Source organism: Microcaecilia unicolor, chromosome 8 (assembly GCF_901765095.1).
Source record: "Microcaecilia unicolor chromosome 8, aMicUni1.1, whole genome shotgun sequence".
Lineage (NCBI taxonomy): Eukaryota > Metazoa > Chordata > Amphibia > Gymnophiona > Siphonopidae > Microcaecilia > Microcaecilia unicolor.
In genome coordinates this window covers 92,698,503-92,986,860 of record NC_044038.1, presented here as the reverse complement: position 1 = coordinate 92,986,860, position 288,358 = coordinate 92,698,503, and the positions used below count along the sequence as shown (strand labels likewise).

General features: G+C 47.1%; 2 protein-coding genes across 5 annotated transcripts; one reads left to right on the top strand and one right to left on the bottom strand.

The window, feature by feature from the left end:
- Positions 1-67,232: 67,232 nt before the first annotated feature.
- On the bottom strand, positions 67,233-142,284 carry PSENEN (presenilin enhancer, gamma-secretase subunit). Of its 3 annotated transcripts, none has more exons than XM_030211980.1 (4): positions 142,211-142,284; positions 99,162-99,268; positions 98,592-98,696; positions 67,233-69,800 (listed from the first exon to the last, which is right to left on the bottom strand). In XM_030211980.1, the coding sequence occupies exons 2-4, from the start codon at positions 99,220-99,222 to the stop codon at positions 69,661-69,663; spliced, it is 306 nt and encodes a 101-aa protein (XP_030067840.1). In that variant the 5' UTR covers positions 99,223-99,268; positions 142,211-142,284; the 3' UTR covers positions 67,233-69,660. The 3 variants fall into 3 exon arrangements, with proteins under 3 accessions (XP_030067840.1, XP_030067841.1, XP_030067839.1); XM_030211981.1 differs by lacking the exon at positions 142,211-142,284 and adding an exon at positions 142,037-142,126; XM_030211979.1 differs by lacking the exon at positions 142,211-142,284 and adding an exon at positions 141,803-141,991.
- A 54-nt stretch (positions 142,285-142,338) lies between these two features.
- Positions 142,339-274,148, top strand: U2AF1L4 (U2 small nuclear RNA auxiliary factor 1 like 4). 2 transcript variants are annotated; one of them, XM_030213645.1, is made up of 8 exons: positions 142,339-142,437; positions 143,173-143,260; positions 166,486-166,552; positions 166,742-166,791; positions 259,378-259,476; positions 271,826-271,959; positions 272,156-272,251; positions 272,811-274,148. In XM_030213645.1, the coding sequence occupies exons 1-8, from the start codon at positions 142,394-142,396 to the stop codon at positions 272,920-272,922; spliced, it is 690 nt and encodes a 229-aa protein (XP_030069505.1). In that variant the 5' UTR covers positions 142,339-142,393; the 3' UTR covers positions 272,923-274,148. The 2 variants fall into 2 exon arrangements, with proteins under 2 accessions (XP_030069505.1, XP_030069504.1); XM_030213644.1 differs by having other exon boundaries at positions 166,736-166,791.
- The last annotated feature ends 14,210 nt before the right edge of the window (positions 274,149-288,358 follow it).

The following is a 288,358-nucleotide window of genomic DNA, read 5'->3' as shown; positions in this document are numbered from 1 at the left end:
CAGTGGCCTGAGAACCAGGGGGGTTGGGTTCAGTTCCCACTGCAGCTCCTTATGACTCTAGGCAAGTCACTTAGGGGTCCTTTAACTAAGGCACACTAATGGATTTAGTGTGCGCTAAATAATAAGATGGCCATAGGAATATAATTGGCGTCTTAGCATTTAGCATGCGCTAAATCTGTTAGCGTGTCTTAGTAAAAGGACCCCTTAATCCTCCTTTGCTTCAGGTACATGATAAGTACCTGTATATAAGCTACTTTGATTCTAACCACAGAAAGGCAGTCCCATCCCCTTTTCCTTTTCCATACAAAAAATATTCAAACTGTGATTATCACCTCAGGAACAGCACATGTTCTTTCCACTGTTAGACACTTTCCAGCTGATATTCAAAGTGACTTAAGTGGGTAGTATGGCTGAAAATCACCTCTGACTGTTCTCAGAAAAAGTGAGGAGGTCAGGGCAGTACAGGGGGTGGTGTTAGTAAAGGAGCTGGGGGTTATTTATTTATTTTAAAAATTTATACACCACCTAGGCAGTTTCCAAATAACCATACATAATTAAATACAAAATTAAAAACAAAAAAGAGACACAACAACCATACAGATCATCAAACAGGTAATTCTGCTTCTCCACTACAAAAGTCAAAGCAGTACAATCTTAAAGAAAGGCTGCAACAAACAGCTGTGTCTTCAATAGTTTTTTAAACTGCAGCACATTATGTGAGTACTGACAATATTCAGTGGTCATGGCAGCCATGTGCAAGGGCCAGGAGCAAGTGGGCTTCGCTCCTAACCCCACAGACCATCAGGGATATCAGCTAGGCCCAGGGGGGCTTACCTAGACCTCATGGGAGGCGTGTTCTAGGGGGAGGGGAAGACCTTTGATTCCTATGGGATGGGGAGCAGTGGCCAGGGCCGCCGAGATGGGGGGGGGGGGGGGGACAAAATTCCCCCGGGCCCAGGCCTTGAAGGGGGGCCCGGCACCGGGATCTCCTTCTCTGTCTCCTCCTGACGGAACCCAGGTGTTCGTGTCCTGACAGGAGCAGGAGAGAGAAAACTCCAGCACCGGGTCCCCCTTGGAGGCTGGGGAGGAGTAGACACAGCAGGACTTTGGGCCAGGGCCTCTGGCTTGGTTGGCAGGGGTTCCCCCCCACCAGGCCCTGCAAGCAGGAGAGGTTTTCCTCTAGTGCTGTTCTTCACTCTGCTTCATTGCCTGCCAAGTGGCTGCTTTTCCCCTCAGGCCATGCATGCTCTGTTTTGAAACCGAGCATGCGCGACATGAGAGAAAAAGCAGCCGCAGGGGCAGGCCATGCGGCAGAGTGAAGAGCAGCTCTGGAGGAAAGTCTCTTCTGCTGGCAGGGCCTCGGGATCCCCAGCAGCCAAGGTATTTGCAGTTGCGGTGGGGGGAGGAGGCAATCCTGGGAAAGCAGCAGTGGCGATCCTAGGGAGGGCGGTGGCCCTGCCCAGGGTTCAGCAGCGGTGGCCCTGCTCTGGCCCGGCTCAGTCTCTCAGTGGCCATGGCAGTGGCGTAGCCAGACAGCCACTGTTGGAAATAGGATACTGGGCTAGATAGACCATTGGTCTGACCCAGTATGGCTACTCTTATGAGAATTTGAAAATAATCTTTTCACAGAGGCAACATTTCTATATAAAATGTTTTTTTTTAGGTACAGTTGAAGCAGAAAGCCTGGGAGCAAGTCAGTTGGACCATTAAATCATCAAAGAGTAAAAGGAGATCTCAGAGTGGATAAGGCCATAGTAGAAAGACTAATGTGCTAATTTTCAAAAGAGAAAATAGTCTCAAAAGCGACACAAAAGGAGGAAGTGACGTCACCGGAGAGCATGGCTGCCTAACTTCTGTGCTCCCGAGTACCCGAGGTGCAAAGAGCGCTACCCGGCACTTACAATAAGCAAGGAGGGCAAAGAAAACGGCGCCACTTAAGAACGAGGAGCGGAGGAGGCCAGAGACGTCCATGCAAAGGCGGTCTACGCCGCTAAACCTGTCAAAATTCGCGTATAAGAAAGGCGCGACGAAATCCAACATGGCGGCCAGAGCGAACGAAGAAATGGCGGAGCGAATGGATGCGGAATTGCAACCATCGGGAGACATGTTCGCATCGCAGACCCAGGGAGAGCCTGAGGGGGCCGGACTGCCGGAGCTATGCGCTTGGATCCAGGAAATCCGATCGGATCTAAAAGCCATGAGGTCAGAGCTGGCGACGCTGGGGGCTGACCTGAGAGGGGAGATAGCTGAGCTCGGACACCGGGTGGAGGAGGCGGAAGGCCGAATAGATGACCATTCGGAGTCCCTGGGCTCCCTTGAGAGGCAGATCGCAGATGAGCGAATAGGGCAGCAGCTTCTCTCTGAAAAACTGGAGGATCTGGAAAATAGGAGCAGGCGCCATAACATCCGCATTCGGGGCTTGCCGGAGGTTTCAAAGTATCAAAATAGTGAGCAAGTGGTCCAGCAAATTGCCAGCGATGTTCTAGCGAACACGGAGGATCCGATTCCACCAGAAAAAATAAACTTGGACAGAGCACATCGGGCCCTGGGGGCTAATAGAAAGAACTTACTAAAAGATATTATAGCATGCTTCCAGGACTTCAAAGTGAAAGAGCGAGTCATGGCAGCGGCAAGACAAATAAAGGATTATAAATGGGACACCAATAGAGTGGAAATATACCAGGACTTGGCGGCTGCCACCCTGAAGAGAAGGGCTGAGTTGAAGCCGGTAACGGCAAAGTTGCGAGAACTGGATATTCGTTATCGCTGGAGATATCCGTTTGGACTAGCATTCTACAAGGATGGGAAACAGCACATGGTCAAAACCTTGGCAGAGGCGCAGAGAATACTGCAGGGAGACTATCAGATGGATACACCCTCGGCAGCGGAGCGCCCATCGATGGCAGCAGATCCCAGGACCCACCCCAGATGGCAAAGAGTGGGTCAGAGTCGACTACAGCGCCAGAAGTCAGCGGGACGCCTCACCTGACTTTGCATGGCAACAATGGGAGATAAGATCCCACTTGTTTAACAGGATGCGCCCTTGTGGCGAGTTTACCAGGTGCCGTGGACTTGGAGAGCGGCAAGCTGGCCTGGTCGAAAGTTATTGTTGGTTATAAGGTGCAGTAGGGTAATATAGAACATTGGTTTAAACAGGGAGCAAGATAAGAGTTAAGTTAAAGATATTAATAGCTAAAAATGTGAAGGGGTACTAGTGAGTTACAACACCTCCGTGTTGCACCATCCAGAATATGGTAAAGGTGCTAAGGTTTTGGGGGAGGGAAGGGGAGACTAGGGGGGGAGGGAGAAGGAAAGGAGCGGAGGAGGGGAGGGGGGGGGAGGGAAGAAGGGTGGGAGAGATGGGTGGCTAATATTGAGATATGCTATAATGATGCTCATAACTGAAGAAGTTGTCTATATATACAATGCTTAAATGTGTGACTATAAATGTGCGGGGCTTGAATACTCCGCAAAAATGGAAGCAGGTATTTAGGGAAATGCAACGCCAGCAAGCCGATGTAATGTTTCTCCAGGAGACCCACCTTAGAAAAGTCCATGAATACTTAATGAATAATAAGCAGTACCCATATATAAGATGTGCATCAGCCACAGAGGTTCAGAAAAAGAGGGGAGTTTTGATAGCTCTATCCCGGTCCCTACCCTGGCAGGTGCATACAACGGTCAGGGATACAGCGGGCAGATATATATTGATGGTGGTCTCCCTTGATAAGGAATATTACACACTGGTATGTGCATATGCACCCAATGAGAATCAGAGGATATTTATGCAGGAACTGGAGAGGATTTTACAAAAGCATGCTAAAGGTCATTTGGTGATAGGGGGCGACATGAACTTGACACTGGACCCGAAGCTAGATAACTCAGGGGGGGTGGCAAAATACGCGCAGGGAGATAGAGTAGCCTTCCAGTCCTGGCTGGCAAGGTGGGGGCTGACTGACTTATGGAGAGATACGCATGGGACTGAAAAAGATTTTACCCATTATGCCCCCCTCCACAAAACCTACTCGAGAATTGACTATTGGCTGGGCGATGCGATGGTGAGGAGGCAGGTTGAAAGGGTGACTATCGAGCCCTGTAGTTGGTCGGATCACTCTCTGGTGGTGCTAACGCTGAGGATGGGAAGAAGGCCTATAGGCCGTCCCCATTGGAGGCTAAACGAAGCCTTACTCCTAGAGCCACAGAATATAGCTGAATTGGAAAAGTACATAAAGGAATATATAGAGCTTAATGATAATGAAGAAGCCCATCCGACCAGTATTTGGGAGGGAATGAAAGCGGTATTAAGGGGTCAGATAATAGCATGGCAGGCACACATCGTCAGGGATCATAGGGGGAAGGAGGACGCAGTTAGAAATAACATGGAGGCCAGTGAAAGAAAGCATAAAGAGGATCCGTCCGACACTCAAAAATTGCAGGAAGTGCAGCAACTCCGAGCACAGCTTAATGATCTCCAGATGACGGAGATAGCAGGGCAGCTTCAGCGGGTTCGGCAGGAGCATTTTGAATTTGGAAATAGGGCTGGCCGGCTATTAGCAAATAAATTGAAAAAGCAAACCCAAAGAAATTATATTGCAGGGGTATATAATGCATCAGGTCAGTTAGTAAACAGCACAGAAGAGATACAGGAAGTGTTTCGGGATTATTATGGCCAACTATATAAGTCGGACCTGAGGGGCACAAGGGAAGAGATTGCACAATATCTACAGGGGATACAAATGCCAGGCCTATCGGAGAAGGAGGTAGAGGAGTTGTCCTCCCCCATAACGCTTGAGGAGATAGAAAGGGCAATCGCGAGTTTGCCAAATAATAAGGCGCCTGGGCCTGATGGATTCCCAGCGAGCTTCTATAAGCTGTTCTCCAAGTGGTTAGCACCATTACTGTTAAAAGCAGTCACAGCATTTGACAACATGGGGGAAATGCCTTACTCGTGGAGGGTGGCAGAGGTAGTCTTGATACAAAAGCCGGACAAGGATCCCCTATGTTGTGGATCATATAGACCCATTTCCCTATTAAATGTGGACTATAAAATTTTCACTAAAATTCTGGCTGCAAGGCTGCAGAGGGTACTCCCGAGAGTGGTTCATGAGGATCAGGCGGGCTTCATAGAGGGCCGGCAGACGTTCGACAATATTAGATGCCTGCTCCATGTGATTCAGCAAGCTAATGAAGAGCCAGACTCGGTTCTACTCCTCTCGGTGGATGCTGAAAAAGCGTTCGACCGGGTGGAGTGGCCTTTTCTGTTTGGGGTCCTAAAGCAGATGGGACTGGAGGGAAGAATCTTAAAATGGTTCAGCTTGCTCTATACTAATCCCCTGGCAATCATAAAGATAAATGGGGCTTATTCGGAGCCGATAGGGCTGGGTAGGGGGACGAGGCAGGGGTGTGCGGTATCGCCCCTGTTGTTCGCAATATCCATTGAACCATTAGCACAGAGGATTAGAGAACACAAGAGTATACGGGGGGTGGTTAGAGGTAAGAGGGAGCACAAGATTATGCTGTTTGCGGATGATGTATTGCTGACCTTGGCACAGCCTAAACAATCGCTACAGCAGGTTACAGAAGTGATCTTGCAGTATGGGGAGCTCTCGGGCTTTAAAATTAATACCACTAAGTCCGAAATACTTAATCTTACGGTTCCGCAGAGGGAGGCCCAGGAATTGCAGAAATTATACCCATTTAAATGGGCAGCGAGGGCAATAAGGTATCTTGGGGCTATGATTACCCCAAGAATAGAGCTTTTATATCAAGAAAACTTCCCTAAGAAGGTCAGGGAGCTTTTTGAAGAACTGGATAGGTGGGAGGGCCTCACGATTTCGTGGTTGGGTAGAATACATGCGGTAAAAATGATGCTCCTGCCGAAGCTGCTTTATTTATTTATGGCGCTTCCAGTTCCTATACCGCGTATCTTTTTCCAGCAGTTGACTAAAAAGGTTTTTGCATATATTTGGAGGAAGCGGCCACCCAGGGTGCGAAGAAGTGTAATGTACCAAAGGCCGAACAAAGGCGGCATGGGGGTCCCAAATTTTTTTCTCTACTACCAGGCAGCGCAACTGCGGGTATGCGCAGAATGGTACCCGACCAATACCAAAAAGTGGCTTCACTGGGAGCGAGCATGGATGGGGACTAGATACACAGGGGACGCACTCTGGAAACCGAGAAAGGAACTCTTAAAGATAATTGAGAGGGTTCCGTTGGGCTTGAGCCACATCTTACATACCTGGCTTCAATTAAGAAAGCGGGCTTTCCCAGAAAGAGAATATTTCCAACAGATGGCAATACAAGATGCTCCAGGGTTCCCCTTGGGGAGGGAGGAGAGGGTATTTCAGATCTGGGCCAAGAGGGGTCTTTACCAACTGGGGCAAATTTGGGTCAACGGAGAGATGAGGTCATTTGAGGAGTTGCAAGATGAGTACGGATTGGAGGAGAGGGACTTAGTTTATTATAACTGCATCAGAAATTATATACTTAAAAGAGCTAGGGATGAATTGGAGTTGGCAGAGACGGAGGTGGAAAAGGCAATGAGACAAGAAGGGGGTAGGGGTGGCATAACGAGGATATATAGAGCTCTGCTTCTGCTCTCGTCCCCACTGGGATTCTATACTAGAAAATGGGAGGAGGAACTACAGGGTAACTATACGGAAGAGTGGTGGACACATAGCTATAGACACCTATTGAAGCCCTCCATTGCCCAGCCTCTGGCAGAGAATGGGTATAAGATCTTATACTGGTGGTACTATACCCCAGTTAGACTACAGAAATTCTGCCCACAAATGTCGACAAATTGCTGGAGGGACTGTGGAGGGAAAGGCACATTTTGGCATATATGGTGGGAATGCCCAAAGGTTCAAAAATTCTGGATGGAGATCATGGACAGGGTGAAGGAAATGACTGAGATTAGCTATCCGAAAACGGCAGAGAGTTGTCTTCTGCATGTAAGACCTAGCAAGAGCCCCATACATAGTCACAAGCTGGTCATCCATGTCTTAGGAGCAGCAAAATTAGCGCTCGCTCGGGCCTGGAAGCAGCAGGAGACTCCAGCCATGCAGGTGGTGATGGGCAGGTTACATCACCTGTATCAAATGTCAAAGTTGACGGCATTGCGAAAAGGTCAGCTTCAAAAGTTTCAAAAAGTATGGGATGCATATGAACAATGGAAAGGAGTGGAATGAGGCAGGATGATGCACACCCGAGGGGGGGGGGAGGGGAGGGAGGGGGGAAGAATTGAAGGGGAAAAGAAATGAGCATATGAGCTGTACGATCTGCATTGTTTGTATGTAGTTGATGTAATAAGTTTATCAGAAGCTTGTATCAGTAGAGGTTGTTTATTTTTGAAAAACCAATAAACAAATATAAAAAAAAAAAAAAGCGACACAAAACAGTAGATGGACATTTTTCTTGCCAAAACGTCTAAATGGCGATTTGCAAAAAGGCAGAATTGGGATGTTTTTCACTGAGTGCATCCAAATAGCAAGGGGGAATGTTGGAGGCATGTTTTGGCGGGACTTGGGTGGGCTTTAAATCTGGATGTTTTTCTGTGATAATGGAATAGAAAAAAAAGTCCAGGGCAGAAAAGAAATACATTTTTGTCTAGACCTGTACTAGTCACAACTAAATCTGAAAAAGGTGCCCTGACTGACCAGATGACCACTGGAGGGATGAAGGCATGACCCCCTTAATCCCTGGTGTTTTTTGGAGGGGTCCTCTCCTACCCCCAAGATGTGACAGTGGATACCAGGCTGTCTATGACAGCTCCAGATATTATGGTCATTCCTGAGACAGCAGCAAGCAAGTGGATAGAGTAACTTAGTAGGTTAGTGAATTGGACAATGAACGCCGGGACCCAGGTTCAATTCCCACTTTAACCCTTTAAATTCAGCACAAAATAATATGTGAGCATTCCTGGAACATAGAAATTCTTCCTGTACCTAAATATATAAGTGACCTGCAAGCTTGAGGGCTACTGTAGTGATTGGCCTTTAGGTACAGTAGGTTTTCTCTGTTCCTGGAGGGTTCACAATTCAATATGAAAGGGTTTAGGTGGGATTTGTACCTGTGTCCATATTTGTGAAGTCCATTGCACTGACCATTAGGTGGCCTTTTTCTCTTTTCAGACACATAATTGTGTACATGTACCTGGATTATAGACTAGTTAGATTCAGGATACTATAAGGGGGGAGGGGGTCACGTGATGGCAGCATCCTGAACGAACACCTAGTGTTCTCTCTCCTTTTCCAGCCCTGCATTTTGCAATTTTACAGGAACCTGTTTGCTTACATTCCAGTTTTACCTCCTGTCCTACTTGGCTATGACTTGTGGAGCATTTTATTTATTAGGATTTATTTACCGCCTTTTTGAAGGAATTCACTCAAGGTGGTGTACAGTAAGAATAAATCAAACATAAGCAATAGGCAATTAGAGCAGTAAAATATTTGAACAACAATACAAAGTATGGCATGGTATACTACTTGCAATGACAACACAATATGTACTAGAACATTATAACTAGTAGTGAAGGGTAAGGCAAAGTTGTAACATATAGATGAGTAAGAAAGTAGGAAGAATTAGAAAGTAAGGTGATTGATTTGAAGAAAGTTGCACGTGAGGTCAGAGAGATGGTTAAATATTATCTCAGCTAGGGTAGGAGTGGATAAACATGTCCTGCTGCAGTATGTGCAACCCGAGTCAATCCTTGTGTGTGTGAGTGAGACTAACAAGTTAGTTACTTCTTCCATTAAAGGCTTGGTTGAAGAGCCAAGCTTTCACCTGCTTCCTGAAGTAGAAATAGTCTTGTGTTAAGTGGAGCCTTTCAGGCAATGCATTCCAGAGTGTGGAGGCTACTCTGGAGAAGGCTCGCTTGCGGGTATCACATCGTGTAATGTCTTTTGGAGAGGGTGTAGTTAGTGAAAGTCCTTGGGAGGACCTTAGTGTCCTTGGTGGTGTGTGGAGGATCATCCTATTCTTCAGATACTCAGGGCCATTTCCTTTCAGGGCCTTGAAGATCAGACATAGAGATTTAAATTTAGCCCTGTATTGTACTAGTAGCCAATGAAGTTTTTGCAAAAATGGTGTGATGTGGTCACGTCGCTTGCAACCTTCTATGAGTCTTGCTGCTGCATTCTGAATCAACTGGAGCTAGTGCAGGCCCTTTGTAGTCAGACCATTGTATAGTGCATTGCAGTAATCCAGTCTTGATGTTACCATGGCAAGCACAACTGGGATAAGATTTACCTTCTCTATATAAGGAGAGAGGCAGCGTAGCTGTCGCAAATAGTAGAAGCAGCTCTTGAAGGTTGCTTGGATTTGGGAAATCAGAGTAAGTGTTGAATCTAACTGTATTCCAAGGTTCCTGACTTGTGATTTGAGGGGGAGTTCATACTTCCCAAAAGGGATTTTGATGTCAGGTATGTATCCGCTTGTGTTAGGGACCCAGAGAAGCTCGGTTTTACTTGGGTTCAGGCAGGGTTGCGGGAGGTTGTTGATCTGAGTCTTTGTATCCAGTGGCAGCAGGGCCGGTCTTAAGGCGAGGCGACCGAGGCGGCCACATAGGGCCCCGCGCACGCCTCAGGTCGCCCCGCCCGCCCGAGCTCCAGTCCGTCCGTCCGTCCTTCCGTCCTCCCTCCCTCCCAACGAATCCGATGCACGACGACGATGACGGCGGCGTGGAGGGGGCGGTCCGCCCCCCCCCCCCGATGCCAGCGGGTGGGGGGGGGGTGCTCCGAGTTGCTGCTCTCCTGTCTCCTGCCTTTAAAAATGCAATTTGGAAGCGCCGAAAGTGACAGGCAGCGCCTCGCGTCTGCCCGCCCTGCTACTAAAATCTGTTCGATGTCATTGGGCCTTCCCACATTGAGTCCCGCCCTCCTCTGAGGTAACTTCCAATTACCGCGAGGGCGGGCGGGACTCAATGTGGGGAAGGCCCGAACGATATCGAAGAGATTTTAGTAGCAGGGCAGACGCGAGGCGCTGCCTGTCACTGTTTCTCCGACGCTTCCAAATTGTTTTTTTAAAGGCAGTGAGGGTAGTGGGCGGCAGAATGGAGCTCAGCTGGTAGGTGGGTCGGGGAGGGGGGGAGGGACTCAGATGGGAGAAGGGTGGGGGGTGGGGGTTCTCAGATGGGAAAAGGGTGGGGGGGTGGGGGTTCTCGGGTGGGGGTTCTCAAATGGGAAGGTGGAGAGGGGGTTCACGGATGGGAGAAGGGGTGGGGAGGGGGATGGTTGAAGGGGACTGGGGTTGGGGAGGGGATTCTCGGATGGGAGAAGAGGACAGGTGGGGAGGGGACTGGGGTTCTTGAATGGGATAAGGGGACTGACGTGGGAGGGGTATTCACGGATGGGAGAAGGGGGTGGGGAGGGGGTTATTGGATGGTTGAAGGGGACTGGGGTTGGGGAGGAGGTCACGGATGGGAGAAGGGGATGGGTGGGGAGGGGACTGGGGTTCTTGGATGGGATAAGGGGACTGAGGTGGGAGGGGTATTCACGGATGGGAGAAGGGGGTGGGGAGGGGGTTCTTGTATGGTTGAAGGGGACTGGGGTTGGGGAGGGGATCAAGGATGGGAGAAGGGGCGGGAAGGGGGTTCTTGGATGGTTGAAGGGGACGGGTGGGGAGGGGACTGGGGTTCTTGGATGGGAGAAGGGGACTGTCACTGGGGTCTGAGAAGGAGCCATATGGGGCCTGGGGCTGGTGGGAAAATGGGGCATGCATGGGTCAGGTGGGAGAATGGTTCTGAAAAGGGGGCCCTAATACAAGGCATGTGGATGAAGGGGGCTGGAACTGGGGGCTGAAAAGGAGGGTAGGTGGGATAAGGGGGCTAGTACTGGGACTGGAGGCTGAAACTGGGGACTGGGGGCTGAAAAGGGGACAGGGAGAAGTGGCTGGGGGGCTGAAGCTCGGGACTGGTGGGATAGTGGGGCTGGAACTGGGGGCTGAAAAAAGGGGCGGAGAGAGGGGCAGATCCTGGATGGGGGAGCGAGAGGGAGGGCAAACCCTGGATGGATGACAGAGGGAGGGCAAATGGTGGATTGAAGGGGCAGAGAGAGAGAGGTCTGACAGTGGATGGAAGGGATAGAAAGGGCAGACAGTGAATGGATGGGGGGGAGAGAGAGGGCAGACAGGGGCAGATGGTGGATGGATCATGGAAGGGGCAGAGATAGAGGGCAGGTGTGGATGGAAGGAGCAGGGAGAGAGGGCAGACATTGGATGGAGGGGACAGCAGCGAGGGCAGACACTGGATGGCAGAGAGAGACCGAAGACAGATGCTGGATGGAAGGAAGACAGTGAAAAGATGAGGAAAGGAGAAACCTGAGACAACAAACTGTAAATAAAATATATATTTTTATTTTTTTTTTGCTTTAGGATAAAGTAGTATTGTAGATGTGTTAATAAATGTTTATAATATAGAACATGTAAACAAGGTAATCTTTTGATTGGACTAATTTTAATACATTTTTAATACATTTTGTCTAACTTTCGGAGAACAAAACCCCCTTCCTCAGGTCAGGATAGAATACTGTAACAGTACTATACTATATTGACCTGAGGAAGGATGTTTTGGCCTCTGAAAGCTAAATCTATTAGTCCAATAAAATGGTATTATTTTATTTTCTATATTTGTTTTATTTCTATTTGTTAATTTGAAAAAGTGGTGATTGGTATTTGTTAGTTTTTTTTTTTTCAAATTTACATCTGCTGTCTTTATATTTTGCACAGTACTAGGGGACATTTTCTGTTTCTATGGTGTTGCATTGTATGCAGAGTCTGGCATCTTGGGGGTTCAGTTTAATTTTTGTCTAAATAGAAAGTTTTAATATTACTACTTATTATATAGTGGATTAGGGTGTATCTGTGTTTATGAAAAAGACATGGCTTTCACTTGGCATTGACTGTGCAGGATCGACGACGATCTGTACTATTCTGTCTGGTTTCATTTTACAATAGGTGAATTGATGCTCTAGTGCTCACTGTAGTGTTTTAAGATGTTTTCCTTTTCTTTGTGTGATTTAGTAGAAATGGCTGCTTATGGTATGGTAGAATTGCTCTATAGGTCCTGAGTGTTTTGTATTCTCGGCATACCTAGTACTGGATTTTGGAGGGGGATGTTAAAAAATGACTGGGAGGGAGGGAGGGGGGCCTTGGAGCTGGGAGGGAGGGAGGCCCTGGAGCTGGGAGGGAGGGAGGCCCTGGAGCTGGGGGCCTTGGAGCTCGGAGGGAGCGGTCTGGGAGCTTGGAGGGAGGGGTGGCCGGCCCTGGAGCTAGGGAGGGGGCAGAGCTAGGGGCGGGGCTAGGGTGGGGCCCCATCAAATTGGTCTGCATAGGGCCCCGCACTTGCTAAGACCGGCCCTGAGTGGCAGTTTGACGATTGAGACACTGTGGCCTGGCAAACAGCAGAGTATGGCACCTGCAAGCAAGATGGTGGCTGAGCATGTGTCATCCTCTGCAAAAGATGTTTCCACTCCGGCAGTGGTGCTCTGTGAGGAGGCCATAAAGGATATCACCAGAAACATAGCAGACATACTACAAACTGTCTAAGCTTTACACAGCTATAGATTACCTAAAAGGAGGTGCACACAAGATTGCAAGTCGCTAAGCAATGCATCTCCAGGCAGGAGGATCTGGCAGAAAGTCTCAGCATCAGAGTGCTAGTGCTGGAAAAGCAGTACAAGCAACTCTTAGAAAAAGTGGATGACCAGGAAAATAGAGGTTGAAGGAAGAATATCTGTATCATCGGGTGCCATTGATGATGGCAGATAAGGAACTACGGGAGCTCGTGGAGCACTGGCTCTCTAAGGAGCTTGGACTAGAGCTGGAGGGGGAGCTGGAGGGGTCCCGATTGTGGGCAGAGAGAGTGTACCATCTTGGGGCCATGAGAGGTGGAGCAGGCCGTCCTTGCTCAGTCATTGCACGGATATTCAGCTACACAGAGAAAAATCAGCTTATGATAAGGTATACAAGGCAAAGAAAACTAGAGTATAAAGGCACCAAGGTGCTTCTTTTCTGGGATTTCTCTGTTTGGGTATCTGAACAATGCAAGCTCCTTACACCTTACTGCACTCAGCTGGCATGGAAGGGGATTAAGTTTGCACTCCAATATCCAGCTCAAGTGCACATAATGCATGAGACTATCACAGTGGTGCTTGATTCCCCCAATGCTTTAAAAGACCTTTTTGGAGCAGTGTGCACCTAACTGAATTCTGGAGAGCCTTCAAATCTGACTGGATTATAGTTTTATTTATTCAGGTTGTTTCTTTGACATGCCACAGTTTGGGCCTAGACAGCACTTGCTCTGTTCTTATTAGTACTGTGTTGGGAAATACTATAGTTCTATCATTTGAGCCACATGCATGTTGAATGAGATCTGAGAACCTGAGAGGTGCACTTCCATAGGATGCATTTTGGAGCTGATGTGGGATGGGTAAGCACAATGGATGTTTACTCCTGTTCCCATGCTTTGGAATTCTTTTGAGAGGGGATGTCACTTGCTGAAACTTGTGCTCCTGTCTCCCAACATGCTTTACTGCACTTGGCAATTTGTTTGCTGCAATGAGTGGCACTAGCGTACCTAACAACAATTGTGTAATGTATTGTGGTTATCTGTATTAACTATGTGCTGATGAGTGCTGGCAACCTGAAATCGTAGAGTTCTTGTGGGCGAGCTCTGTGATGCTGTATCCTGTATTGCTTTGCCAGGTCTCCCTGGCATGGGACTTGCCATGGACATGTGCAGTGCCTACAGAATCTGTCCACTTTAGGCACTGGGATCTTTGTCTCTTATGGTTATATGATATCTCTGGTTGCCATGTTAAAGGTTCCTGCACTGTTTTCATTGCCTGATTACTATCTTATTAGTTATGGGAGTTGGGGAGCAGGAGGGGACTGATGGGATAGGGACTGTAACTTTGTATTTTGGGTTACCGGGGTGGTACCTGAGTTGATAAAGGAGTGTGTATGGGAGTACTGTTGTGGTTTTGGTGTGCTGTGTGAATGAGTATGGGAGCGGGGTGGGAGGAGGGAAGGGAATGGGATTCTTTATGGGTGGGCTCAGGGGATAGGGGTGGTTTGGGGATGACTGAGGGAGGTTGGGGGGGCTCAGGGTAGGTGGGATGGGGCGCTGTGTCTGGGAGAGCTATGAGCTCTCAATCTGATTGGAGACCTCTCTTTGTCCATAGCTCATGCCTGGGGTGGCTTAGTTGGGGGCCAAGATAGGACTGCTCACAATAATGGATTTATTATTGGGTCAATTTGTCTTTCCTTTTTCAGGGAATGAGTAATCTGCGAGTGGCTACTTTGAACGTTGATGGACTCCACTCCCCTAGCAAACGTGCTAAGATTCTTACTTACTGTAAGCAGTAGAAGGTGGATGTTCTGGTAGTGCAAGAAACACATTTTACATACCTAGAACATATGAAATTGAAAAAAGACTGGGTGGGGATTTGACGTTCACTTCCTTTAATGGTAGACAACAGGGTGTGGCGGTCCTTGTTCACAAGCAAATCACCTGCTCAGAGCACAGGGTCATTAAGGATGTAGAGGAAAGGTATGTAGTATGGCTGAGTGAGATTCTGGGAAGGAAAATTGCCTTGCATTCAATCTATGTGCCCAATATGTACTCCAACAAATTCTTTTCCAATCTCTTGGCTATCCTGGCCCCACCGCAAGAGTACCAGTTAGTAGCAGGGGGAGATTTTAACATTACAGCTGACTCCTTGGTGGATTGTAGTCCTCTGAAGCCAAGACAGAGGAGGGCAGAGGGAAGGGGTGTTAATTTTGTGGTACAGGACCTGGGCCTCTTGGATATATGGCGCATTCTTCACCCTGAGAAGCGCAATTATACCTTCTATTCTCCTGAGCATAAGGTTTATGATGGCTGGATTATCTCCTTTTATCCCCCACTTTTTTATCTGTAGCAAGAGGAGCAAGTATAGATGATGGGGTGGTGTCTGATCACAGTCTGGTATGGGTGGATCTGAGTTTGATACAGGGGACCGCCTACGAATCCAACCCTATATTTGAACCCGGAATTCTGGCAGTTGTTGTTTCAGGAATGGGAGTTCTATCATACTGATAATGACGCTCAGGATATTGACCTGGTAAACTACTGGGAAGCAGGGAAAGCAGTTCTTCAGGGGGACATTCTAGAATATACTATCCACATGCACAGGGAGCAAGATAAACAGCTTTTGGCCCTGACCAAACAACTTCAGGAGTCCTTGATTTATTGGGTGGGAGATAGTTCTTGCATTAGGCAGACTTATATTACTGTTCAGAAGCAAATCAATGAGCTGCTTAATCATAGGACGGCTAGGAACATCCAATTATATAAATATAATTTATGTTGGTGGGGAAACAAAGTGGGGAAATTTTTAGCCGCCCTCATGAAGCGCAAGGAGGCCAAAGGACCCCACAGGGCAGCACAGGACTAAGTCTGCAGACATCCAGGCTGATAAGGCCAGTGTGATATATCTTGTAGGAAGCAATTTGTTTTGAGATTTTCAACTGTCCTCCTTAACCCCTGCCCAAATGGAGAGCCTTAATGCCCAGATTGAAGGAACAGAGATACAGCAGGCTAAAGTGTCTTAAGTTGGCCAAGGCCCCTGGGCCTGATCGGTTGGACTTGGAATATTATAAAATCTTACATGACAGACTAGTGGGTTCTTTTCAAGAGTTGTGTTGGACTCTTTTTGTCCCAGGAGTTACACCTGGCAGACTGAAGCATGCAACTATTGTGGTGTTGCCCAAACTGGGACAGACAGGGAATTGGTGGGCTCATATCTTCCCATTTCTCTTTTGAACCAAGAGATCATATTTGCCTCTATATTAGCTGCTCACTTGGGGGAAAGTCTTGCCTTCTCCGATGCACCCTGATCATATTTTGTGGATATTACCTCAATTTGGTATCATCTCTCAGCTTTTAAGATTACCCCCAATGTGGGGCTTCATGAGCTCCAATTTAAGCTTTTACATTGAGCTTATGTTACTAAACTTAAGGGGAAATCCATGGGTCTGTAGGATGATCCTTGTGATGTGTTGAACTCAGCAAGGTAGTCATTCTTTTGCTGAATGCCATAACCTTCAAGGATTTTGGGAGGGGGGAGTGTTTGGGGGTTTGGAGAAAGTTTTGGGATCTTCCTTTGATTGGTCATACAAGACTCCTCTTAGGACTTGATCGTGACTTGGAGGCCCAGGGTGCCCTAGATTTTCAAAGACAATTTGCTCTTTTGGCCCTTTACCTGAAAAAGAAGGCCATTCTACAGCACCGGGCAGGACTGGAGCCACCTCCATTGAATCACTGGTACTCATGTCAGCGCTTAGCTCACCAGTGCAAGGAGAGGTTTAAACAGTACTGTGTTCCTTGGTTCATGGAATTGTTTGCATCTTATATTCCAGGTACGGGGGGAGGGAGGGGGAACTATTTGAAAAAGTATTTATTTATTTATTTGTAGCATTTGTATCCCACATTTTCCCACCTACTTGTAGGCTCAATGTGGCTTACATTATGCCGTGATGGTGATCGCCATTTCCGTTTACAGAATTTAAAATGGTAAAGAGGAATACATTGTGGTATTGCATACCAATGATTTTACATCAAGGTGCATACATACTTGGTACAGAGGATTGCATTATGGCATTGTATAGAGGTTTCTAAGTGATAAAATGAGTTGTAGCATAAGTTAAACAGTCAAGTGACAAGAGTTCGGCCTTGTGTGGTTCGTGTAAAGTCTATTTATTTTGTATTTAAGATGGAACATTATGGTAATAGTGTGCATTTAATATACAACTGCCCTTATATGACTTTTCTGGCTGTTTTATGGAATTTTTGCTTGTTTTTCTATGCTTGTTGTCTTGCACTTTACAAAGGCGTGGCAGGGCTATTGCATAGGTAGCGTACGGCAAAACAGCACTACTGTCAGGCATGCTCATGCGACCTGAGGTAGGTTCTGCTTTTGCAGCTGCTGTTTCCCATGGCAGAAAATAATATTCTTTTTTGTACTGCAGGGGTGGGGTTCCTGGCGGTAATCGGCAGCACAGCCACACTGCAGTGCAGTGCCCGATTACCGCCGGGTTAATTAAGAGCCCTTACCACATTCTAAATAGGTGGCAGTAAGGGCTCAGGTGGTAAATGGAAACACACTAATTTTAATATTTGCACATGGCCAAAAAAAAAAAAGAAAAGGATACCATAAAATAAAATAGGGTATAATTCCTATGTACCAGACCCTATAGTGATGTCCCTAATCTAAATAGCTTTATTTAAATCCTCCACTTTTCAGAAAAAGAACAAGTTATTAGAAGGTGTCAGTGAGATTTTATTAAGAAATAGTACTAGTGACAGAAGTTTCCAGCGCTGACGGTCTGATTGCAATGGTAAAATCTTTCAATTTCATACAAATGTCTTCTCCTGTATAGTCATAGGGAATGTGTTAGCACATTTTCCTGAAATGTAAGCAACAGAACCGCATCTGTTGGCCATTCATACTCATTCACCTGGAGGCACCTGCTCCTCTTTCCTCTGCCTCACTCACGTGGAGGTGTATTGAGGCCAGCAGGACCAAAATACAACTCCAGTTTTGTAAAATACAGTGATATAAGCCAAATCAATGTTTTTCATAGCAAGTTAAAACACTATCAATATGGATGCTGAAGCTCAGGCTATATTTTTCTTGCTCTGGAGATCATGAAGCAATGGCCAGAAATTACCTGCAAGAAAAATCACAAGCAGGAAAAATGCAACATGAACTTTTTCATCCATTTTCAGTAGGCAGCATTTGGGAGCATAAAAATTAACTTATTGGCTTTCTTAGCACCTGCATGATGAAAACAGATGCAGAAGCTCAGGCTGCCTTTTCCCTGCTCAGGAGATCATGAAGCAATGGGCCAGAAATTGCCTGATGATGTCACAAGCAGGGAAAACACAACCTGAACTATATCATCTGTCTTCAATAGGCAAGCACTAGACCAAAAATGAATATAATTGTTCCATTGGTTCCTATATAATAAACATGGATGGAGAAGCTCAGGCTGCATTTTCCCTGCTTAGGAGATCATGAAGCAATGGGCCAGAAATTGCCTAATGATGTCACAGGCAGGAAAAATGCAACCTAACAAAGTAACATATATAGTAACATAGTAGATGACGGCAGAAAAAGACCTGCACGGTCCATCCAGTCTGCCCAAGAAGATAAATTCATATGTGCTACTTTTTTATTTGTACTGTCCTCTTCAGGGCACAGACCGTATAAATCTGTCCAGCCCTATCCCCGCCTCCCAACCACCAACCTCGCCTCCCACCACCAGCTCTGGCACAGACCGTATAAATCTGCCCAGCATTATCCCTGCCGCCCAACCACCAGCCCCGGCACAGACCATATAAGTCTGACCAGCACTAGTCCCGCCTCCCAACCACCAGCCCCGGCACAGACCGTATAAGTCTGCCCAGCAATAGCCCCGCCTCCCAACCACCAGCTCTGCCACCCATTCTAGGCTAAGCTCCTGAGGATCCCTTCCTTCTGCACAGGATTCCTTTATGTTTATCCCATGCATGTTTGAATTCTGTTACCGTTTTCATCTCCACCACCTCCCGCGGGAGGGCATTCCAAGCATCCACCACCCTCTCCGTGAAAAAATACTTCCTGACATTCTTCTTGAGTCTGCCCCCCTTCAATCTCATTTCATGCCCTCTCGTTCTACCGCCTTCCCATCTCCGGAAAAGGTTCGTTTGCGGATTAATACCCTCCAAATATTTGAATGTCTGTATCATATCACCCCTGTTCCTCCTTTCCTCCAGGGTATACATGTTCAGGTCCGCAAGTCTCTCCTCATACGTTTTGTAACGCAAATCCCATACCATCCTCGTAGCTTTTCTTTGCACCGCTTCAATTCTTTTTACATCCTTAGCAAGATACGGCCTCCAAAACTGAACACATTCCTTGTCATCAAGCAGATGAAGCCATTACGTATGGGTTATGTCCATCAACCAGCAGGGGAGATAGAGAGCACTCAAACTTTCACAGTGCCCTCTTGGCCAGCTAGCTCCACTGCCTCTTCAGTATTCTCTATCTCCCTTAGCAGGGTGGCTGCAGCTTGTTCGAGCTCCAGAAAAAATCTGCCGGGAGGTGGTTCCTGGCTTGCCAGTTGTTAACCGGGGTGTTGGAGGCTATAGCAGCTTCACTTTAAAGGCACATAGGTTAGCCCTTTCCCTGCCTTACCCATACCTCTGTGGATGTGGACATATTACCTTGTTTTCCCTGTCCTTACCCACCAACAGTGGATGCAGGCATATAGGTTCGCCCTTTCCCTGCCTTTCCCACTCATCTGAGCCTCCGGAGTCTTCAATATCTCTGCTTTCCTCACAGCTTAAAAAAAAAAAAAAAGTTGCGTCGCGTTTTTAAACGCAGAGACGCTGGAACAGAGGTTTTTGACCTGATTTTCAGCAGGATTGTAGTTGTACACTAGATCCTTTGAGGTAAGAGTGTTTTCCAACTCCTCCAGGGTGGGCCCGCGATCGGGGCGATTTTGGCGCGAAACCGCCATTTTGGATTTTACCGCCGTTTTTCGGCGATGGCTGCGGACAATGTAAAGCGCTGTTCCACTTGTGGCAAGCGCAAATCAGCAGCAGGGCTCTGTAAATCGTGCTGTATTGGCGTAGGAGCCAGCCTGAGCATGGCGAGCGATGTTTCTTCCCGCTCTGAGCAGGCAGCGGGTGCCATTTTGCTTACACTGCATGGCGTGGCCTCCGTGGACATGGAGAGACCTGAGCCGGGTGGGGCACCTCGAGATGAGGTTATTTCAGGAGTGGCTAGCACCGGACAGGATTTGGGTGCCCAGGGTGAGATTTTCTCCCCGGATTTTGTGCTTTTGCTGCATAAAGCATACATGATGAAAAGAGCCCTTCCTCAAGGGTCGCCTGAGGCTCCTCTGATTGCCCCCCCGATGGATTCTGGCCTGGGACTGCCCAGTGAGGCTTTTTTCCCGGATGCTTGGCCTAAAGATAAGCGCAGAAGGGTTAATTCCCCTTCAGATTGTGGTGCACCTTTTCCCCCCCCGTGGTCGGGGTGTGAGGATTCGGAGAACTCTGACAGACGTTCTTGGTCTGAGGAACCAGAGTCAGGTGCGGATTTACCACAGGATCTGGATGATCCCTCCACGGTGAGGATTTTCCACCGTGATGAGCTGCCAGCGCTTATTTCAGATACCCTGCAGGCCCTCTCGATAGAAGATCCTGACAGTGGCATGGCCTCCTCGGGTAATCCCAGGATGGCTAGTACCAAGAAAGCTGCTCGGGCCTTCCCTTTGCATGACTCCATCCTAGAGCTTGTTTCGGCTCAGTGGGCTGACCCCGAGGGACCTTTGAGAGTTTCCAGGGCTATGGGGCAGTTATACCCTCTGCGTGAGGGGCATATGGCTCGTTTTCAAATGCCTACAGTGGATGCCCTAGTCACTGCGGTGACAAAGAGAACTACCCTCCCTGTTGAAGGAGGTGTTGCCCTGAAGGATGTTCAAGACCGTAGGCTGGAAACAGCGTTGAAACGGTCCTTTGAAATTGCAGGTCTCACTGTTCGGGCGTCTGCATGCAGCTGTTATGCTGTGAGAGCCTGCCTAGCTTGGCTGCAACAGGCAGTGGCTCAGCCCGGAGATGGAGCGGAGCCCTTCTTGGATGTAGCTCCGCGGATGGAGGTGGCCTTGTCCTTTCTGGCTGATGCCCTTTATGACCTTGTCAGAGCTTCGGCTAAACAAATGGCAGTAGCAGTGGCGGCTTGCCGTCGTCTGTGGCTACGATATTGGGCAGCGGACATGGCCTCTAAGCAAAGGTTGGTGAAGTTGCCTTTTCAAGGACTTCTCCTATTTGGTGAGGAGTTAGAGAAAATTGTGAAAGGCCTGGGTGATCCAAAACCCCAGCGCTTGCCCGAAGATAGGCAGAGGCCTTCCTCTAAGGGCCAGGCGGTCCACTCCTCGTACAGACCTCGCTTCCGTGAAGCTAGAAGGTACCGCCCGGGGCGTTCTGCTGGGTTCACTTCTCGTGCCCGTGGTCAGCAGAGGAACTCCTTTCGCTCGGACAAGCGTTCCGCAGCCGGTGGCTCAAGACTAGGAGTTCAGGGGCGACCCTCTCAATGATGGTGCGCCGGCCCTCTCCTCGATGCCTGTCATCGGAGGACAGCTTTCCCTCTTTGTCGAGGAGTGGGCCAAGATTTCCTCAGATCAGTGGGTTCTGGACCTGATCAGAGATGGATACAGAATAGAATTCAACGCTCCAGTAAGAGACGTGTTTGTGGAGTCCCGATGCGGTTCTGCAGTCAAACGGGCGGCGGTGGAGGAGACTTTACAAGGTCTGATTCAGTTAGGGGCAGTGACCCCGGTGCCTCCCGCCGAGCAAGGCTGCGGCCGATACTCCATCTACTTTGTGGTGCCGCGAAAAGGTGGGTCCTTTCGCCCTATTCTGGACTTAAAAGAAGTGAACAAGTCCTTGAGAGTGCGGCATTTCCACATGGAATCCCTGCGCTCCGTCATTGCGGCGGTTCAGCCAGGAGAGTTTCTCACGTCTCTAGACCTGAAAGAAGCTTACTTGCACATTCCAATTTGGCCCCCGCACCAGAAGTTTCTGAGGTTTGCGGTGTTGGGAAAACATTTCCAGTTCAGGGCCTTGCCTTTTGGCCTCGCCACAGCTCCCCGAACCTTTTCGAAGGTAATGGTGGTAGTAGCTGCTTTTCTCAGGCGAGAAGGTATCAGGGTTCACCTGTACCTAGATGACTGGCTCATCAGAGCAGACTCTGCAACAGAGAGCTTACAAGCTACAGCCAGAGTGGTCTCAGTACTGCAATCTCTAGGCTGGGTCGTCAATATGGCCAAAAGTCACCTGTCCCCTTCACAATCTCTAGAGTTTTTGGGGGCCAGGTTCGACACAGTCTCGGGCTATGTGTTCCTACCCGAGCTAAGGCGGTGCAAGCTTCAGAATCAGGTCCGTCTGCTCCTGAGGATGCCCCGCCCGCGAGCTTGGGACATTGTCCAGCTGCTGGGATCGATGACAGCCACAATGGAAGTGGTACCCTGGGTGAGAGCGCACCTGAGACCTCTACAGTATTCCTTACTCCGGAGATGGTCTCCTATTTCTCAGGATTACCAATGCAGACTTAATTGGCTCCCTGCGGCCCGTCTCAGCATGGAGTGGTGGCTCTCGGACAGCATGCTGCGGCGAAGAATGCCGCTGACGCTCCCCGTTTGGTGCCTAGTGGTAACAGATGCCAGCCTGAAGGGCTGGGGCGCACACTGCAAGGGGAAGCATGCCCAGGGTCTATGGACACCCGAGGAGTCGGAGTGGTCCATCAACCGCCTAGAGTTGAAAGCGGTGTTTCAGGCGCTTCTGGCCTTTCAAGTGACCCTGGAAGGATTGGCTGTCAGAGTGATGTCGGACAACGGTGGTCTATATAAATCGACAAGGCGGAACAAGGTGCAGAGCACTAGCCGCGCAGGCCGAACTGATTTGCCACTGGGCCGAGCTGCATCTTCAGTGTCTGTCGGCAGCTCATATTGCAGGTCAGAGCAATGTGCAGGCCGATTATCTGAGCAGGCATCAGATCGATCCAGCAGAATGGAATCTGGAAGACGAAGTATTCCTGCAGATCTGTGCCAAATGGGGCAAGCCCGTGATGGATCTAATGGCGACAAGTGCCAATACCAAAGTCCCGTGCTTCTTCAGCAGACGGAGAGATCCTCGCTCGGCGGGGTTGGATGCCTTGGCTCAACCCTGGCCTCCGGGTCTACTTTATGTGTTTCCCCCATGGCCCTTGATAGGGCGCCTGCTCTTGCGGATTCGGCTGCACCCAGGAGAAGTGGTCCTCATCGCCCCGGATTGGCCAAGGAGACCTTGGTATGCAGACCTCCGACAGATGCTCCTGGAGGCTCCTCTGCCGTTACCTCTGGTACCGAACCTCTTGACTCAGGGACCGGTAGCCATGGAGGACGCCGGCCGCTTTGGTCTTACGGCATGGCTATTGAGAGGGCACAATTGAGGGATAAAGGTTATTCCAATAAAGTTATTTCCACTCTCCTGCAAGCCCGCAAGCGGTCCACTTCCGTGGCTTATGCCAGGATTTGGTGCCTGTTTGAGTCTTGGTGTGCTTCCAGAGCCATTGTTCCAATGCGGGCTCCTGTCTCGCCGATTCTGGACTTTTTGCAGGAAGGTGTACAAAAAGGCTTGGCCTATAATTCCCTGCGGGTGCAGGTGGCAGCGTTGGCCTCCCTTCGTGGTAAGGTGGAAGGCGTGTCTTTGGCTGCTCACCCAGATGTGGCACGGTTTCTTAGAGGGGTGCTTCGGCTCCGACCTCCAGTGTGAGCACCCTGTCCAGCTTGGAACCTGGGGCTAGTTTTGAAAACCCTGCAGGCATCTCCTTTTGAGCCGCTTCGGCGAGCATCGGAGAAAGACTTGACACTGAAGGCCGTTTTTCTGGTGGCCATTACCTCGGCGAGACGGGTGTCAGAGCTCCAGGCGCTGTCCTGTAGAGACCCATTTCTGCAATTTTCAGAGTCCGGAGTCACGGTTCGGACCGTGCCTTCCTTTATGCCTAAGGTGGTTTCAGCCTTTCACTTAAACCAGCCTATTTTCTTGCCCTCTTTTTCAGAGGAAGAGTTTCCAGAATCTTTTGGGCAGCTGCACCTTTTGGATGTGCGCAGGACTGTGCTGCAGTATCTGCGAGTTACTAACTCTTTCAGGACTTCTGATCATCTGTTTGTTTTGCTATCCGGTTCTCGCAGAGGGTCTCCAGCGTCTAAAGCCACTATTGCCCGCTGGCTCAAAGAAACTATCTTTTCAGCTTATCTGCTGGCCGGCAGGGTTCTGCCTGTAGCCTTTAAGGCACATTCTACTAGAGCGATTTCTTCCTCTTGGGCTGAAACTGGAGCACTCTCTCTTCAAGAGATATGCAGTGCAGCAACATGGGCTTCTAAGCTCTCCTTTGCCCGACATTACAGGCTGGATGTGGCTGCCAGGAGGGATGCGCGTTTTGGTGCACAAGTGCTAGCGCGTGGTGTGGCTTGTTCCCACCCTATCTAGGGATTGCTTTGTTACATCCCATACGTAATGGCTTCATCTGCTTGATGACAAGGAAGGGAAAATTAGGTTCTTACCTTGGTAATTTTCTTTCCTTTAGTCATAGCAGATGAAGCCATGAGCCCTCCCTGTATGATTGTCTGTATGCTGTGAATCTGTTTTTCAGGTTCTGTTCTAATTTCCTGAAGTTCCTTCCTTGGGAGAAAGTTGGAAAACAATGTTCAGGACTCATGTTCAGTTTAAAGTTAGGAGGATGAGTTCATTCTCTCCAGCATGTTTTTTTTTGGAGGATGTGTTGATTCTCTTCAGGAGGCGCGTGTGTTCCCCTCCAGTTCTATAAATAGGAGGATGAGTTCATTCCCTCCAGTGTATTGGGAGGATGTGTGATTCCCTCCAGGAGGCGCGTGTGTTCCCCTCCACTTATACAATAAGGAGGATGAGTTTATTCCCTCCAGGAGGATGTGCATTCCCTCCTTTATGAGTTCATGCCCTTGTGATGGGCCATCGTTCGCTGTGAGGAAAGCTCTTGTGATTCCCATTGCGGTTTGCCATACTGCTTTGGAAGCTTCAAATACTGAAGAGGCAGTGGAGCTAGCTGGCCAAGAGGGCACTGTGAAAGTTTGAGTGCTCTCTATCTCCCCTGCTGGTTGATGGACATAACCCATACGTAATGGCTTTATCTGCTATGACTAAAGGAAAGAAAATTACCAAGGTAAGAACCTAATTTTCCCATACTCCAGGTGGGGCCTCACCAACGACTTGTACAGGGGCATCAACACCTCTTTTCTTCTGCTGGTCACACCTCTCTCTATACAGCCTAGTAACCTTCTAGCTACGGCCACCACCTTGTCACACTGTTTCATCGCCTTCAGATCCTCAGATACTATCACCCCAAGATCCCTCTCCCCATCCGTACCTAGCAGACTCTCACCGCCTAACACATACGCCTCTCTTGGATTTCTACTCTCTAAGTGCATCACTTTGCATTTCTTCGCATTGAATTTTAATTGCCAAACCTTAGACCATTCTTCTAGCTTTTTCTGATCCTTTTTCAGGTTTTCCACTCCCTCCGGGGTGTCCACTGTGTTACAAATCTTAGTATCATCCGCAAATAGGCAAACTTTACCTTCTAACCCTTCGGCAATGTCACTCACAAATATATTGAACAGAATCGGCCCCAGCACCGATCCCTGAGGCACTCCACTACTCACCTTTCTCTCATCCGAGCGAACTCCATTCACCACCACCCTCTAGCGCCTGTCCGTCAACCAGTTCCTAATCCAGTTCACCACTTTGGGTCCTATCTTCAGCCCATCCAGTTTATTTAAGAGCCTCCTGTGGGGAAGCGTGTCAAAAGCCTTGCTGAAATCGAAGTAGATTACGTCTTAGATTTCAGCAAGATTTGTCATCCATCTTCTAGGCAGCTAGAGGGTAACAATTAAAATAATTGCTTTCTTAGCACCTGCATGATGAAAATAGATGCAGAAGTTCAGAATGCATTTTCTCTGCTGAGATCATGAAGCAATGGGCCAGAAATTGCTTGATGATGTCACAAGCAGGTAAACCGCAACCTGAACTTTTTCATCCATTTTCAATAGGCAACATTTGGGAGGGTAAAAATTAAATTTTTGGCTTTCTTAGCACCTGCATGATGAAAACAGATGCAGAAGCTCAGGATAAGACATAAGCATCACCACACTGGGACAGACCAAAGGTCAATCTAGCCCAGCACCCTGTCTCCGACAGTGGCCAATCCAGGTCACAATCACCCGACAAGATCCACGGAGCAAAGCATTTTGCACTGCTTGTCCCAGGAATAGTGGATTTTTCCCTACGTCCATTTAATAACATTCTATGGCCTTTTCCTTCAGGAAGACGTCCAAACCTTTCTTAAACTCTGCTAAGCTAACTGCCTTAACCACATTCTCCGGCAACGAATTCCAGAGTCGAATTAAGAACTGAGTAAAGAAAAATTTTCTCTTATTTGTTTTAAACTACTGCACTCCAGCTTCATCGCATGCCCCCTTGTCCTAGCATTTTTTGGAAAGCGTAAACAGACACTCCACTCCACTCATTATTTTATATACCTCTATCATATCACCCCTCAGCCGCCTTTTCTCCAAGCTGAAGAGCCCCAGCCGCTTTAGCCTTTCCTCATAGGAAAGTCGTCCCATCCCCTTAATCATCTTTGTCGCCCTTCTCTAATTCCACTATATCTTTTTTGAGGTGTGGCGACCAGAATTGAACACAATACTCTAGGTGCGGTCGCACCATGAATCGATACAGTGGCATTATAATATCCTCATTTTTGTTTTCCATCCCTTTCCTAATAATACCTAACATTCTATCTGCTTTCTTAGCCGCAGCAGCACACTGAGCAGAAGATTTCAACGTATCATCAATGATGACTCTCAGGTCCCTTTCTCGTTCTGTGACTCCTAACGCTGAACCTTGCATGACGTAGCTATAGTTTGGGTTCCTCTTTCCCACATGCATCACTTTGCACTTGCTCACATTGAACATCATCTGCCATTTAGACACCCAGTCTCCTAGTCTCGCAATATCTTCTTGCAACTTTTCACAATATTCCTGCGATTTGACGACCTTAAACAACTTTGTGTCATCAGCAAACTTCATAACCTTGCTAGTTACCCCCACCTCCAGGTCATTTATGAAAATGTTAAAAAGCAACGGTCCCAGCACAGATCCCTGAGGAACCCCACTAACTACCCTTCTCCATTGCGAATAGTGACTATTTAACCCTACTCTCTGTTTCCTATCTTTCAACCAGTTTTTTTTTTTTTTTTTTAATATCATTTTTATTAATGACCAAAAGATACAGGTGACAATAAAGTGGAAAAAAAAACATTGCATTACAAGTGTGTTCCAATAATCTAATTACATCCATGGTCAACCTGGTCATTTATAATTTTTGCTTTCATAATGTGCCTATCTAACCTCCCACCCTCCCACCTCCCACCCACCCTCCACCCTGCAAGCTTACCCATTCAGAATTCTACTGCGAGCCATGGGAGTCAAGGTATCCCAGAACAGTAACCAACATTGTAATAGTCGATCTCCTTTTGGGGATGCTAAGTCATTTATTTCCCTACGTTCTAGGGCTCCTAGGGAGATCATAAGGGATCGCCACCGTGGCATGGAAGGGGGTTCCGATGAGATCCAATTCAATAAAATCGTTTTCTTTCCCATAGCAGTCGCCCTGCGTAGGAACGGTAACATACCCCTCCTTCGGTTCCCTCTCACCTTATATTTGTCAAATAAAAGGGTAGGTAAGGGGCACCACTGCAACCCCCAGATACTCGAGACGAATGCACAAAGCTGTGTCCAGAAGACACGGACCTGGGGGCACAACCAGAACATATGTCCCAAATGCGCCCCAGTTCCCGCACACTTAGGGCAGTCATCCAAAGGTCTTAAGGCAGCTCTAAACGCTCTATGTGGCGAAATGTACATTCTCATGTTAAATTTATATTGGGATTCCTGCAGTGTCACCTCTCTAAAGGTCTTATACCCCATTGCCAAATTAGCCTGTACCATCACTCCAGTAATAGAACAGCCCAAGTCTCTAGTCCAGGCCCCAGCAATCTGATCATATGATATCTCCGGGCAAAGCTCTTTGAGTTTAAAATGATAGAATTTTAGAGGAACCGAAAGCTGCGCCTCCAAATCTAGCAAATCTGTAATTTGTCTTCTTCTCTGCGAGGTCAACGACGCTCGGGGGAGGGAGGCAATGTAATGGCTCAATTGCAAGTAGGAAAGGGTAGCCTGTGCTGGAAGTCCAACATTCTCACACAAATCCTTGAAGGACTTACATTTGCCTTCTTTTGTTAATACTTGAAACAGGAATATTATCCCCCCCTCCCTCCATGTCTGAAAAGTCTCAGTATCCGTGCCCACTGAAAAATCTACATTGCCACCAATCGGTAGGAAGGGGGAAGAGTGGCACTCGAATCCTCCAGCTTTGCCCAGCCATCGCCATGCACGTCTCAGCGGCGTGAAAAGAGGAGCATATCCTTTGGCGGTGGGTGCTTTGCCAACTGGTGCATGCAACCAATAGCTAAAGTGATATTTGCTCACTAGTTTAGTTTCAGGAGTGGGAAAGGAAAAAAAGGATGTGCCCCTAAACCAATCCGTAAGATGTCTCATGCAACCCGCCACTGACATACGTTGAATGCTGTGTACACCCAATCCTCCCTTTTGTATTGGAAGGTATGTTTGTTGTAGTGTAGCCCTGGGTCTCTTCCCATTCCATAGATATCTAGCTAGTAATCTGTGTAGTTTCCGCTCGTCTTTATATAAGAAGAATAGAGATAGCACCTGGACCACATATAGCCATTTCGGAACCAGGACCATATTGTACAGAGCTGCACGCCCCCACAAGGACAGGGGAAGGCGCTGCCACATTTCTAAAGTGTGTTGAGTCTCTTTCCACAAGGGGGCTAAGTTGATTTTATAAAGTTGCTTGAGCGATGTTGGCAATCTGATCCCCAAGTAGACCAAGTAATCAGCGGTCCACTTCAACGGGAACCTTCCCTCCCAGCGCTCCCGCACGGAGAGAGGTATTGGTAGCACCTCGGACTTCTGTGAATTAAGTTGGAACCCCGAGTAATATCCGAATTCTGCTATGTGATCTAAAGCTATTGTCAACGATGTCTGAGGTTGTGTCAGCACTAGGAGAATGTCATCTGCATAAGCCAATACTTTAACATGAAGCTGTGGTAGCTGAACTCCCTCCACCTCTGGGTCTTTTATAATATTGCGCAGCAGGGGCTCCAAGTATATCAAAAACAGAAGTGGAGACAGGGGGCAACCCTGTCTCGTGCCCCGTCTTACCAAAAAACGTGGAGAACACATTCCATTCACTAAGACTCTGGCTCCAGGGTCCGTATATAGTGTATCAATTGCATGCAAATACCACCCGGACAACCCTATGTATTTAAGTGTTTGAAAGAGATAGTCCCAATTCACTTGGTCAAATGCTTTAGTAGCGTCCAGGCCTGCCAACATTAAGGGATGACCCGTGGCTTCCGCATACGCCACTGCCATCAGGGCCCTACGGACATTGAGACCTGGGTGTCTCCCCCGCACGAATCCCACCTGATGGTCCCCTACTAAAGCCGGGAGATGTATAGCCAGCCTGTCAGCAAGGACTTTAGCTAAAATTTTTACATCTACATTGAGAAGAGATATTGGCCTGTAAGACTCTGGCAAGTCGGGCGGCTTACCCGGTTTCGGGATGAGAACAATTAAGGCCTCATTCGAATCCCTGGGCAGCCTCCCCACTCCCACAGCTGCTTCAAGGTGAAGTGTCAGGGGAACACTCAGTTGGGTCGACAATAATTTATAGTATTCTGTAGAGAAACCATCCAGGCCCGGAGATTTTCCCAAGGACAAACCCTTGATCGTTTGTTGAATCTCTCGGGCCTGGAGGGGAGCATTCAACTGATCCCGGACCACCTGTGGCAGTACCGGGAGGCCTGCGTCTCTCAAATAATCATCCAATTTTGGTCCCCCCTGCTGCGCCTCCGGTTGGTATACTCGGGAAAAATAATCTCTGAATATGGCCAATATATCCTTAGGACAAGATTTACGGGAACCATCAGGTGCCAACACCGTAGAAATAAATGTCTTCTCTGACCAGGCCTTTGCAACTTTAGCTAGTAATTTCCCAGGTCTATTACCATATTTGAAATAGTGATATTTACGGCCAAAAGCTTGCCTCTTGGCCCGTTCGTGGAGTAGTGAGTCTAGGGCCACCTGTGCCGCAATCACATTGTCATAATTGGTCTGGGTTCTACATCGTATGTGCGCACGTTTAGCTTGTTGGTATTTACGCTCCAGTAAAATTATGCCTTGGGAGATCTTTTTATTTCTTGCGCTTAAGTATCCGATGATTTCCCCTCTCATAACTGCTTTAGAAGTTTCCCAGAACAATGTCGGGTTGTCTTTGTGGGCTACGTTATCAGATTCAAACAGTTTCCATTTTTGTACTAGGAAATTGCCAAAGTCTCCATCCCCCGCTAAGTAGGATGGGAACCTCCATGACTTAAATCTGTCTACATTTTGTCCCAGTGCTATATCAGCCCAGACTGGGGTATGATCTGATATCGCCATTGTTGCCATATCTGTCTTAACTACCCGAGAAAAAAGCGATGTGGAAACTAAAATGTAGTCTATACGGGACCAGGTTTTGTGGGCCTTCGACAGATGGGTATAGTCCCGCCTTTGCGGGAATAGTAACCTCCAGGGATCTACTAAGTCCATTAACTTACAGAGATAAGGTAATCCTTTACTGCGGGGTAGTGCGCTCCATGCCCCGACCGTCGAGCGGTCGAGGTCCGGGTCAAGCACTTGGTTAAAATCTCCCGCCACAATCCAAGGGGCCGTATCGTATTTGAGACCCAGATTTATCAATGTCTGGAAAAATTCTGCATCATAACCGTTTGGCCCATAAACAACACATAGGTAGTATTCCTGTCCCATAATATTGAGATGAAGTAGGACGTATCTTCCCTTAGGGTCTTTCCCTATTAATTTAGAAGTGCATGGGAGCCCTTTCCTAATCAATATCGCCACTCCTCCCCGTCTAGCCCCGGAGGAGGAGTAATAACACTCCCCCACCCATTGCTGGCGCAGCTTTCGGTGTTCCTCGTCTGAGAGTTTGGTCTCTTGTAGGCATACTATGGAAGCCTTTAGGCGGTTCAAGTGTGTTAAAATTTTTGATCTCTTAATTGGAGAGGTAATCCCCGCCACATTCCAGGTCACTAATCTTAAATGTTCAGTCAAAGCAATCTTCTAACTTCGTCAATTTAACATATAGCAAACCTAACTTAACGCCCCGGTTGCCCAGCCTCAACCAAAGGCTCCTTATATCAACCAACACACAATCATACCATGGTTTACCCAAGCCCACAGCTCTTCTTTGTGTCCCTTCATCAATCTGCTCGCTTCTGCTTCCATTCCCTCCCTCTCCCTCCCCCTTCCCCTGTATCTCCCCCCCTTGTCCTCCCCCCATCTTCCCCCCACTAACTATCTGGCCTGTCTTACCAATCTCACTGGGTTCAGTGAGTGTAGCAGGCAGAGGTCTAGATGCTATAGGAGCCCTACCCTTCTTTCATATCAAAATAAATGTATCATAGTTAGTGTCTCACATAGCCCAGAAAGCCACCAAGATCACACCGTCAGGTATTCGAACAGCTTTCCGCTCCAGTCCATTCCTGAGCCATTCCGCCATATGTCTCTGGTCTACCATCTTGTTCACCCAGCCATTCGGTCTCACTCTTTTTCACAGTCAATTTTCGCCGTTAGCAGCCCAACAAGAACTTTCTAGAACTCAAGCAAAGTAGTAATCCAACCGGCAACTGCCAACCAAGAACTCCATCAACATATTGTGTGGTTAAACCATCTGTGGAATATATTGGCAATCCCCCCAATGTCAGGTCTGGTGGTGATTCAACCACTCCGCTACAGCATCTGGTTCAGTATAAGTTGTCCAGGTTCCATTCGCCAAGATTTTCAAGGTTGCTGGATATTGCAGGGTGAATTTGAACTTTTTTTCCACTAGACAGGTGCAAACCGTGGAAAAAGCACGGCGTTGTGCTGCCAAAGCCGCAGAGTAATCCTGAAAGATACGTATTAAGGTTCCATCATACTTTGTAGTTTCCCTGCAGCTTTTATACTGTCGCAATATTGCCGCTTTTTGGGCATAACAGTGAAATTTTGCTATCACCACTCTGGGCCTCGATTCTCTTGTCGGCCTAGGTCCTACACGATGTGCACGTTCAATTCGGATCGTACGGCCTTCTCCAGCCTCCGGGAAATGTGCCTGAAGCCATGTTTCCAATGTGCGTTTTAAGTCTTTATCTGCCAAGGATTCTGCAAATCCCACAAAGCGGAGATTATCGCGGCGCGAGCGATTTTCCAAATCTTCTACTCGCTGCACATTCTCCTGGACCAGGCGTTGTAGTCTTTCTATCTCTCCCGAGTTATTTTGTTGACCATCTTCCACCTCCGCAACCCGGGCCTCCAGCTCCCCAGTCCGACGGGAAAGTTCTGTCGTGAGCGCCGACAGCCCCGTTATCTGGGCAGAGAGCTGATCAAACTGGGGGGCCAATGCGCCCACCACTGCTTCTGTAAGTTCTGGCAGCGTGAAATCAGAGGCCGGGCGGGAGGGTGAATTCGCCGGCGAGGCGGCCGCCATCTTGGATTCGCCAAGTCTCGGTTTCTCCTCTTTTTTCTTCGTGTTTTTTGCGGTTTGCGCCATCGCCGATCGCGTTAAATATTTGTCCATATACTGGGAGAGCGTGTGCGCCTTAGATTCTCTACTTTCTGGGGTCGGAGACGTCTTTAAAGGTTCGAATTTCGGGCAGGGCTCCCAGCAGCCGAAAATTCACTTCCTTCCCAGCTCACAGCATCACGTGACCTTCAACCAGTTTTTAATTCATAACAATACACTACCTCCGATCCCATGACTCTCTAATTTCCTCTGGAGCCTTTTATGAGGGACTTTGTCAAACGTTCTGAAAATCCAGATACACAATATCCACCGGCTCACCTTTGTCGACATGTTTGTTTACCCCTTCAAAGAAATGCAGTAGATTGGTGAGGCAAGACTTCCCTTCACTAAATCCATGCTGACTTTGTCTCATCAGTCCATGCTTTAGAATGTGCTCTGTTATTTTGTTCTTAATGATAGTCTCTACCATTTTGCCCAGTACCGACGTCAGACTCACCAGCCTATAATTCCCCGGATCTCCCCTGGAACCTTTCTTAAAAATCAGCGTTACATTAGCGACCCTCCAATCTTCTGGTACCATGCTCGATTTTAAGTATAAATTACATAACAACAACAGTAGCTCCGCAAGCTAATTTTTTAGTTCCATCAGTACCCTGGCCCGGGAGATTTGCTACTCTTTAGTCTGCAGAACTGTCTCATTACATCCTCCAGGTTTACAGAGATTTCATTAAGTTTCTCCAACTTGTCAGCCTCGAATACCCTGTCTGGCACCAGTATCCCAACCAAATCTTTCTCGGTGAAGACCGAGGCAAAGAACTCATTTAATCTTTCCACTATTTCTTTATCTCTCCTGAGTGCCCCTTTTACTCCCTGGTCATCCAGTAGCCCAACTGATTCTTTTGCTGGTTTTCTGCTTTTTATATACCTGAAAAACTTTTCCTATGTGTTTTTGCCTCTACCGCTATCTTCCTTTCAAAGTCCTTCTTAGCCTTTATCATCAGCGCTTTGCATCTGATATGACATTCCCTATGCCACCCTTTTATTATCTTCAGTTGGTTCTTTCTTCCATTTTCTGAAGGATTCTCTTTGTTCCAATAGCCTCTGTAGTTGGGTCACCCTTCCAGGACCCAGCCAGGCTCGACCCTGCTTAGCTGCCTTCTTCTTCACATGGCTGCTGCCTCACTCCACAGCAAGCTGGCTGCTTTGAGCCTCAGCTCCAGGCCCTGAGAACTTCCAGCACTCCTTCCTTCCTCCCTCCGTTCCTTTCACAGAGGCACATTCAAAGCACAACGTTTATAAGTAAGGGCTTTTATTTTCTGGCTTCAGGTCAACATAAATGCCCAGGCACACCTTAACTCCAGGTTGTTTAGGGCTTGCTACCCAAAGCACAAGTCAGGTTCAAAACAGTCCATATAACTTTACTTCACTTGACCTAAGATTACTTCTCTTAGGGAACAGTACATTATCAGAAAGATAACACAGTAGCTTGGTAGGTTGCAGCCCAGACCTTTTCAGTAGGAAACAGTTTACACAGTCTTTCTTGCACCTCCTTACAGCACAGTTACACAGCTTGGTTCCCACCTGGTTCAGGCTGGGGTTTCAATTGTGCCCAGCCCTCTTTCTCTCCCAGGGTTGCACCTGTTCCCTCTTTAGTAGAGATCTTCCCCAGCGCCTCAGCCTCTCTCCTCCCGTCTTCCACCAGTCTCTCCAAGGCACAGCTAGCCACCCTCTTACCGCAGCTTTTCGGGTTTGAGCCAGAGCTCCAATCTCCATCTGTTCCTCCTCTAGCCCTTCAGTAATCTCCATTTTATCCTCCTCTTCAACTTCCCCCACCCCCAATTTCTCCAGAGACCATTTCCCAATCTTCTATCTCCTCTCCTAACTCTTGCACAGCCGGGTGGGGAAGAGAAGGATTCTGGGACTGGTAGTTCCTCCCCTTCTTCCTTAACCCAGCCAACCTCTCTGCCTCCGGTAGCCCAGCTTTCTGAATGTGGGTGTTGTGCACATGAAATCTGCCACATTGGGATTCCTCGGCTCCCTGCACACCCTTTCTTCGTGCCTTCCCGGATCCCCTTTCACCTGCACTCTCACACCTCCTTCACCTCTCTTAACCACGCCGGTTGTCGTTTGGTCTTCTGCCCTCCTTTACTGATACATGGAATATATTTGGCCTGGGCCTCCAGGACGGTGTTTTTGAACAGCATCCACGCCTGTTGTAGGTTTTTTACCCTATCCTTCACTCCTCTAAGTTCTTTTTTTACCATTTTCCTCATTTTATTATAGCTCCCTTTTTTGAAGTTAAACACCAACAAATTTGACTTCTATTGTCTACTTTTTTTGAAAGCAGATTTCAAAGCTGATCATTTTATGATCACTGTTATCAAACGGCCCCCACACCGTTACCTCCCGTACCAGATCGTGTGCTGCACAAATGACTAGATTTAGAATTTTTCCTTCTCTCGTCAACTCCTGTACCAGCTGCTCCATGAAGCAGTCCTTGATTTCATCAAGGAATTTTACCTCCTTGGCGTGCCCCGATGCTACATTAACCCAGTCTATATTGGGGTAATTGAAATCACTACTATTTAAAAAATTCTACACTGCAACAGTGTTCAAGGGTGAATATAGACTCTCAAACATGAAAGTTGATGGAGAAAAAAGACCTCAGTGAAACAGGACACTCCTCTTGTTTAAAGGACACACCTTTTAGATAGAGAGGGGACCTCCTTAATCATCAGTCTCAAAAAAAACTCCACATGAACTTCTTTCGTTTTGTTTGTTTTGTTACATTTGTACCCTGCGCTTTCCCACTCATGGCAGGCTCAATGCGGCTTACATGGGGCAATGGAGTATTAAGTGACTTGCCCAGAGTCACAAGGAGCTGCCTGGAAGTGGGAATTGAACTCAGTTCCTCAGTTCCCCAGGACCAAAGTCCAGCACCCTAACCACTAGGCCACTCCTCCACTCTATGTATGTATGCCATAACACCCTTTCAAACACTTGTTTATGAAGACAATATAATATGGCTGAAAGCCGTTACTTAGCTTGGATAGTGAAACCAACGTGGTTTTCCTCGTGTAGGTGCAGTATCTCATTCAGTCCGTTCCTGCACTCTCATAAATTCCTGATTCCCGACAGGGAAGCCCTGTTTTGCCACTATATGGCTGCGTCAGGGGAAAAACATCTTTCACTAACACCTCCAAGTCACAAAACGCCTTCAATGCAATCTCTGGCCTCCTAAATGAACTGGCGGTCGGAAGTGAAGGTGTTAGTGAAAGATGTTTTTCCCCTGACGCAGCCATATGTTGGCTTCCCTCCCTAGGAACAAAAAAGTCCCGCCTCTGCATAGATTTCCCTTCTATTTATACAATAGACTTGGCAAGTGTTATACAATAATCAAGAAACTAATCACCATATTAGTACATCCCATCAACCAATCATCCACTTTCCTAACCCCACATATCTGACTTCTAGCCTATCCATTATCAGTTCATAACCCTAATTCCTAAAATGATAGTTTACACCCCGTGAGTCACACAATCATGCCAACTTCACCTCCTTCTGACCTCTTATAACTTAGCACACTGTCTAAAAAAAAAGATCTTTCCAGCTTCTATAATCAATCAGTAAATTGCTTGTATAACGTCATGTCAACTGCTTGTATAATGGTTTAACACTCAAAAGATAAGAGAGTCTATAATAACCAATATATAACAATTCTCCTTTCTTGTATAACTGCAAAGTACTTGATATATTATTCCTGTGGAGTGCAAAATATGAGAAAGGGAAAAAGCCTTTAGTAACTCAACCTTTACCCTTCATATATTAATAGGGTAAGGAGAAAAATAATGGGTCCAACTTTCTTCATCGGCATAAAAAAACCCTTAAACTCTTAACTCTTGCTAAAAACTCCACAGAAAGTTCTTAATGGATCAATCCCCAAAACATGAAAAACACACTTAGCATCTGGGTTGGTGATAGACGTAAAATGTGCAAACAAGGTCAGTAACACCAAATAATATATCAAGTACTTTGCAGTTATACAAGAGAGGGAAATTGTTATAAACTGTTTGTATAATGTCATGTCTTAGGTCATGACCTTTTACACACGCCTTATCAGCAGAAATACATAGATGCACATTTTTCCTTTTACAATCTGTTTTCTCTCTCCTGTCTTAAGCAAACCACCTGCATCCTGTGCCAATGATCCCACTTCCCCTTCCCATGACTGCACAATTTGTCACACTTTGCGTAAACATGACTGGACCCAGTCTGATAAGAGAAGTGTGGGATCCTATAGATATTTTAGGTTATCTTACAATTGCATCCTGCAGCCTTGTAAGCCAGGGCTTGAAAACAGCAAATAGAATGATTAGAGAGGAGAATAATTATGGGGGGTTGATAAATCTTACTGGTCCCTTTTAGGGTCTGAGTTCCCCAACAACTTCCCACAGAACAAATGCTCTAGAAAAAAGCCAACATTATTTCTAAGGATTATCAGAGCATAGCAGAAAACACATTTAAACTCAGACAAGGTTAGTACAGCTGATGTTCCTTTAATTGTACAAAACCACAGCATTGATATAAACATAGATGCCAAATAGCAGCATTAATCAGATGGTATTGAAAATTATTGTGAACCTAGATGTTCTTTTTATGTAAACACAGAAGGGGCATGGTGACAGAGGTGACAAATCAAGCTGTCTGTTATAAAGTGAATATACCCACAAGAAAACATTTAAACCTGGCAATTTATGCACGATAGGTTAAAGTTAATGCCTTCAGACAAGTGATATGACCTCTAGGGAAGTCTCAGGCTACTCCCATAAGCAATATGCAATGTTGAAATGCCAGGTACTTAATAAGCAAGACATTCTGGTGCTCATTTTCACAGCACATAGACTTACAAAGTTACATAGAGCTGTATTTTCAAAGCATTTAGATTTACAGCGTTACAAAGGGGGTCATTTTCAAAGCACGTAAGCTTACATAGTTCCATAGGTTACTATGGAACTCTAAGTACTTTGAAAATACGCCTCATAATAACCTATGTAAGTCTTTGAAAATGAGCCTCTTTGTCTATACTGAATTCCCCTCCCCCATATCACTTTAATGATAATGAGGACACGGTGCCTCTCTGTAACTGATGATCATTTATTATTATTAGCATTTGTATAGCGCTACCAGATGCACGCAGCGCTGAACACCTGACACATTATTATTATTATTATTAGTAGTAGTAGTAGTGCTCATAGTCTTAGAGCTTTGGCTGTGAAACTTCACAGGCTTTGAAATTCCCATCGCATAACAGGGAGATTTACTCCAGTTACCATTTCAGGTTAAAGAAAGGTCCTGTAAGACCAAGAAGGCTAGGATGGGTATACTAGACATGAGTTTCATCCCTTCACAAATATTCACTTAACTTACAGGAGTGGGGTAGGATCATAATGCAGATTAACTATCAGATTAACTGTTCACTTGTCCTCTAGATTGTACACTTGTCTTTAGGTTGTTCTCTTGTCTTTTAGATTGTAAGCTCTTTGAGCAGGGACTGTCCTTCTATGTTTAAATTGTACAGTGCTGCGTAACCCTAGTAGCGCTTTAGAAATGTTAGCAGTAGTAGTAGAATGTGCTTACCTTGGAAGCACAATGATGATGTTATGGTTCACTCTGCTAACATTAAGCAATGTTTCATAATGCTGTATTAAGCCTATTAAGGCTTTTCAGTAGAGTGTGATACGTGCCCAGGCTGTGACCTCTTTCGGTGTATCAGCTGCTGGGCATGGTTTGATTTCTTCTTTTTGGCATGTGCCATAGAATACCTAGGAAACACTGACCTTTGAGATGTTAAGTGCTTTGGTCTCATTCTGGAATTAATTAATGGAGGTGACACTGTAATACTTTTAACCCTGTCACAATCCTGACAGACTATATTGGTGGGGAATTTTCTCAAAATTCAAAAGAATATGTATGCTTTGAAAATTCCTTATCCAAGGATTTACCATCTGCCTCACATATCCATTTACATTCTTCATCATTAACCTGCTCTGCCCACGCGAGTGTTTGCAGAAAATCTGTGAGGGTTTCAATACCCTGGCCATGCCCAGAAAAAGTGTGAGTACTTACCCCACCCATGGTTTAGGCAGGGATTGTGCTATTAAATGAATCTGTTCCTGGTTTAGGAAAAGCATTAGAAGGCAGTTCATTTAGCTGTTTATGCAAAGCCCGACATACATGATGATGGTAAAAAAACAGATTTATCTAGCTATGTATATAAGAATTAAGATGTTCTGAGGTTAAGATAGCTTTACATAGGGATAGTACCTGCTTTAATTGATTATGCTCTTTTTGCCAAGGTTCTATTACCCTATTATTTGCCCGTTGTCTCTTCCTATTGTCCCATTGTTCTTTTCCTTGTCCTATTCCCTAACGATACCTTGACTCTGTCTTCGCTTAACTTCTCACAATGTAATCCATAACTGAATTGTAACAAATTGTATTTCCATTATTTACAATGTATTGTAAGCCATACTGAGCCCGCAAATAGGTGGGACAATGTGTGATACAAATGCAATTAATTAATTAAATAAATGGTACCATTTAGGAATTTGAAAGCTTAAAGCTTGGAGAATATAATTCTTGCATGTTTTAGTAGCTAGGTGGCACTGTAGTATTACACAATTCACCTAGATGGTCTATTCGTGCTTCTTTATGTTTCTATTTGCCATGGTTATGTGGCAATACAAAGAACCCAATTAGTGGTGAATTAACCCTTTGGCAGGTATAAGAATGATTACTGTTCTGCACAATTTAAAAAGGCTCTCTCACCATGCATCTGTATCAGGGCAACTCTTATCAATCTCAAGCCAATTAAGCTGAGTGATTTTACGGAACACACATGCTTCTATTTCTTATCACTTGGCAAAGTCTGTTATTTGTCTTTTAGTGCAGTAAACTCTGCAGAAACCTCACAGAGATTAGCCTGTAGTTCTTAATATTGTACAAATAGATCTTTTAATGTTTCATGGGCTATTTAAACTTTCACCCAACAGCTGACCTATGAGGGGATTTCTAAAGTGGAATTAGTTTGATAGGTACTGAAGATTCTTTATCTAGCTGACCATTGCTAAATTACTAATGACTAGGGTATAAAACTCTGCCTTTAAAATCCCTTCTGACAATCAGTAACAATTAGGTCACAGGATACCCTCTTGCTGAAGCAAGGGAAACCACATGGGAAGTTAATTAGGTCTTATCTTGATGGTCTTACAGAAACACTGTTGCAACTCAATGTAACTGAAACAGACAGATGTACTTAAAACAAATCACACAAAAGCACAGGGATAGGTTTAAGGTATTTTATTTATTTATTTATTTCTACGTGTATACCCCACATTTTCCAATTAGGTAGTTGGTTCAATGTGGCTTACAGTTGCTTCAGTTATATATGTTACAAAGTCGGTCTAAGTTGGCACTTTTCTTGTTCAGTTTCTGTTAGTGATCATGTATCGTCAGGTGTCGGTTGTCAGTTTATGTGGGTTCATCAAAGTATTGTCTGAGGGCTTTCATGTGTTTTCCGAAGGTTAGGTAGTTGTTTACGCATTTGAGGGCTTTTAGTAATTATAACACTAACTAAACATTTGCATACTGGCTAAACAGTACCTGGGAAGATCAGGACATATAATTCACTGAGCCTCAGCAAAGAGATCTCTCTCTTCTTCCTGGGCTAAGACTGGAGCAACATCCAGCAACAATTGCTGGGTAATTTCAAACTCCAGGCCAATCAAGCCCAGAACAGTCAAGTTTCAAATGAAAACTGGTTACATCACTACAGGCACTTCCTATTATCTGTGTGCCAAATAAAAGAAAGAGAAGTTAGTCCTCTGTAACAGATTTAAGCATAAACATGCACCATCTACTAGCCAAACAAAAGAAATACACTTTAGACATAATTCACAGGAAAATATCCAATACATTTTACAGGCTTAAAACACACTGTTTCCTCACAGGTGGTCTATGAATTCATTTGAGGCAGTGTCACGTCTGTGGTCGTGACCCCTCTCAGGCTTACCTTATTTCTGGCGGTCAGCTTCTAAGCTGGCTTCTGTCTGGTCTTTCTGAGTTAGCTCTGTCTCTGTGTGCTGGCTGCTTCCAGCATGGCTCTAATTTCTCCACTACACTGCACCTGTGTGTGTTAAGCCTCTCTGTGCTTCAGTATGCTTTCTGCCTGTGTCTTGGTTTGTGCTCTCCTCGCCCTCTGGTGGCCAGAGCCAGTGGCTGCCATTGACTGTCTTGCTGTCCCTACCCGTTCCAGGCTTCAGCTCAGTCTGGTCCGGATCTTCCAGGCTGCCAGACTTGTCTTTCTTGCTTGTGCCTGCACAGCACCCGTAGCTGCCTTGTGATTGCTGCATCTGAGTCTCAGCTGCTGTTGGGCTTATTAGCCATTTGAAAACTTCTGTGTTTGCCTTTGCATTGCCTAAGGTTCCTGGTATGCTGGTGTGCGCTTCTGCCTAGCCCAGTTTATTGTCTGAGATTCTTGCCTGTTTCTAGTATAGTCTTTGTGTAGTTTATCTTGTACTGTATTGCTTGTTCCCAGTCTTGTTTGTATTTCTCTGTCTAGTTCTTGATTGTCTGTGTTTCTTGTTTAGTGGCTGCCTGGCGGCTTTCAGTCTTATCTCTTGTCTGTCAGTATTTGTTCCCTGTTTTAGTGGCTGCTCTGCAGCTTTCAGTCTTGTCTCTTGTCTGTCAGTATTTATACCCTGTTTTAGTGGCTGCTCTGCAGCTTTCAGTTCCTGACCCTTTAGCCCTGTCCACTTCCTGCCTAGTGGGTATCCAGTTCCTGCCCTGTCTGGTAAGTCCTGCTGGCCACCTGCACACCCAGGGGCTCAACTCCTGAGGAACGGTGGTCAAGTGCAGGTGAAGTCTAGCTGTCCCTGCCCGAGTTCTGTCTTATCCCTGTGTGGGGTGGTTTTGCCTGCCGCTCCTCGGCAGTGGCCCAAGGGCTCACAAACCTAGTTCCTGCCTTGAAAACATGACAGGCAGCTTTTATTATGTGATTGGGACATGTATCTAGCATGCAGTAGGCAGAGAATTTTCGCTTGTGCTCCTATCTCATTTGTGGGTTGTGCGAAAGTGGTCCATGTCCTGTCTGCTGGGGCTATTCTAGAGGGTGGTCGAGTTCATCTATGAGGGTTTTGAGGTTTGTGTCTTTTTGTGTTAGGTTGTTCCTTAGGTTGAGGATTTTCTCTTCAAAGAATTCAGCGAGTTCATTTGCCGACGGTGGGGGGGGGGCATCGTTCATCATCAGAGGCTTGGTGTTTATTAGATTTATGAGTTTGTATAGTTTGTGTCTCTGTAGCTTGGTGTTTATTAGATTATTTATGAGTTTGTATAGTTTTATCGTGTCCCTGTAGTCTGAACCTATCTGTTCTTTATAGTATTTTGTTTTAGACTGTCTCATTTGATCTTGTATCTGTTTAGTGCATCCCTCCACACAGTTTTGTTCATTTCATTTTTGTTTTTCGACAAAAACAAAAAGAGGTGGAAATGTCTGTAAATTAATAAACGCTGGTTGTTTTAATTTCGGTTTGGTTCCAATTTTTGGATAGCCTGGCTTTTATATTCCCACCTCTTTTTGTTTTTGTCTTTATGCCATGTGGGATCTACTGAGTTCTCCACGTTTTGTGGATTCTCTCTAGATTTTTATTTTTCGTCCATGCTCATTCTAGTCTTCTGCAAAGGGTTTTTGCCATTTTCAGTTCTTCGTCAAACCATGGAGAAGTTTGCACCTCTGTCCATTTGTTGTTTTCATTGGGGCTATTTCTTCCAGGCTGTTTGTGATTCTTTCATCCCATTCCCCTAGGAATTCTTTTGTGTTAGTCGTTGGTGACCATTGATCTTTATATATGGTAGACCAAAATTTGGTTCCATCGATCTTTCCTCAAGTTTTGTATAGTGTCTGTGTTTGTGGCGGTGGGGTCTTGCGTTCTTTCCAGTAGAGGGTCAGCTTTAGTTTGAAATGGTCCGACCCTGGAGTTTGTGTCCATTTCAGGTTCTGTATTTTGAAGTCATTTTCCTGTGAGAATTTATAGGCAAGCAGGGCTGTAGCATGGCCTTTGACGTGGGTGGTCATTGGAATGTAGTTTAAATCAATTGCTTTCAGTTCTATTCATATTCAGTTCAATACTAATCATCAATCCTGGTGAGGCAGCCACAAATCAATTAGCTTCAATCCGATGATTAGTATTGAACTGAATATGAATAGAACTGAAACTACAAACTACATTCTGTGTTCTATAAAGATGATGGTGCGCCAGGCCCACGCCTTATAGTCTGAAACCTCGGGCTGGCTGGGTGGCGTTACTGAGGTTTTTTCTCCATTGCTTAGTGCGTGGCTATGTTTGGCTTTTTGGGTGACAGCGGGAGTATTTATTGATTCTTTTACGCAGCATGTGTGAAGCTGTGTTTGAAGTTTCGATTTAATTTCAAAGCTTGAGTGGACTATTAGATTTAATACATGTCAAATTTTCTGCTAATTAATTAGAAGCACCATATGTTCTTTGAGTTACCCACCCATTTGGAGAATAATGCCCTCACTTTAAGAACATTTACAAAATAAACAGTTAAAGAACGTTTACAAAATACACAGTTGCTGAATTGCTATGAAGAATATATATACTGTGTGATGTGCTGCACACTGCTGCCATTCATTAGGGATGGGCTATCATTTGCAACAACATGTCATTGCATGTTGCTAAATGAGAATGGTTCTCTGTTCATGGGTGCCGACTGAATGTTTTTCATTTTTCTGAGTGCCCTGTCCAGCTGATTGGATTCTACCTCGGAAGAGGTCAGCTCTTCCCACTGTGCGACTCAGGTTGCATAGTACTGGTGTCTAGCTCCAGTATGCCTTTTCCCTGCTACTGTTCTTCCTGTTAGCCAAGCCTCGCTTTGGTTCCCTGCTTCTGCTTCATTTCCTTCTTGTGACATCATCAGCCTACTCCTTTATAAGGACCTGGGGAGCTTTCTTGTGTTGCCTTTGCAACAGGTCTATTTTCCATTTTCTTGTTGCTTGATTTTAAGGGAACTGGTCTTCTTGTTAGCTGTGCTTCTGGGCACAGCCCTGTGTGTGTGGTTCTGGTTTGAACCTGTATGGATTACTTTCCTGTTATCTTTGCTCTACAGCATAGCCTGTTTTGTTTCCCTCTGTGGTTTCCCTTGTTACTGTTCAGAGAGCTGGTTGTTGCCAGCTTCTTTCCTTGATTACTTTGCTTCCATGCAGCTGTGTCTGCTCTCTCTCTCTCTGCCTGCCTTTCCTTTCCCTACCCAGCTGTGCGTGCTGGCTGAGTTCTGGTAAGAACATTATTTATGTTTCCTTTTGTTTGATGTTACCCTTTGTCTGAAGAATTTTGTTATTTGGCTCTGGTGAGCACTGTTTCTTTCTGACTTGTGTATTAGAAGCAGCTTTTCCCTTTAGCCTGTTTTAACTTTACATAAGTACATAAGTAATGCCACACTGGGAAAAGACCAAAGGTCCATCGAGCCCAGCATCCTGTCCACGACAGTGGCCAATCCAGGCCAAGGGCACCTGGCAAGCTTCCCAAACGTACAAACATTCTATACATGTTATTCCTGGAATTGTGGATTTTTCCCAAGTCCATTTAGTAGCGGTTTATGGACTTGTCCTTTAGGAAACCATCTAACCCCTTTTTAAACTCTGCTAAGCTAACCGCCTTCATCACATTCTCCGGCAACAAATTCCAGAGTTTAATTATACGTTGGGTGAAGAAAAATTTTCTCTGATTTGTTTTAAATTTACTACACTGTAGTTGCATCGCATGCCCCCTAGTCCTAGTATTTTTGGAAAGCGTGAACAGACGCTTCACATCCACCTGTTCCACTCCACTCAATATTTTATATACCTCTATCATGTCTCCCCTCAGCCGTCTCTTCTCCAAGCTGAAAAGCCCTAGCCTCCTTAGTCTTTCCTCACAGGGAAGTCGTCCCATCCCCGCTATCATTTTAGTCGCCCTTCGCTGCACCTTTTCCAATTCTACTATATCTTTCTTGAGATGTGGCGACCAGAACTGAACACAGTACTCAAGGTGCGGTCGAACCATGGAGCAATACAACGGCATTATAACATCCTCACACCTGTTTTCCGTACGTTTCCTAATAATACCCAACATTCTATTCGCTTTCATAGCCGCAGCAGCACACTGAGCAGAAGGCTTCAGCGTATTATCGACGACGACACCCAGATCCCTTTCTTGGTCCGTAACTCCTAACATGGAACCTTGCATGACGTAGCTATAATTCGGGTTCTTTTTTCCCACATGCATCACCTTGCACTTGCTCACATTAAACGTCATCTGCCATTTAGCCGCCCAGTCTCGTAAGGTCCTTCTGTAATTTTTCATAATCCTGTCGCGAGTTAACGACTTTGAATAACTTTATGTCATCAGCAAATTTAATTACCTCGCTAGTTACTCCCATCTCTAAATCATTTATAAATATGTTAAAAGGACTTCCGGTGGAGCCGGGAAACAAGATGGACGCGAACTATCAATTAAAACATTATGTGGGTACACTAGATTGGTCAGATTTAACAGAAGATGTTAGGGAGGTAATTTCTGAAGATTATACATTGGGGGCTCAATTGCAGGTGCCATTGAGATTTCATCACCAGCAGTTAAAAGATATGATCATGGAATGGGATGTGGTTCAATTGGCCTCAGAGTGGACCAGAGATTTGAGAAGTGAGTTCTCCGTGGACACCTGTGAACTGTTTCTAAAGTAATTGTATAAATGGAGGTTTTCCATACCACAAAGAGAGAGACTATACAGGTGGATCAGTATTCCCATCACACTCTCCTACCCTGCTTAGTTCCCCATTGTTAGCTACTGCTCCCCCTGTCTATCCTTAGTCACCTTTAACTGTATTATCTCAATTTGTAATTTTTTCTTAACTTAACTGTAAGCCACATTGTGCCTGCATGTGTGGGAAAATGTGGCATACAAATGAACTATAAATAAATAAAAAATAAATAAATGTGGACACACATATCCCCATACAGAGCATATCGCGCAGGGTTTGCAGACAATGGTGATTGCCCAAAATGCCAAGAAGCTTCAGCTGCTTTGGGGCATATGTTTTGGCACTGCAAATTTGTGAAGCGCTTTTGGCGCAGGATGCTAGAGGGGATAGAGAGGATGTGGAGTTGCACTGTGGTATGGGATCCTTTAATGCTGTTCAATATATTCCAATATTCGCGGGACCCTCCAGAGGGCTTCAAAGCCTTCATAAGACTAGCAATTTACTTTGGACTCACAACTATTTTACAATATTGGAGAAAGAGTGACAAACCGCCTCAGCAGATATGGAGATCCCAGATTATAAAGCAAATGCGAGTGGACAGGTGTAGGATTCATGACCTTGACAGTGTGACGGGCAGGAAGTTTCAGGCACAATGGGAACCCTTACGGGATACTCTGACCCCCAGAGGGAGAAGCTTCCTGTTGAATTTATAAAAAAAAAAATTGAGTACTGTTGCCTTATAAGTCACAGGTTACAAAGGGGGAAAATAGGGAAGTGACCGACTTAAGATGTAGGATTAAGGCTTACGGGACGCATAGATAAATTACATTGTGTTGTTAAAACTAACTGAGATGAGACTCCTTTTGACTCAGGGTACCATCGGAATAATCTAAGAGAGGGGGGAGGGGAAGGGAAGGGGATGGACTGGGGGGTAGGCTTGGGATTAATAAGAGAGCACACATATGTTATGGTGATGCGACGGAATGTATATTGATTGTGGGAGTGGCTCACCTGGGGTTGGGGGTCACTAGACTATGTTATAATGTATCTTCATTTTATTGATCAGAGTACAGAGTTGCGACTCTTTAATGATGCAAATTCATAGGCTTGGTAAACTGTCTCTCTAGCTAATTGGGTAGAGAGGTTACTATTTACAGTGATAAGATAAGGAACCATTATCTGTTGGACGTTGAGGGAGGGGGGTGGGAGAGAGAAAACATAAAAATATTGGTGTTACAGTAGACGAGAATTATTGAATTGTATAAAGTGAAAGTAGATGAAAATGGAAGTATCAATGTTGTCAGTTGAGTTCACTATGCTGTTCATCAATAAAAATTATTGAACCATAAATATGTTAAAAAGCAGCGGTCCTAGCACAGACCCCTGAGGAACCCCACTAACTACCCTTCTCCATTGTGAATACTGCCCATTTAACCCCACTCTCTGTTTCCTATCCTTCAACCAGTTTTTAATCCACAATAGGACTTTTCCTCCTATCCCATGACCCTCCAATTTCCTCTGTAGCCTTTCATGAGGTACCTTGTCAAACGCCTTTTGAAAATCCAGATACACAATATCAACCGGCTCCCCTTTGTCCACATGTTTGTTTACTCCTTCAAAGAATTGAAGTAAATTGGTCAGGCAAGATTTCCCCACACAAAATAAATAAAAGCCGTGCTGACTTGGTCTCAGTAATCCATGTCCTTGGATGTGCTCTGTAATTTTGTTTTTGATAATAGCCTCTACCATTTCCCCCGGCACCGACATCAGACTCACCGGTCTATAATTTCCCATATCTCCCCTGGAACCTTTTTAAAAAATCGGCGTTACATTGGCCATCCTCCAATCTTCTGGTACCACGCTTGATTTTAAGGATAAATTGCATATCAGTAACAGAAGCTCCGTAAGCTCATTTTTCAGTTCTATCAGTACTCTAGGATGAATACCATCCGGTCCAGGAGATTTGCTACTCTTCAGTTTGCCGAACTGCCCCGTTACATCCTCCAGGTTTACAGTGAAGTCAGTAAGTTTCTCCGACTCGTCCACTTGAAATACCATTTCAGACACCGGTATCCCACCCAAATCTTCCTCGGTGAAGACCGAAGCAAAGAATTCATTCAATCTCTCCGCTACGTCTTTGTCTTCCTTGATCGCCCCTTTTACCCCTCGGTCATCCAGCAGCCCAACCGATTCTTTTGCCGGCTTCCTGCTTTTAATATACCAAAAAAATGTTTGCTATGTTTTTTTTTTGCCTCTAATACTATCTTTTTTTCGTAATCCCTCTTGGCCTTCTTTATCTGCGCCTTGCATTTGCTTTGACACTCCTTATGCTGCTTCTTGTTTTTTTCAGATGGTTCCTTCTTCCATTTTCAAATTTTTTTTTTGAAATTTCTTTATTAAATTTTGAATATATTGTGAACAATAATGACCACACGGTCCAACTATTTCTTACATAACACTATACATTCTATTAAGTATATATCATCCAGTTCACATCTCCCCTCATCTTATCCCTCTACCCTCTCCACCCCATCCCCCCTCTTGCTCCTCCCTTCCTCAGTGACAGCCATAAAAGATCTTTTTTTACATTCATATGGCTCCCAGATTTTTTTGGAACCCTTGTATCACGCCTTTTCTCAACGCAGTCAGTTTAGACATCTGATGTATATAGTCCACTTTATATCCTACTTTTAGCATAGAGGGCATCTCCACTGTTTTCCATGCTCGGGCCAGATGCAGTGTAGCCGCAGCAAAGACTTGTACTGCCAATTTGTGTTCCTCCACCCTGCTCCCCTTGGGTCACGCATGTAGTAGGCAGTATTCTATCTGTCGTGTATATCCCCCCTTTCCCAACTCATTAACCATCTCCACTATCTTTTCCCAGAACACTTGCACTTTGGGACATTCCCACCATATATGTATGAACGTCCCTCTTTCTCCACATTCTCTCCAACAATCATCTGACACACTCGTGTACATCCTATGGAGCCTATCTGGCGTATAGTACCACCAATATAGGATCATATATCCGTTTTCAACTAATGGCTGGGTGATTGAGGATTTCAATAAGAACCTTAAGCTACTCGCCCACCATCCTGTCGGCAGAGTTTCATGCAATACTGCCTCCCATCTATCCGTATAAAAACTTTGTAGTGAAGTCAAGAATAACAATGCCTTATATAGTCGTGGTATACATCCCTTCCCCCCTCCTTTCAGTGCCCTCTCTAGTCCCGTCTCTATCAGCTCTAGCTCCTCTCTTGCCCTTCTCTGGATGAAGTTCCTCACACAATGATAGTAGACCTGGTCTTTATCCTCCAGGTCATACTCCTCTTTTATTGTCTCAAAACCCTTTACTTCCCCATCTTCCCACAATTGGCCCAGCATATATAGTCCCTTCTTAGCCCAAATCTGATACGTTTTCTCTTCCTCTCCTAGTGTGAAGCCCGGGCACCACATATGGCCATTTGCAAATAATAGCGCCGCTCAGGGAAAACTTTTGCTCTGATTGGAAGCCATGTAGTAAGCAAGTGATTCATCCCGATTGGAAGCTTCCGTGCCTCCGCCATAGCTTCTGCTTCCACAATATATTTCCCAAGAAGCGAGAGCCCATCCATGCCCTTTCCCAGTGAAGCCTTTTCTTGGTGCTAGTCGGCGTCCAATCGGCCAGGATTTTTAGTTGAGCCGCCTGATAGTATAGAAGGAAGTCTGGGACCCCCATACCCCCTACCGCCGGGGACTGGTGCATAGTCCCCCTGCGGACCCTTGGCGGCTTCTTTCTCCAGATGTATGCAAATACTCTCCGATGTAGGCGCCGAAAAAACTTGCGCGGGATCGGCACCGGAATAGCTGCAAACAGGTACAGCAATTTGGGTAATATTATTTTTATCGCATTGATCCTACCTGTCCATGATGTTGTTAGCCCCTCCCATCTATCCAGCTCTGCAAATAGCTCCTTCACCTTATTAGGGTAATTAGCCTGATATAGCCCTTCCACCCTAGGGGTGATCTGTACTCCCAGATATTTAATAGTTTTTAGGGCCCACACAAATTGATATCTCTCTTTTATCTCCTGCACCTCTTTTTGGGATACTGTTAAATTGAGGATTTCCGATTTTGCGAGGTTGATTTTAAACCCTGACATCCGCCCATATTGTGTTATCACCTCCATCACCCTTTGAAGGGATCTACTCGGGTGTGTTCTCTAATTTTCCGTGCTAGGGGCTCTATGGACAAGGCAAACAGCAGAGGGGACAGAGCACATTCCTGTCTCGTACCTCTATATAGTCGTACCGGCCTAGTCTGTCTACCATTAATTTTTAATATTGCCATGGGCTCAGCATATATGAGTTGGAGCCATTTATAAAATCTATCTCCCATTTCCAGCCTGTTCACTAACATTAACAAAAAGGCACAGTCCACCCGGTCGAAGGCTTTCTCTGCATCTACTGATAGCAACAGTACCGGGTCCCTCTCGTCCTCTACCTGTTGGATCACATGCATCAGGCATCTAATATTGTCGCCCCTTTGGCGGCCTTCTATGTCACTATGAATCAAGCGTGGCATCACTCCTCTCAGCCTCCGCGTCAGTATTTTGGTAAAGATCTTGTAGTCGGTATTTAGGAGCGATATAGGTCTATAGGACCCACATTGCTGCGGGTCCTTCCCTGGTTTCAGTATTAGTACTATTTCCGCCAGTCTCCAGGAGTAGGGTATCTCCTGTGGTTCATCAAAGGAGGTAAACACCTTCAACAACAGGGGGGCCAACCATTTCTTGTACATCTTATAAAATCGTACTGGAAAGCCATCTGGCCCCGGGGCCTTATGAGTAGGTATATCGCTTATTGCTTCCTCTATCTCCTCTAAGGTGATTGGTGCTGATATTCTGTCTCTCTCGCCCTCTGTTACTCTCTGCAGTTCTGCTTCCTCCACATAGCTCTCCATTTCCTCTCTGGTGGCTGTCTGCCCCCCTTTATATAATTGACTATAGAAGTCCCAAAAGACCTCTTGTATATCCTCAGTTTTAGTAAGTATATCCCCTTCCGTGCTTTTTATGGCAGCTATATAGTTGCGCTGTTCTTTTTTTTTTTAAGTTTGTGGGCCAATAGCCTGCTAGCTTTATTACCAAATTCAAACTGCTCCTGCTGCACTGATTGCAGCTGAACAGCTATCTCCTCTAGCTGCAATGCATTAAGTTGTCCTCTTACCTGCTGTATTTCCCTCTCCCTTTTACTATTAGTGGGATCAGCCTTATGTTCCTTTTCTAGTCTTTCCATCTTCCCTCTTAACTTAGCTTCGTTATCCTTTTCTTCTTTGTTCAAATGTGTCTGTAAGGCAATTAATTGGCCTCTTATTACTGCTTTCATCCCTTCCCAGACGCTCACAGGTTGGACCTCGCCTGTATCATTAATCTTGATGTATTCTTCTATGCCTTTTTCAACTTGTCGTGCTGTTTGGGGATTTAATAATATAGCTTCATTCATACGCCAATTTCTATGCCCCTTCTGTTCTGCCCTGATTGCCACCACTAACCTCACCATGCAATGGTCAGTCCAGGAACAGGGCTCAATTTCGGTCTATAGTATTTTGCCCCTTATGGTTCCATCACCCAGCCAATAGTCTATTCTCGAATATGTTTTATATTTGGGTGAATAGTATGTATAATCTCTCTCAGCACCATGTATTTCCCTCCAGACATCCACTAAATCCTTCCGTGCCATCCAACTTCTTATAGCCTATCTTTCTGAGCATATCCTGCCATACCTCCCGAATTATCTACACGCGGGTCTAATGTGATATTAAAATTGCCTCCTAACATGAGATGCCCTCTAGCTTTCTTCTGAATTAACTTCTCCATCTCTTCTATGAACCCCTTTTGTCCCTCATTAGGAGCATAGACACATATCAGAGTATATTGTACACTAGTAAAAAAGGCCCGTTTCTGACACAAATGAAACGGGCGCTAGCAAGGTTTTCCTCGGAGTGTGTGTGTTTGGGAGAGTGTATGTGAGAGTGAGTGTTTGAGAGTCAGAGTGAAAGTGTGAGTCCAATCCATGCTCCTCTGTCACCTGGCCCCTCCATTCATCCCTATCCAGCAATTCCGCTGTCTCCCTGAGGCCTGCCCTGCAATCCATATGCATCCATGGCCATTTGTCCCTTCCATTCATCCGTATCCAGCAATTCCCCTCTCCATGAGTCCTGCCCTTCCAATCCATGCTCCTTTGTCACCTGGCCCCTCCATTTTTCCCTATCCAGCATTTCCCCTCTCTGCCTGAGGCCTGCCCTGCAATCCATATCCATCCATGGCCATCTGTCCCCTCCATTCATCCCTATCCAGCAATTCCCCTCTCCCTGAGTCCTGCCCTTCCAATCCATGCTCCTCTTTCACCTGGCCCCTCCATTCATCCCTATCCAGCAATTCCCCTCTCTGCCTGAGGCCTGCCCTGCAATCCATATGCATCCATGCCCATCTGTGCCCTCCATTCATCCCTATCCAGCAATTCCCCTCTCCCTGAGTCCTGCCCTTCCAATCCATGCCCATCCATGCTCGTCTGTCACCTGGCCCCTCCATTTTTCCCTATCCAGCATTTCCCCTCTCTGCCTGAGGCCTGCCCTGCAATCCATATCCATCCATGGCCATCTGTCCCCTCCATTCATCCCTATTCAGCAATTCCCGTCTCCCTGAATCCTGCCCTTCCAATCCATGCCCATCCATGCTCATCTGTCACCTGGCCCCTCCATTTTTCCCTATCCAGCAATTGCCCTGTCTCCCTGAGGCCTGCCCTGCAATCCATATCCATCCATGCCCATCTGTCCCCTCTATTCATCCCTATCCAGCAATTTCCCTCTCTCCCTGAGTCCTGCCCTCCCAATCCATGCCCATCCATGCTCCTCTGTCCCCTGCCGCCTCCATTCATCCTTTTCCAGCAAGTCCCCTGTCTCCCTTCCATGACCCCCCCTTGCATCCATGCTCCTCTCTCTCCCATGTCCCAGCCTGGGCCGCCCTCTTCTTCCCCCCCCCCCTCGCATCCATGGTGTCGTTTCTCCCCTGCCCTCCCGCTCCCATTGTTTTTCTTTTGTGGCCACCCTCTTCGCTCCCCCCAACATGGTTTTTATTTTTTTTTCTTGTTTTTAAATGTACCTCTGTGGTTCCGGCAGCGAAGCGTCAGGGAAGGAGGCGGTGCTCCCGACGTCTAGGTTTCCCTTCGCTGTGTTCCGCCTTCTTTTGACGTCATCCTTGACGTCAGAAGAAGGCGGAACACAGCGAAGGGAAGGCTAGACGTTGAGAGCGCCGCCTCCTTCCCTGACGCTTCGCTGCCGAGCGTTGCGATTGGATGAGTGTCATTGCTCCGCCCTCGACGTCATCACGTTTGACGCGTGGGCGGGGCAGACACAATGCGATCTCACCCCCTTCACTTTTGGCTAACAGAGGCTTCATTCGAACGTTGGAGGTGCGTTTTATATAGAGAGATTATATAGTGAAGCAATTACCATGAGGTACCTCCCCTCAGGATCCCTTATCGTTTCCTGTATGATCCATGGGCACGCACTGGAAAACGCTATTAAAACCCCTTTATTTTTTTTTTCCCTTCTCTATTGGAAGCATACTGTATTAAGGGGTATTTCTTATGCCTCACAAACCGCTCATGCCCTCGTTTCAAGTGCATCTCCTGGATGAACATTACATCTACTTTCATACGTATCATTTCTCTAAACATCTGAGATCGCTTTTGAGGGGTATTAAGGCCTCTGACGTTCAAGGTCACACAGTTAAGAGCCATCTTGACTACTGTTATACTGCTTATCTATTGTGTCACCCCACTGTCCTTCTCCCCATCTCTTATCCCTCCCCATCCAATCTCTACGACCCCAACCCCCCTCCCTCCCCACCCCTTCCTTCCCCCCTTCAACATAAGCACCATTAGTTTATGGACTTGAGTATTAATGATTTCTTTACAGATTGTTAATCTTTATTGTTATATGATATTTTTTGTTTTATGTTCTTTTCCGATCAAGATGTTTTCTTGAATGTTTGATGAAATGAATAAATAATAAAAAAAAAAAAAAAAAAACATAAGCACCATGACTTACTACTACTACTATTTAGCATTTCTATAGCGCTACAAGGCATACGCAGCGCTGCACAAACATAGAAGACAGTCCCTGCTCAAAGAGCTTACAATCTAATCAGTAGGTGCTGCTCAGGTAGGAAGTGACCTCCTTTCACCCTTCTGTCACCTTTACTAGATGCATCCCAGTTGCTTAGTGTAAGAACATCTCCCTGTGACAGTTTTATATGTCTCCCCAAACATTTAGCTCTATGTATATTCTTGTATAGCGAATGCTACATACCTGTAGAAGGTATTCTCCGAGGACAGCAGGCTGATTGTTCTCACTGATGGGTGACGTCCACGGCAGCCCCTCCAATCGGAATCTTCACTAGCAAAAGCCTTTGCTAGCCCTCGCGCGCCGATGCGCACCGCGCATGCGCGGCCGTCTTCCCGCCCGAAACCGGCTCGTGCCGGCCAGTCTCATATGTAGCAAGACAAAGAGAAGGGAAGACAACTCCAAAAGGGGAGGCGGGCGGGTTTGTGAGAACAATCAGCCTGCTGTCCTCGGAGAATACCTTCTACAGGTATGTAGCATTCGCTTTCTCCAAGGACAAGCAGGCTGCTTGTTCTCACTGATGGGGTATCCCTAGCCCCCAGGCTCACTCAAAACAACAAACATGGTCAATTGGACCTCGCAACGGCGAGGACATAACTGAGATTGACCTAACAATTTTTCCAACTAACTGAGAGTGTAGCCTGGAACAGAAAAAACATGGGCCTAGGGGGGGTGGAGTTGGATTCTAAACCCCAAACAGATTCTTAAGCACTGACTGCCCGAACCGACTGTTGCGTCGGGTATCCTGCTGCAGGCAGTAATGAGATGTGAATGTGTGGACAGAAGACCATGTCGCAGCTTTGCAAATCTCTTCAATAGTGGCTGACTTCAAGTGGGCTACCGACGCTGCCATGGCTCTAACATTATGAGCCGTGAGATGACCCTCAAGAGCCAGCCCAGCCTGGGCGTAAGTGAAGGAAATGCAATCTGCTAGCCAATTGGATATGGTGCGTTTCCCCACAGCCACTCCCCTCCTGTTGGCATCAAAAGAAACAAACAATTGGGCGGACTGTCTGTTGGGCTGTGTCCGCTCCAGATAGAAGGCCAATGCTCTCTTGTAGTCCAATGTGTGCAGCTGACGTTCAGCAGGGCAGGAATGAGGATGGGGAAAGAATGTTGGCAAGACAATTGACTGGTTCAGATGGAACTCCGACACAACCTTTGGCAAGAACTTAGGGTGAGTGTGGAGGACTACTCTGTTATGATGAAATTTGGTGTAAGGAGCCTGGGCTACCAGGGCCTGAAGCTCACTGACTCTACGAGCTGAAGTAACTGCCACCAAGAAAATAACCTTCCAGGTCAAGTACTTCAGATGGCAGGAGTTCAGTGGATCAAAAGGAGGTTTCATCAGCTGGGTGAGAACGACATTGAGATCCCATGACACTGTAGGAGGCTTGACGGGGGGCTTTGACAAAAGCAAACCTCTCATGAAGCGAACAACTAAAGGCTGTCCCGAGATCGGCTTACCTTCCACACGGTAATGGAATGCACTAATCGCGCTAAGGTGAACCCTTACAGAGTTGGTCTTGAGACCAGACTCAGACAAGTGCAGAAGGTATTCAAGCAGGGTCTGTGTAGGACAAGAGCGAGGATCTAGGGCCTTGCTGTCACACCAGACGGCAAACCTCCTCCATAGAAAGAAGTAACTCCTCTTAGTGGAATCTTTCCTGGAAGCAAGCAAGATGCGGGAGACACCCTCTGACAGACCCAAAGAGGCAAAGTCTACGCTCTAAACATCCAGGCCGTGAGAGCCAGAGACTGGAGGTTGGGATGCAGAAGCGCCCCTTCGTCCTGTGTGATGAGGGTCGGAAAACACTCCAATCTCCACGGTTCTTCGGAGGATAACTCCAGAAGAAGAGGGAACCAGATCTGACGCAGCCAAAAAGGAGCGATCAGAATCATGCCTCGGTCTTGCTTGAGTTTCAACAAAGTCTTCCCCACCAGAGGTATGGAAGGATAAGCATACAGCAGGCCTTCCCCCAAGTCCAGGAGGAAGGCATCCGATGCCAGTCTGCCTTGGGCCTGAAGCCTGGAACAGAACTGAGGGACTTTGTGGTTGGCTCGAGATGCGAAGAGATCCACCAAGGGGGTGCCTCACACCTGGAAGATCTGTCGCACAACCCTGGAATTGAGCGACCACTCGTGAGGTTGCATAATCCTGCTCAACCTGTCGGCCAGACTGTTTACTCCTGCCAGATATGTGGCTTGGAGCACCATGCCGTGACGGCGAGCCCAGAGCCACATGCTGACGGCTTCCTGACACAGGGGGCGAGATCCGGTGCCCCCCTGCTTGTTGATGTAATACATGGCAACCTGGTTGTCTGTCTGAATTTGGATAATTTAGTGGGACAGCCGATCTCTGAAAGCCTTCAGAGCGTTCCAGACCGCTCGCAACTCCAGGAGATTGATCTGCAGATCGCGTTCCTGGAGGGACCAGCTTCCTTGGGTGTGAAACCCATCGACATGAGCTCCCCACCCCAGGAGGGACGCATCCGTAGTCAGCACTTTTTGCGGCTGAGGAATTTGGAAAGGACGTCCCAGAGTCAAATTGGACCAAATCGTCCACCAATACAGGGATTTGAGAAAACTCGTGGACAGGTGGATCACGTCTTCTAGATCCCCAGCAGCCTGAAACCACTGGGAAGCTGGGGTCCATTGAGCAGATCTCATGTGAAGGCGGGCCATGGGAGTCACATGAACTGTGGAGGCCATGTGGCCCAACAATGTCAACATCTGCCGAGCTGTGATCTGCTGGGACGCTCGCACCCGCGAGACGAGGGACAACAAGTTGTTGGCTCTCACCTCTGGGAGATAGGCACGAGCCGTCCGAGAATCCAGCAGAGCTCCTATGAATTCGAGTTTCTGCACTGGGAGAAGGTGGGACTTTGGATAATTTATCACAAACCCCAGTAGCTCCAGGAGGCGAATAGTCATCTGCATGGACTGTAGAGCTCCTGCCTCGGATGTGTTCTTCACCAGCCAATCGTCGAGATAGGGGAACACGTGCACTCCCAGCCTGCGAAGTGCCGCTGCTACTACAGCCAAGCACTTCGTGAACACTCTGGGCGCAGAGGCGAGCCCAAAGGGTAGCACACAGTACTGGAAGTGACGTGTGCCCAGCTGAAATCGCAGATACTGTCTGTGAGCTGGCAGTATCGGGATGTGAGTGTAGGCGTCCTTCAAGTCCAGAGAGCATAGCCAATCGTTTTCCTGAATCATGGGAAGAAGGGTGCCCAGGAAAGCATCCTGAACATTTCCTTGACCAGATATTTGTTCAGGGCCCTTAGGTCTAGGATGGGACGCATCCCCCCTGTTTTCTTTTCCACAAGGAAGTACCTGGAATAGAATCCCAGCCCTTCCTGCCCGGGCTTGACCGCATTGGCGCTGAGAAGGGCGGAGAGTTCCTCTGCAAGTACCTGCTTGTGTTGGAAGCTGTAAGACTGAGCTCCCGGTGGACAATTTGGAGGTTTTGAGGCCAAATTGAGGGTGTATCCTTGCCGGACTATTTGGAGAACCCATTGATCGGAGGTTATGAGAGGCCACCTTTGGTGAAAAACTTTTAACCTCCCTCCGACCGGCAGGTCACCCGGCACTGACACTTGGATGTCGGCTATGCTCTGCTGGAGCCAGTCAAAAGCTCGTCCCTTGCTTTTGCTGGGGAGCCGAGGGGCCTTGCTGAGGTGCACACTGCTGACGAGAGCGAGCGCGCTGGGGCTTAGCCTGGGCCGCAGGCTGTCGAGAAGGAGGATTGTACCTACGCTTACCAGAAGAGTAGGGAACAGTCTTCCTTCCCCAAAAAAATCGTCTACCTGAAGAGGTAGAAGCTGAAGGCTGCCGGCGGGAGAACTTGTCGAAAGCGGTATCCCGCTGGTGGAGCTGCTCTACCACCTGTTCGACTTTCTCTCCAAAAATGTTATCCGCACGGCAAGGCGAGTCCGTAATCCGCTGTTGGATCCTATTCTCCAGGTCGGAGGCACGCAGCCATGAGAGTCTGCGCATCACCACACCCTGAGCAGCGGCCCTGGACGCAACATCAAAGGTGTCATACACCCCTCTGGCCAGGAATTTTCTGCACGCCTTCAGCTGCCTGACCACCTCCTGAAATGGCTTGGCTTGCTCAGGAGGGAGCTTGTCCACCAAGCCCACCAACTGCCGCACATTGTTCCGCATGTGTATGCTCGTGTAGAGCTGGTAAGACTGGATTTTGGCCACGAGCATAGAAGAATGGTAGGCCTTCCTCCCAAAGGAGTCTAAGGTTCTAGAGTCCTTGCCCGGGGGCGCCGAAGCATGCTCCCTAGAACTCTTAGCCTTCTTTAGGGCCAAATCCACAACTCCAGAGTCGTGAGGCAACTGAGTGCGCATCAGCTCTGGGTCCCCATGGATCCGGTACTGGGACTCAATCTTCTTGGGAATGTGGGGATTACTTAATGGCTTGGTCCAGTTCGCCAGCAATGTCTTTTTGAGGACATGATGCATGGGTACTGTGGACGCTTCCTTAGGTGGAGAAGGATAGTCCAGGAGCTCAAACATTTCAGCCCTGGGCTCGTCCTCCACAACCACCGGGAAGGGGATGGCCGTAGACATCTCCCGGACAAAGGCCGCAAAAGACAGACTCTCGGGAGGAGAAAGCTGCCTTTCAGGGGAGGAAGTGGGATCAGAAGGAAGGCCCTCAGTCTCCTCGTCAGAGAAATATCTGATGTCCTCCTCCTCTTCCACGAGGCCTCACCATTGGTATCAGACACAAGTTCACGGACCTGTGTCTGAAGCCGAGCCCGGCTCGACTCCGTGGAACCACGGCCACGGTGTGAGCGTCGAGAGGTAGACTCCCGCGTCCGCACCGGCGAAGCTCCCTCCGCCGACGTGGAGCCTTCCTGGGAGGCGACCGCAGTCGGTACCGCATGCGGCATCGATGTCGGAGACCTCACCCCGGGCAAGGGGAAGGGCGCAACAGCTCTCCCAGGATCTCTGGGAGAACGGCCCAGAGACTCTCGTGCAGAGCGGCCGTGGAGAAAGACGTGGAAGCCGATGCAGGTGTCGATGTCAGAGTCTGTTCCGGGCGTGGAGGCTGTTCCGGGCTGTCCATAATGGAGCGCATCGACAACTCTTGAACAGAGGGTGAGCGGTCCTCTCGGTGCCGATGCCTACTGGGTGCCGACTCCCTCGGCGACCCAGAGCTCTCGGTGCCGATACGGGAAGGGGACCGGTGTCGATGCTTCTTTGACTTTTTGGAATGAAGCATGTCATCGGAGCTTCCCGGCACCGACGAGGAGGACGTAGAATCCAGCCGTCGCTTCTTCGGGGCCGAGGCCGAAGAAGGTTGGTCTCGGGGGCAGGGTAGAGGGAGACCCACCCGAAGGCTCACCGCCACCAGCAGGGGAATGAACAGCCCTCACCTGCACTCCAGTCGAAGCACCACCGTCCGACGACATCAGCAGAAGTGGAGGTCCCGGTACCACCGACGTCGACGCAGCCTTCCGATGTCTCAGCCCCGATGCAGAGGGTCGATGCCTCGATGCACTCGATGCAGTCGCGGCCGAGGACGGAGGTCTGGACGCTGTCGACGTCGATGCACTCGATACTCCCGGTGCCGATGCCGACGAAGAGCCCGAGAACAAAACGTTCCACTGGGCCAATCTCGCTACCTGAGTCCGCTTTTGTAAAAGGGCGCACAGACTACAGGCCTGCGGGCGGTGCCCAGCTCCCAGACACTGAAGACACGACGCGTGCCTGTCAGTGAGCGAGATTACCCGGGCGCACTGGGTGCACTTCTTGAAGCCGCTGGGAGACTTCAATGACATGGGCGGAAAAATCACGCCGGCGAGATCAAAACTCGTGATTGCGTAAGGCACCAAAAAGAGGGGGAGAAAAAATTCGACCTGAGGCCTCAAAAGGGCCTACCCCGAAGACGAAAAGAAACTTACCGGGGCAAAAACTGAAAATAGAGGAAAGGGAAAAAGACCGAAAAGGTCTTCTTCCGAAATCCTTTTTTTTTTTTTTTCTGTAGCGAAAAGTCAAAAGAGACGCGCGAGGTCAACTTAAGGGGCGCGAACGGCGTAACACGACCGTACCGAGCGCGGACAAAAGAAGACTGGCCGGCACGAGCCGGTTTCGGGCGGGAAGACGGCCGCGCATGCGCGGTGTGCATCGGCGCGAGGGCTAGCAAAGGCTTTTGCTAGTGAAGATTCCGATTGGAGGGGCTACCGTGGACACCACCCATCAGTGAGAACAAGCAGCCTGCTTGTCCTCGGAGAAATATATATATATATATATATATCCCCCCTCCCTTTCAAACTCAACAAACAACATCAACTGCTTTCAGTCCTATTTCCTCACTGCCTCGATCCATTGGACTGCTGCTCGTTTCACCTAACCTTCAGCTTGGGTACATCTCCTCCAGGAACTTCAAGTCAGCCGCCCCGCTGATTGCTGGCGCTGCAGTCTCTTGCGCCCCACTCTCTGCCATTTGGGGTGGGCAGCCAATGCTCCCATCGGCCCTCTCTTATCGCTCGCTGTTGGAGTCTCCAAGGGGTCTCCCTCCGGGAACACCTCCTGCGCTTCTGCTATCGAGCGGATCTGGTGCATGTTTCCTTCCTTATAGAACACCAGCGCAAACGGGTGTCACCATCTATATCGCAGGCCCAGCTCACGCAGCTTGATTGTTAGTGGCTTTAACCCACTCTTCTCTTTAAAGTTGCCGCAGCCAGGTCCTGATACACCTCTATGTGGTGTGTATCCCACTTAAAATCAGCTAGTTGCCGGGCCACTTGCAAAATTTTCTCCTTCATCTTATATTCCTGGAAGCAAGCTATAATATCCTTGGGCAAGTTCTGTCTTGTCGGGCCCAGTGCCCGATGCGCTCGTTCTATCTTTATTTCCTCTGGGTTCATTGTAGTTCCATCTACAGAGAGCAGCGCACCTGCTATTTTTTGCACCACCGTCTCCGCATCTTGGTAGGCCGGAGTTTCCGGTATACCCCAGAATCGCAGGTTACAGCATCTGCTTCTATTTTCTAGGTCCTCTAATTTGTCGTTAATTTGTTGTTGTCCCAGTCTGACATCGGAGACCTGCATATCTAGTGAGTGCAGGGCTTCCGATTGGTCTTCCATCCGATTTTCCATTTCGTCAACTCTGTGGCCTACCTCTGCAATTTCTCCTCTCAGGTTGGCACCTAACGTTGCTAGTTCAGCTCGGACCGCCTTCAAATCGGAGCAGATTTCTTGTAGCCACTTGCTTAGCTCTGGCAGCAGCTCTCCCAATCGATCCGTCTGCTCCTGGGATGGGAACAATTCCCTATCCGACTCCTGCGTGTTCAGCACATTCTCTGCTTGCTCCGCCATTTTTTTCTTCGGCGTGCCACTTTCAAATGCAAATTGGGAGAGATTTAGTGCACCTCCGCTCGCCTGCATACTTTCTCCACTTTCCGCGTCCAGTAGCAGTTTTCTAGAGCGTTTTGTGCCCGATTTCGGCGCTGTAGGGAGAGGGGAATCGCTCGTTTTATAGCGGGTGTATCGGAGCTCAGCGCTTAAGCAGCCATTTGGTCCGCTGACCTCACTTCCCCCCTTCTTCCATTTTCTGAAGGCGTTTCTTTTAGCCCTAATAGCTTCCTTCACCTCGCTTTTCAACCATGCCGGCTGTCTTTTGGACTTCCGTCTTTCTTTTCTAATTCGCGGAATATGTTTAGCCTGGGACTCTAGGATGGTATTTTTGAACAGTGATCATGCCTGTTGTACAGTTTTTACCCTCTCAGTTGCCCCCCTAAGTTTTTTTTAACCGTTCTTCTCATTTTATCATATTCTCCTTTTTTAAAGTTAAATGCTAACATATTTGACTTCCTGTGTATAGATACTTCAAGGTTGATATCAAAACTGATCATATTATGATCACTGTTATCAAGCGGCCCCAGTACCATAACATCCCTCACCAGATCATACACTCCACTAAGGACCAAGTCTAGAATTTTTCCTTCTCTCGTCGGCTCCTGCATCAGCTGCTCCATAAAGCTGTCCTTGATTTCATCAAGGAATTGTACCTCTCTAGCGTGTCCCAATGTTACATTTACCCAGTCTATATTTGGATAATTGAAGTCACCCATTATTATCACATTGCCCATTTTGTTTGCGTCTCTGATTTTTTAAATCATTTCTGCGTCTACCTGCTCATCCTGGCGAGGCGGACGGTAGTACACTCCTATCACCGTCCTTTTCCCTTTTATACATGGAATTTCAACCCACAATGATTCAAAGGTGTGATTTGTGTCCTGCTGAATTTGTAATCTATCTGAGTCAAGGCTCTTGTTAATATACAATGCTACCCCTCCACCAGTCAGGTCCACCCTATCACTATGATATACTTTGTACCCCGGTATGACAGTGTCCCACTGGTTATCCTCCTTCCACCAGGTCTCAGTAATGCCTATTATATCTAATTTTTTATTTAGTGCAATATATTCCAACTCTCCCATCTTATTTCTTAGACTCCTAGCATTTGCATATAGACATTTCATTGTTGTTCCTATTTGCCTGATGCTTAGTACTTGCCACTATTGATTTGCCATCTTTTGTCTGATCTTTAGTTGTATTTAAGGGCACCTGGCCTACCATGGTCTGTTGTGCAACCTCACTATCCAGAAACCCTATCTTCCCTGTTTGTGAGGTATCCTTGCAAGATACCTTATCCTGTCGGCCTTCCCCCCATTTCTAGTTTAAAAGCTGCTCTATCTCCTTTTTAAATGCCAACGCCAACAGCCTGGTCCCACCCTGGTTAAGGTGCAGCCCATCCTTTCGGAACAGGCTCCCCCTTCCCCAGAATATTGCCCAGTTCCTAACAAATCTAAAACCCTCCTCCCTGCACCATCGTCTTATCCACGCATTGAGACTCCGGAGCTCTGCCTGTCTCTTTGGCCCTGCGCGTGGAACAGGTAGCATTTCAGAAAATGCTACCCTAGAGAATCCGGATTTGAGCTTTCTACCTAAGAGCCTAAATTTGGCTTCCAGAACCTCTCTCCCACATTTTCCTACTTCATTGGTACCCACATGTATCAAGACAGCCGACTTCTCCCCAGCACTATCTAAAATCCTATCTAGGTGACGCGTGAGGTCCGCCACCTTTGCACCAGGCAAGTCACTAGGCGATCCTCACGTCCACCAGCCACCCAGCTATCTATATGCCTAATGATCGAATCACAAATTACAACAGCTGTCCTAACTTTTCCCTCCCGGGCAGCACTTGGGAGACATATCCTCGGTGCGAGAGGATAGTACATCCCCTGGTGGGCAGGTCCTGGCTACAGGAGTACTTCCTACTTCACCAGGGTGATGCTCTCCTTCTAGGAGACCTCCCTCCTCCAAGGTAGCACCAGGGCTATCAGACTGGAGGTGGGACTTCTCTACAACATCCCTGTAGGTCTCCTCTATATACCTCTGTCTCCCTCAGCTCCACCAAGTCTGCTACTCTAGCCTCAAGAGAACGGACACGTTCTCTAAGAGCTAGGAGCTCTTTGCATCGGGCACACACATATGACATCTCACCAACTGGGGGATAATCATACATGTGACAGTCAATGCAAAAGACTGGATAGCACCCCTCTTGCTGCTGGACTGCTGACTCCATCTTAGTGTTTTTGAGTTTTTCAATAATTTAAAATTTGCTACAGTATTAAGGATATTAGCCTGATATAAAAGTGTCTTTTAGTTTATGTGGAGGGGCATAATCGAACGGAAACGCCTATCTCCATGGGCGTTTATCTCCGAGAACGGGTCCGTGAAGGGGCGGGCCGAACTGAATTTTCGAAAAAATAGACGTTTTTGAGCTGGGCGTTTTTTTTTTAGCGATAATGGAATCTAAAAACGCCCAGCTCAAAAACGTCCTAATCCGAGCCATTTGGTCATGGGAGGGGCCAGGATTGGTAGTACACTGGCCCCCTGATATGCCAGGACACCAACTGGGCACTTTAGGTCAGTGCGGTGGACTTCAGAAAAAGCTCCCACATGCATAGCTCCCTTACCACGGGTGCTGAGCTCCCAACCCCCCTCCCCCAAAACCCACAAATGTACAACACTACCATAGCTCTTAGGGGTGAAGGGGGCACCTACATGTGGGTACAGTGGGTTTTGGAGGCCTCCCATTTACCAGCACAAGTGTTACAGGTGGGGGGGGGGGGGGGGGGATGGGCCTGGGGCCACCTGGCTGAAGTGCACTGCGGTACCCACTAAAAGTGCTCCAGGGACCTGCAGGCCTCTAGGACTGGTTGCTGCTTTATAACATTGGCACACCAGTTGACACCTGAAGACTAATCTCTCCGAAAACGTCCTTTATTGGAATAACCGCCTTTACTCACAGTTAACTGCAGATCAGAGGTTGTGCCCCACTGGCAACGAGTCTCCCTGGTACTGAGATGAGCAGTAGATCAGAGCTGGCAGAATGCTATACAATGCCCTCTTTCAGCCACATTCAAGGGAAGAACTAAGTTGTCTAACGTGGCTAACACAGGAAAGGGAACTAAAACTGGCTTACAAAAATGGCCACTACCGCATGGACTACAACAGGAAACACAACAGGGCACACTCTTACCCAGTAGGCAGGGGGAAAAGCACCATGGGAGAACAGCCTACCAACATCGTGAGACTGTAACACAAGCTAATGAAATCACGGAGCCCAATACCCTACACCCACCACAATGCAATGCTGATGTGACCCTGTACTGCACCCGAGAGCCACATCTGACCCAGGGAAAGGCTGTGAGAGGATCAAACACATTCTGCTGTCATGGATGTGGGTACGGCATTTGAGGCTGGCATACAGGCTGGGAAAAAAGTTTTTAAAGTGGGGATTATTTTGGTGGGAGGGGGTTAGTGACCACTTAGGGAGTCCGGGGAGGTCATCCCCGATTCCCTCCAGTGGTCATCTGGGCAGTTGGAGCACTTTTTTGGGACTTGTTCGTGAAAAAAAAGGGTCCAAAAAAAGTGACCCAAAATTGTGGTAAAAACGCCTTTTTTTAAAATTATCAGCTAAAGACGCCCATCTCTACTTGGCTGATAACCACGCCCCAGTTCCGCCTCCACCACGCCTCCGAATCCCCCCGTCAACTTTATTTGTTTCCGCGACGGAGTGCAGTTGGAAACGCCCAAAATCGGCTTTCGATTATACCGATTTGGGCGCCTTTGCGAGACAAACGTCTATCTCCCGATTTAGGTCGCACTATAGGCGTTTTTCTCTTTCGAAAATAAGCTGGATAGTGTATTGTATGATTTATTGTTTCCTTCTTAGATGGTAATGAAATGTATTTAAAACTCTGTAAGAGCACTCCTTGCTTGTTACCCTAATTACTGTAACTGACTATAAATGAAGAGTTGTCCTAGGGGTGGGTGGGTGGGTGTTGGGAAGGGTGTGTTTTTTTCCTGGTTCTTGTGAGCATTTCTCCTTATCTGACTTGTGTATGTAAGGCAGCCTACCCTTTTTGCTTGTTTTTCCTTTTGTCTCTAGTGTCTGTTATTTGACTGTGCACTGCCTTGTGGATTCCCTTTATCCTTAAGTGCAGTATGGCACAGCCTTGTGCATTCCTATGAGTGGCTTTCCTTTACCCTTGAGTGCCGTGTGGCACAGCCTTGTGTATTCCTATGAGTTGCTTCCCTTTACCCTTGAGTGCCATGTGGCAAAGCCTTGTGTATTCTGATGAGTGGTTTCCCTTTATCCTTGAGTGCCGTGTGGCACAGCCTTATGTATTCTAATGAGTGGTTTCTCTTTATCCTTGAATGCCGTGTGGCACAGTCTTGTGTATTCCTAAGAGTAGTTTCCCCTAATCCTTGAGTGCTGTATGGTACTGCCTAGAGTGTTCCTATGAGTGGCTTCCCTTTCTCAAGTGCCTGGTGGCACACCTTTGAGTAGCTTCCCTCTTTCCTGAGTGCTGTATGGTACAGCTTAGAGTGTTCCTATGAGTGGCTTTCCCTTTTTCCCTGAGTGCTGTGTGGCACAGCAGTATTCCTTTGTGTGGCCTTGTTTTGAGTTTTCCCTGTGAGGTTTCTGTTTGAATTTGAGTGGGTTGCTCTCTTGTTTATCTATGACTACTAGCGCAGCCCCGAGTGGTCTCTCTGTGTGGCACGAGTGGGCTTTCGTTTAGCTGTGTCTACTAGCACAGCCCTGAGCGTCCTCACTGTTTGGTTTCTGTTTGTGTGGGTTGCTGTTCTGTTTAGCTGTGACTACTAGCGCCCTGAGCAGCCTCTCTGTGTGGCATGAGTGGACAGCTCATTCATTTAGCTGGGACTACTAGATCAGCCCTGAGCTACCTCTCTGTGTGATGTCTGTTTGACTTGGTTAGGACTATTTGTTTATAGCTGTGGTTCTAAGCACAGTCCTGTGCTGCCTCCCTGTGTGGTTTTCTTATCTTTTACTTGTGGTTTCTACCATGTGAGTCCAAGTGGGGTAGTCCTTTCCCCTTTACTTACAAATGCACCCGGTCTACTGCTCCTCACTACCTCTCTACCCTCATCTCCCCCTATGTTCCCGCCCGTAACCTCCGCTCCCAGGACAAATCTTTCCTTTCAGTTCCCTTTTCCACCACTGCCAACTCCAGGCTCCGTTCATTCTGCCTTGCCTCACCCTATGCCTGGAACAATCTTCCTCAACCCCTACGCCAAGCCCCCTCCCTACCCATCTTCAAATCTCTGCTTAAAGCTCACCTCTTCAATGCTGCTTTCGGCACCTAACCTTCCGTGAAATATTGCATTCCCTATTAGTCGGACTCTACACTTGTCTTTGACTGGACACTTGTCTCTAGATTGTACACCTGTCTTTTAGATTGTAAGCTCCTTGAGCAGGGACTGTCCTTCTATGTTTGAATTGTACAGCGCTGCGTAACCCTGGTAGCGCTTTAGAAATGTTAAATAGTAGTAGTAGTAGTTTGTGCCTGTGTGTAGGATCTTTTGACCCCTTGGTTGTGGTTCTGTTTAGTGTAGTGTGTTTGCACTGCTTGAGTAGTACTTCCTGAAGAGATTCCGTTCTGTTTCTTTTCCCATCCCTCTGGTATGAGTGGGTTTGGCCTTGCGGCCCGTATGCTTGGATTTATGGGTGGGTGCCAGTTCGGCCCGTATGAGTATCCTCCCTTTGTTCCTGGTTTCTGCTTTTATCAAGTTCCGTTCCTGGTTTGCACTGTAGCGTGGCTTTGGTTTCACCTTGTCTTGAGTGTGCTCTATTTGCCATGTCTGGTATCTTGTCTGGTTCACCTCCGCTCCTCCCCAGAGGACTTGTCTGCTGCAGTCCTGGCTGCAGCCCAAGGGCTCACCATCCTGAGTTCTGTGACAAAGAAAAGGTTTTAGAAATTTTTTTGTAAAAACTTGGGGTAGGAATAGCCTTCCAAAGATGGTTAATTGTAGCTGTTATTACAAAAAAAAAAAATCCACAGCTCCCCTGCACAAACCTGAGCGGATTCTGACAGGGGGGAAAGGCCGAACTGCTGAGATAGACCTTGTCATCAGGGACAGAGTAAAAGAGAGAAAGGAAAGAAAACCTAAAACTTGTCAGACCTGAAAACACTACTGCAACAGTAAGTGATGGGATGGAGACAGTGAAGTGTGGGTTAAAACTGAAAGTATAAATAAGTAAAAGTTTCCCTGATGGAATGGAGAAGCGCAGTGACTTGCTGGAAACTGGAGATGAAAAAGACAATTTTGATAGTTTCCACTTGTGCGGTGTCAGCCTCTCAAAACCATGCTGCAACTCACTTTATTTTGAAAATTTATTATTGTGCAGGAGGGCTGCAGCCATGGTGGCTCCAATGGGTGACATCACCAACAAGTTTGCCTGAACTGCCCTGCTTATGCATGGAGAAATATGAAAACTCCACAATGCTTTAATCAAACACCTGTAGAGGACTACAAATGGATATACCAATTCTAAACGCAAGAAGAATCACACAAAAGATGTTCATAAACTAGATCCATAAGACAAAATGCTGTTAAAGCTGAAAGTATCTTATCTTTTTATTTACTGCCGTACCACTGGTTACACAAAGTTTAAGTTATAGGGGAATTAAACAGGATTAGCTGTTTGGTAGGATGGAGAGCTTAGGAGTTGACACAGTAGAGTAATGACAGTAATTGGAAAAGGATAGAAAGAATGGAATTTATACCGGTCCCTTACAGCTCTTGCCCCACATTACAGGTATGGAATATATAAAGCATACTGAATTAGGCCCTACCAACATTGATTTACTTCCACATGTCCCCATTCTGACACTTGATAAAAAGCTTGGCTCCAAGTTCTTATTTAAACCAGCAGAAATGAAAACTCCTTTGTCCCTCTGAAGCAGAAACTGCCCACCTACTCCAATTGGCTTTTGTACCTAAACCTTCTTCAACCGACTCCAAGATCACCTGAGAGTTTAAACCACAGCCAGAAAACCATTTCCAGCCCATGGTGCTCAATCAGCCTGCTTACCTTTTTTTTTAAATTTGCAGTCTTACTGGCCCACTGCCATATTATAGCTCTAAGGCTTCTATGGATGTCCTTGGCAGGAAGCAAAAACAATCTTGGTGTTTATAGCAGGTGCAAGATTCTAACAGGCACATGGACTACTTCTGCCCCTCTCTCTCTTACCACTCCCAATGCACCCATGTGCAGCTCCAGCTGCTACTGCACAGAACTCTCTTGCCACAGTGTTAATGCCCTGGTCCTCCTCTTCCTGTGGTTGCACAGTTCATTAATCAGCAGTTGTTCAAATGTAGAGCCAGGCAGTTCAAACTGATGATCAGTAAATCATATGCCTGCAGGAAGAGGAGCAATGAGGCGCTTGCACTGTGGCAGGATTCAATGGGGCAGAATCTGGAGCTGGGCACAAGGGAGGTATGAGAGGGAAACCTAGGTGTATGCCACAGCAAGAGTTAGAGAGGACATGCAAGTGCACACACCAGCAGCAGAAAATTTCTGGATATGTCTAGGAGCCAATACCTGCTTCAGGTATAGAGAAATTTTGCGATTTCAAAATAGGGCTCCTCTCTGCCACACAGAAAAGAGGCTGGAGAAGAAACGGGACAAGAGAAAACAAAAAAGGCATAAAAGGATAAAAAAAAGAGAGGGGGGAAATTCTCACCACCCTTAAAGAAATGAGGGGCAGAATCAGGGACCCCATCTGTTCCTCTTTTCCCCTGGGTGACCTCCTCCAGCCCCTGGGGCAGGCAACAGCAATAAATACAGTCCCAACAGAGAGGAAAGAAACCTCAACCCATACCCTAAATACTCTTAGACAGCTTGTTGAATCTAATGCAGCAGCACTAAAAATGGAATGTTCAAACATCAGCTCGCCTGCTACCACTTATGCTTTTTATTTCTGTCTACTCTGTCGTTTTATTGTTACAATAAACAGGTCCCAAAGTATAATAAGACATTAGCTGTTTAATAAGGAAATAAGCATGTGCACTATTAGCAACTATTAAGTCCCAGGTTAAACAGCTAATGCAGAAAATGCCATTTTGGCTTGTGGAAATGGGAAGCAACTGTGCCTTACAGTTAATAGATTGTTACTATGTATAAACTTAATTTGGCAGATAAAGCACAGCACATGCTGTACAGTCAACACACTGTAGCAACTTCCTCTATGCTGCCTGACAGCCCTCTCAATAATGTTGGAGACATCCCCAATAGTCATAATAAGGGTTCTGCATTTACTACAAGTTAAATTTAGCATGGATCCTGAATAACTAGAAGCCCCTCTGCACTTTAAAAATAGGGGCCTTTTTTCCTGTATTTCTACATTTTAAATACAAAGTGCACACGCTTGTTATTATGGCAAGATGTACCAGTTACTTCCCCTTCCACACCCTGATTCTGGTTTTCTATGTTCTGTCCTGTATTCATACTTATTTTTCTCTCTAACGGCTACATGATGGGCCAAAGAGAACCAGCATAGCTGCTCCCAATTTGCTCAAGATTCATAAGGGTAAGAGGAGAAACAGGGATAGCTTTTAAAACCTTCACACGCTAATATCACCTCAAATACTAAATTAAGAATTACTATCAGTACTGCTGCTTTAAGTGTACTAAAGACAGGTTTGGGGCTGTATAGCCTGAGGTGCTCCTGAGCACCTCTCATTTACCTTGAAGAAAGAACGCCTAGTGGTGAATTACTTTAAGCACAGGCAGGAATCACCCAGCCACAACATAGGTGTGGGACAGAGAAGGAGACCTGCCTGGATAGCAGAAATCCAAAAGATAAAGGGAGGACTCCTAGTTTAGTGGCACAGGTGGGGGGACATGCTCATTGTGTCTGTCACTGCTAACAATTGTGCCAATACCAAGTCCATGGTTCCGGCAGGGCCAGTCCAACACACAATGTAGTCCTGAAAATTTTTGCTTGTGCAAACAGGATTTCTCCTGGTTTAGTCAAGGAATCCCCAAAGGGATAGTGAAGGAGAGGTAGTCCCCAGTGGCCCCCCAATGTGCCCGCTGCATCTGGTAGATAGTAATCCATGTGGTCAGAGCTACAATCCAGAGGAAGAGACCCGCAGCTGAACGGATGACATCTGAAAAAGGAGAGATACATAGATTCAGCAGTAGCCACATGCCAGTCTTATAGTACCAATCCTTCCTCCTTCTCTACAGCAGGCTCATTCAGCAGTAGCCACATGCCAGTCTTATAGTACCAATCCTTCCTCCTTCTCTACAGCAGGCTCAGACTCATTTTTTGTTTACTCCTTCTGCAAGCATAACTCTACCTTATGTCTCACTTTTTCCCTCTAATTTCACCCCAATACTTGCCTTCTCCACAAAGAAAAAGGGCAATTTTTGTGCCTGTGAGTCAGCACATTCTGTGCTCAATCACAGGTTATTACTGTTCATTTCCTGAATCACTATAAGCCTCCTTCTCTTCCAGCAGTCATTCAGGGGATAGACATAGCAGCCTCCCTGAATCTGCCCCCTACTGCTGCATCTTCCAAAAATCAGTAGTAGTAGGAATTGGGCTGGACACCCGAGCGTGCCCATCCCATGTCTGAATCTGCTGGTTCATGCTCCTCACCCCTTTATCTGTTTATCCTTTCAAACAGTACTAGGAGTAGAGGCATGCTAAGAAACCGATAGGTAACACATTTGAAACAAATCAAAATGTAGATTTTTTTTTAAATGCAAAACACAGTTAAGCTGATAGAGGAGGCTGAACGAAACTGGGTTTTATTTTTCAGTTTTGGCCGAAACCGAACTATTTGAAAGCTTTCGGCCAAAATAAACTGCAGCCAAAAATCATCATCTGGTTTTAGCTGAAGCCAAAACAAAAAACTCAAGTCTGGTTGTGTGAATGTGAACCAGAGAGGGCTGCTGGGAATTGTCAGAGCTTACAGTCTGCATGCCTCTGCTAAATCCACAGTATCCAAGCCAGAATATAATTTAAATAATGAAAGACCATATTTTTACCTCCAAGCAAAACAGCCTCTGCGCACATGGAAAAAAGAAGCAAGCTTTATTAATTAGTTTCCATAGTGTACAATCCTTTTTTGCATAGTTTTAAACAAACTTTCTTCTAGAGACAAAAACTTAACTGTAACTAGTAGCAGGGCATAAACTTCGTCTTAAAAGAAAGTTACTTTCTGTTCTTGCCTGGAAGCGAGGTAGCAGTGCTAAGGATCCGAATTAGGTGTTAAAAGTGTGAAGAAGGTAGAATAGTTGTAAAGGTTACTAGGGCAATCTGGTTACTGCGTTAGCTTTAAAGGGTCTGTTTGAAGAAGTCCCCTAGTTGAATCATCAAAACTACATAAAAAGAGGAAAGGTGCCAGGAAACGTTTTTTCTGAGAAGCTCCGATGCCCAGATAATCGAAAGCCATGTGCCGTTACAAACCGCTCTAAAAATAGCGCTGGAACAGTGCAGGGCTTACCGCCCCTATGATCAGAGATAATAGCATGCAAATTTATGTGCACTATTATCTCTGATCATAGGGTAAAGTGCAGGAGGGTTGTGGCTGAGCCTCCTGCATGACAGGACTGGGCTGTCAAAAGCCTAGACCTATCAAACACATGGGCTGGTGGTCTGTGGGACCACCAGACCCCAAACAGCATGGCCCTGGTGGCCTAGTGCCCCCACCGACCACCCTGGGCCAGCGACACAGGGGCTGGCAGTCCGGAGCATCTCCAGCTCCCTTACCCCCCAGCATCCCCCAAAGAAAAGCCCTGGTGGCCCGCCCCCCTGCCCTAGTGGCCCTCTTCTCCGCCCCAGCTACCTTTGTTGGAGGAGGGAGGTAGACTCCCTCCTCTTCCAGCAGCGCCGCCTCGAAAATGGCAGCCTCCAGTCCTGCCCAGTGCATCCTGGGATGCGCTGGGCGGGGCTTCACACCATATAAGGGAGTTTCTTCCTTACATGGTATGATGCTGCAGAGCTGTTGGAAGTCTACCTCCCTCCTCCAACAAAGAAACGGGGGGGGGGGGGGGGGGGGGAGGGAGGGGGGCTTGATTTGCAGCCCACTGGGCCATCAGGGCTTTTCTTGAGGGGATGCTGGGGTTGGAGACCCACCAGATCTCCAGTCCCCCCTGAACTTGTGTTGGGGGGCATGGGGGGCCTGCTAGCATGCAAATGATGCTGGACAGGGCTCACCATACCTCCCCCATGGTCTGCAAACCCTAACGCCAGCTCTGAACTGGTATAGGGTTTGCCACGCTGCTTGCTGATCATCGGGGAGGAATATGTTTAGCATGCATTTGCATGCTACTTGTGCTAAGAGCCCTGTTTTGCATGCATTTGTATGATAGTTTTGTTCGGATCCCACGAGCGTGTCATTCCACACACTTGGGGGCTCTGATCATGGGGCAGTAGCAAACGCAGGCGCTAGTATGGTGCTAATAGCCTCTAGCGCCTGTATTTGCTTCTGATCATCGGCCCATCAGAGAAGATAATCAAAGCACAGAGTACAAAAAAAATGTTCACTTACCCAGAGAAATGTTATTTAAAAAGTTGAGGTTTAAAAGAGGTAAGGTAGGTTCACTGATAAAAGATAGCTAGAATTTAAAAAAACAAACAAACTTTATTAACTAACTAGTCTCCCTACCCTGTTCCCCATGGTTTCTAAAACTTGAACCATAGCATACAGTATTGACACTCTAGAAGGCACAGCAAGGCCTAGTTCAGTTTTGTGGATAAAGGTGAGCCGGTTGATGTAGTGTATCTGGATTTTCAGAAAGCTTTTGATAAAGTTCCTCATGAGAGAATCCTGAGAAAATTAAAAAGCCACGGAATAGGAAGGGAAGTGGGACTTGATATACCGCCTTTCTGTGGTTTTTGCAACTACATTAAAAGTGGTTTACATAGTATATACAGGTACTTATGTGTACCTGGGGCAATGGAGGGTTAAGTGACTTGCCCAGAGTCACAAGGAGCAGCAGTGGGAATTGAACCCAGTTCCCCAGGATCAAAGTCTGCTGCACTAATCACTAGGCTACTCCTCTTTCTGCGGTTTAGGAATTGGTTAGAGGGTAGAGTTAAATGGCCATTTTTCTCAATGGAGGAGAGTGAATAGTGTCATGCCGCAGGGATCTGTACTAGGACTGGTGCTATTTAACATATTTATAAATGACCTTTTTATCGTTCCTTGGTGTGACCACACCTAAAATATTGTGTTCAATTCTGATCACCACATCTCAAAAAAGATATAGTGGAATTAGAAAAGGTACAAAGAAGGGCAAAGAAAATAAAGGGGAAGGGACGACTTCCCTATGAAGAAAGGCTAATGCGGCTAGGGCTCTTCACCTTGGAGAAATGAAGGCTGAGGGGAGATATGACAGAGGTCCATAAAATAATGAGTGAAGTGGAACGGGTAGACGTGAAGCATTTGTTTACTCTTTCAAAAAATACTAGAATTAGGGAGCGTGCAATGAAGCTACAAAGTAGTAAATTTAGAACAAATTTGAGAAAATATTTCTTCACTCAACGTGTAATTAAACTCTGGAATTCGTTGCCAGAGAATGTAGTAAAAGCAATTAGTTTAGCAGGGTTTAAAAAAAGGTTTGGATGGCTTCCTAAATGAAAGTTCATAAACCACTATTAAAATGGACTTAGGAAAAATTCACTGCTTATTTCTAGAATAAGCAGCATAAAATGTATTGTACTGTTTTGGGATCTTGCCAGGTACTTGTGACCTGGATTGGCCACTGTTGGAAACAGGATGCTGAGCTTGATGGACCTTTGGTCTATCTCAGTATGGCAATACTTACTATTTAAAGTTGTCAAAATGCATGCAGATTATGAAAAATTGCAGGAAGACCTTAGGAAATTGGAAGACTAGCATCCTAATGGCAGATTAAAATTAATGTAGACAAATGCAAAGTGATGCACATTGGGAAGAATAATCCAAATCATAGTCACCTGATGCTAGGGTCCACCTTAGAAGTCAGCACTCAAGAAAAAGATCTAAGTGTAATAGTAGACAATACGCTGAAATCTTCTGCCCAGTATGCAGTGGCGGAGGCCAAAAAAGCAAACAGGATGCTAGGAAGTATTAGGAAAGGGATGCAAAATAAGACCAAGAATATTGTAAAGCCTCTGTATCACTCCATGGTGCGACCTCACCTCGAATATTGCATTCAATTCTGGTTTCCATATCTCAAAAAAGATATAGCGGAATTAAAAGGTTCAAAGAACGACCAAAATGATAAACATGATGGAACTCCTCTCGTATGAGAGGGGAGGCTAAAGAGGTTAGGCCCTTTCAGCTTGAAAAAGAGACAGCTATGGGGAGATATGATTTATATCTATAGAATCCCGAGTGGTATAAAACAGGTTTAGACATGAATCGATTTTTCACTCTTTCAAAAAGTACAAAGACTGGGGGACACAATGAAATTACATAGAAATACTTTTAAAACAAACAGGAGATGCACGAATTAGAAAAAGCACGCCTGGACCTCGAAAATAGAATTGATGATCTCGAAAACAGGGGAAGGCGAAATAACCTCCGGTTTCGTGGAGTCCCGAAAGGGGGTGAAACGGAGGATGTAATGCAAATCATGCAAACCATGTACGCTACTTTACTGGGCCCTGAGGCTGGGGAACAAAATATAAACTTGACAGAGCGCACAGAACACTTGGCGCTCAAAAGGAACAAGTGCGAGATATCATCGTACGCTTCCACAAGTATGATATCAAGGAGCAGATCCTGGGAAAAGCTCGAAAGGCGCAGTCTTTTGAATATGGGGGTGCCAAGATTTTGGTGTACCAGGACTTGTCACAGTACACCCTGCAGCAGTGTCGCTCTTGACATCCTAACCAAAAACCAACTACAGTACAGATGGGGCTTTCCTTTCTTCCTGAATTTTACTTTAAAAGGAAGTAAATACCTTGTGAAATCCTTGCAGGAAGCCTAGGAAGCACTGCATACGGCGGAGTTAGTGAGCTCTTCGGTTCCGCTGGGGGAGCTGTCCTCATCCACGAAGGCTAAACTACAGGGATGGCAGCGGGTGCTGGGCTCGGCGCGGCGTGGCAAATCAAAGAGATGAGCGGATGGACTGAGTATACGAATTTTGATATGTTTGATATTTTCTCTGTTTTCCTTGAGATGCTATAGCGAATGGGTCTGGACTGGAGGGGCCTTAGGGCTATAAGGGATGTGTGATGGCAGGAGCGTATGGATGGGGTGATATGTTGCAACTGGAGTGTAATGACTTTGTATTGATAGGCTTGGTAAGGGGGTATGGAATGTAGTAGGAAAGGGGGTCTTGATGCACAGGATGGCTATAATATGAGGAACTATATTGAGGTGGGGAGGGGGGGATAGGGAGCTGGGATGCTAAGGGTGTTGTGATTAACTTCCTTGAAACCCACCTAGGGCGCTATATACCTCCGGTTGGTGTAATAATGGGGGATGGGAGGGAGGAATTGTGGAAGGGAGAGGGCGGGAACCGGGAGGAGGAAGAGGGAAAGGTCTCATTGCTTAAGTTCTATGTTGCTCACCATATGGCTGTTGGGGATTGCTTGTGGGTTGCCGCCATTAGCCGGCTCTGTATAATGATATGTGCCCGGATTTGAAGGTAGTCTCTTATAATGTTAAGGGACTGAAAATGCCCCAGAAAAGACAGAAGCTCTATAGGGAACTCCACCAACTAAAGCCGCACATAGTCCTCCTGCAGGAGACGCACCTACATCGCAAACATGAAAAATTTCTCTCCTGCCCTGGCTATTCGGGGGTGTATGGGGCCTCGGGTGAAGTCTTTAGAAAGGGAGGAGTAGCGATACTATTGCATTCATCTATGGGGGCACAGGTAACACGAATTAAACGGGACCCAGGGGGGGGCGATACATATTCCTTCAGCTAATGCAAGATCAGACACCTTTTAAAGTAGCATCAATATATGCCCCTAATAGTGGTCAGGTAGAATTTTTTACTAAGGTTAGAAACTCCCTGGCGACTTTTGTCTCAGGTGCACTCATAATGGGGGGGGGGGGGGGGGGGGGGCCATTTCAACGCAGTCATAACCCCAGGACTGGATCGTTCAGGGGCAGCTAGAACAGAGGGACAAAAAGAGGCGCAAGCCCTGGCCTCCCTAGCTTATTCTATGGGAACCTTGGACTTATGGAGACTAACACAGAGCAGAGAGGGACTATACTTTTTACTCCCCAGTACATGACTCGTACTCCCGAATTGACTATATATTCCTAGACACTACCTTAGTAGAACTGGGACCTGATGCTGGCATTGGTAGTATGAAAATATCGGACCATGCACCAGTGTGGGTCACCCTGCCCCATATTCAGGCAGAAATAAAAGATAGGAGATGGTCCTTGAATACGAGTTTGCTACAAGAGGGACAAGTAGTGGAGGGATATAGACAACTGCTTAAGGAATACTTGGAGACCAATGTTGACTCGGGTCCGGAAATGCATGTAGTATGGGACGCATTGAAGGCAGTCTCCAGAGGCTACTTCCTGCAGTTAGCCAGTAAACGCTCCAAGGCCCGCAGGTCTCAAATAACAGCTTGCTTAGGGTGGATACACATCCTAGAGCAGCAGCATAAAGCATCTGGGTCGCCACACACCTGGGACGCATTGTGTAAAGAAAAAATGGCATTGGACTCTGTGTACTCGGAGCACATTGATCTGATGAGGTAGAGGCAGGGATTTAAATCTTATGAGTTCACAAATAAGGCGGGGCGATTACTAGCATTGAGGCTACGCCGGCAGACAGTAGATAGAAAGGTTCACCAGGTGAAGGATGGTGTAGGCGGCATGTTGATCTACAGCCCCTCCCTACCTCTCTACCCTCATCTCCCCTTACATTCCTACCCCTAACCTCCGTTCTCAAGACAAATCCCTCCTGTCAGTACCCTTCTCCACCACCGCCACCAACTCCAGGCTCCACCCTTTCTGTCTCGCCTCACCCCATGCCTGGAATTCCCTGAGCCCATATGCCAGGCCCCCCTCCCTGCCCATCTTCAAAGCCTTGCTCAAAGCCCACCTCTTCAATGTCGCCTTCGGCACCTAACCATCATTCAGGAAACCTGGACTGCCCCTACTTGACATTTCGCCCTTTAGATTGTAAGCTCCTTGGAGCAGGGACTGTCCTTTATGTCAAAAATTTTTTTTTTAATTTATTCATTTTTCAGTACAATACAAAGCCATTTACAACATTGTTCAGTTCCATATTGAATTTGTTGTAACCTATCAACCATAAACTTAAACATTCAAAATCTTTGTTTGCGATCAAATATAGAAACCTCATTCTCTTTTCCTCTCCCCCACCCCCTCCCCATCCCTACGTCTGTGTGTCTGAGTTATTCGTGACCTTGTTATTGGACAACCATGTGTTATACAAGTCCCACATTTTATGGTATTGAACAATTTGGCCATTAAGTAATGCAGTAAGTTTGGACATTAGCTGAATGGATCTCAATTTTTCTATAACCAAGGGTAGTTCAGGTAGTCGTGGTTTTTTCCATGATGCAGCTAGGACCATCTTACCCGCTACAAACACCTGGGTGGCAAACCGATGGATATGATTTTTAGTTCCTGGCGGCTTAAAGTGTAGCAGGCAGGTGTCTAGTTTCATGGGGTATTCTATTTCTGTCACTTTATGCACCAGGTCCACTATGCTTTCCCAATACCTTTGTGCATGTTTACATGTCCACCATATGTGGTGCATATCGCCCACCTCCCCACATTGTCGCCAGCAAAGATCTGAGCCTGATTTAAACATACTGACCAGGCGGCTAGGGGTGTAGTACCAATTATACAAAATCTTGTGTCCGTTCTCCATCATTGCACTGGATATTGATACTTTTAATAGGGATCTAAAAGCTTGTGCCCACTGTTTGGGTTCATAGGTGACCCCCATTGCCTTTTCCCATTTTTCTGTATAATGTTCCACCGGTTGGGAGTGGGCCAATAAAGCTCTATATATCCTTGATATACTACCCCTGCCTCCTCCTCCCATTAACCCCTTTTCCAGCGTTGTTTCAGCTAAACTAAGCTCTTCCCTTGCTTTACGGTGAATAAAATCTCGCACTTGGTAGTATTGGAAGGCCTGAAGAGGTGAAAGCCCATGTTCTTGGCTTAACTCTCGGAAGGTAGGAACGTGCCCCTCATCACACATTTGACCCAGTTCCCGCAGACCCATAGTTTCCCATTCCTCATAGGTCGTGTCTAGTGCTCCTGGTATGAATTGAGGGGTATATCTAAGGAATGCATGTTTAAAGTATATCCTCCCAGGGAAAAACTTCTCCCTAACCTTGTACCAGGTGTTCAATGGCCATTGAATCAAAGATGGACTGTTTCTTATTATCTCTTTCAATTGTTGTTTCGGTAGCCATGGTATTGCCCCAAGTGGGAACGGTTCCAGCCAACTCTGTTCTATACGGGCCCATATCTTCCCATTACCCTGCAACCAGATTGCTAAGATTCGCAAGTGTGCTGCATTGTAATATTCCCGAAATGCAGGGACCCCCATGCCCCCCTTGTCTCTCAATTGACACAGCGTCTCCCGCTGCACCCGGGGCGGCCTTTTTCTCCAGATAAATGAAAACACTTTTCTCTGCAAGCCTCGGAAGAAATCATCTGGTATGTCAATTGGTAAGGCCATGAATAAATATAGGAGCTTCGGGAGGACAATCATTTTGATAGCATTGATCCTTCCCATCCATGATAGTGTTAAGCCCTCCCATCTCTCCAAAGCCCGAAATAGGTCTAATGCCTTCGTTGGGAAGTTGCTTTTAAAGACTTCCTCCAGACTTCGAGGTATATTAACCCCTAAATATCTTATGTATTTACCGGCCCATTTATATGGGAACTGGAGCTTCAACTGATCTATTTGATTACTGGGCATATTTATTTCCAGTGCCTCGGACTTGTCAAAATTTATTTTAAAACCCGAGACGGCCCCATACGCCTGTATTTCTTCTCCGATTTTTGGAAAAGCAGAAAGGGGGTCTTTTAAGATAAGCAGAATATCATCTGCAAAAAGGAGTATTTTAGTTTCAATCCCTCCCCCTCTCATACCCCGGATTCCAGGGTTTGATCTAATTTTAGCTGCCAAGGGCTCCATCACTAGAGCAAAGAGCAGCGGTGATAGTGCACAGCCCTGCCTAGTACATTACATAGTACCTCTATGTAATGAGAAGGGGGAGGATAAGACCCTATTGACTCGCACCGCTGCCCTCGGGGTTTTGTATACTGAGTGTAACCACTCTGCAATTCTCCCCCCAATACCCGCCTTCTTTAGTACTGCAAACAAAAATGGCCAGCGGACCCGGTCGAAGGCCTTTTCAGCGTCCAAAGATAATATACACATGGGGTGTTTGTAATCTGTGCCCCTTGGATAACCTGCAAAGTTCTTCTTATGTTATCAAAAGTTTGGCGATTCTGCACGAATCCTGCCTGATCTTCATGAGTTAGCAAGGGGAGATATTTCTGTAATCTAGTGGCCAAACTTTTTGTAAATATTTTGTAATCTACCCCCAGTAGTGAGATAGGTCTATAAGAGCTACATAGGAGAGGATCCTTGCCTGGTTTGGGTAACACTGTTATTGTTGCCATATTCCAGGTCGGCAGTAGGCCTGTGCTCTCATCTATGAAGTTGAATACTTTCACCAGGAGGGGAGACAGTATTTTCCTAAAGGTCTTATAAAACTTATTAGTGAACCCGTCTGGTCCCGGAGCTTTATTAAGAGACAGTCCCTTGATTGTTTGCGCCACTTCTTCGGCTGTGATGGGGCTACCTAACGTTTGATCAGCACCTTCCGGGAGTACTGGGAGATCTATCCCTGCTAAAAATTTGGCTGCCTCCTCGGGATTCTGTTCTATTTCTGATGTATAAAGTTTTTTATAGAATTCCCGAAAGGCAGACTCCAAAAACTCATAATCAGAATGCACCATCCTACCCTCATCCCGTAACCCCCTAATCATATTTCTGCTGGCATGCTGTTTTAATTTGTGGGCTAATAGTCTACTTTGTTTATTGCCAAATTCAAAATATGACTGGCGCACCCTTAGTAGTTTTTCAGAGATATCCGCTAATTCAAGATCGTGCAGTTGCGATCGTAAATCGTGAGCCTGAGTTGTGAGATTCGCAAGGTCTGAACCCTCCCCCCGTTGCAGGAGTGCCTCTGTCTTAGCCAGTTGCTGACGAATGTCATTCTCCTTTGCACATCGAGCTTTCCATACCCGTGATCTGAGAGCTATTAAGTGGCCCCTTATTACTGCTTTAAGGCCTTCCCACAAAACTGTTGGAGAAACTTCTCCATTATCATTGAAGCTAATATAGTCTTTAATGGACTGTTCCACTTGGGATAAGTTGCTTGGATCAGCCAGTAACGTGTCATCAAGACGCCAGGGGGGTCTCGGTCTTTTGGGTCCCAGTCCACGGAGTTGTAATGTCACCGGGGAATGATCAGACCAGGTGCGGGGAAGTATTTGCAAGGAGTCAGCTCGACCCAAGAGAGAGGCATCTCCTAACCACATATCTATCCTGGATGAAGTGTGGTGCACTGTGGAGAAGTGTGTATACGTTCGTGCCATAGGATTATCCTTACGCCAGTAATCTATCAACTGCCAGCGTGTAAGGAATTCTTGAAGCTTCCATCTATCTTGCCTAGCATAAGCTGTCCTGGTCGTGGAATTATCTAAACATGGGTTCACTGTGAGGTTAAAGTCTCCTCCCAATAGCAAGGATCCCTCAATGTTCCTAATGAGCAGTTGGTCTAGTTCTTTAAAGAATTCTTCATGATGTATATTGGGTCCATAGACATTTACCACTGTGTATATTTGGCCTGTTAATTCAAAGACTATGAGTAGGTATCTCCCGTTTTTATCTTTTATCACTTTCTTTATCCCCCAGGGCTTATTACCACGGAACACAATTAACACTCCCTTGCTTTTTGCATTGTCATTACTAGAAGCAAAGTGTATAATTGGGTATTGCTTATGGCTACATAGGTCTTCATAACGCGGTTTGAGGTGGGTCTCCTGTATAAAGCCAATATCTATCTGTAGCCTCAACAGCTCCCGGAATAGCAACTGCCTTTTCCTGGGGATGTTCAGCCCTCTTACATTCAGCGACATACATTTAATATCACCCATGATCTAATAGTGTTGGTGTATCTTCTCTCATGTCCCTTTTTTCCCATTGGTCATTGTTCCATGATAGGTCTATTTCCCTTGTCACACAGAATTGCTCCCCACCCACCCCCTCCCTCCCCTTGGTAGTCCCTTCCCCCCCCTCCCCAAATTCCCCTAACACATTTATAACACCCCATGGAGTACCAATGGGTGTCTATGTAGAGAGGAAGGAGCAGCCGCCCCGCTGTCTACTCACCCCACAGAGTTGTCTCATCTAGCGCTATTTTTATCCAGCGCTGGAGATTACCTTAACTTAAGCAACTTATTCAACATCAGTAACTATAAGTCCAACTTTTCTCCAACTTTTAAGTCTAATTGTTCTCAGGTGACTCTCGCAGCCGACTGCTGGCGTTGTAGTCTTCTAGGGCCTTTCCCCACTCTCTGCCATTTTGGTGGCAGGGACCGGGAGTTGGTTTTCTTCTCGGGGCCTGTATCTCTCCTCTCTTCCGGCTCTACTGTCTCTGGACAAATTGCTCTTGCTTCCTCAATAGATTTTATCAGGTGCATAGTCCCGTCTTTATAAAAGGTTAATGCAAAAGGATGTCTCCACCTGTATTGAATTTTGAGTTCTCTCAGGTGCCTAGTGAATGGTTTCAGATCTGCCCTCCGCTTCAATGTCATGGCTGCCAGGTCTTGATATACTTCAATAGCATAGGAATCCCATTTAAAGTCTGGGGTCTGACGAGCCATTTTTAGCACCTGTTCCTTAAGTTTGAAGCTGGAGAAGCAGGCAATAATATCTTTTGGTTTGTTATTGCGTGCTGCACCCAAAGCTCTATGCGCTCTTTCCAACTGTATTGTTTCGGCCTCCACACTATCTCCATTCACTGAAAGCAATGCACTAACCAGTTTTTGGACCACGTGCTCGCAATCTTGGTAAGTGGACGTTTCTGGCAGGCCCCGGAATCTGAGGTTGTTGCGGCGACCCCGGTTTTCCAAATCCTCGATTTTGTCTAGCAGCTGGTGCTGGTCTCCTTGCAGCTCACTCATCTGCTGGTCCAAGGCTCCAATTGCTTCACTGTGCGCGTCAACCTGCGTCTCCGTTTCCTCTAGGCGAGAGCCTAATTCCCGGATCTCTCCTCTCAGGTCTTCTTTAAGCGTTGCCACTTCGGCCCGTAGGACTTTCAAGTCGGAGCTTATGTCGTGGAGCCAGGCTTCTAAATTCGGGGGAACACCTCTCTCTGGGTCTGTTGCGGTTTGCAGTTCTGGCGCGTTTTCCGCAGGCCTTGCTTTTCCTCCGTTCGCCGTCTCTTTTGTCTTCCGCGCATCCGCCACTTTGACCCTTAGTGCCGCAGCTCCTTCTGAGAAGGCAAAACGTGAGAGGTACGCCACCTTCGGGTTTATTTTATGAGCGATTCCACTGCTCTAACGTTGCTGCAAAACGCGAGCGCTATTTTTCTTTTCTCCAGCCACGATTAGATCGCTTTTATTGCTAAGTTCCTCCGTGGGGCTGTAGGAGCTCAGCTCTTAAGCGGCCGTGCTGCTTGGTGACGTCACTTCCTCCCTGTCCTTTATGTCAATTTATGTTAATCTGTACAGCGCTGCATAACCCTAGTAGCGCTCTAGAAATGTTAAGTAGTAGTAGTAGTTGAACCAGTCAATGCTTATACGCCAACGTTTTAGAGACTATTACCAAGCGCTTTACGAACAGGAGATAGACCCTCCTTGGGTAACCATAGAGCAGTTTTTGCAAGAGACTGATCTCACCCCGCTGACTAGGCAACATTGCGAGCTGTTGGAACAGCCCATCACCCCTAAAGAGATTCAGGACGCGATCAGTAGTCTGCCCTTCTGTGTAAGTCTCGGATTGGATGGCTTCCCTAACGAGTTTTACAAAACTTTTGCATCTGAAATGGCTCCGTTATTAGCGGATCTGCTTAACCTGGTTGGGGTTGGGGGAATCCTCCCTCCTACAATGATGGAGGCTTGGTTAGCAGTAATACCTAAACCGGGCAAAGATCACAGTGAATGTGGCTCATACAAGCCTATTTCTGTACTAAATGCAGATGTTAAAATATTAGTGAAGGTGTTAGCAAATCGGCTGGCACCAATACTCCCGACCCTTGTGCATCCGGATCAAGTGGGCTTTGTCTCTCATCGAAAAGCGATGGATAATGTCAGACATACACTAGACCTTATGTATCTGGCTAAGAGAAATCAGAGACCTTTGTGTCTCCTCAGTTTAGACGCTGAAAAAGCCTTTGATAGGGTCCACTGATCCTTTATGTACGGGGTTTTGGAGGTCTTGGGTTTTGGTGCAAAGTTTAGGGGCTGGTTACAGGCGCTTTACAACTCGCTTAGAGTGTGTGTTAAAATCAATGGTAGCCACTCAGGAATGTTTTTCCTTTGCCGGGGTATGCGCCAGGGATGTCCTCTGTCACCCCTCTTGTTTGCTCTGGTTATGGAGCCCTTTGCCTCCCGGATTCGACAGGACCCGAGGATTGTGGGGCCTACTGTAGCAGGGCAAATGCATAAAATGGCACTCTTTGCGGACGATGTCCTGCTATATGTGACTTGACCCCGAACCGCGTTCCCTCGACTTATCCAAATAATAGAGGAATATTCTGCAGTGTCAGGGTTCAAAGTTAATATGGCTAAACCTGAGGCTTTGAATGTTAATCTACCAGAGAAGGTGGTTGCAGATTTACAATCCGCCCACGCTTTTAGATGGGCGGACAAATCTATCCGGTATTTAGGGGTCAACCTTACCTCCAATTTATCTGACTTATTCTCAGCTAACTACAGAGGTTTGATCCGAACTATTGCGGAAGATTTGGAGAGATGGGGTGAGCTGGAGGTTTCTTGGTTTGGCCGAATAGCTACTCTTATGAATGTGTTACCCCGGCTTCTATACTTGTTTCAACTGCTGCCTGTAATGATGCCCAGGCGATTCTTGGCAACTCTGCAGGAGCGTTTAGTGCGCTTCGTCTGGGCAGGAAAGCACCCCAGGTTGTCTCGTACTCTATTATATCAAAATAGGAGGCGTGGGGGTTTAGCTGTCCCGAACGTTTTCTGGTACTACCGGGCGGCGAAGGTAGCCCTGGAGTGGTATCAGGATTACCTGGATAGGCAGTGGATTCATCTGGAACAGTGTTCTTCGGGCGCTACACCTTTGGGGGCACTTATGTGGTTACCGCGGCCTTTTCGTAAACTTAATGAAGGGGTTTGTACCTCGGTGGAGGTTACACTTCACTATTGGGATAAGCTGTTTCCGGGGGGTTGCTGTGTCCTCTTGCGTATGACCTCGATAGCTTATAATCCCCTATTTTTGCCAGGGACCATGGAAGGGGTTTTCACAAGGTGGTATGGAGAGGGGCTGCGAATTTGGGACCAACTGTTTGAAGGGGATAACATGCTTGACTTCCAAGCCCTGCAATCCAGATTTCCTGGAGTGGGGAATGACGATTTTGCATACTACCAATTAGCACATTTTATCCGTACTAAAGCAGTCAGCTCAGTCATTAGGAAGGAAAAAGGCCCCTTAGAGGAGATGTGTGAGAAGTTAACTACTTCCCGTGGTTTGATTGGTAAAATATATAGATATATTGCAGCACAAGTCCCTAGCTATAAATGTCATAGGACGAGATGGGAGAAAGAATTGGGGATGACGTTGAGTGAGCTGGGGTGGGAGAGAATCGAACGGGCAGCGATGGGGGTGTCAATACATGTCCCTCTGAAGGAGAACGCCATGAAGGTGTTGTACAGGTGGGATCTCACCCCCCCATCGTCTACAGCGAATATACCCAACAATGTCGGGTCAGTGCTGGAGAGGATGTGGTGTGAGGGGGACCATGGGACACCTTTGGTGGAGTTGCCCTAAGGTAAGAGCATTCTGGAGGGCGGTTCAATGGAAGGTGCAGAATTGGTTACACACCTCTACACCTTGGGCGCCTGAGGTTTTTCTTTTTGCTGCCAAAATAGAGGGCATGCCCGTACCTCAGCAAAAGCTATTGCGGCAGGTGTTATGTGTTGCACGAGTGACAATTGCTCAGCACTGGAAACAGCAAGGGGTACCTTCAGTTTTTTTTTTTCTTTTACAATTGTACCCTGCGCTTTCCCACTCATGGCAGGCTCAATGTGGCTTACATGGGGCAATGGAGGGTTAAGTGACTTGCCCAGAGTCACAAAGGAACTGCCTGTGCCAGGAATCGAACTCAGTTCCTCAGTTCCCCAGGACCAAAGTCCACCACTAGGCCACTCCTCCAACAAATTGAAACATGTATGTGAGATGGAAAGATTATTGGCAGTTAGAAATCGCCAACTAGCCAAATGACAGACAGTATGGAAGTTCTTTTGTTCAGGATGTCAGCAATGTTAGAGAATGAGTACTGATTTTTAGTAAGCAGATTATAAACAGACCTATGTATGGGAAGTGGAGGGGGGGGTGTAGGGTTTGGATACGGGTTAAAAGTTGACATAAAATATTGAAGTTCTAGAGGCTACCTTTGGCTGTAATGTTGTAATAGCAATAAGGGATGGCTGGTCTTATGCTTGCTTGAATTTTGAAGTTGATATGTAAAGACAGCTTGATACCTATTGTATGTTTATTCTAAATTTCAAATAAAGATTTCTTGCAAATCAAAAAAAAAAAAAAAAAAAAACCAGGAGAAAATATTTTTTCACTAGTTAAGCTCTGGAACGCGATGCCGGAGGATGTGGTTAACAGGTTCCTGGGTTAAAAAAAAAAAAAAAAAGGTTTGGACAAGTTCCTGGAGGAAAGGTCCATAGTCTGTTATTGAGATGGACATGGTGGAAGCCGCTGCGTGCCCCGGGACTGGTAGCATGGAATTTTGCTACTAACTGGGATTCTGCCAGGTTTCTGACCTGGATTGGCCACTGTTGGAAGTAGGATACTGGGCTAGATTAACCATTGGTCTGATCCAGTATGGCTATTTTTATGTTCTTATGACCACAGCTAATAAGAACTGAAGCTAAAAACCATGGTGCTTTTACAGTGGCAGACTTCGTGTCACACTTGGAATGACAGCTGATGTCATATCTCCTTAGTAATCCTCTCTGTGGAATTATCCTAAATATACAACATGAATTCCTGCTAAAATTTTGTATCAAAAGCTGTTATTTGGCACACCATTTACTTTATAAACTATTGTGCAAGATCATAACTGCATTACTTGCAAGAATACAAAGAGTGATCCCCCCTAACATTCTCTAATGGTCTAGTGCTGTAGACAGGGCTGGAGTGATACCCCAATTGTGGCAGCCATTTTAAGAGGAGAGCCAGAATGGGCAAGAGTAACTGGAGACTCCTCCTGCCCAAACTATACCCCTAGACCACCAGAGGGGCCTGAGACAAATGGGACAAAGCATATATTTTCAGACAAACCACACCACTTTACTCAGGCAAAACCAAATACATGGCCTAAAAGGTAAAATTATGTATCATACCTGATAATTTTCTTTCCCTTAATCATAGCCGGCCGATCAATCCATAGACTGGTGGGTTGTGTCCATCTACCAGCAGGTGGAGATAGAGAGCAATCTTTTGCCTCCCTATATGTGGTCATGTGCTGCCGGAAATTCCACAGTATGTCGATATCAAAGCTCCATCCGCAGGACTCGGCACTTTGAGAATTACACCCACAAAGGGACACTGCCCAGCTCACCACCGCCGAAGCGGGGGAGGGGAAATATTCCAGCGCACCACTGCCGGGGCGGTGGGCGGGAAACCACACCCATCGACGCGGGGGGAACTGGCTTATCCTGGTACCGCAACCGCGGGAGAAGCTGGCTTACCCTAACACTGCCGAAGCGGGAGGGATACAAAGCTACCCTACAGCCGCACGAAGCGGGAGGGAGCGCCGGCATAATTTAGTTATCAATCCAGCCACCGCCGAAACGGGGGGAGAGGAAGCAGCAGCTCACTGTAACAGAAAATCGTCTCAACTCGAAGAGACTTCAATTGGAAGAACTTGAACACGAAGTCCTCATGAACAGGAAATGAAGACTGAACTTGAACCTGAAATATAACCAGAACACAAACAATACAGATATCTGGGAGGGGCTATGGATTGATAGGCTATGATTAAGGGAAAGAAAATTATCAGGTATGATACATAATTTTACCTTCCCTATCATCAAGCCGATCAATCCATAGACTGGTGGGATGTACCGAAGCAGTACTCACCCAGGGCGGGACATGGAAATCCCTGAACGCAACACTGAAGCCCCAAACTGGGCCTCGGCCCGAGCAGCCACATCCAAGCAGTAATGTCGTGAGAAGGTATGAGCCGAAGACCAAGTAGCCGCTCTGCAAATCTCTTCCAAGGAGACAGTTCTGGACTCCGCCATCGAGGCTGCTTGTGCTCTAGTAGAGTGTGCCTTCAGCTGAATAGGCGGAATCTTCCCACCGCCACATAAGTTGACGCGATCGTCTCCTTGACCCAACGTGCCACTGTAGGCTTAGATGCCTGCAGACCCTTACAAGGGCCTGCGAACAGCACGAACAGATGATCCGACTTCCGGAAATCATTGGTCACTTCCAAGTATCTGATGATGACCCGTCTAACATCCAGGTATTTGAGCGCAGGGTACTCCTCTGGGTAATCCTCCCTACGAAAGGAGGGTAGGTAAAGCTGCTGATTCACATGGAATCGAGAAACAATCTTGGGCAGGAAGGAAGGCACTGGGCGAATTGATACTCCTGCCTCAGTGAATCGCAGGAACGGTTCTCTACACGAGAGCGCCTGGAGCTCGGAAACTCTTCTGGCTGATGTGATAGCCACCAGAAGACTGCTTTCAACGTCAGGTCCTTCAGCGATGCCCTTGGCAAGGGCTCGAAGGGCGGTTTCTGCAAGGTCTGTAGTACCAGATTGAGATTCCACGTAGGCACTATCAAGTGCAGAGAGGGGCACAGGTGATTAACTCCTTTGAGAAAGCGTACCACATCCGGCTGTGAAGCCCCCTTCAGACGACCCCTGAAGCAAGCTAGAGCCGCCACCTGGACTTTCAGCGAACTGAGCGACAGGCCTTTCTCCAGCCGCTCTTGCAGGAACGCCAACACTGAAGATATTGGAGCAGTGAAGGGCGATATAGAGCCTGCCTCGCACCATGATGCAAAGGTATGCCAAACCCTGGCGTAAGTGGTGGAAGTAGAGCGCTTCCTCGCTCTCAGCATAGTGGCAATGACCTTGTCTGAGAAGCCCTTCTTTCTCAGCCGCTTCCGCTCAATAGCCAGGCCGTAAGATCAAAGGGGGAGGGATCCTCCATCACCACGGGACCCTGATGTAAGAGGCCCCGCTCCGCTGGCAGCTGCAGAGGGCCGTCCACCGAGAGTCTGACCAAGTCCGCATACCAGGGACGTCTGGGCCAATCTGGACCCAACAGGATCACCCGGCCCGGATGCTTTGCCACCCGGCCTAGCAACCTGCCCATCATGGGCCAGGGCGGGAACACGTAGAGAAGCTCCTGTGCCGACCACTGCTGGAGAAGAGCATCGACTCCCAAAGATCGAGGGTCCCGTCCTCTGCTGAAAAAACGCGGCACTTGGCAATTGGCCGAGGACGCCATCAGATCCAGGCATGGCCGGCCCCAGCGTTTCGTGATGTCCAAGAACGCCCGGACAGTTGCCACTCTCCGGGATCCAAGGTATGGCGACTGAGAAAGTCCGCCTTGACATTCATGACTCCCGCAATGTGGGCCGCCGACAGCTGTTCCAGATTCGCTTCCGCCCAAAGGCATAGCTTCATGGCTTCCTCGGCTAGAGGGGCGCTCCTGGTACCTCCCTGGCGATTGACATAGGCCACAGCCGTGGCATTGTCCGACAGGACCCGTACAGGCCTCAGCACCAGTACCGGGAGAAACTCTAGAAGCGCCAACCGAATGGCTCGGAGCTCCAGGAGGTTGATGGACCATTTCGTCTCTGCAGGAGACCAGAGCCCCTGCGCTGTCCGTCCCAGGCAGTGGGCTCCCCACCCCGTCAAGCAGGCGTCCGTCGTGACGACAACCCACTCCGGGGTCGTAAAAGGTATTCCTGCGGACAGCTTGCCTGGCCTCAGCCACCAGCTCAGCGCCTTTCGCACCGCTGGATCCAAAGGAAGGCGTACGGCGTAATCCTCCGAGACTGGAGTCCACCGTCGCAGAAGAGAGTGCTGTAGTGGTCTCATATTACTACTACTACTACTACTCAACATTTCTAGAGCGCTACTAGGGTTACGCAGCGCTGTACAATTTAACAAAGAGAGACAGTCCCTGCTCAAAGAGCTTACAATCTAATAGACAAGTGAACGGTCGGTCCGATCGGGGCAGTCAAATTGGGGCAGTCTGGATTCACTGAACGGTAAGGGTTAGGTGCCGAACGCAGCATTGAAGAGGTGGGCTTTAAGCAAAGACTTGAAGATGGGCAGGGAGGGGGCTTGGCGTAAGGGTTCAGGAAGGTTGTTCCAAGCATAGGGTGAGGCGAGGCAGAATGAGCGGAGCCTGGAGTTGGCGGTGGTGGAGAAGGGTACTGAGAGGAGGGATTTATCCTGTGAACGGATATGAGCCCTGGCCCAGGGCACTACCTCCATCGTGGCCGTCATGGAGCCCAACAGCTGCACATAGTCCCAAGCCCGAAGAGTAGAGGAGGCTAGGAACTGGCCCACCTGGGTCTGAAGCTTGACGCTCCGGTTGTCCAGCAGGAACACTCTGCCCACTTGGGTGTCGAATCGAACTCCCAGATACTCCAGGGACTGAGTCGGGCACAGCTGCCTTTTCTCCCAGTTGATGATCCATCCCAGGGAGCTCAGAAGAGCAATGATCCCTGTCTGTAGCTCTCCCGCACTCCGCATAGGAAGGGGCTCGGATCAGCCAGTCGTCCAGATAGGGATGGACTTGCACTCCCTCCTTGCGGAGGAAGGCCGCGATGACCACCATTACTTTGGAGAAGGTCCGTGGAGCCGTAGCCAACCCGAACGGGAGGGCTCTGAACTGGAAGTGTCGGCCCAGCACTGCAAAGCGCAGAAAGCGCTGATGAGGCGGCCAGATGGGAATATGTAGGTAAGCTTCCTTGATGTCCAGGGAGGCCAGGAATTCTCCCTTTTTCACCGCAGCTATTACGGAGCGGAGGGTCTCCATCCAGAAGTGCCGAACTTTCAAGGCCTGATTAACTCCCTTGAGGTCAAGAATAGGCCGAGCAGATCCTTCTTTCTTTGGCACCACAAAGTAAATAGAGTAGCGCCCCTTGCCAAGCTGATCTACTGGCACCGGGACCACCGCGCCCAGGCGGATCAGGTTGCTCAAATTCTGCTGCACGGCAGCTGCTTTGACCTGAGACTTGCAAGGAGAGAATACAAACCCATCTCTTAGGGGTCGGCAGAACTCTAGCTTGTAGCAGTCTCTGATGACTTCCAGAACCCAAGCGTCTGAAGTTACCCTGGTCCACTCGCCCAGAAACGAGGACAACCTTCCTCCTATCTGCACTGGGCCATGGACCAGGTCCCCGTCATTGGGTACGCAACCCTGGGGGCGGGCCGGAGGACGAACCTCCGGGACAGCAGTCCCTACGAAAGGAATGCTGCTTAAGGAGAAGTTCCGTTTGAAGGAAGCGGATGCAGAGGAGGCTGACTTGCCCGGGCGATACCGACGGGCTTCCTGGAATCGGCCCTTAGAGGAACCAGGACGGGCACTGCCGGCCCGAGTCCTGACCTCCGGCAACCTCTTGCCCTTGGACGTGCCGAGCTCCGTTACGATCTTGTCCAGCTCGTCCCCAAAGAGCAGCTTGCCTTTAAAAGGCAACTTGGCTAGGCGAGATTTAGAGGCATGGTCAGCAGACCAGTGCTTAAGCCATAGCCACCGCCGCGCAGAGACTGTCTGAGCCATGCCCTTGGCCGAGGCTCTCAAAACATCATACAGCAAGTCTGCCAAGTAGGCCAAACCCGACTCCAGGGTCAGCCATTCCACCCTCCAGGAAGGGTCCGAGGGGGAAGCCCGCTGCAAAACAGTCAGGCACGCCCTAGCCACGTAGGAGCCGCAAACCGAGGCTTGCAAACTCAGAGCGGCCGCCTCAAAGGCCGCCTCTATTCTCCTGTCTTGGGCGCCCTTCAGGGCAGTGCCACCTTCCACCTTAGTCACGGCAGTGATTAAGGAATCTACTGTGGGCCAGACAAAGGCTTCCCGTTCCCTCAGGAAAGGGGTACAGACGGGACATAGCCCTGGCTACTTTCAGGCTTGCCTCAGGGGCATCCCATTTGTAGATAATGTTAAAAGCTGTAAATAGCTGACATAATGGAGAGCTGCAGATTGTGGGAGCAGACAATCAGAGACCAGCATGACCAATGAGTCATAAGAGACATGTGAGAACAGAGAAAGGATGTTGAGCAGGTGAGCGGGTGTAGCAGAAGGTGTGAGAAGCCCGGAAAGAATGTAACTGACAGCTGCAGAAAAGAGCAAAAGGGCTAAGTAATGTGGGAATAATGCTGACGTACGTGATAATGTGCTAACCATTGTGTGAAGATGTATATAAATGATACTGTGAAAGCTGAAAGCTAAGCAAAAAGGTTACAAGCTTTTGATTTGACTCTTGTAAGTATGTTGATTTTGCTTCCTGTATAATGTTCTTATACAGCCTCTGTCCAAGGGAGGACAGTTGAAAAAAATAAAAGTTTTTTTTTATTCTTTCTTGCTGAATATTGTGAATCTGATTTGTATAACCTAAGAGAATAAGGAGGTTTTAAACAATTGGCAACCGCGGCAGGACCGCGCATCCTGTCCGTGTGTCATTTTGGTTAATGATATAAAGGTATGTGTCTTTCTTTCTTTCTTATAAACTTCAGAAATGGCCAGCCTGAGGCGAGCAAGTACGAAAGTCTGAATATTGAAAACGACTCTGTAAGTATATAATTTGAAGCAAAACTTCTCTGTTATTTTTCATAATAGTGGCGCTTGTACTTTATTTGCTTCTTGCTATATTTTTGTTTATTGTTTATTTTGCTCTCCTCTTTTGGTTAGGCTACATTATCATGAAACATTTTCAATCTAAAAGTCCCAAAACCCCACAACCCCCAACACCCTCATCACAAGCAACGTATGTCTTGTATATTGATAGCCGCAAGAGTTGTTCCCCCCTTGTCCATGTTAGGGAAACTTTCCCTTTTGATTCAAAGCTTATTGCAAAAACCTGTGCTAAATTGGCCAAATATGCGGTTAAAGATCCTTTCCTTGCCTGGCCTGTTACTGGCTCTTTTAAGAAATCAGATCTCATGTCTTTATTAAACTTTTTACAGCAGAATAAAAAGGGAAAATCAGGCCAGGAACATCTTCATGTATTGAATCTTTTTACAAGTCTCCTTCTTTTTTTTTTTCAGATTGGACAACTGGTACTCCGGAAGAACTTCACTCACAAAACATGGAAGAATCCGGTTTACATTGGACCGTTCACTATTAAGGAATTAACCGCCACTGCAGCCCGACTCACGGACCACACAACATGGGTACATATTTGGCAGACCTCCGCCCCTGTCTGTCACCATCCTCCTCCTCAGCACAGTCCTAGTTTTCTTATTGCCCGGACACACCTCTGCTAACACCTACATTGAGCGCATTCAAATGGCAGCTAAGACATTGAACTTGACTGACTGTATTATATGTACTCCAGTGATGTCATCTTTTTCTTCTGTTCCCGCTACAATCTTTGGACATACTGATACATTTGAGTGGTCATCACATCTGTTTTTCCAATAATACATGTCGCAGAGATGATGGACAAGTTCTCTGGCGAAATGAAACTTTTGATCTATGTCATTTTAATGCTACCTCATCAACAGCCAGAGGTCTGTGAATACTCCCTCAGCAGTGCCCTCTGCAAGCACTGATGATGAAGGCACTGCAAGCACTGATGATGAAGCATTACAGGTAGCTTTAGATTATATTAATTCCACATATCCTCTCACAAAGAAACGTTTAGATGCATTATCAGCTACTGCATGGATACCTTTTGCAGCACCCGCTGTCTGCAGAATTAGGTATGTCAATAAGACGCTTACAATCATTATTACATGTTGTGACTCACGAATTGAATATTGCTGTATCCACAATGCAGGACCAAATAGATGAAATTGCACGATATGCTATGCACACAAGAATGGCGGTCGATTTTATGTTAGCTCAATCAGGAGGAGTGTGTAGTATTGTTAATGATAGTTCATGTTGTGCTGTGATTAGAAATCAATCTGTTATAGTCAGAAATGCAATGTCACGAGTTCTTTCCTTGGCAAAGCTCAATGCTTCAGACTATAAAGGGATTTTAGATGGTTCATGGTGGGATACTATTAGTTCTTGATTTTCAACATTGGCCCCCTGGATACGAGGAATTCTCACATTTTTCTTTTCAGTAATGGTCCTGCTGCTTCTACTACTGTGTTGCACCACTTGCCTGCTAGCCTTATGCCGAAAATGGTGTCAGCAGACTGTTAATCTTACCGTCCCTGTTCATGTGTCTGAACATTCAGAACACTACGGACAAACATGGGTGAAACATATGAAAGCTTAACTCCCTTGTGCCGAGTACAGATTACAGCCGTACAAGAAGTTTCTGAGGTTTGATAGAAAATGTTGATCACCGCCAAGATGGCCTGACAGGCTTGCTTAAAGTACAGCTTGCAGTCTAACAGTAGTGACAACTATATCCTATAGAACTTCACGTATGTGAACCTTGTGCCAAGGTTCAAGGGAGAATTTTGCGTGGGATAAGCATAAAGGAATCCTGTGCCGAAGGAATGGATCCTCAGGAGCTTAGTCAGGATCGGGAGGCGGGGCTGGTGGTTGGGAGGCAGGGATAGTGCTGGACAGACTTGTACGGTCTGTGCCAGAGCCGGTGGTGGGCAGCGGAACCGTAGTTACTCGCTTTAACGTCGTCCTTTAATCTCCAACTATGCTCCACCTCCCCCACTCATCAAAATGGTCACTGTCTTGATCTCATCTTCTCCTCCAACTGTTCACCTTCTAGTTTCCTTGCCTCTGATCATCCCTCCTCTGATCACCATCTTATAACTTTCACACTTAAATCTCCTCCCTCCCAGTCCCGTCCTATCCTATCTAATTTATCTAGGAATCTTCACGGTATTGACCCTTCATCTCTATCCTCCCATGTTTCAAACCTCCTCTCTACTGTGGCACCATCCACGTCTGTCAACGAGGCTGTTTCTTCTTACAACAACACTCTATCCTCTGCCTTAGACACTCTTGCACCTTTGATGACCCGCCCTGTAAGGCGTACTAAACCCCAACCTTGGCTGAATTCTAATATCCGCTACCTACGTTCCTGTACCCGCTCCGCCGAACGCCTCTGGCGGAAATCTCGGGCCCTTGCTGATTTCTTACACTTTAAGTTCATGCTGACCTCCTTCCAATCTGCTCTTTTACGTGCCAAACAGGATTATTATATCCAACTGACCAACTCTCCTGGCTCTAATCCTCGACTTCTCTTCACCACATTGAACTCTCTCCTCAAGGTGCCCCCTCCCCCAACTCCCCCTTCATTATCTCCTCAGACCCTTGCTGAATTCTTTCACAACAAGGTTCAAAAGATAAACCTTGCTTTCTCTACCTCACCACCTCTCCCTCCACTAGTCCGTTCCCCTCTCTCTCCTTCCCCTCATTCCCTTTCCTCCTTTCCTGAAGTTACTATTGAGGAAACTACACTTCTCCTTTCTTCCTGAAAATGTACCACCTGTTCCTCTGATCCCATTCCCACCCACCTTCTTAATGCCATCTCTCCTACTCTTATTCCTTTTATCTGTCACAGTCTCAACCTCTCACTTTCCACTGCGACTGTCCCTGCTGCCTTTAAACATGCTGTGGTCACACCTCTCCTTAAGCAGCCTTCACTTGACCCTACTTGTCCCTCTAATTACCGACCCATCTCCCTCCTTCCTTTTCTCTCCAAATTACTTGAGCGTGCTGTTCACCGCCGCTGCCTTGATTTTCTCTCCTCACATGCTATTCTTGACCCATTACAATCTGGTTTTCGCCCTCTCCACTCAACCGAAACTGCGCTTACTAAAGTCTCCAATGACCTATTACTGGCTAAATCCAGAGGTCAATATTCCATCCTCATTCTTCTTGATCTTTCCGCTGCTTTTGACACTGTCGATCACAACATACTTCTCGATACCCTGTCCTCACTTGGATTCCAGGGCTCTGTCCTTTCCTGGTTCTCTTCCTACCTCTCCCTCCGCACCTTTAGTGTTCACTCTGGTGGATCCTCTTCTACTTCTATCCCTCTGCCTGTCGGCGTACCTCAGGGTTCTGTTCTTGGTCCCCTCCTCTTTTCTATCTACACTTCTTCCTTTGGTTCATTAATCTCATCCCATGGCTTTTCCTACCATCTCTATGCTGATGACTCCCAAATCTACCTTTCTACCCCTGATATCTCACCTTGCATCCAAACCAAAGTTTCAACGTGCTTGTCTGACATCGCTGCCTGGATGTCTCAACGCCACCTGAAATTAAATATGACCAAAACCGAGCTTCTCATTTTCCCCCCCAAACCCACCTCCCCGCTCCCCCCGTTTTCTATTTCTGTTCATGGCTCTCTCATTCTCCCTGTCTCCTCAGCTCGAAACCTTGGGGTCATCTTTGACTCTTCTCTCTCCTTCTCTGCTCATATCCAGCAGACCGCCAAGACCTGTCGTTTCTTTCTTTACAACATCCGTAAAATCCGCCCCTTTCTTTCCGAGCACTCTACCAAAACCCTCATCCACACTCTTGTCACCTCTCGTTTAGACTACTGCAATCTGCTTCTTGCTGGCCTCCCACTTAGTCACCTCTCCCCTCTCCAGTCGGTTCAAAACTCTGCAGCCCGTCTCATCTTCCGCCAGGGTCGCTTTACTCATACTACCCCTCTCCTCAAGACCCTTCACTGGCTCCCTATCCGTTTTCGCATCCTGTTCAAACTTCTTCTACTAACCTATAAATGTATTCACTCTGCTGCTCCCCAGTATCTCTCCACACTCGTCCTTCCCTACACCCCTTCCCGTGCACTCCGCTCCATGGATAAATCCTTCTTATCTGTTCCCTTCTCCACTACTGCCAACTCCAGACTTCGCGCCTTCTGTCTCGCTGCACCCTACGCCTGGAATAAACTTCCTGAGCCCCTACGTCTTGCCCCATCCTTGGCCACCTTTAAATCTAGACTGAAAACCCACCTCTTTAACATTGCTTTTGACTCGTAACCACTTGTAACCACTCGCCTCCACCTACCCTCCTCTCTTCCTTCCCGTTCACATTAATTGATTTGATTTGCTTACTTTATTTATTTTTTGTCTATTAGATTGTAAGCTCTTTGAGCAGGGACTGTCTTTCTTCTATGTTTGTGCAGCGCTGCGTATGCCTTGTAGCGCTATAGAAATGCTAAATAGTAGTAGTAGTAATAGTAGAACTGGTGGTTGGGAGGCGGGGATAGTGCTGGACAGACTTGTACGGTCTGTACCAGAGCCGGTGGTTGGGAGGCAGGGCTGATGGTTGGGAGGTGAGGATAGTGCTGGGCAGACTTATACGGTCTGTGCCAGAGCCGGTGGTTGGGAGGCGGGGATAGTGCTGGGCAGACTTATACGGTCTGTGCCCTGAAGAGCACAGGTACAAATCAAAGTAGGGTATACACCAAAAGCAGCAAATATGAGTTACCTTGTTGGGCAGACTGGATGGACCGTGCAGGTCTTTTTCTGCCGTCATCTACTATGTTACTATGTATAATGTTAAAAGCTGTAAATAGCTGACATAATGGAGAGCTGCAGATTGTGGGAGCAGACAATCAGAGACCAGCATGACCAATGAGTCATAAGAGACATGTGAGAACAGAGAAAGGATGTTGAGCAGGTGAGCGGGTGTAGCAGAAGGTGTGAGAAGCCCGGAAAGAATGTAACTGACAGTTGCAGAAAAGAGCAAAAGGGCTAAGTAATGTGGGAATAATGCTGACGTACGTGATAATGTGCTAACCATTGTGTGAAGATGTATATAAATGATACTGTGAAAGCTGAAAGCTAAGCAAAAAGGTTACAAGCTTTTGATTTGACTCTTGTAAGTATGTTGATTTTGCTTCCTGTATAATGTTCTTATACAGCCTCTGTCCAAGGGAGGACAGTTGAAAAAAATAAAAGTTTTTTTTTATTCTTTCTTGCTGAATATTGTGAATCTGATTTGTATAACCTAAGAGAATAAGGAGGTTTTAAACACATTGCGCTGAAATTAAGGTCTGCATGGCTTCATGAACGTGGAAGGTACTAGGCGGGCGCTTCGTTCCCAGCATAATGGCGGAGCCAGTAGAGGCTGAGAGAGAGCCTTCCTCCGGAGAGGCAATCTTCAAAATGCTCATGGCCTGCACAAGCAGGTTGGGCAAATCCTCTGAGCGAAAATGCCGCGCTGCAGAGGGGTCGTCCGCTCCATCTGAGCGAGGATCAGTCTCTTCCATCGATTCCGCTAAGGATCTCTGGGAGAACTCAGACACGCTGCTGTCATCCACATCAGAGGAGACCGAGTCCCCCGAGGGTGGAAGATCCACCCAAGGGCGCTTAAGCATAGAGGTCTCATCACCCCGATCAGAGAGGTGGGCACGGGCAGTGTTCTGCATAAGAAAGGCTTGATGCAACAGCAAAATGAACTCAGGGGAGAAACCCCCCAGTCTGTGCATTTCTGCAGCCTGTGCCGCGGCCCTAGAGGCGCCCTCCATCTGCGCTCCCAGTAGCGGGGGAGAAGCGTGTTGCGCGTCCAAAATGGCGTCCAGCGCGAAACTCCGAGAAGGAGCCATGCGGGAAGAAGGGCGTTTTAAATTCGCTGACTTCTTACTGTCGCCCGATTCAAGGGCGACCAAGCTGTTAACGTCTCCCATCTCGAGGGCGGCCCAAGAAGAAGCCGACCGAGCCATGTGGCCGGTCACGACCAGGAGGGCGGCCAGCGGGGGATGGGCGCCTAAGGCGGGAAAGGCCGCCGCGCCGGAGGAAAAACCGGTGAACTCTCCCGGTTCCGAAAGGGCGCCCAAAAAGGGCGACTCTACCTTCGATCCCCCCGCTTCCCCGCTAGGTGCGTGAACGTGTTCCGTGGAGCGTCTTTTCACGCCCTTGCCATCCGAGGCCATAGCCACGTGGAGACCGTTAGGGAAACCCCCTGCCCGCTAGTAAAAGGTAAAAATTACCTGCTTCTTGCTCCGAGCAGCGACGACTTGTTCCAGTGAGCAGCTGCAAATGGACGTCCTTTTTGAACGTTTAAAAAAATTTTTTTTTTTTTTCGTTTAACGGAGCCAGCGGGAGGGGGGAGAAAAGGATAGACCTGGCACTACCAGGTTTGCACTTGCTCACGAAGAGCCCTCAACCCCAAGTACTCAACAAAACCTAAACAATTAGGCTTGGAGACTTAGCCAGAGCTGCTGCTGTGTGACCACACACCTGCTGAGACAGAGAACATACTGGGGAATTTCCGCCAGCACATGACCACATATAGGGAGGCAAAAGATTGCTCTCTATCGCCACCTGCTGGTAGATGGACACAACCCACCAGTCTATGGATTGATCGGCTTGATGATAGGGAATTATCTTTTGACTGAAACCGAAACTGGGTAGAAAGGATTTTGGACTGTTTTCGGTGCTGTAAGCGAAACTGGGTCAGCCACTAGTTAGGGACAGGATGCTCAACAATAGATCTTTGGTCTAGCTCAGTATGGCACATTTTATGTTGTTATGTGCCTGCTCTGTGTTTGGAGTCAAGTCTCCTATCGTGACCAATCTTATTTTGGTTTTGTACTCACAGCTCTGTATCTGTGGCTGTTCTGTGTATGCTGGCTTCATAAAGGCTTCTCTAAAGAACCAAAACACATTCACCAACCATAGGAAGGGCAATAATGCAAAGCCACCTAGAAAATGAGATACAACAACATCAAGAAGAGAGATTTTCCATTTCTGAAAATTAGGACAAATTCTGACTCTTAGTATTTTAGGAAGATGCTAGGAGAGGGTAGAAGCTGTCTTACTGGTGGCATCGTCTTCCCTATTCTAGACATACTCCATCTCCCAGCATCCTAGCACGTAGAGCTGTGGAGTTGGTACACCAAACCTTCAACCCACTCAGACTCCAATGTTTACTATGTATAGTAAATCTAAGAGAAATTAGAATATTTCTTTTATATACAAAATTAGGACTAAGATCACAAAATACATTTAAAGAACCTAAACAAAATAAAGTGTACCATATACTATAATGTTGTAAGTTTTATTTTGAAGCTAGAGTCAAAGTTGGTACATTTTTACCAACTCTGACTGCACAACTCCAACTCCACAGCCCTGCTAGCCCTTTGCCCCATTCCCACCCCCAGACTCACCCAAGTAATATTTCCTGCACAGGTTTAGCTTCTCCTCATTGGACACTCGGTCCAGGTTCATCTTTTATGATGTCAGGTGTCTTTCACTCATGAAGAGAAACAGACATCTGGAATTGCAGGATAATGAAAGAAAACAGGTTTAGGAAGAGTTGAATGGGGCACAGGACAGAAAGGAATGAGACAATATACCACAGTTGCACAATACAAGTGTCCACTCAAGGTGCAGTTTTTGGTGGGAATAAGATAAATTCCCTAAATAACATAGCAGAGGTGTACGTAACCATAGGAGCCAACTTTTCAAAATGATTGGGGGTGCTGAATTTTTTTTTTAACAGGCGGTGCTTTCCCCCGCCCCCTCCCTCCAAGTTCCAGGCCCCCCTCTCCTCCGTGTGCCAGTCCCAACCCCAGCCTGACCTCTTCTCCCACAACAGTCCTCGGTCGGTCCGTCCTCGCCTTCCTGCATGCCGCCCAGAATTTTAAAACTCATCTTACCTTGGGGTCCCGGCGGCAGCAGTGAAAGGCGAGCAGGCTCGATGCTTCAGCCTTCCCTTCTCTCTGAGCTCTGGTCACACCCTTGTGGAAACAGAAAATGAGAGCAGGACCAGAGCTCAGAGAGAAGGGAAGGCTGAAGAGCCGAGCCTGCTCGCCTTTCAATGCTGCCGCCGGGACCCGAGGTAAGATGAGTTTTAAAATTCTGGGCGACACACAGGAAGTTGAGGACGGACCGGCGGAGAACTGAGGGAGAATAGGGCGGGCACTGGGCAGGTAGGCTGGCTGCGAAGGAAACTTCCGACTTCCGGCGGGTGCAGAGCCGGTCCTAGGGTTTCTGGCATCCTCCTGCAGCCTATTAGTCAGCGCCCCTACACATCCAGGGGTGGGATCACTATGGCTCCACCCCTACAGTAGTCACACTCCTTTTACCAGCCATGGCATCATTGAAAATATTACACCAGTATAGAAGAAAAATAACTTTTTTTTGTTTTCATTATAAATAATTTCTGTAAGCTGTTACAGCTCCATTATACTCTAAATGACACAAACCATGAATTATGAGAACAGTCTTGCCAACTCTGAAAAACAATGTGTTAGCAAAATCTCAGAATCTAACAAACAGATTCCTATTCAGACACTTAGCCTTGCAGTCACACATGCAGAACAGAGATAGCCCCTCTTCAAATTCTTCAAAAATTAACCTGAAATCCTAAGAAGTTAGACCCTGCATGCAGCACAATATCAGACAAACAGAAAGAAACACATTGCTATACATTGCAAAATAAGACAACAGATGTAGCAGATGTAAATTCTCAAAGTGGACATATTCCAAACACTAAAATGAAAATAAAATGATTTTTTTCTACCTTGTCTAGTGACTTTGTTTTTCTGATCATGCTGGCCCAGTATCTGATTCTGCTGCTATCTGTCCTCTTAACTCCGTTTCCTGGGCTTCCTTTCCATTTATTTCTTTACTTTCCTCCTTTCTTCTTCATTTCTTGCTCTATATCCATAAGTAAAAGCTGGGTCCTCCGCAGACTTGACTGTCCAGTGGATCCAGCTTCTGCCTATTTTCTCCATCCATGTGCAGTTTTTCTCCTCTCTTCCTTTTCCCTCATTTCCTTCCTCTCTCTTCCCTCCCCTCCATCCATGTCCAGCATTTCTCCTCTTTCCCCTCTATCCATGTGAATCTCGTTCCTGTCTTCCCTTCCCTTCCCTCCATCCATGTCCAACAATTCTCTCCCTGCCCTCCCTTCCACCCGCCCATGTCCAGCAACCCTCCTCTCTCCACTGCCCTCCCCTCCATCCATGTCCAGCAATTCTCTGCTCCTTTCCATCCACCTATGTTCAGCAACTCTCCTCTCCCATGCCCTCCATCCATCTATGTCCAGCAACTCTGCTGTCCTCCATCCAGTAATTCTCCTCTCTTCCCTGCTGCCCCCCCTCCATCCATCCATATCAAGCAATTCTTCTTCCGCCCCTGCCCTCCCATCCATGTCCATCAATGCTCCTCTCTCCCCTGCCCCCTCCATCAATCCATATCCAGCAATTCTCCTCTCTCCCCTGCCCTCCTCTCCATGTCCAGCAATTTCTCCACTCTCCCTGGGCCCTGCCCTCCCATGATCCATGCTCCTCTCTCCTCACCTCCTTCCATCCATATCAAGCAATTCTCCTTCCTCCCTGCCCCTCCATGTCCAGCAATTTCTCCTCTCTCCCTGGGCCCTGCCCTCCCATGATCCATGTCCATCGATGCTCCTCTCTCCCCACCTCCATCCATCCATATCAAGCCATTTCCCTCCTCTCTCCCAGGGCCCTGCCCTCCCATGATCCATCGATGCTCCTCTCTCCCCACCTCCATGCTCCATCCATCCATATCAAGCCATTTCCCTCCTCTCTCCAGGGCCCTGCCCTCCCATGACCCATCGATGCTCCTCTCTCCCCACCTCCATGCTCCATCCATCCATATCAAGCCATTTCCCTCCTCTCTCCCTGGGCCCTGCCCTCCCATGATCCATCGATGCTCCTCTCTCCCCACCTCCATGCTCCATCCATCCATATCAAGCCATTTCCCTCCTCTCTCCCTGGGCCCTGCCCTCCCATGATCCATCGAAGCTCCTCTCTCCCCACCTCCATGCTCCATCCATCCATCCATATCAAGCCATTTCCCTCCTCTCTCCAGGGCCCTGCCCTCCCATGATCCATCGATGCTCCATCCATCCATATCAAGCCATTTCCCTCCTCTCTCCCTGGGCCCTGCCTTCCCCTCCATCGATCAATGCTAGTTTTCTCTCACCTACCCTACCCTCCCGCTCCCATGTTCACCTGCCCGCCCTCTTCTATTTAAATTTACCTCCGTGAAAGCACTGGCCGCTCGCTAGTAGCCTTCCCTTCACTCAAAAGTGTCCCGCCTTCTTCAGCGTCAGTGAAAGCGCTGGCCGCTAGCAGCCTTCCCTTCCCTTTGCTCGGCAGTGTCCCGCCTTCTTCTGACATCATTTCCGCGAGGGCGGGACATTGTCGAGGGAAGGGAAGGCTGCTAGCGGCCAGCGCTTTCACTGACGCTGAAGAAGGCGGGACGCTGCGACAGAGATAAATTTAAATAGACGCTCAGCCTCAGCTGCAGTCTGCAACGTCGGAGGGGTAAGCGGCGGCGGTGCCCTTCAGAAGTCAGCGCCCCCCGCCCCTGCCTGAGTGGCTGAAAATATTGGGGGTGCTTGAGCACCCACAGCACCCACGGAGTCGGCACCTATGTACGTAACTATCATATAATTAAAAGGTTTGATCTGCATGTCAGTTAAGCACAAGCATTAAATATTAATATTGTAGGGGCCACCATGATCCATGTCACCAGTGCCAATGCCACTCCATTAAGTCTAGCATGTGGAATGTTAGCCAAGTGAAACTGTCTCTCATTGCTTAATATGTTAATGACACTGAACAACAAGTCTATGCAAACAGACACAACCAGCAAACCCCACCTGGCATTTCCCTGAAAATTTAGAGGAAACATGGTATCCTGAGTTGGGGTCTGCACTAGAGTTGCACGGGGACAGAAATCTTATCCATCCCCGCCCGTCCCTGCTGGAATCTTACCCGTGCCCACCCATCCACGCTGGAATCTTACCCATCCCCACCCCGTCCCCGCAAAAATGTAACCCATCCCAACCCGTCCCCGCAAGAATTTAACCCATCCCCACCCATCACTGTAAGAAGTTAATGGTACATAAAAGAAAATTCCAGTCAGCTCCCTCAGTCTCTCTCTGGATTTGAGCCACAGCACTGTAGGCAAGGAAGGAATGGAAGCTGAAACTTGGAACACTCTGATGTGTACATGTAAGATTTGTCTCTGATTTACTGGCACTGTGTGCTGAGAGGTCACCACATGCAAGCGTGAGTAGGTCAAGTGACATCCAACGCTCATGCCTGTGTCAGAGCTGAGGTCTGCTCATCAGCCCGGTAGCAAATAAGATTAATTGTAACATAGTAAGTGACAGCAAATAAAGACCTGAATGGTCCATCCAGTCTGCCCAATAGTCACACTCATTATCAATTCATGATTAAATCAACAAATGTGATATTAAATACCTGATTATTGTCTTTTTGTGTTTCTGGAACAAACCATAGAAGCCTATCTGGCCCTATCCTTATGTTCCAACTGCTGGAGTTGTCGTTGAAGCCCACTCCAGTCTATGCGTCTTATTTGTGGGACACAGATCATAAAAATCTGTCCAGAACTGTCCTTATGTTCCAGCCACTGAAGTTGCTCTCTAAGCCCTTTCTAGCCCATCCTAAATCAGAATTCCATATATTAGACACAGACCATACAAGTCTGCCCGGTATTGGCCCTAGTTAATCACAGCCAGAGTCGCCATCTAAGCATTACTTCACACATCCACATACATGCATCCATTTAAGGTTAGGTTTTTTTTAACTTCCATTTTCTAATTAGAGATCCTCTGTGTTCATCCCATGCCTTTTTGAATTCCATCATCATTTGTATCTCTACCACCTCCTTAATGGAAGACTTTCCACATTTGTGCTGTTAAAGCAAGGAGGAAGAGGAGGAGGAGACAGCACTCAAAGAACTTGGTACTCGGTAGATGAGAGGCTGGTGCAGGTATAGCTTACACTTCCACGGGAACCCCGCAGGAACTGCTTCCATCCCCGCGGGAACCTCACAGGAACTGCTTCCGTCCCCGCGGGAACCCCACAGGAACTGCTTCCATCCCCGCGGGATTCCCGCAAACCCTGTTCCCGTGCAGCTCTCTAGTCTGCACCCTAACAAGCTACCTAAATGCGTAGATATCCCAAATAGTGTAGACAAAGGGGAGCCGGTTGATATCGTGTATCTGGATTTTCAAAAGGCGTTTGACAAGGTACCTCATGAAAGGCTACAGAGGAAATTGGAGGGTCATGGGATAGGAGGAAATGTCCTATTGTGGATTAAAAACTGGTTGAAGGATAGGAAAGAGTGGGGTTAAATGGGCAGTATTCACAATGGAGAAGGGTAGTTAGTGGGGTTCCTCAGGGGTCTGTGCTAGGACCGCTGCTTTTTAATATATTTATAAATGATTTAGAGATGGGAGTAACTAGCGAGGTAATTAAATTTGACGATGACACAAAGTTATTCAAAGTCATTAACTCGCGACAGGATTGTGAAAAATTACAGAAGGACCTTACGAGACTGGGCGGCTAAATGGCAGATGACGTTTAATGTGAGCAAGTGCAAGGTGATGCATGTGGGGAAAAAAGAACCCGAATTATAGCTACGTCATACAAGGTTCCAAGTTAGGAGGTATAGACCAAGAAAGGGATCTGGATGTCGTCGTCGATAATACACTGAAACCTTGTGCTCAGTGTGCTGCTGCGGCTAGGAAAGCGAATAGAATGTTGGGTACTATTTGGAAAGATATGGAAAACAGGTGTGAGGATGTTATAATGCCGTTGTATCGCTCCATGGTGCGACCGAACCTTGAGTATTGTGTTCAATTCTGGTCGCCGCATCTCAAGAAAGATATAGTAGGAAAAATGTCAGGAAGTATTTTTTCACGGAGAGAGTGGTGGATGCTTGGAATGCCCTCCCGCGGGAGGTGGTGGAAATGAAAACGGTAACGGAATTCAAACATGAGTGGGACAAACATAAAGGAATCCTGAGAAGGAATGGATCCTCAGGAGCTTAGTCGAGATCGGGTGGCAGGAGGCGGGGCTAGTGCTGGGCAGACTTATAAGGTCTGTGCCCTGAAGAGGACAGGTACAAATCAAAGCAGGGTACATAAGTACATAAGTAGTGCCATACTGGGAAAGACCAAAGGTCCATCTAGCCCAGCATCCTGTCACCGACAGTGGCCAATCCAGGTCAAGGGCACCTGGCACGCTCCCCAAACGTAAAAACATTCCAGACAAGTTATACCTAAAAATGCGGAATTTTTCCAAGTCCATTTAATAGCGGTCTATGGACTTGTCCTTTAGGAATCTATCTAACCCCTTTTTAAACTCCGTCAAGCTAACCGCCCGTACCACGTTCTCCGGCAACGAATTCCAGAGTCTAATTACACGTTGGGTGAAGAAAAATTTTCTCCGATTCGTTTTAAATTTACCACACTGTAGCTTCAACTCATGCCCTCTAGTCCTAGTATTTTTGGATAGCGTGAACAGTAGCTTCACATCCACCCGATCCATTCCACTCATTATTTTATACACTTCTATCATATCTCCCCTCAGCCGTCTCTTCTCCAAGCTGAAAAGCCCTAGCCTTCTCAGCCTCTCTTCATAGGAAAGTCGTCCCATCCCCACTATCATTTTCGTTGCCCTTCGCTGTACCTTTTCCAATTCTACTATATCTTTTTTGAGATACGGAGACCAGTACTGAACACAATACTCCAGGTGCGGTCGCACCATGGAGCGATACAACGGCATTATAACATCCGCACACCTGGACTCCATACCCTTCCTAATAACACCCAACATTCTATTCGCTTTCCTAGCCGCAGCAGCACACTGAGCAGAAGGTTTCAGCGTATCATCGACGACGACACCCAGATCCCTTTCTTAATCCGTAACTCCTAACGCGGAACCTTGCAAGACGTAGCTATAATTCGGGTTCCTCTTACCCACATGCATCACTTTGCACTTGTCAACAATGAACTTCATCTGCCACTTGCACGCCCATTCTCCCAAGGTCCTCCTGTAATCGTTCACATTCCTCCTGCGACTTGACGACCCTGAATAATTTTGTGTCATCGGCGAATTTAATTACCTCACTAGTTATTCCCATCTCTAGGTCATTTATAAATACATTAAAAAGCAACGGACCCAGCACAGACCCCTGCGGGACCCCACTAACTACCCTCCTCCACTGAGAATACTGGCCCACGCAATCCTACTCTCTGCTTCCTATCTTTCAACCAGTTCTTAATCCATAATAATACCCTACCTCCGATTCCATGACTCTGCAATTTCTTCAGGAGTCTTTCGTGCGGCACTTTGTCAAACGCCTTCTGAAAATCCAGATATACAATATCAACCGGCTCCCCATTGTCCACATGTTTGCTTACCCCCTCAAAAAAATGCATTAGATTGGTGAGGCAAGACTTCCCTTCACTAAATCCGTGCTGACTTTGTCTCATCAGTCCATGTTTTTGTATATGCTCTGCAATTTTATTCTTAATAATAGCCTCCACCATCTTACCCGGCACCGACGTCAGACTCATCGGTCTATAATTTCCCGGATCTCCTCTGGAACCCTTCTTAAAAATCGGAGTAACATTGGCTACCCTCCAGTCTTCCGGTACTACACTCGATTTTAGGGACAGATTGCATATTTCTAACAGTAGCTCCGCAAGTTCATTTTTTAGTTCTATTAATACTCTGGGATGAATACCATCAGGTCCCGGTGATTTACTACTCTTCAGCTTGCTGAACTGACCCATTACATCCTCCAAGGTTACAGAGAATTTGTTTAGTTTCTCCGACTCCCCCGCTTCAAATATTCTTTCCGGCACCGGTGTCCCCCCCAAATCCTCCTCGGTGAAGACCGAAGCAAAGAATTCATTTAATTCTCTGCTACGGCTTTGTCCTCCTTGATCGCCCCTTTAACACCATTTTCGTCCAGCGGCCCAACCGACTCTTTGGCCGGTTTCCTGCTTTTAATGTATCTAAAAAAATTTTTACTATGTATTTTTGCTTCCAACGCTAATTTCTTCTCAAAGTCCTTTTTTGCCCTCCTTATCTCCGCTTTGCATTTGGCTTGGCATTCCTTATGATCTATCCTGTTACTTTCAGTTGGTTCTCTTCTCCACTTTCTGAAGGATTGTTTTTTGGCTCTAATGATTTCCTTTATCTTACTGTTTAGCCACGCCGGCTGACGTTTAGTCTTTTTTCCCTTTTTTCTAATACGTGGAATATATTTGTCCTGAACCTCCAGGATGGTGTTTTTAAACAGCATCCACGCCTGATGCAAGTTTTTACTCTGCGAGCTGCTCCTTTCAGTCTTTTTTTCACCATTTTTCTCATTTTTGTCGTAATCACCCTTTTCTATAGTTAAACGCTAGCGTACTTGATTTCCTAGTTTCACTTCCTTCAATGCCAATATCAAAACCGATCATATTATGATCACTGTTATCAAGCGGCCCTCGTATCGTTACCCCCTGCACTAGATCATGAGCACCACTAAGGACTAAGTCTAGTATTTTTCCTTCTCTTGTCGGCTCCTGAACTAGCTGTTCCATGAAGCTGTCCTTGATTTCATCAAGAAATCTTATGTCCCTTGCGTGTACAGATGTTACATTAACCCAGTCTATATGCGGGTAATTGAAATCCCCCATTATTATTGTGTTGCCCAGTTTGTTTGCGTCCCTGATTTCCTTTAACATTTCCGCATCCGTCTGTTCGTCCTGGCCAGGCGGACGGTAGTACACTCCTATCACTATCCTTTTCTCCTTTGCACATGGAATTTCAATCCACAGTGATTCCAAGGAGTGTTTTGTTTCCTGCAGAATTTTCAATCTATTTGATTCAAGGCTCTCGTTAATATACAATGCTACCCCTCCACCAATCCGATTCACCCTATCACTATGATATAATTTGTACCCCGGTATGACAGTGTCCCACTGGTTATCCTCCTTCCACCAGGTCTCAGAGATGCCTATTATATCTAATTTTTCATTTAGTGCAATATATTCCAACTCCCCCATCTTATTTCTTAGGCTCCTGGCATTCGCATATAGACATTTCAAACTATGTTTGTTGTTCCTAAGTACATCATGCTTAGTACTTGACAGTATTAATTGGCAATCTTTTGTCTGATTTTTATTGTTATTTAAAGATACCCGATCTACTACAATCTCTTTTGCAACCTCACTATCAGGATACTCTATCTTCCCTGTTATGGTGATATCTTTGAAAGATACCTTATCCCGAAGCATGCTCTTTTGAGCGACTGTCGGCCTTCCCCCCATTTCTAGTTTAAAAGCTGCTCTATCTCCTTCTTAAACGCCGATGCCAGCAGCCTGGTCCCACTCTGGTTAAGATGGAGCCCATCCTTTCGGAATAGGCTCCCCCTTCCCCAGAATGTTGCCCAGTTCCTAACAAATCTAAAGCCCTCCTCCCTGCACAAAAAGTAGCACATATGAGTTTATCTTGTTGGGCAGACTGGATGGACCGTGTAGGTCTTTTTCTGCCGTCATCTACTATGTTACTAAGTAGAATTGGAAAAGGTGCAGCGAAGGGCGACTAAAATGATAGCGGAGATGGGACGACTTCCCTATGACTAAGGAGGCTAGGGCTTTTCAGCTTGGAGAAGAGACGGCTGAGGGGAGACATGATAGAGGTATATAAAATAATGAGTGGAGTGGAACAGGTGGATGTGAAGTGTCTGTTCACGCTTTCCAAAAATACTAGGACTAGGGGGCATGTGATGAAACTACAGTGTAGTAAATTTAAAACAAATCGGAGAAAATGTTTCTTCACCCAAGGCGTAATTAAACTCTGGAATTTGTTGCCGGACAACGTGGTGAAGGCGGTTACCTTGGCAGAGTTTAAAAAGGGGTTAGACGGTTTCCTAAAGGACAAGTCCATAAACTGCTACTAAATGGACTTGGGAAAAATCCACAATTCCAGGAATAACATGTATAGAATGTTTGTACGTTTGGGAAGCTTGCCAGGTGCCCTTGGCCTGGATTGGCCGCTGTCGTGGACAGGATGATGGGCTCGATGGACCCTTGGTCTTTTCCCAGTGTGACATTACTTATGTACTTATGACCGAGGAACTTTGGAGCCTAAAGAAGTCCCCCCCCCCTTTATGCTAGCCATTGGCCGATACTGGGAGATAAGAAGTGCCGAAAGGTTTGCTATTCTGCTGTATGCCTAAACTAAGGTGAATACCGCTGACTCTGTTCTGGTGCTTGGTTGCATGGCTGTATTAGAGGACTCCCGGAATCTGGATCACCAGACAATTCCGCTGGAGGGTGTTGTTGCGAGGCTGCTGACAAGCAACCTAGATGCTGTTGGTTCTGATCTGAGGCAATGGTTTGGTATTTGAGTGACGGACAGCTAATCTTCAAGAACGTGTGTTTATTCTTCCTCGTCCAAGAGATGGAACCTGGTGGCGGGAATTTCATCGGGAAGGCTGGCCCAGCTGCCGTGACTACTCGCGCTGGGACCCTTAACAGCTGCTGAGCGCCTGCATGTGGTGGTGGGTCGGTTCCACAACTGGACATGGCTCAATGGATCTTTCTGCTTGGGGGTGAGGTAGTTTGAGCTTTTCACTTGATAGCCTGTGTGCTGGGGCAATGGTATACATAGTAATATAGTAGATGACGGCAGAAAAAGACCTGCACGGTCCATCCAGTCTGCCCAACAAGATAACTCATATTTGCTGCTTTTTGTGTATACCCTACTTTGATTTGTACCTGTGCTCTTCAGGGCACAGACCGTATAAGTCTGCCCCGCACTATCCCCGCCTCCCAACCACCAGCCCCACCTCCCAACCACCGGCTCTGGCATAGGCACAGACCGTATAAGTCTGCCTAGCACTATCCTCACCTCCCCACCACCAGCCCTGCCTCCCAACCACCGGCTCTGGCACAGACCGTACAAGTCTGTCCAGCACTATCCCTGCCTCCCAACCACCAGTCCCGCTTCCCACCACCGGCTCTGGCACAGACCGTATAAGTCTGCCCAGCCCTATCCCCGCCTCCCAACCACCAGCCCCGCCTCCCGATCTTGACTAAGCTCCTGAGGATCCATTCCTTCGGCACAGGATTCCTTTATGCTTATCCCACGCATGTTTGAATTCCGTTACTGTATGCACTGGGGTAGTCTACACCCTCTCCTGGGGTCTTATTTAGTAAATCGGGGTTTGGGGGAGCAGCCTGGGTGTGCCGCCCTTCCCTCATGGGCTCTGAGTTTGAGGGAGAGCTCCTGACCGGAGGACGCAACACAGACTCAAAGGGAGAGGAAAGGGTAGGAGAATGAAAGGGGAGAGTGGGATGGCAGAAAGGGGAAGGGGGGGGGATCATAAGGGACTTTATATCTTTTTTTTTTCTTCCTCATTTAGTGGCACAAGAAAGTAGGCAAGAGGTCAATACTGGAGTTATGACTGAGAACTATTTACTTGATTATATAGTCTGCCAATCTGTAATAAAGATCTGAAGCAGGTTTCCTGTGTAAACACAGTGTTATGAAGGGGGCAGATAGGGGGATAATACCTCCTGCACAAATATAGGCTTACTCTGGACATTCTTACTGGGAGTGCTTCAGAAATGGAAGTGGGAAATGTAGGGTTAAGGGGTCAGGAGGGTTGAAGATTAGGAGGGGCTTTAGAGAGGAGGGAACCCATCTCTCTGCCTTGGAGCATGCCAAGCTGAAACGCTGATGGGTTGGTGAGATTTTTGGCTCCCCGGCAGCTGGCAGGAGGGGCCTGTCTTATTAGGCAGAGACCTCAATGAAGTGGCTGATCCCTCTTTGGACTGATCTCGGCCAGTACTGAGTCACCCCCACTCCTTTTGGTACCGGCAGAATAGGCTTCATGAGCTCATGATTTGGGGGTCTCAGGTACACATTTATCTCCTAAGATGCAGCAGAGGTTTTTCGTGATTTTCGAGGCTTACTTAAATACGACTTTACCGCTGGCTCGTAGTTAGATTTTGAATAGATTTTCAATGTGGCAATAGGGGTGGCTTTAGCAGACAGGGCTCAGGAATTGCATTCTAGGGTAGGGAGAGATAGGAAGGCTGGGGGCGGGGTTCTGTGCTCACTGCAAGATAGGTAGGGACCCAAAGGACGGTGGTCTCACCTATAACCTAGAGTTCCACATCGTGTCCCCCCCCCTTCAGTTAGGAAAGAGGGGTGGGAAGGGAGAATAAAAAAATTGTAATGACACTACACCTAGTATTTTCCTTTGCATGATGTTGTAGTGCTTATTGTTTTCTAGTTTCCCGATTGTAGTATTTGAAGACTTCTTTCACAAGTGGTACTCTCCTTGATTTAGGTTAGCTAAAACTGTGGAAGGGAGGGAGTTACTTGGGGGGGGGGGGGGGGAAACCCCAAAACTTGACAACAGGTCACATCTTGTTTATCTTATTTAGAATGTCTTGGACACTGGGCATTTCATATATACTCATGTTTGTTATATTATTTTTGTTACGTCATCAATAAAAAATGTTGCAACACAAAACCCCCCCAACCAAATAGGAGAAATATTTTTTCACTCAACGAATAGTTAAGCTCTGGAACTCTTTGTCAGAGGATGTGGTAATAGCGGTTAGCGTATCTGGGTTTAAAAAAAGGTTTGGACAAATTCCTGGAGGAAAAGTCCTTAGCCTGCTATCAAAACAGACATGGGAAGCAACTGCTTGCCCTGGGACTTGTAGTAGGGAGTGTTGCCACAATTTGGGTTTCTGCTAGGTACTTGTGACCTGGCTCGGCCACTGTTTGGGAAAACAGGATACTGGGCTAGATAGACCTCTGGTCTGACCTAGTATGGCTACTCTTATGTTCTTTATGTTATGTATAACAAAAAACACAGTTTGAAATGTCTATATGTGAATGCCAGAAGCCTAAGAAATAAGATGGGCAAGTAAGAATATATTGCACTAAATGAAAAACTAGATATAATAGGCATCTCTGAGACCTGGTGGAAGGAGGATAACCAGTGGGACACTTTCATACCAGAGTACGAATCATATTGTAGTGAAAGGGTGGATCGAATTGGTGGAGAGGTAGCTTTGTACGTTAAGGAGAGAGTTGAAACAAATAGATTGAAAATTCTGCAAGAAACATCTTGGAATCCCTATGGATTGAAATTCCATGTGTAAAGGGGAAAAGGATAGTGATAGGAGTGTACTACTGTCCACTTGGCCAGGATGAACAGACGGATGTAGAAATGTTATCGGAAATTAGGGAGGCTAACAAACTGGGCAACATAATAATGGGCGATTTCAATTACTCAGATATTGACTGGGTAAATGTAATATCAGGGCATGCTAGGGAGGTAAAATTCCTTGATGAAATCAAGGACAGCTTTATGGAGTAGCTGGTACAGGAGCCGACAAAATAAGGAAAAGTTCTAGACCTAGTCCTTAGTGGAGCGCATGATCTGGTGCAGGAGGTAATGGTGCTGGGGCTGCTTGATAACAGTGATCATAAAATGATCAGATTTGACATCGGCTTTGGAGAGTACACAAAGGAAATCCAATACGTTAGGATTTAACTTTCAAAAAGGAAACTATGAGAAAATGAGAACTGTGGAAAAACAAAAAACAAACAGAGGAGCAGCTGTGAAGGTCAAAAATTTATATCAGGCATGGTTACTGTTCAAAAATACCATCTTGGAAGCCCAGGCCAGACATATTCCATGTATTAAAAAAAGGAGGAAGGGCAAAAAGACAGCCGCTGGTTAAAAAGTGAGGTGAAGGAAGCTATTGGAGCAAAAAGAAAATCCTTCAGAAAATGGAAGGAACCGACTGAAAATAATAAGAAACAGCATAAGGAATGGCAAGTCAAACGCAAAGCATTGATAAGGAAGACAAAGTGGGACTTTGAAAAAAAGATTGCGTTGAAGGCAAAAACACATAGTAAACATTTTTTTTAGGTATATTAAAAGCAAGAAGCCAGCAAAAGAATTGGTTGGATCGCTAGATGACCGAGGGGGTAAAAGGGGTACTCAAGGAAAACAAAGCCATAGTGGAGAGATTAAATTAATTCTTTGCTTCGGTCCTCACCGAGGAAGATTTGGGAGATACAGGTGCCAGAAATGGTATTCAAAGCTGACGAGGTCAGAGAAACTGAATGAAATCTCTATAAACCTGGAGGATATAATGGTGCAATTTGACAAAATTGATGAGTAGCAAACCTCCTGGACTGGATGGTACTCATCCCCGAATACTGATAGAATTGAAAAATGAACTTGCAGAACTATTGTTAATAATGTATAAAATTTATCTTTAAAATCAAGCATGGTTCTGGAAGATTGGAGGGTGGCCAATGTAAAGACGATTAAAAAAAAAAAAAAAAAAAAAAAAAAGATTCCAGAGAAGATCCGGGAAATTATAGACCGGTGAGCCCAACGTCAGTGCTGGGCAAAATGGTAGAGGCTATTATAAAGAACAAAATTACAGCACATATTCAAAAGCATGGATTAATGAGGACAAAAGCCAACATGGATTTAGTGAAATCTTGCCTCACCAATCTATTACATTTCTTTGAAGGGGTGAATAAACATAAAGGCGAGCCAGTTGATATTGTGTATCTGGATTTTCAAAAGACGTTTGACAAAGTACCTCATGAAAGACTCCAGAGGAAATTGGAGAGTCATGGGATAGGAGGTAGTGTCCTATTGTGGATTAAAGATAGAAAACAGAGATAGGGTTAAATGGTCAGTATTCTCAATAGAGAAGGGTAGTTAGTGGGGTCATGGCCGCCGAGAGTGGGGGCAAGGGGGACAAAATTCCTCAGGCCTGGGACTCCAAGGGGGGCCCGGCGCTGCAGTCCCACCCGCCCTCCGTCATTGACTGTCTGCCACCGGGCCAGGCCCCCTGCATTGAAATCATAGCGCCTCTCACCTCCGTGTGAAAGCGCTGTAGGCAGCAGATCGCCTCCCTTTAGACCTCCTTCCCTCCCTGTGTCCCGCTCTCATCTGACATAACTTCCGCGAGGGCAGGACTGTAGGGGTATTTCCCTGTGTGTCTCACCTTGCTGGTCTTGGCCTGCATAATCCTATGCCATCAAGATGGAGTCTGCAACCTATGACCTGCACATCAGTGATTTAGCTAATTCAGCTTTCTGGAAAATCACTAGCATTCATGTAACACCAAGGACATGCTGTGGGCAATCCAGCCCCCCTTTATCTCCCTGAGAAGCTGTAAGGGAGTGAGACATGGCCAGCAGGCCGGGTGAGAAACAGAAAATGCATACCACAATGTAACAACTTGAAGGTCAAGAACAACGGACCCTTCTTGCCATGCAGTGAGCTGAAGAAGAGACAGATTGGGTTCCTGCAGTCACCTGACCGAGAGGTACTGGGAAAAGCGGGAAGATGGAGAAGTTAGTTAGTCGCAATCCTGGGAAGAAGAGGGAAGCTGGAAAGAAGACCAGAGAGACCTGATAATTTCCACTATCTTGAACTGTGTATCTTTAGAAAAGTACCGTGTGGTTCAGTCACCTGCAAGGAGTGACCTGTGCCCTCCCTGTCTGCTGCAGAGTACCGTTCCTAGCTCTGACTAAGACTCACTGGAACTCAGCTTGAGTCTGTGAAGTATCCTGTGCCAACTCCCGAGAGACTGCCTGGAGGTCAGCCTGGTGAGAGACATGGTGATTTATTTCCTTTTAGTCTGGGTTTAGCGAGTGGTAATTACCTGAGCAAAAGACTGGGTATAGTGTGAAGGGGAGGATCAGGGTTTTGCACAGATGGAAGTGGAGGAGGGAGAAGGAAGGAGGCTCAAGAGCCGAGGGAGACAGAGCAGAGCCTTACCTTTAATCATTCCTCAGAGAGAGAGAAGGAAAAAGGTAGTGCCCCCTAGAAAATGGAGGTGGGAGGACTACATTTCCCAGCATCCCCGGGGAAAACCCTGGTATAGGGATTATTGGCCCCAGCATTCCCCGGGAGAAGGCCCTGACAAGGCAAGGGAGGGGCACCTGGAACATAATCAAGTAAGAGAGGAACAGCAGAGCAGGGTGGAGGAGAATGAGTCCATGGACTGGCAAGCTGCTGGAGAGCAGGAGCAGGAGGCAGGCTCTGGGGAACCTATGGACCTTTCTGCCTGGGCTCATGCCTTGAAAACTAAACTGAAAAACCAGGTGAACTCTTGGTGTCAGAGCTGGGTTGAAAGTGGAAAGGGGAATGGTCATGCGGGAGGAGGGTCAGTGAAGTAATAGAGTGACCCTGAATGGGGGAGATCCTTTCCTCTTTCCCAAAAGAGTTCAGGCTGTGTTCTTTGAAGAGACTGTGTGTCTGAACTGAGTGCTAAGGCATTAAGCACTGGGGAGTTTGAACTGTTAGGAAAACAAATCTTCTTTTGTGTGGGGGAGGGGAAAGTAAGCTACATTTTTTTTTTTTTTGTGGGCTGAGGCCCACAGAATGGTGTGTTTTGGATTGTTTGCAGAAACCCCGTGGGGGTGGACAAGATACAGGGAGTCTTTTTGGGGTGTGAAGTTGGACTACAGAGGAACCTATCTGTGGGGACTGTAACTGGGCTTCAACTGATTTGTGCAGCTGTTGGAAGGGAACTTGTTTTGCGTTTCTGCTGTACCTGGGGCCCGAGAGGAAAGGTAAAATTATGTATAATCATACCTGATAATTTTCTTTCCATTAATCATAGCTGATCAATCCATAGACTGGTGGGTTGTGTCCATCTACCAGCAGGTGGAGATAGAGAGCAAACTTTTGCCTCCCTATATGTGGTCATGTGCTGCCGGAAACTCCTCAGTATGTCGATATCAAAGCTCCATCCGCAGGACTCAGCACTTAGAGAATTACACCCACGAAGGGACACTCTGCCCAGCTCACCACCGCCGAAACGGGGGAGGGGAATTAACCCAGCTCATCCCCACACAAGTGGGGGAGGGGAATCCGTCCAGCTCATCCCCGCGGAGCGGGGGAGGGACACCACACCCGCCGATGCGGGGGGATCTGGCTTATCCTGCAACCGCAACCGCGGGAGGAGCTGACTGACCCTAACACCGCCGAAGCGGGAGGGGTACAAAGCTGCCCTACAGCCGCACGAAGCGGGAGGGAGTGCCGGCAGAATTTATGTCTCAATCCAGCCCCGTAAAACGGAGGGGAGAGGAATGCAGCAGCTCACTGTAACACAAAGTCGTCTCAACTCTTGAAGAATCCAAGTGAAAGAAGAACTTGAACACGAAGTCCTCCTGAAGTAACTGAAGGCTAAACTTGAACCTAAAATTCAACCAGAATATAAACAGTACAGATATCTGGGAGGGGCTATGGATTGATCAGCTATGATTAATGGAAAGAAAATTATCAGGTATGATTATACATAATTTTACCTTCCATATCATCAAGCTGATCAATCCATAGACTGGTGGGATGTACCGAAGCAGTACTCACCCAGGGCGGGACATAGAAATCCCTGACCTCAACACTGGAGCTCCAAACCGGGCCTCCGCCCGTGCAGCCACAGTCAAACGGTAATGCTTGGAGAATGTATGAGCCGAAGCCCACGTTGCCGCCTTGCATATCTCTTCCAAGGAGACGGATCCGGCCTCTGCCATCGAGGCCGCCTGAGCTCTCGTGGAGTAAGCCTTCAGCTGGATAGGCGGCACCTTCCCCGCGGCCACATAAGCCGCTGCAATGGCTTCCTGGACCCATCTTGCCACTGTAGGCTTAGCAGCCTGCAGACCCTTACGAGGACCTGCAAACAGGACAAACAGATGATCCGATTTCCGGAAATCATTGGTCACTTCCAAGTATCTGATGATGACTCGTCTCACATCCAGATATTCAAGAGCGGAGTACTCCTCTGGGTAGTCCTCCCTACGAAAGGAAGGGAGACAGAGCTGCTGATTCACATGGAAGCGAGAACCAATCTTGGGCGGGAAGGAAGGCACTGTGCGAATAGTCACTCCTGCCTCAGTGCACTGCAGAAAAGGCTCTCGACATGAGAGCGCCTGGAGCTCGGAAACTCTTCTGTCTGAAGTGATAGCCACCAAAAAGACTGCTTTCAACGTCAGGTCTTTCAGAGATGCCCTCGACAAGGGTTCCAAAGGCGGCTTCTGCAATGCTCTTAGCACCAGGTTGAGATTCCACGCAGGCACCACTGAGTGCAGAGGAGGGCGCAGGTGATTAACTCCCTTGAGAAAGCGCACCACATCTGGCTGCAAAGCCAGGGAAGCACCCTTCAGGCGGCCCCTGAAGCAAGCCAGAGCCGCTACCTGGACTTTAAGGGAACTGAGCGACAGGCCTTTCTCCAGACCTTCTTGCAGGAACGCCAACACTGAAGAAATTGGAGCAGTGAAGGGAGAAAGTGAGCCTGCTTCACACCATGCTGCAAAGATACGCCAAACCCTGGCGTAAGCAGTAGAAGTAGAGCGCTTCCTCGCTCTCAGCATAGTGGCGATGACCTTGTCTGAGAAGCCCTTCTTCCTCAGACGCTGCCGCTCAATAGCCAGGCCGTAAGACCAAAGGGAGAGGGATCCTCCATCACCACGGGACCCTGATGTAACAGGCCCTGCTCCACTGACAGCCGCAGAGGATCGTCGACTGAGAGCCTGAACAAGTCCGCATACCAGGGACGTCTGGGCCAATCCGGACCCACCAGGATTACCCTGCCGGGATGCTTTGCCACCCGGTCTAGCACCCTGCCCAACATGGGCCAGGGCGGGAACACATAGAGGAGCTCTTGTGTCGGCCACTGTTGGAGAAGAGCATCTACTCCCAGGGATCGAGGGTCCCGTCCTCTGCTGAAAAAGCGCGGCACTTGGCCGTTGGCCGATGACGCCATCAGATCTAGGCTCGGCTGGCCCCAGCGCTTCGTGATGTCCAAGAATGCCTGAGCAGATAGTTGCCACTCTCCGGGCTCCAAGGTATGGCGACTGAGAAAGTCCGCCTTGACATTCATGACTCCGGCAATGTGGGCCGCTGAAAGCTGCTCCAGGTTCGCTTCCGCCCACTGGCAAAGACTCATAGCCTCCTTGGCTAGAGGGGCGCTCTGGTACCTCCCTGGCGGTTGATATAGGCCACAGCCGTGGCATTGTCCGACAGGACCCGTACAGGCTTCAACACGAGTACCGGGATGAACTCCAATAACACCAAGCGAATGGCTCTGAGTTCCAGGAGGTTGATAGACCACTTGCCTCTGCAGGAGACTAGAGCCCCTGCGCTGTCCTTCCCAAGCAGTGGGCTCCCCAGCCCATCAAAGAGGCGTCTGTCGTGACGACAATCCACTCCGGGGTCACCAGAGGCAATCCTGCAGACAACTTGTCTGTCTGCGTCCACCAGCTCAGCGCCTTGCGCACTGCTGGGTCCACGGGAAGGCGCACAGCATAATCCTCCGACATCGGAGTCCAGCGCAGCAGCAGAGATAGCTGTAGTGGTCTCATATGAGCCCTGGCCCAGGGCACTACTTCCATCGTGGCCGTCATAGAGCCCAACAGCTGCACGTAGTCCCAAGCCCGAATAGGAGAGGCTACTAGGAACTAGTCCACCTGAGCCTGAAGCTTGACAATCCGATTGTCTGGCAGGAACACTCTGCCCACTTGGGTGTCGAATCGAACTCCCAGATACACCAGGGACTGAGTCGGGCGCAGCTGGCTCTTCTTCCAGTTGATGATCCATCCCAGGGAGCTCAAAAGAGCAACCACCCGGTCCATAGCTTTGCCGCACTCTGCATAAGAGGGGGCTCGGATCAACCAGTCGTCCAGATAAGGATGGACTTGTACTCCTTCCTTTAGCAGGAAGGCCGCTATGACCCCCATTACTTTGGAAAAGGTCCGCGGAGCAGTAGCCAACCCGAAAGGGAGGGCTCTGAACTGGAAGTGTCGTCTCAGGACTGTAAAACGCAGAAAGCGTTGGAGAGGAGGCCAGATGGGAATATGCAGGTACGCTTCCTTGATGTCCAAGGAAGCCAAGAACTCTCCTGCCTTCACTGCCGCTATAACAGAGCGGCGAGTCTCCATGCGAAAGTGCCTCACTTTCCAGGCCCGATTGACCCCTTTGAGGTCGAGGATAGGCCGGACAGAACCTCCTTTCTTTGGAACCACAAAGTAAATGGAGTAACGTCCCTTGCCAATCTGATTTTTTGGCACCGGAACGACCGCACCCAGGCGGATCAGGTTGTCCAAGGTCTGCTGCACTACCACAGCTTGACCGGAGACTTGCAGGGAAAGAGTACAAACCCGTCTCTTAAGGGTTGGCAGAACTCTAGCTTGTAGCCGTCTCTGATGACTTCCAGCACCCACGCGTCTGAAGTTATAGTGGTCCACTCGCCCAGAAACGAGGACAGCCGTCCTCCAGTCTGCACTGGGGCGTGGACCAAGGCCCCGTCATTGGGTACGAGACCCTGGGGGAGGACCGGAGGGAGCACCTCCGGGACGGCGGTCTCTGCGAAAGGAATGCTGCTTGGGGGAGAAATTCCTCTTGAAGGAAGAGGGGGCAGAGGAACCCGACTCGCCCGGGCGGTATGGAGGTATCGGGACGAGTACTAACCCGAGCCCTGACCTCTGGTAATTTCTTGCCCTTAGACGTGCCGAGATCGGTCACGATTTTGTCCAGCTCGACCCCAAAGAGCAGCTTGCCTTTAAAAGGCAATCTAGCCAGGCGGGATTTAGAGGCGTGGTCAGCAGACCAATGTTTCAGCCAAAGCCACCGCCGCGCAGAGACTGTCTGAGCCATGCCTTTAGCTGAGGCTCTCCAGACATCATACAGCAAGTCTGCCAAATAGGCTAAGCCCGATTCCAGGGCCGGCCAATCAGCCCTCAAGGAATGATCCGAGGGGGAAGCCCGCTGCACCATAGTCCGGCACGCCCTGGCCACATAGGAGCCGCAAACTGAGGCCTGCAAACTTAAAGCAGCTGCCTCCAAGGACGACCTTAAGGCCGCCTCCAATCTTCTGTCTTGGGCGTCCTTTAGGGCCGTGCCACCTTCCACCGGCAACGCCGTTTTCTTAGTCACCGCAGTGATTAAAGAATCCACGGTAGGCCACAGATAGGCCTCACGTTCACTCACAGCCAAAGGATAGAGGCGGGACATAGCCCTAGCCACTTTAAGGCTCGTTTCCGGGACATCCCATTGAGCCGCAATTAAGGTGTGCATGGCATCATGCACGTGGAAGGTTCTAGGCGGGCGCTTCATCCCCAGCATAATGGCAGAGCCAACAGGGGCTGAGGGAGAGACGTCCTCCGGAGAGGAAATCTTCAAAGTGTCCATGGCCTGTAACAACAGGTTGGGCAAATCCTCTGGGCTAAAAAGCCGCGCTGCAGAGGGGTCATCCGCTCCATCCGAGCGGGGATCTATCTCCTCCAAGGAATCCGCAAAGGATCGTTGGGAGACCTCAGACACGCTGCCCTCATCTACATCGGAGGAGACAAAAGTCCTCCAAGGCCTGGAAATCAACCCGAGGGCGTTTACCTCTGGGAACCTCAACCTCTTTATAAGAAGAGGGAGCAGGGGCAGCGTTTTGCATGAGGAAAGCCTGATGCAGCAGCAAAACAAACTCGGGGGAGAAACCCCCCAGACTGTGCACTTCCGCAGCCTGGGCAACAGCCCTAGACGCACTCTCAACCGGCGCTCGCAATAGCGGGGGAGAGACATGCTGCGCATCCAAAATGGCGTCCGGCGCGAAACTCCGTGAAGGAGCCGCGCGGGAAGAACGGCGCTTAACTTTAGCCGCTTTTGTGCCGTCGCCCAAATTAAGGGCGTTCATGGCATTAATTTCTCCAACCTCAAGGGCGGCCCCGAAGAAGCCGTCCGAGCCGCGTGGCCGGCCAAGATGGCGGAGGCGAGGAGCGGGGGATGGGCGTTTATGGCGGGAAAAAACCGCCACGCCGGAGGAACGACCGGGACATTCATCGGTCACTAAACTATCACCCATCAAGGGCGAATCAGGTTGTAAAACCCCCGCATCCCCTCTAGAAGCGCTCCAGCGATCCGGGGAGCGACCCTTTGCGCCCTCGCCCTCCGACGCCATTGCCACGAGGAGAAGAATCGGGGAACCCCCTGCCCGCTATAAAAAGGTAAAATTACCTGCTTGCCGCTCCGAGCTGTAACGAACTGGTGTCCCAGTGAGTAGCTGCAATGAACGTTTAAAGAAACGTCGAATTAAACGCGGGAGGGGGGAGAAAAGGAGGGACCTGGCACCACCAGGTTTGCACTTGCTCAAAAGAGCCCTCAACCCCAGGCCTCAACAAAACCTAAGGATTAGGCTTGGAGGCCTAGCCAGAGCTGCTGCTGTGTGTGACCACCACCTGCTGAGATAGAGAACATACTGAGGAGTTTCCGGCAGCACATGACCACATATAGGGAGGCAAAAGTTTGCTCTCTATCTCCACCTGCTGGTAGATGGACACAACCCACCAGTCTATGGATTGATCAGCTTGATGATATGGAAACAAGAGAGTTGTTTTGAAGGGCTGCAGGATTCCTTTTGAAAGTTACTGAACTGTGAATCCCTGACAATAAAGGAGCGTGGTGACTTTTACCTTTTTGAAGTTTATTTTCTTTGAGCCCTGCCCTGTGGACTGCCGTGGGCCGGGAGGCTGAGTGGCCCGGGTGGAGGCAAGATCCCGAAGACCCTCCGGCGGAGGGTAGGATCTTCACAATAGTCATACCATGATCAGGAGATAAGCTGCTAATAACCGTACTACCTTGTAACATAGTTGGAGCATTACCAATCAGTTCTGTAATTTTACCTGGTAACCAGTAAGGAACAGAGTGTGTAGTGTGACAATATAGTTTGTAAGTTATCAGCCAGTATTTTTGTATTCAGCTAAAGCTTTGCCAGAGTTTCTATATTTGTATCTTATCTATGTTTTCTTATCAAACATATAAATGGCAAGAGGCGTACTCACTCGCAAATGCGCAGTAGAGACCCTCTCTGTCCCGCCCCCGCGTCAATACGTGATGACGGGGACGTGACAGAGAGGGAACCTGCGCACCTGCGAGTGAGGGAACCGCTGTCGCCACCGCTCCCCCCCCCAGGGTTGCCGCTACCGCTCCCCCCACCCACCCGGAGTCGCCGCCGCCACCCACCCTCCACCCGGCCCAGGTACCTGGCTTCAATATTCAAACCGCCAGAATGCAGCACACAGCTCATCTGAGCTGCCGTTGGCCTTCCTTACCTGCCTGTGTCCCGCCCTCGCCGACGTTACGTCACACGAGGGCGGAACACACGCAGAGAAGAAGGTCGACGGCAGCTCAGATGAGCTGTGTGCTGCGTTCCGGTGGTTTGAATAGTGAAGCCAGGTACCCGGCCCGGGGGGGAGGGGCGGCGGTGACCTATTCGGGGGGGGGGGGGGGGCTTTGAACACCCCCCCCCCCATCCTTTACTAGCCCGTTTTTACGGGCTCAACGGCTAGTATATAATAAAAGCTAATATATTCCAGCCTGCTTTCTCAGTTGCGTTTCTCTCTCTTGGAAGTAATTGGCTAGGTTCCAATCCAAGGTTCCCTCCCCTAGACCGAGTACAGAGTATTTTGCTTGCAGATAGTTCTGTTTGGGGAACCTGGGACACAGGTAATTTATTACCGGTGATAAATAACCTATAGGACACAGGGAGGGAAGGAGGCCCGAAGGGAGGCGATCTGCTGCTGCCTGCAGCGCTTTCACACAGAGTAGTCGGATAGGCAGTAGTCATTCGGGTGGGAGATTCTCTTAGGAGCCGTCTGTGCGCTGTTCCTCAACAGTTGTTCCTGGGCATGGAGCCTCAGTGGATATCATCGCTACCCATACCACCATTTTGCATTGTAGCCCAGGCCTGAGACGGGAAGCAACTGACACCCAGCCCGACTGAGAAGCAAAAGAGGGAGCACCGTGATAGAAGTCTGTGACCTGGTCTGGGCATTAAATGGACAGCTTCGGCCTCGGGCTGTTCCGGCCTTGGTGCTCCAGTGCTGCTTGCCCTGTTCCAGTCCTGCAGCCTCAGCTCCAGCCTGCAGCTTCGGCCCCTGTCCTGCAACCTCAACTCCAGCCTGCAGCTTCGGCACCTGTCCTGCATCCTCTGCTTCAGCCTGCAGCTTCAGCTCCTGTCCTGCATCCTCTGCTCCAGCCCTGCATCCAGCCTGCAACCCCAACCCCAGCCTGCAGCTCCAGCCCCTGTCCTGCATCCTCTGCTCCAGCTTGCAGTCTCAACTCCAGTCCTGCAGCTTCAGCCCTGTCCTGCATCCTCTGCTCCAGCCTGCTCCAGCCTGTAGCTTCTGTCCTGTATCCTCTGCTCCAGCCTGCAGCCTCTGCTCCAGCTTCAACTCAAGTCCTGCAGCCTCAGCTCCTGTGCTGCATCCTCCGCTCCAGCTTCAACTCCAGTCCGGCATCCAGCCTACAGCTTCTGTCCTGTATCCTCTGCTCCAGCCTGCAGCCTCTGCTCCCATGCTCCAGCCTTCAGCCTCAGTTCCAGCCTACTGCCTCACCTTTGTTCGTGACTGTTACCTAGCGCTTGGGACTGCCTGAGTCACTACACATGGCTCCATTTCACATTCTCCTCCTAGTACTGTCCCTTCTCAATCTACTCCTCCACCCGAAGCCGCTGTGCACTACAGTTATACATTGCCCTTTCGCTATTACCTTACCATCTCTCTTGTCCTCTTCATCCCTCCTTGCTTTCTGCCTTCAACACTTCTTCCTTCTATTTTATCTTCCCCATTCTATCTCAGTTCATCTCGCCTTCGTTGCCACTCCTCTCCTACTTTCCTCCGCACTCTTTTACTCCTTCTTCTCTCTGCTGGATACATCAATCCCAATCCTGGTCCCCCTCACCAACCCTCATCCTATTTGTGCAGGTTGCACTGTGACCTCTCCAATCTCATCTTTATTCCTCTCCTGCCCCCCTCTTCTCTGCCCTTCTCATGTGCCCTATGGAATGCCCACTCCATCTGCAATAAACTTTCCTATATCCATGACCTTTTTATCTCTCGTAACCTCACCCTGCTCTCCATAACAGAAACTTGGCTCTGCCCTGAAGACTCTGCCTCAGTCGCAGCCCTCTGCCATGGTGGTTCTCTCAAATACTCCTCGCCCTGCTGGCCGTGGTGGTGGTGTTGGACTATTACTCTCACCCTCTTCCAAATTTCAATCTCTTCTGCCACCTCAGTCGCTCTGCTTTTCTTCCTTTGAAGTCCACTCTGTCTGCCTATTCACTCCGTTGCCTCTTCGAATAGCAGTTATTGCCCCACTGATAAGTCCCTTTCATCCTTTCTAAGCGACTTTGACGCTTGGCTTTCCTTCTTTCATGATCCTTCATCCCCATCCCTCATCCCTGACGACTTTAACATTCAGGCTAATGATCCTTCCAGCTCTTACGTTTCCCAGTCTTAACGTCCTCCTTCAATCTCCGACTATGCTCCACTTCCCCCACTCACCAAAATGGTCACTGTCTTGATCTTATCTTCTCCTATAACTGCTCTCCCTCTAATTTCTTTGCCTCAGATCTTCTCCTCTCTGACCATCATCTAATAACCTTCACAATTAAACTTCCTCCTGCCCAATCCCATCCAATCTTAACCAATTTATCTAGAAATCTTCAGGCTATTGACCCTACTACCCTATCCTCCAGTGTCTCGAACCTCTTCTCTACCACTGCACCATCTAAATCTGTCAATGAAGCAGTCTCTTCCTACAATACTATTCTATCCTCTGCTTTAGACACTCTTGCACCTCTCATGCCCCTTCCTATAAGGCGTACCAAACCCCAGCCTTGGCTGACCTCTAAAATCCGCTACCTACGTTCCTGTGCCCGCTCCGCCGAATGCCTCTGGCTGAAATCTCGTGCCCTTGCTGACTTCATACACTTCAAGTTCATGCTGACCTCATTCCAATCTGCTCTTTTGCTTGCCAAACACGACTATTACATCCAGCTGACTAATTCTCTTGGCTCAAACCCTCAACTTCTCTTCGCCACACTGAACTCTCTCTTCAAGGTGCCTCCATCTCCAACTCCCTCCTCACTATCTCTTCAGACCCTAGCTGAGTTCTTCCACGACAAGGTTCAGAAGATAAATCTCGAATTCTCTACCAAGCCACCCCCACCTCTCCCTCCCCTTGTCTGTTCCCAAATCTCCCCAACCCCTCCTTTTCCTCCTTTCCCATCACTGAGGAAACAACACATCTTCTCTCCTCCTCAAAACGAACTACATGTTCCTCTGATCCCATTCCTACCCACCTTCTTCGCACCATCTCTCCTACTCTCACCCCTTTTATCTGTCATATCCTCAATCTTTCACTTTCCACTGCGACCGTTCCTGATGCCGTCAAACATGCCGTGGTCACACCACTCCTTAAGAAGCCTTCACTTGACCCTTCCTGTCCTTCCAACTATCGACCCATCTCCCTCCTCCCCTTCCTCTCCAAGATACTTGAATGTGCCTTTCTTCGCCACGGTCTTGACTTTTTTCATCTCAAGCTGTTCTCGACCCACTCCAATCTAGATTTCGCCCTCTTCATTCAACTGAAACTGCACTTACAAAAGTTTCCAATGACCTGTTACTGGCCAAATCCAAAGGTCTCTATTCTGTCCTCATCCTTCTTGATCTATCTGCCGCTTTTGACACTGTTGATCAAAGCTTACTCCTTGATATGTTGTCTTCACTTGGATTCCAGGGCTCTGTTGTTTCCTGGTTCTCCTCCTACCTCTCACCTTTAGTATATACTCGTGGATCCTCTTCCACTTCTATCCCACTACCAATTGGTGTACCTCAGGGTTCTGTTCTCAGTCTTCTCCTGTTCTCCATCGACACTTCTTCCCTTGGCTCTCTAGATATCATCCCATGGCTTTCAATACCATCTCTACGCTGACGACTTCGAACTACCTCTCTACCCCCGAAATCTCAACCAGCATCCAGACTAATGTATCAGCTTGCCTATCTGATATCGCTGCCTGGATGTCTCAACGTCATCTGAAACTTAACATGGCCAAAACCGAGCTTCTCATATTTCCCCCTAAACCCACCTCTCCTCTCCATCCTTTCTCTATTTCTGTGGATGGCACTCTCATTCTCCCTGTCTCTTCAGCTCGTAACCTTGGGGTCATCTTTGACTCTTCTCTCTCCTTCTCTGCTCACATTCAGCAGATTGCCAAAACCTGTCGTTTCTTTCTCTATAACATCAGCAAAATCCGTCCCTTCCTCTCGCCTAGATTATTGCAACTTGCTTCTCATCGGCCTCCCACTTAGCCATCTCTCTCCTCTTCAATCAGCCCAAAACTCTGCTGCACGACTCATTTTCCCGCCAGTCGCTATGCTCACATTAGCCCTCTCCTCAAGTCACTTCACTGGCTCCCTATCTGTTTCCGCATTCAATTCAAACTTCTCTTACTGACCTATAAGTGCATTCAACTCTACCGCTCCCCAGTACCTCTCCACCCTTTTCTCTCCCTACGCCTCCCCTCGGGTACTCCATTCTGTGAAAAAATCTCTCGACCGTCCCCTTCTCCTCTTCTGCTAATTTATCTCACTGCACCTCACGCCTGGAATAGACTTCCCGAGCCTGTACGTCTAGCCCCGTCCTTAGCCGTCTTCAAATCCAGGCTAAAAGCCCACCTCTTTAACGCTGCTTCTGACTCCTGACCACTTCTCACTTGCTTTTGACTCCCAACCACTACTCACTTGCCCTGTACCTTTTATTCCCACCTCTTTAATTCCCTTACCTCTTAGTTCTGTCTGTGTGTCTGTATTTAGATTGTGAGCTTTTTGAGCAGGGACTGCCTTTTTTGTGTATGGTGTACAGCGCTGCATATGCCTTGTAGCGCTTTAAAAGTGATAAGTAGTAGTAGTAGGTGAGAGGCGCTCTGATTTCAATGCAGGGGGCCCGGCCCAGTGGCGGTTGGAGGGGGGCGGTGGGGCCCGGCCCAGTCTCTCAGCGACCGTGAGTGGGGTTCCCCAGGGGTCTGTGCTGGAACCGTTGCTTTTGAACATATTTATAAATGACCTAGAGATGGGAGTAACTAGTGAGGTAATTAAATTTGATGATGACGACACAAAGTTATTCAAAGCTGTTAAATTGCGGGAAGATTGTGAAAAATTACAAGAGGGCTTTACAAGACTGGGCATCTAAATGGTAGATGACGTTTAATGTGAGCAAGTGAAAAGTGATGCATGTGGGAAAGAGGAACCCGAATTATAGCTACGTTATGCAAGTTTCCATGTTAGAAGTCACCGACAACTAAAAGGGATCCAGGTGTTGTAGTTGATGATATGTTGAATCCTTCTGCTTAGTGTGCTGTGGCGGCTAAGAAAGCAAATAGAATATTATGTATTATTAGAAAATGAATGGAAAATAAAAATGAGAACGTTATAATGCCTTTGTATCGCTCCATGGTGAGACCGCACCTCGAAGGTAAAATTATGTATCATACCTGATAATTTTCTTTCCATTAATCATAGCTGATCAATCCATAGACTGGTGGGTTGTGTCCATCTACCAGCAGGTGGAGGTAGAGAGCAATCCTTTTGCCTCCCTATATGTGGTCATGTGCTGCCGGAAACTCCTCAGTATGTCGATATCAAAGCTCCATCCACAGGACTCAGCACGTAGAGAATTACACCCACAAAGGGACACTCTGCCCAGCTCACCACCGCCGAAACGGGGAAGGGGAATTAACCCAGCTCATCCTCACACAAGTGGGGGAGGGGAATCCGTCCAGCTCATCCCCGCGGAGCGGGGGAGGGACGCCACCCCGCCGATGCGGGGGGACCTGGCTTATCCTGCAACCGTGGGAGGAGCTGACTGACCCTAACACCGCCGAAGCGGGAGGGGTACAAAGCTGCCCTACAGCCGCACGAAGAGGGAGGGAGCACCGGCAGAATTTAGGTCTCAATCCAGCCCCGTAAAACGGAGGGGAGAGGAATGCAGCAGCTCACTGTAACACAAAATCGTCTCAACTCCTGAAGAATCCAATTGAAAAAACTTGAACACGAAGTCCTCCTGAACAGGAACTGAAGACTAAACTTGAACCTGAAATGCAACCAGGATAAAAACAGCACAGATATCCGGGAGGGGCTATGGATTGATCAGCTATGATTAATGGAAAGAAAATTATCAGGTACGATACATAATTTTACCTTCCGTATCATCATGCTGATCAATCCATAGACTGGTGGGATGTACCGAAGCAGTACTCACCCAGGGCGGGACATAGAAATCCCTGACCGAAACACTGAAGCTCCAAACCAAGCCTCCGCCCGCGCAGCCACAGTCAAGCGGTAATGCCTGGAGAAGGTATGAGCCGATGCCCAAGTTGCCGCCTTGCAAATCTCTTCCAAGGAGACGGACCCGGCCTCCGCCATCGAGGCCGCCTGAGCTCTAGTGGAGTGATCCTTCAGCCGGATAGGGGGCACCTTCCCTGCGGCCACATAAGCCGCTGCAATGGCTTCCTTGACCCATCTTGCCACTGTAGGCTTAGCAGCCTGCAGACCCTTACGAGGACCTGCAAACAGGACAAACAGATGATCCGACTTCCGGAAATCATTGGTCACTTCCAAGTATCTGATGATGACTCGTCTCACATCTACATATTTGAGAGCAGAGTACTCCTCTGGGTAGTCCTCCCTACGAAAGGATGGGAGACAGAGCTGCTGATTCACATGGAAGCGAGAAACAATCTTGGGCAGGAAGGAAGGCACTGTGCGAATAGACACTCCTGCCTCAGTGAACTGCAAAAAGGGCTCTAGACATGATAGCGCCTGGAGCTCGGAAACTCATCTGGCTGAAGTGATAGCCACCAAAAAGACTGCTTTCAACGTCAGGTCTTTCAGAGATGCCCTCGACAAGGGTTCAAAAGGCGGCTTCTGCAAGGCTCTTAGCACCAGATTGAGATTCCACGCAGGTACCACTGAGTGCAGAGGAGGGCGCAGGTGATTAACTCCCTTGAGAAAGCGCACCACATCTGGCTGCGAAGCCAGGGAAGCACCCTTCAGGCGGCCCCTGAAGCAAGCCAGAGCCGCTACCTGGACTTTAAGGGAACTGAGCGACAGGTCTTTGTCCAGACCTTCTTGCAGGAACGCCAACACTGAGGAAATTGGAGCAGTGAAGGGAGAAAGGGAGCCTGCCTCACACCACGATGCAAAGGTACGCCAAACCCTGGTGTAAGCAGTAGAAGTAGAGCGCTTCCTCGCTCTCAGCATAGTGGCGATGACCTTGTCTGAGAAGCCCTTCTTCCTCAGACGCTGCCGCTCAATAGCCAGGCCGTAAGACCAAAGGGGGAGGGATCCTCCATCACCACGGGACCCTGATGCAACAGGCCCTGCTCCGCTGGCAGCCGCAGAGGGCCATCCACTGAGAGCCTGATCAAGTCCGCATACCAAGGACGTCTGGGCCAGTCCGGACCCACCAGGATTACCCGGCCCGGATGCTTTGCCACCCGGTCTAGCACCCTGCCCAATATGGGCCAGGACGGGAACACATAGAGAAGCTCCTGTCTCGGCCACTGTTGGAGAAGAGCATCTACTCCCAGAGATCGAGGGTCCCGTCCTCTGCTGAAAAAGCGCGGCACTTGACAATTGGCCGATGACGCCATCAGATCTAGGCTCGGCTGGCCCCAGCGTTTCGTGATGTCCAAGAACACCTGAGCCAATAACTGCCACTCTCCGGGATCCAAGGTATGGCGACTGAGAAAGTCCGCCTTGACATTCATGACTCCCGCAATGTGGGCCGCCGACAGCTGTTCCAGGTTCACTTCCGCCCACTGGCATAGATTCATGGCCTCCTTGGCTAGAGGGGCGCTCTTGGTACCTCCCTGGCGATTGACATAGGCCACAGCCGTGGTATTGTCCAACAGGACCCGTACTGGCTTCAACGCCAGTACCAGGAGAAACTCCAAAAGCGCCAACCGAATGGCTCTGAGTTCCAGGAGGTTGATAGACCACTTTGCCTCTGCAGGAGACCAGAGCCCCTGCACTGTCCTTCCCAAGCAGTGGGCTCCCCAGCCCGTCAAAGAGACGTCCGTCGTGACGACAACCCACTCCGGGGTCAAGAGAGGCATCCCTGTGGACAACTTGTCTGTCCTCAGCCACCAGCTCAGCGCCTTGCGCACCGCTGGGTCCAAGGGAAGGCGCACAGCGTAATCCTCCGACACTGGAGTCCAGCGCTGCAGCAGAGAGTGTTGTAGTGGTCTCATATGAGCCCTGGCTCAGGGCACTACTTCCATCGTGGCCGTCATAGAGCCCAACAGCTGCACAAAGTCCCAAGCCCGAAGAGGAGAGGCTACTAGGAACTGGTCCACCTGAGCCTGAAGCTTCACAATCCGATTGTCCGGCAACAACACTCTGCCCACTTGGGTGTCGAAACGAACTCCCAGATACTCCAGGGACTGAGTCGGGCGCAGCTGGCTTTTCTCCCAGTTGATGATCCATCCCAGGGAGCTCAAAAGAGCAATCACCCGGTCTACAGCTTTGCCGCACTCTGCATAAGAGGGGGCTCGGATCAACCAGTCATCCAGATAAGAATGGACTTGTACTCCTTCCTTTCGTAGGAAGGCCGCGATGACCACCATTACTTTGGAGAAGGTCCGCGGAGCAGTAGCCAACCCGAACGGGAGGGCTCTGAACTGGAAGTGTCGGCCCAGGACTGCAAAACGCAGAAAGCGTTGATGAGGAGGCCAGATGGGAATGTGAAGTAAGCTTCGTTGATGTCCAAGGAAGCCAGGAACTCCCCTGCCTTCACTGCCGCTATAACAGAGCGGAGAGTCTCCATTCGGAAGTGCCGAACTTTCAAGGCCCGATTGACCCCTTTGAGGTCGAGGATAGGCCGTACAGAACCTCCTTTCTTTGGTAACACAAAGTAAATGGAGTAATGTCCCTTGCCAAGCTGATCTTCTGGCACCGGAACGACAGCACCCAGGCGGATCAGATTGTCCAAAGTCTGCTGCACTGCCACAGCTTTGTCCGGAGACTTGCAGGGAGAGTGCACAAACCCGTCTCTTAAGGGTCGGCAGAACTCTAGCTTCCAGCACTCAAGCGTCTGAAGTTACCCTGGTCCACTCGCCCAGAAACGAGGACAGGCGTCCTCCAATCTGCACTGGGCCATGGACCAGGGCCCCGTCATTGGGTACGAGACCTTGGGGGAGGACAGGAGAACGCACCTCCGGGACGGCGGTCTCTGCGAAAGGAATGCTGCTTGGGGGAGAAGATCCTCTTGAAGGAAGAGGGGGCAGAGGAGCCCGACTTGCCCGGGCGATACCGACGGGCTTCCTGAAACCGTCCTTTGGAGGAACCGGGGCGAGCACCACTGGCCCGAGCCCTGACCTCTGGTAACCTCTTGCCCTTAGACGTGCCGAGATCGGTCACAATTTTGTCCAGCTCGACTCCAAAGAGTAGCTTGCCTTTAAAAGGCAACTTAGCCAGGCGAGACTTAGAGACGTGCTCAGCAGACCAATGCTTCAGCCAAAGCCAACGCCGTGCAGAGACTGTCTGAGCCATAACTTTAGCCGAGGCTCTCAAGACACCATACAGCAAGTCTGCCAAATAAGCCAAGCCCGATTCCAGGGCCGGCCAATCAGCCCTCAAGGAAGGATCCGAGGGGGGAAGCCCGCTGTAGAATCGTCAGGCACGCCCTGGCCACATAGGAGCCGCAAACTGAGGCCTGCAAACTTAAAGCAGCCGCCTCGAATGACGACCTTAAGGCCGCCTCCAATCTTCTATCTTGGGCGTCCTTTAGGGTTGTGCCACCTTCTACCGGCATCGCCGTTTTCTTAGTCACCACAGTGATTAAAGAATCCACGGTAGGCCAAAGAAATGCCTCCCGTTCACTTTCAGGCAGAGGATAGAGGCGGGACATAGCCCTAGCCACTTTGAGGCTCGCTTCCGGGACATCCCATTGAGCCGAAATCAAGGTGTGCATGGCTTCATGCACGTGGAAGGTTCTAGGCGGGCGCTTCGTCCCCAGCATAATGGCGGAGCCAACAGAGGCTGAGGGAGAGACGTCCTCCGGAGAGGAAATCTTCAAAATGCTCATGGCCTGCACTAACAGGTTGGGCAAATCCTCTGAGCGAAAGATCCGCGCTGCAGAGGGGTCATCCGCTCCATCCGAGCGGGAATCCGTCTCCTCCAAGGAATCCCCAAAGGACCGTTGGGAGAATTCCGATACGCTGCCCTCATCTACATCAGAGGAGACAGAGTCCTCTAGGGCCTGGAAATCCACCCGAGGGCGTTTGCTTCCGGAGGCCTCAACTCCTTTATCAGACAGGGGGGCAGGGGCAGCGTTTTGCATAAGAAAAGCCTGATGCAGCAGCAAAATGAACTCAGGGGAGAAGCCCCTTGAACTGTGCACTTCTGCAGCTCTAGACGCACCCTCAACCGGCGCTCACAAGAGCGGGGGAGAAACATGCTGCGCATCTAAAATGGCGTCCGGCGCGAAACTCCGAGAAGGAGCTGCGCGGGAAGAACGGCGCTTAACTTTGGACGCTTTCTTACCGTCGCCCGAATCAAGGGCGACCATAGTATTAACGTCGCCCAGCTCGAGGGCCGCCCAAGAAGAAGCCGTCCAAGCAGAGTGGCCGGCCAACATGGAGTGGGCAAGCAGCGGGGGATGGGCGCTTATGGCGGGAAAACCCGCCGCACCGGAGGAAGAACCGGGACACTGACCGGACTCCAAACCGATGCTTAACAAAGGCGATTCAGGTTTTGAAATCCCCGCATCCCCGCTAGACGCACCCACGCAGTCCGGGGAGCGAATCCTCGCGCCCTCGCCCTCCGACGCCATAAGCCACGTGGAGACCGAACGGGGAACCCCCTGCCCACTATAAAAAGGTAAAATTACCTGCTTCTTGCTCCGAGCTGTAACGAACTGGTGTCCCAGTGAGCAGCTGCAATAAACGTTGAAATAAACGCCCTTAAGGACGTCCAAAAAAAATTTTTTTTTCAACGGAGCCAGCGGGAGGGGGGAGAAAAGGAGGGACCTGGCACCACCAGGTTTGCACTTGCTCAAGAAGAGCCCTCAACCCCAGGTACTCAACAAAACCTAAAAATTAGGCTTGGAGACCTAGCCACAGCTGCTGCTGTGTGTGACCACCACCTGCTGAGATAGAGAACATACTGAGGAGTTTCCGGCAGTACATGACCACATATAGGGAGGCAAAAGGATTGCTCTCTATCTCCACCTGCTGGTAGATGGACACAACCCACCAGTCTATGGATTGATCAGCATGATGATATGGAATATTGTGTTCAATTCTGGTCGCCGCATCTCAAAAAAGATAAAGTGGAATTAGAAAAGGTGCAGAGAAGGGCGACGAAAACGATAAGGGGATGGGACAACTTCCCTATGAGGAAAGGCTAAAGCGGCTGGGGCTCTTCAGCTTTGAGAAAAGACAGCTGAGGGGAGATATGATAGAGGTCTATAAAATAATGAGTGGAGTGGAATCGGTTGATGTTAAGTGCCTGTTTACACTTTCCAAAACTACTAGGACTAGGGGGCATGCGATGAAGCTACAAAGTAGTAAATTTAAAACAAATCAGAGAAATGTTTTCTTCACTCAACGTGTAATTCAGCTCTGGAATTCGTTGCCAGAGAATGTGGTAAAGGCGATTAGCTTAGAAGAGTTCAAAAAAAAGGTTTGAACGGCTTCCTAAAGGAAAAGTCCATAGACCATTATTAAAATGGACGGGGAAAATCCACTGCTTATTTCTAGAATAAGCAGCATAAAATGTATTATACTGTTTTGGGATCTTGCCACGCACTTGTGACGTGGATCGGCCACTGTTGAAAACAAGATGCTGGGCTTGATGGACCTTCTGTCTGTCCCAGTATGGCAATAATTATGTAATGTACTTATGGGCCAAGTCAGGCAGTGCACACAGCAGGAACACCCTGTTTCTTTGGTGACAGCATTGGCAGGCAGCTAGCTGGAATCTGGAAGGTGTATCAAGCCCACTGGCTGAATAACTGGAGACAGGGAGAGAGAATAAATGTAGTTAGTATATTTGGTTTACTGCCCATGGTAGCTGGACATCATGATGGTTTACAAAAAGAATTTCTACAATTATATCATTATTTAGCCCATCCTCCCAAAACCACTCAGGGTGGGTTACTTAAAAACAAACTGCTAGGGGATAAGAAGGTATCAGTTTTAGCCAGCATATTAAGAACCTGATTTACTAAGCACCTCCATACAGACAGAAAATGGCAAACACAATCTTAATAAATCAGGTCCTAATATGCTGTGGCAAACCTTGTAAAAGATACACCCTCCCCTCCAAAATCCAGTAGTGATATTAGGAGAAAGGTTGGAGCCCGAGAGATCTGAGCCCCTGGTTCTAAAGTTTTGAGTTGCTCCAAGATTTCAAGAAAATTTGTCAAGGTATTGATTGGTTAAGGGCAACAGTATGCTAAGCATTTTTAATATATCTAGCCCTAAATTATTTTCCTTATATCACACAAGTGATAGAAAAAAGGGGAAATAGGTCTTAAAGTTAGAGCTCTGTGCCCAAACCACTACTTTTATGCTTCTAGTTTACTCTCTCTTTCTCTTAAGGATAAAAACCAGGTTGAAGACACTGCATTTCTGGTTTATTAAAAATATTAAAGCCCCCCATAACCACCAGGATATTAATCACCGGTAGACAAATGACACACTGCTGCTTACTAAACTTATGGACAGCTTCATGACAACGAAATGATAAAAACCAAGGGGGAAGAAATGAGAATGTGAATAACATTAAGACCTTGACTGTGAAGAAATTGCAAATGTAACATACAAGAGGGAGTAAAAAGATAAAGGTTGGAGAGGAAATGAAAAATAGGTAGGAAATAAGAGGTGTGTGTTAGTGGAAATTGAGGGGCAATTTGTAAATATGAAAATAAATCCTCATCAAAAGTTTCAAGTTTATTTAAAACTTTCTACCCCACCCCTCAGAAAAACCATCCAGCTTTACAGCCTAAGAAGCGAGGGACAATTCCTAAATATGTCAATACATCCTCATCAAAAATTTCTAATTTAAAACTTTATACCACACCATCAATCAGACAAGCCATCCAGACAGCTTACAGACTAAGAAGTGAGGTAGTATAATCACAGAAATGGTAAGAGAAATATTCTGCAAGTAATTCCTTCATATGGGCTACTATTTTAAAGAGACTACCATCAAAAGTAGCCTAGCTCCTGAATAAACACGCCACATCTGGTTAGTGCAGTGGCCTAAGAACTAGGTTCAACCTCTAGCTAAGCTCCACCACCCCTACTCACCAAACTGGCCATTGTCTTGACCTCGTCCTCTCCTCTTCCTGCGCCTCAGCTCTTCCTCTCTCAGATCATCACCTAATCAGCTTCACACTTCATCACCCTCCCCCTCAGTCTCGCCCAACACTAACCACTACTTTCAGGAATCTCCAGGCTCTCGACCCTCCCACCTTATCCTCTAGTATCTCTAATCTCCTCCCTTCCATCATGTCCTTCGAGTCTGTCGACAAGGCTGTCTCTGCTTATAATGCCACTCTCTCCTCTGCTCTGGATACCCTTGCACCATCCATCTCTTGTCTCACAAGGCGTACTAATTCTCAGCCCTGGCTGACCCCTTGCATCCGATACCTTTGCTCCTGCACCCGATCTGCTGAACGCCTCTGGAGAAAATCTCGCACCCATTACCTCTCTACCCTCATCTCCCCTTACGCTCCTACCCGTAACCTCCTCACAGGACAAATCCCTCCTATCAGTACCCTTCTCCACCACTGCCAACTCCAGGCTCTGCCCTTTCTGCCTCGCCTCACCCTATGCTTGGAATAAACTTCCTGAGCCCATACGCCAAGCCCCCTCCCTGCCCATCTTCAAATCCTTGCTCAAAGCCCACCTCTTCAAGGTAAAATTATGTATCATACCTGATAATTTTCTTTCCATTAATCATAGCTGATCAATCCATAGACTGGTGGGTTGTGTCCATCTACCAGCAGGTGGAGATAGAGAGCAAACTTTTGCCTCCCTATATGTGGTCATGTGCTGCCGGAAACTCCTCAGTATGTCGATATCAAAGCTCCATCCGCAGGACTCAGCACTTAGAGAATTACACCCACGAAGGGACACTCTGCCCAGCTCACCACCGCCGAAACGGGGGGAGGGGAATTAACCCAGCTCATCCCCACACAAGTGGGGGAGGGAAATCCGTCCAGCTCATCCCCGCGGAGCGGGGGAGGGACACCACACCCGCCGATGCGGGGGGATCTGGCTTATCCTGCAACCGCAACCGCGGGAGGAGCTGACTGACCCTAACACCGCCGAAGCGGGAGGGGTACAAAGCTGCCCTACAGCCGCACGAAGCGAGAGGGAGTGCCGGCAGAATTTAAATCTCAATCCAGCCCCGTAAAACGGAGGGGAGAGGAATGCAGGAGCTCACTGTAACACAAACTCGTCTCAACTCTTGAAGAATCCAAGTGAAAGAAGAACTTGAACACGAAGTCCTCCTGAAGTAACTGAAGGCTAAACTTGAACCTAAAATTCAACCAGAATATAAACAGTACAGATATCTGGGAGGGGCTATGGATTGATCAGCTATGATTAATGGAAAGAAAATTATCAGGTATGATACATAATTTTACCTTCCATATCATCAAGCTGATCAATCCATAGACTGGTGGGATGTACCGAAGCAGTACTCACCCAGGGCGGGACATAGAAATCCCTGACCGCAACACTGAAGCTCCAAACCGGGCCTCCGCCCGAGCAGCCACAGTCAAGCGGTAATGCCTGGCAAAGGTATGGGCCTTCCCCGCGGCCACCTAAGCCGCTGCAATGGCTTCCTTGCCCATCTTGCCACTGTAGGCTTAGAAGCCTGCAGACCCTTACGAGTACCTGTAAACAGGACAAACAGATGATCCGATTTCCGGAAATCATTGGTCACTTCCAAGTATCTGATGATGACTCGTCTCACATCCAGAAAATTGAGAGCAGAGAATTCCTCTGGGTAGACCTCCCTACGAAAGGAAGGGAGACAGAGCTGCTGAATCACATGGAAGCGAAAAACAATCTTGGGCAGGAAGGAAGGCACTGTGCGAATAGTCACTCCTGCCTCAGTGAACTGCAGAAAAAACTCTCGACATGAGAGTGCCTGGAGCTCGGAAACTCTTCTGGCTGAAGTGATAGCCACCAAAAAGACTGCTTTCAACGTCAGGTCTTTCAGAGATGCCCTCGACAAGGGTTCAAAAGGCGGCTTCTGCAATGCTCTTAGCACCAGGTTGAGATTCCACGCAGGCACCACTGAGTGCAGAGGAGGGTGCAGGGGATTAACTCCCTTGAGAAAGCGCACCACATCTGGCTGCGAAGCCAGGGAAGCACCCTTCAGGCAGCCCCTGAAGCAAGCCAGAGCCGCTACCTGAACTTTCAGGGAACTGAGCGACAGGCCTTTGTCCAGACCTTCTTGCAGGAACGCCAACAAGAAATTGGAGCAGCGAAGGGAGAAAGTGAGCCTGCTTCACACCACGCTGCAAAGATACGCCAAACCCTGGCATAAGCAGTAGAAGTAGAGCGCTTCTTCGCTCTCAGCATAGTGGCGATGACCTTGTCTGAGAAGCCCTTCTTTCTCAGACGCTGACGCTCAATAGCCAGGCCGTAAGACCAAAGGGGGAGGGATCCTCCATCACCACGGGACCCTGATGTAACAGGCCCTGCTCCACTGGCAGCCGCAGAGGATCGCCGACTGAGAGCCTGATCAAGTCCGCATCCCAGGGACGTCTGGGCCAATCCGGACCCACCAGGATTACCCTGCCGGGATGCTTTGCCACCCGGTCTAGCACCCTGCCCAACATGGGCTAGGGCGGGAACACATAGAGAAGCTCTTGTGTCGGCCACTGTTGGAGAAGAGCATCTACTCCCAGGGATCGAGGGTCCCGTCCTCTGCTGAAAAAAGCGCGGCACTTGGCAATTGGCCGATGACGCCATCAGATCTAGGCTCGGCTGGCCCCAGCGCTTCGTGATGTCCAAGAACGCCTGAACAGATAGCCGCCACTCTCCGGGCTCCAAGGCATGGCGACTGAGAAAGTCCGCCTTGACATTCATGACTCCGGCAATGTGGGCCGCTGACAGCTGTTCCAGGTTCGCTTCCGCCCACTGGCATAGATTCATGGCCTCCTTGGCTAGAGGGGCGCTCTTGGTACCTCCCTGGCAGTTGACATAGGCCACAGCCGTGGCATTGTCCGACAGCACCCGTACAGGCTTCAACACCAGTACCGGGATGAACTCCAACAACACCAACCGAATGGCTCTGAGTTCCAGGAGGTTGATAGACCACTTGCCTCTGCAGGAGACCAGAGCCCCTGCGCTGTCCTTCCCAAGCAGTGGGCTCCCCAGCCCATCAAAGAGGCGTCTGTCGTGACGACAATCCACTCCGGGGTCACCAGAGGCATTCCTGCAGGCAACTTGTCTGTCTGCGTCCACCAGCTCAGCGCCTTGCGCACTGCTGGGTCCAAGGGAAGGCGCACAGCATAATCCTCCGACATCGGAGTCCAGCGCAGCAGCAGAGATTGTTGTAGTGGTCTCCTATGAGCCCTGGCCCAGGGCACTACTTCCATCGTGGCCGTCATAGAGCCCAACAGCTGCACGTAGTCCCAAGCCCGAATAGGAGAGGCTACTAGGAACTAGTCCACCTGAGCCTGAAGCTTGACAATCCGATTGTCTGGCAGGAACACTCTGCCCACTTGGGTGTCGAATCGAACTCCCAGATACTCCAGGGACTGAGTCGGGCGCAGCTGGCTTTACTCCCAGTTGATGATCCACCCCAGGGAGCTCAAAAGAGCAACCACCCGGTTCACAGCTTTGCCGCACTCTGCATAAGAGGGGGCTTGGATCAACCAGTCGTCCAGATAAGGATGGACTTGAACTCCTTCCTTCCTCAGGAAGGCCGCGATGACCACCATTACTTTGGAGAAGGTCCGCGGAGCAGTAGCCAACCCGAACGGGAGGGCTCTGAACTGGAAGTGTCGGCCCAGTACTGCAAAACGCAGAAAGCGTTGATGAGGAGGCCAGATGGGAATATGCAAGTACGCTTCCTTGATGTCCAAGGATGCCAGGAACTCTCCTGCCTTCACTGCCGCTATAACAGAGCGGAGGGTCTCCATGCGAAAGTACCGAACTTTCAAGGCCCAATTGACCCCTTTGAGGTCGAGGATAGGCCGTACAGAACCTCCTTTCTTTGGTATCACAAAGAAAAAGGAGTAACATCCCTTGCCAAGCTGATTTTCTGGCACCGGAACGACCGCCCCCAGGCGGATCAGATTGTTCAAGGTCTGCTGCACTACCACAGCTTGACCGGAGACTTGCAGGGAGAGAGTACAAACCCGTCTTTTAAGGGTCGGCAGAACTCTAGCTTGTAGCCGTCTCTGATGACTTCCAGCACCCAAGCGTCTGAAGTTATTGTGGTCCACTCGCCCATAAACGAGGACAGCCGTCCTCCAATCTGCACTGGGGCGTGGACCAAGGCCCCGTCATTGGGTACGAGACCCTGGGGGAGGACCGGAGGGGACACCTCCGGGACGGCGGTCTCTGCGAAAGGAATGCTGCTTGGGGGAGAAGTTCCTCTTGAAGGAAGAGGGGGCAGAGGAGCCCGACCTGCCCGGGCGGTACCGACGGGCTTCCTGAAACCGTCCTCTGGAGGTACCAGGGCGAGTACTAGCCCGAGCCCTGACCTCTGGTAACTTCTTGCCCTTAGACGTGCCGAGATCGGTCACGATTTTGTCCAGCTCGACCCCAAAGAGCAGCTTGCCTTTAAAAGGCAATCTAGCCAGGCGGGATTTAGAGGCGTGGTCAGCAGACCAATGTTTCAGCCAAAGCCACCGCCGCGCAGAGATTGTCTGAGCCATGCCTTTCGCTGAGGCCCTCAAGACATCATACAGCAAGTCTGCCAAGTAGGCTAAGCCCAATTCCAGGGCCGGCCAATCAGCCCTCAAGGAAAGATCCGAGGGGAAAGCTCGCTGCACCATAGTCAGGCACGCCCTGGCCACATAGGAGCCGCAAATTGAGGCCTGCAAACTTAAAGCAGCTGCCTCAAAGGACGACCTTAAGGCCGCCTCCAATCTTCTGTCTTGGGTGTCCTTTAGGGCCGTGCCACCTTCCACCGGCAACGCCGTTTTCTTAGTCACCGCAGTGATTAAAGAATCCACGGTAGGCCACAGATAGGCCTCACGTTCACTTTCAGTCAAAGGATAGAGGCGGGACATAGCCCTAGCCACTTTAAGGCTCGCTTCCGGGACATCCCATTGAGCCGCAATTAAGGTGTGCATGGCATCATGCACGTGGAAGGTTCTAGGCGGGCGCTTCGTCCCCAGCATAATGGCAGAGCCATCAGGGGCTGAGGGAGAGACGTCCTCCGGAGAGGAAATCTTCAAAGTGTCCATGGCCTGTACCAACAGGTTGGACAAATCCTCTGAGCTAAAAAGCCGCGCTGCAGAGGGGTCATCCGCTCCATCCGAGCGGGGATCCGTCTCCTCCAAGGAATCCGCAAAGGACCGTTGGGAGACCTCAGATACGCTGCCCTCATCTACATCGGAGGAGACAAAGTCCTCCAAGGCCTGGGAATCAACCTGAGGGCGTTTTCCTCTTGGAACCTCAACCTCTTTACCAGACGAGGGAGCAGGGGCAGCGTTTTGCATAAGGAAAGCCTGATGCAGCAGCAAAACAAACTCGGGGGAGAAACCCCCCAGACTGTGTACTTCCGCAGCCTGGGCAACAGGCCTAGACGCACCCTCAACCGGCGCTCGCAAGAGCGGGGGAGAGACATGCTGCGCATCCAAAATGGCGTCCGGCGCGACACTCCGCGAAGGAGCCGCGCGGGAAGAACGGCGCTTAACTTTAGCCGCTTTTGTGCCGTTGCCCAAATTAAGGGCGTTCATGGCATTAATGTCTCCAACCTCAAGGGCGGCCCAAGAAGAAGCCGTCCGAGCCGCGTGGCCGGCCAAGATGGCGGAGGCGAGGAGCGGGGGATGGGCGTTTATGGCGGGAAAAATCGCCACACCGGAGGAAGGACCGGGACATTCATCGGCCACGAAACTGTCACCCAACAAGGGCGAATCAGGCTTTAAGACCCCCGCATCCCCTCTAGAAGCGCCCAAGCGATCCGGGGAGTGACTCTTTACGCCCTCGCCCTCTGACGCCATATGCCACGTGGAGATAAATCGGGGAACCCCCTGCCCGCTATAAAAAGGTAAAAATTACCTGCTGTCCGCTCCGAGCTGTAACAACCTGGTGTCCCAGTGAGTAGGTGCAATAAACGTTTAAATAAACGTCGAAATAAACGCCTTTAAGGACGTTCAAAATTTTTTTTTTTTTTTAACGGAGCCAGCGGGAGGGGGGAGAAAAGGAGGGACCTGGCACCACCAGGTTTGCACTTGCTCAAAAGAGCCCTCAACCCCAGGCACTCAACAAAACCTAAAAATTAGGCTTGGAGGCCTAGCCAGAGCTGCTGCTGTGTGTGACCACCACCTGCTGAGATAGAGAACATACTGAGGAGTTTCCGGCAGCACATGACCACATATAGGGAGGCAAAAGTTTGCTCTCTATCTCCACCTGCTGGTAGATGGACACAACCCACCAGTCTATGGATTGATCAGCTTGATGATATGGAATGTAGCTTTTGGCACATAACCATTTACTTCTATTCAGGAAACCTAAACTGCCCCAATTTGATTGACTGCACACTTTGTCCTTTAGATTGTAAGTTCCTTCCTTGCTACATTGTACAGCGCTGCGTGACCCTGGTAGCGCTTTAGAAATGTTAAGTAGTAGTAGTAGTTCGATTCCCACCACAGCTCCATGTGACTCTGGGCAACTCACTTAACCTCCATTGCCCCAAATACAAAATAAGTACATGTATATATGTACACTGTTTTGATTGTAATCACAGAAAGGCTGAATATCAGATCCCTTCCCCAAAGCTCATTTTCCTTTACTATAAGCCTGCCCATCCCAAAATTTCTTCTTACTATTACAAAAGAAATCACATATCCTTTCCCTTACCTTCACTTAAAAACACCTTGAGTTTACAGGAATAAAATCAGCAATGTGACCTTTCACCACACTTACCTTTCGTCCCCCGTATAAGACTCCTTTATTTAATTCACCCTGTACTATATTATATACTGTTCAACCCCTCCCCCAATAAAACAAAGAGGGTCACAAGTAACTTCTCACTCGGCAGCTTCCTCTTCCGAGGGATCCCGCGCGCCTCAGTACGTAGCACGTGCCGCCAACGCAAAAGACGTTAGATGTCTGTGGTGCGGTGCGGTCATGGAAAAACTAACAGAGAAGGGGACGAACCTTTCGGAGCACTCTGGGAATTGTAGTTTACTGTAATTTTTCCCCCTGGTTCCAAACGGCCTCAACTTCAACTTAACATGCAGATCTGGTGTTTTTCTAGGGCAAAGAGATCACTACCTAGAAGTACTATGAACGCTGGAGCATCGTATAGATTCACCCATCAAAATAACGTACTAGAAACAACAGGAAAGATATACGTCTTCCCAGAGGTTCCACTGCCAATGAAGCGAGGCGTAGGAGGAGTGGAGTGAACGGAAGTGACGTAGCACGGAAGGTGTACCGCCTGTCCTGTGATGCGTGGGCATCGGAACGGAAGCGCAGGCTCACTGTAAGCGCTGCTGCTGCGAGAGAAAGAAGATGGCGGAGTATCTGGCATCGATTTTTGGTACCGAGAAAGACAAGTAAGACTCATGAAAGAAAAAAAAAACCAAAACGAATATATATGCATATATTTATATATATGCACACAGTGATTGATGGCGTATATATGTTCGTGTTTTCTGCATGTATATAGTCTATTTCCTACCTCAGTATGTTTGTAGTCATTTTTATGTGTGTGCTTGTGCGTATATAAAAGCGCAGTTACAGACGTGGAGAAAGGAAGAGGACGCTCAGAGAATGCCATAACTATCTTTATATGAAGACAATGTAAATTTGTATTTGGGGGATAGTTGTATCTTTATTCTTTCTTTCTATATTTATATATATTAAAAGAATATAGTAGAGGGAGAATGGAAAGACAAACAAGCGGGAAACAGGTGGGAAGAAATGGAAGTGAGAATATGCAACTTTTCAGAGAGAAAATATAGGAGAGGAATATAGGAAATAACCAGGATATGTAAGAGATGGAAGAAACAAAAGAAGAATGCTGGAGCTCAAAATACTGGAGACGTGTGAGTTATATACATTCAAAGTCAGGCATGGAAGTGAGTAAACAAGGTCCCTTTGAAAAGGGGGCAGTGAGGGTGTTAGTATGATTCCGATTGAGTGAAACTAGGAGGTGATGCATAGACTGAAATACGGTTAAAGGCTATTGTGATTTCTGTGATGGAGGGGAATGGGGCAGTGCATAAGAAAAGGAAATTGTTAGAATAGAATCAATTGCTTTGCTTTACCTGATGCTTTTATTTTTTCAGAGTTAACTGCTCATTTTACTTTAAGATTGGTGCTTGCCGTCATGGAGATAGATGTTCCCGACTTCACAATAAACCAACTTTCAGCCAGGTACATTACATTTACAATATTTAATTATATACTGTGCTCAGAGCCCATAATTCTTACTGATGAAGAACCATTTCTGCTGGGATAAGAAGGCATATAAGAATAATTTCCCCTTTCTCTGGTCTCTCAGTTAAACACACAAAGTTAACTTTTGCGATATGGATTAGCAATGGAAGAGGCTGTTTCGAGGGAGGAAGTACTTCAGGATAACACCAAGTTGCGATCTGTAGGAGATTCCTCCAGGAAGGGTGGTTTAAACAATGGGCGGGTTTGGATCGGTACATTTTGGGCAGTTGATAGGGGATGACCAGGTGGTGAAATCTGGGGAGTCGGTTAGCAAATATCCTGGATGAGAGGGATCACTATCATTACTTGTACGATTTTTTCATTTTTTGAGAAAGGAAGTTGCCCCAGAAGAAACTGGTGGAAAGGGCTTTCATGCAAGGGGGCAATATCTGACCTGTATAAAGCCTTGAGAAGGGTTAAGTGGGGGGAAGATTTAAACCTGCAACTAGAGAATAGAGAGTTGGCACAGGGACAGAAATCTAACTCGTCCCCACATCAAGTAATCTCCATCTGAGCCCCCGACCCACCCTGCCCTTGCCGTGCCACAATCTCCTTGACCTCCTCCCAAGAAATCCAGATTCTATAAGCAGTAAAAATACTAGTAAAAGTAACAAATAATTTTCTTCTATACTCTGCTAAATACAAAATTAAGATACACATATCCATGAACAGCATGTCCCCTTCTCCTCTCCATCCCCTTCTATCCCATGTGCTCTTTCCCTTTTTCCCTTCCCCACTCCTCCATGTATGTCCCTCTTACCGATATTTTTACCCTCTTCCCTGAACCCACCCATACTCCCTTCACCCTTTTTTACCAAGGAGGTTAGATAAAACAGTTGACAGGGTGAGCATATCTAGCCCGTTATATGGACTGAAGCCAGTAGACGGAGATTGCTGCCACACTGGTTCACCCAAAACAATAGCAAACGCTATTGAAAATAGCAAAAAGATTATTAGAAATAAGAGACTTTTTTTTTTTAACATTGTTATTATCCCAAGCAAACTCTGAATTCAGTGTAGCCTATGTTTGAAAATACAGTGACTGGTTCCCACTAGCTCGTTCTTATAACCACACAATCCTTTCATGAAATCCTTTTACTACTTTTTCAATGTTCTGTTTGTCTTAGTGACCTCAGTTGTGCACATTGCCCACTAAATGTTGTGGCAATGGATCATGCACACAGATCTTCATCGGTTCACTGTATTACCAAATTTTTTAACTCAATATTAACTTTTTATTACTGGATACTCATTTAGATGTATTGGACCCAGGGGTTGATGTTAATGTCCGACATGCATGTTTCGCCCTTTCCTAGGGCTGTCTCAAGGACTGACCCCTACAAAAAATAGAAATATGTAAAAATACCACCCAACCTTAAATGGTACGTCGATAGAGTTAATAAGTTTTTAAATACTCATAACGACCATCCACAGCATTCTTCCCCTCCATCTTACCCTTTGCTGTCTTAGCGTCAGCTCTGCTTAAATGATTGCAAGGTTGTGCCCTCGCAAAGATGGCGGCGGCGTGTTAGTACCTAACTTTAATAGTTTAATCGATCTGACGTCACACAATTGCGTATCAGGCCCCTGATTGGATACATTTACTATTTTTTACATAAGCGATGCCCGCTCTAATTCAGCATTTAAGCCGGTGGGCATAACCGACTGTAGTATAAAGATGTACCATTGCTCTCTGAAATTTAACACCCTGTTTACTGATTCCCCTTCAGTACCTACATGCACATGTTCCAGAATTCTCTACCTGGTATCTTCCACCTGATGTTCTTTTTGAATCCAGTGCTCCACTAATGGAGCTTGGATATTCTTGGTAACAATATGGGATTTATGCTCCGTCAACCTTATCTTGATGGGTCGGGAACTCCTCCCCACGTATATCAATTTACAGGGGCATTCAATCACGTTTATTACATTCCTCGTTCCACAATCTGTTTTATCACAGGCCCTAATCTTTCTACTTAGGTTCCTTGAAAGGGATTATCCGAAGTCAGCTGTCAAAAAAGCGTACCTGAGAGCACGTTTTGCACAAAGACCATTGTTGCTTAATGAAAAGAATACAGATAATCAAGACCTTTTAACGTGTACTCCCTTTCACAGAGATGGCTCAGAAAGTGGTCCAGATGATAAAATCCCACTGGCATGTAGTCCAATTATATCCTTGTTTCTAGGAAATACCTTTGCTATCATACACTCGAGGGAAAACTATAGGAGAGTGGTTAGCACTGAATAAATTTCGAGAACCGAGGGATGGGGGCGGTGATGGAGAACATAATACATGTGATAGGTGTCAGTGGTGCAGGCTGGCAGTAATGGGGATGGAGTGGTGTGCCCCTAATGGTAGAAAGATTAGAGCCCGTGATAAAACAGATTGTGAAACGAGGAATGTAATATACGCGATTGAATGCCCCTGTAAATTGATATACGTGGGGAGGAGTTCCCGACCCATCAAGATAAGATTGACGGAGCATAAATCCCGTATTGTTACCAAGAATATCCAAGCTCCATTAGTGGAGCACTGGATTCAAAAAGAACATCGGGTGGAAGATATGTGGAGAATTCTGGAACATGTGCATGTAGGTACTGAAGGGGGATCAGTAAACAGGGTGTTAAATTCCAGAGAGCAATGGTACATCTTTATACTACAGTCGGTTATGCCCTCCGGCTTAAATGCTGAATTAGAGTTGGCATCGCTTATGTAAACAATAGTAGCTGTATCCAATCAGGGGCCTGATATGTAGTTGTGCGACGTCAGATCGATTAAACTATTAAAGTTAGGTACTAACACGCCGCCGCCATCTTTGCGAGGGCAGTACCCTGTAATCATTTAAGCAGAGCTGACGCTAAGACGGCAAAGGGTAAGATGGAGGGGAAGAATGCTGCGGATGGTCGTTGTGAGTATTTAAAAACTTATTAACTCTATCGACATACCGTTTAAGGTTGGGTGGTATTTTTACATATTTCTATTTTTTGTAGGGGTCAGTCCTTGAGACAGCCCTAGGAAAGGGCGAAACATGCATGTCGGACATTAACATCAACCCCTGGGTCCGATACATCTAAATAAGATGAGTATCCAGTAATAAAAAGTTAATATCGAGTTAAAAAATTTGGTAATACAGTGAACCGATGAAGATCTGTGTTCATGATCGATCCATTGCCACAACATTTAGTGGGCAATGTGCACAACTGAGGTCACTAAGACAAATAGAACATTTAAAAAGTAGTAAAAGGATTTCATGAAAGGATTGTGTGGTTATAAGAACGAGTTAGTGGGAACCAGTCACGATATACGGAACTTTAATTCTGGAGGTCCCATAAGTGAATGTAGTAACAACTAGCCAGAGAGAGTGGTATTTACATTTGAAAATACAGTGAGGCAGAACAATAGAATTCAGTTATATCATGGCAGCAAGTGGATGGATATGTCTGAAATATTTAACAAAGTTGAGATTAGCATATATACCCAACTGGGCATTTAAAAAAAAGGTAAATGCATTTTTATAATATACTACTGCAATCCACAAAACAAAAGAAGCAAGTTCCCACATTCCATCTACCATGATCCACCTTTTTTGTTTTACAGCCCCCCTACCTGCAGTTACCTTTTTAACAGCTCCCCTACTTGCATTTACCATTTTTTTTTTTTTTTTACAGCTCCCCTACCTGCATTTACCATTTTTTTTTTTACAGCTCCCCTACCTGCATTTACCATTTTTTTTTTACAGCTCCCCTACCTGCATTTACCATTTTTTTTTTACAGCTCCCCTACCTGCATTTACCATTTTTTTTTACGGCTCCCCTACCTGCATTTATCATTTTTTTTTTTACAGCTCCCCTACCTGCATTTACCATTTTTTTTTACGGCTCCCCTACCTGCATTTATCATTTTTTTTTTTACGGCTCCCCTACCTGCATTTACCATTTTTTTTTACGGCTCCCCTACCTGCATTTACCATTTTTTTTTACGGCTCCCCTACCTGCATTTACCATTTTTTTTCGGCTCCCCCACCTGCATTTATCATTTTTTTTTTTTACGGCTCCCCTACCTGCATTTACCATTTTTTTTTACGGCTCCCCTACCTGCATTTACCATTTTTTTTTTTACGGCTCCCCTACCTGCATTTACCATTTTTTTTTACGGCTCCCCTACCTGCATTTACCATTTTTTTTTTTACGGCTCCCCTACCTGCATTTACCATTTTTTTTACGGCTCCCCCACCTGCATTTACCATTTTTTTTACGGCTCCCCCACCTGCATTTACCATGATCCACCTTTTTTTTTTTATGGCTCCCCCACCTGCATTTACCGTGATCCACCTTTTTTTTACGGCTCGCCCTCCCTCCCTGCACCCATAGCCATGATCCACCTTTTTTACAATCCGTCCCCTCCATGTCCACACAACTCCATCCATCTGCACTTCCCTGCCCCCCCCCCCCACCCCGTGCCTCAGAGTCCCCTTCCCAAACGTACTTTAACGAGTCCTGGTGGTCTAGTGGCCTCTTCAAGGCAGGAAAGAACCCCACTCCTTTCTGCCTGCTGCTGCTGTTCTGCTCACTACTGCTGCTTTTTCAAATTGGCTGCTGAAAGTTCAGTCGGTGGCCTCGCAAGACTTCTGCTTGAAGTCTCGGCAGCCATTTTGAAAAAATGATGACAGTGAGCAGGAACTACCCCAACTACTAGACCACCAGGGCGCATTAAAGTAGGTTCAGGGAGGGCACCCTGAGACTTGGAAAGGTGGGGGGGGAGGTCTAGCCAGCCAGAGCCCGTGTGTGCTAGGGAACAACTGGCTCTCATGAGCCAGCTCTAGCATACCACAGCCTTGGATGTTTAGGAGGGTCAACCATAAACGTTCCAGAGCTGTAGTAAGTCTCCATGGTAGGGGAGGGGCATCCCTTTCCTCATACAGAAAGCTTAATGTAACAAAAGAATGAACTCCAGAGAGACAGACTGAAGAAAGTCTAAACCAGAAGGCATATTGACATCCCCAGGGCTGAAAAATCGAACAAGACAATAATAATGAATGACACTTGTATCCCACACTTACCTCAAAAGTTCAGTGTGGCTCACAAAAGAGTAAACTCCAGGAATATTACACATGATGGCCAACTAATCGTCAAGAAAAATAAGACACATAAAAAATTTCTTAAGAGGTTTCCAGCAGTGTTCGAAAAACCATATAATCAGATTGCATTCTTAGATCAATAGGTAATTCATTCCAGTGGCTAGCTGCTAAATAAGCAAATGTGCCAGTGAAAACATGTTTATAAACCACTTGTTTTGGGGGACCACGTGGTGCCATGAGCTAGGCAGCAGCAGCTTGCAAGAACTCCGGAGCCCTTACCCCGCCACCTTGTGAATTTCTGGACATTCAACAATATCTTTTCGCTAGACAAGAACGGCTATATATATGGACAGATACCTGAGAAGTACTCCGGCGGGAATGGCACAAAGATCCGACAAAAAAGAAAAAATAAAATCGAGCGGAGGGGAACCCAAGATGGCCGATGAAGCGGCTGTGGCGCCAACAGAATTTACCGACACGCAACTAGATCAATTGACCGCAGCCATAGCGAAAGCATGGGAACCTAAATGGGTGGCTTTGGATCGCAAACTCGAGGGCTTTCATTCGCTGCACGACAGGTTACAAACGCGAGTATCAGATGCGGAGGTCCGGATAACAGCGTTAGATGATGACTCCCAGGGCTATAGCCCCAATATCGCTACACTGAAACAACAGCTCAGAGAGCAGGTGAGCAAGCTAGAAGACATAGAAAATCGCGCTCGTAGGAACAACATCCGAATAGTGGGGTTAGAGGAATCCCTCCCAGAACGGAATCTGGAATTCTCCGAGGACAAGCAGGCTGCTTGTTCTCACTGATGGGTGACGTCCACGGCAGCCCCTCCAATCGAAATCTTCACTAGCAAAAGCCTTTGATAGCCCTCGCGCGCCGATGCGCACCGCGCATGCGCGGCCGTCTTCCCGCCCAAAACCGGCTCGTGCCGGCCAGTCTTCTTTTGTCCGCACTCGGTACGGTCGTGTTATGCCGTTCGCGCCCCTTAAGTTGACCTCGCGCGTCTCTTTTGACTTTTCGCTAAAAAAAAAAAAGGATTTCAGAAGCAGACCTTTTCGGTCTTGTTCCCTTTCCTCTATTTTCAGTTTTTGCCCCGGTAAGTTTCTTTTCGTCTTCGGGGTAGGCCCTTTTGAGGCCTCGGGTCGAATTTTTTCTCCCCCTCTTTTTGGTGCCTTACACAATCACGAGTTTTGATCTCGCTGGCGTGATTTTTCCGCCCATGTCATCGAAGTCTCCCAGCGGCTTCAAGAAGTGCACACAGTGCGCCCGGGTAATCTCGCTCACTGACAGGCACACGTCGTGTCTTCAGTGTCTGGGGGCTGGGCACCGCCCGCAGGCCTGTAGTCTGTGCGCCCTTTTACAAAAGCGGACTCAGGTAGCGAGATTGGCCCAGTGGAACGTTTTGTTCTCGGGCTCTTCGTCGGCATCAGCACCGGGAGTATCGAGTGCATCGACGTCGACAGCGTCCAGACCTCCGTCCTCTGCCGCGAGTGCATCGACCCTCTGCATTGGGGCTGAGACATCGGAAGGCTGCGTCGCCCGTCAGTGGTACCGGTACCTCCACTTCTGCTGATGTCGTCGGACGGTGGTGCTTCGACTGGAGTGCAGGTGAGGGCTGTCCATTCCCCTGCTGGTGGCGGTGAGCCTTCGGGTGGGTCTCCCCCTACCCTGAGGGCTCCTGCGGTACAGCCCCCCCGAGACCGACCTTCGGCCTCGGCCCCGAGGAAGCGACGGCTGGATTCTACGTCCTCCTCGTCGGTGCCGGGAAGCTCCAGTGACATGCTTAGTTCCAAAAAGTCGAAGAAGCATCGACACCGGTCCCCTTCCCGTATCGGCACCGAGAGCTCTGGGTCGCCGAGGGAGTCGGCACCCAGTAGGCATCGGCACCGAGAGGACCGCTCACCCTCTGTTCAAGAGGTGTTGATGCGCTCCACTATGGACAGCCCGGTACAGCCTCCACGCCCGGAACAGACTCTGACATCGACACCTGCATCGGCTTCCACGTCTTTCTCCACAGCCGCTCTGCACGAGAGTCTCTGGGCCGTCCTCCCAGAGATCCTGGGAGAGCTGTTGCGCCCTTCCCCTCCGGTACCGGGGGTGCTTGCGCCACCGGTACCGTCGAGTGAGGCGCCGGCTGGCCCCTTGCCCGGGATGAGGTCTCCGACATCGGTGCCGCTTGCGGTACCTACTGCGGTCGCCTCCCAGGAAGGTTCCCCGACGACGTCGGCGGAGGGAGCTTCGCCGGTGCGGATGAGGGAGTCTACTTCTCGACACTCCCACCATGGCCGTGGTTCCACGGAGTCGAGCCGGGCACGGCTTCAGACACAGGTCCGTGAACTTGTGTCTGATACCAATGGTGAGGCCTCGTGGGAAGAGGAGGAGGACATCAGATATTTCTCTGACGAGGAGTCTGATGGCCTGCCTTCTGATCCCACTCCCTCCCCTGAAAGGCAGCTTTCTCCTCCTGAGAGTCTGTCTTTTGCGGCCTTTGTCCGGGAGATGTCTACGGCCATCCCCTTCCCGGTGGTTGTGGAGGACGAGCCCAGGGCTGAAATGTTTGAGCTCCTGGACTATCCTTCTCCACCTAAGGAAGCGTCCACAGTACCCATGCATCATGTCCTCAAAAAGACATTGCTGGCGAACTGGACCAAGCCATTAAGTAATCCCCACATTCCCAAGAAGATCGAGTCCCAGTACCGGATCCATGGGGACCCAGAGCTGATGCGCACTCAGTTGCCTCACGACTCTGGAGTTGTGGATTTGGCCCTAAAGAAGGCTAAGAGTTCTAGGGAGCATGCTTCGGCGCCCCCGGGCAAGGACTCTAGAACCTTAGACTCCTTTGGGAGGAAGGCCTACCATTCTTCTATGCTCGTGGCCAAAATCCAGTCCTACCACCTCTATACGAGCATACATATGCGGAATAATGTGCGGCAGCTGGCGGGCTTGGTGGATAAGCTCCCTCCTGAGCAAGCCAAGCCATTTCAGGAGGTGGTCAGGCAGCTGAAGGCGTGCAGAAAATTCCTGGCCAGAGGGGTGTATGACACCTTTGATGTTGCGTCCAGGGCCGCTGCTCAAGGTGTGGTGATGCGCAGACTCTCATGGCTGCGTGCTTCCGACCTGGAGAATAGGATCCAGCAGCGGATTGCGGACTCGCCTTGCCATGCGGATAATATTTTTGGAGAGAAGGTCGAACAGGTGGTAGAGCAGCTCCACCAGCGGGATACCGCTTTTGACAAGTTCTCCCGCCGGCAGCCTTCAGCCTCTACCTCTACAGGTAGACGTTTTTATGGGGGAAGGAAGACTGTTCCCTACTCTTAGGTACAATCCTCCTTCTCGACAGCCTGTGGTCCAGGCTAAGCCTCAGCGCGCTCGCTCTCGTCAGCAGCGTGCGCCTCAGCAAGGCCCCTCGGCTCCCCAGCAAAAGCAAGGGACGAGCTTTTGACTGGCTCCAGCAGAGCACAGCCGACATCCAAGTGTCAGTGCCGGGCGACCTGCCGGTCGGAGGGAGGTTGAAAGTTTTTTCACCAAAGGTGGCCTCTCATAACCTCTGACCAGTGGGTTCTTCAAATAGTCCGGCAAGGATACACCCTCAATTTGGCCTCAAAACCTCCAAATTGTCCACCGGGAGCTCAGTCTTACAGCTTCCAACACAAGCAGGTACTTGCAGAGGAACTTTCCGCCCTTCTCAGCGCCAATGCGGTCGAGCCCGTGCCATCCGGGCAGGAAGGGCTGGGATTCTATTCCAGGTACTTCCTTGTGGAAAAGAAAACAGGGGGGATTGCTTCCCATCCTAGACCTAAGGGCCCTGAACAAATATCTGGTCAAGGAAATGTTCAGGATGCTTTCCTGGGCACCCTTCTTCCCATGATTCAGGAAAACGATTGGCTATGCTCTCTGGACTTGAAGGACGCCTACACTCACATCCCGATACTGCCAGCTCACAGACAGTATCTGCGATTTCAGCTGGGCACACGTCACTTCCAGTACTGTGTGCTGACCTTTGGGCTCGCCTCTGCGCCCAGAGTGTTCACGAAGTGCTTGGCTGTAGTAGCAGCGGCACTTCGCAGACTGGGAGTGCATGTGTTCCCTTATCTCGACGATTGGCTGGTGAAGAACACATCCGAGGCAGGAGCTCTACAGTCCATGCAGATGACTATTCGCCTCCTGGAGCTACTGGGGTTTGTGATAAATTATCCAAAGTCCCATCTTCTCCCACTGCAGAGACTCGAATTCATAGGAGCTCTGCTGGATTCTCGGACGGCTCGTGCCTATCTCCCAGAGGCGAGAGCCAACAACTTGTTGTCCCTCGTCTCGCGGGTGCGAGCGTCCCAGCAGATCACAGCTCGGCAGATGTTGAGGTTGTTGGGCCACATGGCCTCCACAGTTCCTGTGACTCCCACGGCCCGTCTCCACATGAGATCTGCTCAATGGACCCCAGCTTCCCAGTGGTTTCAGGCTGCTGGGGATCTAGAAGAAGTGATCCACCTGTCCATGAGTTTTCTCAACTCCCTGTATTGGTGGACGATTTGGTCCAATTTGACTCTGGGACGTCCTTTCCAAATTCCTCAGCCACAAAAAGTGCTGACTACGGATGCGTCTCTCCTGGGGTGGGGAGCTCATGTCGATGGGCTTCACACCCAAGGAAGCTGGTCCCTCCAGGAACGCGATCTGCAGATCAATCTCCTTGAGTTACGAGCGGTCTGGAACGCTCTGAAGGCTTTCAGAGATCGGCTGTCCCACCAAATTATCCAAATTCAGACAGACAACCAGGTTGCCATGTATTACATCAACAAGCAGGGGGGCACCGGATCTCGCCCCCTGTGTCAGGAAGCCGTCAGCATGTGGCTCTGGGCTTGCCGTCATGGCATGGTGCTCCAAGCCACATACCTGGCAGGCATAAACAACAGTCTGGCCGACAGGTTGAGCAGGATTATGCAACCTCACGAGTGGTCGCTCTACTCTCGAGTGGTGCGCCAGATCTTCCAAGTGTGGGGCACCCCCTTGGTAGATCTCTTCGCATCTCGAGCCCACAAGGTCCCTCAGTTCTGTTCCAGGCTTCAGGCCCACGGCAGACTGGCATCGGATGCCTTCCTCCTGGACTGGGGGGAAGGTCTACTGTATGCTTATCCTCCCTTACCTCTGGTCGGGAAGACTTTGTTGAAACTCAAGCAAGACCGAGGCACCATGATTCTGATTGCTCCCTTTTGGCCGCGTCAGATCTGGTTCCCTCTTCTTCTGGAGTTATCCTCCGAAGAACCGTGGAGATTGGAGTGTTTTTCGACCCTCATCACACAGGACGAAGGGGCGCTTCTGCATCCCAACCTCCAGTCTCTGGCTCTCACGGCCTGGATGTTTAGAGCGTAGACTTTGCCTCTTTGGGTCTGTCAGAGGGTGTCTCCCGCATCTTGCTTCCAGGAAAGATTCCACTAAGAGGAGATACTTCTTTCTATGGAGGAGGTTTGCCGTCTGGTGTGACAGCAAGGCCCTAGATCCTCGCTCTTGTCCTACACAGACCCTGCTTGAATACCTTCTGCACTTGTCTGAGTCTGGTCTCAAGACCAACTCTGTAAGGGTTCACCTTAGCGCAATCAGTGCATACCATTACCGTGTGGAAGGTAAGCCGATCTCAGGACAGCCTTTAGTTGTTCGCTTCATGAGAGGTTTGCTTTTGTCAAAGCCCCCTGTCAAACCTCCTACAGTGCCATGGGATCTCAATGTCGTTCTCACCCAGCTGATGAAACCTCCTTTTGAGCCACTGAATTCCTGCCATCTGAAGTACTTGACCTGGAAGGTCATTTTCTTGGTGGCAGTTACTTCAGCTCGTAGAGTCAGTGAGCTTCAGGCTCTGGTAGCCCAGGCCCCTTACACCAAATTTCATCATAACAGAGTAGTCCTCCGCACTCACCCTAAGTTCTTGCCAAAGGTTGTGTCAGAGTTCCATCTGAACCAGTCAATTGTCTTGCCAACATTCTTTCCCCGTCCTCATTCCTGCCCTGCTGAACGTCAGCTGCACACATTGGACTGCAAAAGAGCATTGGCCTTCTATCTGGAGCGGACACAGCCCAACAGACAGTCTGCCCAATTGTTTGTTTCTTTTGATCCCAACAGAAGGGGAGTGGCTGTGGGGAAACGCACCATATCCAATTGGCTAGCAGATTGCATTTCCTTCACTTACGTCCAGGCTGGGCTGGCTCTTGAGTGTCATGTCATGGCTCATAATGTTAGAGCCATGGCAGCGTCGGTAGCCCACTTGAAGTCAGCCACTATTGAAGAGATTTGCAAAGCTGCGACGTGGTCTTCTGTCCACACATTCACATCTCATTACTGCCTGCAGCAGGATACTCGACGCGACAGTCGGTTCGGGCAGTCAGTGCTTCAGAATCTGTTCGGGGTTTAGAATCTAACTTCACCCCCCTAGGCCCATGATTTTCTGTTCCAGGCTACACTCTCAGTTAGTTGGAAAAATTGTTAGGTCAATCTCAGTTATGTCCTCGCCATTGCGAGTTCCAATTGACCATGTTTGTTGTTTTGAGTGAGCCTGGGGGCTAGGGATACCCCATCAGTGAGAACAAGCAGCCTGCTTGTCCTCGGAGAAAGCGAATGCTACATACCTGTAGAAGGTATTCTCCGAGGACAGCAGGCTGATTGTTCTCACAAACCCGCCCGCCTCCCCTTTTGGAGTTGTGTCTTCCCTTCTCTTTGTCTTGCTACATATGAGGCTGGCCGGCACGAGCCAGTTTCGGGCAGGAAGACGGCCGCGCATGCGCTGTGCGCGGGCTAGCAAAGGCTTTTGCTAGTGAAGATTCCGATTGGAGGGGCTGCTGTGGACGTCACCCATCAGTGAGAACAATCAGCCTGCTGTCCTCGGAGAATACCTTCTACAGGTATGTAGCATTCGCTGTATGGCTGGAAAACTGGCTATCTAAAGAACTGGCACTAAGTTTCTATGGGCTCGTTAGTGATTGAGAGGGCCCACCGTGTGGGCCGGAAAATAGAGACTCAAAACAAGCCACGTGTTGTTGTGGCAAAGATTTTGAACTAAAGACATAAGCTAGAAATATTACAAGGATTCCGAGCCAAGCGAGATTCCCTGAAATACAAGAGGAAAAACATTTTGATCTTTCAGGATTTCTCCGCAGACGTACAGGAGCGGCGGAGACAGTACCATCCATTGTGTGCGGCCTTGGTTGCAAAAAAGATAAGTTTTGCGATGCAATACCCAGCAAGGCTGAGAGTACTGGTACAAGATACATGGCAGACCTTCAGTAAGATGACGGAAGCCAAGCAGTACCTAGTGGAACATAAGATACTGGACTCGTTGTAAGTTTCTGGTTTACAGACCAGTGAACATGGGGGACAAAAGGTTTGGTGTTTAAGTTTTAATTTTCTGTATTGTTGAATACTTTTACGGTTTCAAGGTTGGGGGGGCACCAGGTGCCACACGTAGTTTTCTTCTTTCCCTGAGCTTTAAGGGGATGGAGCGGGTTAGTTGGGGGGAGGGGAGGGGGAGGGTATTCCCGTAACTTTGTAATTCTTTACATGTTGAAGGGGATTTTAAGGTACACAGTAGAAGATGGATCAGGGTAGGAACTTGGGGTTCAGAATGTCCAAAAGGTTAAACTTAAAACAATAACGAATCAACTGACACAGTTTGTTCTGGATGGTCCTAGTGGAAGTGGTGAGACTGTAGTATGCCAGCCTGAATAAAATCATGGAATGTGGGGGGCATTAGTACTCCCATAAAAAGGGCAAAAATATTGCAAGCTTGAAAAAGACATAAAGCAGATATTGCCTGTCTGCAGGAAACGAGATTGAATGATATCGAACATGCTAAATTGTATAGGAGCTGGGTGGGAGAATGCCACTCCATAGCAGCGCAGGGGCGTAGGGGGGACCTGGCAATCTTGGTTAGGAAGGGACTTCCATGTAAAATTAAAGTGATGGCGCAAGGGGAACAGGGACGATATATAATTGTAAAGGTATGGCTGCAAGGATTAGAATTTATATTAGCACATTTATATGGCCCAAATGAGCATATCCCTTGTTTCCTCGATGGGTTGGCCAACATTTGCTTGCAATATAAGACTAAGGAATTAATAGTAGTAGGGTATTTTATCTTGGTCTCAGACCCACAACAAGTTCGACCTCTCCCCATTACTTAGGGCAGAGGTGTAAAGAGTTTGCTGCCTTTCAAAGATTGTTGGGCCTGGTAGACGCCTGGAGAGTGTTACACCCAAGCGAACGAGACTATACCCACAGGTCTAGAGCCCATGGTACACTTGCACGTTTAGACTATACACTGGTAGAGAGTTCCTTATTTGCTATGGTTAGGGCAGCAGAGGTGGAACCCGAGGAGATCTCGGATCACACCATAATTTGGCTAGATCTGGAGATGCCGGCAGATGAACAGGGAGGAGGGGGCTGGAGATTCCCAATGTATCTATATAAAGACCCACATTTTCAAGGATACTTACGCAGTAAGTGGGAAGAGTATCCATATATATAAAAGGCACCACCAACGTTCTAATGAAGCCTCACTTCCGTTTTGCATGGTGGTGTAGATATCCGGTTTCACGAATCACAACCACATCCACATTAGAGGGGCAGGAGTAAGGAGTAGGGAAACATGCGGAGCGTGTTTCCCTACTCCTCCCCCAGCCTACAAAGCAACCTTCACTGCCCCCCCCCCCCCCCAAACGAAACCCCGAACCCAAGCCCCTACCCCCCTCGCAGCATCACACAAGCCCCTCCCCCTGCCACATCAACAAATCCCCTAGGAGTGCCTCCAGAGATGACAGTCCCCCCCCACACCCCCTCTCCCAAGTCCCCACCGCTCCCCCCTCTCCCTCCGCCCAGCAACTTTCCCTCCAGTCCCGCCCACACATCCACCCAACAGACCTGCCATGCCGCTCCGATCTCTGCCCGAAGCTGCAGTACCGGACCAACAAAAACAACATCAGCTTCGTGTTCACAGCTCTGCAGCCGCTCCTCTCGCCTCACGTCGCTCCTACAGGGTCCTTCTCCAGGGGCACTGATGTCCAGGCTCGAGGACCGGCTGCACAGCCAACTGCCAGTCCTGATGGCCTCCTGCGGTGCCTCGCCTGCTTCGTTCAAACACCTGATGCTGGTTTTGTACCGCTGCACCGCCTCTGTGGATGGAGAGGGGGGAGCAGCGGCGGCGACTTGGTGAGGGGGACAGTGGCAGCGCAGACATCGGGGGGGGGGGGGGAGCGGTGCTAGCGCCCATTTCATTCCTCTCTGAAACGGGCCTTTCACGCTAGTATGGAGTATAATAGCGAATACGCACAATCATCCTTGTTTATTTTGGGCTGCCTCCAAGGTGGTGATAAGGGGAGACATTATCGCATATTGTAGTAGGAGGAAAAAGTGTAGAATGGCTAGTATTTTACAGTTGGAAAGGCAGCTTCAAAAAGCGAAGAGGAGATATATACATAGACCTAATCAGATAACTTCAGATGAACTAAAAATGATACAGGCAACATTGAATACCTTATTGCATGAGCAAGAGACTCGTTCCTCCCTCTACTATAAATACAGGTTGCAGAGATATGGGAATAAAACAGGCACCCTTTTGGCAAATGTTAGTAGAAATTGGGGAGGGTCTAGGGCGATACCTGCACTGAGGGATAAGCAAGGGAAACCTATCAATAGAGTAATAGAGAAATATTCAGTAAACATCTGTCCTATACGTTCTCTATATAGGACAGATGTTTACTGAATATTTCTCCGGTCTGTACTCGGCCTGACCACAAGCAACCAAACAGCAAATGCAAACACATTTGGAGGGGTTGAGTACAGTTAAGTTAACAGAAACAGAAGTGGAAAGCCTAAATGCCCCCCTGACCGTACTAGAGCTGCAACGGGCCATTAAATCCCAAAAATTCAGATCGGCTCCTGATCCAGAAGGGTTTACCGGGGAATATTATAAATTATTGCCACCAAACGCGCTTCTGGCAATGTTAGACTATGCTGTGATTAACCTAGGCCAATTCCCCAAGATTGCTAACGCGGCGTTGATCACCCTGATCCCTAAGCACAGGAAAGCACTGGACAGAGTAGAGTCTTATCGGCCAATATCGCTGTTAAATGTAGACATCAAGCTGCTTGCTAAAATATTGGCAGATATATTACCCAACCTTATAGGTCAAGAACAGGTAGGGTTTGTGAGACACAGACAAGCAACGCAAAACGTGCAGAGACTATTATTGGCCATAGCAGCCTGCTCAGAGCACTCCCTGCCCTGGTCGTCGCCTTAGATGCTGAAAAGGCGTTTGACCAGGTGCGGTGGGATTACCTATTCTGTACGTTGGAACACATAGGATTCACAGGATGGTATTTGCAAGCACTTAAAACGTTGTATTGTCATTCCACAGCAAGTTTATTGGTCAATGGACTGCGAGGAGAAGTGTTCGGAATAGTGAGGGGCACTAGGCAGGGATGTCCTCTCTCCCCCCTGCTTCTTGTAATATCTTTAGAGCCCCTATTGGACACACTAAAGAAGGAGGACAAAATTAGTGGTGTTCCCTTCGGGCCTCGATGTATTAAGGTGCTGGCATACGCGGATGATCTGTTACTGACTTTGACCAATCCAGAGCGATCAATAAAAGTATTATTAAATAGAATTGAGTACTTTGGGCAACTTTCGGGTTTCAAACTAAATTTATCCAAATCAGTTGCGTTGGATATTGGTCCTTGTAGGGGGAGAAGCTGGGGGGAAGGGTTCCCTTTTCAGTATGTGAAAGATCATATATGGTACCTAGGAGTAGAGATTCTGGCAGATCTAAATAATCTGTATGATCTTAATATCCAAAGGCTTCTGAGGGAGACCAAAGCTGGTTTAAAAGCGTGGACCGGGCTTCCTCTTTCTTTGCTGGGCCGTATCGCCTTATTTAGCATGATTATAGCCCCTAGGTGGCTGTACGTTTTACAATTGTTGCCTTTATATATATGAAAAGTAAGGATGAACGAAAGTTGAAAGCTATGATACAGGGGTTCCTTTGGCGGGACAAAAAAGCCTGTCTTGCGGTAACAACGCTCTGTGTTCCGGTGGAGTATGGTGGAATGGGACTGCTGAGCATACGGTGCCTAAATATAGCTAGCGGTATGAGGACAATTAATGACTGGTTTCGAGGTACACAAGATTTCACTGATACTCCACTGGAACTTGAGCTCACTGAGGGGGTCCACTTCAGTAACTTTTTGCACTCTTCTGGGGCTCCTATACCAATATTCTGAAATACTCAGGGATTATGCCGTTTGCGGTGGCGGTCTGGAGATGGATTTGCCGACTCCACCATTTTTCTCCAAAAGTGACTCCCTACTTCCCGATTTGTGACAATACCGCTTTTATCCCGGGACAAATTTACACAGTGTTCCGCAGGTGGAAGAAGCAGGGAATGGAGTACCTGCTGCAGGTGGTTAATAGGGAAGGCCACATAAAGTCTTTTGCTGATCTGCAAACAGAGTAAGGAATACCTCAAAAAGATTGGTTCTTCTATGAACAATTGAAACACTAGAGGGCTCATTTTCAAAGCACTTAGCCTTCCAAAGTTCCATAGAAACCTATGGAATTTTGGAAGGCTAAGTGCTTTGAAAATATGCCTCTATGTGACCTCATTGTCTTGGGAGTTGCTCGCGGAGGATGTGCAGGAAGAACTCTCATTGGCATTCTCCCTGGTGGCCCAGCAAAAGGTGCCTCTATCCTTTCACCACCAGCATATAAAGGACACGGCAGAGGAGTTGGACTATACACGTTTGTCCCAACAATGGACAGCAGACCTCAATATTGAAGTCAGTATAACCCAGATTAGGACTCACGTATTGTCAATCAGGTGAATATCCTACCAAGCTGTACACTGGGAATTACAATACAAATTTGCATTGCGCTTATATGTGCCTCCTAAGCGAGCATTCTACATGGGCCTTTCCCCTTGGGGAGAATGCACGAAGTGTAGAGCAGAGGGAGCAGATTTGGGGCACATGTTTTGGCTGTGTACAGAGGTAGAGAAATTGTGGAAAGCTGTGATAGAATATGGTAACATAATCTGGCGACAGTGTTGGACTTATCATTCAGCCCTTTTGTTTGGGCAACTAACAGTAAGCTGCCCCACGGCCAAAGGTTTTACATCATTTGCTCAGTGAGCTATAGTCGTGGGCAAGCAAGTAATACTAACAGAGTGGCTATCAATGAGAGGCCCGACCTTGCAGCAGTGGAGAGCATGGATGTTGATGATGCTACGCTTTGAAAGGACGAGAATATCAGATATCAACTCGCAAATTGGAGAACAATTTCAATCGAGGTGGGCACCCTTTTAGAACACTCTGACCCCGTCAGCCCGAAGTTACCTACTGAACTTGTAAAGGACATAATACAAGTTGAAAGACTGTTGGGAATAGGAAAAGGGGGGGGGGGATGGGAAGGAATTGGGGGGAGGGAAGAATTTGGGGGTTAAAACAAAAATTGTTGATGATTAGTTGATTTGATTGCTCTATATGTTTATGCCTGCGGTGTTTGTCTCATCAATAAAAATGATTTAAATATACACCACTTGTTTTGGATCTGGATATTGTAAAAGTAGAAAACATCTAGATCCAGGCGTAATATTTCTATGTGATAATCGTATCAGACTTACCATATACTGCGTGTACTTCACCGGGCACAATTCGAAAAACAAGGCAACAAAGCTTAAAGACAACTTACGCTTGCATTGTTAACAAATGCAACTCTTATCAATAATGGAGAAATTCTATAGAAACCCTAAATATTAATCACACAGTGCTATTTAATAAAGTTTGAAGTTTTCTTGAACACTACATCCTTACAGCCTAGGTAAATAATGTTACAATAAGCGATGTGCGACAGCACAATTGCTTGCACAATCGATCTAAACACTTCCAACATAAAACTTGATCTTAACAGTGTAGCTTCCACAGTGCAATAAACACCTTATGGGCTACTGCCTTCACCTGCTCTTCAAATGAGAGATATTTATCAAACAACTGAGACAGAACATTCTACTTGACCCTGGGGTTGACTGCAAAGAGCTTGAAAAAGACGCCACCAAAAATGGTTAATTTTACCTGCCCCGGGCAAACCAACTTCAACTGGCATAACAAGAGAGGGAGAGCCATGCTGAACAGATGCCAGTTCTGCCCCCGAAGCAGATGTCTAAATTTGCCTCATGTGTTCACCCAAAGCACACCTTTCCTTTTTCATGTACTGTTACCATTAAGGCTTATGAACAAAACTCAGAGGAAAAATTCATGAAGGAACCTCAGGATCGTAGAATGAAGGCTTGCTTCAACAAAGATTACAAAGTCTCTGTTTCAACCTTTTTTTAATTTGGTCACTTCCTATTTGGCTGACACTCTATGACTTAATTAGGACCTCAGCCATGAATATGGTTGCGGCTCACTGTTGTGTATGGCTCCACAGTTGATCAGCAGATATTGCATCTAAGGCTAAACTTTGCCTTTTAAAGGAAGTTTACGGTTTTTTTTGTGAAGCTTTAGAGAAGTTGGTAAAGACTTTTTCAGAATCCAAGGTATCTAGGTTACTGGAAGATCAGCCTAAGTCCTCTGTAACTAGAGGATTCTCTGGTAGAGGTCATTGTACAGAGGTTGGAGGATATAGATTGGGCAAATTAAGTTCTATTTGAAGGGTGACATTTCCCTTCAGAAGGCAATCCTTTCGAGGTTTCTGTATAGGTGGCAGGGGGTTCCCTGCATCTGCAATGAGGAATTCCAAAGGTTAAGTACATAAGTATTGCCATATTGGGACAGACTGAAGGTCCATCAAGCCCAGCATCCTGTTTCCAGTAGTGGCCAATCCAGGTTACAAGTACCTTGTAAGAGCCCAAAAGAGTACAATACATTTTATGTTGCTTATCCTAGAAATAAGCAGTGGATTTAACTGCTTTTACTACATTCCCTGGCAATGAATTCGAGAGTTTAATTAAACGCTGAGTGAAGAAATATTTTCTCCAATTCGTTTTAAATTTACTACTTTGTAGCTTCATTGTGTGCCCCCTAGTACTAGTATTTTGGAAAGAGTAAACAAGCAATTCACATCTATCCTTCTCCACCCATTTTATAGATCTCTATCATATTTCCATCATCTGTCTTTTCTCCAAGCTGAAGAGCCCTAGCTCTTAATTTAAAGGCTCCTACATAGCTACTGCCTCACTTCTGGCATTGGACTGACTGATGCTCTGCAGATGTCTAGGTAATTTCTGGGGTGGCGCATGAAGTACATATCAGAGGCCCCTTAGCATGGCCATTCCCACTTTAGCTCCCAGTGAGTTATAATCCTGTTTGTCATATATCCAATCCTTTAAAGACTGCAGCAGGCAAACCTAATTATACTTCCCCTAATCTTTTATTCAGAGTTGTTAGAAGTTGTTAAATCGCATACAGTCTCTGTGAGAAATTATAGGACCTTACAATATCATAAGTCTGGGCATCCAAATGGCAGATGAAATTTAGTGTGAACAAGTACAAAGTGATGCATATTGGGAAAAGTAACCTACATTATAGCTAAACGATGCTAAGTTCCTTATTAGGAGTCACTAGTCAAGAAAAGGATCTAGGTGTCAGGGATGTTTTTCTATTGTCGAACTCAGTGTGTGGCAGCAGCAATAAAAAAGGAAACATTATTAGGAATTTATCAGTATTGTATACAGTTCTGGTTGCTCTATCTCAAAAAAGATATAGCAGAATTAGAAAAGGTATGTACAGAGAAGGGTGACCAGAATGATTAAGGAGATGGAAGAAGTCTCATTTGAGGAAAGGCTGGGGAGTTTGGGCCTCTTCAGTTTGGAGAACAGCAGAGGGGAGATAAAATAGAATCCTGAATAGGGCAGAGCTGCCAGAGGCTCCCGATTTTTGATGGGGAGATTTTTAGTACATGCCCCCAATCCTGCCCCATTCTTTATTGGCTCTGCCCACTACCTCATGGCTCCAACCCTGTGGCACACCTCCATCCCATGGCCATTCCAGAAAATATTGTTTATAGTGGAGCCTATTTTATTTACACCAGTGATAGCAGGGATGGGTAAGAAAGAGAGTTTCAGTTCACTCTATTACACCCCCTATCCAGCATCTATTCCCCCAAAGGACATAACGCGAGGGGGCCTTGGCCCCCTCACTTAGAGCTTAAGCCTTCTCCAAAATTGTGGCACTGGTTTATTATCAACCAGATAAAGATGAGTTTTCAGTTTTGGCACAGTATAAGTCATCACAAAAACAAAATATAAGAAAACCAATGGACTGCATTAGGGGCTTATAGCCCATTGAGTTATGTTTAAACATAAGAGATCTGCATGAAACAGAATATTTATTTTTATTTTGACTTATAAAACCACTTGTCCCTGAAACATGTTCAAAACAGAATAATCAATTTGTGAATCTAAAATGTAAACTTCTACAAAACAGATGCAGATGTAATTCCATGTGCTCCAATGAAAGTAGAGTTTAATTTTGCTTCCATTTAATTTCAGTATATGCCATCTTTATAACTCCAGGCTTCCCAAGGCAGATTACAACAGTTAAGATGAACCCATCAAGAAACAGGATATCTTCACTGAAATTCGGCCATCTGTATTGCATAGAACAGTGTAGAAAAATGAGCACAAAATACAGTTTATAACTGCCGTTTCTCTACCAACTGCAATAACTTTTTAAGCTGTTTTAGTGATATTCAATTGTTATTTCTCCCCTCTTCCTCCCTCAACCTTCTTCCCCTGAGTCTACCTTTAATTTGTTTCAAAATTTGCCGGCGGTGGCAGCAATTCCCAGGCACTGCCCTGCAGCCAACTGACATCTTCTCTTTCTGCTGTGTGGCCCGCTCCAGCGGAAACAGGAAGTTACCTCAGAGAGGGCGGGCCACCGCAGAAGAGAGAGAATGTCTGTCTGGTGGCAGGGCAGCACCTGTGAATCGCTGCCACTGCCCGGCAAGTTTTGAAACAAAGGTAGCACTCAGGGGAAGAGGGTTGAGGGAGGGAAGAAGGAAAAGAGAAGATGCCAGTCTGCAGGGGGTGGTGTTATGACCTGGTTTTACAGCCTGCCTCACTGACACAGACTACTCAGTAATTACTGTGGATTCTTTTGGATTTGTATTAGGTAAATGAGACTTTTATTATAGGTTCTAAGATACACAATGATTAAGATATATACAATGATTAAGCCATATAACTGAAAAGAAACAATACCTATAAACAATCATTACATCACTGGCCATACATCCAAGCAATGCTAGTAGTTTCTAGACCAGGAAAAGCAATATACGTACACTATGCATATGTCACTGGTCCTTACATCATCCAGGCTCTTATCAGCTTGGGGGGGGGGGGGGGGGGCTGTTCACAGCAAAAGCTAGGAGTTCCTTTGACCGGGAAATATGGTTCTCTGTGCAGTATGTACGTTACAGACTAGCTCCCCAATTTCACTGACAAACTCCCTTTTTTATTAGGCTTAGAACTCATGTTCAGAGCTAAGGAAAATTACAGAATGCTTGAGAATTTCTCTGTTTAGGTAAACAAGCCATACTGTGGGAATGTGGTCACATGTTTCTCAGTCCAGGTGGCCAGTCTGAACTCGAAACAGGCTCCACCCCCCTCTTTCACATACCAAATTAATTAGAGCTGTGTCTTATCTTCTTTTTCACACAGTACAGAATAACAGTCATTTTAATGAGCGCGTGCACTGCTGGTCACTTAAATAGAGTTGAAAGCAATCTCTAAAATCCTTCCCTTACATGGGGGGAAGTTACGGCGGCGGGAAGGGAAAGATGCCGAAGGAATTCGGCAGACTTGGTGCCACACAGGACTGCCCCTATCAGCAGGAGACTTTCCTGCTTTGGCGGAAGTGTGGGAGACTTGGCAGATCTGATAGGGTGGAATACTTAAATGTGAATTGTTTTAATCTTTTTTTAAAATGTACAAAGACTAGAACATACAATAAAGTTACTATGTAGTATATTTAAAACAAATCGGTGAGTATATCTTTTTTTTCACCCAACATAGTTAAGCTGTCGAACTCATTGCTGGAGGATGTGGTAAAAGCAGTTAGCATAGCTTGGTTTAAAAAAGGTTTGGACAAATTATTGGAGGTAAAGTCCACAGACCATTATTAAGGTAGATTAAGATATTAACGTAGTAGATGATGGCAGATAAAGACCTGTATGGTCCATCCAGTCTGCCCAATAAGATTAACTCATTATTATATGGTATGAAGTGTATACCTGAAGATACTGGATTTTATAGGTAATGTGATGGGTTACAGGTAGCCAATGTTTCTTCTTAAGGAGAGGAGTTATATGATTTGTGAATAATTCTTACTGTTCACTTGATCATTGTTTTACTTCAGTTTTGAATGTGATGAAAGACACTGTTGTTGAGAAATTTGTGGAGATAGTTAACAAATCTTTGTCCGAGGGTTCTGTTCCTTACGCTTTGAAATTAGCAACTGTTAGATCGCTTCTAAAGAATCAGTTTGTTAGAGTAAATCAAGTTGAGAACTATAGATGAATTTCCTCATTGCCGTTTTTGGCAAAGGTCTTGTAAAGAGTTGTATATGATCAATTAGTGGATTTTTTAGATGCTCAAGACATTTTGGACATAAACCAATTTGGTTTTTGTAGACTTCACGGTACAGAAACCTTATTTCTTTCATTTGTTGAGACCATCAGAGATGGGTTTGATCATGATGATCATTTTCTCCTTGTGAGTTCAGACCTCAGAAAAGCCACTGCTTATCCCTGAGGGTAAGTAGTATGAAATCTTGCTACTTTTTGGATCCTAGGTACTTGTGAACTGGATTGACCTCTGTTGGAAACAGGATGCTGGGCTAGATGAACATTTGGACTGACCCATAATGGCAGTTCTTATGTTTGTTTTGACCATTTTAGTTAGTGACATCTGTGTTCATTGTCCTGTCTCTCCTCTGAAAGCATCAGCTACTGGTCTTGCCTTATTACTGACCAGGATGTCTTTAATTTGTGTCACGCCTTTGTTCTGCTATCTGATTCTTCCCTCACCGATATTCCTCTCTTTTAGACCATTGTGCTGCTGAACCTGTACCAGAACCCCCAGAACACAGCACAAACTGCAGATGGCTCTCACAGTAAGTACTTGAAGGATTATCCCTCCTAACCTACTGTAAAGGGACATTACTGGGAGGAAATGTGAATCTTAGTTTTCTTGCTCTGAGAAGAGATTTTGTATAGTGCTGATATATTTTAGCAGTGGAGAGACAGAATTTGTCGTGGGTTGAGGCTTTATCTCTATCTGTCTTTGCCCCCCTCTGTCCTAGGCCATGTCAGCGATGTGGAGGTGCAGGAACATTATGACAACTTCTTTGAGGTGAGGCGAAATGCATTAATCATTCCTGTGTGCTGGAGAAGGGGAGCAGGTAGGATGAGGAAGAGAAGTGCTTTTGGGTCTCCTGCTTGAAAACACTTACTGTGATTCTTTCAAGCGCTATAGTATCAGTGCAGGTGGGAAGAATCAAACTCAGCCGATACTTTCAAACACTAAATATGTGGAGGTCTTTTGTAGCATCATCATTGGCTCTTTGCGCTTCCAGAAATAAAAAATAAAAAAATTTGAGCGCAATGGTGAGTGAAATCACTTTTACTTAGTATCCACGTGAGTGTTAAAAGGCAAGATTGGGAATTTCACTTCCTTCAGTATATCTTTCTCTTGTTTATGAGATTCTTCTCTTGTATAATAAGCTTTTTATCCCAAGATGATGAAGTTAAAGCCCTTGTAGACATTGTTTGAGCTACATTCAGGGGAGGCAGTTAGTAAGCAGTCAGTTTCCCTGGGTGAAAAAACCTTTTACCCACAGATATCACTTTGAAACTTGCTCGTGTAAGCATTCAATGCTGTATACCACTCTTTCAAAAAGCAGAGCAGCCAATATCCAATACAAGTTCTTATTCAGCGATGGTGAAATTCACAAATCATATGCATATCGGTCCTTGTGTTATACATGTTACTAGTAAAAGAGGCCCGTTTTCAACAGAAAGGAAACGGGCGCTAGCAAGGTTCCAGGGCCCCCTCCCCCTTGTCTCAGGACTCCCCCCTCCGATTTCCACCACCCAGCGCCTCCCTCCCTTTGTCTGTGGCCTCCGAGTGCAAGGAAACCGTGTACGGGTGCCCCAGCCCTTCGTACGTGGCAGCTGCTGTTTAAAACGTTTTACCTCCTGCTCGGCCAGCAACACTCAAGTCCAGCAAGTACAGACGCCACTTCAGACAGGCTGTGGTTCACTGTTCCTCTGGTCCCGCCCTCATTTTTTGTTTGCGGAAGGGCGGGACCAGAGGAACAGCAAACCACAGCCTGTCTGAAGCGGCGTCTGTACTTGCTGGACTTGAGTGTTGCCGGACGAGCAGGAGGTAAAACTTTTAAACAGCAGCTCCCACGTACGAAGGGCTGTGGCACCCGTACACGTCGTCCTTGCAGTCGGAGGCCACAGAGACAGAGGGAGGCGCTGGGCGGCGGAAATGGGAGGAGAGGGGGGCGTGGAACTTGAACGGCAGTGGGGCCGTCACAGCCCGTGGAACTCGGACAACGGGGAGGGAGGGAGGTAGGTAGGTTGGGGATCATGGAACTCGGGGGGGGGGGGGGGGGAATTGGTTACTCACCTCCGGTGGCTGCTGCTGGGTTCCCTTCCCTCTCACTTCCCATTGGTCCGCCCTGTGACGTCATCCCCAGGGTGAACCAATAGGAACTGTGTTACGAACCCAGGCAGCCAGACAGAAATGGAGAGGTCCAAATTGTATAAGATATTTATTGCAGCACAGATCTGAAAGTTACATCTTAAGACTGAAGTGTTTGTTTGTACCCCTGTCAAAGCTTCTCTCTCCTTTATCATGGTGGAGAGGGATATCCATTTGTGACATACTGACTTGGGTGTCCATATTCTGAGTTGGACATCTTTTCTAAAATGCCGCTCTATGCTAATAAGTTGTTTTTTTTTGTCAAGCAAATTTATGTTCCTGACAAAAAAAAAAACTTATTAGCATACAGCAGTGTTTCTGGTCTATACAAGGTGTTAATTTTGGCCATGTATATTCAGAGAGTTAAACCTGGGCCTGCTTATTATCAAAGAAGAGACTCCAAGCCTTAATCCTATTCTTCATTTAATACAGTTGATGCCAACATAACAATAGTATTTGTATACTGCTATAACTGCAAAATTCTAAGCAATTCACAACACTTAATGCCTTAGCGTCCCTCTGGACTGGCCCAGTGATTGACTGATGGGTTGTGCACACCTTCCAGCAGGTGGAGACTGAGACTTCTGACTCAACTGAGATAGCCAATAAGAGCCCTTGCTAGATAGAAGAACCCAGTATTCTCCAGCAGGTGAAAGGAAGGTGGTGAGCCCTGTCAGTCTCCCTTCTTTCTCCTTTTTCTCTCTGTGTTTAAAAAAAAGGGGGGGGGGGGGGACACTAACATTCCTTTTTATCTGTTCACCTATTGTTGGGAACCTAGTTGAGGTAGTGGTCCGTGGGGGCCTTGGGTTATTAGATTGTAAGCTCTTTGAGCAGGGACTGTCTTTCTTCTATGTTTGTGCAGCGCTGCGTATGCCTTGTAGCGCTATAGAAATGCTAAATAGTAGTAGTAGTAGTACCTTGGGGGTGTTACACCCGGGCAGCTGGGTCTCTCCCCCCCAGTCCTCCCTGTTCTTTGTTGGCTCACTTTGTGGGTCTTCTAGTGGCTCAGACTCTTCGGGGGGAAGAGATTCTGATCTTGGGAGAGGCAGCCGCATTTATTTTGGTTCAAAAAAAAAAAATCTCTGCGGGGCAGACTGATTTGTGAGCAGGCAGAACAGCTCTTCTCTCCCTGCTAGCTTCAGTGCTTCACAGCCCTCTCAGCCAGCCAGTAACAAGTAAAAAAAAAAAAAAAAAAAAAGGTGCTTTTAGGAGCAGCGAGTGTACAGAGTGTGCTGAAGCTGTCTGGCCGGGATGGCCGAGAAGCTCAAGCGCTGCTCGATGTGGCAGCGCCACAGCGTCGACAGAAGTGGCCGTTGCAAGTTATGAACCACCCTAGATACCATGTCGGACCCGGGTCCTTCGGCGGCGGAATTGCCTCTATCAGGGAGCTGATTTGGTGGTTCTCTCTGATGTTCCTGCAGTTCCCGTTTTGGTGGGAACCGCCGCCATTTTGGCTTCTTCAGCTGAACAGCCGGTCTCCTGTTCATTCTCAGTCTCCTGGAGTTTCTCTTCTTGCCTGACCAATTTACTTCAATTCTTCGAAGGAGTAAACAAACATGTGGACAAAGGGGAGCCGGTTGATATTGTATATCTGGATTTTCAAAAGGCGTTTCACAAGGTACCTCATGAAAGGCTACAGAGGAAATTGGAGGGTCATGGGATAGGAGGAAAAGTCCTATTGTGGATTAAAAACTTGGTTGAAGGGTAGGAAACAGAGAGTGGGGTTAAATGGGCAGTATTCACAATGGAGAAGGGTAGTTAGTGGGGTTCCTCAGGGGTCTGTGCTAGGATCGCTGCTTTTTAATATATTTATAAATGATTTAGAGATGGGAGTAACTAACGAGGTAATTACATTTGCTGATGACACAAAGTTATTCAAAGTCGTTAACTCGCGACAGGATTGTGAAAAATTACAGAAGGACCTTGCGAGACTGGGAGACTGGGCGGCTAGATGACGTTTAATGTGAGCAAGTGCAAGGTGATGCATGTGGGGAAAAAAGAACCCGAATTATAGCTACGTCATGCAAGGTTCCACATTAGGAGTTGCGGACCAAGAAAGGGATCTGGGTGTCGTCGTCGATATTACACTGAAACCTTCTGCTCAGTGTGCTGCTGCGGCTCGGAAAGCAAATAGAATGTTGGGTATTATTAGGAAAGGTATGGAAAACAGGTGTGAGGATGTTATAATGCCGTTGTATCGCTCCATGGTGCGACCGCGCCTTGAGTATTGTGTTCAATTCTGGTCGCCGCATCTCAAGAACTTGACTCTCTTGGTGGTTTTTCTGGTGACTATGGCTTCAGCTAGGATAGTTTCGGAGTTGCAGGCCCTTTCTTGTCAGTCGCCATCCTTGCAGTTCACGAAGGACCGGGTGGTTTTGCGGCCGGTTCCCTCCTTCCTTCCCAAGTTGCATTTTCATGTTTTGCAGTCTGTGACTTTGCCCGTCCTGGGGTCTTCTCAGGTTCGGAGGAGCAGCGCTGCCTCAAGTGTCTGGATGTTAGAAGGACGCTCAAGTTCTAGTTGAGGCTCATGGAAGAGTTTCAGCAGATGGATCGCTTGTTTGTCCTTATTGGAGGAGCACAGAAGGGGCTAGCAGCTTCTAAGCCCACCATTTCTCATTGTCTCAAGGAGATGATCGCTTCTGCTTATCTTTTGGCAGGCAATCCAGCTCCAATGGGAGTTAAGACTCACTGTACCAGAGGTCAGGCTGCTTCTTGGGCCGAGTGGTGTTTGGTCCGTCCGCTGGAGATATGCGGAGCTGCGACTTGGTCATTGTTGCATTCTTTTTCCAAGCGTTACAGGTTGGATGTGCAGGGTCATCAGGATACAGTGTTTGGGGCACAGGTGCTTAAAGCAAGGTTGCTGAGGTCCCGCCCATAACTTCACTGCTTTGTTACTTCTCATCAGTCAATCACTGGGCCAGTCCGGAGGGACGCTAAGGAAGGAGAAATTAGGCCTTACCTGCTAATTTGCTTTCCTTTAGTCCCTCTGGACCGGCCTAGATCCCTCCCGGTCATCAGTTTGTTTCTATGTTTATATATAGGTATGTTAGTCCTTTCGAGGAGAGCTGTGTTGTCAGTTTACACTTCTTTTGTTGTCCAAAAAAAAAAAAAGTAGCATTTGTTCCATACTTAGATGCATTCTCCAGCTATGCCTTGGTGCCTACGGAGAGTAAGGCACCTTATGCGTGTTTTATGTTACTGGCTGCTCAGGTTCCTGTGTGAACAGAGTGTAGCTTTCTTCCTTCTGCTTTGGTATTGTATACTGGATTTTTCTATCTAGTAAGGGCTCTTATTGGCTGTCTCAGATGAGTCAGAAGTCTGTCTCCACCAGCTGGAAGGTGTGCACAACCCATCAGTCAATCACTAGTCCGGTCCGGAGGGACTAAAGGAAAGCAAATTAGCAGGTAAGGCCTAATTTCTCCTTAAGAAGCAAGGACAATTTAGTCACAGTTTTTTTTTTTTTTTTTTAATGTTTATTTATATTTATTGAACATACACATATCGCACAGAAATAATTGTAAACAAACAGTATCACCACTTCCATCTGCAACATCAACATTGGTTTTTGTTTTGTTTTTATTACTCTGTAATCCCCTTATATGCCCCTTACCCCCTCCCCCTCCCTCTACCCCCTTCCTCCCTCTTAGTTAATTGACAAGGCAGGGTCTGGCTGCGCCGACCACTCAATATATGAGTCCCATATTCGATGATACACTATCAGGCAACCTTGTCGCATCGCCGTTAGCTTAGACATTAGGTGAATGTAGTCCAGTTTCCTTATAACAGTCCTGAGTCCCGGCAGAGTTTGTTGTTTCCATGCCGCTGCCAACACCAACTTACCAGCCACCAATATCTGGGTGGCCAGCTGATACACATACTTTTTGGACCCCTCGGGTCGCATATGCAGAAGGCAAAAGTCCATTGTCATAGGAAAGTTTGATTTCGTTATGCTTATAATCAACTTCACCACTCCTGTCCAGTATTGTTGAGCATGAGGACAGGCCCACCATATATGAGCCATATCTCCTATCATTTCACATTGACGCCAACAGAGAGCCGACCCCCCTTTAAACATTTTAGCTAATCTCTGTGGTGTGTAATACCAGCTATATAATATTTTGTAGCCATTTTCTACAAGAGCATTAGAGATTGACACCTTAAGCAACGAAACAAACACTCGTTCCCATACTGAGTATTCATAAGAGACCCCCCAGTATTTTTTCCCATTTATGTGTATAATATAGAATTGGTTGTGTTTGTAATAAAAGCGCTTTATATAGCCTAGAGATTCCCCCTCTACCCCCTCCACCAGCCATAGCCCTCTCTAATTGCGTTTCTTCCAAACTCAACTCTTCCTTTGCTCGCCTCAAAATGTAATCCCTTAGTTGGCTATATTGAAATGCATTAGACGTGGGGATCCCATATTCCTCTTGCACTTCTGCAAAGGTTAGTATTTCCCCCTCCTCCCACATCTGCCCCAACTCCCATAAGCCTCCCCGCTCCCAGTTCCTATAACGCGAATCCAAAGATCCCGGTGTGAATCCTGGTGCATGACGTATTGCGGTATGTAAAAAGTGTGTGCGTCCTCGAAAGAATCTACTACGAATGTTATTCCAGGTTGTGAGTGGCCACCGAATAATCGGCGGCACTTCTTTTATTATCTCTCTGATCTCTCGTTCAGAGAGCCAAGGGATAACCCTCAAGGGGTGCGAGTCGCACCAAGTCTGCTCCATAGCCTTCCAAGCCTTCCCACCTCCCTGCAACCACTCTGCTAAAATGCGAAGGTGAGCCGCCTGATAGTAAAGCAAAAACGAGGGCACCCCCATACCCCCATGTACTCTCGGCTGATGCATCACTGACCGACGCACCCGTGGCGGCTTCCTTTTCCATATGAAGGAGAAGACTCTGCGCTGCAAACCCTTAAGAAACTTGTCAGGAAGAGAAATAGGAAGCGCCATAAATAAATAGAGCAGCTTCGGCAGCAGGATCATTTTAATCGCATTTATCCGACCCATCCACGAGATTGTTAGGCCCTCCCATCTCTCCATTTCCAAGAAAAGTTCCCTTACCCTTGCAGGGAAATTGGCCGCATACAGATTCTCCAATCGCTTTGTTATATTTACCCCTAGGTATTTGATACTTCTGGGGGCCCACCTAAAGGGGAAAGTGGCTCGCAACCTTGCTACTTGGTCCACTGGTATGGAGATGTTCAACACCTCTGATTTCTCCATGTTAACCTTAAATCCAGCCACCCAGCCAAAGTCCCGCAATGCCGCCCCTATAATTGGAAGTGATGTACTGGGATTTGTTAGAGTGAGGAGGATATCATCCGCGAATAATAGCACCCGAGTTTCAGTGGTTCCCATCCTCAGTCCTCGTACGTCTGGATGTGATCTAATGTAAGCCGCCAATGGCTCCACAACCAAGGCGAAAAGGAGTGGTGACAAGGCACATCCCTGTCTCGTCCCCCGCCGCAACAAAAATGGTATGGACTGACTCCCATTGACCCTAACCGAGGCCGTGGGCGTTCGATATAATAGATACATCCAGTGCATGAACCCTTCTGGAATACCCACCCTCTTCAGGGTTGCAAACAAGAATGGCCAATGCACCCTGTCAAACGCCTTTTCTGCGTCTAATGAAAGGATACATAGTGGCTGTTGTTTTATATGTGCAAATTGAATGAGGTGGAGTACCCTGCGAATATTATCAAATGTTTGGCGCGCCTGCACGAACCCCGCTTGATCTTCGTGAACTAGTTGCGGTAAATACTGCTGCAGACGGGACGCCAGAATCGCAGTAAAGATTTTATAGTCCACCCCCAAAAGAGAGATTGGCCTATAAGAGCCGCATAGCTGTGGATCTTTGCCTGGTTTGGGTAGGACTATGATGTTCGCCTGGTGCCAGGTCTCCGGAAGAGACCTCCGTTCTCCCAAATCATTAAACATCTTCAGCAGCAGAGGAGCCACCAGGGACCCAAAAGTTTTGTAAAACTTATTCGTAAATCCATCAGGTCCTGGTGCTTTGCTGGGTGCTAGTTCCTTTATTGCCTGTAAGACCTCCTCTAACTCAATTGGTCTGGAAAGTCTATGCTGGGCACTCTATGTAAGTATGGGCAGTACATTCCTATCCAGGAAGGCCTCGATCTCAACTTCCTCTGGACTAATATCCGGAGTATAGAGTTTTTCATAAAAGCTCCTAAAAGCTTCTTGTATGGCCTGAGGATCCGTTATGCGGCCCCCCCGGTCATTTCTCAGCTGAGTGACATGCGCTTTTTTTGCCTGCTGTTTTAATTTGTGCGCCAATACCCTACTGGCCTTGTTGCCAAACTCAAAATGGGTCTGGCGTATCCTCTGCAGTTGCTCAGAGAGGTCCGCCAATTGGAGCTCCCTGATCTCTTGCCTTAACTTATGCGCTTGGTCTAGCAGCGTGCGTGCTGGGCCTCCCTTACCCTGTCTACTTATTAATTTCTCCACCTGTGCCAATTGCTTGCGCCCCGACTCCTCTGCTCGAGTTCTTTCCCGTCGCACATGTGCTTTCAAGGCAATAAAGTGGCCTCTCATCACCGCCTTGAAGCCCTCCCAAAGCACCCCTGGGGTCACCTCCCCATTATCGTTAAATTGGATATATTCTTTGATTATCTTCTCAAATTGAAGTACATGAGTCACCTCTGCCAGCAATGCATCATCCAAGCGCCACTGTGGGGCCCCCCTCCTCCCCTCTTGCGTTTGTAAAACAAGGGTGACCGGGCTATGATCTGACCAGGTTCACGACTCTATTTGTTGATCTTTAACCCTGCCCATCACCATAGCATCCCCCAACCAAAAATCAATACGGGAGAAGGAGTTATGAACTTGGGAAAAGCATGTATAATCTCTTTGTGTTGGGTTGGCCTGCCTCCACAGATCACTCAACTGCCACCTTGCTATAAATGTGTGAAGTAGCTCCCGTCCCTGTTTAGCATATTGTATTGATGTGGAGGAGTTATCCAACTGTGGGTTAGGAGTAATATTAAAGTCTCCTCCCACCAGCACGGCTCCTTCCCCATGTGTCAGCAATATCTGATCTAGTCGATGAAAAAATTCCCCATGATCTGCATTGGGCCCATAAACGTTAACTATAGTGTAGGTCTGTGATCCCAATTGGATAACTAATAAGATATAACGACCTTCCTTGTCTCTACTGATCTTTTTAATCTGCCATGGATGGGAATCATTAAGCGCTACCATAACCCCCCTACTCTTGGTGCCTGAATTGTTCGATGCAAAGAACACATGCGGATACTGGTGATGCCTACATAGCCTTTCATGTTGCTTTTTTAAATGAGTCTCCTGAATCAGGGCTATATCTATTTTTAAGCGGATCAGCTCCCGAAATAGGAGCTGTCGCTTCATTGGCACATTTAAGCCTCTGACATTCAGGATCGCTAGTGTTACATCTTGCATTCCATCACCTCCCATAGGCGCCCTAAGCCAGCCCAAGTATAGTCTCCCGCCTTGTCATCCCCTTGTTCCTCTCCTCTTGTCCATCTACTCCCCCGCCTCCCCCCCTCACCCTGTCCCGCCCTCCCTTCCACCCCCCTCCCCCTATGTTCATGTAGATCCTCTCTCATATATGAAAGAGTATCCCGTAGAGGAAGTACCTCACCCCTCCACTCACCCTCTTAGTGCCACTGAACAACATAACCACTGTTCTCCTGCTATATATCAACCAAAACCATTACAAACCGGAACCAAATAGCTCTTGCGAGCCTTAAATTCTGAACTTCCACCGGGCCCAGACCCAACACATGTTAACACATCATTTGTGCCCCCCTTACCCACAGTCATGTAAGTTGGCCAGCCGACTGCTGACGTTGCAATCTCTTATGTCCCTTACCCACTCGCTGCCATTTCGAGTGGGATGCCGGGGCTCTGTCACGCCTTATTTTCCCCGGAGTCTCCGGCGGGATTTCCTGCTGTATTTCTGGAAGAACCGCTCTGGCTTCAGCTAGGGATCTTGCTTGGTGCATGCGGCCTTCCTTGTAGAATGCCAGAGCAAAGGGATGCTTCCAGCGGTAGCGGATTCCAAGCTCCTGCAGCCTTCTTGTTATCGGCTTCAACTCCGCTCGTCGTTTTAAAGTGGCCAGCGCCAGGTCCTGGTAGATCTCCACCTTATGCGTGTCCCACTTGACGCTTTGTAGGCTTCTGGCCGCCTGAAACACGTTCTCTTTTAACTTGTAGTCCTGAAAACAGGCTATGATGTCTTTAGGCAGGTTGTTCCGGGCTGGGCCCAGCGTTCTATGAGAGCGCTCAAGCACTACTGCAGTTGCTTCCACTGGGCTACCAGCCTCTTTCAATATAGCGCTCACCACCTGTTGCACTACTGTCTCACAGTCGGCATATTCCGGGGTTTCAGGAATACCCCTAAACCGCAAATTGTGCCGCCGACTTCTGTTCTCTAAATCTTCCATCTTGTCAGCCAACTGTTGCTGACCCAGACGGACGTCCTCGATCGCTCGGTCTAGCGATCCAAGCTCCTCCGTGTGTTCCTCCACTCGGGACTCCATCTCCTCCATCCGATTCCCCAGCTCTCTAATTTCACTGTGGAGATCGGAGCCTAGCGTCTCCAGCTCCGCCCGGACCGCCTTTACGTCCGCACGGATCTCCAGTAGCCACTCTTTTAGCTCTGCGAGCGGGTCCGCTGCTGTCCGATCTGGGTCCTCACCAAAGAGGCAGGGGCTCTGCTGCAATTCGCCGTCTGAGTGTTTACCAGCTCGCTCGGGCTGATTCTCCAGGCCCGCCACGCGGTTTGCCGTCTTCCCGCCTTTAAAGCCAAATTGGCTAAGTTCCGGCTGCATACTTGTCGCCGCCCGGAGCACCACCGGTTCCGTGGGTGCTGCGGATCACAATCGCACCGGGAGGACACGATCAGCGGGAGAACTCACGCTTTTTTTCTTTCGGTGAGCGGGAGCTAACTATTTAAGCCTCCATCGTTATTGGTGACGTCACTTCCTCCTAGTCACAGTTGTTTTGAGCTGGATTAGGGATTCTGTACATAGATTGAGTCTGTGTCTGCGATTAGCCCCTCTCCCAGATTAGAGGAACTGTCAGTGGCTGATAATTTGAAATGCTCAAACACTGCACTAGCAGCTACAGTAGCAAATGAAAAATTTCTATGGATTTCTAACTCAGAGAGGAAAAAAACAAGCAGCAGTTTACTGTCTCAGCATGGAGAGTTCAAGCCCTGCACATTGGATCTAAGGCCTAGGCACAGCTACCATATCTTCTGTTTATCCCAGGAGAGCAGTTGGAGAGAGGGGGGGAATTCTGTTCCTCCCAGCAAGCTCAGAGGCAGGCAATAACAGCAAAGCTCCAAAAAGTACTGAGAACAGAACACAGGTGTTCATTAAGGCTAAAAACAGAGGACCGCAGAAATGCAGGGACGTGGTCCATTATGCACAGCTTAGTAAATATACAGACACACAATCTACTACACACAGACAACACAAGCTGCCCATGTAATGGGGGTAGAAAACTCCCCTCCTGGTATCATTAGATACCACTATTAACCCTTTACCAATAACTAAACATCTTATACATGCAAATCCATGCAATCTGGAACTTTTGTTGCTTGACAAACTTCTTGTTGTCTCAGGCTTTCTTTCATCCAGGCAACACCTCTCTGTCTCGCTGGTGCTAAAACAAGACAACATAAAAAGATAAAGAAAAAGTCTGAGTCTGTAGAGTGAACAACTGTTCATGTCTCTTCTGAGGTATGAGGATCACTAGTTCAGTGATGACTCTGGTGAAGCAGTCTGGTGTTGACGTTCCCAGGTGGTGCCAAGTTGTCACTGATGATCTCCAAGTTTGCATCTCTGACAATTTGATAACAGGTGTCTGGTCTTTCACCAGCTTGTTGTTGAAATGAAGATGCAATATGAATTGAGGTGTTCTGTGGCTCTTCTGAGTGTTACCTGGCTTGAGAAGCAAGAGAAGTGATGAGCTCCCAAGCTGCTTTCAGGAACAACGCTTGTTGCACAAGCAGTCGTTCCTGGACGGATGTCTGAGTTAGAGTTAAAATCTATCAGCCCAAAAGAGCTCGCTGCAGCTGAGGGCATGTCAGGTTTAAAAATCATGAGGCTGGGCAGTTTTTCTCTGGGGATAAAAAAAATCAATCGGCGAGTGGAGAAAGGAAGAAATGTTGGCGAAACTGCATCCACAAAAACGTACTTGGTGAGGTAAACCTCCAAAATAGCTTAACATAGAGATGAAACTCAAAGGATGGGTAATTACACAAAAAGAAAGTTGCAGCATTGTCTCCTTTAGAAACATTAAATTGAACACCAGAGAGCTGTGCAGATTTCAACGGAGGAGAAAACGGGATCCATGATTTCATGAGGAGACATGGACTATCCGTTAGAGCAATAAAACTGTAGGATAAAAGCTACCTGATCCCTGGGAAGTGAAAGTGGCAAGTTTCCACAACTTTGTCATGGCAGAGCAAAAGAGAGGCAATATTCAATCTTGGAATATAATAAATATGGATGAATTGCCCGTGGCATGTGACATACCTGCTACACAAACAGGAGGATTATTTTGTACCAAAATCTTTGGTAATATTTGATGCAAATGTCTCACATAAAGATTCTATGCAGAAACTGTTAAATAGTGCAGGGGTGCATATTGCTATTATACCTAGCGGACTTACCAGTAAGATACAGATTTTGGGCATTTCCATAAATCATGCATTCAGATGTCTCATTTGTCAACAATGGGAAATGTGGATGTATAAAGGCAAGCACTCATTCACTCCTGCAGGGAAACAATGCCACACCACTTATGCAGAAGTGTTTTCCTGGGCAGAAACTGCCTGGGAAGCAGTGAAATCCTCCATGATCGTCAAAGGATTCAAAAAGGCACTCAAAGATGGATGCTCATTTGATGACAGCTCTTCAGAAAATGAAGATTTTGTCCCATGTGGTAACAGCAGCTTTTGTAGCTGAGCATTTTGCAGATCCTTACTTCGACTCAGAATTTGAGGAGTTCTCCACTGACGAAGAAACTGATAAGTCTGGTACAGACAGTCCTTGTCACAACTCTACAGTTGCCTCTGTGACCCTATAATTCATTGTAAATGTGTGTTGACCAGTGTCGTACAAAATTAAATAAGTGTTGCTATACTGGGACAGACCGAAGGTCTATCAAGCCCAGTATTCGGTTTCCAACAGTGGCCAATCCAGGTCACAAGTACCTGGCAAGAACCCAAAACTCCACATTTTATGCTGCTTATCCCAGAAATAAGCAGTGGATTTTCCCAAGTCCGTTTTAATAATGGGTTATGGACTTTTAGGAAGCCACCCAAACCTTTTTTTAAACCTCGCTAAGCTAACTGCTTTTACCACATTCTCTTGCAACGAATTCCAGAGTTTAATTGCACATTGCGTGAAGAAATATTTTCTCTGATTCATTTTAAATTTACTACATTTGTAGCTTCATTGTGTGCCCCCCTAATCCTAGTATAGTAAAGTAGCGATTCACGTCTACTCGTTCCACTCCACACCACTCACCAGTTGCTGCCCAGTGACGTCCATCCCTCTAGTAAAATTGCTGGAGAGTTTGGTGACCAAACAGCTTACGGAATACCTGGATAAGCATTCTGTACTACACGACTCACAATCAGGATTCCACTCCCACCATAGTACTGAAACTGTCCTAGGCACTCTCCTGGCCAAATTCAAACAGGAAATAGCCATAGGTAAAAGCATACTTCTCCTTCAATTCGACATGTCGAGCGCATTCGATATGGTGAGGCCTAGTGGTTAGGGTGGCGGACTTTGGTCCTGAAGAACTGAGTTCGATTCCCACTTCAGGCACAGGCAGCTCCTTGTGACTTTGGGTAAGTCACTTAACCCTCCATTGCCCCATGTAAGCCGCATTGAGCCTGCCATGAGTGGGAAAGCACGGGGTACAAATGTAATAAAAATAAAATAAACCATAATATACTACTAAGACTCCTCAGCCACTTCGGGATTGTGGGAAACATACACAACTGGATCAAGGGCTTTCTAACCACCAGAACATACCAAGTAAAATCAAATTCAGACATACCACCGCCGTGGAAAGCAGCCTGTGGAGTACCCCAAGGATCACCATTATCGCCAATACTCTTCAACATGATGATGATCCCACTGGCAAATTCCTTATCCAAACGAGGCCTCAACCCATTCATCTATGCAGATGATGTTACAATCTACATTCCCTTCAGACTTGACTTGACTGAAATGGCCTGAACATCATGAACTCCTGGGCAAACTCATTCCAACTGAAACTGAACACTGAAACACACTGCCTTATCCTCTCATCTCAACATAACTACAAACCCGCAACCTTAAACACCCCAGGACACACACTTCCTATTTCAGACAGCCTAAAAATACTCTGAGTAACCATCGATCGCAGCCTCACTCTTGAGAGCCAAGTAAAAACCGTAATAAAGAAAATGTTCTACTCAATGTGGAAACTAAACCGAATAAAATCTTTCTTCCCGAGGGATACCTTTCATAAACTAATACAATCAGTGGTCCTAAGTCATGCAGACTACTGCAATGGAATCTATGCGGGATGCAAAGAACAACTCACAAAAAAATTCCAGACCGCCCAAAACACAGCAGCTAGACTGATATATGGTAAAACCTGATTCGAAAGCGCTAAACCCCTTCGAGAAAAGCTGCACTGGCTCCCAATCAAAGAATGGATCATCTTCAAAATCTGCACTTTAGTCCATAAAATCATTTACGGCATAGTCCCAGGATACACGACAGACCTCATTGATCTACCAACTAGAAATAGACTCAGATCAGCACGATCATACCTAAACCTACATTATCAAAACTAAAAAAAAGGGCTAAAATACAAAACAACTCATGCATCTAACGTCTCCTACTTAAGTGCACAAATATGGAATGGACTCCCGTATGCAGTGAAAACAATACAAGACCACCTAAACTTCAGGAAATCATTAAAAACCCACCTCTTCAAAAAAACATATCCCGCCAATCCAATACAAATCCCCACACCAAGCAACACAACACAACCAAAGACCATACTGGACATCTCACTATCCCTTCCCCCCCCCCCCCCCCCCGACCCCATGTCGCCTGATTCACTTCTACCTCATGCAACCACTACACAAACTTGTATTTGTTATCAACCGTAATTGCAAATGCCTTTACGATACCTTGTAAGCCACATTGAGCCTGCAAATAGGTGGGAAAATGTGGGGTATAAATGTAACAAATAAATATACCTCTATCATATTTCCCCTCAACCATCTTTTCTCCAAGGTGAAGAGCCCAAGCCATTTCAGCCTTTCCTCATAGGGAACTCATCCCATCCCCTTTATCATTTTCATTGCCCTTATCTGTACCTTTTCTAATTCCATTTTATTTTTTTGAGATGCGGTGACCAGAATTGCACACAGTATTCAAGGTGCGGTTGCACCATGGAGCAATACGATGGCATTGTAACACCCTCGTTTTTATTTTATTTATTATTTATTTATTTGTTGCATTTGTACCTCACATTTTCCCACCTATTTGCAGGCTCAATGTGGCTTACATAGTACCAGTCGGTGGTTAACGAATACAAAGTTGTATAGTGATCGTGTGAGGTATAAGTGGAGGGTCAGAATGGATGAAGATTGCGTGTTGTCCTGTTCGATCATAGTCTTGTTGTGTTGGTAGGTGAAGAGGGTTACGTGGGGTCGTTGGGGTAGGCCATTTTGAAGAGGTTGGTTTTTAGTGATTTCCTGAAGTTCAAATGGTCGTGGATTGTTTTCACGGCTTTTGGGAGCCCATTCCATAGTTGTGACTTATGTAGGAGAAACCGTCTGCATAAGTTGTTTTATATTTCAGTCCTTTGCACTTTGGGTAGTGTAGGTTTAGGTAGGATCTTGACGATCTGACTTTGTTTCTTATTGGTAAGTCTATAAGGTCTGTCATGTATCCTGGGAGTACGCCGTATATGATTTTGTGGACTAAGGTGCAGATTTTGAAGATGATCCATTCTTTGATTGGGAGCCAATGCTACTTTTCCATTCCTTTCTTAATAATACCTAAAGTTCTATTTTCTTCCTTTGCCACCACAGCACACTGAGCAGAGAGTTTCAAAGTATTGTCAACAATGACTCCTAGATCCTTTTCCTGATCAGTGACTCCCTTTCATCACGTAGCTATAGTTTGGGTTCCTCTTTCCCACATGCATCACTTTGCAATTTGTCAGGACAAATATATTTTGTTTCCTTTCCATTGTATTTTTAATATTGTTGAATTGTTGCAATTTGAGAAATAAAATGACTTTAAACATTTTTGTTGTTTAAATCATCATTCTGCATGTAAAAGCTTGTATTGCCTGCACACAATATAACCCACGGCATGCCCCTTTAAATGTAAAGTTTTGTATTACCCACAGGATATATATGTGAGCGAATAAGGTACATAGAATTTCCTGGTTTGATTATAGATGTAGCCCAGGACTACTTTACTATCAGTGTAAAAATTGACTTGTCTACTTGAATGTCCATTTCACTCAGTATCAGCACTTCTATCTCTGTTGCCAGTAGTGCTCCACACAGTTCTAGGCATGCAATAGTGTGATTGGGCTGTGGTGCTACCTTGGCCTTGCCGAAGATGAAGCAAACATGAGAGATTCTTCTGCTTCTGTTGCCTTCAAGTAGGCCACTGCAGCTATGGCCTTCATAGAAGCATCTGAGAAGAAGCAAATCCCCTTGCAGCTGGCAGTACTGAGTGGAACATGAATGTATGTGCGTGGAATGTATAACTGTTGAAGAGTGTTTAGAGAATTTTTCCATTGTTGTCTCATTTCTTCTGGTAGTGGGTCATCCCACCCATCAGTACTTTGGGACAGTTCTCTTAATGAGGATCTTCTTTGAATGGTGACCAGTGCCACAGATCCCAGTAGGTCATACAGGCTGAGTGTGGACAAGACACTTCGACGGGTCCATGGTTTATTTTGAGTTGAGACTTGCAAGGTAAAGATTTCTCTCTTTAGGTCTCAATGTAATGCAAGATTTCGCTGAAGTTGAAGTGCATCTACTCTCAGGTCTAAATCTTTCAAGTCTTTAGCGTGATCTTCTGTAGGAAATGCTTTCATTACTTCTGGACTGTTAGAGACATAAGTACATAAGTATTGCCATACTGGGAAAGACCAAAGGTCCATCAAGCCCAGCATCCTGTTTCCAACAGTGGCCAATCCAGATCACAAATACCTGGCAAGATCCCCAAAAAGTACAAAACATTCTAGTACTGCTAATCCCAGAAATAGTGGATTCTCCCCAAGTCCATTTAATAATGATCTATGGATTTTTTCTTTAGGAAGCCATCCAAACCTTTTTAAAACTCTACTAAGTTAACCGCCTTTACCACATAATATGGCAACGAATTCCAGAGTTTACACGTTGAGTGAAGAAACATTTTCTCCGATTTGTTTTAAATTTACTACATTGTAGCTTCATCGCATGCCCCCTAGTCCTAGTATTTTTGGAAAGCGTAAACAAACGCATCACATTTACCCATTCCACTCCACTCATTATTTTATAGACCTCTATCATATCTCCCCTCATCCGCCTTTTCTCCAAGCTGAAGAGCCCTAGCTGCTTTAGCCTTTCCTCATAGGGAAGTCGTCCCATCCCCTTTATCATTTTCGTCACCTTTCTCTGCACCTTTTCTAATTCCACTATATCTTTTTTTGAGATACGGCAACCAGAATTGAACACAATATTCAAGGTGCGGTCGCACCATGGTGCGATACAAAGACATTATAACATCCTCATTTTTGTTTTCCATTCCTTTCCTAATAATACCTAACATTCTATTTGCTTTCTTAGCCACAGCAGCACACTGAGCAGAAGGTTTCAACGTATCAACGACGACTCCTAGATCCCTTTCTTGGTCTGTGACTCCTAATGTGGAACCTTGCATGACGTAGCTATAATTTGGCTTCCTCTTTTCCACAAGCATCACTTTGCGCTTGCTCACATTAAACGTCATCTGCCATTTAGACGCCCAGTCTCCCAGTTTTGTAAGGTCCTCTTGTAATTTTTCACAATCCTCCCACGATTTAACGACTTTGAATAACTTTGTGTAATCAGCAAATTTTAATTACCTCACTAGTTACTCCCATCTCTAGGTCATTTATAAAATGTTAAAAAGCAATTTTGTGGCATCTCAGATTAGCCTCTGCTAAAATTTCTTGTGTTTCTTTAACAAGTCAATGAATTCTTCTGTGGTTGGTAAAGACATCAAACCATCATCCACATAAAAATCTTTCTACGAAGTGACTAGCATCTGTGCCATATTAGTATTACACCTTTCTTGGACTGTCCTGAGCCCATATATGTGGCTACTGCTGGTGATGGACTGTTACCAAAAACATGGACTCTCATTCAATACTCCCCAATCTCTTTGTTGGTGGTGTCACGGTACCACAGGAATTTTAGGTAATTTCTATAGTCCAAGTGAACGATTAAACAGTAAAATATAGTTGGATGTCTGCTTTTATAGCAGTTGGTATAGCAGTTGGTTCTTTTCTGAAGCAGATCAGAATCCCCTAATTCTGTTGTGGATCAGGACCAGAGAGAAGTACATTGTTAGGTGGAATTTCTTGAAACTGAGTGCTGGAATCTAACACAATTCTGATCTGGCTTGGTTTCTGCGGATGATATATACCAAAGGTGGGTAGGTATCAACACTCCTTGTGAGAGCTCTTCCTCTTGGTCTCCTGGTTGTGGGGGTACCACAAGGCTCATCTCTGTCACCCATCTTGTTTAATATCTGTTTTAGTCCCGTGGGAAAACTGCTTAAATCTATTAAGCTGTCCTATTATATTTATGCTGATGATGTACAAATAATTTTTCTACTTTCCTTTTCCGTCTGATTTATTTGAACCTATTAGACCTAGTTTTCAGTGATTTCAAGATGGATGTTTGATAACCAACTTAAATGCTGAAAAAACTACCGTTAAGAAGTTGACAACTGCTATTTATTTGAAGCTTAAATATCTATGTCTGATTCGCTTTTACTTTTCAGTTGATGAAATGCAGAAAGTGTCTCAAGTCTTGATTACTTCAAAAATAGATTATCGTAATTCTCTTTTTCTGGGTTTACCTGCTAAATCTTTGGTCAGGCTACAGCTACTTCATAACACTGCTGCTCGATTGCTTTACTATAAAACAAAATATGACTCCTTTGCTCAAAACTTGACGTTGGTTACCCGTGTGGGCTAGGATTCCATTCAAGGCTTTGTTTAGTGTTCACGGTCGGGAGTGGTTTTTGTCCAGAATATTTATCTGCATTGATTGTTGTACAACCTCCTAAAACTATGGCTATTTATGCTAATAAGTTAGTTTCCCCCTTTTTTAAAATCAAGGTTAGTTTAATCCTCAGAGAGGTTTTTTTTCTTGCAGTAGTTTTCATGTGAAATGCCCTGCTGTTTGAAATTTAAACCGAAACCAACTATTTGAGATTTCGCAAGTTGCTTAAATTTTGGTTGTTTACTAAATATTTTTCTTAAATTGTACCTGATGCTTTTATTTTTTGGATTTTGTATTCTTAAGCTTGATACCAGTTCTCTTTCTTGTAAACCATTCTAAGCTTTTGATTTGATACGATACATATAAGATTTGATATTTTACGTTTTTCTTTCAAGGGTGGAGCTGGCTCTGCATGGCCATTAGTCAACACGTCTTGCATGAAGTTTATAAAATTCAGCTTTGTCTTGTTTCCTCCTCAGAGTTTTTTGTAATGAAGGGAGTCGAAAGAGATCTTGATCTCTGTTGTTAAGTATGGGTGTCTAGAATGGTAGTGTAGCCACCCAACTCTGACTCGTCTTTAGTGAACTCTTTGTCCATAATTATCAAGAACTCTCTTATCTTTTATGGAGAGTATAAGTTTGTCATCATCTTTTGTGACTTGGAACACAGAGGCAGATGCACAAAAGTCCCCGGAAATATCCGTCTTTGTTGAGAATCTAGGTAAAAATTATGAGTTGAAAATAGTGAGCAATTCCTAAAGGGAATCGCGTGTAAATGAGCTGCTCGCAAGAACAGCGAGCAGCTTGGTAGGGGGAAAAGCTAGGTAAGCTGTACATGCGCAGAACAGCCAATGGCTAAGCATGGCTGTTCTACGTATGCTCAGAACAGAGTGTGTTACCCATGGCTTTCATACATTGCATACAAGCTGCATTTATGAAAGCCGTAGATAGCTTCCCCCCCCCCCCCCAAAAAAAAAATTTTTTTGATGCAAAGCCGCCACTACAGCTGGGGCCAGAGGGAAAGGGGTGGTATTGTAATTTTTAATCATTTTTTTTCAGCCCAAAGCTAGCCAGGGTGACTGGGGAGTGCACACACTGCATACAGCCCCAAACTGCTGCCTTTCACTGTCGGGAGAAGCTTGGCCGGTCCTGCCCCAAAGTATGGCTGAGGTCTGCTGTGGCTCTCTGCAGTCTGCCAGCATACCTGCCCAGGACAGCCAAAAGGATCCCGGTTCCCAAGACATGTTATCCCATCGCCTACATGAAAAACTGTCTACTTATGGCTGCTTCAGACCTCCTGTAAAATTTACCCCGCTAAAGGTAGGCGTTCCTTTCTATTCATTGCTTCTTAACGTTTGTGCATCACTTGGAATGCACATTTGAACACTGATGGGCTCATCAGTATTGTTTAGCATTCGATTTTCATTGGCTGCCACTGCGAGCGGTAAAAAGCCCGCAGAGCCCCTTTGTGCATTGCCCACTGAATACCGAACTCGCTGAACCAGCTGCAACCGGTTTAAAAAAAAGCACAGTTCTGGCCCAATAAGTTTTGTGCATCTCTGCCTGAATTCAGTCAGTGTTCTCCCAAATCTGATGGAGATGTGGTCTGGCGGACAGTTACACCAGGACTTAAATCTTCACGACTAAAAATCTCTTTTGCATGTAGATGATTGGGACATGGCTTCAATAAGGTAGTATGCCCATTTTCTAGGACATTCATGGTATATACATTGGCACTTGGTCTTCTCTCAGTCTGTTGAGGTAGATGTCACCTATCATCACCCATTCCAAGGCGAGTTAGTAGGCATATGGAGCATCAGGTGGACTAGCACACCCTCAAACTCTAACCAATGCTGGCATGTCTCTTCCTAACAGAAATAGGATTTCAGCATTTGGGTCTACAGGTTGCAGGTGCTTGACTGTGGACCTCAAGTGAGTTTGTGCTTTGCAACCTTTGGTGTGGGAATTTCATTCTGGTTATCACTCTATGAGAGTAGGTAACCAAGTCTTGTTACCGCCATCCATTGCTTCTATGACATGCACTTGTTCTTTTCCCTGTTACTGGTGCAACCTCTGAGCAGGTCTTCAGGCTGTAAGGAAAATTAATCTCCTTGGATGTTGAAAAAGTTGAAGAATTCTGACCTTGCCAGAGACTTGTTACTGTGTTCATCTATGATGACATACGTTTTGACTACTTTCTCAGGTTGCTCTCTAGGATATACTTTGGCTAGGCGTGCATGACGTCATACTGCGACCTTCTCCACACACCTCGGTGCAGTTTGGAGTAACATCAGGTGTAGGCACGTGCTCTGTCTCCTCCTCCCCGCCGTGGCTTGATTCAGGGGCTGAAGTTTCTGGATGAGTAGGCTTTACCTTATCAGGGTGTAGAGCACTGACATGTTGGTTACTGTCATACTCTATACTTGAGATTGGCTTTTCATTCTTTATCTATATGATTTAAGAGCAACTTCTATAGCAAATTCTGTACTTTTTCAACAGTTCTTTGTGTTCTTTCAAGGGTTTCTCCCTTAAACCCTCAACATTTTTTAAGAGTATGAAGTTTTCTTTCTATAGGGCTTTGTTGATTTGGATCCTCTACTTTCTGTGGTACATAAGAACATAAGAATAGCCATATAGGCATATTTTCAAAGCACTTGGCCTTCCAAAGTTCCATAGAAACCTATGGAACTTTGGAAGGCTAAGTGCTTTGAAAATATGCCTCATACTGAGTCAGACCAATGGTCCATCTAGCCCAGTATCCTGCTTCCAGCAGTGGCCAATCCAGGTCACAAGTACCTGGCAGAAACCCTATTAGTAGCACCATTCCATGCTACCAATCCCAGGGCAAGCAGTGGCTTCCCCCATGTTCATCTCAATAATAGACTATGGACTTTCACTCCAGGAACTTATCCAACCCTTTTTTTAAACCCAGATACGCTACCACTTCTCCGGTGATGAGTTCCAGAGCTTAACTATTCATTGAGTGAAAAAATGTTTTCTACTATTTGTTTTCAAAGTATTTCCATTCATTTTCATTGTGTTTCCCCTGGTCTTTGTATTTTTTTAATGAGTGAAAAACTGATTCACCGTCACCTGCTCTACACCACTCAGGATTTTATAGACTTCAATCATATCCCCCCTCTGCCATTTCTTTTCCAAGCTGAAGAGTTCTAATATCTTTAGCCCATATGGGAACAATTCCATCTCCTATTATCATTTTGGTCACTCTTCTTTGAACTTTTTCTAATTTTGCTATATCTTTTTTGAGATACGGCGACCAGAATTGAATGTAATATTCCCAAGGTGAGGTCGCACCATGGAATGACAGGTTACAGATTACTAACAGCAGATCAGCAATTTTATGTGTTCTTTCAGTACCATGCCATCCGGTCCAGATGATTTACTACTCTTTAATTTGTCGATTTTTGGCTCAGTATGTCTTTCAGGTTCACTGAGATTTCTTTTGGTTCCTCTGCATAGTCACCCTTGGAAACTATTTCCGCTACAGGTAGATCTCTTGCATCGAAGCAGAGAACTCGTTCAGTTTCTCCGCTGTGGCCTGGTCCTCCCTGAGTGCCCTTTTTGCTCCTTTGTGATCTAATGGTCCCACAGATTCCCTCACAGGCTTTCTGCTTCTGATGTAGTTGAAAAAGTTGTTACTGTGAGTTTTTGCCTCTCAGCAAGTTTCTTTTCATACTCTCTTTTAGCCTTCTTTATCAATGCTTTGCATCTAACTTGCCAGTGCTTATGTTGCTTCTTATTTTCTTCATTTGGGTCCTTTTTTCCCTTCTTTGAAGGACATTCTTTAGTCTCTAGTAGCCTCACTCACTTCACATTTGACCATTCTGGCTGTCATTTTCTCTTCTTTCCAACTTTGTAAATAAGTGGAATGCATCTGTTCTGGGCTTCCAAGATGGTATTTTTAATTAATGTCCATAACTGATTTAATGTCCCAACCTTTGCAGCCAATCCTTTTGGCTTCTTTTAAATTATTTTCCTCATTTTATCACAGTCGCCCTTTTGAAAATTAAATGCAGCCACAGTAGATTTCCTTTATGTCTTCATTTCAGACAGTAGCTCAAACTTGATCATGTTATGATCACTTTCCCAGCGGACTCAACACTGTTACCTCTCATATTATGCCTTGCACTACACCAAGGACTAGATCTAAAATTGCTCCAACTCTTGTCAGTTCCTGGACAAGTTGCTCCAAAAAGCAGTCATTCATTACATCTAGGAATTTTACCTCTCTAGCACTCACTGCTATAACATTTATCCAGTCAGTGTTGGGTTAATTGAAATTGCCCATTATCATACTGGTGCCCAATTTGCCGGCTTTCATAATTTCTTTAAATATGACTTCATCTGTTCCAAGATGGCCGCTGACTGAGACAGACGTGTTTTAGAGCTCCTCCAGATTTTACTGTTACTCTCTAATTACCTTGTAATGCCAAAGAGAAGGGGCAGAGCTGCTGCTACTGCAGCCCAGCAGCAAAGACCTTTGATATCTTCAGGTTTGATTGAATCTTATCTGCAACAAGCTCAGGGTTTCAACAGCAGCGTCGGTGAGTGGTTCGCTGGAACAGCCCAGGATAGGAGACCAGGAGCTGAACCTTGAACTGGAGGTTTCCATATCATCCTGCTGATCAATCCATAGACTGGTGGGTTGTGTCCATCTACCAGCAGGTGGAGATAGAGAGCAATCCTTTTGCCTCCCTATATGTGGTCATGTGCTGCCGGAAACTCCTCAGTATGTTCTCTATCTCAGCAGGTGGTGGTCACACACAGCAGCAGCTCTAGCTAGGTCTCCAAGCCTAATCTTTAGGTTTTGTTGAGTATCTGGGGTTGAGGGCTCTTCTTGAGCAAGTGCAAACCTGGTGGTGCCAGGTCCCTCCTTTTCTCCCCCCTCCCGCTGGTTCCGTTAAAAAAAAAAAAAAAATTTCAACGTTTATATCAGCGTTTATTGCAGCTGCTCACTGGGACACCAGTTCGTTACAGCTTGGAGCGAGAAGCAGGTAATTTTTACCTTTTTGTAGCGGGCAGGGGGTTCCCCGATCGGTCTCCACGTGGCCTATGGCGTCGGAGGGCGAGGGCGCGAAGAATCGCTCCCCGGACCGCGTGTGCGCTTCTAGCGGGGATGCGGGGGTCTTAAAGCCTGATTCGCCCTTTTTGGGCGTCAGTTTGGAGGCCGGTCAGTGTCCCGGTTCTTCCTCCGGTGCGGCGGTTTTCCCCGCCATAAACGCCCATCCCCCGCTGCTTGCCTCCACCATTTTGGCCAGCCACTCTGCTCGGACGGCTTCTTCTTGGGCCGCCCTCGAGGTGGGAGATGTTTCTCCCCCGCTCTTGCGAGCGCCGGTTGAGGGTGCATCTAGGGCTGTGGCCCAGGCTGCAGAAGTGCACAGTCTGGGGGATTTCTCCCCCGAGTTCATTTTGCCGCTGCATCAGGCCTTTCTTATGCAAAACGCTGCCCCTGCTCCCTTGTCCGATAAAGGGGTTGAGGCCTCCGGAAGCAAACGCCCTCGGGTGGATTTCCAGGCCCTAGAGGATTCTGTCTCCTCTGATGTAGATGAGGGCAGCGTATCTGAGTTTTCTCCGAGGACAAGCAGGCTGCTTGTTCTCACGACTGGGTGACGTCCGCGGCAGCCCCCACCAACCGGAAAGAAGCTTCGCGGGACGGTCGGCACGCAGGGCACGCCCACCGCGCATGCGCGGCCGTCTTCCCGCCCGTGCGCGACCGCTCCCGCCAGTTCCTTTTTTTCCGCGACTGGAGAGAGTTGTGCTTCTGCCACTCTCTCTGTTTCAGCCGCCGGATTTTTCGACCGCGTTTACGCGGATCGTCGCTTCGCTTCGGATTACCGTTCGGTTTTCCTTTTTTCTTGTTTGTTAAAAAAAAAAAAAAAATCTCTGTGCGTGTGGAGCACGCGCTCCCCTTTTCCCTCGCTTCCAGCGGGGACGCCACATTGCGGCCTAGTGGTCGCTCGGTCGTTTATCTTTTCGTGGTGTGTTTTTAGCCACCATTGACGACTTTGACTTCGCCGACGCGATTTTTCCGTCGATGTCCTCGAAGGTCCCGAGTGGATTTAAAAAGTGTGGTCGCTGCGGCCGGCCGATCTCGCAGACCGACACCCACGCTTGGTGCCTCCAGTGCCTCGGGCCGGAGCACAATCTCAAGTCGTGTGCTTTGTGTCTCGGTCTCCGGAAACGGACTCAGGTTGCGAGGCAAGTTCTGCGGGACCGTCTTTTTGGAACTTGCGCCGGCCCCTCGACGTCGACCTAGACGGCATCGGTATCGAAGGCCGGTTCTTCGGTACCGGTATCGATGCCCGAGACATCGGCACCGATGGCAGCGACCCCAGGAGAACAGGTCCCGTTGGCCCGCCGGTCCGCCGGTGAGAGTGGGGTTGAGAGGCCGCGTGGGCAGTCGGCCCCGGTCACTCCCTCAGCTCGTGAGCCACGGGACCGACCCCTGTCTGACCCGGTGCCTCGAGACCGAGGGGGATCGACCTCCTCCTCCTCCATGCCCTCCGGCGCCGGTGACGTGCATCGAAAAAAGGATAAGAAGCGTCGTCACCGGACGCCCTCGGTGCATCCCGAAGAGGAGTCTACGCCGAAGCGTCATCGTCGAGAGGAGAGGTCTCCGTCGGTTGTGGAGGTACCGACGCGTCGGGGTTCCGGTACCTCGGTGCCGTCTCCTGGCTCCCAGCAGCTTCCGGCACCGACACCCTTACCGGCCCCACCGCCTTTCCCGGCAGCGGGCCTGGACGAGTGCCTCAGAGCCATCCTTCCGGGGATCCTGGAAGGGTGATGCGCCAGGCTGTGCCCGGCGCCGATGACTGTGGCGCCGGCGAGCTCTAGCCCGGCGCCGGGGCTGTCGACACCGCCGCCGCTTGCGGTGCCGGTCTCGACTGCCACGCAGGTGGAGTCCCCGTCGACGTCGATGGAGGGAGCTCCGTCCCCGCCGGCGCGGGAGTCCACCGCTCGACGACACCGAGACCTCGGTGCCTCGACGTCGAGCCGGGCCCGGTACAGGACTCAGCTACATGAGCTAATGTCCGACACCGAGGATGAGGACTCGTGGGGGGAAGAGGAGGACCCTAGATATTTCTCCTCAGAGGAGTCTACGGGCCTTCCCTCGGACCCCACGCCTTCACCGGAGAGGAAGCTCTCACCTCCTGAGAGTCTCTCCTTTGCCTCCTTTGTGCGGGATATGTCTATCAGCATTCCCTTCCCCGTGGTCTCTGTGGAAGAGCCGAGGGCCGAGATGCTCGAGGTCCTCGACTATCCATCACCACCTAGAGAGTCCTCCACGGTGCCGCTGCACAATGTCCTGAAGGAGACGCTGCTCCGGAACTGGGTGCGACCATTAACTAACCCCACCATTCCCAAGAAAGCAGAGTCCCAGTACAGGATCCACTCTGACCCAGAGCTCATGCGGCCCCAATTGCCCCATGACTCAGCGGTCGTGGATTCTGCTCTCAAGAGGGCACGGAGTTCGAGGGATACCGCCTCGGCGCCCCCGGGGCGGGAGTCTCGCACTCTGGACTCGTTTGGGAGGAAGGCCTACCAATCCTCCATGCTCGTGACCCGCATCCAGTCATACCTGCTCTATATGAGCATTCACATGCGGACCTATGTGCAACAACTGGCGGACCTGGTCGAGAAGCTCCCGCCGGAGCAGTCCAGGCCTTATCAGGAGGTGGTCAGGCAGCTGAAGGCGTGCAGAAAGTTCCTGTCCAGGGGTATTTTTGACACCTGTGACGTGGCATCTCGTGCTGCGGCCCAAGGTATAGTGATGCGCAGGCTCTCATGGCTGCGTGCCTCTGACCTGGACAACCGCACCCAGCAGAGACTGGCTGACGTCCCTTGCCGGGGGGATAACATTTTTGGTGAGAAGGTCGAGCAGATGGTGGACCAACTGCATCAGCGGGAAACCGCTCTCGACAAGCTCTCCCACCGGGCGCCTTCAGCATCCACCTCAGCAGGTGGACGTTTTTCCCGGGCCCGGCAGGCTGCACCCTATTCTTTTGCAAAGCGTAGGTACAACCAGCCGGCCCGAAGGCCTCGTCAGGCACAGGGACAGCCCCAGCGCGCTCGTTCCCGTCAACAGCGTGCGCCTAAGCAGCCCCCTGCGCCTCCACAGCAAAAGCCAGGGACGGGCTTTTGACTGGATCCACGGGAACATAGCCGCCCTCAAAGTGTCCGTACCGGACGATCTGCCGGTCGGGGGGAGGTTAAAATTTTTTCACCAAAGGTGGCCTCTCATAACCTCCGACCAGTGGGTTCTCCAAATAGTGCGGTGCGGATACGCCCTGAATTTGGCCTCCCTGCCTCCAAATTGTCCTCCGGGAGCTCAATCCTTCAGCTCCCATCACAAGCAGGTACTTGCAGAGGAACTCTCCGCCCTTCTCAGCGTCAATGCGGTCGAGCCCGTACCACCCGGGCAGGAAGGGCAGGGATTCTATTCCAGGTACTTCCTTGTGGAAAAGAAAACAGGGGGGATGCGTCCCATCCTAGACCTGAGAGGCCTGAACAAATTCCTGGTCAAAGAAAAGTTCAGGATGCTTTCCTTGGGCACCCTTCTGCCGATGATTCAGAAAAACGATTGGCTATGTTCCCTGGATTTAAAGGATGCATATACTCACATCCCGATACTGCCAGCTCACAGACAGTATCTCAGATTCCGCCTGGGCGCACGGCACTTTCAGTATTGTGTGCTGCCCTTTGGGCTCGCCTCCGCCCCACGAGTGTTTACAAAGTGCCTCGTGGTGGTGGCGGCGTACCTACGCAGGCTGGGAGTGCACGTGTTCCCATATCTCGACGATTGGCTGGTCAAGAACACCTCGGAGGCAGGAGCCCTCCGGTCCATGCAGTGCACTATTCAACTTCTGGAGCTGCTGGGGTTTGTGATAAATTACCCAAAGTCCCATCTCCAGCCATCCCAGTCTCTGGAATTCCCAGACGGCTCAGGCCTACCTTCCCGAAGCGCGGGCCACCAATCTCCTGGCCCTGGCTTCGCAGACCAGAGCGTCTCAGCAGGTCACAGCTCGGCAGATGTTGAGACTTCTGGGTCATATGGCCTCCACAGTTCATGTGACTCCCATGGCTCGTCTTCACATGAGATCTGCTCAATGGACCCTAGCTTCCCAGTGGTTCCAAGCCACCGGGAATCTAGAAGATGTCATCCGCCTCTCCACCAGTTGCCGCACTTCACTGCTCTGGTGGACCATCCGGACCAATTTGACCCTGGGACGTCCATTCCAAATTCCGCAGCCTTCGAAAGTGCTGACGACGGATGCATCTCGCCTGGGGTGGGGAGCTCACGTCGATGGGCTTCACACCCAGGGTCTGTGGTCCCTCCAGGAAAAGGATCTACAGATCAACCTCCTGGAGCTCCGAGCGATCTGGAACGCACTGAAGGCTTTCAGAGATCGGCTGTCCTACCAAATTATCCAAATTCGGACAGACAATCAGGTTGCAATGTATTACGTCAACAAGCAGGGGGGCACCGGATCTCGCCCCCTGTGTCAGGAAGCCGTCGGGATGTGGCGTTGGGCGTGCCGGTTCGGCATGCTCCTCCAAGCCACATACCTGGCAGGCGTAAACAACAGTCTGGCCGACAGACTGAGCAGAGTCATGCAACCGCACGAGTGGTCGCTCCATTCCAGAGTGGTACGCAAGATCTTCCGAGAGTGGGGCACCCCCTCGGTGGATCTTTTCGCCTCTCAGACCAACCACAAGCTGCCTCTGTTCTGTTCCAGACTTCAGACACACGGCAGGCTAGCGTCAGATGCCTTTCTCCTTCATTGGGGGACCGGCCTCATGTATGCTTATCCTCCCATACCTTTGGTGGGGAAGACCTTACTGAAGCTCAAGCAAGACCGCGGCACCATGATTCTGATAGCGCCCTTTTGGCCCCGTCAGATCTGGTTCCCTCTTCTTCTGGAGTTGTCCTCAGAAGAACCGTGGAGATTGGAGTGTTTTCCGACTCTCATTTCGCAGAACGACGGAGCGTTGCTGCACCCCAACCTTCAATCCCTGGCTCTCACGGCCTGGATGTTGAGGGCGTAGACTTCGCTGCGTTGGGTCTGTCTGAGGGTGTCTCCCGGGTCTTGCTTGCCTCTAGGAAGGATTCCACTAAAAAGAGTTACTTTTTCAAGTGGAGGAGGTTTGTCGTTTGGTGTGAGAGCAAGGCCCTAGAACCTCGCTCTTGCCCTGCACAGAACCTGCTTGAATACCTTCTGCACTTATCAGAGTCTGGCCTCAAGACCAACTCAGTAAGGAATCACCTTAGTGCGATTAGTGCTTACCATTATCGTGTGGAAGGTAAAGCCATCTCTGGAGAGCCTTTAGTCGTTCGATTCATGAGAGGCTTGCTTTTGTCAAAGCCCCCTATCAAGCCTCCTACAGTGTCATGGGATCTCAACGTCGTCCTCACCCAGCTGATGAAACCTCCTTTTGAGCCACTGAATTCCTGCCATCTGAAGCACTTGACCTGGAAGGTCATTTTCTTGGTGGCAGTTACTTCAGCTCGTAGGGTCAGTGAGCTTCAAGCCCTGGTAGCTCATGCTCCGTATACCAAATTTCATCACAACAGAGTAGTGCTCCGCACCCACCCAAAGTTCCTGCCGAAGGTGGTGTCGGAGTTCCATCTTAACCAGTCAATTGTCTTGCCAACATTCTTCCCCAGGCCGCATACCCGCCCTGCTGAACGTCAGTTGCACACATTAGACTGCAAGAGAGCATTGGCCTTCTACTTGGAGCGGACACAGCCCCACAGACAGTCCGCCCAATTGTTTGTTTCTTTCGACCCTAACAGGCTAGGGGTCGCTGTCGGGAAACGCACCATCTCCAATTGGCTAGCAGATTGCATTTCCTTCACTTACGCCCAGGCTGGGCTGACTCTTGAGGGTCATGTCACGGCTCATAGTGTCAGAGCCATGGCAGCGTCGGTGGCCCACTTGAAGTCAGCCACTATTGAAGAGATCTGCAAGGCTGCGACGTGGTCATCTGTCCACACATTCACATCTCATTACTGCCTCCAGCAGGATACCCGACGCGACAGTCGGTTCGGGCAGTCGGTGCTGCAGAATCTGTTTGGGGTGTAAATCCAACTCCACCCTCCAGGACCCGAATTTATTCTGGTCAGGCTGCACTCTCAGTTAGTTGTTCTTCGTAGGTCAATTTCTGTTGTACCCTCGCCGTTGCGAGGTTCAATTGACCTGGGTTCTTGTTTTGAGTGAGCCTGAGAGCTAGGGATACCCCAGTCGTGAGAACAAGCAGCCTGCTTGTCCTCGGAGAAAGGGTATGATACATACCTGTAGCTGTTGTTCTCCGAGGACAGCAGGCTGATTGTTCTCACCTACCCTCCCTCCTCCCCTTTGGAGTTGTGTGTTTCATCTTTTTGCTAGTCATTCAACTGGCGGGAGCGGTCGCGCACGGGCGGGAAGACGGCCGCGCATGCGCGGTGGGCGTGCCCTGCGTGCCGACCGTCCCGCGAAGCTTCTTTCCGGTTGGTGGGGGCTGCCGCGGACGTCACCCAGTCGTGAGAACAATCAGCCTGCTGTCCTCGGAGAACAACTGCTACAGGTATGTATCATACCCTCTCCCAACGGTCCTTTGGGGATTCCTTGGAGGAGACTGATTCCCGCTCGGATGGAGCGGATGACCTCTCTGCAGCACGGATCTTTTGCTCAGAGGATTTGCCCAAGCTGTTAGTGCAGGCCATGAGCATTTTGAAGATTTCCTCTCCAGAGGACGTCTCTCCCTCAGCCTCTGTTGGCTCCGCCATTATGCTGGGGACGAAGCGCCCGCCTAGAACCTTCCACGTGCATGATGCCATGCACACCTTGTTTCGGCTCAATGGGATGTCCCAGAAGCGAGCCTCAAAGTGGCTAGGGCTATGTCCCGCCTCTATCCTCTGCCTGAAGGTGAACGGGAGGCCTTTCTTTGGCCTACCGTGGATTCTTTAATCACTGCGGTGACTAAGAAAACGGCGTTGCCGGTGGAGGGTGGCACGGCCCTGAAGGACGCCCAAGACAGAAGATTGGAGGCGGCTTTAAGGTCGTCCTTTGAGGTGTCTGCCTTAAGTTTGCAGGCCTCAGTTTGCGGCTCCTATGTGGCCAGGGCGTGCCTGACGATTGTGCAGCGGGCTTCCCCCTCGGATCCTTCCTTGAGGGCTGATTGGCCGGCCCTGGAATCGGGCTTGGCCTATTTGGCAGACTTGCTGTATGATGTCTTGAGAGCCTCGGCTAAAGGTATGGCTCAGACAGTCTCTGCACGGCGTTGGCTTTGGCTGAAGCATTGGTCTGCTGAGCACGTCTCTAAGTCTCGCCTGGCTAAGTTGCCTTTTAAAGGCAAGCTGCTCTTTGGGGTCGAGCTGGACAAAATTGTGACCGATCTCAGCACGTGTCAGGGCTCGGGCCAGTGGTGCCCGCCCCGGTTCCTCCAAAGGGCGGTTTCAGGAAGCCCGTCGGTATCGTTCGGGCAAGTCGGGCTCCTCTGCCCCCTCTTCCTTCAAGAGGAACTTCTCCCCCAAGCAGCATTCCTTTCGCAGAGACCGCCGTCCCGGAGGTGCGCCCTCCGGTCCTCCCCCAGGGTCTCGTACCCAATGACGGGGTCCTGGTGCATGGCCTAGAGCAGATTGGAGGACGCCTGTCCTCGTTTCTGGGCGAGTGGACCAGGGTAACTTCAGACGCTTGGGTGCTGGAAGTCATCAGAGACGGCTACAAGCTAGAGTTCTGCCGACCCTTAAGAGATGGGTTTGTACACTCTCCCTGCAAGCCTCCGGTCAAAGCTGTGGCAGTGCAGCAGACTTTGGACAATATGATCCGCCTGGGTGCGGTCGTTCCGGTGCCAGAAGATCAGCTTGGCAAGGGACGTTACTCCATTTACTTTGTGATACCAAAGAAAGGAGGTTCGGTACAGCCTATCCTCGACCTCAAAGGGGTCAATCGGGCCTTAACAGTTCGGCACTTCAGAATGGAGACTCTCCGCTCTGTTATAGCGGCAGTGAAGGCAGGGGAGTACCTGGCATCCTTTGACATCAAGGAAGCTTACTTGCATATTCCCATCTGGCCTCCTCATCAACGCTTTCTGCGTTTTGCAGTCCTGGGCCGACACTTCCAGTTCAGAGCCCTCCCGTTCGGGTTGGCTACTGCTCCGCGGACCTTCTCCAAAGTAATGGTGGTCATCACGGCCTTCCTACAAAAGGAAGGAGTACAAGTCCATCCTTATCTGGACGACTGGTTGATCCGAGCCCCCTCTTATGCAGAGTGCGGCAAAGCTGTGGACCGGGTGATTGCTCTTTTGAGCTCCCTGGGGTGGATCATCAAGTGGGAGAAAAGCCAGCTGTGCCCGACTCAGTCCCTGGAGTATCTGGGAGTTCGATTCGACACCCAAGTGGGCAGAGTGTTCCTGCCAGACAATCGGATTGTCAAGCTTCAGGCTCAGGTGGACCAGTTCCTAGCAGCCTCTCCTCTTCGGGCTTGGGACTATGTGCAGCTGTTGGGCTCTATGACGGCCATGATGGAAGTAGTGCCCTGGGCCAGGGCTCATATGAGACCACTACAACACTCTCTGCTGTAGCGCTGGACTCCAGTGTTGGAGGATTATGCTGTGCGCCTTCCCTTGGACCCAGCGCTGCGCAAGGCGCTGAGCTGGTGGCTGAGGACAGACAAGTTGTCAGCAGGAATGCCTCTTGTGACCCCGGAGTGGATTGTCGTCACGACGGACGCCTCTTTGACGGGCTGGGGAGCCCACTGCTTGGGAAGGACAGCACAGGGGCTCTGGTCTCCTGCAGAGGCAAAGTGGTCTATCAACCTCCTGGAACTCAGAGCCATTCGGTTGGCGCTTTTGGAGTTTCTCCCGGTACTAGCGTTGAAGCCAGTACGGGTCCTGTCGGACAATGCCACAGCTGGGGCCTATGTCAATCGCCAGGGAGGTACCAAGAGTACCCCTCTAGCCAAGGAGGCCATGAATCTATGCCAGTGGGTGGAAGCGAACCTGGAACAGCTGTCGGCAGCCCACATTGCGGGAGTCATGAATGTCAAGGCGGACTTTCTCAGTCGCCATACCTTGGATCCCGGAGAGTGGCAGTTATCGGCTCAGGTGTTCTTGGACATCACGAAGCGCTGCGGCCAGCCGAGCCTAGATCTGATGGTGTCATCGGCCAATTGCCAAGTGCCGCGCTTTTTCAGCTTCTCTATGTGTTCCCGCCCTGGCCCATGTTGGGCAGGGTGCTAGACCGGGTGGCAAAGCATCCGGGTCGGATAATCCTGGTGGGTCCGGACTGGCCCAGACGTCCCTGGTATGCGGACTTGATCAGGCTCTCAGTGGACGACCCTCTGCGACTGCCAGTGCAGCGGGGCCTGTTGCATCAGGGTCCCGTGGTGATGGAGGATCCCTCCCCCTTTGGTCTTACGGCCTGGCTATTGAGCGGCAGCGTCTGAGGAAGAAGGGCTTCTCAGACAAGGTCATCGCCACTATGCTGAGAGCGAGGAAGCGCTCTACTTCTACTGCTTACGCCAGGGTTTGGCGTACCTTTGCAGCGTGGTGTGTGGCAGGCTCCCTTCACTGCTCCAATTTCTTCAGTGTTGGCGTTCCTGCAAGAAGGTCTGGAGAAAGGCCTGTCGCTCAGTTCCCTTAAAGTCCAGGTAGCGGCTCTGGCTTGCTTCAGGGGCTGCCTGAAGGGTGCTTCCCTGGCTTCGCAGCCAGATGTGGTGCGTTTTCTCAAGGGAGTTAATCACCTGCGCCCTCCTCTGCACTCAGTGGTGCCTGCGTGGAATCTCAATCTGATGCTAAGAGCCTTGTAGAAGCCGCCTTTTGAAACCTTGTCGAGGGCATCTCTGAAAGACCTGACGTTGAAAGCAGTCTTTTTGGTGGCTATCACTTCAGCCAAAAGAGTTTCCGAGCTCCAGGCGCTATCATGTCGAGAGCCTTTTCTGCAGTTCACTGAGGCAGGAGTGTCTATTCGCACAGTGCCTTCCTTCCTGCCCAAGATTGTTTCTCGCTTCCATGTGAATCAGCAGCTCTGTCTCCCATCCTTTCGTAGGGAGGACTACCCAGAGGAGTACTCTGCTCTCAAATATCTAGATGTGAGACGAGTCATCATCAGATACTTGGAAGTGACCAATGATTTCCGGAAGTCGGATCATCTATTTGTCCTGTTTGCAGGTCCTCGTAAGGGTCGGCAGGCTGCTAAGCCTACAGTGGCAAGATGGGTCAAGGAAGCCATTGCAGCGGCTTATGTGGCTGCGGGGAAGGTGCCGCCTATCCGGCTGAAGGCTCACTCCACTAGAGCTCAGGCGACCTCGATGGCAGAGGCCGGGTCCGTCTCCTTGGAAGAGATTTGCAAGGCGGCAACTTGGGCATCGGCCCATACCTTCTCCAGGCATTACCGCTTGACTGTGGCTGCTCGGGCGGAGGCCCGGTTTGGAGCTTCAGTGTTGCGGTCAGGGATTTCAATGTCCCGCCCTGGGTGAGTACTGCTTCGGTACATCCCACCAGTCTATGGATTGATCAGCATGATGATATGGAAGGTAAAATTATGTATCATACCTGATAATTTTCTTTCCATTAATCATAGCTGATCAATCCATAGCCCCTCCCGGATATCTGTGCTGTTTTTATCCTGGTTGCATTTCAGGTTCAAGTTTAGTCTTCAGTTCCTGTTCAGGAGGACTTCGTGTTCAAGTTTTTTCAATTGGATTCTTCAAGAGTTGAGACGAGTTTGTGTTACAGTGAGCTGCTGCATTCCTCTCCCCTCCGTTTTACGGGGCTGGATTGAGACCTAAATTCTGCCGGCGCTCCCTCCCGCTTCGTGCGGCTGTAGGGCAGCTTTGTACCCCTCCCGCTTCGGCGGTGTTGGGGTCAGTCAGCTCCTCCCGCGGTTGCAGGATAAGCCAGATCCCCCCGCATCGGCGGGTGTGGTGTCCCTCCCCCGCTCCGCGGGGATGAGCTGGATGGATTCCCCTCCCCCACTTGTGTGGGGATGAGCTGGGTTTATTCCCCTCCCCTGTTTCGGCGGTGGTGAGCTGGGCAGAGTGTTTCTTTGTGGGTGTAATTCTCTAAGTGCTGAGTCCTGCGGATGGAGCTTTGATATCGACATACTGAGGAGTTTCCGGCAGCACATGACCACATATTGGGAGGCAAAAGGATTGCTCTCTATCTCCACCTGCTGGTAGATGGACACAACCCACCAGTCTATGGATTGATCAGCTATGATTAATGGAAAGAAAATTATCAGGTATGATACATAATTTTACCTTCTTTGAGCCCCGATGCAAGGGCCCCTCCTCCCAGCCTGTGAGAAGTAGTTCTCCGGTGGCGGCGTCCTTAGCTCTGAATACCGAAGTGTTACAGGGTGGAACTGGACGGGAGGCAGTGTTAGCCTTAACGGAGAACGTGGGAGATTTGTCAGCTTCTTCCCTGTTATCTCACACTGCCGTTAAAACACAGGAGGAGTTGCGAGGGACATTGGAAGGTGAGAAACATGTTTCACAGGAAGAGAGTGAGAGCATTGCATTTGCTAAACGTTTTCAGAAACCAGATGAAGTGACATTGGACAATTAATGGCAGTTGATTGCAGAAATGGGGAAGTTTTTGTGCCCCCAGATGAGGAAAATAAGAAATGAAGTTGTGATATTAGATGGGAAGGTAACAGAAATTGAGAATGAGGTGAAAATAGTTAAAGCAGATTTGGCTAAACAGGAAAAGGATGTTTTAGAGTTGAAATCACAGCAAACAACAATGCTTAAAGACTTGGTTAATTTAAGGAGAAAATCAGAAATGCTGGAAAATACTTCAAAATCTAATAATCTGCGTTTTATAAATTTTCCGCAACAACCACTTATCTCCCCTCGGGAGATGCTAAAAAATTACCTCAGAGAAATTCTAGAGATAGAAGACAAAGATATGCCACCCTTTTCACAGGTTTTTTATATACCTGTGAAGGATTTGGATCCTTTACAAAGGAATAATATTCAGAATGCGCAACCATTGGATGTTTCTGCCCTTCTTGAAATGTCGGATTCAGAACAGATAACAGCAACTACTATGTTGGCCACAGTAGCATTACCTTCGGACAAGATCTGGATCTTAAAGAAGTTTTTTCAGAATAAAGAAAAAACTTTTCGTGGTTTGCAAACTCGTGTTTTTCCAGATCTAGCGAGGGAAACGCAAAGGCAACGACAAAAGTTTTTACAGATGAGACAGGAGACACTTCAACTTGGCGCAACTTTTTACCTTAAATATCCTTGCAAATGTTTAATCTCCTATCAAGCCGTGCAGTATGTTTATTTTGATCCTGACCAATTGTCATCTTTTTTAACATCTAAGAGAGCTCCTAGTTAAGTAAAGTTGAATAGAAACTCGTCTGTATCTGAAAATTTGATTTATAAAGTTTACCTGTTTTCTCCTATTTAGGAATCTTGGACTCCTGTTGTGGACTTTAAATGAAGCTATAATATTTAATTTGTGTTATGAATAATATCTTTAGATTTAATTGTAATAGTGGACTTTTCTTTACAAGTTTATACTTGTTTACTATGTATAAAAACGATAAAATATTAAAAAAATATATATATATATGACTTCATCTGTCCATTCTATCCTGGCGGAGGGTAGTACAGCCCTACAAGAGTACTCCTTCCCTTCAGACATGGAATTTCTAGCCATACTGAATTCCCTCTTTAACATTTAGCACAGCCCCCCCCCCCCGACTAACATTGCACTATAATTTGTACCCTTTTAACAGTGTCCCATTGATTGTCCTCTATCCACCAAGCCTTTGAAATACCTATTATATCTACCTCATTATTTAGTGCTATATACTCTAACTGTTCCATCTTATGTTTAGACTTCTAGCATTTGTATACAGGCACTTCAAATTGTGTTTTTTCTTAGCATCTATAAGTTGCCTATAAGTTGACGGAGATAATGTATGTCCTTGACCCTGCTCTCTCCTTAAACACACCTGGCTTTCTTTCACTATTGTTGAAATTTTTCTATTGGGATTCTCTAAATGTCCTATTTCAATAATATCCTTCAAGGATACTCTACACCGAACCATGCATTTATGGACGACTGTCTGCTTTCCTCCCATTTTAGTTTTAAGATCTACTCGATCTCCTTTTTAAAAGCTAGTGGCAGCAGCCTGGTTCCATCCTGGTTAAGATGGAGTCCATCCTTTTGGAACAGGCTTCCCCTTTCCCTGAATGTTGCCCAGTTCCTAACATCTAAATCTCACAAGGCATCATGTGACGCCATGCTGGAGAGTAGTCTCATGTGAAGGACTCTCCTGCTCCTGTTCGCTCCCCCCCCCCCCCCCCCCCCCCCCAGGCATCGGGCTGTTACCGGACTCCCCAGTTGCAGTTTTTTGTAGCCTGAACATGGGTAAAACACATAGAGATTCGTCTGAGTGTTCTGGGGTGTGGAGATGGCAGTGAAAGCAACCCAGAAAGACAAACTTAGAAGCAAGCCGGCGGAGACCAAGATGGTGCCCTTCGGTCTCCTCCACATGGGTAGCGGAGATAACATCAGAAATGACGGCAGTGTTGGAGGAGTTGTTGGAGAGGCGTCTGACACCTATCAACACTAAATTAGAGCAATTGCAGACCCGAATGGAAGATCTGACCCGGGAGTGCGTGGCCTTCCAGTCTAGAACGAGCGAGGACAGGGTGACTGAGGTTGAGGAAGCGCAAAAAGACTTTAAAAAGCAACTAGAGACACTGGAGCTAAAAGTGGAGGACTTGGAGAATCGTTCCAGGAGGAACAATCTCCGATTGGTCGGACTCCCTGAGAACCTGGGAGGCAAAGATTTGGCTACTACTCTTGAGCGTTGGTTTGCTGAAGTAATCAGTTTCTCCTCTGGAATGGGTCCACTGCGGGTGGAACGAGCCCACTGGGTAAGACCACGCCACAGTAATCCTGCTAAGCCGAGAGTGGTTATCCTGAGGGTGTTAAATTTTGCCTATAAACAATTCTTTTTGCAGACCTCGCGTTTGGATAAAACGTCATTTGAAAATAAGCGGATCCTGTGTTTTAAAGACTACTCGGCGGGGGTAGTGGAGAAGCGATGTGCTTTTTCGCCGCTCTGCTCAAAGTTGTTCTTGAAAATCCGCTTTGCCTTGATGTACCCAGCCGTGCTGAGGATCACCCATAGAGGGGCAGCCCGCTTCTTTGAGTCGGTGGCGGAGGCGAAGGTGTATGTGACCCAACTGGAGGAGGAAATCACTGCAGAGTCTGGAAGAGCAACACCGCCCTAAATTGAGAGTGGGAAATTCCCTCTTTGGAGCTCCTTGAAGGGAGAGGATACGTGTATGGGCCTGACTGGATCCTGCAGCTGCTTCAGGGATCTGCCTGGATGTTGGACAGGCAAAATAGGGGGATAAACTGACCTGCAGTGAGACTTTGATATATTCCACCTTGTACCCCCTGCAGATGAACAGTGCTGTGTTGGTATGAAAATTTTACAGTAGTCTTTGGACTGATGATCAGGGAGACAGATGGCTTGCTAAGAGATATAGGAATTAATGCTGGTTTTGTCTTGTTTGGGAGAGGGTAAGGGTGCAAGCCCAGGGAGCCAAGCAAAGAAATTTTTTTTTCCCCTTTTACCGAGAGGCTGGTTAAGGTAACTGATTGGGTATATTTTGTAATTGAAGCTGGGGTGGAGGGGATGGGGAGGCGTTAAGACGTGATAGTTCTCCTTCAGGGAACGTTCTTCTTTGGGGGGGCAAAGGGATGGCGGGTTGGGGGTGGGAGAGGGGATTCAGGGATGGGGGGCGAGGGGTGGGTGGGAGGGAGGGGAATGATGGAGAGGGGAAGTTGGTGGGTTCTTAGGTTTGTTGTGGGGCTGATGATAATCAAAGGTGTGGATCATGGGGGAGTACAAAGTGGATGGAAGCTACAGTATGTTGGGAGTGTGGATGGAGGGGAATGGGTATGACCTGGGGAGGCGTTGGCTGGGATGCTGCCCTGGGTGCTGGTTTTTGGAGATTTATAGATAACAGTATCGTTCCACTGTTTTCTCTATGGTAAAGTTGGTAACTTGGAATGTGGGTGATATTAACTCCCTGATAAAAAGGGCCAAAATATTGCAACACCTACAGAGACATAACATTGATATTGTGCTACGACAGGAGACTCACCTTGGTGACTGTGTATCTGCTGCAGCCCCAGGCAAGAAAGGAGGAGTAGCAGTAGTTCTAATCTGTAGGGGGGTGGCAGCGGCAGTTAGGCCCATATCCATAGATCCTGGGGGATGCTATGTATTGGTGGAACTGGAAATTCAGGGTCAAAAAATCCTACTGTGCAATATATATGCTCCCAATCAGTATGATAAGAAGTTTTACAACACAGTGATTGGCCATTTACTTAGTTATTCCCAGACCCCTATGGTGGTGGATTTTAATACAGTTTGGGATCCCCAATTAGATAGTTCGCACGGGGTGAGGCGGGATATGGGGGCGTGAGGCCTAAAGCGTCTGGGGCATTTGTTAGACTTAGTGGACATCTGGCGTGTACTGCATCCTACAGATAGGGACTATACACATCTCTCACGTGCCCACTCTACCCAGGCAAGGATCAATTACATCCTTATTTCCAGGGAGTTGTTTGTCGGATCACGCGTGGGTGTGTATGGACTGGGCCTTGGGTCAAAAGAAATCCATATTTAATTCTTGAAGTTTCCGGTGGAGCTGTATGGAGACTCGGCTTTCAAAGAAAGGATTGTGAAATGGCATGATTATGCGGCCCTGAATAGCGTACATACAGGTGATCCGATTTTGTATTGGGATGCAGCGAAAGCTGTGCTTTGTGGGGAAATTATCAGTTACTCGCATTTTGCTAGAACAGCTCGTAACAGGGAGATTCTGAGACTGAGCTCTCAAGTCTGCACGACCCGTAGGCTCTTTGGTCAGACGCATAATGAGGTTCATAGACGTCGCCTGTTGGAGTTGCAGGTGGATTTAAATGAGCTTCTCCATCAGCAAGCTCTCAAATCTCAAACCTATTATAAATATAAATTGTATAAATATGACGACAAAGCGGGTTGCCTGCTGGCTTGGCTGGCGCGCCCCAGAACAGGCAGGGGGGAGAGTTCTCCTGTTGAGAGAGGGACAGGGGGGTCACAGCATATACAGACGAGGCTATATTATTATTATTAGCATTTGTATAGAGCTACCAGACGCACGCAGCACGTGAGGTTTTTTATAAATTTTATAGTCAATTGTATGCAGAGCCTCCTGAACAAGGACTTCCAGGGTCTTTCTACTTAAATAATCTAGATTTGCCTTCTCTGGGGCGGGCGGAGCTAGAACGGTTAAGTGGACCGATACAGGAGGATGAGGTGGCTTCGGTAATAGCGATGGGCCCTCTGCTTAAGTCTCTGGGACCAGATGGGTTTCGAATGGAGTTTTACAAAGTCCTGGGAGAAGAAATTGTCCCATCTTTGACTAGATACCTCAATAGCCTGGTAGACGCAGAAGAGTTACCACCTAATCTGTCTTTGGCGCAAGTAGTTGTTTTACCGAAACCAGGTAAGGATCTGGCAAGACCGGTGTCATCTCGTCCAATCTCATTATTAAATGTGGAGGCGAAATTATTGGCTAAGATCATGGCTAATCGCATGGCCAGGGTTTTGCCGAGTCTTTTACATGAAGCGCAGGTGGGCTTTGTGGAGGGGAGAATGGTAGCTAAAAATCTGAGGAAAATTTTGACCGCGCTGGAGGTTCGGAGACAGAGCGGGACACCATCCATGCTTATAAGTTTCGATGTTGAAAAGGCATTTGATATGGTCCGCTGGGATTTTTTGTTTGCTACTATGGAGACATACGGTTTTACTGGTCGTTTTATGTCAGCAGTTCGGGCCCTCTATCATTCCCCTCGTGCCAAAGTTCTCGTTAACGGTGCGGAATCGCAGGCTTTTCCCATAGTTCGGGGAATGAGACAGGGGTGCCTGTTCTCACCTTTATTTGTATTATCATTAGACCCACTAATCCGGGATGATATTGAGAATCCTTCAAGTCAGTATTGCTTTAAGATTGCAGCTTTCGCTGACGACCTTCTAGTATTGTTGACGGATCCGCGGGATTCTTTTCCAGCTCTAATGGATATATTGAGGGAGTATGGTGACTATGTGGGTCTGCGTCTGAACTTGCCTAAATCGGAGACGCTGGCATCCTCCTCAGAGATGACAGCTGTGGGGTCCAGATTTCCCTTTAAGTTGGGCTGATGGTTCTTTTACATATTTAGGCATTAAGCTGGCCATGGATCTGGAGTTATTGTATACTCTTAACATCACTGCCCTCTTGGGAGACTCGTGGAAACAATTGGAGAAGTGGGGAGGACTCCCACTATCGCTGCAGGGTAGGGTGAATCTAGTGCAAATGATCATATTTCCGCACTGGCTTTATGTGTTACAGACACTTCCGCTTCATCTATTGCAGAAAGACCTGAAAAGCATTCATAGAGCCTTTAGCAGGTTTTGTTGGGCGGGGAAGAAACCCAAGCTGCAGCTTTCATTCATGCTGGGGGGGTTGGGGGCAAAGACGTCTTGGGCTCACTGATCTATCTTTGTACAATCAGGCCTGCTTATTGCGTCATCTGGGTGACTGGTTTTGCCAGACCCGGGTGTTTACTCCGATTGATATGGAAGGAGAATACTTCGCCCCTTTTGATTTTTTTTTCATTACTGCGTCACCTGTACAGCCAGCTCCCGCGCCATTTTAAGCGTTGCTTGCTGCTTAATCCCTTACGTGCGGTGTGGCGATTGCTGGTGAAGAGGCTGGGGGGAGCTGTATGGTGTCTGACCATTGGGGCAATATAGCCTTTGAGCCGGGCCTGGATAATCCAGCGTTCCTTGCATGGGAGAGGAAAGGCATCACGAGGGTTGAACATCTACTGGGGAGGGAAGGAAATTTAATAGGTTATGAAGAGTTGCAGGCTAGGATTGGGGTGTCTTGGGGGAACCGTTTTGCTTTTGCCCAAGTAAACATTATATAACTGCTTTGGACCAATCAAAATTGAGAGTTCGCCTGGGTCACAAGGTGCGGGAGTTTTTTCAGGAAATGGAGGTTATCGTGCTGTCGGTTTCTGGTCTTCATAGATTATTGACAAGGCGATCGCTTTCAAAAAATTATTCAGTGGTTAAGGATAGGTGGGAAAAGGAATCTGGGTCTGCTTTGGTGGGATAGGATGTTGGGGCCACGTTGCGGGGTATTCCAGTCCTAGTAAATAAGGCCCGTTTCTGACACAAATGAAACGGGCGCTAGCAAGGTTTTCCTCGGAGTGTGTATGTTTGAGAGAGTGTGTGTGATAGTGACTGTGTGAGAGAGAAGAGTGAATGTGCAAGTGTGTGTGACCGAGAGAGAGTGAGTATGTGAGAGAGTGTGTGTATGAGAGAGAGTGTGTTTCACATAGATACACTGTGTGTGAGAGAGAGAGTGTGTGTGACACAGAGTGAGAGACTATGTGTGCGATACACGGACTCTCTGTGAGAGCGAGTGTATGAGACCGAGAGTGTGTGAGAGTGGCTGTGTGACACATAGGGAGTGAATGTAATACAGTGTGAGACATAGTGTGACTGTATGAGAGTGAGAGACAGAAAGACACTGACTGTGAGAGAGTGTGTGTGTATGACAGAGATACCTCCTCCTCCCTCTGTGGTGTCAGCACCCCCTCCACTGGTCTGAAGACCAAATATGGATTTCAGGCCAGTTATGAAAGCAAAACTGAAATTTGGTCAGCCTGTAAATCCCAGCATGCTAAAAGGCCAGTATTGTGGTACTGTGAACTATTCTGGGAGTCATCAGAGGCTGGGAATTAGTCCTGTCCAATGATTAGGGCTGTCCTTTTCTTGAATAGTGGCAAATGTGAATCTATTCTTTTTCCTAATCCTTATGCTCCAGTACTCTGCATTCTGTTTCTTGCTAACCAACCTCTTCCATTTAAAGACACCATCAAAATTCTGGGTGTCACTTTTGACTTGAAGGTATCCTGTAAGCACCCCATCGATCATGCCCTCCATGTCTCTTTCTTTGCTCCCCATAGAATCTGCGTATTTCGGCATCTGTTACGTCACTCTTGTATTCGCTCTCGGTTTCTTTCTCTGGTGGTACCCCGTCTCACTCGCAACTACTGCAATGCTTTCCTGTTTACACTCATAAACACCTGCAACTCATCGAGTGAACAGACATTAAATTAATCGACAACGCACAGTGCTTTGATCACATCATCTCCCTAATCCAGTCAGAACATTGACTCCCTGTTTCCTTACGTATTTGTTTCGGGGATGACGGCTGCGCTGGGGTTGGGGGGGGGCTGTGGCGGTGTGCGTGTGGTTTGGGAGGTTGGCAGCGAGTCCAGAGTGATTCGTAGGCAGGGGCAGGAGCTGTTTGTTGCTTTGCGTCAGGCTGGTGATTTCACCCAAGACTCAGGCAATCACTGGGATGGATAGGTCCTTATGTGTCTCTGTTCCGCCCTCGACGTCGTCACGTTTTGACACGAGGGCAGGTCAGAGAGACATGGTGAGTGGGAAGGCTTCACCACCATGAACTAACGGACCCTTCACAGAGTGCAGTGACTTCAGAACGTTGTCTTCAGAACGTTGAGGGTGCGTTTTATTATAGTAGATGAGAGATTGCGAGTGTGTGGTTATAGGGTGATTATGCATGCATATATGTCCAGACAACAACTAACCCATATAGGATCTCCGCGGGAGGCTGCTTTTGTTAAGTGTGGTCACCTACCTCATTCACTCTTTCATGCTTTCTGGACCTGTCCAGGGGAAAGGGCCTTTTGGGAGATTCATAGTTCAACTGCTGGGGACACCTGCAACTGGGACTTGGGACCAGTTTGTGCTGGACATGTCATCGGCTTTTTGTTCTCAAGCTAAGGGTGCTCGTCTAATGTGCCGTAAACTGAGCCTGGTGGCCAGGAAGTGTATATTGCAGTATTGGACAGTTCCGGAGCCACCGGCTTACTGGCACTGGAGGAACTAGGTGCATGTGCTTGCATTATGGGAGGCAAAGGAGGCAAAGGGTTCCCCAAAGCGGATGTTACGCTTTATGCAGATCTGGAATCCTTATTTGCAAGCATTGAGTCCCTGAGGGCGAAGTTTGCTTCTCATTAAGTTATAATGTTATGCTTTACAGTGATCCCATGGACTTCTACTATTGTTGAGCCCTATTTGGTTAGTAGGCTTCCTGTAGGGGGGGGGGGGGGGGGGGGGGTTCACCTGGACTATCAAAGTACAGGTCCAGGTGGGCATAGGGGAGGTTTAGGTGATAGGGGAGAGGGAGGGAAGGAGGGGGATGAGAAGGTGGGCTGTGTTCAAGGTTCTGGTTTCTGCGTGTCATAATGTTATATTAATAGAGGGTTGGGTGGAAGGGGGGGGGGACTTGTTAAAAGATTGCTGATAGTCCGTATATTTCACTATCTGATTCTTTGTGAAAGAGGTGGTTATTTTGATTTGTTATTAATCAAAAGGTTGGAATAAAAACAGGTTTATGGGAGGAAGGGGTGTGGTGGGGGGGGGGGGGAAATTAAAAGTTTGACGACGGATGATTTTACTGCAATTTATTATGTTTATATTATGTTTTTCCACACTGACAATTGATAAACATGCATTGTTGTGTTTTCTCGTCAATAAAAAACATGAAACCCAAATCTAAATATCACATCCCTGCACTTTCGTCTCAACCACCCATTGAGAATTTGGAGCTCTGCCTGTCTCTTGGGTCCTGCACACAGAATGGGGAGCATCTGGACTTCAACGTTCTACCTAAGAGCCTAATTGGGCTTCCAGAACATCCCTCCCACATTTTCCTATGTCATTAGTACCCATATGTACCAAAACAGCTGGCTCCTCCCTAGCACTATCTAGAATCTTATGTAGGTGATGTGTGAGATCTGCCACCTTTGCCCCAGGCAGACAACTGATCAGGTGTCCACCAGCCACCCAGCTATCTGCATGCCTAATGATAGAATCACAACAGCTGTTCTAACCCTTGCTGCCTGGGCAGAAGTTCTTGGAGATGTATCCTCGGTGCAAGAGGATAATGCATTCTCTGGTGGGTAGGTCTACTTCACTAGGGTGATGCTCTCCTTCTAGGAGACCTCCCTCCTGCAAGGCAGCACAGGGCTGCCAGACTGGAGGTGGGACTTCTCTACAACATCCCTGTAGGTCTCTGTGTACCTTTCTTTCTCCCTGAGCTCCTTCAAGTCTTCTGCTCTAACCTCAAGAGAATGGACACGTTCTCTGAGATGTAGAAGCTGTTTGGATCGGGCTCACACATATAACTTCTCATCAACTGGGAAATAATCATACATGTGATGTAAAGCAAAAGACTAGAAAACATCCCTTTCGCTGCTGGACTGCTGTGTGCATCTTAGTATTATTGAGTTGTTTAGGCTTTTCGGTCTATTGTAAGCCAGATTGAGCCTGCAAACATGTGGGAAAATGTGGGGTATAAATGTGGTAAATAAATAAACTTAAAACTTGCCAAGGTAGTAAGGCTATTAGACAAATATAAAAGAGCCTTTAGATTATATGGTATATTGTGTGTTTTATTTAGTGTTTGCTTCTTAGGAAGTAATGAAATGTAATTAAAACTCAGTAAGAGGACTCCTTTCTTGTTATCCAAATTAGAATAACTACCAGACGGAGGAAGTGACATCACTGTACAACATGGCAACGTGAAAGACTTTCCCTGAGCACTAATCCCCCATATATTAGCTTTTTTGTAGATTACATGAGCATTGCCTTTGCTAGTTACGGTGCGAAGCCTCCTTCATGTCATCAGATTTGGGAGAGGATGAGTAAATTGAGTGGAACAATAGATCTTTCCCGTTTTGCCTACACAGGAGTGCAGGGGCCTGCTGCCACAAGGCTGACACCGCAGTCGATATCCATGGTGCATGAAGCAGATCCGGCCCACGTGGAACAGTCTCAAGACTTGTTTTTGGCAAGAGAGGAATCGGAGGAAAACTCGAGCGAGCCTTTGTGGGAGATTAGAGATTGGCTTTGTTAAATCAAGACTGATTCAAAAGCAGTCCTGGAAGAACTAACAACACTACGAGTGGACTTACGTCGTGAGATAGCAGACCTGGGACATAGAGTAGAGGACACAGAGCAAAGAGTGGATAAACACGCTGAGATTTTGGCAACATTGTCCTCCCAACTCCAGGATCTGCGGGCGGTTAATCTCACCTTAACGGATAAACTCGAAGATATTGAAAACAGTAGTCGTCACAACCTGAGATTCCGTGGGATACCGGACACGCCAGCTCACACTGACTGTGAAAATGTAGTACAATCTATTGCAATGACGCTGGCCCGGAGGAGACATAATACAGTTGAACAGAGCACATAGGTCCTTTGGACCGCCCTGCATTAATAAACCAAAGGACATAGTTGCATGCATTTTAAACTGAAGGAAAAACTTCTGCAAGCCGCGAGGAAAGCTGAAAACTTACAATGGGACTCTTACCCATTCGAGATATATCAAGATTTAGCGGGTGTGGCACTCGAGTGTCGGATGGAACTGAGGCCGGTTACACAACGGATGAGAGAATTGAAAATTCCATATAAATGGCGCTACCCATTCGTACTGCAATTCTACAAAGATGGTAAACACCAAATTCGCTCACTAGAGGAAGTGAAAGAATTCTTCCCCGAATCAGTAGCAAAGGACAGAGACCCACACTCAAGTGCTTAAACAGGCACTGAAGCCAAAATGGCTGCGTGTCTCCAAAGGTAGCGGACAGCTGAAGCGGCAAATCTCCACTAAAGATATGAACACTTCTACAGTAATCTGAACTCTGCACTAAGGAAACCAGGTGGCATGATGGTTGGGTTTGAGGTGCAGGGCATAATGTTCTAGTTATGGCACTATTTCAACTGTTGTATAAGGTTTAAATATTGCAGATAAGAAGAGTTATGTGCGGGACACTGAAATAACTGCTCTTGAGTATTGCAAGGAGGGGCATGGGGGTATGCACTTCTCTCATAGGATCAACAGGTGTCTGAAGATTCTGTGAAGCCTGCTATGATCCCATTTCTGGAAATGGGGTTTGTGGAGGAGAGTGGGGAAGAGGGACATTTGGAGATTGGGGAGGGTTTCGTACGGAGATAGCAGTAGGTCCAGTAGAAATAGGGGAGGTAACTTTAGGAGAAGAAATAATTGGGGAGACTCCCCTTAGTCCTCCTTATAGTGGCAAATATGGGAAATATAAGATATAGGTATATGACTAAAGTGTCTTTTCTTAGTTTCAATGTAAGAGGATTAAATTCCCTAATGAAGAGACATCTTTTTGTTTTTTTTAAGGAGTTAGAAAGACTTGACGCGGGAGTAGCCTTTATCGAAGAGACGCACTTACGGTACACCATGAACGTTTATGTTACCATAAGAAATACCCCTTATATACTTTGCCTTCGCCCTACAGAGAAAACCCTTTGGGAAGAACATAACGTAGTAATGAGGGGAAAGATTATAACGCTACAAGTTCACTTGAAGGCACAGTGAGAACATACATAGCATAATATTCAAGCGAAGATGGCTAAATTAGAATTGGAAGTAAATAAAGCGGGACCCCACTGTGGGAGGCGGGGACTTGCATACATTAAGAATAGAATTGCATAATTGGCAGCCCACTTACAAGTCCAGCAAACACATTTTGAATTTGTGAACAAAGCGAGCTGCTTGTTGGCCCACAAGTTACATAAGAAAGTGGCCAAAACCCAAATTCAGGCCATTTGAGCTCAGACGGGGGAACTGTGTACTGCCACCTTTTTTTTTTTTTTGGTTACATTTGTACCCCGCGCTTTCCCACTCATGGCAGGCTCAATGCGGCTTACATGGGGCAATGGAGGGTTAAGTGACTTGCCCAGTGTCACAAGGAGCTGCCTGTGCCGGGAATCGAACTCAGTTTCTCAGTTTCCCAGGACCAAAGTCCACCACCCTAACCACTAGGCCACCTTGGATATTAAAGAGGCATTTACTCATTTTTATGCAGAACTTTATATGCCAGACATAGCCCCTGAGCCACAGGAGGTAGTTGATTACCTAATCCCTAGAAATTTGCCTGAATTTACAGAGTTGGACAGTGAGGAGGAGTTCCAACCTATAGATTTCGAAGAGATTGAATGGACGATTAAATCATTTAAAAATGGGAAAGCTTGGGCCTTGATGGATTTACAAATAAATATTACAAATGCTTTGGGAAGCATCTTGCCCCATCTAATATAATAATTTGCTCCTCCAGCGTTCCAATGAGGCTACCTGCGTTCGTAACCAGCTCCTGATGTCGCTCTCCCACAGTAGAAGCCTGCTTGCCTGACCTCAGGAGATGGGAGCAGCTTCCAGTTCAGCAAGAGTGAAGGGGAGCACGGACGGACGATGCTTCAGGCTGCCTTTGCTTTGGCTTTTGTTTCAGCTTTTCCTCTGGTCCCGCCCTCATTTCCTGTTTGTGGAACAGCTGAAACAAAAGCCACAGCAAAGGCAGCCTGAAGCATCGTCCGTCCGTGCTCCCCTTTGCTTTTTTTTAACAGCCAGCACTAATGAAGGGGAGGGGCTGCAGCACATGTCCCCCTTCAGATAGGAGCAGGAAAGAGTCTTTGCAGTTGGGAGCAGCTGACAGGTTCCTGGCTCCTGTACTCATATGAGATCCGGAGGTGGTCTTGTTGATGATGTTCACGTCCCAATACCCATTACACTGCTGTCTGCACCACTGCTGTAGGGCTTGGATCGCTGCCATCCTGGGGGAGAAGAATGAGGCAAGCAAACGCCTCTCTTACATATTTGTCCCCTGCAAAGAGGTTTCAGTAGGAAACTCCAGCATGTCTAAACGCTTCCAGCAGGGCTAAGTCAGACCTGGGAAAGCTCCCAAAGATCCGTTCAGAGATCTAAACCCAGCCAGTTAGGAGTCAACTGGGAAATATTACAGCTCGAGCTCTGCCACAGAGACCGACAGTGGGTGCATGGGACCAGAGAGAGGGAGGAAAAGGGGTTCCAGGGATGATTGGGGGGAGGGGTTCAGGGATGAGAGATGGGGGAGGGGGGGTCCTGAGAACAGAGAGGGGGGGGGGGGGTCCTGAGACCAGAGAGGTGGGGGTGGAAGGCGGTCCAGAGACCATAGGGGGGGGAGGGGATCCAGGGCAAGGGGGCACACACTCTCTGTCTCTCACATATACTCTGTCTGACACACTCTCTGTCTATCACACTGTCTCTCGAGTCACTGTCTCTCTCTCACACACACACTCTCACACAAACACATACACTCTCTGTTTCTCTCTCTTTCTCTGACACACACACTCCATCTCTCACACACACTTTCTCTTTCTCATATACACACTCTCTCTCAAACATACACACTCCGAGGAAACCATTGCTAGCGCCCGTTTCATTTGTGTGAGAAACGGGCCTTTTTTTTACTAGTCCTATATAATAATTCTCACCACCAACGTTCTAATGTGGGACTGCCTGTGTCCGTGGCTTTTGGAGTTGTTGAGCTAGGCTCCGTAGCCAGGATGACATCACTAACAGCTGATTCCCAGGCAGGGGCATGTTTCCCTACTCCTCCCCCTGCCTGACAATCAGCGCATCAAAAAACAAGCGCGGCACCACAGAACACCCCCCCCCCCCCCGGCGCGTCAAACCCCATCGCAACCCGCAGATGCCAGTAGTAATGCTGTCCGGCCGCTGCTGCTTCTCCTGTTGAGCAGCAGCGGCCGCTACAAAAAGAAAAGAAACAATAAATGTTTTTAAACCCAGCCCAAATCATTCGCAAATGCCTGAGTCTTACAACACAGTCTCTGCAGCCGCTCCTCCTCTCGCCTCCACGTCACTGCCCCTGGAGTAAGACTCTGGAGGAGTGCAGTGACGTGACAGGCAAGAGGAGGAGCGGCTGCAGAGACTGCGTTGTAAGACTCGGGCATTTGCGAATGATTTGGGCTGAGTTGAAAAATATTTATCGCTTTTCTTTTTGTAGCGGCCACTGCTGCTCAACAGGGGACGCAACAGCGGCCAGACACCGTTACCACTGGCAGCTGCGGGTGGTGAGGGGGCTTGATGCGCCGGGGGGGGGGGAAGGGTTGCTGGATCTGGGAGGGGAGGGTCGCTGGACATGGGTAGCTGGAGGGGGGGAGAGGAGGGTCGCTGGACATGGATGGCTGGAGGCAGGGGAGAGGGAGGTGGGGAGGGGGTCCTGAGACCAGAGAGGTGGGGGTGGGGGCTCACACTCACTCGCTGTCTCTCACATACACTCTCTCTGACACACTCCCTGTCTATCACACTCTATCTCTCTGTCTCACACACACACAGTCTCACACATACAGACACTCTGTCTCTCACACACTCTCAAACAAACACACACACACTGTCTCTGTCTCTCTCATTCTCTCTGTGACACACACACACTCCATCTCTCACACACACTCTCTCTCAAACATACACACTCCGAGGAAAACCTTGCCAACGCCCGTTTCAATTGTGTCAGAAACAGGCCTTTTTTTACTAGTTATTACATAAGGCTTTAAATGTTTTAGAAACTAAAGGGGATGTGCCAAGCTCTTGGAGATTGGCAACTATTATAGTCATACCTAAGCCCGGTAAAGATCCAACATACTGCGTGTCCTACAGACCCATATCATTACTAAATATAGCCTATAAAATATTCACTAAAATATTAGCCCGAAGGATCCAGGGTGTCTTGCCCAAGCTGGTTCATGTGGATCAACCTGGGTTTGTGGTGGGGAGACAAACCTATGATGTTAGACGGGTGGTGCACCTTGTCCACCAGGCACACAACACTAGAATACCACATGTTATCATTAGATGCCGAAAACTCCTTCGATGGGGTGCACTGGCCCTTTTTATTTGCTGTGCAGCAACAGTTGGGTTTCTCGGGCAGATTTATGACATGGCTAGCTCAAATTTATCATCATCCAGAAGCCACCCTTAGAATTAACGGTATGTTCACTCCCACATTTAGACTGCAAAGGAGGACCCGGCAAGGATGTGCTCTATCCCCACTGCTGTTTGCTTTGGTGGTTGATCCATTAGCATGTTCCTAAAATTAAAGGATTCTGTTGGGAGGGAGGTGAATATAAAAAGTACAGCTCTTTGCAGATGATATCCTGCTTACATTGTCTGACCCAGAACAATCTCTTCAACACATTATGACATTATGGTGCTCTCTCTGGGCTAAAGATAACTATGTCCAAATCTGGAATCTTAAATGTTACGCTCGAAGATAAGTCCCAAATTAAGAAAAGAGTTACCTGTATAGATGGGACTCTCAGAGCATTAGTTCTCCGAGGACAATTAGGCTGCTTGTTCTCACCTGTGCTGCTTGTTCTCACCTGTGGGTCTACGTCCGCGGCGGCCCGGGAATCGGAAATTTTGCAAGCAAAATAAAAGGTTTTGCCAGAGAGTTCTGGAGCGCAAATCGCAAGCATCACACGTGCGCGGACGACTTCCCGTACAAGCGTGCTACCTCAGTTCTTTTTTCTCCGCGGTAAGGTGCAGCAGTGTTTTCGCTGCGCTGTGTTCAGGCCCAGGAAGAGAACTTCTCTACGCGACTTAGTTTCGCTTTATTTTCACTTTATTTTTGTTTTGCTTTTTGTTTCAGTATAAAAAAAAAGATAATTCCTGTAGTTTTCTTGTTTCTTTTTGCCACCTTTAAAGTTTCCTTTCTTTTCGACGAGGTCAGCCTTTGGGCCGCGCGGTCGGATTTACTCCCTTTTTGTGCGTTCTCTTTTTGGCACAATCGCGTCATTTGATTTTGCCGAGGCCGTTTTTCCTTCCATGTCATCGAAGACACCCAGCGGCTTCAAACGTTGTACTCGGTGCAACCGGACGATTTCAGGTACCGATACCCACGCTTGGTGTATCCAGTGCCTTGGGCCCAACCATAGCCCAGCCGCTTGTAGTCTGTATTTTCGTATGAAGAAACGGACCCAGGTGTCTCGAGAAGCCCAACAAGATAAGCTTTGTGGGGCTTTCTCCGGTCCTTCGACATCGGTACCGAGGTCGTTGACATCGACAGAAGCATCGACGTCGGGAGCAAAGGTAATGGCTACTCAGAGACCAGTTCGCGCTGGGAGCAGTGAGGCGTCGAGTGGGTCTCCACCTGCCTCAAGGCCTCCTGTTATGCAGGCCCCCTGGGACCGCCTTTCGTTGGGACCCGGCCCCTAGGAAACGTGAGGATTCCACGCCCTCATCGGTACCGAGGAGTCTCGATGATGAGCGTTGAGCGAAGGCAAGAAGCACCGTCATCGTTCTCCTTCGACACACGGTACCGGAAGCTCCGGGGGTGTCGAGAGAGTCGGCACCCGAGAAGCGTCGGCACTGGGAGGGTCACTCCCCCTCGATACAGGAGGTGCCGATGCGTCGGTCTCCTAGCAGCCCGGTACCTGCTCCCGAACCTCCATGGATTCTGACACCGCCTGTTCCACCGACCCCGCAGCCTTCTCCGATGGCGGCTCTCGACGAGCGCATCCTGGCCTTGTTTCCAGAACTTCTGACGGGACTGCTACATCAGTCGGCTTTGGTGTTGGGGGTGCTTGCGCCTTCTGTACCATCTGCTGCAGCGGTGTCTGACCCTTCTCCTGCGGTGAGGTCTCCTACTGCGAAGCCGCCACCCAGGTTGACCCCCCTTCGACGTCGGTGGAGGGAGCTTCACCGCAGTCGGATCGGGCATCGGTCTCTCGACATCGCAGTAGAGAATATCGTTCCTCGGCGTCGAGGCAGGTTCAGTGTCCCTTGACATAGGTTTTATCCAACACTGAGCAGCAGCGTTCGTGGGAGTCAGATGAGGATCCCAGGTACTTCTCTTCTGATGAGTCCTTTGGCATTCCCTCTGATCCTTCCCCTCCGCTAGAAAGGAGACTGTCCTCCGGAGAGTCTGTCCTTTTCCTCTTTTGTCCGGGAAATGGCTACGGCTATACTCTTCCCTGTGGAGGTTGAGGATGAGCCTAGGACTGAGATGCTCGAGGTCTTGGATTATTCTTCTCCACCTAAAGAGGCTATGACAGTTCCTCTGCATAAGGTACTGAAAGAAGTCCTTATGCGAAACTGGTCAGCCCCTCTGTTTGGCTCCATGGTCCCGAAAAAAGCTGAATCCCAGTATCGGATCCACGGTGAACCTGGGTTGATGAGTTCTCAGTTACCCCACAGTTCCATGGTGGTGGACTCCGCTCTCAAGAGAGCCAGGAGTACTAGAGACTATTCTTCGGCGCCCCCAGGCAGAGAAGCTAGGACTCTTGATTCTGTTGGGAGGAAGACGTATCAGGCCGCTATGCTCGCTGCCAAGATCCAGTTATACCAGCTCTTCATGAGTGTCCACCTGCGGGACTTGATACATCAACTGTCCAGCTTGGTTGATGCACTCCCTACGGAGCTGGCCGAGCCTTTTTGCCAGGTGGTCAGGCAGCAGAAGGCGTGTCGCATGTTCCTGGTCAGGGGTACTTTTGATGTGACATCCAGGATCGCTGCTCAAGGTATAGTGATGCGCAGACTCTCATGGCTGCGTGTCTCTGACCTGGATCATTCTGTCCAGCAGCAGATGGCGGATGTCCCTTGCCGGGGGGGGGGGGGGGGGGGGGGACAGTCTTTTTGGAGAAAAAGTAGAGGATCTAGTTGATCAAATCAAGAAGCATAATGATGCTATGGATTCTCTCTCCCACCGGACACCTGCTACTGCATCCTCATCTAGGAGGTTTTTTGGCGGGAGGATGAGTGCCCCCTATACCTATTCTGTGCGTAGGTACACTCCTACTTCTCGGCAGCCTGTACAGGCTCAACCCCAGCGCGCTCGTTCTTGTCAACAGTGTGCGACTAAGGCCCATTCTGCTCCCCAGCAAAAGCAAGGGACGGGCTTTTGACTGGCTCCAGTTCAGCATAGCCTCAGTAAAAGTGTCCGTACCGGACGACTTGCCGGTAGGGGGGAGGTTGTTGTTTTTTCACCAAAGGTGGCCTCTCATAACCTCTGACCGGTGGGTTCTTCAAATAGTCTGATTAGGATACACTCTCAATCTGGAATTCAAACCTCCAACTTGCCCACCGGGAGCTCAATCTTACAGTTCCCAGCACAAGCAGGTACTTGCAGAGGAACTCTCCACCCTTCTAAAGGCCAGTGCGGTCGAACCCGTTCCACTAGGGGAAGAAGGGCTGGGTTTTCTATTCTAGGTACTTCCTTGTGCAGAAGAAAACAGGGGGGATGTGTCCCATCCTAGACCTAAGGGGCCTGAGCAAATTTCTAGTTCGAGAGAAGTTCAGGATGGTTTCCCTGGGCACCCCTCTTCCCATGATTCAAGAGAACGATTGGCTATGCTCTCTGGACTTAAAGGATGCTTACACACCTCGATACTTCCAGCTCACAGGAAGTATCTTCAATTTCGACTGGGAACTCAGCACTTTCAGTACTGTGTGCTGCCTTTTGGTCTGGCATCGGCACCTAGCGGTAGTTGCAGCGTCGTTACGCAGACTGGGAGTGCATGTGTTCCCTTATCTTGACGATGCCCTGAAGAGCACAGGTACAAATCAAAGTAGGGTATACACAAAAAGTAGCACATATGAGTTATCTTGTTGGGCAGACTGGATGGACCGTGCAGGTCTTTTTCTGCCGTCATCTACTATGTTACTATGTTATGATTGGCTGGTGAAGAGCACCTCGAAAGCAGGCGCTCAGCAGCCCATGCGGATTACTATTCAGGTGCTAGAACTACTGGGGTTCGTAATCAATTAACCCAAGTCCCATCTCACTCCAGTCCAAAAGTGGGAATTCATTGGAGCCCTGGTGAACACAAAGACAGTTCGAACTTATCTTCTCGAGGCAAGGGCAGACAACCTCCTGTCCCTGATATCCATAGCTCGAGCGTCTCCACAGGTTACGGCTCGGCAGATGTTGAGGCTCTTGGGGCATATGGCCTCCACAGTTCATGTGACTCCCATGGCACATCTACACATGAGATCGGCTCAATGAACCCTAGCTTCCCAGTGGTACCAAGCTGCGGGGAGTCTAGAGGATGTAATCCAACTGTCCACTGACTTTCGGAATTTTCTACAGTGCTGGACGATTCGATCCAATTTGACCTTGGGACGTCCATTCCAAATTCCTCAGCCACAGAAAGTGCTGATGACGGATGCATCCCTCTTGGGGTGGGGAGCTCATGTAGATGGGCTTCACACTCAAGGAGCCTGGTCCTTTCAGGAAAAAGGTCTTCAGATCAATCTCTTGGAATTGCGAACGATCTGGATTGCTCTAAAGGCTTTCAGAGATCGGCTGTTCAACCAAATCATATTGATTCAGACAGACAATCAAGTTGTGATGTATTACATCAACAAGCAGGGGGGCACCGGATCTTGCCCTTTGTGTCAGGAAGCCATCCAGATGTGGCTTTGGGCGCGCTGTCATGGCATGTTTCTACAAACCACTTATTTGGCAGGTGTAAACAACAGTCTGGCCGACAGGTTGAGCAGGATAATGCAATCTCACGAGTGGTCACTGAACATGGGTGTAGTCCCCAAGATCTTCCGAGCGTGGGGCACCCCCTCAGTGGATCTTTTTGCCACTCAGATCAATCACAAGGTTCCTCAGTTCTGTTCCAGGCTTCATGCCCACGAAAGACTAGCATACCTCTACTAGGGAAGACTTTGCTGAAACTTAAGCAAGACTGCTGAACTATGACCCTCTTTGCACTGTTCTGGCCCCGTCAAATTTGGTTCAGAAGAAGAGGGAGCCAAATCTGATGCTGCCAGAAGAGTTGTCCTGCAAAGAACTGTGGAGATTGGAGTGTTCCAGCCCTCATCACTCAGAACGAGGGGTCGCTTCTACATCCCAACCTCCAGTCTCTGGCTCTCACGGCCTGGATGTTGAGAGCTTAGAATTCGCCTCCTTGGGTCTTTCAGAGGGTGTCTCCCGATTCCATGAAGAGGTGTTACTCTTTCAAATGGAGGAGGTTTGCCATCTGATGTGACAGCAAGGCCCTAGATCCTCTTTCTTGTCCTACACAGACCCTGCTTGAATACCTTCTACATTTGTCAGAGTCTGGTCTCAAGACCAACTCCGTAAGAGTTCACCTTAGTGCGATTAGTGCTTATCGCCGTGTAGAGGGTAAGCCTATCTCTGGACAGCCTTTAGTTGTTTGCTTCATGAGAGGTTTGCTTTTGTCAAAGCCCCCTGACAGACCTCCACCAGTGTCATGGGATCTCAGCGTTGTTCTCACCCACTTGATGAAAGCTCCTTTTGAGCCACTGAATTCCTGCCATCTTGAAATATTTGACCTGGAAGGTCATTTTCTTGGTGGTTGTTACTTCAGCTCATAGGGTCAGTGAACTTCAGGCCCTGGTGGTCCATGCACCTTATATCAAGTTTCATCATAACAGAATAGTGCTCCGCACGCACCCTAAGTTCCTGCCAAAGGTGATGTCGAAGTTCCATTTGAACCAGTCAGTTGTCTTGCCAATTTTCTTTCCCCGTCCTCATACCCGCCCTGGCGAAAGCAGTTTGCATACCTTGTACTGCAAGAGAGCATTGGCCTTTTAGGTGGAGCGGACAAAGCCCTTCAGACAGTCCGCACAGTTGTTTGTTTCTTTCAATCCCAACAGGAGGGGAGTCGCCATCAGAAAACGCACATCTGAAAACTCACAATCTCCAGTTGGCTAGCAGATTGCATTTCCTTCACTTATGCCCAAGCTGGGCTGACTCTAGGCTATGTCACGGCTCATAATGTTAGAGCCGTGGCTGCGTCAGTGGCTCACTTAAAGTCCACCTCCATTGAGGAGATTTGCAAGGCTGCAATGTGGTCGTCAGTCCACACATTCACATCTCACTACTGCCTTCAGCAGGATACCCGACACGACAGTCTGTTTGGGCAGTCAGTGCTGCAGAATCTGTTCGGGGTTTAGAATCCAACTCCACCCCCCTAGACCCATTTTTGTTCTGTTCCAGGCTGCAGTTGCCGTTGCGAGGCCCAATTGACTAATGTTCATTGTTTTGAGTGAGCCTGGTTGCTAGGGATACCCCACATGTGAGAAAAAGCAGCCTGCTTGTCCTCTGAGAAAGCGAAGATACTTACCTGTAGCAGGTATTCTCCAAGGACATATTTTCCGAGGACAGCAGACTGGTTGTTCTCACAAACCTGCCGTCCTCCCTTTTGGAGTTGTTGTTGTTTCTTTGCTAATTTTTATGCTTTTTGATTAAACTGAGGTACCACGCTCGTGCGGCGGGCAGGAAGTCGTCCGCGCATGCGTGGTGTGTGTGATTCGTTCGCCAGAACTCTCTGGCAAAAACCTTTTGTTTATTTTGTTTGCAAAATTTCAGATTCCTGGGCCACTGTGGACGTTGACCCACATGTGAGAACAAGCAGCCTGCTGTCCTCTGAGAATACCTGCTACAGGTAAGTATCTTCACTATATCTGGGGGTGAAGTTGACCCCTGTAGTGTGAGGCCTCTATAATGCAAATCTTACAGGGAAGCTAGAGGAACTATTTCAAGAAATAGATGGGAAGATCCTAATGTTTCATGGCTGGGGCATATTGACGGCATTAAAATGATGCTGTTACCCAAATTGTTATATATGTTCATTGCCTTGCCTCTCCAAATACCGCACATTTTCTTCAATAGGCTTGAAAGAAGGATTTTTCATTATACCTGGAACAAGTGTCCACCGAGAGTCCAGGCTTGGGCGATGTGCTATCCTAGAAAATTAGGAGATATGGCACTACCATATTTTTTGTTATAAGGCCCTCTCAACTTCGGATTTTGGCAGAATGTGTAACTAAGTCAGTATGACCCTCCAAATCAAATTTAGGGCTTGACTTATCTCTTGCCTTACCTGCTTGGTTATTTAAAGTTTACCATACAAAAATCTAAAATCCTATGATTCAGTAATGTTCTGGATGGAATGCCTATAGAGTTGTCTTTCTATTCAGGAATACGTTTTCCAGCTGACAGAACATCTAGGGTTTTATGGGTTATATTAGATAGTATATAATATACTCTCATCTCTCCCTACACTCCTCCCCGGGAACTCCGTTCACTGGGTTAATCTCTCTTATCTGCACCCTTCTCCCCCACCGCTAACTCCAGACTCCGTTCCTTTTATCTTGCTGCATCATATGCCTGGAATAAACTTTCTGAGCTGGTCCGTCAAGCTCCATCTCTGGCCATCTTCAAATCTAGGCTAAAAGCCCACCTTTTTGATGCTGCTTTTAACTCCTAACCCTTACTCACTTGTTCAGTACCCTTATTTTATCATCCCCACCTTAGTAATTCCCTTATCTCTTATTTGTCCTGTTTGTCTGTCTTAATTAGATTGTAAGCTCTGTCGAGCAGGGACTGTCTCCATGTTCAAGTGTACAGCGCTGCGTACATCTAGCAGCGCTATAGAAATAAATAGTAGTAGTAGAAGGTGTGGGTCCAGATAGAGCAGAAATGGCTAAACCCGGTGCCGTTCAGAGCGACACCTTGTATGAAACGAACACCCGTGGGGGTGGAAGTCCCACTAAACATCTTGCATAAGGTTAGGAAACTTAGTAAACAATTTTATCCCACTAGATCTTATTTTCTCTGTACCATGGTACAATATGAACCAAGCTTTTAAACAGGATGGGAAGAGAAAATCTACAAACAATGGGAGATACAGGGATTAGCTACTTTAGGACAAATGTGGGAGGAGAGTGTGCTGCATACTTATACTGATCTACAAGAGGAATATGATATTTATCCCACCACACCATAATTTCCATTATAGATGAATAGGTGACTACATATTACGTGTAAAGCTAAGGAGAAACTGAACTTACCGGAGACAGAGCAATTGGAGAAGGTGGGGGTAGGGGATGTTTGTCACGAATATATCGGGCATTACTGCTGTTCTACACACCTATAGCTCCCTGCATGTAATGATGGGAAAAGGATTTGGGAAAGGTAATTGAGAATAAGGAGCTAAGCTTTAAATATTTACTGAAGTCATTTATTAGTAGCACTAATGGAAAATGGACATAAGACGTTATATAAATGGTATTATACTCCACAACGATTGTTTCATATGTATCATGCAGGAATGGGACTATGTTGGAGACAATGTGGGATGCCAGGAGATATGTATCACATGTGGTGGTCCTGCCCTGTAGTGCAAAATTATTGGCAGGACGTTACCTCTATGGCACAGCAGATAATTGGGGTGCCATAGCCTCTCTGGGCAGAACATTGCTTATTGCACCATATACCCGTTGGTATGAAAATTGAATATCCTAGCTGGGCTATTTACAGCTGCCCGCCTGGCTTTGGCCACTGCATGGAAAAGCACATCGCTTCTCTCCACATCTATCTACCATAAGAAACTGGAGTATCTACACCTTATGGCGGAGTTGATGGCCATCAAGAATGGACAACTGAACTTCTTTCACAAGATATGGGACAAATATAGGAGATGGCGTTTGGGAAGATCTCTGGAAGGGGAATTGAGAGAGCCTGTTGAAGTCTAAGACTTCATCAATAATTATGTGTAGAGGGGAAGGGGGACCTGTCCTACATTTTGGTGATGATATCAAGAGGGACAGTAGGGTTAGGTTTGGGGGATGATTGGTATGTTGAGCTATGTGGTTATAAGTTGATTATTCAATAAAAAATTTTTTTATATATATATATAAAGAATAACGGGCTATAAATGAAGAGTAGTGCTGAGGGTGGGTGGGAAGGAAGACTGAGTTAGGCCATGCTGTGCCTTCTAGAGGCTATCTGTTAACGTTGTAGGTCGTGGCAGAAAGTTCAAGTTTTAAACTATAGGGAAAAGGGTTTTATATTATGGAAAAAAATAGCTGTGCTGCAATCTAAAGTTAAAACTCTAAATTGGGGTTTCCTGTGACTATTGGCTCTGCTCTACCCTGATTCTATGATAAACTCTAGAATAGTCCCTTAACTGCTAGCCTATGGGACTGTAGTAGAGACCCTATTCCTTAAACTGCCTTTGCTAAACAAGTAGAGTAATTTAAATAGGTTATCTGTGTCTTTATTTTTAACTCTAAATCTACCTTTCCCAAGTTTAAAAGCAATTTCCCAGCAAATAACTTACAGTGAAGATTTGTCCTGCTCTGGAAGTCCTCATACCACCTCTTCTGGACAAATAAGAACTGAAAGTGTGGCTTATGTGCCTGTGTTGTTTTGATGACTTGTACTGCAAGCAGTATGACAATAGGGCCCTTTTCAACTTCCCTCTTTAACCAGTTACTGTGACTTGATTGATAAATAACTGAACATTATCCCAGTGTTCCTTTGTAAAAGGTACTCTATGAACGTAACTTTATTTTAATAAATAACGTTAAAATAGAGACACATAAGTATGACTGTACCTTGCTTTCTGATATGTATTCCTTTTTGTTGGGGTTTTTTTTTTTTAATTGGCCAAGCTGTGCTGCAAAGTAAAGTTAAAGCTCTAAACTGGGGTTTCCTGTGATTAACAGGTCTGCTCTACATTGATGCTATGTTAAACTCTAGAATAGTCCCTTAACTGCTAGCCTGTGGAACTGTAATAGCGACTTAAAATGCTAAACAAAGAAAACCCTATTTCTTAAACTGTCTTTGCTAAATAAGTAGAGTAATTTAAAAATAAAGACACTGATAGCCTATTTAATTCTGAATCTACCTTTCTCAAGTTTAAAAGCAATTTCCCAACAGATAACTTACCAATGAAAAATTGTCCTGCTCTGAAAGTCCTCACAGCACCTCTTCTGGAGGTGGATGATCAGATGATGTGGATGCTCCAGGTTTCACCTTTGTCTTATTGACAGACACAGGCTTCCTGGTGCTGCCATACTCCTTGACTGGCTTCTCCTTCAGGAAGTGGCTTGTCTCTCTTGCTTCAGGTGTATCAGGCATGAAACTGGGATCATTTTTCCTCTTCACTAAATCTTGTATGTGAAGACTATGAAGGAAGGATACTCCTCATAATTTTCTTTACATTTTATACCAACTGTTGACCATTTCTCTCATGTCATATGGTAGCTTTGCTAATATGGACTTTGTGCCTCAAGCTGAGTCCAACTGATCAAGGCCTGGGAAGCTCTGTTCAGCTTTAACTGTTGCTAGCTCTTGAAGGAGGTGTCTAAACTCCAGCAGCTTACAGTTGTCTTTACCAGATTTGTGCTGAGGCATGGGTTGTCATATAGGCTTAGGTTCACTGAGCAGGATCTTCAGAGTTAATGTGATTTAAACTGGCTCTCCCTACTATCCTGCCTTGTAGCTGTTTCAAGCACCTTGGCTTTGGCTTCTTTCTCTTGCTGCAGCATTTCCATGACAATGTCTAATTCCGCTTCCTGTGTGCAAAGACAGCAGCATCGGTAGATGATTACTTTCCCTCTTCTTATCTGTTTTACTAGCTTCAGGGCATAGGAAGTATGTGATTTAGTGACTTCTGCCTTTGCCTGTACCCAGATGGCAACTAAACTGGTTGTGGACTGACGTGAATGGCTTGTCTTTATGACCTTATAGAGTGACTGGCGGAATGCCTTGAAGTACCTGAGTGTTGTGATGTCATATCTGACATTTTCTCAGTTTGATTCTGCTTTTTTAATTGCATCTGTTACCATTCTTTCATGCATCTGTTGCAGGTTTTCTTGAAGGCTGTGCTTATTTAGGCTATCTTCAGTATTAGTCTTTACTAAGAACTTAAGGTAATTTTCTGCCGCTAGCTGATAATCTATAAAGCTGTCTTGCAAGTGTGCTATATGGTAACAGATATTTGTAGGGGATTCAGATACCCTCTCTATAAGTTGCTCAACTTTGTTCCACTTTCTATTTAAGGTAGACATGTTCATGTCTGTCTGCAGTATACTTCCAAGAAACTTTCTCTGTAAGCTTATATAGTCTGTGAGGTCTAGCGGGCTCTTTTCCTTCCTTCAGGGATTTCCTCTACTGTGTGTGTGGCATCCTCTGTGTCAGCCTGAATTTGCTGTTCAGCCAGCAACAGCTCACTTACTGCTGTCTAATCACGTGTCTTTTCTGAGCTTTGCCATCTTCTACAATTACACTGGCAGAATTATTATTATTTTTACAAGCTCTGAGTACTAACCTAAGCTCAGCTGAGCTAGAATTGATACAATGTTTGTCACCAAGGCAGCAGGTGAGGGCTCTTCACAGGATTTCAATATATGGCACACAACTGAATTTGAATTATCAAATTAAATATATACTGATCATATTACAATCATGGCAGTCCTCACACAGTTATAGCTCACCTCAAGTAATCTCCCATACTTTGATTTCTGCAGCAGTTAGCTCTCACTGTACACTCTGTGTACTGCTGACACAATTCTAGTTTTCTATCACTGAGGCTTTCTGATGAAGAATCCTGTCAAGCACAGTGGTGGAGTGATTGTTCACTGTTTCTGGTCTCTACAAGATGTTAATTTTGTCCCTGTATATCCAGACAATTAAACCTGGGGCTGCTTATTACCAAAGAAGATTCTCCAATCCTTAATCTAGTTCCTCATTTAATACAGTTGATGACGAGATAAATCAGTCACTTACAGTTGCATTGCGTCAAATTAGGGATTCTGTATATACAGAGTGTGTGATTAGTCCCTCTCCCGGAGTGTAGGAACTGTCAGTTACATAATGTGAAATATTCAAATACTTCACTAACAGCTACCACAGCAGCAGCCACAGGAGGTGAAAGATCACGTTATAATGCCTTTGTATCGCTGCATGGTGCAACCGCACCTCAAATATTGTGTGCAATTCTGCTCATTACATCTAAAAAAATATATAGTGGAATTTGAAAAGGTACAGAGAATGGCGACGAAAATGATAAAGGGGATAGGACAACTTCCCTATGAGGAAAGGCTAAAGTGATTAGGGCTTGGAGAAAAGACGGCTGAGGGGGAGATATGATAGAGGTCTATAAAATAATGAGCGGAGTAGAACGGGTAGACGTGAATCACTTGTTTACTCCTTCAAAAAATACTAGGACTAGGGGGTATGCAATGAAGCTACAAAATAGTAAATTTAAAACTGGAGAAAATTTTTCTTCACTCAGTGTTTAATTAAACTCTGGAATTTGTTACCAGAAAATGTGGTAAAAGCAGTTAGCGGGGTTTTAAAAAGGCTTGGATAGCTTCCTAAAAGAAAAGTCCATAAGCCATTATTAAAATAGACTTGGGGAAAATCCACTGTTTATTTCTAGGATAAGTGGCATAAAATGTATTGTACTATTTTGGGATCTTTGCAGGTGCTTGTAACCTGGATTGGCCACTGTTGGAAACAGGATTCTAAGCTTGATGGACCTTCTGTCTGTCCCAGTATGACAGTACTTATGTACTATGGATTACTAACTCTGAGAGGGAAATCAAGCAGCAGTTTACTGCCTCAGCAGCCCTCTATATGCTGGATCTGACCTAGGTAAAGCTACCATTTCCATATCATCATGCTGATCAATCCATAGACTGGTGGGTTGTGTCCATCTACCAGCAGGTGGAGATAGAGAGCAATCCTTTTGCCTCCCTATATGTGGTCATGTGCTGCCGGAAACTCCTCAGTATGTTCTCTATCTCAGCAGGTGGTGGTCACACACAGCAGCAGCTGTGGCTAGGTCTCCAAGCCTAATTTTTAGGTTTTGTTGAGTACCTGGGGTTGAGGGCTCTTCTTGAGCAAGTGCAAACCTGGTGGCGCCAGGTCCCTCCTTTTCTCCCCCCCTCCCGCTGGCTCCGTTAAAAAAAAAAAAAAATTTTGAATGTCCTTAAGGGCATTTATTTCGACGTTTATTTAAACGTTTATTGCAGCTACTCACTGGGACACCAGGTCGTTACAGCTCGGAGCGAGAAGCAGGTAATTTTTACCTTTTGATAGCGGACAGGGGGTTCCCCGATCGATCTCCATGTGGCCTATAGCGTCGGAGGGTGAGAGCGCGAAGAATCGCTCCCCGGACCGCGTGTGTGCTTCTAGCGGGGATGCGGGGGTCTTAAAGTCTGACTCGCCCTTGTTGGGTGTCAGTTCGGAGGCCGGTCAGTGTCCCGGGTCTTCCTCCGGTGCGGCGGTTTTCCCCGCCATAAACGCCCATCCCCCGCTGCTCGCCTCCGCCATCTTGGCCGGCCACGCTGCTCGGACGGCTTCTTCTTGGGCCGCCCTTGAGCTGGGAGACGTTAATGCCATGGCCGCCCTTGATTTGGGCGACGGCAAAAAAGCGGCTAAAGTTAAACGCCGTTCTTCCCGCGCGGCTCCTTTGCGGAGTGTTGCGCCGGACGCCATCTTGGATGCGCAGCATGTTTCTCCCCCGCTCTTGCGAGCGCCGGTTGAGGGTGCGTCTAGGGCTGTGGCCCAGGCTGCTGAAGTGCACAGTCTGGGGGGTTTCTCCCCCGAGTTTATTTTGCTGCTGCATCAGGCCTTCCTTATGCAAAACGCTGCCCCTTCTCCCTTGTCCGATAAAGGGGTTGAGGCCCCCGGAAGTAAACGCCCTCGGGCCCTCGGGTGGATTCCCGGGCCCTCGGGTGGATTCCCAGGCCTTAGAGGACTCTGTTTCCTCTGATGTAAATGAGGGCAGCGTATCTGAGTTCTCCCAACGGTCCTTTGGGGATTCCTTGGAGGAGACGGATTCCCGCTCGGATGGAGCGGATGACCCCTCTGCAGCGCGGATCTTTCGCTCAGAGGACTTGCCCAACCTGTTAGTGCAGGCCATGAGCATTTTGAAGATTTCCTCTCCAGAGGACGTCGCTCCCTCAGCCCCTGTTGGCTCCGCCATTATGCTGGGGACGAAGCACCCGCCTAGAACCTTCCACGTGCATGATGCCATGCACACCTTAATTTCGGCTCAATGGGATGTCCCGGAAGCGAGCCTCAAAGTGGCTAGGGCTATGTCCCGCCTCTATCCTTTGCCTGAAAGTGAACGGGAGGCCTTTCTTTGGCCTACCGTGGATTCTTTAATCACTGCGGTGACTAAGAAAACGGCGTTGCCGGTGGAAGGTGGCACGGCCCTAAAGGATGCCCAAGACAGAATATTGGAGGCAGCCTTAAGGTCGTCCTTCGAGGCGGCTGCCTTAAGTTTGCAGGCCTCAGTTTGCGGCTCCTATGTGGCCAGGGCGTGCCTGACGATTGTGCAGTGGGCTTCCCCCTCGGATCCTTCCTTGAGGGCTGATTGGCCGGCCCTGGAATCGGGCTTGGCTTATTTGGCAGACTTACTGTATGATGTCTTGAGAGCCTCGGCTAAAGGTATGGCTCAGACAGTCTCTGCGCGGCGGTGGGTTTGGCTGAAACATTGGTCTGCGGACCACGCCTCTAAGTCCCGCCTGGCTAAGTTACCTTTTAAAGGCAAGCTGCTCTTTGGGGTCGAGCTGGACAAAATTGTGACCGATCTCGGCACGTCTAAGGGCAAGAGGTTACCAGAGGTCAGGGCTCGGGCCAGTGCTCGCCCCGGTATCTCCAGAGGACGGTTTCAGGAAGCCCGTCGGTACCGCCCGGGCAAGTCGGGCTCCTCTGCCCCCTCTTCCTTCAAGAGGAACTTCTCCCCCAAGCAGCATTCCTTTCGCAGAGACCGCCGTCCCGGAGGTGCGCCCTCCGGTCCTCCCCCAGGGTCTCGTACCCAATGACGGGGTCCTGGTCCATGGCCCAGTGCAGATTGGAGGACGCCTGTCCTCGTTTCTGGGCGAGTGGACCAGGGTAACTTCAGACGCTTGGGTGCTGGAAGTCATCAGAGACGGCTACAAGCTAGAGTTCTGCCGACCCTTAAGAGACGGGTTTGTACTCTCTCCCTGCAAGTCTCCGGTCAAAGCTGTGGCAGTGCAGCAGACCTTGGACAATCTGATCCGCCTGGGTGCGGTCGTTCCGGTGCCAGAAAATCAGCTTGGCAAGGGACGTTACTCCATTTACTTTGTGGTACCAAAGAAAGGAGGTTCTGTACGGCCTATCTTCGACCTCAAAGGGGTCAATCGGGCCTTGAAAGTTCGGCACTTTCGCATGGAGACTCTCCGCTCTGTTATAGCGGCAGTGAAGGCAGGGGAGTTCCTGGCATCCTTTGACATCAAGGAAGCGTACTTGCATATTCCCATCTGGCCTCCTCATCAACGCTTTCTGCGTTTTGCAGTCCTGGGCCAACACTTCCAGTTCAGAGCCCTCCCGTTCGGGTTGGCTACTGCTCCGCGGACCTTCTCCAAAGTAATGGTGGTCATCGCGGCCTTCCTGCTAAAGGAAGGAGTACAAGTCCATCCTTATCTGGACGACTGGTTGATCCGAGCCCCCTCTTATGCAGAGTGCGGCAAAGCTGTGGACCGGGTGATTGCTCTTTTGAGCTCCCTGGGGTGGATCATCAACTGGGAGAAAAGCCAGCTGCGCCCGACTCAGTCCCTGGAGTATCTGGGAGTTCGATTTGACACCCAAGTGGGCAGAGTGTTCCTGCCAGACAATCGGATTGTCAAACTTCAGGCTCAGGTGGACCAGTTCCTAGTAGCCTCTCCGCTTCGGGCTTGGGACTATGTGCAGCTGTTGGGCTCGATGACGGCCACGATGGAAGTAGTGCCCTGGGCCAGGGCTCATATGAGACCACTACAACACTCTCTGCTGCAGCGCTGGACTCCGGTGTCGGAGGATTATGCTGTGCGCCTTCCCTTGGACCCAGCAGTACGCAAGGCGCTGAGCTGGTGGCTGAAGACAGAAAGTTGTCTGCAGGGATGCCTCTTGTGACCCCGGAGTGGATTGTCGTCACGACGGACGCCTCTTTGACGGGCTGGGGAGCCCACTGCTTGGGAAGGACAGCGCAGGGGCTCTGGTCTCCTGCAGAGGCAAAGTGGTCTATCAACCTCCTGGAACTCAGAGCCATTCGGTTGGCGCTTTTGGAGTTCCTCCCGGTCCTGGCGTTGAAGCCAGTACGGGTCCTGTCGGACAATGCCACAGCTGTGGCCTATGTCAACCGCCAGGGAGGTACCAAGAGCGCCCCTCTAGCCAAGGAAGCCATGAATCTATGCCAGTGGGCGGAAGCGAACCTGGAACAGCTGTCAGTGGCCCTCATTGCCGGAGTCATGAATGTCAAGGCGGACTTTCTCAGTTGCCATACCTTGGATCCCGGAGAGTGGCAGTTATCGGCTCAGGCGTTCTTGGACATCACGAAGCGCTGGGGCCAGCCGAGCCTAGATCTGATGGCGTCATCGGCCAATTGCCAAGTGCCGCGCTTTTTCAGCAGAGGACGGGACCCTCGATCTCTGGGAGTAGATGCTCTTCTCCAACAGTGGCTGACACAGGAGCTTCTCTATGTGTTCCCGCCCTAGCCCATGTTGGGCAGGGTACTAGACCGGGTGACAAAGCATCCGGGCCGAATAATCCTGGTGGGTCCGGACTGGCCCAGACGTCCCTGGTATGCGGACTTGATCAGGCTCTTAGTGGACGACCCTCTGTGGCTGCCAGTGGAGCAGGGCCTGTTGCATCAGGGTCCCGTGGTGATGGAGGATCCCTCCCCCTTTGGTCTTACGGCCTGGCTATTGAGCGGCAGCGTCTGAGGAAGAAGGGCTTCTCAGACAAGGTCATCGCCATTATGCTGAGAGCGAGGAAGCGCTCTACTTCTACTGCTTACGCCAGGGTTTGGCGTACCTTTGCAGCGTGGTGCGAAGCAGGCTCACTTTCTCCCTTCACTGCTCCAATTTCTTCAGTGCTGGCGTTCCTGCAAGAAGGTCTGGAGAAAGGCCTGTCGCTCAGTTCCCTTAGAGTCCAGGTAGCGGCTCTGGCTTGCTTCAGGGGCCGCCTGAAGGGTGCTTCCCTGGCTTCGTAGCCAGATGTGGTACGTTTTCTCAAGGGAGTTAATCACCTGTGCCCTCCTCTGCACTCAGTGGTGCCTGCGTGGAATCTCAACCTGGTGCTAAGAGCCTTGCAGAAGCCGCCTTTTGAACCCTTGTCGAGGGCATCTCTGAAAGACCTGACGTTGAAAGCAGTCTTTTTGAAGGCTATCACTTCAGCCAAAAGAGTTTCCGAGCTCCAGGCACTCTCATGTCGAGAGCCTTTTCTGCAGTTCACTGAGGCAGGAGTGACTATTTGCACAGTGCCTTCCTTCCTGCCCAAGATTGTTACTCGCTTCCATGTGAATCAGCAGCTCTGCCTCCCTTCCTTTCGTAGGGAGGACTACCCAGAGGAATACTCTGCTCTCAATTATCTGGATGTGAGACGAGTCATCATCAGATACTTGGAAGTGACCAATGATTTCCGGAAATCGGATCATCTGTTTGTCCTGTTTGCAGGTCCTCGTAAGGGTCTGCAGGCTGCTAAGCCTACAGTGGCAAGATGGGTCAAAGAAGCCATTGCAGCGGCTTATGTGGCCGCGGGGAAGGTGCCGCCTATCCAGCTGAAGGCTCACTCCACTAGAGCTCAGGCGGCCTCGATGGCAGAGGCCGGGTCCGTCTCCTTGGAAGAGATATGCAAGGCGGCAACTTGGGCATCGGCCCATACCTTCTCCAGGCATTACCGCTTGACTGTGGCTGCTCGGGCGGAGGCCCGGTTTGGAGCTTCAGTGTTGCGGTCAGGGATTTCTATGTCCCGCCCTAAGTGAGTACTGCTTCGGTACATCCCACCAGTCTATGGATTGATCAGCATGATGATATGGAAGGTAAAATTATGTATCATACCTGATAATTTTCTTTCCATTAATCATAGCTGATCAATCCATAGCCCCTCCCAGATATCTGTACTGTTTATATTCTGGTTGCATTTCAGGTTCAAGTTTAGTCTTCAGTTCCTGTTCAGGAGGACTTCGTGTTCAAGTTTTTTCAATTGGATTCTTCAAGAGTTGAGACGAGTTTGTGTTACTGTGAGCTGCTGCATTCCTCTCCCCTCCGTTTTACGGGGCTGGATTGAGACACAAATTCTGCCGGCGCTCCCTCCCGCTTCGTGCGGCTGTAGGGCAGCTTTGTACCCCTCCACGCTTCGGCGGTGTTAGGGTCAGTCAGCTCCTCCCGCGGTTGTGGTTGCAGGATAAGCCAGATCCTCCCGCATCGGCGGGGTGGTGTCCCTCCCCCGCTCCGCGGGGATGAGCTGGACGGATTCCCCTCCCCCACTTGTGTGGGGATGAGCTGGGTTAATTCCCCTCCCCCGTTTCGGTGGTGGTTGGCTGGGCAGAGTGTCCCTTTGTGGGTGTATTCTCTAAGTGCTGAGTCCTGCGGATGGAGCTTGGATATCGACATACTGAGGAGTTTCCGGCAGCACATGACCACATATAGGGAGGCAAAAGGATTGCTCTCTATCTCCACCTGCTGGTAGATGGACACAACCCACCAGTCTATGGATTGATCAGCTATGATTAATGGAAAGAAAATTATCAGGTATGATACATAATTTTACCATCTCCTATTTACCTCAGGAGAGCAATTGGAGGGTGTGGCAAAACATCCCTTGTTTGGCCATCACATGGTGACTGTCTTTTATTTTTGTAAAGCTGTTACACAAATGTCAGGTTTATTTTCCCCTGCCTAAGAGTGAGATAATCTTTAGTAACATAGTAACATAGTCGATGACGGCAGAAAAAGACCTGCACGGTCCATCCAGTCTGCCCAAGAAGATAAATTCATATGGGCTACTTTTTTTATTTGTACTGTCTTCTTCAGTGCACAGACCGTATAAGTCTGGCCAGCCCTATCCCCGCCTCCCAACCACCAACCCCGCCTCCCAACCACCAGCTCAGTCACAGACCGTATAAGTCTGCCCAGCACTATCCCTGCCACCCACCACCGGCTCTGGCACAGACCGTATAAGTCTGCCCAGCACTATCCCCGCCTCCCAACCACCAGCTCTGGCACAGACCGTATAAGTCTGCCCACCACTATCCCTGCCACCCACCACCGGCTCTGGCACAGACCGTATAAGTCTGCCCAGCACTATCCCCGCCGCCCAACCACCAGCCCCGGCACAGACCGTATAAGTCTGCCCAGCACTAGTCCCGCCTCCCAACCACCAGCCCCAGCACAGACTGTATATGTCTGCCCACACTAGCCCCACCTCCCAACCACCTTCTCTGCCACCCATTCTAGGCTAAGCTCCTGAGGATCCCTTTCTTCTGCACAGGATTCCTTTATGTTTATCCCACGCATGTTTGAATTCCGTTACCGTTTTCATCTCCACCACCTCCCGCGGGAGGGCATTCCAAGCATCCACCACCCTCTCAGATAAGGAGAGGAGAAAGATCTCTTCACTGAGGCCCTGTGAGCAGCTATATTTCCTGAACTTCCAGGTAGTAACGTGTTAGTTTTAATGTTGATCCTTGTTTGGCTATCTATTACTGCTTGCTGCATTTTTTTCACCTAGTTTTTTCAAACATTCACTGTTTTACTGTAACATTAAACCTATTAGTTTATTGACTCGTCTGTCCTGGACTGACTGAGAATCCTGGTGGTTAGTGTTTTGGTTTGTGGGTGCTTTCTGGGAACTATGTGTCCCTAGGATTGTGGCCACAGTGTCCTTGGAAACCACAGGGGAAATATCTTGTGGGTGGGAGGCTTGCCCAGAGGCAAGCGTAACCCAGCAGGTGGTAGGAAGGGTACACCAGAGTAGAGCACGTTCACAGGTGGTAGTGGGCTTGAGCAGTGCTGGGACAGACCCTTTAGGTGGCTGCAGGGATAACCCCCCAGGTGGGTGTTAGGCATTCCATGACAGAAGGGGGGAGGAATTCTCCCCGCATACCCAGAAGCAGGCAGTAACAACAAAGTTCCAAAAGGCACTGAGAACAGAACACCAATCTTCATAAAGGCTAATCACAGAGGACCACAGACATGCAGGGATCCGGTCCATTATACACAGCTTAATAAATATACAGACACACAATCTGCTACACACAGGCAGCACAAGCTGCCCTATGTAATGGGGGGCAGAAAAAGCAGCATTTTAGAAAGGGCATCCAACTCAGAATATGGACGTCCATCTTGCATATATCTTACTGCTACTACTTCTTATTTCTATAGCACTGCTAGACATATGCAGTGCTGTACACTGAACACATATGAAACAATCCCTGCTCAACTGAGCTTACAATGTATTCAAGACTGACAAACGACAAATAAGGGATTAGGGATTTACTTATTGTAGGAATGATTAGAATAGACATGGATACTGAACATGTGAATAGGAGTTAAAAACAGCTTCAAAAAGGTGGGCTTTTATCCTAGGTTTGAATATAGCCAGAGATGGAGCTTGTTATACCTTCTCAGGATGTCTATTCCAGGCATACAGTGCAGCAACATAAAAGGAACAGAGTCTGGAGTTGGCTGTGGAGGAGAAGGGTACACATAAGAACGATTTACCTGATGAACTGAGGGTACAGCCTATTCTAAAATATACATGAGATGGATGTCCATGTGCTATGAACATCCATTTTATAAACTGAAATGTCTAAATTATGAATGGGAAAATAACGGACATGGACATCTATGTGACAGCATAGGAACATCCATCTTATAAAATAGCCACACAGGTGTCTATGCAGAGCAGAGGGGTAGCCTAATGGTTAGAGCAGTGGGTTGAGAATCAGGGGACCCAACAATGAACCCTCTAGGAACAGAAAAATACCTACTGTACCTGAATGTATTTTATTTATTTTTTTATTTTAGTTACATTTGTACCCCGCGCTTTCCCACTCATGGCAGGCTCAATGCGGCAGGCAATGGAGGGTTAAGTGACTTGCCCAGAGTGACAAGGAGCTGCCTGTGCCAGGAATCGAACTCAGTTCTTCAGGACCAAAGTCCACCACCCTAACCACTAGGCCACTCCTAACCACTTCAATTGCTTTCAGGCTTACAGGTGTCATTCAGGTACAATAGGTACTTTTCTGTCACTGGAGGATTCACATTTTTAAAAAATTAGAGCTGATGTGGGATTTGAATCTGGTTTCCTTTGCTTCTGAGTCCACTGCACTAAGCATTAGGCTTTTCAGATTTACATGCTGCTCTTTTAAAAATGTCTGTGCTGTCAGAGTAATAAAAAAGAAAAAAAAAATGCACAAATGGGTCTCCAGGAGCAGGACAATGGAAAGTTCTTTATTAAGAATACCCAACATGGGCTGTGTTTTAGTAACTATGCGCCTGTATCAGGGGTATGGCAAAATACAGAAAGAAATCATAACGGCTAAAACATTTATAAAATAATCTAAAATCCATTAAAATTAATCCAAAGAAATATGTATATATACACACACTGTATTATAATATTACATATCCAGTAAATTCCCAAATCAAACGAATTTAATTCCCATAGATGTATAAATGATCATACTTCATAAGAACTTACAAAACCCATATAAATGCTCATAGCTATTAAAACAATCATAGTAGAAACTACAGGAAATATATACCATAATGAATACCCTCAAACTACTCCTAATAATCTACTCCCTAACACTGATCCACTTAACACTAACCACCCCACTTGCAGAAAACAACATCATACCCATACTACACAATCATCATAGATTGATCAAATACACCACATCTCACCAAACTGTTAACAACCTAAACAAAGGAAGAACACTTATATGGGAACAACTACAACAGAAGGGAAAGAAGGGCCCAAACAAACTCACCTCAACAAAGAAACGACAACTAACAAAAGTCCACTTAATACCAAATACAGAAGACTCATTCCAAACGATCCAAGTGGGCTACGTCAACGCCAGATCCACTGTAAATAAAACAGCAATACTAACAGACTGGATCATGTCAGAAAACCTCAACCTACTCTTCCTCACTGAAACTTGGATCCGTGACCAAAAGGACCCCCTATAATCTGTGCCCTCCAGGATACAAAATCACACACTGGACCAGAAAAGAAAAGAGAGGCTGAGGCGTAGCACTAATCTATCGGTCCCACTTTACCACCGAAACCACTGCCGAGTCTATAACACCTCAACTTGAAATTGCCTCAATCAGAATCCACAACAAAACCCTACGCGATCATGTGAATTGTGTCTTGTTTTACAGACCTCCAAGTAATTGGAACGAAGGCCAGACCAACTTCATGGACTTCATTTCAAACACTTGTGTAACCAACTCCAATATACTAGTATTAGGAGACATTAACCTCCACCTAGAAGACCCAAATTCTACCAATGCACGAGAATGCAAGGAGTTCTTCCACTCATATGATCTTAAATGGCCACACATGCAAGCAACCCATGTCAAAGGGCACACACTCAACCTCATCTCACACAACCTGTCCACAGACCAGAACCTAATAATAACAAATTAAATGGACAGAAACACCAGAGACCGACCACTACAAACTAAACCTATCCCTAAATGGCGGAAAAAGGGTTCACACCATATACAAGAACACACAACCTACAGCACAAGAGGCCAATAGACTCGGAAACATTCTGGCTACAGATATACAAAACGAATGGACAGCACAAATGGACTCTATATACTACCTCTCAGAATGGATAAAGATGCAGAAGCATACTGGATGAAATAGCACCCTTACAAACAAGAACCTCATGTAGGGAAAGGGAAATGGGACTTGATATACAGCCTTTTTGAGGTTTTTGCAACTACATTCAAAACGGTTTACATATATTCGGGTACTTAATTTGTACCAGGGGCAATGGAGGGTTAAGTGACTTGCCCAGAGTCACAAGGAGCTGCAGTGGGAATCGAACTCAGTTCCCCAGGATCAAAGTCCACTGCACTAACCACTAGGCTACTCCTCTCATAACTCTATACCATGGTTCAACGAAGAGCTGAAAAAGATAAACACAATCCAGGAAACTCGAACAAGCTTGGAAAAAAATAAAAGACGAACACACACTCAATGCATGGAAACAAATACAAAGAAAATACAATAAGACAGACCAAAAGGTCATACTATAAAACTAAAATAGGGCCAGATTACAAGGACGCGAAGAAATTATACCAACTGATGAACAAGCTACTAGACATCACCTTGGTCACCACAACCAATACAGACATCACATCTGCAGAAAACCTTGCTAAATACTTCAATGAAAAAATTGCAAACCTATGTAACACGGTACCTCAGGACAACACCGATATCGAAAATTTCATCACTGGCTTGATGAAACCCAACCCCTGGTGAATACCCAGCGGACCGAACCTGGTCAAACTTCGCTCTCCTCACCGCGGAAACAGTCACCCAGGCGATTGATAGGTTCTCCAACTCTCACTGTAAATTGAATACCTTTCCCAGCTACCTAATAAAATCCGCCCCCCACCGCTTCATAGCAGACCTTGCATCCCACTGAAACAACATGCTTCAACAAGGTCTCTTCCCTAAGGAAAATGGCAACATCCTACTTACCCCAATACCAAAAGATCCCAAGAAAAGATAAAACGAAATCACTAACTACCACCCAGTAGCATCAATCCCACTGGTGGTCAAACTGATGGAAAGCATGGTAACCAAACAACTTACTGATTATATAAACAAATTCACAATATTACATGAATCACAATCAGGATTTTGCCCCCTCCATAGCACTGAAACAGTACTAATTACCCTCCTAGCCAAATTCAAGCAGGAAATAGCAACAGGCAAAAGCATACTTCTCCAATTCGACATGCCCAGTGCGTTCGACATGGTAAACCATAAAATACTACTAAGACTCCTAGATTACTTCGGGATTGGCGGACACATACGTAGTTGGATCAAGGGTTTCCTAACCACTAGAACATATCAAGTGAAATCAAGCTCAAACATACCACCGTGGAAAGCAGAATGCGGAGTACCTCAAGGATCACCACTATCACCAATCCTTTTCAACCTAATGATGACTCCACTAGCCAAATCCTTATCCAACCAAGGCCTTAACCCTTTCATCTATGCATACGATGTCACAATATACATTCCTTATAAACGTGATTTGACAGAAATCACCAACGAAATCAAGCTCAGCTTTGAATATCATGGACTCATGGGCATGATAGGGAAATATCAATGACTCTAGTCAAACTAAATAAATCTCATGTGGCTAAGGTGCAATCAGTCATGCAAATCAAAATATCTAAAAACAGTGTACCAACAATGCCATGAAACGTAATAAGATAAACTTATAAAGGGTGCATTGTAAAATAAGTGATAAACCAAGATTAATATGATTTTGACCAGAGAATAAAGCCATGTTATCCATGGATAAAACCACAAACTACTGACATGCAGCGTTCCATGACAGTGAACATCAGAAATAAAGAAAGACAATTCACATTCAAGTAAAATAATCCCCTCAACATTGTTCTATGTTAGCTTAGCATAACAATACTATCTCAGTCAAATTATCAATATGTGCACTAGAAAAAAACCCGAAATGAGTAATCAGATTTAAAAGCTACATATTTGAGGGGGGTCACGTGACGCTATGCACAGGAGTGGACGTTAGTTACCTCGCTCCTGCCAACTCCTCGAGAACCTTGCGGATAAACAGCAGAAATTCGTGCGACCTCCGACCCATTCCACCAGAATAACCTGGAGGGAAGCTTTAAGACCAGCCAGACCCGGCGGCGAGACTCAGTGGCGACGAAATCACTTAGAAAAGACAAAGAGAAAACCCGGCCGACAGATGACAAGATGGCGGCCCCGGCTAGTCCGTCTTCCTCCCAGGTCAGCTCGATGTGGACAGCTGAAATAGTTGGGGAGGTTACTAATGCGCTGGAAACAATATTAGAGAACAAGCTGGGTTCGCTGGAGTCGAAGCTGGAATCACTGCATAATAATGTCACGCAAATTAAGGAAGACATGGCGTCCTACCAACAGCGGACAAGCGATATAGAAGACCGCGTCGCTAAAATGGAGGCTAGCCATAGCGAGATGGAAAAACAATTATCCCAATACGCTGACAAAATTGAAGATCTCGAGAACAGGTCGAGACGCAACAATCTTCGCTTGTGGGCGTAGCAGAAGATCGAGGAGAACGGTATTTGAGAAGTTATTTGGAAAGTTGGCTCACCAAGGAATTGGACCTCCCGCAGGAGCTAGGCCCTTTAAAAATCGAGAGGGCACATCGGCTGGGACCAAAACAAACAAATGCAACAAGACCAAGGGTGATTATTTGTCGTGTTCTCAATTTTGCACATATAACGGCTATTCTGCAGGCGCTGAGAGGCGGGAGAGAACTGCGCGTTGGAAACCAGAAAATACTTTGCTTTCAAGATTACTCAGCCGGAGTCGCGGCCAGGAGAAAGCAGTTCTCACCTGTGTGTTCTGAACTAGTGCAGCACAAAATTCCGTTTGCTTTATTATATCCAGCGAAGCTGCGCATAGTGCACAAGTCGGAGACAAAGTTTACACTACAGCAGAAGAGGCCCGTGCTTTATAAAAGATTTGGAATTACCTAGAGCAAGCTGAAAAGAGATGTTAAGCTTAAATGGATGCCTATAATTAGTAGTCAAACTTTTGGTGAAGCGACAGTGAAACAATGCAGATTTGTATATGTTGCAGCTCAGTGGATTGGTGTATTCATCTACAGCAACATTTTGAGAGGGTTTGCTGCTGCAGAAAAAGATCTGTGGCTGGGGAAGCAACCAGAGCTTCAAGAGAGAGAAAGTCATCTTCCATGCAGTTTTCTGGCTCCCAGTTGAAACAGCTTATCAATTCAGGAACACTTGATATCAAGTGACTGGTTGCTTATAAGTCCTAATGCAGCAGTAAGAGAAATTAAGTACATTTGAAATATGATGTGTTACTATTGTTATGTTCACTGTTTAGAGTAAATAATGTTGTTCGCAATGTTTTGGTTCCCAGAATGGGATGAAATGGAAAAATAAGGGAGTGAAAATAGTGGTTGGTAGAGGCTGACCCGATTTCTGGTAATAATGGCAAGGGGGTCATTGGCTGATGATTGGTGGATGGGGGGTGTTGCACGGGGGGGGGGGGGGGGGAAATTTGATTAGTTGACTATCAGGTTGTAGAGGAGGGGCGTCGAAGTGACCTGTATCTTATAGGGATAGGAGGGGGAAAAGGGGGGATTCTGGAGGGGATTTGGGTGGGGGGATGGGATTGGGAGGGTGGGAGTGTAAAGGAAGGTATAATAAGGAAGTTAACTTCGGGGCAAGAATGGAAAGAAGTAGGAGTAGATTGGGGTTTAGACTGTAAAGATGAAGTAAGGAAAATTTGATCTATTACTGGAAGTTAAAGAGTGACAAGAGACATGAGGGACATATCAGTGGTTTGTGGAAGAGGGGCCAGAGGCTGGGCTGGCTCCTCATGTTAGATAAAAGATTCATCTGGCTTGATACTCTTGAACACTGTGAGAGGGATGCTTAAGATTGTTACCTGGAACGTGGGGGTATACACTCCCCAATAAAAAGGTCAAAAATTTTACAGTATTTACAGCGTATTAGAGCTGATATAGTATTCCTCCAGGAAACAGATCTGTCTGGACAAGAACATGCTAAGCTTGCGAGGTGGTGGGTGGGAGAATGTATGCTTCAGCAGCCAAGGGTCGAAAGGGCGGTGTGGCAAAACTTATTCGAAGGGGGTGGCTACACAGGCTTACTAACATAGTGCAAGACCCCGAGGGGCGCTTTGTCTTTGGAACAGCTACAGTGGCAAGGCAACAGGTGAGGCTCGGTAGCATTTATGCCCCAAATCAGCTCGACCTCCCAATTTTATAAGAAATTGAGGACGATTCTAACGAATGTGGCACCCACCCCCTTGGTGCTAGGAGGGGATTTTAAACTCGGCTTGGGGACCCCACTTTAGATAAATCTAATCCTCCGACTGGGCCAGGGATTGCCTGATTTGTGTTCATTATTAGACCTTATTGATGTATGGAGGACTTTGCACCCTCTTGATAGGGAATATACACATCAGTCCAGAGCACACAATACTTTTTCCAGGATTGACTATTTGTTGACCTCTAGAGAGGCTTTTTCAGATATAGAGGAAGTTGAGATTGGTCCCTGTGTGATCTCTGATCATGCCGCTGTCTGGATGACATGGAATGGCGGGGGCCAGAAGGAGGCAAAAGGGGGGTGGTCTTTCCCTAGCTACCTTTATAAGGATGAGCATTTTCGGGAATATTTGTTAACCAAATGGGGTGAGTACTCACATTTTAATGCAGCACCAAATGTAGATGCCACACTCTTCTGGGAAGCGGCAAAGGCCGTTCTAAGAGGGGACATAATAAACTATGTTAGTCACCACAAGAGAGCTAGAGATAGGGAAATTCTTCGATTGGAAAAACAATTGCTGGGTTTGAAGAAACAATTTAGTGTGAACCCGATACCAAGGGTTCGACAAGATATAGTAGCGGCCCAATGCGCTTTGAACTCATTAATACACGAACGTGCAGTTAAATCCCAAACGTATTATAAATTTCACCTTTATAAATTTGGGAACAAGGGAGGCAAGATGTTGGCTCGTTTAATTGCTCCTAGGCACACTTCTAAACAAATTCTAACTATTAGGAATGATAAGGGGCAACTGCTTCATACTGATAGAGAGATACGTGATGTCTTCCAAAAATATTTCAAGCAACTCTATAAGTCAGAGGCGGAGAGTGGTCTTGGTGGGGAACTATACTTAGAAAACATTGCCCTCCCTGGCATTACGCAAGCAGATCGTAAGATGTTAAATGCCCCTATAACTGATGACGAGGTGAGCTGGGCAATCGGACATAGTAAGTTGGGTAAAGCCCCAGGCCCAGATGGTCTCAAATTAGAATTCTATAGGATGCTGGGGGATCCGATAGCTCCGTCAATAGCGAAAGCATTTAACAGATGGGTGGAGGTTGGCCGGCTACCAGAGCATCTCAATCTAGCTCAGATTATAGTGCTACCTAAACAACAGAGAGATCCTACTTTGGTGACTTCATATAGGCCAATCTCTCTCCTAAATCAAGAGGTAAAACTATTCGCCAAAATTTTAGCTAACAGGCTGAGTAGAGTGTTACCGAGAATCATTCAAGAAGCACAGGTAGGGTTTGTTCAGGGGCGCTCAGTGGCGCGTAATCTGAGAAGCATATTGGCTTCACTAGAGAGATTGGAAACCACTCAAGAGTCCGCTATAAATGATTAGTTTTGAACGCCGAAAAGGCATTTGATCGTGTAGAGTGGCCTTATTTATTCACAACTTTAGCCAAATATGGGTTTCAGGGCTGGTTTCAGAAGGCGATCTCAGCATTGTACACGTTGCCCCGAGCTAGGATGTGGGTGAACGGGCTGTACTCAGAAGAGTTTGAAATTTGTTGAGGGACCCGGCAGGGATGCCCACTGTCACCTTTACTTTTGCTCTATATCTGGATCCTCTGATCCGAGACATATGTACATGCCCGGCAATTAAGGGAGTTAAATTTGAGCACCAGGAATTTAAGGTGGCGGCATTTGCCGACGACCTGTTAATCATACTCATGAAGCCCTGGGAGACGCTAACGTATCTTTTAGAGATATTTAAAAGAATTTGGGTCCTATTCTGGCCTTAAATTAAATTATGACAAGTCTGAAGCGTTGGCTCTTACTGCTGAGGCTCGCAGAGCATGGCCGGGACAATTCCAACTAAGATGGGTGGAGGAATCATTTCGTTATTTAGGTATCCTTCTACCAGCCCGGATAAGGGGGATTTACAGTATAAATATTCAGCGGCTGATAGCTAAGACCAAACAGCAACTGGAGGCCTGGAGAACTCTGACATTATCACTATCGGGGCGACTGTGCTTAATTCACATGGTTATTTTGCCAAGGTGGCTTTATGTGATGCAAACGCTGCCATTGCACTTATTGATGAAGGATATTAGAGTGTTCTATCGCATGGTAACGAAGTTTTGCTGGGCGTATAAGAAAGCAAAAATTTGCCAGCAGCTGCCAATGGGAGGGTGGAATCAAGGTGGGTTGGGCCTACCTAATATTAAATATTATAATCTCGCTTGTTTGTTACGACATGTGAGGGACTGGGTATTCTCATCAAACTATCACACACCTATAGAGTTGGAGAAATCACTATTTAGTCCCTATCAATTGATTTCACTATTGCAGGGGGATAGATCTTCTTTGCCACAAAGAATGAGAGGTTCGATACTATTAGGACCTTTACAGGGGGCCTGGAGATTTTTGGGGAAATTATTAGGTGGAGACCCACATGCGACAGAATTGCTAACTATACAGGGGAATCCGCACTTTTTACCTGGAAATGAGAACCCAGTATTCCAACACTGGGTGAGACGGGGACTTCATAATGTGGGGGTTGTGGTAGATCAGACTGGAGTGATTAGATCACTGGAACAGCTGATCCCTAATGAGTCATTAGACTGGGGAGACACTTTTGCCTACTGTCAATTGAAGCACTATGTACAATCCTTAGAGAGGGCGTCCCTGAATTACAAATTGGGGGAGAAGATTCAGTCACTGTTTGAGGAGGCCGCTGAGGAAGCTCCTTCAATCTCGGGCCTCCAGAAGAAAATATGGTCCTTGGCACCAGCCAGGGATTTAACACAGCTCAGACGGAGATGGGAACTAGATGTGGGATGTGATCTCGCCTCCTGGGATATTATACCACACCTTAAAGGTATTCCGCAAATAATTAGTGGGGCGGGATACAGAGAATGTGCATATCGAATCATCCACAGGGCATATTCTCACAAGTACAATTATTTAGAGCGGGAGGAATTGGCTTGCCAACCTGTATGAAATGTAATCTAGCTGATAATACACTATACCATGGTTTATGGGAATGTGGATTATAAGATGTTTTTGGAAACGGGTGGTGGCCTTCTTTCCTTGATGCTGTCGAGAGGGGTACAGGGCACACCTCAACAGTTGTTGTTGGACTGTCCTGGCTCTTTCAGGGGGCTAAGGGCGGAGGAAGTCCTGCTGTGTAGAAAGCTTTGTTTACTAGCACGTAAATGTATTTTGCAAAAATGGACTGTTCCAGATAGACCTGAATTTTGGCACTGGCGCAATCAGGTACATCAACTGATGACTTGGGAGGCGCAGGAGGCCAGGGGTTCCTTTAAGCGGAAATCACGTTTTTTAAAGACGTGGAGTCCCTTTATAGCTAAACTCACGCAAAGAGGAAGAAGCCTCATCCTTAAACTATGATTGAGAACCTGGAGACTCCATTGCTGCCTTTAGACAGATCATAGGGAGGGTAAAAGGGAGGGAGGATGGGTGGGTTGGGGGGTGGGGGGAAAAGGGAGGGATGAAAAGACTATGTAAAAGTTTGATGTTACTTTAACAAAGGTTTTGCTTTTGACTTTAGAGATAACATTTTGGTGATTGTAATTGATGCTTAACTGTTATGGATGTGACATCAATAAAAAAGTTAAACCATAAAAGCTACATATTTGAAATAATGTCATTAATCACCGTATTGGACCTGATATTTAAAAAAAAAAAAAAACCTTACTTGTAATAAAAGTTCTGTCATCACAGAAAAATGCTGTCTCAAAAAATAAAAAAACCCTCTCCAAAGTAGAAAGCGGCACATGCGCATTATTGCATTAAGTAAAAGTAAAAACTGATACGTCCCTTGACATCACTGGATACACATCCTAAACAGCTGACAACGCTGTTTAATCACCATAAATATTAATAACTAAAAGTACCATATTATTTAAAAGCTGTGCAATCCTTCACTAAAATAATATTTGAAAAAAGGGTCTTCTACAGTGTCTCAAACGCTGTGTCTCATTAACTCTTGATGGAACCAAATTATTACTCATAAACTAGCTGTTCAAAACAGGAGTGCAGCATGAATAAAAAAAATATCAAAAAAGTTTTTAAAAGTCCAAAGCGGTCCACTAGTCAAAATAGCTATACTGAATATTAAAAGGTGTACTAAATTAAAAAACATATATGATGTGATCTGAGAATAGAAGGTGCCTAATAGACTATTTCCTCTGTTGTGGTACAAAAAAACTAATGAGATACCACCATCCAAAGGAGATGTCATCCAAAGAATGAATATTTATTTATTGGTGCTTATATCCCATATAATTCGAATTCTAATTCAGTTCTGTGTGGCTTACAATATATTGTTTCAAGCAAGAAGAAAACAGTATCAATATATGGACTTTTATATTAAAACAAGTTGATTAAGGAGTCAAAACATTTCTCTGCAACATTACTTCATGGTGCATGCTACAAACAAAAAATAAAATAAATCTAATAAATTGTTATTCGTTCACAAATATAAAAACATGTCAATAATCTTGTATAGCGCTGTTTGGTTTTTCAGATCAGTCAGCTTTGTATATATAACATTCTTTTATTTTTGATCTAGTAGGGCAATTAGCTAGCTTTTGTTTTGGTTTTCTCACTGACCATAGACAGGCTTGCTTAGCCCTAGTAATGGGCCATAAACTTTCACAAGTGTCTGTTTGTTTCAAACAGGCTCTGAACATAACACAGGGATATTTTCAGTGAAGGATAAGTATGAGTGATAAGTATTCGAGGGACAAAGGTTACAAAGGGCAAATGATGAATGTCTGAGAAAAATACCAAAGAAGCAGAATTACGTGAAGGTGACTTTAGAGGTCAGAGTTGAAGAATACCAGATAAGTAAGAGAGGAAAATATAAGGCATTAAGTGATTGGGCAAAATTAAGCTTCAGTATTCTGATAGCTTCTAAAGAAAATACAGAGAGAGAGAGAGATTTTATTTTCCTTATACTGAAATTTGGACTGATATAAATAAGAATTCAATTATTTTTTTTTTAATTTATTCATTTATTTCAATATATCATCACAATACGTGAGTATGCAATTGACATTTATACAAAAGGCAAAAAAGAAATAAAAGGAAATATCATTACCAGCCTTTCTGTCCACAAGTTTAGGAAATTTGGAATCCAGAATTAGAATTTAAAAATAAAACATATAGCAATAATTACGAACTAATGGTTGCAACCTCTGGATCAGACCCCAGCCTGCATTTAGGGAGGGCACACAACATTCAATTCCACTCTAGCATCTAGAAATTCTTTTAACTGTTTTGGGTCTACAAATTGAAACTGTTTACCCTCAAGCATTACATTACAATAACAAGGAAAACGTAATATGAAAGTTGCTCCCAGTGCCACCACCCTAGGGCGGAGTTCCAGAAGGCCCTCCGTCTCATCTGTGTAGGCCTGGAGAGATCAGGAAAAATACGAATTTTTGAGCCCAGAAACAGATTTTCTAAGTGTCTCAAGGAAAGCCTTAATACGCGATTCCTATCAGGCTCCAGCATCAAAGTAACAAGCAGAGTCAACCTCTGAGTAATTATCTCCAATGAACTTTCAAGGAAAGAAGTAAGATCCATTCCTTCCCCTGCTATCGGGGGATTTTCTTCCACCACTCCACCACTCCTGATGTAATAAGCCTGAGTAAGGGGAGGCAGTGAGTCCTTATCCATTCCAAGAATATCAATCATATATTTTTTAACCATATCCAAAGGGGAAATTAAAGGCGATTTGGGAAAGTTAAGAAACATAAATAAGAATTCAATTTTCTGTAAGACTAGGATAAAAGTTTTTATTGTAACCATTTATTTACTCTAATAAATTTTAGCATTAAAGAGACAAACTGAACTCGAAAGTGTTTTGCCTTTGCCAGAAGGGTTTTTTTTTGTCTCTTCTGTTTCGTTCCCCCCTTTTAGAGGCAAGAAGGGAGTGCCTATATACATTCTCTTAAAAATAAAATGTTTCAACATTGAATGACAAGTTACGAAACTTATACAATTCATAAAAAACACAGATAGATCCAACTCTGCATTCAATCCTGCTGGAGAAACAGTATCTAACTCAAAGATAAATCGCTGTTTATATCTCAGCATTAGTATATCGACATTTCCTCCACGCAAACCTAATTCAGCCGTTCTCAATATTGTAAATCTCAAATCAGAAAAGGAATGGACCAGATCAGTGCAATTCTGTACTAAAGGTGCAGCCGTATTACTCCTCCTAATGTTGTGTTCTGTCATCCTAGTCTTTACTTTTTTTTTTTTTTTTTTACTGTCTTGCCTATATATATATCAAATTACATGGGCACAAATGGCATATATTGCCTTTTCGGTGTTACAGTTGGACAGAGATTTTAATAGATAAACCTTATTTGTACATGGATGAACAAAGACTTGTGTAAATATGAGGGGCACATGGTACAGGATCCACTGTGATGTCAGCATTGGTGTGTAAACAGGGAGCACAGAAGGTGCCACAGTTTCTTTAATATTTCTATCACGTCTGTAAGCTACAGTCAGCCTTTTTATTTTGAAAACACCTATGACCTTCCAGTATGTGCTAGTTCTTCAGTAAGATTTTGCATATATCTCCAGCCAAATTGGAAAAATCTAAGACTGCATACAGTGTCCAGTTGTGGTCGATCCACTGTACAGACAGCATATCATCACTATTTGCTGCCATTGCTTTCTTTATCCCCCTTGCCAATACAGTTGGACAGATATCCTCGCTGCTTAAACCTTCTCGCCAATGGTGTCACCTGTCAATTGAACTCTTTGTAGTCACTGCACAGTCTTCTCAAACAAAGAAATTGTGACTAGGGTAAATTCTATTTGAGACTTCTATCATGGAAACTTTCAAAATGCAAGAAGTGGTTCTTATCTGTAGGTTTTCTGTAAATTGTGAAAAATCCATATGCTTAATTTCTTTACAATCATATTGAGAAAGAGGATCTGATTCCAATCATAATTCATTGAGAACTGCAAATTCTGATCAAGGGAATTCAGGTATAGAATCCGATCAATCTTTCAAAGTATAGCCAAGATTGGGTGACAGAGCCGGTGGTGGAAGGCGGGGCTGGTGGTTGGGAGGCGGGGATAGTGCTGAGCAGACTTATACGGTCTGTGCCAGAGCCGGTGGTTGGGAGGCAGGGATAGTGCTGGGCGGACTTATACGGTCTGTGCCCTGAAAATGACAGATACAAATCAAGGTAAGGTATACACAAAAAGTAGCACATATGAGTTTATCTTGTTGGGCAGACTGGATGGACCGTGCAGGTCTTTTTCTGCCGTCATCTACTATGTTACTATGTTAATACTGCCCTTCCATAGGACCAGCACATAATCAATATATCTCTTCCAATGTCTGACTTCAAGGAATTGAATTTATTTACTGGGATTTATTAACTGCCTTTATGAAGAGATTCACCCAAGGTGATGTACAGCAGGTACAGTTTAACATGTTATAATTTTGTTAACAGCATAACAATATTAAAATGACCAAGTATAAACATAAATATAATAAATGAGGTAAACTTGAAAATAGCAGATTAGAACCTAATAATAGGACTACCAAGGAACAGGATGAAAAATACATTTACATCACTGAAATTCAAATTACAAAGATATAATACGATGTCGGCATAATACCAGTGAAATATCTAATAAGCACTCATTAGCACATTCAATAACATAGCTATGATACTAATGCTTTTCTACAATACAACTTACCATAGAACTGAGGAGCTAAGTCAGATATATAGAATGTGAGCAGTGCTTCAGCAAATGGTGACAAATTTAGTTTTATTCAAAAATGTATTACATTCAACATCAATGGAAAAATTTATATATTAAACCAGTTGCTGTAATTCTATCAGTTTACAATGAGAGACCATGTAGTAGTCTAATTGCTCTGAGTTGATCAGGTGTTTTGAATGAACAGTTTAAAAATCTTTGCGTACACCAATATCTTGAAACATTCTCTGAAGTTTAGAAGTGTATTCAAACCCACATGCTTGCTGTAAAAGTACAAATAGCTTAAGTTTGGAATCATGTAACTCCAAAAACTTGTACTCAAGGCCACATAAAAGATGCCTTATCAGGGGCCACCGTTGCCCCCATGGCTGTACCCTTTATTTGTTTGTAGAATCATCCTTGGAAGCAAAAATAATTTCCTTCACAGCTATTAGCCATCTGTACTATAGATAGAGTTGGAATCTTAGAATCATCTGACCTGTCTTATAAAACATCTGTAATAATATCAAGGGTTGTTCCTGGGGTATGTTGGTGTACAGAGCTTCCAAATCAAAGGTAACCAAAACAATGTCTGTTAAATTCCCATCAGATTTGTTCAGTATGTTAATTACATGAGAGGAGTCCCAAGGGAAGATTTAACTTGAATGAATGGCCTCAAAAAAGTGTCCAAAAAGCCAAGAGAGTTTTGAGAATAGAACCAATTGCAGACACTATTGGCCACCCTGGTGGGTTGTTTAAAGTCTTGTGTAGTTTGGTACCATATATATTGTAGGTAAAACCGGATGGTCCATTGTGAGGAAGTCCTTTTCTTTTTGTGTCAGAAAACTTGAATCAAAGCCAAATTGACCCAAAAGTTGATCTCTGTTTTCAAATCTTCCATGGGCTGTTTATCAAGTAGACAATAAAAAGTAGTACGTGATACTTCTCTTATTACACATTGGTGTAAGGCTAAAATCAAAGGGTCAGTCAGACCTAGTGGTACCCATTTAGACTTCTGTCTTATCAAAGAAGCGTCATTATTGTGTAAGATCTGTAACATCGAAAAGGTAGTATATGCCATTTTGTTCACATGCAATTTGATATATGTAGGAAAGACAGTAAGAAAAGTCAGGGCTAGGATTATAGAACACAGGAGTAACAGTAGGAGGGGTAATACCAGTGCACATTTGGTACAGCATTGCATCGATCTGGCCCATACCTTTTCTGATTTGAGATTTACAGTATTGAAGACTGCTGAATTAGGTTGCTGTGGAGGTAATGTCAATACACTGTTGCTGAGATACGAACAGCGATTTATCTTTGAGCTAGATACTGTTTCTTCAGCAGGATTGAATGCAGAGTTGGATCTATCTGTGTTTTTATGAACTGTATGTTTATATGCTTCATAACTGTCTTCAGTGTTGGGAACATTTTATTTTTAAGAGAAGATTGTAATGTTTTTATAATGTATGTTAACGAATAATAATTTTTTTATTAGATCTTTGTAGCATGTTCCATGAAGTAGTGCTGCAGATATATTCAATTCTTTGGATGACACCTCTTTGGATGGTGTAGTCCAAGACTTTCAGCTAGCTGGTTAGCTTTCTCCATAATCAGTGGACCACTGACAGGAAACTGTCTGCTCCTGACTCGAGAAAACCACCAAAAAAGAGCATCTTCTACCTCCTCAGCTTTTCCCTCCCGTTTTCGTTTCCGTTGTGGATTTCTATTGTTTTGCCAGTCTTCCAGAAGCTGATCTTTCTGCTTCAAGACAAGTGAAATTTGACTGGGATTGACACCATATTCTTTAGCAATAGATGCTTGACTTTGTTTTCTAATTTTTTAAGAACTTCTATTCGTTCAGCCAGTGTTAAAGTCTTACAGTTCCGCCACCATGACGACCCCGGTGTACACTCTAACAACATTCTTTCGCTTATTCTGCCTGTGGCAGTTAAAGAGGCAGTAAATTTGAAATGTCTGTTGTCACGCGCCAATTGGCTTCCATATTCTATGCGTGCGCGCTTATGCGGAGTGTTTCCTGCAGAGGAGCAGTCTTAAACCATGCATATAAGCGAATCTTGCACTTATCAGTGGTGCACTTAAATGGAGTGCACTGTATATATATATATGTAATGAATGCATTTATATGTATTTTTATATATATATATATATATAATGTGTGTGTGTGTGTATATAATGTGTGTGTATGTGTATATAATGTGTGTGTGTGTATATAATGTGTGTGTGTCTATATATATATATATATATATATATATATACATATATATATATATATATTGTGTGCGTATATATATATATATGTGTGTGTCTATATATATATATATATATATATATATATATTATCTACTTTAATAAAACTCACCCTCAATGTTCTGAGGACACTGACGTCAGTGAAGCCAAGCCCTGACTTCCTTCAAAAAGGTTCGAAGGTTCGTGGTGGTGAAGCCACCAAATCGCTCCGGGCCCCATCCTCGAGGGCGGAGCAATGGGCAGAACAACGAACAGGTTGGCAGGGAAGGTGGGAAATTGCTCCGGGCCCCACCCTCGCGTCAAACGTCATGACGTTGGGGGCGGAGCAATGGCAGAACAACGAAGGGGTTGGCCAGGGAGGGGGGGGGGGTTCCCGACGAAAACCTTGCTAGCGCCCGTTTCATTTGCTCTGAAACGGGCCTCTTTTACTAGTCTACTAGTAAAAAAGGCCCGTTTCTGACACAAATGAAACGGGCGCTAGCAAGGTTATATTGATTAGTTGTTTTTTGTTAACCAAATATTTAATATTAAAGTATTGTAATGAGATGGAGTAATAGTGAAGGGTATATAATGAGGAAGGAGGAGGCCCTATGTAGGACCACAGGGGCGGTCCTTTTTGACAGAGTGTTTGTGTGTGTGAGAGTGTGTGTAAGACAGAGAGACAGACTGTGTGAGTCCGAGAGTGTGTGTGTGTGAGAGTGATACAGAGGGATTGAAAGAGTGTGTGTGTGTGATAGAGACTGTGTGTGTGTGTGACAGAGAGATACAGAGAGTGTGTGTGTGGAACTGAGTTCCATGACCCCTTCCTTCCCTTGCTCTCCTTCCATCTGATGTGAGAGAGTGTGTGTGCAGGACCACAGGGGCGGTCATTGTGACAGAGTGTTTGTGTGAGTGAGAGTGTGTGTAAGACAGAGAGACAGACTGTGTGAATCATACAGTGAGTGTGTGTGAAAGTGAGACAGAGGGATTGAAAGTGTGTGTGTGTGATAGAGACTGTGAGTGTGTGTAAGACAGAGAGACAGACTGTGTGAATCATACAGTGAGTGTGTGTGAGAGTGAAACAGAGGGATTGAAAGAGTGTGTGTGTGTGTGTGTGTGTTTGTGTGACAGAGAGATACAGAGAGAGAGTGTGTGTGTGTGTGGACCACAGGGGCGGTCACTGTGACAGAGTGTTTGTGTGAGTAAGACAGAGAGACAGACTGTGTGAGACCGATAGTGAGTGTGTGTGAAGAAAAGAGATTACTGACTGAGGTATTTCAGAAATGAAATGCTTGGAAAAGAATTGTCAATACTCCTTTCAAGTAATTAAATGTTTGTAAGCATATGGTAAAAGGCAAGAAAGCTTTCAAAAATGTTGTTTTGTGAACTGCAGGTTAAGTGCAAAAGCAGTGCTGAAAGTGCTTTACCATGCACAGTACTTCTCAAGGAAGCAGAACCGCAGCAAAGTGAATTTGAAGTGGAAAACTAAAAAGCCAACCAAACCCTCAGTATTTTTGATGTTAACATGGGAAATACACATTGAATGTAAAAGAAATATGTGTTTTCTGTCCCGTGTCCCCCCTCAGAAGCACAATGGTACCATGTCAGCGACTGCAGCCCGTAACCCTTTTATTGCCACATCAACGTTAACACTTCAGGAGCGAGCTTGCTTGGCTGGTTTGCTTGCTGTTGGAAGAGGGGAGGAGGAGTTGCATCTTTTAGGATCATGTTAAGCGTTTCCCAATCTGCTACGGGGAAGCTGTGTCATTTGTACCCTGCCTCGCGAAAACAATTCTTCAGAGCACAGAGTAGTAGTCAGCCCCAAGCGCAGGAGCACCAACAATAAGACCATCGCTGATTGGCTGCAAAATCTCTTCCTGGTTGCTAGGAAAAGGAGTGGGTGATTTGTTGCTGTCAGGGTGATTCCTTGCTTGCTGTCATAACTTAAAGGAGGCGGATGTTCGTTCTCGTGCGTTGCCTGTAGATGTAAAGTGAGATGCATAGGGGAGGGGTTTCAAGTGTACAGCGCTGCGTACGTGTAGTAGCGTTGTAGAAATGATAAGTAGTAGTTGTGGTATCGGAAGGGGGGTTGTGGGTGAGCTGTAGGAATTTGAACTCTGACACTGGGATGGAAAGGAGGCGGATCTTTGTGCTCGTGCGTTGCCTGTAGATGAGAAATGAGATCCATGGGTGGAGTTGAGGAATTTGAACTGTGACCCTGGAAAGGAAAGGAGGCGGATCTTTGTGTTTGCGCGTTGCCTGTAGTTGTAAAATGAGATGCATTGTGGGGGGGAGTTTTGTTTTGTGTTTGTATCGGAAGGGGGGGTGCTGAGTTGCATGAATTCCTAGGCAGGGGGAGGAGTAGCGTGTTTCCCTACTCCTCCCCCTTTCCTTGGTTTTTTGTGGAGCAGCTGTGCTGGCGACGTCATCCTTGGCTTCACCCAACTCAGCCAATCAGACGTGCGACACGGTCTGTGAGTGTCATTGCACCGCCCACGAGGTCATCACGTTTGACGTGTGGGCGGGGCAGACAGTCATGGATGAAAAATTGATCTCTGGCGCCTCACATTTAGAACGTTGGAAAAGTGAGGCTTCAGAATGTTGGTGGTGCGTTTATATAGAGAGATATGTAAAAGGCACCACCAACATTCTAAATGAAGCCTCCAGCCGGAAGTGTGAAGGGGGAGAGATATCCGGTTTCCCCATGAGTGTCTGCCCCGCCCTCGCTCTCTCTGTAACACAAACAGTGAAGGAAAACACAGCAAAGCAGGAAATCAAATCGCTCTCTCTGTAACAGTGAAGGACTCAGAGGGGGGAGGGGAGAGAGGGCAGAAGCCCTCACTATCTCTGTAACACAAACACAGCACAGCAGGAAACTTAACACTGAAGGACTCTACTCCGAGGGGGGAGGGGACAGAGAGCAGAGGGGAAGGGAGAGAGGGCAGAGGCCAGGGACACACACACTCCCACATGCACATAGAAGAAAACCTTGCTAGCCCCCGTTTCATTTGCATCAGAAACGGGGCTTTTTTACTAGTATTTATATAAATTTGGGATCATTTTAATAGATTTTAGAATATTATTTTATATATGTTTTATTCATTATGATTTCTGTATTTTGCCAGACCCCTGATGCAGACATATAGTCGCCAAAACATGGCCCGTGTTGGGTCTTCTTAATAAAGAACTTTCCATTGTCCTCCTGGAGGTCCATTTGTGGGTTGCTGTTTTGTTTTTTTTTTTGTTTTTTTTTACTTTGGTTTGTTGATGTACTTTGAACCGTCTCTTTCATTCTCATGCTGTCATACAGCCTGGCATCCATTTGCCGATTTTTATATTCAGAGGGGAGGGAGGGGGATAGCAGCCACTGGTGGATTAATGAGGTTGCCTTAATCCTTCCAGTGGACAATTGCTCAATGAGAGCAACTTTCTGTAACCTGGATGTGCCACGTACCAGGTTTAAATAACAATGTCTATCTTTTCAGATATGAGTGTCTCTTCCTCTTCTGTGATCAGGGCTGGACATCCATACTTTAGCTCCTCCCTATTCCAGCGAGATATGTCCCCTTGCCAAGTGGACGTACTGCAGTGTTAGACATCCATATCCTGGCTTTACTTAATTGGGATTTGGATGTTAATGCAGTATGGACATCCAAACGACTGGTAGCGCTATAGAAGTGATTTATAGTAATAGTAGTAGTTTTCAGACATCCAAAACAAGAATAGAGCTTCTAAAATAACCACCATATTGTAATATCAGAAGTTCTGTTCTGAGCTTAGTGAAGCTGTTCATTTTTTATTGGCTCCCCATTGCCAGATTGCAGCCACATTGTGAGATGCATATGTTCAGAGCAGGGGCGTATCTGCGTGGGGCCACAGGGGCCTGGGCCCCGCAGATTTCGCCCTGGCCCCCCTCTGCTTACTTTTGCTGGCGCCGAGGTCCGACCCGCAATCTCCGTTTTTCGTCTTCCTCCGTGGCCATGCTTCCAGGAAGTAACGCTGCAGTGCTGATTCGTTGAATCCAGTTCGGCGTCTGACGTCAGACGTCGAACTGGATTCAACGAATCAGCACTGCAGCGTTACTTCCTGGAAGCATGGCCACGGAGGAAGACGAAAAACGGAGATTGCGGGTCGGACCTCGGCGCCAGCAAAAGTAAGCAGCGGGGGAGGGTTGACGGCGGGGAGGGGGTGGAGAGAGGCGGCGGGGGGGGGGGAGGGAGGCAGGCAAAAATGTGCCCCCCCTCTCTGGCTGTGGCCCCCCCTACCGCCGGATTCCAGATACGCCCCTGGTTCAGAGAGACACCTGATCAGTTTGTTACTATACATAAAAATGTGGATTCTGCTTACTGTACACAGAAGTGGTATTTAATGTGGATATCTTAGAGCTGCTATCCTATAGTATTTTAAATTAATTCTAGTCAGTTCCCCCCGGCTTCATTATGTCTTTTGCGCTGAGAGGAGGCGAGAAGGGTTATACAGAATAATGAGGCTTGAAGAATTCATACAGTGGAGTTTTTCCAACCCATGGGTTATGGACAGCGTCTTATATAGGGCATAATGACTGCTCCAACGGAGAGTCGGTGGGTGCCTGGGGGGGGAGGGGTGGAGTCGCTGGGTGGCTGCGGGGGGGGGCAGGGGACAGAGGAGAATTGTGTGGCAATGACGGTCCGGGCAGGCGGGTTGGGCGTTTGTTTCAGATCGTTGATTGGCTCCTCGGTCTTGTGACGTTGCAGGACAGTGAGAGCCAGTGAAACGATGAACTACAGACTTATGAACCGTACACGGCCACAGTGACACGGAGTCAGCTTCAGAACATTGGAGGTGCTTTTATTATATAGGATATTACAGCTGTTATCCATTCTATGTTATTTTGTAAACCTGTTATATTATGTAAGCCGCAATGAACCTGCTAATAAGTGGGAAAATGCGGGGTATAAGTGTTACAAATAAATATTCTGCATGCATTCCTACCTCTTTTAAAGAAAGCCACATACAGTGGAAGTTTTCTTTGATGACAGTAGCGGGATCAGCAGGTATGTGCTGAACATCTTGGAATGTGCAGGACTTGCTTTTTTCCTTTTTTAAGGATATCTAATTTGTATGGGCACACATTTGGCCTCATTACTGTTCTCCATACAAGTGTGCCGTGACTCTTCTTGAGGTAACCGTCTTTCCACCCTCCACACCCTCAAAAGTCAGCAGTGTAGTAATGGTGTTTGTTCATCTGTGGTCAGACTGCAGATGCCTGAAGAAAATTCCTTAATTGGTAGTTAGAACTTTCATGGGTCAGAATGGGTTTCTAACATGATATCTTATGCACACAGGAAGTTTTTACAGAGCTCCAGCAGAAGTATGGTGAGATTGAAGAGATGAATATCTGTGATAATCTTGGTGATCACCTGGTGGGCAATGTCTATGTTAAGGTAATGCTCTATCATTTCTTTGTCCCATCTATTCCCCTTTTTTAAAATAATGTATGCATGTATTTCTCTGAGGACAAGCAGGCTCCATCTTCTTACGTGTGGGTCGTCGTCCGCGACGGCCCAGGAGACCGGAATTTTTAGAAGCTTTAAGAGTGCTCGCCCACGCGGGCATGAAAGCACCGCGCATGCGCGAGCCACTTCCCACTTGCGACTTGAGCGTGACTGAACTAGTTCTTTTTCATCTGCTTCGTGAGAGAGTGGTGTTTTTCAGCTGCTCCTGATTGTTTTGGCCCAGGAGAACATTTTTTGCGTTTATCGCGCCTTTTTCTGTTCTCTTTCTTCTTTTTTAGTTAGGTTCTTTAGCTAAAATTAAAAAAAAAAAAGTTTTTTCCCTTATTTTTATTATTATTTTTTTTTAAGAGTTTTCTCAATTTGTTAGTTTCCTTTCTTTTTCATTGCGGCCGCCCTTAGGCTGCTCGGCCGCGTCTTTTTTCCTTCTTTTCGCGCCTTCTGTCTCGCTGCACCCTACGCCTGGAATAAACTTCCTGAGCCCCTACGTCTTGCCCCATCCTTGGCCACCTTTAAATCTAGACTGAAAGCCCACCTCTTTAACATTGCTTTTGACTTGTAACCACTTGTAACCACTCACCTCCACCTACCCTCCTCTCCTCCTTCCTGTACACATTAATTGATTTGATTTGCTTACTTTATTTTTTGTCTATTAGATTGTAAGCTCTTTGAGCAGGGACTGTCTTTCTTCTATGTTTGTGCAGCGCTGCGTACGCCTTGTAGCGCTATAGAAATGCTAAATAGTAGTAGTAGTAGTAGTACTGTGCTTTTGGTAGTGTAGTGGCATTCTGAAAATGATGCCGAGGCCTGATAAGCTGTGGTTGATTTCACTGCATCACTCCCAGGAACCAGTTCCCTAATCGGGGCTTAGTAATCAGTTCTTTTCCTAGTTTTCCAATATAGTCATACAAAAATACCTTACTGCCACTCCCACAATGGCAAGGACTAAGGAGAGAGATGACCAGAGATAAGCAGCAGGTTCTAATCTGCTGAGAGTTTCTTCGTTACAGAGCATTTAAACTAGCCTTTAACCCTGTCCTCCTCCTCCCTGTCACAAGTCCAGGCAGTTTTACAGACATGAGTGGTTCGTGCCTGTGAGCGGATGAAAATGTGCTTTCTTAAGGCAGAGTATATGTTTGTCAGTAAAGAAACAATTCATTGCTTTAATTAATATAATCCAGTCAGCATAAGTCTCTTAGCTTTCACTGGAACAATTCTAAGTATATTTTTACTCTCATTCTTATGTTATTTTAAAAGGCTATTTTAAATGGAGGAAAAGACTTCAGTAAAACGGTTACCTCTATGATTTAAAGGCTGAACTGTGATTACCATCGTCTATCTCAAAAACCTCCTCTTTAATTTCACAATTTTTTAACATTTTTCTTATATACCCCTCTTTATCTCAGAAAATGAGGGAAAGTGCCAGGGGAATCCGGACACGTTAACCTACACTCTGATAATTATACTGAGGGGAGAGGTAGAGGGACGCCATGAAGTTAAAAGTTGGTTTAAGAGGATAGAGGGGAGGGAGGTGGGGGTGGGAGGAAGGGGATATAGTTTTGGAAAAGGTAAGATTCTATGTAAATTGAAGGGTTACATGCAATAATAGCTTGGAAAAGTTTCGTTTGAAGAAAAATATTCAGAAGTCTCGTCTGTAAACATTGTTGGGACTTAAATGAGGTAATAAAACAGAGCAAAACACGAGACACAATTATTGGAGTTTAATATGGAAGTTTATGGGTTAAGATAGAATTATCTATTATCAGACTTCTATTCTATAACAAAAAATTGCTAGTAATGCGTCTTCATTCATAACAATAGTTAATACATAAATGTTAAATACAGAATAGGGTTTGGGGGGAGGGAGGGATAAGTGTTATATTTAAAAATTTGATGGCTGTACGTAATGCTGCATGTTTGAAGTGCTATTCCACTGAGTTCTGTACAATTGTTTTGAGACTGCTATGTTCAGGTGGATTTGTACTTTTGGAGTTGTCATCAATAAAACTGTTGAAAGTATACCCCTCTTTATTCAGAAAACAGCATAAAAATAACAACTTATCTTCACTGGGCTGAACTGTATAGAGTTTCTCCAATTCACTTGATAAGCTTCTTCCGGAATTGCCCTTCAACTTTTGCCGTTGCTAATCTCTTAACAGGAGCTGCCAACACTTCCCTGTTCGGCAGCTCCTGTTAGAGATTAGCAGTAGATGACAGCAGATAAAGTTTACCTTTGTGGTCCATCCAGTCTGCCCAACAAGATAAACTCATAAGATATGATATGTATACTTGATCTTGATTTGTCCTGCCATTTTCAGAGCACAGTCCATAGAAGTCTTCCCGGCGCTGGCCTTGTTGATGTAGTGTATCTAGATTTTCAGAAAGCTTTTGATAAAGTTCATCATAAGAGACTACTGAGAAAATTAAAGAGTCATGGGATAGGAGGCAAGGTTCTGGTGTAGATTAGGAATTGGTTATTGGACAGAAAACAGTTAAATGATCATTTCAGTGAAGGAGAATGAACTTTGGAGTGCCACAGGGGTCTGTACTGGGACCAGTGCTATTTAATATATTTATAAATGATATGGAAATCAGAACGATGAGTGAGGTGATCAAATTTGCAGATACAAAACTATTCAAGGTTGTTAAAACATATGCAGACTGTGAAATATTGCAGGAAGGCCTTAGGAAATTGGAAGGCTAGGCGTCCAAATGGCAGATGAAATTTAATGTGGACTAATGCAAAGTGATGCACATTGGAAAGAATAATCCAAATCATAGTTACCTGATTCTAGGGTTCACCTTGGGGGTCAGCACTCAAGAAAAAAGATCTGGGTGTCGTTGTAGATAATACGCAGAAATCCTCTGCTCAGTGTGTAGCGGCGGCCAAAAAAACAAACAGGATGCTAGGAATTATTAGGAAAGGGATGGTGAATAAGACCGAAAATATTATAATGCCTTTGTGTCACTCCATGGTGCATCCACACTTTGAATATTGCATTCAGTTCTGGTTGCCGTATCTCATAAAAGATATAGCGGAATTAGAAAAGGTTCAAAGAAGAGCGACCAAAATGATAAAGGGGATGGAACTCCTCTCATATGAGGAAAGGCTAAAGAGGTTAGGGCTCTTCAGCTTGGAAAAGAGACGGATGAGGGGAGATATGATTGATGTCTACAAAATCCTGAATGGTGTAGAACGAGTAGAAGTAAATCAATTTTTCACTTGTTCCAAAAGTACAAAGACTAGGGGACACTCAAGGAAGTTACATGGAAATACTTTAAAAACAAATAGGAGGAAATATTTTTTCACTGAGCGAATAGTTAAGCTCTGGAATTCTTTGCCGGAGGATGTGGTAACAGCAGTTAGCGTATCTGGGTTTAAAAAAGGTTTGGACAAATGCCTGAGGAAAAGTCCGTAGTCTGCTATTGAGACAGACATAGGAAGCAACTGCTTGCCCTGGGATTTGTAATATGGAGTGTTGCCATGATTTGGGTTTTTGCCAGGTACTTGTGACCTGGCTTGGCCACTGTTTGGAAAACAGGATACTGGGCTACATGGACCATTGGTCTGACCCAATATAGCTACTCATTATGTTTCGGAAGCTGAATCTGTTCAGCCACGATCAGGGCACAGTCAGTAGAAGTCTGCCCAGCACTGGCTTTCCTTCCCAGTGTGCTGCCATCTAATCACTTCTAAGCTTGTTTGGTTCCATGCCTTCTATACAGGATTCCTTTGTTATCCCACACATTTCTGAATTCTGTTACCATTTTCATCTCCGTTTCACTTGGCTCCTGAAGAAGCTAATAAAGTGAAATGGAGAAACTCCGTAGAGCTCAGCCCAATGAAGCTAAGTTATTTTTATGCTGTTTTTTGAATAAAGAGGGGTTTATAAAAAATATTTTAAAAAAGTTTTAAAGAATTGTGAAATTAAGGAGGTGGAGGTTTTTGAGACTGAGGATGGTAATCATACAGGCAGCTGTTTTACTGAAGTGTTTTCCTCCATTTAAAATAGTCATTTACAATAACAGAAGAATGAGAGTAAAAATATACTTAGAATTGTGCCAGTGAGGGGTCACGTGATGCTGTAGGCGACGGTGGACGTGGGTCTCATCGTTGGCTCTGGAACCCGCTCCTAACCCGAGTTTGATGTCGGACTGCAATCCCCCAAGTATCAAAATATAAAGCGGTAGGGGTGCAGGAGCGCATGGACAAATTTCTGAGACAAACAAAGATGTCGGCAGCCGCAAAAACAACTAAGAGAAAAGACGACAGACTCCGCGGAGCGGAAAACAAAATGGCACCGACATCATCGTCTGCCTCGTCGCCCCAGACGCCCGCGTATTCTCTGGTGTTAGAGCTCACAGATGCAGTGCTGCAAGCACTGGACTCGCGCTTCACCAAATTATCTGAGCAAATCACTGGGATTACTGCACTCACCTCTGAATTGACACGCCGCACAGGTGAATTGGAAACGCGGGTGTCGGAGGTGGAAGATGTCCAGAATGAGCACGCGGAAAGCATTGCAAAACTGGAGCGGGCGACCAGGGAGTACCAAGAAAAATTGGACGATTTGGAAAACCGTGCAAGAAGGGAAAACCTGCGGTTTGTAGGGTTCCCGGAAACACTGGCTGATGGAGATATAAAAGCTACACTAGAAACATGGCTACAAGCACGGTTCCCAGAGGCTAACGAGGGCGGCGGAATCCATCTGGACAGAGCGCATAGAATAGGCCAGAAACAAGCGAGGGATACTAGGCCAAGAGTGATCATCGCAAAATTTCATCGGTATGCGCAGAAAGCAGCAGTACTTCGATCATATAAAAACAACAAGGAAGATGCAAAGTTTGAAGGCGGTGCCATAAAAATATTCCAAGACTACTCAGCAACTCTGGCAACGCGGCGCCAAGCCTTCACGCAGGCCTGCACTCGCTTAGTGGAAAAGAAACAAAGATTTATACTTCAATATCCAGCAACTTTGAGGATTCAAACGGGTAATGGATGGCAATCTTTCACAACAGCAGAGGCCGCCCTGGGTTGGATAAATTCTGCAGAAGGAGGATCGTGACTTGTTTGATTGAAACCTAGAGGTGGCTAAAAGCATAAGGGGAATGCAGTCGGCAGAAGACAATACCTTGGACTATGGCAGTTGCAAAGGACAAAACCCTGTAAAGTTCCAAATGTCAGATAAGTAAAAATAGAATGTTAAAAGGTTTATTAATGTTAACGGGAACAAGGGAGAATCAATATAAAGATTTTGGGGGAGGGGCGGGGTACCGGGAGCATCAAACGGACCTGCGTGTGCGATGTCAAACACGCTAGAAAAGGTAAAGCAAGAAGGAAGGGATTTAAGGACAGGGGGGTGGTTAGAGAGAGGGGAGGGAAGGGAGGGACAATCTATGCCAGGTTTCATGGGGTATTATATAACCTCTAAAGGATACAGAGTCAAACACAAGGTGGACATCAAGCTAGAAGGTGAAGGGTCTAGGCTGGGAGACCCAGAGCCTTGGAAGTGGGTAAGGGTTTGCCCTCGCCCCTATGCTTATAAAGGTAATGGCTAGACCAACAAAGGTACGCCTGGTATCCTGGAATGTGTCGGGGATAACCTCCCCAATAAAAAGATCTAAATATTGGCCCATCTAAAGAAACATAGCGCGACAATAGCGTGCTTGCAAGAAACCAAGCTTACAGATATAGAACATCAAAAATTAAAACAACAATGGGTGGGAGATTGTTACTACTCATCAGCAGGGGGCCGCAGAGGGGGAGTGGCAATACTTATAAAACGAGGCATCCCCGGCATATCCAGGCTAGTAGAAAAAGATAAAGAGGGAAGATACATATTGATACACTTAAATTACTTAGGGCAAGAGTACTACATATGTGGAATTTATGGGCCAAACACAAGGGATCCAAAATTCTTACACACTTTGGTACAATTAGGACTCAAATATGACACAGCCCCTTGGATACTAATGGGTGACTTTAATCAAGTCCTGGATCCCAGTATGGATCGATCAGTGGCGATGGCCTGGGGAGTGATGCGAAGGGGTAAGGGAATGGACTACCTATGTAAAATGTTGGATCTAGTGGACCCCTGGCGCCTTCTGCACCCGACACAACGAGATTACACACATCTCTCCAAAGTGCACCGATCCTGGTCATGGATAGACTATATACTGGTGGCTACCAAACTATTCCCAACAGTGCTTGAAGCAGAGGTGGGCTCGATGGCAATATCTGACCATACGTTAATTTGGGTGGAGCTAACAATGGGATCACCGGTAGAACAATATAGACGCTGGAGATTCCCAGCTTATCTGTCAAACAACCCAGAATTTCGTGCGTTCTTAGAGAAGAAATGGGAAATGTATACAGATACAAACAAACAACACCAAGATACGCCAGGGCTGTTTTGGGAAGCTTCAAAGGCAGTTATCCGGAGGGATATCATTGGCTATGTAGCAGGCAGAAACAAAAAAATAGCACGGGGAATCATACAGCTAGAACGTCAATATACACATTCAAAAAGAAAACACCAACAAAACCCAACTAGGGCCCACTACGAGCAAATGATGGCAGACCTGGCGGGCCTTAACTCCTTAATCCATGAAAGAACGCAAAAGTACCTGACACATAGATGATTTCAGTATTATAAATTTGGGAACTGGAGCGGGAAATTGCTAGCAAGAATGGCACGGGTATGGGCTGGGCAGACCTTCGTTCACACATTAAAGGCCACAGATGGTACTAGAAAGCATAAGCCAGTAGAAATATTACAGCTATTCCAGGACTATTTCACTGGGATATACAAAGCAGAACCAGAGGCGGAGGGCACAGTGATCCGAGATTATTTGGAGGACTCAGGGATGCCACAGCTCCTGCCGGAAATGAGAACCCAACTGAACGCCCCGCTAAGTCTGCAGGAAGTGAAAAAGGTAATCGTAGCCCTTTCAGGGGGAACAAGCCCAGGGATAGACGGGTTTTCATCAGAATATTACAAAATGATGGCCCATAGAGTATTGATACCCCTAACAGAATATTTGAAGAGGCCATAGAACAAGGAAGACTATTCCCCAAAACAAATGAAGCGCTTATAACCCTGCTGCCTAAACCAGGGAAATCCCAGGAAGATCTGGAAGCATATAGACCAATTTCCCTACTAAATGTAGATCTTAAAATACTAGCTAGAGTACTTGCAGACCGTTTGGCACTACACCTACCACATGTCATAGCAGATCACCAAGTGGGCTTCGTGAGGGGACGACACCCAGGCCGCAATGTCCGTAGAGCATTGTTGTCATTGGCGCATAGCCAGGCTGTTGGAGACTCATTATTACTGGCAAGTTTAGATGCAGCCAAAGCCTTTGATAAAGTGAGATGGGGATACTTGTTTGAAGTGCTAAAATATATGGGCATGGAAGGATGGTACCTCAAAGCAGTGTCTGCCCTTTATGCAGAACCAACAGCATATATAGTGGTAAATGGCATGGCAACTGCAGCATTTCCAGTACAAAGGGTCACAAGGCAGGGATGTCCCCTGTCACCTCTACTTTTTTTTACTATATATAGAACCTTTCCTACGTACGGTGGGGAAGAATGCTGAAATTGCAGGGGTGGCAATTCCGGGGTTACCAACTAAAATATTAGCCTTCGCTGATGATATACTGCTCACACTGACAGACCCACAAAACTCTCTACCTAATCTATTAGAAGCAGTGGAGGAATTTAGTTACCTTTCAGGCTTTGTATTAAACAAACAAAAATCGGTAGCACTACCGAACAAACGAGAAATAAAAGCACAATGGCCGGGGCCATTCCCACTACAATGGAGCACAGATAAAATCAAATATTTGGGAGTATACCTTTCCCCGCACCTAGATCAAATACATAAAATCAACTTAGAGCCTTTGCGAGAGATGACAAAAACAACTCTATTAATGTGGCAAAAGCTGGCCTTATCGCTCTTCGGTAGAATTGCAATCTACAATATGATTATAGTGCCAAAGTGGACATATGTAGTGCAAGTGTTGTCACTATTCTTAACACGTAAAGATGAACTAGATCTTTATAAACTGCTCAAACAGTTTCTATGGAATGGGAAACGAGCTTGAGTCAATATGCAACAAACATATCTGACAAGAGCCAAGGGAGGTTTGGGAGCTCTCAGTGTCAAATGGATATCGGTGGCAGGATGCATGCGGCACATAGCAGATTGGTTTAGAGGGACAACACATTTTACATACCCAGAAGCAGAGTGTAGGATGCTAGGAGAGGTGCATTTTAGCTATTGGCTACACGCGGGACCCAATAAAGTAACAGCACCAACACATATCAAACCATTGCTCCTTCCCCTTCAGAGGGCATGGGTATGGTTAGGTAAACTCCTGGGCCTCGATGGGAAAGTCTCACCTTTTCTGCCGATTGGAGGCAACATGGATTTCCCAGTGGGAAGCTCCTCTCTAACATTTTGTAAATGGAGGGCGGCAGGCATTTTCTTCTTATTTCAGGTCTTGCGGAAGGATGGAACATTGAGGTCCCAGGAGGAAATGCGAGACTGTCAGGGGATGGGGATAAGAGATTTTTTGGCATATGAACAACTGAAACATTATATAAGATCTCTCCCTGGGCCATCGCTACAGTCTAAAGTGCGAGAACAAATGACAGAGGTTTATGACTTGGAGGCCCAGAAATCAGTACCATTGAAGTATTACCACTTACAGATAAGAGAAGCTATGTCAACAGTACACTATCAAAAACTGACAGAATTGGGAAAGGGAACTGGGTTGTAGCCTAGGGAATAATGTGATACAGGCCTGTTTGCAGTCATGTTACAAGAAGTTTGAGGCTAGTGAAATACAGGAAACACAATATAAATTCCTGATGCGACTCTACATATCACCACACAGGGCATTTAAGGCAACATTGAGGCCGCAGGATGACTGCTCAAAGTGTAAGGGGCGAGGAGCACACTTAGGCCATATGTTTTGGCACTGCCCACCAGTACTGAAATTTTGGTCCCAAATGTGTATGCATGTATCAAAGATGTGGACGATTCAATGGAAAAGCCATCCAAGGCTATTATTTGAGGAATTTATAAATCAAGGGCCCAGTAGGGCTGGCCTTCGACATTTCCAGAGGCGATCAGTGATGATGGGGAAAAAGACAATACTTAAACTGTGGTTGCAAGAGGAAGAGCCTTCTGTCCAACTTTGGAGAGCATATATGATCTCACTCAGTGCAATGGAAAGAAAGGAGGCGCCAGACTTAGCGACACCAAAAGGCGAATTGTATCTGCAATGCTGGATGCCCTTTTTGAACACGCTAACACCACGAGCACGCAGTAGAGTGCTCAATGGATAATAAATAACGAGTAGAAACCTGGTGTAGGGGGAGGGGAAAGGGGAAGGGAGGGAAGGGATGGGGGGAATTTAAAAAATAAAAAATGTATGATGATGGCTGTAAAGCGAAGAGAATCAATATTATGGTTTGTGGAATTAGAAACTATAATGTGAATTTGTATTATGCTGGTTGGTGTTATACTTTTGTCATCAGTAAAAATATTATAAAAAAAAAAAAGAATTGTGCCAGTGAAAGGTAAGAGACTTACGTTGATTAGTTTAATAGTGATAGTGAGTACAGTTCTATCAGCCAAATAAGTACGAGTTTAGTTAATATATTACCGTATTGTGGTTTTGGATCCAAAAAGTAGGTTCTTAGAAGATAATGACTGTATTGCTAGATGAAACTCTGCTGGAGAAAATCATCAGTTAAATATAGGCCTAGTCTGTGTATTTTACTGCTGTTCCAGACGTGAACTGGGTGTAGATTCTTTGTAATATAGATTTGTAGAGAGAAGGGGATTCTATGGTGATAATCGGTTACATTTTCTGAGAGATATATTTGAGGGTTTGTGTTTTGCGTGTTCTATATATACACAACCAGACGAGCTGGGTTATGGAGAGTTTTCCAGAACAGATTTAGGAGGTCCTTTTGTTGGCCGTTTAGGCTTTTAGAAGGGGAAGGGGAGAAACTACAGCCTATTGATGAAAGCTAGTACAAACTCACTTATACTACTCGCAGCTTTCTACCAGTGCTTGCTTTTCTTCTCTGTTCCTCCCTCCCATTTCTGGAGTATCAGGGGTTATGTCAGTAATTGTTTCAGCACTTGCCTGCTTGTGTCTTATCTTGCCTGCCTAAGATTAGAAAGGAGCGGGGCATGACAGATTTATCTGAAATCCTAATTGCCGCTAATCAGATTACTGCAGCAAAGTTAAGACTGGTTAACAGTGTGCTTACTCTATTTTGTCTCCATCCTGTATGGTTGATCTCTAGAGTCAAGAGGCAATAAAGAAATCATAGTTTGAAACTCCAGGCAGTAAACTGAGGGAGATACCAACAGCACTTTGGGGTAGATGCATCAAGCAAACGTAAAAAAATCAAAATCGTTAAAGGCCCTAACGATTTTTTAAAAACGAAGAATGCACCAAAAAAAAGTCACACATGCTCAGATCGGTATAGAAACGTACAATGTATCAAAGAATCACAATACACATCGTTAATCGGCCCCCAAATCATGCGCAGAGCAGCCAAGCGTTATGTTAGCTGCTCTGCGCATGCCACAAACAGTCAAAACACAGTCAAATCACAAGCACATGGCTCCCAAATCAAAACAAAAATAAAAAAAAAAGGGTCGGGAGGGGGCAAGGGCGCTCATCAGGAGCGTCCTGTACGGACGGCCTTGCCCCCCCCCCCCCCCCCCCCCGCTGCTCCCCACTTTCCGCCGCTCCCCCCACCCCGAAAAGCAAAATTCAAGCAGCCCCTGCCCCCCTCCCTTCCTCACTACTCTCTCACCTCAGCTCCGCCTCCCGACATCCTCTGTCCTGTGCCCCGCCCCCTTTTGGGGTCGTCGCCGCCATTCCCCTCCTCCATCGGGCCCCCCTCCCTCTTACCGGGCCCGTGCAGCGCCTCTCTCCTCTGTCCAAAGGCGCTGCACGGGCAAGAAGAAAGCTGATGCCTGCCTTCGCCCAGCTTCGATGGCGCGTCTTTCTCCTGCTGGGCCCGCCCCTGTCTGACGTCAGTAACCTACGTAGGTTACCGACGTCAGACAGGGGCGGGCCCAGCAGGAGAAAGACGCGCCATCGAAGCTGGGCGAAGGCAGGCATCAGCTTTCTTCTTGCCCGTGCAGCGCCTTCGGACAGAGGAGAGAGGCGCTGCACGGGCCCGGTAAGAGGGAGGGGGGCCCGATGGAGGAGGGGAATGGCGGCGACGACCCCAAAAGGGGGCGGGGCACAGGACGGAGGATGTCGGGAGGCGGAGCTGAGGTGAGAGAGTAGTGAGGAAGGGAGGGGGGCAGGGGCTGCTTGAATTTTGCTTTTTCGGGGTAGGGGGAGCGGCGGAAAGTGGGGAGCAGCGGGGGGGGGGGGGGCAAGGCCGTCCGTACAGGACGCTCCTGATGAGCGCCCTTGCCCCCTCCCGACCCTTTTTTTTTATTTATTTATTTATGTGTTTTCTGACGTCCTTTGGACCAATCACAGCGCTTTTAGCTCTGCTAATGCGCTGGGATTGGCTCAAAGTTTGTTTATTTTTTCACTTAATGATTTTTCCTGGCACAGAGCTGTCCTAACGAGTGGTCCAGACCTCTCGTTAGATTTCCTGCCTTTTTTCTGCGTAAAGGCAATCGGAAAAGGTTAGTGCATGTCGTTTCAATGGGGTTTTCACACTAATTGCTCATCTCCATTCCGTTTTCGTTAGCTGCTGGCTTCCTCGGTAAAAGCCCTTTGATGCATGCAACGGATCAAATTTTCCTCGTTGGAGAGTCATTAAAGGCTCATTTAGCTTTAGTGCATCTGCCCCTTTGTGCTTTAGAACTCCATAGTGAGATTTATGATGCTACTCTGGCTACATCCATCATCTCTTGCTACCCTTAATGTGAATGGGAAGAACCCAGATTTTAAGGAAAACCACACTTTGCTGGGACCTCCTATCTCGAGATGAATACATTCTGTTATAAAGGAATTTTTCTTTTTCAGGGACCCTAAAACTAAATAGGGAGAGAGATTCTTGCTCTAAATGACTTCTTAAATCAAATAGTGTTCACTTAAAACTTTCTGAGGAGGATTATTTCCAAATCTTTTCTGTTTCTGGATGTGATCTTCTCCAGTGGCTGTATGGTCTCACTTTGATCTCCCCCTGTCCATTTGAAAGTCCCTCATCCCCCCCCCCCCCCCCCCAACCAATGCTGATTTACCGACAGTTGGCCTTGGTTCTCTTTCTTCCTAGTTCCGGCGTGAGGAAGATGCAGAGAGAGCCTTGGCTGAGCTGAACAACCGCTGGTTTAATGGACAAGCCATTACTGCTGAGCTGTCACCAGTAACTGACTTCCGGGAGTCCTGCTGCCGGCAATATGAGATGGGGTAAGATTGTCCCCTGCTTTACATTGTTCTCCTTTTTTCCCCCTCATATTCCTACAGGGAGTACCCTCTTGTTTTAGTCTTCATCTCCTTGTGTCTGTCAGGGAGCCATCTTTGTCTTATCTCTGGCCGTTCTAGCCTTGAGCCTGTGCAGGGAATACCCCCAGCCTTACTGTTTCCTCTGCCTTTGTGTCTACAGGGAATGTACCCGTGGAGGGTTTTGTAACTTCATGCACCTGAAGCCTATTTCTAGTGCCCTCCGCAGACAGTTATATGGACGCAATCGACGTGCACGGTAAGATCTAAGCATAGGCTGTTGCTATAATCTGATTATTTTGACTTCTTTTGCTAAGTATTATGCTATTGTATTGTTCCTAAATGTGAACCACATTGAATCCTTTCTTTTGGGAAGGAAAGTAGTATATAAGCCTAAAATTGAAGTCTGGAGTAGGTGATGTTTTGGCCAGAAAGACCCAAAAGAGGAAGTTCCTTCATGTCAAGTTTCAGTCACAGAGCTTAGGATTGGGACTGAGGCTTGATTTAGTAAGCTTTTTCCCATAAAGAATGGGAAAAAAAGCTTTAGTAAAACCAGGCCCAAGGGTGACTTATACAAGGTCATATAGGCTGGAGATGAGACAGGCAGTATGCCAGCACACTTATACCATACTTTCCTGTGGCTGTACTCTGTAACTTGAGCATGCAGTGTCCTTGCTGCACACCCTTATACTTGCTTCTTGTTCCCTCTTCTCACTGACTCTGTCCTCAGTATCTTGTGGTGCTGACTTCTCTGGACAGTCTTATGACAGCTGCCACCTTTATATTGAAATTGAATTGCTTCATTTTTCTTTCTCCAGCGGATCCCCACCTCGCTCTCCGAAGCGCCCCAGGTCTCAGGACAGGTACCGCCCCAGTGACCGGAATCGCAGGAGGTCACGCTCCCCAGGATATCGCCACGGACGCTTCTGAGAATGAGCCACCCTTCCCTTCCCTTGTCGCGTCCCCCCTCCCTGGCAGTCCTTGCTGAAGAGGAGATGGTGTGCTGTTTCCTTCCTTTCTTCCCCAGAAGTGGGATGATAGACAGCTGGGGATGGGCCATGGACATTGAGGAGGAGCTGTGGTGAGGAGGATCACCTTTGCTTATAGGTGGCTTTATACTTGTGGAGGATGAAAGTACTGTGAAAAGAGCAGGCTTCCCCTAAGTAAGGTGGTTCATTAAAGGTTGCTTGCATTAAACTTTGGAGGAGTACAGTGACATGTACCTCCCCACAGCTCTTCCTCATCTTTGTAATTCTGGTAGTTGCCAGGTGCTGGAGGCAGTGGGCAGAGAGAAGTTTTCTGGAGCCCTTTGATGCCAGTTGTAATGACTGTGGTACATCTTATGAAGAAAGGGGTTGGAATGAAATAATGGTAATTGTTCCCATATGGGTGGAGATGATGTACTGGGGCTGCATAATAGAAACCAGGTGCTGAGACTGAGAGATCCTGAACCACTTTTGACTTAACAGCCACCACCAGGACAGATAGTTAGAATGTCTTGAGGTCCCACACCACTTTTTCTCTCCCAAGGCTGATCCTTATCACTTCATGAAGACCAAGCTTGGACTTGCTCATCTGTGACACCTTTTATTGGACCAATGAACAAAGTCTCCTAAGATAGTTCTGTGTAGGAGTTTTACAGACTGCTTCAATAACAGGTGTCACAATCTGCCAGGAATCTACTTCTCTCCAGGACCCAGGTGCCTGCACAGCATTAGCCTAAGAAATCTGCTTCTTGGAGAATATCTGTAGTTAACCTTGTCCTCCTTCCACATTTTGACCCTGCTTTTGTTTTCTCTTGGTTTCAAGCAGTTGACTACCACAACAAGATTTTCATTTGAGCTGAGCCAAGTGCTTACAGGAAAGCTTGCACCCTTTTATCCTATTTTGGGCCCACTCAAAGGCTTTGCTTTCCTGGAGCTCCAGAGCTCAACTATATTAACAAGGGCCCCATTGTTTCCCTCAAGAGCTGCCATTTCCTCCTCTTAATTTTCCAGCCCACTTTGTGATGTCCAGAATTCTTTTTTATGTTTTACTTTTTTTTTCTATCTGAAAATAAACTTTGAAAAGAAAATACAGTCTCTTTGCTCTATTCTCCAAGAGAAAAGACACTTGACATGTTCAGTTTAGATGATGTTGCTTATGAAGGATTTTTTTTTTTTTTTTTTTGCTGCTGCTTCTAAGTCTTTCACAAGTCACAAAAAAAAAAATGGTCCTAGGCATTTTTTCCATTCCTCTTTATCTCGGAAAACTCTTCACACCGATAAGAACTGCTTGTGCACTGTGTAAAGAGGACATGATAGTGGAGTGGTGTCTAACCACAGCCTTCGCCAGGTTGGGTTTTCAGGATTTCCCCAGTGAATATGCATGAGATATATTTGTATACAGTACAGACAGTGCACATTCATTGGGGAAATCCTGAAAACCCAACTGGATTGTGGCTCCTGTGGACCAAGGTTGGACAGCGATAGTGCATACTGAGTAAGTAGACCTGCTTGGTGCTGGGGCTGCAATAGTATGACCTGTGTTAGGAAGGCCTGCCTGGTGATGATATGATAGTTTGATGACTGATGTGCTTCGGTAACTTATTCCACCACATAGCAACTTGGTAAGACATTGTTCTAATTTAGTGCAGGGGAGACCTGTCTGCTGCTGGGTTTGCAGTAGTGGGTGCTGTGTAAGGGAGACAGGCCGGGTGCAGGAGTTGCAAGAGTGCACTATGTAGGGGAGATCTTCCTGGTGCTGTATCTGTGATAGTATGAACTATGTTAGGTTATCCTGCCTGATGCTATTTAAAGGGGAGACCTGCTTAATCTGGTAATAACTGTCCAAGAAAATTAAAGCTATTTTATATTTATTTATTTAGATTTTGCTCACACCTTTTTTCAGTAGTAGCTCAAGGTGAGTTACATTCAGGTACACTGGATATTTCTGCGTCCCAGGAGGGCTCACAAACTAAGTTTGTACCTGAGGCAATGGAGGGTTAGGTGACTTGCCCAAGATCACAAGGAGCAGCAGTGGGATTTGAACCGGCCACCTCTGAATTGCAAGACCAGTGCTTTAACCACTAGGCCACTCCTCTTTCTGCAATCTTTATAGAACTATTAAACACTAGTGTGAAAGTTATATTCTTTAGCTGAGAAAATTAACAAACTAGGAGTCTCATGTTAATATACCATAGCTTTTCTTTATCCCCCTTGCCAATACAGTTGGACAGATATCCTCGCTCCTTAAACCTTCTCGCCAATGGTGTCACCTGTCAATTGAACTCTTTGTAGTCACTGCACAGTCTTCTCAAACAAAGAAATTGTGAATAGGGTAAATTCTGTTTGAGACTTCTATCATGGAAACTTTCAAAATGCAAGAAGTGGAGAGGAAAACGGTAACGGAATTCAAACATGCGTGGGATAAACATAAAGGAATCCTGTTCAGAAGGAAAGGATCCTCAGGAGCTTAACCGAGATTGGATAGCAGAGCCGGTAGTGGGAGGCGGGGCTGGAGGTTGGGAGGCGGGGATAGTGCGGGGCAGACTTATACAGTCTGTGCCAGAGCCAGTGGTGGGAGGTGGGACTGGAGGTTGGGAGGCAGGGATAGCGCTGGGCAGACTTATACGGTCTATGCCAGAGCCGGTGGTTGGGAGGCGGGGCTAGTGCTGGGCAGACTTATACGGTCTGTGCCCTGAAGAGCACAGGTACAAATCAAAGTAGGGTATACACAAAAGTAGCACACATGAGTTGTCTTGTTGGGCAGACTGGATGGACCGTGCAGGTCTTTTTCTGCCGTCATCTACTATGTTACTATATCTGTAGGTTTTCTGTAAATTGTGAAAAATCCATATGCTTAATTTCTTTACAATCATATTGAGAAAGAGGATCTGATTCCAATCATAATTCATTCAGAACTGCAAATTCTGATCAAGGGAAATCTTTCAAAGCTTAGCCAAGATTGGGTGACAGAGCCGGTGGTGGAAGGTGGGGCTGGTGGTTGGGAGGCAGGGATAGTGCTGAGCAGACTAATACGGTCTGTGCCAGAGCCGGTGGTTGGGAGGCAGGGATAGTGCTGGGTGGACTTATACGGTCTGTGCCCTGAAAATGACAGATACAAATCAAGGTAAGGTATACACAAAAAGTAGCACATATGAGTTTATCTTGTTGGGCAGACTGGATGGACCGTGCAGGTCTTTTTCTGCCGTCATCTACTATGTTACTATGTATATCCAAATTTTTTTTAAACACTCAAGAAGTAGTTGGATCATCTAACATTAGCAATGTTCTTTGTTAGATAAAAAGAAGAGAAAAACTTTTTTTTTTTTTTGGGGGTGGGGGGGGCCTCAAAGTGTGCTTAGGTGAATCCTCATCATGCATACTTTCTTACAGTTCCAATTTTGACCGTTAAACTTGCTTCTTGAAGTAGTTAATAAAGTGCTTCAAAAATTCTCATTGTATCATTATAGGTTCACTCTTTTCTTTCAAAATATATCCAAAATACTTACCTTAGTTGATCAACAAAATTACATCCCAGGACATGATCATGTTTTGCATTAGCTGCGTCAGGGTAGAGATACCTTAAAAGACAATCATAAATTCTAAAGGGTAGACATAAGTCCAACTGTATTACGCATTTTAAATTATTTGATATTATTGTCTAGCACCCGCATTATACTTGAAATTTTTGTTGCCAATCAGCTTAAACTAATGTGAGCCAATCCAGTTCCTCGTTCAGCCCCCCCCCCCCCCTCCAGCAACACTATTCAGTTCATAAATCCATCTCTGCTCTTTAAAATTCAGATGTTCATAACCCCTTCCTCTCACCCTCTTTTCACAATATCTAGGATCCACCAGTGTAAAATTAAAAGCTGTTTCTCCTGCCAATGGGACACCAGCGGAGCTTCCTCATTACCAGTTTAATAAGAGACTCGTGTTGTGCATCCTACATAACAAATTAAGTTCATAAGTATTGCCACACTGGGACAGACCAAAGGTCCATAAAGCCCAGCATCCTGTTTCCAACAGTGGCAAATCCAGGTCACAAATACCTGGCAAAATCCCAAAAAAGTTCAATACATTTTATGCTTCGCATCCCAGAAATAGCAATGGATTTTTCCTCAAGTCAATTTAATAATGGCCTATGAACTTTTCCTTTAGGAAGCCGTCCAGAGCTTTTTTAAACCCCACTAAGCTACCCGCCTTTATCACATTCTCTGGCAATGAATTCCAGAGTTCAATTACACATTGAGTGAAGAAATATTTTCTCCGATTCGTATTAAATTTACTTTGTAGCTTCATCGCATGCCCCCTAGTCCTAGTATTTTTCGAAAGAGTAAACAAACGATTCACGTCTACCCGTTCCACTCCACTCATTATTTTATAGACCTCTATCATATCTCCCCTCAGCCGTCATCTAATTACTCTTAGAAAATGTTTTTTACTAGTGTGAAGATAATTTCATTTTGATCCTTCAGTTGGGTGAATTGATACCATTCACATTGTCCACATTTGACATGGTTACCTTGAGAGAACACCACTTATTTTTTTAAAAAGGTTAAATATTCACCAGTGGTCTTACTTCTCTGAAACATAAAAATGGGGTTTTCCAGTGAAACCGGTAAGAGTTCCAAAATATGCCAAAGTTTAAGAACAATCTTCAGAATAGTTGAAGATAATGTAGAATATGGTAGCACAAATGTGTAAGTATTTCCTCTTGTGTTGTCATTTTATATTGAAAGAAGTAGCTCATGATGAGCATATCTTGCTCTCAAGGAGGTTTCTTTATAGCCCCCTTAGGGTATCCTCTGCAAGAATCTCAGCACATTTAATTGTCCCCCTCGGCTTCCTGCCCTTGACAGCAGGAAAACCAAAAGCCCCAGCCAGCTTCCTTGTCAAAGCAAAGGACAAGCGTTTGACTGGCTCCAAGAGAGCATAGCCAACATAAAACTGATGGCCTACCAGTCAAGAGGAAAGCTGAATTTTTTCCAAGCCAAATTGCCCAGAAAGAGCATCAAGGTTCAGCTCTTGGGCAGACTGGATGGACCGTGCAGGTCTTTTTCTGCCGTCATCTACTATGTTACTTGTGGAACTTGATGTTGCAGCTATCAGACTCAGTTGATGCACTCCAGAGCAGGCCGAGCCGTTTCGCCAGTTGGTCAAGCAGCAGAGGGCGTGTCGCAAGTTCTTGGCCAAGGGTATGTATGACACTTTTGATGTGGCATCCAGAATCTCTGCCCAAGATATAGCAATGCGCAGACTCTCATGGCTGCGTGTTTCTGACCTGGACCATTCGGCCCAGCTGAGGATGGTGGATGCCCCTTGGGGGGGGGGGGGGAGGTAATCTTTTCAGAGAAAAGGTTGAGGAGGTTGCTGACCAAATCCTGAAGCACACTGATGTTATGAGTTCTCTCCCCCACTGGGCTTCTACAACTGCCTCCTCATCCAGGAGATTTTTTGTTAGGTTGTGAAGTGCCCCATATTCCTATTCTAGGCGTAGGTACATTCCTGTGGCTTGCCAGCGTGCTCAGGCTCAGCCAGGTTGCGATGCATTACACCAACAAGCAGGGGGGCACCGGATCTCGTCCTGTGTGTCAGGAAGCCGTCCAGATATGGCTTTGGGCACGCCGTCATGGCATGTTTCTCCAAGTCACTTATCTGGGAGATGTAAACAACGACCTGGCCGACAGGCTGAGCTGGATAATGCAACGTCATGAGTGGTCTCTAAATATGGGCGTAGCCAAGATCTTCCTAGTGTGGGGCACCCTGCAGCGGATCTCCTCTTGGATCAACCACAGGGTCCCTCAGTTGTGCTCCAGGTTTCAGGCCCACAGCAGACTAGAGTCAGATGCCTTTCTTCTTCATTGGGGGACAGGCCTTCTGTATGCCTATCTTCCGATACCTCTAGTGGGAAAGACTTTGTTGAAACTCAAGCAAGACTGCGGAACCATAATTCTGATCCTATGGTTCCCTCTTCTGGAATTTTCCATCACTCAGAACGACGGGTTGCTTCTACATCCCAACCTCCAGAGTCTGGCTCTTACAGCCTGAATATTATGCAATTGGCTAGCAGACTGCATTTCCTTCGCTTATGCCCAAGTGGGGCTGACTTTGGAGGGTCATGTCCACGTTGGTTGCCTACCTAAAGTCAGCCTCCATTGATGAGATTTGCAAGGCTGTAACGTGGTCTTCAGTCCACACATTCACATCTCACTACTGCCTTGAGCAGGATACCCGATGCAACAGTCGGTTTGGGTAGTCAGTGTTGCAGAATCTGTTTGGGGTCTAGAATCCAACTCCACCCTCCTAGGCCCATTTTATGCTGTTCCAGGCTGCACTTTCATCTGGTTTATATATAGTTTCAGGTTTGTTATATCCTCACTGTTGCGAGGCCCATATGACCAATGTTTATTGTTTTGAGTGAGCCTGGGTGCTAGGGATTCCCCACTTGTGAGAATAAGGAGCCTGCTTGTCCTCGGAGAAAGTGAAGATACGTATCTGTAGCAGGTATTCGAGGACAGCAGGCTTCTTATTCTCACATTCCTGCCCACCTCTTGGAGTTGTCCTTTTCCTATATAATTGTTTGGTTTTTTGCTTTTGCATTAAACTGAAGCAGCGCGTTCACATGGTGGGCGGGAAGACACTCGCCTATGTGTGCTGGAGCAATGCTCATGCCCCTGAATGCTTTAGACTTTTCCTCTAGCAATGTTGCTGAACCGGGTAATACGGCACCGCATCAACCCACTTGTGAGACGAAGTCTGCTGTCCTCGGAGAATACCTGTTACAGGTAAGTATCTTCACTTTCTGAAAGAACAGCAGGGCACGTTACCACTTACCCTTCCACCACCTCTGTATTGTAGTCGCTTAACTTTTGAAATCAACTGCCCAACCTATGCCATTGAGATGGGCAGGAAGGTATGCATGTAGTTGGGACTGCCAAAAGCTTGTAGAAGCTGTAAAACACTGGGCACACAGTGACATTGCCCGTGTGGTAATGTGTCCTGCTGTTCTGTGAGAGCTTCTACAGGTGAGTGACTTCATTTACTGTACTCTTCAGTATGTTTTCCTGTGGTGGTGGTCTTTTGCCCTGTTCGGAGCCTTTTTCCCATCCTGTATTAGAAACAAAGACCACGATGGCAGGTCAGAGCTGTTAGCCCATTTAACCTGCCTAGTTTGTTTCTTGATCCACTGCCATAGACTCCAAATGATCCCTGACTTTTCTTCTTTATAAGTAAGTGTCATCTGTGCTGATCCCAGGTTTTCTTGAATTTTGTTACTGCAAGAGCTGGATACAAAAACAGTGGAAGACCATTTCTTAGGATCACGTTTGTGGTGTCACTAATGGCTTTGGATTTTCAGGAAGTATTGTTCCTAATTCTGTCATCACCAGACCATGAGGCTTACAGCATGCCAGATACGACATTTCCATGGTACTCTAGGTGTAGCCCCTTTCCATAACCACCACAATGGGAGGGGTTGTGTTTGGGGGTCATATCATTCAGGTCCCTTAGATTTTTTTAGTTTGAACTTTAATCCTCTTCAGTTTAAAATGGCATCCCAACAAATAGAGGGAGTTTTACTGTCTCTGTTTCCTCAAACTGTTGCTTGTGTGCCAGACCCTGCATACAATATGTCTTTTTGGCCCTCCAAACCTTCCTTTCCTACAGCTAAATCAGCCCATGGAAGAAAGTAGCACATCCAATTCTGCAGTGCTGGTGGATTTTCCATGCCACAAGAGGGAGGTGACCCAGTGGTAGCACAATCTGCAGTGTTAGCAGGATTACCACTCCTTTGAAAGAAAACCCAACTTATAGGGTTCAGGGGAAATGAGTTTCAGGAGATAGGAGAGAAAAAAAAAGGGAAAGGATTGTGACGGGTGGGAGGAGAAAGAAGAGTAGTGTGAATGGGGTGGGAGAAGAGGGGGTGTTATGAACATAAGCATTGCCATACTGGGACAGATCAAGCTTATTTCTAATAGTGACCAATGCAGGTCACAAGTACCTGGCAAGATCCCAGAACAGCAAAATAGATTTTATGCTGCTTATCCTAGAATATGCAGTCCATCTTTATAATGGCTCATGGACCTTTTTCTCTTAGGGAATTATCCAAACCTTTTTTAAACCCTGCTAAGTTAACTGTTTTTACCACATTTTCTGGCAACAAATTCCAGAGTTTAATTACTCATTGATTAAAGAAATATTTTCTCTGATTCATCGTAAATTTACTACTTAGTAGCTTCTTTGCATGCCCCCTAGTCCTAGTGTTTTTGGAAAGAGTAAACAAGCAATTCACATCTACCTGTTCCACTCCAGTATTTTATAAAACTATCATATTTCCTCTCTGCTGTTTTTTTTCTCCAAGCTGAACAGCCCTAGCCACTTTAGATTTTCCTCATAAGTCATCCCAGGCCCTTTTTCATTTTCATCGCCCTTTGGGTTAATCAATATGTGAACCCTTGAGCCAAGGCCTAGAACAGGATTCTGGCCAAGGTCTAGGGTAGACCGAACAGGCCCTATGCACCACCCCAGCCACCAAGCCCCGCACACACACAACAGCCAACAGGCACCACCAGAAAATAGGAAATATAGCATTCAGGCGGGCCTCACAGCCGATCTGGAACCTTCTCGCGCAGAGTCCAAGCAAGCGGGCCTCATGGCCGACCAGGAACCCAGTCACACTCTGGGAAGGGAGAAAGAACAACAAAGGGTTCCTCAAGAAACTGGAGCACAAGCAGCGTACACAGTGCAGGGTAGAGACACAAGGGAAGGGGTAAGAGAGAGAAGCCTCTAAAAGTATACACAAGGTGATCAAGAATACAGGAAGCCCCAGAAGGGAACACTAGGCTATACCATACAGCACTCGAGGGAAAGAGAGAATCAACTATAGGAATACACTCTAGGCTGAACCATTCAGCACATGGGGGAAGCCACTCAAGGAATACTCTAAGGTGTGCCACTAGGCACTCAAGGGAAAAGGGAAACCACTCACAGGAATACACTAGGCTGTGCCACACAGCACTCAAGGGAACTAGGCTGCACTTACAGCATACAAAGATACAGGAAGCCCCACAAGGGAACTCACTAGGCTGTACCATACAGCACACAAAGGTAAAGGGAGAACTACCTATAAGAATACACAAAACTGGCCCCACAACACACAAGGGGAAAGGGAACTGCTAGAGGACTATACAGGGCAGTTCTGCACAGCACACAAGGAAAGGGAAATGTAAGCAAACAGAGGAAGCTGTCTTGACACACACAGACCAGAAAAGGAACACTTACTACTACTACTATTTAACATTTCTAGAGCGCTACCAGGGTTACACAGTGCTGTACAAAAAAACAAAGGAGGACAGTCCCTGCTCAAAGGAGCTTACAATCTAAAGGACAAGATGGACAAAAGGACAAGGAGTGCAGACAATCAAAAATTGGAACACTTCTCACTGGAAACATGAGACAGATTCAACAAACAAAGAGAGCTAAAACAAACAGGAGCAAAATAACAAGGACAAGATGAACTGCCAAACAGAGGCAGATCCACAGGGAGCAGAGCCAAAGCTCAGCACAACAAAGGGAACACAGAGATAGAGAAAACTAACAATGGAACGATACAAGGCACAAGCTTACCACAGACAGAGAAGCAGAAAGCAGACCAGGTGTAGTGAAGTGAGGCAATGAAGCTCGTTCTGGGAAAGCCCAGCACACACACACAGAATAAACAAGCACCGAGTAGAAAGGCTAAACTCCAACATAAATACAAGCGCCCAAGCACAGGCTTGCTTCAGATGAGCAAACAAAGCAATCAAAGCTAAGGCAAGGACTGCACAGAAAGGCTCAGCCCCTGACAAACCAATCAGGATCGAGTCCCAAACATTCCCCTGCCTATCCAGCAGAATCATAACACGCTGTGCCTTTTCTGTGACCAGAACTGCACACAGTATTTGCGGTGCAGTTGTACCATGGAGCAATACAAAGGCATTATAACATTCTCAGTTTTGTTTATGATATGATAGAGCTTTTCAACACCGCTTTATCTGCTTCCCAGAATAGTATGGGATCTGTTTGATAACTCTCCCTATTAAACTCTGCATATTCCCACCAATGAGATTGTATATAAGAGGCGAACTGGGCATCATAATACAGTTCCTTGGGAAATCTCCACCTAGCCTGATATTTCTGATCTGCCCCCCAGGAAATGGAGACCCAGATCAAAGTATGATCAGACACCTGGGCTGAGTAGGCCCTATCTCTGCTTGAAGTAAGGATCAAGCACAACTCATTGATACTAAGAAATAATCTATACATGACTGTGTGTCGTGTGCTCTAGAAAGATGCGTGTAGTCTCTTTCGCCTGGGTGAAACAAACGCCAGGAGTCCACCAAATCCAATAAGGAACACAACAATGGCATAATTCACAGCCCTCACTCTAGAGGGTCCTGTGCTGTCCACCATAGGGTCAAACACTGAGTTAAAGTCCCCCCCCCCCCCCATAATAATTGGGATCTGATCAAAGGAATGTATGTTTCAATATGGTTTGGAAGAACCCCTGTCATACTGGTTAGGCGCATAGACATTGACAAATGACTCAAGTGAGTCTTTAAGATTATATACCGACCTAAAGGATCAACAATCGTATGCTTCTTTTCAATGTGGAGCCCCTTACGAAATAAAATAACTCCAGCTTTCCTGTGCAGGGTTCTCCACATAATCTCCAACCCACCATCAACATAATTATTTATGTTTCATAGCATTCAAATGAGTCTCCTGAAGCACTTGCCAAACACTTAACAAATTCTTGTGCTGAGGGCAACTGCATTGAAATCTTTTCTGATCCCTTGTGGGTTACTCTCAACTTAGCCGGATATACTAAAGCAAACTTGATTTTTTGGTCAAATAGAGCTGCACAAACGGGTGCAAACGCCCTTCTCGGTGGCGCGACCCTTGCAGAGTAGTCTTGGAAGCAAAGGATTTTCTGCCCCTCATGGCAGAGAGTGAGGCCGGAACGCAATTCTCGCAGGACAGCTTGTTTATGACCATAATGCATAATTTTCAAGATCACCGCACACGACCTAGCAGTGCCTTGTCTCTTCGGGCCTACCCGATGCGCCCTCTCCACCCTCAATGGGCCATGCAGGTTGTTTAGCTGCAGCGACTGGGGAATCCAACGTTCCTGAAAACTCACCATTTCTGAATCTTTTATCTGTTCAGGTATACCAATAAATCTTAAATTGTTGTGACAGGAGCGATTTTCTAAGTTATCTAATTTTAATTCCAAATCAGATAACTATTTCTGCAAAGCTCCCATCGGTTCAGCAGCCTCCGCCATGCGGTCTTCTATGTCACTTATTCTCTGTTGGATGTGGTCAAGATCCAGATAGAAACCATCCAATCTTTTGCTCTGTCAAATAAGGCTTGCAATTTCTTGTCCAATGCTGCTTGCACTGCCACGGTGACCTCCGCAGTGATCTCAGCTGTCCACGCTGAGCATACACTACAGCAAGGCGAAGCCTGCACATCTGCCATTTTGGGGTCAATGATCTTGCTTCTGTCCTTTTTTTCTGCATTTTAGCTGCCATCGTACCCTTCTCAAACATCTCACCGATACAGCACACTGCCCCAATGTATAAATATTAGCCACCGAGGTTTTAAGGCCGCTAACCCCACTTCCAGGCTTGATTAATGAGTAAGATGAAGGGGAATTGCAGGAGCTCCGCAGAGCCGGTGGGGGGAGGTGGGGCTGGTGGTTGGGAGGTGGGGCTAGTGCTGTGCAAGACTTCTACGGTCTGTGCCCTGAAAATGGCAGATACAAATCAAGGTAAGGTGCACACAAAAAGTAGCACATATGAGTTATCTTGTTGGGCAGACTGGATGGACCGTGCAGGTCTGTTTCTGCCGTCATCTACTATGTTTTCCATTCCCCACTGCTGCACACTGAGCAGAGAATATCAACGATGACACCTAGATCCTTTTTCTGGGTGCTGAGTTTGAATGTGGAACCTTGCATCACATAACTGGTTTCGATTCCTCTTTCCCACATGCATCACTTTGCACTTGCTCATATTAAGTCATTTGGATTCACAGTCTTGTAAGGTCCTTTTGCGATTTAACAACTTGGAATAACTTTGTGTCATCAGCAAATTTAAATTACATCACTAGTTATTCCCATCTCTAGATCAATTATAAACATGATAATCAGTGGTCCCAGCACAGACCCCTGTGGAACCTCACTATCTACCCTTCTCTATTGAGAATACTGACCATTTAACCCTACTCTCTGTTTTCTATCTTTTAGCCAGTTTTTAATCCACAGTAGGACATTGCCTCCTATTCCATGACCTTCTGATTTCCTCTGGAGTCTTTCATGACGTACTTTGTCAAATGCCTTTTGAAAATCCAGATACACAATAATGACCAGCTCACCTTTATCCACATGCTTATTCACCCCTTCAAAGAAATGTAGTTGATTGGTGAGGCAAGATTTCCCTTGACTAAATCTATGTTGGCTTTCTCTCATTAATCCATGCTTATGTATATGCTCTGCAATTTTGTTGTTTATAGTACCGATTCCAGGCTCACTGGCCTATAATTTCCTGGAACACTTCTGGAACCCTTTTTAAAAATTGGTATTACATTAGCCACCCTCCAATCTTCCGGTATCATGCTTGATTTTATAGATAAATTATATATTGCTAACAATAGCTCTGCCAGTTAATTTTTCAGTTCTATCAGTACTCTGGGATGTATACCATCCGTGCCAGGCAATTTGCTACTCGTAAATCTGTCAAATTGCTCCATTACATCTTTCATGTTTACAGAGATTTATTTCAGTTTCTCTGACTCAGCATTGAATGCCATTTCTGGCCCCAGTCTATCTCCCACATCTGGTGAAGACCAAAGCAAAGAATTCATTTAATCTCTCCACTGTGGCCTTGTCTTCCCTGATTGCCCCTTTTATCCCTCTGTCATCTAGTGGTCCAACTGATTCTTTTGCCAGCTTCTTCTAGTATACCTTTAAAAAGTTGTTATTCTATGTTTTTGCCTCCAACACAATGTTCTTTTCAAAGTCTCTCTTTGCCTTTCTTACCAGCATTTTATATTTGACTTGCCATTCCTTATGCTGTTTCCTATTATTTTTAGTTGGAACCTTCTTCCATTTCCTGGCGGATTCTTTGCCAGCTTCCTGCTTTTAATTTACCTAAAAAAGTTTTTACTATGTGTTTTGGCCGCCAACACAATCTTTTTTTCGAAGTCCCTCTTAGCCTTCCTTGTCAGCGTTTTGCATTTGACTTCACATTCCTTATGCTGTTTCTTATTATTTTCAGTCGGTTCATCCTTCTGTTTTCTGAAGGATTTTCTTTCAGCTCTAATAGCTTCCTTCACCTCACTTTTTAACCGTGCCGGCTGGTCTTCCATCCTCCTTTTTTAATACGCGGAATATATTTGGTCTGGGCTTCCAGGATGGTGCTTTTGAACAGCAACCATGCCTGATGTACATTTTTGACCCTCGCAGCCGCTCCTCTAATGCCTGATGTACATTTTTGACCCTCGCAGCCGCTCCTCTAAGTTTTTTTTCACCGTTCTTCAAATTTTATCATAGTATCCTTTTTTTAAAGTTAAACGCTAACGTATTTGATTTCCTATGTATACTTACTTTAAAGCTAATATCAAATCCGATCATATTATGATCACTGTTATCAAGCAGCCCCAGCATCATTACCTTCCGCACCAGATCATGCGCTGCACTAAGGACTAGGTCTAGAATTTTTCCTTCTCTCGTCGGCTCCTGTACCATAAAGCTGTCCTTGATTCCATCAAGGAATTTTACCTCCCTAGCATACCCCGATGTTACATTTACCCTGTCAATATCGGAGCAATTGAAATCACCCATTATTATTGTGTTGCCCAGTTTGTTTGCATCCCTAATTTCCTTTAACATTTCTACATCCGTCTGTTCATCCTGGCCAGGCGGACGGTAGTACACTCCTATCACTATCCTTTTCCCCTTTACACATGGAATTTCAATGCATAGTGATTCCAAGAAGTGTTTTGTTTCCTGCAGAATTTGATTCAAGGCTCTCGTTAATATACAATGCTATCCCTCCACCAATTTGATCCACCCTATCAGTACAATATAATTTGTACCCCAGTATGACACTGTCCCACTGGTTATCCTCCTTCCACCAGGTCTCAGAGATGCCTATTATATCTAACTTTTCATTTAGTGCAATATATTCTAACTCTCCCATCTTATTTCTTAGGCTCCTGGCATTCGCATATAGACATTTCAAACAATGTTTGTTGTTCCTATTTAAATCATGCTCAGTACTTGACAGTATTAATTTGCATTCTTTTGTCTTTTTATTTTTATTTAAGGACACCTGATGTACTATGGTCTCTTTTGCAACCTCACTATCATGATACCCTATCGTCCCTGTTTTGGTGATATCTTTGAAAGATACCTTATCCCGAACCATGCATTTTTGAGCGACTGTGGGCCTCCCCCCCCCCTCCCCATTTCTAGTTTCAAAACTGGTCTATCTCCTTTTTAAATGCCAATGCCAGCAGCCTGGTCCCACCCTGGTTAAGGTGGAGCTCATCCTTTCGGAATAGGCTCCCCCTTCCCCAGAATGTTGCCCAGTTCCTAACAAATCTCCCTGCACCATCATCTCATCCACGCATTGAGACTCCGGAGCTCTGCCTGTCTATTAGACCCTGCGCGTATAACGGGTAGTATTTCAGAAAATGCTACCCTAGAGGTTCTGGATTTGAGCTTTCTACCTAAGAGTCTAAATTTGGCTTCCAGAACCGCTGTCCCACATTTTCCTGTCATTGGTACCCACATGTACCAAGGCAGCCGACTCCTCCCCAGCACTATCTAAAATCCTATCTAGGTGACACGTGAGGTCTGCCACCTTTGCACCAGGCAGGCAAGTCACCAGGCGATTGTCATGTCCACCAGGCACTCAGCTATCTATATGCCTAATGATCGAATCACCAACTACAACAGCTTGGAGACATATCCTCAGTGCGAGAGGATAGTACATCCCCTGGTGGGCAGGTCCTGGCTATAGGAGTACTTCCTACTTCACCAGGGTGATGCTCTCCTTCTAGGAGACCTCCCTCCTCCAAGGTAGCACAGGGACTACCAGGTTGGAGGTGGGACTTCTCTACAACATCCCTGTAGGTCTCCTCTATGTACCTCTCTGTCTCCATCAGCACTGCAGGATCTAGTTATCTGTTAATGCTATGGTACAAAGTTTTTAAAACTAAGGAGAAAAGACTATGGAGATTAGTTGATAAAATTTGCTTTTTTATATTTTTATTTTGCCTATCACTAACGTACAATTCCTCTTTTAAACCCCAATCTTTAAGTTCCCAAAGCA

Coding starts and splice junctions, on each gene's coding strand:
- PSENEN (XM_030211980.1), bottom strand. CDS start 99,222: ATGAACCTGGACCGAGTGTCCAATGAGGAGAAGCTAAACCTGTGCAGG. Junction 98,697..99,161: donor GTGCAGGAAATATTACTTGG/GTGAGTCTGGGG, acceptor CTCATTTTCTAG/GTGGCTTTGCATTATTGCCC. Junction 69,801..98,591: donor ACAGCCACAGATACAGAGCT/GTGAGTACAAAA, acceptor CTCCTTTTTCAG/ATGTCATCCGTTCAGCTGCG.
- U2AF1L4 (XM_030213644.1), top strand. CDS start 142,394: ATGGCGGAGTATCTGGCATCGATTTTTGGTACCGAGAAAGACAA. Junction 142,438..143,172: donor TTTGGTACCGAGAAAGACAA/GTAAGACTCATG, acceptor TTATTTTTTCAG/AGTTAACTGCTCATTTTACT. Junction 166,792..259,377: donor ATTATGACAACTTCTTTGAG/GTGAGGCGAAAT, acceptor TTATGCACACAG/GAAGTTTTTACAGAGCTCCA.